Source organism: Eumetopias jubatus, unplaced genomic scaffold (assembly GCF_037043125.1).
Source record: "Eumetopias jubatus isolate StellerSeaLion01/CBP00866 unplaced genomic scaffold, mEumJub1_p1.0 scaffold_1, whole genome shotgun sequence".
Taxonomy (NCBI): domain Eukaryota; kingdom Metazoa; phylum Chordata; class Mammalia; order Carnivora; family Otariidae; genus Eumetopias; species Eumetopias jubatus.
The window spans coordinates 127,080,141-127,314,242 of record NW_028274807.1 but is presented as its reverse complement, the minus strand read 5'-3'; the positions used below and the strand labels follow the sequence as shown (position 1 = coordinate 127,314,242).

The 234,102-nt window shown below is 38.3% G+C and overlaps 4 protein-coding genes and 1 long non-coding RNA gene across 5 annotated transcripts; 3 read left to right on the top strand and 2 right to left on the bottom strand.

Annotated features, from left to right (window-relative positions):
• The first annotated feature begins 26,643 nt into the window (after positions 1 to 26,643).
• LOC114205627 (uncharacterized) lies at positions 26,644 to 33,028 on the top strand. Its single transcript, XR_003608431.2, has 3 exons — positions 26,644 to 26,716; positions 32,684 to 32,727; positions 32,853 to 33,028. It is a non-coding gene; the product is annotated as an uncharacterized LOC114205627 (long non-coding RNA).
• Positions 33,029 to 34,433: 1,405 nt separating this feature from the next.
• Positions 34,434 to 132,342, bottom strand: ACAD11 (acyl-CoA dehydrogenase family member 11). Its single transcript, XM_028099148.2, is given in 21 exon segments — positions 34,434 to 35,794; positions 36,688 to 36,797; positions 37,597 to 37,713; positions 52,211 to 52,365; positions 53,243 to 53,314; positions 55,348 to 55,433; positions 56,253 to 56,319; positions 81,763 to 81,861; positions 83,277 to 83,384; positions 88,702 to 88,840; positions 89,535 to 89,612; positions 96,768 to 96,894; positions 98,114 to 98,220; positions 100,294 to 100,415; positions 101,167 to 101,308; positions 120,142 to 120,306; positions 122,103 to 122,264; positions 122,878 to 122,977; positions 122,979 to 122,998; positions 125,766 to 125,865; positions 131,870 to 132,342. Coding segments are annotated over 21 exon segments (2,577 nt in total). The 5' UTR covers positions 132,256 to 132,342; the 3' UTR covers positions 34,434 to 35,679.
• On the top strand, positions 79,096 to 80,148 carry ACKR4 (atypical chemokine receptor 4). The gene has a single exon (XM_028099146.2). The coding sequence runs from the start codon at positions 79,096 to 79,098 to the stop codon at positions 80,146 to 80,148; it is 1,053 nt and encodes a 350-aa protein (XP_027954947.1).
• Positions 132,343 to 132,632: 290 nt separating the features above from the next.
• UBA5 (ubiquitin like modifier activating enzyme 5) lies at positions 132,633 to 148,287 on the top strand. The gene is made up of 12 exons (XM_028099144.2): positions 132,633 to 132,982; positions 134,299 to 134,344; positions 134,457 to 134,546; positions 138,224 to 138,333; positions 139,543 to 139,629; positions 140,270 to 140,354; positions 141,287 to 141,391; positions 141,570 to 141,697; positions 143,402 to 143,537; positions 143,828 to 143,903; positions 144,044 to 144,150; positions 144,695 to 148,287. Exons 1-12 carry the CDS (start codon positions 132,822 to 132,824, stop codon positions 144,776 to 144,778), a joined length of 1,215 nt encoding a protein of 404 aa, XP_027954945.1. The 5' UTR covers positions 132,633 to 132,821; the 3' UTR covers positions 144,779 to 148,287.
• Positions 148,288 to 148,412: 125 nt separating this feature from the next.
• Positions 148,413 to 210,116, bottom strand: NPHP3 (nephrocystin 3). Its single transcript, XM_028099147.1, has 27 exons — positions 209,718 to 210,116; positions 207,805 to 207,930; positions 207,005 to 207,155; positions 204,155 to 204,307; positions 202,788 to 202,921; positions 201,194 to 201,354; positions 197,664 to 197,820; positions 195,565 to 195,639; positions 192,072 to 192,245; positions 190,993 to 191,096; positions 189,884 to 189,998; positions 189,486 to 189,629; positions 188,909 to 189,006; positions 187,670 to 187,772; positions 187,180 to 187,262; positions 185,183 to 185,321; positions 183,313 to 183,477; positions 175,733 to 175,827; positions 175,065 to 175,187; positions 163,459 to 163,648; positions 163,051 to 163,292; positions 161,949 to 162,024; positions 153,585 to 153,712; positions 152,347 to 152,587; positions 150,906 to 151,031; positions 150,222 to 150,337; positions 148,413 to 149,398 (listed from the first exon to the last, which is right to left on the bottom strand). The coding sequence occupies exons 1-27, from the start codon at positions 210,111 to 210,113 to the stop codon at positions 149,221 to 149,223; spliced, it is 3,993 nt and encodes a 1,330-aa protein (XP_027954948.1). The 5' UTR covers positions 210,114 to 210,116; the 3' UTR covers positions 148,413 to 149,220.
• Positions 210,117 to 234,102: the final 23,986 nt, after the last annotated feature.

Genomic DNA, 234,102 nt, shown 5'->3' with positions numbered 1-234,102 from the left:
ATAACCCAAACCTTCACATTGCCTTTGAAAGCAAGAACCAAGTTTATTCCACAGCTGTGTAAACAGAGCCAGAATGGAATGGAATCACTAATTCAGAATTTTGCATCATCTCTCAAAGATTTTGGAATAATATGCCCGTGTAAGTATTTTAATATATAACTGCTTTTAGTTTCCAGATAATACTTGTCCTAAAAATATGTTCATTAAAAGAGATTTCAACAGCTAATTTAGGAGTTAGGTGTTTTAGGAGAGTACAAATCAATATATTTCCTTTAAATACTATGAGAACATAAATATTGCATTTATGATATTTAAAAGACTGTTTAATCTCCAACCATTGATATTTGAATAACAGTAATAGCTCATCTTTATTGAACATTGCCTGGATGCCAAACATCATATAAACTTATACATATATAGCCTCCTTTAATCCTCAGAGCAAGCCTGTGGGCTTGATACTGATAACATTTTCATCTTCTAGGTGAAGAACATTGGCTCAGAGAGGCAAAGCAACTTAGCAAAAGTCACACAGTAAGTAACAGGGTAAGAAATCCAAACTACTTAGACCTGACACCAAAGTCTGTGTTCTGAGCCATGATCACAGCAGCAGTCTCCAGCAGGTATATGTAACTAGGAAAACTTCAGGGGGTTTTTGTTTTGTTTTGTTTTTAAACATTTTATATTGTAAACCAAAACAGATACAGAAAATCTCACTGAACAAGTTAGTTTAATGAATCATTATGTAAGGCAAATCACCCTTGAAACTGGTCAAGAACTTTGTCAGTCTTTCCAGAAGCCCCTTCATGTGCACCCATCAAAATCACAGCCCCTCCTAACAAAAGTGACCACTTGTCCGACACTCCCTTGCGTTTCTTTGCAGTTTATCACCCATGTGTATATCCCTAAATGCTAGGGTTTGGTCTTGCACTTTTTCTTCTTTAAATATGTTTTGAGTCTTTTTTAATCTTGTGGCTCCCCTTCCATCCCCTTTTCCCCCATAACTTTGTTGAAGGCCCCAAGGCCATTTTTTGTTATTCCTGGAGTTTGGAAGTTATTGATCACACACTCCTGGTGCAATTCAACTTAATCCTCTGTCCTTTACATCCAGGAGCTTGATCAGATTCAGGTTCCATCCCTTTGGCAAGACTAGAGGGGTGCTGGGTTCTTTTGTTTAGAAGTACATTATGTCTGTAGGTCATGTGATATTGACAATAATGGAAGCTCAGTGTGACTAGATCCATCTGTACGTCAGGAGCTATACCAAATGCTGTTATTTTGAGGCCCTTTCTTAGTAACTGGAATATTTTTATAAGAAATGCTTCCTGCAAAAAAAGAAAAAATGTTAAACAAGCAGGGCTACATCAAACTAAAGTTTCCACACAACAAAGGAAATTATCAATAATATGAAAAGGCAACCTACTGAATGGTAGAAAATATTTGTAAATCATATCCAATAAGGGGTTAATATCCAAAATCTGTAAAGAACTCAATAGCAAAAAATCTGATTGAAAAATGGGCAGAGGATCTATATAAACATTTCCAAAGAAGACAGATAGATGGCCAAGTGGCACAGGAAAAAATGTTCGACATCATTAATTATCAGGGAAATGCAAGTCAAAACCACGAGGTACCACCTCACACCTGTTAAAATGGCTAGTATCAAAAAGGCACATAACGAATGTTGGAGAGGATGTGAAGAGAAGGGAACCCTCGTGCACTGTTGGGAATGCAAACTGGTGCAGTCACTGTGGAAAACGATATGGAGGTTCCTCAAAAAATTAAAAATAGAACTACCCTATGACCCAGCTACTCTACTTCTGGGTATCTATCTGAAGAAACAAAAACACTAATTGAAAAAGTTACATGCACCCCCTGTGTTCTTTGCAGTGTTATTTACAATAGCCAAGATAAGAAAACAACCTAAGTGTCCATCAGTGGATGAATTTGGATAAAGAAGATGTGAAATATATATATTCAGGGGAGAAGGCATTGGGGGTAGGCAAAATGGGTGAAGGGTGTCAGTTGTATAGTGATGGGTGGTCACTAGACTTTGGTGATCACTGTAGTTTCTACAAACACTGAACTATTATGTTGTATAACTGAAACTAATGTAATATACCAATTTTACCTCAATAAAAGAAAGAAAAAAAAGGAAATGCTTGCTTTTATCTGCTATTTGTTACCCAGTGGCACATTTTGTATGGGAAAGGCAGGAGGAAGGCTTAATTCATTTCCTTATCAACTTTCAAGATAATTTACTCCCTGTCCTCTTCTGAAGGTGACAAACTTGCTTTCTTACTAGTACCATTATTGTTGTATTTTTTAGTATCGTAGATTTAAACATTTGCTGTGTTTCACTCCTTTGCGCTTATAGGCGTAACTCGTTGCACTTGCTTTATTGTGCTTCACAGATACTGCATTTTTTTTTTTTTTTTTTTTTTTTTTACAAATTGAAGGTTTTGGCAACCCTGTGTCACCTAAGTCTTGGCACCATTTTTCCAACAGCATTTGCTCACTTCATGTCTCTGTGTCATATTATGGTAATTACTGCAATATTTTAAGCTTTTTTATTATTACTATTTCTTTGCCTCTGGGATCACTGATCTTTGATGTTGCTATTGGAATTATTTGGGGGAATCACAAACCATGCCTGTGTAAGACCGTGAACTTAATAAATGTATGTGTTCTGGCTGTTCCGCTGACTGGCTGTTCCCCAGTCTCTCCTCGGGCTTCCCTGTTCCCTGAGACACAACAATATTGAGATTAGGCCAATTAATAACCCACAATGACTACAAAGTGTTCAAGTGAAAGAAGAGTTGCACATCTCTGACTTTCAGTTAAAAGCTAGAAATGATTAAGCTAACTGAGGAAGGCATGACAAAATCTGTGCTAGGTGGAAAGTTAGGCCTCTTGTACCACACAGCCAAATTGTGAATGCAAAGGAGAATTCTTGAGGGAAATTAGAAGTGCTGCCCCAGTGAACACATGAATGCTAAGAGTGAAACAGCCTTATTGCTGATATGGAGAAAGTGTTAGTGATCTCAACAGAAGATCAAACCAGTCACAATATTCCCTTAAGCCAAAGCCTAATCCAGAACAACACCCTAACTCTTCAATTCTATGAGGACTGAGAGATGAGGAAGCTGCAGAAGGAAAAGTTTGAAGCCAGCAGAGGTGGGTTCATGAGGTTTAGGGGAAGAAGCCGTCTCCATAACATCAAAGTGCAAGGGGAAGCAGCAGGTGCTGATGGAGAAGCTGCAGCAAGTGATCCAGAAGATCGAGTTAAGATAACTAATGAAGGTGTCTACCCTAAACAAATACTCATTGTAGACGAGAAACAACCTTCTATTGGAAGAAGATGCCAACTAGGACTTCCACACCTAGAGAGAAGAAGTCAATGCCTGACTTCCAAGCTTCAAAAGACAGGGTGTTAGGAGTTAAGGCAGCTGGTGACTTTAAGTTGAAGCCAATGCTCATTTACCATTTGAAAAATCCTTAAGAATTATGTTAAATCTACTGTGTTTGTGCTGCATAAATGGAATAAGAAAGCCTGGATGTTTGTAAGAAAGCACATCTCTTTGTAACCTGGTTTACTGAATATTTTAAGCCCACTGTAGAGACCTCCTCAGAAAAAAAGATTTCTTTCAAAATATTACTGCAAACTGACAATGCACATGGTCATCTAAGAGCTCTGATAGAGATAGACAACAAGATTAACGTATTCATGCCTGCTAACACAACATCCATTTTGCAGCCATGGGTCATGAAGTAATTTTGACTTTCAAGCCTTATTTAGGAAATAGGTTTTGTTAGGCTTTAGCTGCCATAGCTAGTGGTTTCTCTGATGGATCTGGGCAGAGTAAACTGAAAACCTTCAGAAAAGGATTCACCATTCTAGATGCCATTAAGAGCATTTGGGATTCATGGGAAGAAGTCAAAATATCACCATTAACAGGAGTTTAAAAGAGGTTGATTCCAGCACTCACGGATGACTTGGAGGGGTTCAAGACTTCAGTGGGGGGAGGGGAGTAAGTGCTGATGTGGTGGAAATAGCAGGAGAACTAAAAGTGGAGCCTGAAGATGGGACTGACTTGCTGCGATCTCATGATAAAACAGATGAAGAGTTGCTTCTTCTGGGGGCGCCTGGGTGGCTCAGTTGTTGGGCGTCTGCCTTCAACCCGGGTCATAATCCCAGGGTCCTGGGATCGAGCCCCGCATCGGGCTCCCTGCTCCGCGGGAAGCCTGCTTCTCCCTCTCCCACTCCCCCTGCTTGTGTTCCCTCTCTCGCTGTGTCTCTCTCTGTCAAATAAATAAATAGAATCTTAAAAAAAAAAAGAGTTGCTGCTTCTGGATGAGCAAAGAAAGTGGTCTCTTGAGATGGAAACTACTCCTGGTGAAGATACGATGAACATTGTTCAAATGACAACAAAGGACTGATTAATATCACATAAACTTAGTTGATAAAGTAGGGTTAGGATTTGAGAGGACTGACTCCAATTTTGAAAGAAGTTCTACTCTAGGTAAAATGCTATCAAACAGCATCACATGCTACAGAGATATCATTTGTGGAAGTAAGAGTCAACCAGTGTGGTAAAGTTCATTGTCTTATTTTAAGAGCTACCACAGTCACCCTAGACTTGAGCGACACCACCCTGATCAAATCAGCAGCCATCAACATTGAAGCAGGGGACCCCCCCCACCAAAAAAATTGCATCTTGCTGAAAGCTCAAGTGATGGTTAGCACTTTTCAGCAATAAGGTGTTTTTTGTTTGTTTTTTAGAGCGAGCAGGAGCAGTGTGGGGTGAGGGGCAGAGGAAGAGGGAGAAAGAGAATCTTAAGCAGACGCCATGCCCAGCCTAGAGCCCAATGTGGGGCTCGATCTCACAACCCTGAGATCATGACCTGAGCTGAAATCAAGAGTTGGACTTGATTAACTCAAGTTAATTATGAGCCACCCAGACACCCTGCAATAAGGTTATTTCTTAATTAAGGTATGTACATTTTTTAGACATGTTACCGCAGCTAATAAACTACAGTATAATGTAAACATTTTTTATATGCACTGGGAAATGAAAAAATTCATTTGACTCACCTTATTGTGATATTCACTTTATTTCAGTGCTCTGGGACTCTACAATATCTCCAAGGTATGCCTGTATCTTTATTGAAGTTGAAAATGTCCTGTCTTTTCCAGTTTGGAAGCTTCTTCTGCCTGGTTCCTAAGTACCCCCCCTTTTTTTTCTTCTTTTTTTCCTTTAATGTGGTAAAGTACACCTAACATAAATTTATCATATTAACCATTTTAAGTGTACTGTTAGGTGTTAAGTACATTGATAATGTGCTATCATCAGCACCCTCCATCCCCAGAACTCTTTTCACCTTCTAAAACTGGAACTCGGTATTCATGAATTGATTGATAAAACTCCCCATTCTCCCTTTCCCCAGCCCCTGGCAACCACCATTCTACTTTCTGTCTCCGGTGAGTTTGACTATTTGAAGTATCTCATACAAGTGGCATCATACGTTGTTTATCTTTTTGTGAACGGCTTATTTCACTTAGCATAATACCTTTAAGATTCATTCATGTAGCATATGTCAGAATTTCCTTCCTTTTTAAGAAACTGAATAATAGTCCATTGTATGTATATGCCACATTTTCTTTATCCATCCCTCCATTAACGGACATTTAGGTTTCCATATTTTAGCTACTGTGAATAATGCCGCTACAAACAACTCAATTTAAAAATGTGCAAAGGACTTAAATAGACATTTCTCCAAATAAGGCATACAAATGGCCAATATGCACATGAAAAGGTGCTGAATCACTAATCACTAGGGAACTACAAATCAAACTACAATGAGATATCACCTCACACCCAACAGGCTGACTACTGTCAAGAAACAGAAAATGAACATCAATGAGGATGTGGAGAAATTGGAACCCTTGTGCACTGTTAGTGGGAAGACACAATGGTATAGCTATGGTGGAAAACTGTGGTGATTCCTCAAAAAAAGTAAAAATAACCACTCATCCTCAAGGAAATGCAAATCAAAACCACAATGAGATACCACCTCACACCTGTCAAAAGGGCTATAATCAAAAAGATAAGAAATAACAAGTGTTGGCAAGGATGTGGAGAAAAGAAAGGGAAGCCCTGTGCACTGTCGATGGGCATGCAAGTTGGTACAGTCACTGTGGAAAACAGTATGGAGATTTTTCAAAAAACTAAAAATAGAACTACCACATGATCCAACAATTCCACTACTGAGTACCCCAAGGAAACTAAAACACTTAATTTGAAAAGATATTTGCGCCTCAAGGTTGATTGCAGCATTATTTGCAATATCCACGATATGGAAGCAACCTAAGTGACCACTGATAGATGAATGGATAAAAAAGATGTGGTTTATGTAGACTATATGGAATACTACTCAGCCATGATAGAGAATGAGAATTTGCCTTTTGTGGCAATGTGGATGGATCTAGAGGTATTATGCTAAGTGAAATAAGTCAGATAAAGACATACCATATAATTTTGCTTATATGTGGAATCTTAAGTGAATAAAAAAGCAGAAACAGACTCATAAATACAGAGTGATTGCCAGAGGGGAGAGGCATGGAGGATGTGCAAAATAGGTAAAAGGAGTGTGGGAGATACAGACTTCTGGTTACGGGATGAATATGTCCTGGGGTTGAGAGGTACAGCCTGGGGACTACAGTCAATGGTATGGTAGTGTTGTACCTTTGTGAGCATGGTATAAAGTATAGACTGGAATCACTGTGTTGTACACCTGAAACTAATGTAACACTGTGTGTCAGTTATACCTCAATTTAAGAAAATGAAAAATGTAATTACCATATGATCCAGCAATTCCACTTTTGGGTAAATACCCAAAACAACTGTTGAAAAAGCAGGGTCTCAGATATTTGAAAACTGCGCTTTACCCTTTCGGAGGAGAGGTTTACCTAAAACTTCTACATGGGGCATTTTGCCTCAGTTCTTAGGTATGAAAGCAAGACAGCACAAGCAGGGGACAATAAAGTACATCGAGGACATTTAGAGGCGGAGTTGTCTGGTATGGTTGGTGTATAGGGGTCAAGAGAGAGGACCCAGCCTAAGACCCAGGGAGTGGCCAGTGGGCAGCATCCTCAGTGCCAGACGGAGGTGTGGGCATCCCGGCCTGTGATTTAGGAGTGAGATCCGTGTTTAAAAATCGACAGCAGTGGTTACAGTGTTTGACCAGTGGTGCTGTGAGTTCCGGAAGATCTTTGCTGAAGAGTCTTTTTCCCTTTTGTTTATCCATTGTCAGTATTTTCTCTTGACTGTGCGGAGGACATGAAAGTCCTAAAACATCTAAACCTTTGTCAATAAATTTCTTTACCTGCTAAAAAAAAAAAAGACCGCAGTGGGGTGTGATCAGTTTGTTATGTTTGTCTCAGGGAAGGTGGTCCCAGGTGGTGAAACTCAAGACACAGGTAATGCACAGCCCATGTGGAGGAGCAGAGCAGGGGCCGAACACAGGGAACAAGCCCTCGCCAGTAAATGTGAGGAATATCACCAGGTAGCTGGAGAATCCCTTTCAGTCCAGAAATTCTGTGATCCCTTTCCTGATTTTAAATTCCATTATAGGATGGAATGTCTCTAATTACCTAAGCTTTACTAGGCTTTTGGAAAGAGCAGTTTGAAAAAAAATGTTACAGGTAAACTTAGTCTATTTCTGGCAACCTATTGACTAGAAATTTAATGGCCTGCTTGAATTTTCAGGACCACATGGTGTGCTATGTGGTGTAAGCACTTCCTTTGGGGCACCTGGCTCGCTCAGTCAGTAGAGCATGTGACTCTTGATCTCCACATCATGAGTTCAAGCCCCATGTTGGGTGCCAAAACTCCTTAAAAGAAGCAACTACTTCCCTTTGAGTGACCAGAGGAAGTGTGAGCAAAGAATGCAAAGACTCCTTTGAGCTCATTCCCTTATCTGCTCGGTAAGGTTGATAAGCACGCAGTGCTGCCGTAAGGACTAAATGCTGCAGAAGGACTCTGGGGACTGTGGGGCATGACAATGGCGGTAATAATCCTGAGCCTTGAAGTCAGCAACAGTCAACAGCAATTTTTCTCATTATGTTTAGGATCAGGAATAGGGTAAAACAAATTTCAAGGACTTTTAGGTCTACGTAAAATGATTTGTAACGTTTTAGTCTTTTTAGAAGTTGTCGTGTTGGTATGTAATCCCTAACTAAGAAGTAACCATCTTGGCTCCAACATCAGAGATGCTATGATCTTTAGTCAGCAAGACTACCTGTTTCCTGCAATGAAAACATCTTCTTCCCTGAGCTGCTGCTTGTTCACCAGCAGGTGAGGTCCAAGAGGCAAGTCCTAGAAAGTGACTTAAATTGAGAAGAATGCCCGACAACAGAGTTCAGTGAACAGTTCTATCCGCAGACTGAAGCGCAGACCATTTATACAGTCAAGCCAGTCTCATTGTCTTCCTATGAAATGTAGAATTCAGAGTTTGAAGGGGCACCTGGCTGGCTCAGTTGGTAGAGTGTGCAACTCTTGATCTTGGGGTTGTAAATTTGAGCCCCACTTTGGGTGTAGAGATTACTTAAAAATAAAATATTTAAAAAAAAAAAGAATTCCTTGGGAAGTTGATTTCTTTTTTCTTAGATTTTATTTATTTGACAGAGAGACAGCGAGAGAGGAAACACAAGCAGGGGGAGTGGGAGAGGGAGAATGTGGCTCCCCGCTGAGCAGGGAGCGTGATGTGGGGCTCGATCCCATCCTGGGATCATGACCTGAGCCGAAGGCAGACACTTAACGGCTGAGTGCCCCCAGGCGGCCGGGAAGTTGATTTCTAGCAGGGCTGAGGGATAGCAGCAACCAGCCTCCAGCTTCCATTCCAAGAGAAGAGCCCAGGGCTAAAACCTTGGCCTGCAAAAGTCCAGATGGCGGGGCATGGAGTGACGGCTCTGCTGGTCGACAGCACACACCAAAACTTGGAACGGACACTGGGTTAGAGCTGAGAAACTGGCTGGCTCCTGGGACCAAGTGTGCGTTTCTGGGTTTGTCGGGGTTTTTTAAAAGTATGTGTTAAGGGGCAGCTGGGTGGCTCAGTCAGTTAAGCATCTGCCTTCACCTCAGGTCATGATCCCAAGGTCCTGGGATCGAGCCCCACATCGGGCTACCAGCTCAGTAGGGAGTTTGCTTCTCCCTCTCCCTCTGCCTCTCCCACTGCTTGGACTCTCTCTGTCTCTCTCTCTCTCTCTCAAATGAATAAATAAAATCTTAAAAAAAAAAAAAAAGTATGTGTTACGTTTTGAGTTATCCAGGTTATCTCAGAATCACTGCTGATGCCAAAGGATCTAGATGTTGATTCTAAATAGTCCATGCTCGTTCACTTCGACCCCAAGAGGCTGTGTGGACTTGGCGTTGAATTCTCTGTGTCTCGGTCTCGTGGCACCCAGTCTGTTCAAGTGAGAGCAAGAGAGAGGCTGCCCAATTGTCCTGGAGCGAGTTGGGTCCATCCAGGCAGCAGTCCTGGCCCTCACCGTGTGACCTCTTATCTTTAAATGCAGTCATTAACGCCTCCCTTACTCTGCTGTTTTGTCGCTAAGAGGTAATGGATATAAACACCTGATATGGTGCCAGCCTCCTGGATGGTGTGGTGGCATCCGGGGCGGGGAGGGAACCCTGGTGCGGCAGGCAGAACCTACCCTGCTCAAGTCTCTGACCTTGGGCATCGGTTTCTTCTATAAAATGCCCGGGTTGGTCAGTCAGGAAATATTTCACTCCCAGGAATGTTATGAAAGATAATATAAGCCCTCCATGCAAAAATGTACAAAAGCACATATTTTTTAAATATTAGAGAACTCAGTCCCACTCTAATCCCAGTTAAAAAGCCCAGAGCTAGATAGTTTCTAAGAATTATGTACGATACGATATTGTTTCCCACAAATAACTGGGCTTATCATGAAACAGACCTTCTCTGTCCTCCACTGTGGAATCTGTCCTGGTCATCAACACTTTCCTGTTGCCTTTTTTTTTTTTTCACTACATATGTTTAATATGTTACTTAGCATTTAGAGCAAAAAACTTCACATTTGGATTATTGACCATCCACTGACTTCCAGATTGAAGGAGTAAAAGGCAAGGCCAGTTTACTGTGGGTTCCAGGGCCCCATGAATTCAGGAACTAGGGGAGCCAGGTTAAAAAGTTTGTTTTTCCACCAAGCTTACCAAAGATGCGTACATGTTCATCATTTTTACAAAGCCCCCAGTTTAGGAAAATAACTGTAAGAGGAAAGAAAGGCTCCAGAACTTTCCTCTCACGGAAAGTCTCAGTTACATGTATAAATAAGATTCAGTGTTTATGCTTACATCTTTTAACATTGAAAGGGTATATGGTTTATCTAACAAGGTTGTGTGGTTACTGTGTATAGAGAGTTTTCAGTTATACGCCAGTGGCAATATATGTGAAATCGAATGTCTGCGAGGAACATTCACCTCACTCCCTGGCCCTTGCCAAATGGCAGTATCTGTGGGCGGGAAAAGAGGAATCCCGTGCCCTCAATTTCTTTATTTCATGGAAAAGTTTATGAAAATGTGACTTGAGTCAGTGAAGGAATGAGTCATTTGTCTTCAAAAAGGTCACATGGAAGTAATTCTGCAAATATTTAGTTGTGTGCAAATTCACTAAAGTTACTTCAACCAGAACTTAAGCTCAAACCCCACTCTCACCCTTGAATATTTTACAGGACTCAGAACAGCCCTCTGTGTAATCTATCCAGTTTCCCAGCATTCCAAGACAGGAAATAGAGCATATTTCCTGGCTTTAAATGTGAGAGTTGGCCAGACACTGTCTTGTCATCCCTGAGCGATCAAGTCGAGTTCAGAATATTTATGTGCGTCCTGAGTTTAGAGCAGGAAATGTTATCAATTGCTACAGGGTTGAACGATACCCCACCCTTCATATGACCAGGACATTCCTAAAGCAGTTTAGCATGATGGAAAACCTTTGAAGTCGAAACTTAGATTGAATACCAACAAGTGTATACCTCCAGTCAGGATTTTAAGCATGAACGAGGCCAAAACAGGAAGAAGAAGGTAATTTGTAGAAAACAATAAAGGAAGAGGAGAACATTGGAAAAGAAAGCTATCATATTTAATACCTTTAGAGATAAACATTGCATGCACAAAACAACAGGATGCCACTTTAAAAAAAATGTATTTTTTTTCCAGAGAATTAAAATCAGATCTTACAAAAAAACACCAAATAGCAGAAATGAGAAATAATGGAAGACACTGAGAGATAACATTGAAGAAATTCCCTTAAGAAGCAGAATAAACAGGGTGCCTGGGTGGCTCAGTTGGTTAAGCGACTGCCTTTGGCTCAGGTCATGATCCTGGAGTCCCGGGATCGAGTCCTGCATTGGGCTCCCTGCTCAGCGGGGAGTCTGCTTCTCCCTCTGACCCTCTTCCCTCTTGTACTATCTCTCATTCGCTCTCTCTCAAATAAATAAATAAAATCTTAAAAAAAAAAAAAGCAGAATAAACAGAAAGAGATGGAAAAACAGGAGACAGAGTAAAAGTCGGGGAGGCCCAGTCTAGGAGGCCCATTATCCAACAAAGGTCCAGAAAGAGATAGTTTTGAAAGGGAGATGTTATGGATTTGTGCCCCTGCCTTCCCCAAATTCCTATGAAATCCTAACCCCCAAGGAAAAGGTAACCAGAGGTTGTGCCTTGGGAGGTGATAAGGTCATGAGGGTGGTGCCTTTATAAAGGGACCCCAGAGAGCTCTCTTGAGGTCTTTCTGTCATGTGAGAACACAGTGAAACACCAGAAACAGGGCCCTCCCTAGATGCTGAAGCTGCTGGTGCCTTGATCTTGGACTTACAGCTTCCCAAACTCTGAAAATTAAGCCAACCAGTTTATGGTATTTTTTTATAGCAGCTTGAGCTGACTAAGACGGGTGGAGAACAAAATAAAAAATTCAAAAGCATTCCCAGAAAGAAAGAGTATGCCACTGAGTACCCAGCCCAACAGATCAACAGATGAAAATAAACCCTTACAAATGCACGTCATTGTGAAATTTTACAATATGGAAACAAGAAGTTCCTATAAATTTCCAGGGTTTGGCAGGAGAAGGAGAGAACATTTCTTAGAAAGGAGCAAGAATCAGAATAGCACTGGATTTCTCAGCACTGAATGTTAGAAGACAAAGGGGTGATGCCTTCAAAAGTCTAAGGGAAAAATAATTTCCCAGCCTAGGATTCTAGAGTCCGCCAAACTCCCAATTAAGTGAGGGGACAACATTTAGACATTTTCAAACCTACCAGGTCTCAACTTTACTTCCCACGAATGTGTTGTAAGAAGCTCCTGAAAGATGTTCTCCGCCTGAGTGCAGTAACCAATAAAGGAAGGAGGGGTTCTCCAGAACCCTCTAAGACAAGAACTGGCAGCTGACTTAGAGCGCGACCAGCTCAGAGCAGAGCAGTTCAGAGACTTGGAACAAACTCGTCAAGAAGATGAAACTGATAGACAGTCTCTGGGCTCAGTATACTGAGAGGAAGGAGACTGACATACCTGAGGAAAGAGTTTGGAAGAGTCAAAGGGCAGAATAATCGCTGTGGTGATGTGGAGAGGTAAGGTTCTGAATGGTACTTCCATCATGACAATGCCAATATGATTACATAGGGAGAATAAAGGAACAGGATGTGTGTGAGAGAACGTATGTATGTTTGGTGGGAAGAGAAGTTGAAAGACAATTGAATCTTCTAATTGCAGAAATCAAAAGATGATGGCAAAAGCTAAAAACAAAAAACCAAGGAGTAGCAATATAACAGACTATGGATGAAGAGTAGTGTTTTGTCAAGGTCACATTTCCCAAATGTAATCATTGGGTTATGGATAAGTGCCATGACATCTGCCACTAACTCAAATAGCAGAGAGAGAGAGAAAGCAAATGCAAATCTAGGTGAGGGTATACGGGTGTTCATTATACTCGTCATAGAACTTTTCTGAAGGTGTGTAATTTTTTTTCAAAAAAACCTGGGAGATAATTCGTAGTATAATTGCATTATTTGGAGGAAGATAGCCATGCTTATCAATTAAAAGGTTTTAAGTGGTTGCCCATGGGAATGGGAGACGAGCGTATTTGAGGGTGGGGAGGGGAAAGCACTGTGCTTCATAGCTAGCTTTGAATGATGCTTTCACTCTTGAACTCTTGACATATGCACCTTTTATTAAAAGCTGAATTTAATAAATCAGTACATATTAGGGGAAATGTGAAATCAGCAACACCAAAGCTTTAAAAAAAAACAGCTTTTGTACATACAATGTCTGGGAAATATAATAGAAAAAAATATTATCTGCCACAACAAAAAGAAACACAAAATAGGAACAACCTTAATATGAAATGTGCTAGATTTATACGAAGTCTGGCCCTCTACTGAGGGACATAAAGAAATTCTTGAATAGAAAGATGCATCTTATTCCTGGTGGGATGATTCAAAATTGTAGAGGTGTCCATTTGTCCCTAAAGTAAACTCAATGCAATCTCTAAGTCCCAATAAAATAATTCTATGGCTTATTTGGGAGAATACTATAAAAATATGTGAAAGAAATGGATAAGGAATAACTCCAACCAGAACTTAAAGCTACAGAAACTAACAACTGGAGTAGGCACTATGAACAAAAGGTCAACAGAACCAGTCTTAAAAATCAGTCCAAGTATATGACAACTAGCACGTGATAAAGATGGCCCTTCGGCTAAGCACGTGTGTATATTTGGGTGAGAGGAGAAATGGATCCATCAAGCAAACTGGCTAGCTGTTATGTATAGACCCCACCCTAGGTAGAAAAGGATCTATATAATGAGCCCCTACCTCATCTTCTTACATGCACATATACCCCAGCTGCACCAAAGGTTTAAAAGTGAAAAATAAAACTATAAAATCTATTAAGTAACATTAAGTGAACCTTTAATCTAGCCAGTTGCCTTGCCAGAGCCACGAGCATCATCCTTGACCTTTAGCATGTCCTGCACCACACCACTTTTTTTAAAAAAATTTTTTTATTGTTATGTTAATCACCATACATTACATCATTAGTTTTGGATGTAGTGTTCCATGATTCATTGTGCATAACACCCAGTGCTCCACGCAGAACGTGCCCTCTTTAATACCCATCACCAGGCTAACCCATCCCCCCACCCTCCTCCCCTCTAGAACCCTCAGTTTGTTTTTCAGAGTCCATCGTCTCTCATGGTTCGTCTCCCCGTCCGACTTACTCCCCTTCATTCTTCCCCTCCTGCTATCATCTTCTTTTTCTTTTTTCTTAACATATGTTGCATTATTTGTTTCAGAAGTACAGATCTGTGATTCAACAGTCTTGCACACTTCACAGCACTCACCATAGCACATACCCTCCCCAATGTCTATCACCCAGCCACCCATCCCTCCCACCCCCCACCACTCCAGCAACCCTCAGTTTGTTTCCTGAGATTAAGAATTCCTCATATCAGTGAGGTCATATGATACATGTCTTTCTCTGATTGACTTATTTCACTCAGCATAACAGCCTCCAGTTCCAACCACGTCATTGCAAATGGCAAGATCTCATTCCTTTTGATGGCTGCATAATATTCCATTTTATATATACACCACATCATCTTTATCCATTCATCTGTCGATGGACATCTTGGCTCTTTCCACAGTTTGGCTATTACACCACACCACTTTTAATGGTATTTTGTTGCTTCTATATATTGAGTATCTGTACGATGTATGGCCAGTCTGTCTCTACCGCTGTGTTGGCCTCTCACGTCTTCCCTGCATCAGTGCAACAGGATCCCAACTGGTGTCCCTCTGACATAGTCTGAATGCAATCCATTCTTCATGGAGTAATATTCTAAAACTCAGATACAATCTTTTCAATCCCATGTTTAATGCCCTCCCATGGCCCCTCACTATTCTTAGGACCAAGTCCAGTGCCTCCTCTTGGATTGAGGCCTTCTGTGATCACCTGTGCTGCTATCTCTGTATCCTTTTGAAAATAGTGAAATTCTGTTTCTAGAATTTGCCGGCCTATTCCTCAGACCTTCACACACATGGGTCTGCACAGAACATTTTTCTCTCCTCCTCCCACCTCCTGTTCTTCCTGTCTACCAGAGGTTGTGGACTCCTCAAATTAAAGCATTTTGTTTAATTGACCATCTCTCCACAGGAAGTAAGTTTTGTGAGTGCAGGGATCGTGTCCGTCTTGTTCATCTTTAGATCCCCCAGAATGTAGCAGTGTATGTAGAATGTAACAGGCACTCACTGAGTGGTATTCGGTGCATGAATTAAACTGTGCTTGTATAAATCAGTTCTTTATGATTAAAAAAAATAATAGCCCAAATCCGCATGGTACAAAGTGAATGTTAATGGCCAACAGCAACCTTTACCAAGTAACATTAGTAAAGCCATGGACTGTGCCTGAATCAGTGCTGTGTGGGCTAGTTTCCAAAGTTACAAAATCCTGCTCCAGGCCGGTCTCCGCTGACTTCTAGGTGTTTTCAACGATGCCAGTTTTTCAGAGTCTGACCCAGTGAGGCTCGGGGCTAGACCTAGAGTTTCCCAATGAGCAGAGATCCCACTTGCTTCACTTCTAGATTCTTCATTTGAACTTGCTTCAAACTCATCTTGCATAGTGTCGTCGGCTTTCTATAGAGGAGATAGAATCCAAAAAGAGAAATTTTGAAAATAATTTGTTTTCTATATACCAGTTAATTTTCTCAAGATTGTGTGGTAGACAAAAATCTGGCCCTAACTAGGACAAGTGGGTGGGGGTTTCGGGTTGAGTGACCCGTCAGCGGGATGAACACCTCCCGGGATCAAGGACCTTCAGGCTGTCCACAAATGCATCCTCCATGGGTGCTCAGGAAGGACCAGTAGAGCTGCCCATGATTGCAGGTGCCTTCCATCTCACCTCTACAACTAATCAAGTGTTCTTTCAATTCCAGATGGTCTGGTGTTGTGTTGCTTCAACTAGATATAAATAAGAAATCCTTTTGATTTCATATGCTTTAAAGAATCATGGGGCAGCAAAGCTAACGATAAATAGGAAGGAAATATCTTAATTTCCTCAACATTCATGCTCCACTTCTGGCAAAATGTTAAAACTTCCATGAATAGCTATTTCTGCTTCTCTTCTTTTCTTCTGGGTGGTTTTTGTCTCAAATTCTGTCAGCAAAAGAAAGGTTAAAAAGAGAGGGGTGCCTGGGTGGCACACTCAGTTAAGTGTCCAACTCTTGGTTTTGGCTCAGGTCATGATTTCAGGGTTGTGATATCGAGCCCCGAATTGGGTTCTGTGCTCAGTGCAGAGTCTGCTTGAGGCTCTCTCCCTCTCCCTCTACCCCTCCTCTCTCTCTCAAATAAATAAATCTTTTTATTTTTTTAAAAGATTTTATTTATTTATTTGAGAAAAGGGCACGAGTAGCGGGGAGAGGCAGAAGGAGAGGGAGAAGCAGACTCCCATCTGAGCAGGGAGCCCAATGCGGGACTCGATCCCAGGACCCCGGGATCATGACCTGAGCCGAAGGCAGTCGCTTAACCGACTGAGCCACCCAGGCGCCCCTAGTCCAGTGAAGGGTTGGAAGGAGATTTCTTGCAGAAAGGTTTCAACTGGATTTAGAATTTAAATCTAACTTCAACCAAAGGAGGAGGGTAGACTGCCCAGGTCAACAGGTCCACATTGATCTGGCCTGAGAAGCGGCAGCCACGATCACCTGTGAAAGAAAGCTCATTTGCTCCTCAGCCGTCTGGAGAAGGGGAGCTTGCTCCTTCCGGGACAGGACATCTGTATCTGGGGAGAGCGCCCTCCCTCCAGCCTTATTCATGGCTTGGTCCTTTAATAGTAGAAAGTTCATTTGGCATCTTGGAGACAGAGATAGGAGTTATTATGGACTAAACTAAATAAAATGCAATAAGTAAGACATTTGGAAACCATTTTCCATGATGTCAAAAACCTCATCATAAAAAATATTGCAGAGGATAAATTGGGAGAGAAAAACTGATGATCACAGTTTTGTATTTTGTAAAAATATTGTCTCCTATTTCCCACAACAAGATAGTTATTAATTCCCACCAACCTGGGGGGGGCCTCTGACTCATAGTTTACACTTTTCTCTTCCGAAATATTAGAGCCAGCCTTTTATTTCCATTGAGAAACTTTAACCACCCTGCACAAATACTGATTTTCCCTGAAATGATCTTTTTTTAAAATTTTTTTAAGATTTTATTTATTTGAGAGAGGGAGAATGAGAGATAGAGAGCATGAGAGGAAAGGGGGTCAGAGGGAGAAGCGTACTCCCCGCTGAGCAGGGAGCCTGATGTGGGACTCGATCCTGGGACTCCAGGATTATGACCTGAGCCGAAGGTCGTCGCTTAACCAGCTGAGCCACCCAGGTGCCCTCCCTGAAATGATCTTTAAGAGTGGTTCTACTGTAGGTCCTTGGTAAACTAGAAATGCTTAGCAATTCCTTGGCATGCTGAGTTGTTGTTGTTGTTGTTTTTCCTCTCTTAAATACAGGAAATCCACTGGACTTAACTTTTCCCCTTCACCAGCTAACATAAAAGATATAAAATCACTATCTTCCCTTAGTTGCCATAGTGCACGGTTGTTTTTGGCTGTTTGTCATCTGGTCTCCATTTCTAATAATGCCCAAGTCCTTTTCCCCACTGAGTGTGATTTGACTGGGAAGGGGGCCTCTCACACTGTGGGCTAAAGAGGAAAAGTAGCCACCGGCCCCATGTGACTATTGAACATTTGAAATGTAGCTGAAGAACTGAATTATTTACTTCATTTTAATTAATTTATTTATTTTTTCATTGAGGTATAATTGTCATATAATATTTAAGGTGTACAACATAGTGATTTGACATTTGTATACATTGTGAAATGGTCAGCATAGTACATCTAGTTACCGTCTGTCACCATAGGAAGTTAATACAATACTATTGACTATATTCCCCAGACTGTATATTAGATCCCCATGACTTATTTATCACTGGAAGTTTGTACTTCTTATTCCACTCCCCTCTGGCAACCACCAGTCCACCCCCTGTATCTATGAGTCTGAGATTTGTTTCTTTTGTTTTTTAGGTTCCACATATAAGTGAAATCATACACTATTTATCTCTCTCTGACTTATTTCACTTAGCACAATGCCCCCTAGGTCCATGTTGTCACAAATGGCAAGATTTCCTTCTTTCTTATGGCTGAGTACTATTCCACTGTGTATCTATACCACACCTTTATCCATTTATCCATCAGTGGGCACTTAGGTTGCTTCCATATCTTGGCTCTTGTAAATAATGCTGCAATGAACATAGGGGTGCATGTATCTTTTCCAATTAGTGTTTTTGTTTTCTTTGGGTAAATACTCAGTAGTGAAATTACTGGATCTTATGGTATGTCTACTTTTAATTTTTTGAGGAACCTCCATACTGTTTTCCACAGTGGCTGCACCAATTTACATTCCCGCCAGCAGTGCACAATGATTTCCTTTTCTCCACATCCTCGCCAACACTTGTTGTTTCTTGTCTTTTTCATTTTAGCCATTCTGACAGGTGTAAGGTTATATCTCACTATGGTTTTGATTTTGCATTTTCCTGATGATGAGTGATATTGAGCATCTTTTCATGTGCCTATTGGCTATCTGTGTCTTTTTTGGAAAAATGCTCACGTCCAATGCCCATTTGTAAAGTGATTGTTTTTTTGTTATTGAGTTGTGTGTGTTCTTATATATTTCGGATATTAACACCTTATTGGATATATGATTTGCAAATATCTTCTCCCATTCAGTAGGTTGCCTTTTTGTGTTGTTGATTGTTTCCTTTGTTATGCAGAAGCTTTTTAGTTTGATATAGTCCTAGTAGGTTATTTTTGCTTTTATTTCCCTGGCCTTTGGAGTTAGATCCAAAAAAATATCGCTCAGACCAATGTCAAGGAGCTTACTGCCTATGTTTTCATGTAGGTTTCAGGTCTTACGTTCAAATTTTTAATCCATTTTGAGTTAATTTTTGTGTATGGTATAGGACAGTAGTCTAGTTTCATTCTTTTGATATGGCTGTCCAGTTTTCCCAGCACCATTGATTGAAGAGAGTGTTTTATCCCCATTGTATATTCTTGCCTCCTTTGTTGTAAACTAATTGACCATATATACAGGGATTATTTCTGGGCTCTCTATTTTGTTCCATTGATCTATGTTGCTGGTTTTTTATGCCATACTGTTTTGATTACTATAGCTTTGTAGTAGAGTTTGGAATCAGGAAGCACGATACCTTCAGTTTTATTCTTCTTTGTTTTGGCCATTTGGGATCTTTTGTGGTTCCATAAAAATGGCAGAATTATTCACTCTAGGTCTGTGAAAATGCCACTGGAATTTTGATAGGGATTGCATTGAATCTGTAGATTGCTTTGAGTAGTATAGATATTTTAACAATTTTAATTCTGCCAATCCACAAGCTTGGAATATCTTTCCATTTGTTTGTGTCGACTTCAATTTCTTTCATCAGTATTTTATAGTTTTCAGAGTACAGGTCTTTCACCTCCTTGGTTATGTTTATTCCTAAGCAATTATTTTTGGTGCAGTTGTAAGTGGGATTGTTTTCTTAATTTCTTTTTCTTCTACTTCATTATTAGTGTATACAAATGCAATGGATTTCTGTATATTGATTTTTGTATCCTGCGACCTTACTGAATTCATTTACCATTTCTACTAGTTTTTTGGTGGAGGCTTTTAGGGTTTTCTATAAATAATGTCATCTGCAAATAGTGAAAGTTCTACTTCTTCCTTACCAATTTGGATGCCTTTTATTTCTTTTTATTGTCTGAAGCTAGGACTTCTAGTACTAAGTTGAATAAAAGTTATGAGAGTGGACATCCTTGTCTTGTTCCTGATCTTAGGAGAAAAGCTCTCAAGTTCTTCACCATTGAGTATGTTTGCTGTGGGTTTTTCATATATGGCCTTTATTATGTTGACATATATTCCCTCTAAACCTATTTTGTTGAGAGCTTTTATCATGAATGGATGTTGTACTTTGTCAAATGCTTTTTTTACACTTGAAATGATCATATGGTTTTTATCCTTTTTCTTGTTGATATGATGTATCACACTGATTTGCGAATATTGAGCCGTGCTTGCATCCCAGGAATAAAGCCGACTTGATTGTGGTGAATGCTTTTTTTAATGTATTGTTGGATTCTGTTAGCTAATATTTTGTTGAGGATTTTTGCATGTGTTCATCAGAGATATTGGCCTGTATTTCACCTTTTGTGGGTGTCTTTATCTGGTTTTGGTGTCAGGGTAATGCTGGCCTCATAGAATGCATTTGGAAAGGTTCCTTCCTCTTCTATTTTTTGGAATAATTTGAGAAGAAAAGGTATTAACTCTTCTTTAAATGTTTGGTAGAATTCCCCTGTGAAGCCATCTGATTCTGGACTTGGATTTGTTAGGAGTTTTTTGATGACTGATTCAATTTCATAGCTAGTAATCTGTCCAAATTTTCTATGTCTTCCTGATTCAGGTTTGGAAAGTGATATATTTCTAGGAATCTACCCATTTCTTCTAGGTTGTCCAGTCTGTTGGTGTACAGTATTTCATATTGTCCTAGAATCCTTTGTAATTCTGTGGTGCTGGTTGTTATTTCTCCTCCTTCATTTCTCATTTTATTTATTTGAGTCCTCTCATTTTTTTGGTGAGCCTGGCTAAAGGTTTATGAATTCATTGATCTTTTCAAAGAACTAGTTCCTGGTTTCATTGTTCTGTTCTTTTTTTAATCTCTAGTTCACCTACTTCTGTTTTAATCTTTATTATTTCCTTCCTTCTACTGGGTTTTGCGCATTGTTCTTTTTCTAGCTCCTTTAGGTGTAGGTTAGGTTGTTTATTTGAGATTTTTCTTGCTTTTTGAGTTAGGCCTGTATTGCTATAACCTTGGACTGTTGTGTTTTCATTTTCATTTGTCTCCTTGTATTTTTTTATTTCCTCTTTGATTTCTTGGTTGACCCATTCCTTGTTTCATAGCATGTTTTCACCTCCACTTACTTGTGTTCTTCCCGATTTTTTCTTGTGATTGATTTCCAGTTTCATACTATCGTGGTCAGAAAAGATTCATGAGGGGCACCTGGGTGGCTCAGTCCTTATGCGTCTGCCTTCGGCTCGGGTCATGATCCCAGGGTCCCGGGATCAAGCCCCGCATTGGCTCTCTGCTCAGCAGGAAGCCTGCTTCTCCCTCTCCCACTCCCCCTGCTTGTGTTCCCTCTCTCGCTGTCTCTCTTTCTGTCAAATAAAAAAATAAAATCTTAAAAAAAAAGATGCATGATGTGATTTCAGTCTTTTTGAATTTATTGAGACTTATTTTTGTGGCAGAAGGTTCAGCTGTTGTGAATACAGTCAAACTGGAATATGTGGCTATCTTCCCCTCTCTCCAAGGCAGGGGTCACTTTGGAATGTTGCTGGTCTCTTCCAGAGCTGCTTGAAGGATGAGACACAACAGACACAACTTTGGAGGGACTCCTGCCTAGTTGGGGGGAAGATTGGATGGGGCCGATCTGCAGGGGCAGGTTGCACGGTGTTAGTAAGGCAGGTAGGGAGTGTTCGTGCTGGTTCTTACAGATGTCCAGCTATCTAGGCTTGGGGAGGAGGTAGGGCAGAGAAATGTCACCAGCTCTTTTGTTTATAGAGAAGTCTCCTAAAGATCCCTGCCCCTCCAGCACCAGTTCTGAGATAAGTAAATAAATCTCTTTTGTGAATACCCCAGGTGTTTTTCAAACTACTGCTTCTATGCTGTATCTTGGTAGGTTGTTTGTTATGCAGTTTCTTTAAGGTGGGGGGGTCAGTTTCCTATTGCCCACTGGCTCTGCCAGAGGCAAGTTCACTGATTTTTAAAGTACCTGGAGTTAAGCCCTGCTGGTTGTAAAACAAAACAAAAACAAAAACAAAACCCTTAAGTCTCACTGGTTTTCAAAGCCAAATACTATGGGGACTTACCTTCTCAATGCAGGTCCTCTTGGCCTGTGGTGCCTGAGGTGGGGTCTGCTTCTCTCCCTGCTCTGTGCTTGTGGTGTCTATTCCTCCTGTTTGGGGCTATTCTTGCTGGGAGTTTGGTTTCTGACCACATCCACACCCCTCCTTTTCGATATGGCCTCCTTTCTATGATTAGCTATGGAAAGTCTGTTCTGGCAGTCTTTTGGTCATTTTCTAGGCTGAGTGTACTGATGTGGCTGTTATCTAGACGTGTCTGTGGGAAGAGGGGAGCTTAGCATCCTCCTACTCTGCCATCTTCTCAGCAACGGTTTAAGTAATTATCGTTCGGTATGTACTACTGTCATTTTATTAATTGTTTTCTGGCTATTTTTGTAGTTTTCCCCTCATTCCTTTCTTTTCCTTTTTCTCTTTCCTCTTGTGGTTTGATGACTTTCTTTAGTGTTCTGTTTAGATTCCTTTCTCATTTTCTTTTGTGTATCTGTGATAGGTTTTTGCTTTGTGATTACCATGAGGTTCACGTATATCATCCTATGTACATAATGGTCTGTTTTAAGGTATGGTAACATATTTGAACACACCCAAAAAACTCTACATTTTTACTCCCCTCCCCCAAATTTTATGTTTCGATATCACTTTTTTTTTTAAAGATTTTATTTATTTATTTGACAGAGAGAGACACAGCGAGAGCAGGAACACAAGCATGGGGAGTGGGAGAGGGAGAAGCAGGTTTCCTGCCAAGCAGAGAGCCCAATGCGAGGCTCCATCCCAGGACCCTGGGATCATGACCTGAGCCGAAAGCAGACACTTAACGACTGAGCCACCCAGGCGCCCATTTTGATATACTTTTTACATCCTTTTAAATGTATCCCTTAAGTAATTACTGTAATTTTAGTTGATTTAATTATTTTTGTCTTTTAACATATTTGTAGCTTTATAAGTGATTAACCCACTATCTTTACTATTTACCTTTGCCAGTGAGATTTTTATCTTAATGTTTTCTTGTTATTAAATAGTGCCATTTCTTTTCAGCTTAAAGAAATCCCTTTAATATTTCTTGTAAGGTTGGTTTAGTAGTGATGAATCTTTTATTTTTTTTAAAGATTTTATTTATTTATTTATTTTAGAAGTGGGGAGCAGGAGAGGGAGAATCTCGAGCAGACTTGGCACTGAGCACGGAGCCTGACGCAGGACTCACTCAATCTCATGACCCTGAGATTATGACCTGAGCCTAAATCAAGAGTCTGACACTTAACCGACTGAGCCACCTAGGTGCCCCATATTTTTTGTTTTTCTGGAAAACTCTTGATTTCTCCTTGAAGTCTAAATGATAACCTTGCTGGGTAGAGTATTCTGGATTGTACAGTTTTTCCTTTAGTACTTTGACTGTCATGCCACTTTCTTCTCGCTTGCAAAGTTTCTGCTGAGAAATCTGCTCATACCTTATAGGGTTTTCTTTGTATGTAAAAAAAAGTTTTGCTGCTTTAATTTTTGACATTTTAATTATACCTTTTTAAAAAATTTTTTATTTGAGAGAAAACAAGCAGTGGGGAGGGGCAGAGGGAGGGAAAGAGAGAGAGAGAGAGAGGGAAGCAGACTCCCTGCTGAGCAGGAAGCCCAGTGCGGGGCTTGATCCCAGGACCCAGAGATCATGACTGGAGCCGAAGGCAGACCCTTAACCAACTGAGCCACCCAGGCACCCCGAATGTGTCTTATTTTTAATTATAATGTGGCTCTCTTTGGGTTCATCTTATTTGGAATTCTCTGGGCTTCCTAGACCTGGTTGTCTGTTTCCTTCCCTAAGTTAGGGAAGTTTTCATACATTATTTCTTTAAATAGTTTTCTGCCCCTTTTTCTCTCTCCTCCTTCTGGAACGCCTGTAATGTGCATGTTATTTTCCTTAATGTTTTTCCACAGATCCCTTAAATTATCTTCACTTTTTAAAAAATTCTTTTTTCACAGGGCACCTGGGTGGCACAGTGGGTTAAGCATCCAACTCTTGGTTTTAGCTCAGGTTGTAACCTCAGGGTCATGAGATTGAGCCCTGCTCTGTGCTCAGTGAGGAATCTGCTGGGGATGTTCTCTCCCTCCACCCTTCCCCACTGTACTCATGCATTCTCTTTCTCTCTAAAATAAATAATCCTTTAAAAAATTTGAAAATTCTTTTTTTCTTTTTGCTGCTGTTTAGTGTGAGTTACACTGCTTTCTTTTCCCTTTTGCTGATCCATTCTTCTACTTCATCTAGTCTGCTGTTCAACCCCTCCAGTGTAAATACACTGTTCAATTATTGTACTTTTCAGCTCTGTGACTTCTGTTTAGTACTTATATTTTCTATCTTTTTGTTGAAGTTCTCATTTGTGTTCATCCATTATTCTCCTGAGTTGGGTGAGCATCTTTATGACCTTTACTTTGAATTCTTTTTAGGTAGATTACTTATCTCCATATCATTAAGGTCTTTTTCTGAGATTTTTGTCTTTCTCTTTTCTCTGAAACATATCTGTTTCCTCATTTTGTTTGACTCTCCGTGTTTGTTTCTATGTATTAGTCAAAACAGCTACTTCTCTCAGTCTTGATGGAGGGCCCTTGTGTGATGATTATCCTTCTTGTTCAACCTTGTTCAAGCTCCTGGTTGTCTCTTGAACCTATGTAATTGTCTAAACCACCTATTTATTCTTGATATGTGCGTATTATTGAGAGTATGCCAAGACCTGTCAGTGATCCAAGAAAAGGAATCTTAGCACCCAGTTTTAGGCTGATCAGAAGCCAGACCTCAGACAGCAGCTTTTAAAATATACAAATATGTAGAGTCTTCTGGGGCAATTGTAATTCCTGTTCGCCTCCAGACTAAGATCCAAAAGTGTCTCTAGGGCAACAGTTGCAAAAAACTGGGGCTTCAGACAAGTGTATAATCTCCTTTCTGAGAACTCTCACCTGCTGTAGCAAGGCCGAGGGCTGTGCAAGGATGGTATCTCCCTGATAGTGCCTTCTTACCCTCCAGATGTATGGGAATCCTTCAGCCTGTGCCTGAGGCTGAAGCTCTAGACTAAGTAAATAGACCTTTTTTTTTTCTAAAGATTTTATTTATTTTTTGATAGAGAGAGAGACACAGTGAGAGAGGGAACACAAGCAGGGGGAGTGGGAGAGGGAGAAGCAGGCTTCCTGCTGAGCAGGGAGCCCAATGCGGGGCTCGATCCCAGGACCCTGGGACCATGACATGAACCAACGGCAGATGCTTAATGACTGAGCCACCCAGGCGCCCTGTAAATAGGCCTTTTTTATAGGAAGACTGGAGTTGTGTTTCAGTTTGCTGTCTGTGCAGTGCCCGGGGTTGGTGGACTGCCAACAACTGTCTTTCTAATAGTCCTGTGGAGCTCCAGGATACCAGCCATCTCGGCCACCAGGGTCACGCAATCAAGGGGCATCCCCTTATGTGGTTTTCATAAGCCTGCAGGCTTTAGTGAGGCAGCTGGAGAATGTAGGGGATGGGCCATACTTGCTGGCTTCAGAAATGCAGAGGGAAAATACCTTTACTGTGTGTCACCCTGGGTTTCAGCAGTGTAGCAGGAGAGTGCCTTGTCTGTACATTTGTGCCAACTTTAGGCTGGGAGTGGGAGACCATTGCAACTGCTGGCACTCTCTGGCATCAGCAGTGCCAGGACCCTCCAGGCATCCTCCAGCCAATGCCTCCACACTAGCATGCGAATCTCCTCACACATTTGTCTAGGTGCTTTTCAGCTGCTGGTTTTTTTCACTGGGTCTAGAGTGAGTGAAGCTGCCTATCAGCCCTCTAAAAGGGGAATCTCAATTTCCTCTAGCACTTTGGGACCCCAAGAAATCAGTCCCATTGGCTTTCCAAGCCAGATGTTCTGGGGTCTCAACTTTCTGGGGTGCCCAATGTGGGGCACCAACCCCTCACTCCTCCAGATCCCACCCTTTTGTGGGTCACCACACTGGGGGGCGGTTTTTTGTTTTTGTTTTGTTTTCCAACCATGCCTCTGCTTCTCTTACTCATCTTGATGTGGTCCTTCTATTCTTTGTTGTAGACAGCAGTTCATCTATTTTTTCAGATCTTTCTCAGAAGGAAATGATTCATATGTAGCTGTGGATTTGGTGTGTCCATGTGAGGAGGTGAGTTCAGGATCTTCCTATGCTGCCATCTTGGACCTCCCTCTAACTTATTTAAAAACTGATGCTCAATTCAGTTTTTGAAAAATTTTAAATATGTTTGGTACAATTTAAATATGTGAAAATACTTTTTTAACTGTAAAACTATAAACTTTTGGAAATTTACATACAATTAACTTTTCATGTACTTCCACTGAAAATTTAGCCTCCAAATTGAGATGTGTTGTAAATTTAAAATATACTCTAGAGATTTCGGGGGGAAAAGCATAAAATATCTTGATAATTTTTTTATGTTGATTATATGTTGAAATGGTAATATGTGGATATATTAGGGTAAACAAAGTATATTGTTAAAATTAACTTCACATGTTGCTTTTTACTTTTTTTAATGTGGCATCAGAAAATTTAAAATTAATTACACATGGGGCTTGAATTATGTTTCCCTTCTCTCTTCCTTTTCGAGGACAGGCTGGGGTGGAAGTATAACCTGAGTTTGGCCAACCAAATGCTCCTCGGAGCCCAAGCACGCATGGCAAGGACAGAGAAACGGTGGGCAGGCTGGAGGAAGGTAAAGCCATGGCAGGGGTTGCTTCTCCTACCTGTGTCTTGGCGAGATCCTCAGACTTCTTAGTCTTCCATGCCCACACCCACCTAACAAATTCCCTTTTGCTCGCGTTAGCCAGTTTCTTTCTGGTGTTTACAGCCAAACACCCTAACAGACCTGATCAGGAAGTGAGTCTCTACCCTCAACCCCTTGTCTCACAAAAATCCCTGGTATACCTTGTTACCACTGAAGTCACACAGTCGCTGGGGTGGCTGAGTTTCTCTCAAGCTCCTCAGGGGATTCTGATGCTCAGCTAGGGTTGAGAAGCTTAGCTTTAGATCTTTTAAGCATCCGTATGGCCGGTGAGCAAACATGAGCCTATGCTATCACACTTCTGATATAGAGGTTAAACAAACTTCCTGGGATCCCTGCTCTCCTGCAGCTGGAAGAATTCCATGCATTCAACAAATATTTATTGAGGCTCTATTATGTATGCTTCAAGCACTGTCCTATATACCAAGGGTAGAACAGTGAGCAAAACAAAAATCTCTCTCAGCTAAAGCATAATTTTTAGTGGGGGAAAAGGCGCAATAAGCCAAATAAAAAAAAAAAAAAGATATATAGTATGTTACATGGTGACAGTTCTAAGAACAAAACCAAACCGAGGATGGGGGTAAGCTGAGAGAGAGAGAGAGAGTTGGAAGGGCATAGAAATTTTCATGGGATGATCACAGAAGGAAAACCTAGAATGTCACATTTTCAGGAAGGGAGGAAGCCTTGAGAATATGGGGTGGGGAAAGAGTTTTCTAGGCAAACAGAAAAGCAAGTGCAGAGAGCTTGAGGTAGGACCTTGGACTTGAAGTTGGCATAAAGTTCCTTGATTAGTCCACTCCTAACTTGTGAGGGTGAAGGCTGCTCAGGGCTTCTGCATGCTGGAAGCTGCCACTGAGGAGAAGTGTTGGGCAGGACTAGATGGTCCTGAAGGGTGAAAGGAGGGGGATGGTGGGGTCAGAGTTCTGTGCTTGGAGCTGGGGAGACTGTTGCCTTAATGACTTCTTCAGCCTTGTATAGCTTGGTGTGTCATTTTGGAATTTGTGTTCACTCCTTGTCAACTTAAAGAATCTCAAGAGGATTAGGAAATGGAGTCAGTAGCTTCTAGACCAGATACCACCTGTGGCCAGAGCCCTGCCCTACTATACCCAGAGTACTCCTTGCTAAAGAGGGAATCTCAGACTCTCATTGAAGGTGCTATGCATGTTTTCAACCAGGTGACTGGGAGCTAGGGTCTTCTTTGATCCCTAGCCAGGAACACCTTATTTCTAGGGTACCATCTAATCCTGGCCAGCACACGGAGATGGGGACTTGAGGCCCACCCCTGGACTGAGCATATGTGCTTAGGGACAGATAGCCTGTTAATAGTTTTGTTTTGATTTCTTTTTTCCCTTAATGCATACAAAGAATCAAAAGTAAAATTAGAGTAGCCTAATTTCCCAGGAGTAGGTAGGGAACTTTCCTTCCTACACAGGGAGAAAAGTTTTGAATGGAGAGTCTCAGCCTGCTGGGATGAGGAAACCCAGGAAGCCTCTCTTGCACATTCCATCCTCATGAGAAGACCCTATTTTTTTTTTAATTTTTTTATTGTTATGTTAATCACCATATATTACATAATTTGTTTTGGTGTACTGTTCCATGATTCATTGTTTGTTCATAACACCCAGTGCTCCATGCAGAATGTGCCCTCCTCAATACCCATCACCAGGCTAACCCATCCCCCCACTCTCCTCCCCTCCAGAAACCTCAGTTTGTTTTTCAGAGTCCATCATCTCTCCTGGTTCGTCTCCCCCTCTGACTTACTCCCCTTCATTCTTCCTCTCCTGCTATCTTCTTCTTTTTCCTTTTTCTTAAAATATGTTGCGTTATTTGTTTCAGAAGTACAGATCTGTGATTCAACAGTCTTACACAATTCACAGCGCTCACCGTAGCACATATCTTCCCCAATGTCCATCACCCAGCCACCCCATCCCTCCCACCCCCGACCACTCCAGCAACCCTCAGTTTGTTCCTGAGATTAAGAATTCCTCATATCAGTGAGGTCATATAATACATGTCTTTCTCTGATTGACTTATTTCACTCAGCATAACAGCCTCCAGTTCCATCCACGTCGTTGCAAATGGCAAGATCTCATTCCTTTTGATGGCTGCATAATATGCCATTGTGTATATATACCACATCTTCTTTATCCATTCATCCGTCGATGGACATGAGAAGACCCTATTTTAATAAGAAACAAATACTTCTAATTTAAGAAAAAAAAGTCTGGGATACTGGAGAAACAGCAGAAGACCAATGTGGTTGACTGGGGTAAGGAAAAAGAATGGTAGAAACTGAAGTCAGAGGTAAGGCGTTGGGTGAAAGAGGCATCTGCAATCTCCACCTTCACCCATTTTGAAAAAGTGAAACAGTTTTCCCTGGGGTCGTGGCAGCCATCAGCCCAGCAGGGAAGGAGTGCTGCTGAAGTGCTATCCTGAGGGAGAGGCAGCACTCCAGGATAATCACTCTTTGTTCACACGTTTTCGGTGAAGATAAGGCAGAGACAAGCCCTTGTTTCGCAGAGCTTATCACACCACACACTTACACTAGAATGTGTGTGGATTTTCTTCATGATAAACACATAATGAGAGATACTTAAAAAAAGAGAAAGAAAAATATTGAGGTGGGGTCACAAACCCTAAATGCTCTTTGTCCTGAATTAAGTGAGGACATTTCCCAGAATCCTGTTTATTTGGAAACTTGGAAATTCTAGCAATCACCAACAGTGGTTTTATTTTTCTTAGGAGTCCTGACCTCCCTTTGTATGGAGAGCTGGTCACAGCACTCTGGCTGATTAGATTGGATTGGAAAGCAGGAAAATTTCAAAAGTGTGTGCATTCCCCTGGATTGTTAAATACTCATCAAACATTTCATCACCTGGTTTGCTCAAACTGCTGTGCACCTATCCAAGTCCTCTCCGGCTACGTGTAACCCATTCTAGGTCTGTGTTCATGCGCCAGAGCTTAAGCTTCTGCTCTGATCCATCTGAGGGCCTATATGTAAATCCTTTGCCCCCTCACCAATTGCATATCAGGGGTCATCCATGCCCATCCATCCCATCCATCCCATCCATCCATCCTTTTTTTGAGTGCTTACTAGAGGCCAGGCATGGTTCCAAGCACTGAGGAGAACCCCAGTACACAAAATAGGTGAAATAAGTGACTACAGGAAGGGAAAAGTGGTGTTTACATGATATTGAGCAGACCATAAATACGTAGATATGAAATATGCCAGGTGTTAAGTACTGTGAGAAGAGAATGGCAGATACAGAGGTGGAGAATGACAGAGCATGTGGTGCTAATTTAGAGCAAGTAGTCAAGAAAGGAGTCTTTGCTAAGGTGACTTGTGAGCAGGCATCTGGAAATCTCAGGTTAGATCTTTTCAAGCAGAGAAAACAGTATATAGAAGCAAGCCTCAGAGGCCTGGCTGGGGTTGCATGTTGGAACAGCGGACAGGAAGCCATAATGAAGGGAGGGAGCCAGGGGATGAGCTCAGACAGTGTCAGGGGACAAGCTCAGATGGAACCTTGTTGGCCATGACAAGGACTCTGGATTTTATTCTAAATGAGATGCAAAGCCACTGGGACATTTTGAGAGGGTCACGCTGACTGCTGTGAGAACAATCTAGAAGCCCATTTGGACTACCATGGTAATTCAGGCAAAAGAAATGGTGGAAAAGACTTGCAGCAGACAAACACTGGCCCAAAGTGCTAACAGGAGGGCCCACTGATTGGTGTACCCCCTGTAGTCTGCTCCTTGGGGAGGGATCATCAAATGCCCATGAAAGAAGCCTGGCCAAGGCTACCTGGCTTGATTGAAAGAAGGCATTTGTCCATAGCAGACATTTTCTTAAATACATTTCACCTTATAATATCATTTACTTAAGACCTTTACTAATTTAAATCCCTTCAGAAGCCTGGGTAAAAAGTGCCTTCCTTCTGAACTTCCCAGAATCTGTTGTATCTTAATTCACGAAACGCTGAGAAAAGTTTTTTTTTTCTTTTTGCAAGCCTTATGCAACTTTTCTATTAAAATACTTAAATGCTGGGGTGCCTGGGTGGCTCAGTCGGTTAAGTGTCTGCCTTAGGCTCAGGTCATGATCTTAGAGTCCTGGGATCGGGCTCCCTGCTCAGTGGGGAGCCTGCTTCTCCCTCACCCTCTGCCCCTCCACACTGCTTGTGCTCTCTTTCTCTCAAATAAATCTTAAAAAAAAAAAACTTAAATGCTTACCCAAGGCAATCTAGACATTTAATACAATCCATATCAAAGTACCACCAGCATATTTTACAGAGCTAGAACAATCCTAAAATTTGTATGGAACCACAAAAGACCCCAAATAGCCAAAGCAATCTTGAAAAAGAAACATAAAGCTGGCGGCATCACAATCCTGGACTTCAAGCTCTATTACAAAGCTATAATCATCAAGACAGTATGGTACTGGCATAAAAACAGAAACATAGATCAGTGGAACAGAATAGAAAACCCAGAAATGAACCCACAACTCTATGGTCAATTAATCTTCAACAAAGCAGCAAGGAATATCCAATGGAAAAGACAGTCTCAGATGGTGTTGGGAAAACTGGACAGCAACATGCAGAAGAATGAAACTGGACCACTTGCTTATACCATACACAAAAATAAATTCAAAATGGATGAAAGACCTAAACGTGAGACAGGAAACCTTCTAAATCCTAGAGGAGAACACAGGCAGCAATCTCTTCGTCCTCGGCCATAACAACTTCTTACTAGACACGACTCCAGAGGCAAGGGAAACGAAAGCAAAAATCAGCTACTGGGACTTCATCAAGATAAAAAGCTTCTGCACAGCAAAGGAAACAACAAAACTAAAAGACAATCTATGGAATGGGAGAAGATATTTGCAAATGATATATTGGATAAATGGATAGCATCCAAAACCTATAAAGACTTATCAAACTCAACACCCAAAAAATAATCTAGTTAAGAAACAGGCAGAAGACATGAACAGACATTTTTCCAAAGAAGACACATGGCCAAGAGACACATGAAAAGTGTTCAACATCACTCGGCATCAGGGAAATCCAAATCAAAACCTCAATGAGACACCACCCCACACCAGTCAGAATGGCTAAAATCAACAACACAGTAAACAACAGATGTTGGCGGGGATGTGGAGAAAGGAGAACCCTCCTACACTGTTGGTGGGAATGCAAGCTGGTGCGGCCACTCTGGAAGACAGTATGGAGGTTCCTCAAAAAGTTAAAAATAGAGCTACCCTATGACCCAGCAACTGCACTACTAGGTATTTATCCAAAGGATACCAGATTCAAAGGGGCACACAAACCCTGATGTTTATAGTAGCATTATCAACATCAATCCAAATTATGGAAAGAGCCCAAATGTCTACCAACTGATGAATGGATAAAGAAGAAGTGGTATATGTATATAATGGAATACTACTCAGCCATCAAAAAGAATGAAATCTTGCCATTTGCAACGACACAGATGGATCTAGAGAGTGTTATGCTAAGCAAAACAAGTCAGAGAAAGATAAATACCATATGATTTCACTCATGTAGAATTTAAGAAACAACACAGATGAACATAGGGGAAGGGGGGAAAAAAAGAGGGCCGCAAACCATGAGACTCTTTAGGATAGAGAACAAACTGAGGATGATGGAGGGAGGTGGGTGGGGGATGGGATAACTGGGTGATGGGCATTAAGGAGGGCAGTTGTTGTGATGAGCACTGGGTGTTATATATAAATGATGAATCACTACATTCTACTCCTGAAACCAGTATTACACCATATGTTAACTAGATTTTTTTACTAACTAGAATTTATATGAAAACTTGAAATAAAAATAATAGAAAAAAATAATAAAATACTTAAATGCTGCCATGGACTTTGCTGCTTTTCAGGTACTCTGGTTCTCCTGGACAAAAAACGGGCATGCCTAGGACATGTAAGTAGACCACAGTTCGGGAAGAGCTAGGGTGATGCGGACCTGGGGAAGCCTCTGTAAATAATCACAGGTTGATGAGAAAATCTGCTCCTTCATGATTATACTTTCTGCTGTATGTTGCTAAGGTTAAAATATCAACTATCAAAGAGATCCTTAACTGGCTACACCGCGGGACAAGCACTGCCACAACTTCCATGACCGCTTTTGTCGGGAGCCTCCTGGGAACTTCCCTGCCAGGCTGTCACGGGGCCCGTCCTCCCTGCTGCTGACCAAATGCAAATCTTGGCGAGGTCTTGCTGGGTAAAGCAGTGCCTGGTGAGCTCTCCTTCTTCCTGCCCTCCTGCCGGGTGGTTATTATAGAGGGCAACTTGTCCTTTCGGAACCAGGGAGCATGGCAAACCTGGCTGACCGTTCCGGGTGTACTGCTGCACAGTGACTCCCAGAGACAGCCTGATGACATCCTAGAAATGGCTCTGAGCTCCCACACTTAGAGTCAGTCCATCTGTTCACCGTGGCTGAGGCAAAGCGTCCCTTGATCTTTTCATTCTTTGGAGGCTGGAATTTTCTTTTCAAAACAACCCATATTATTCTTTATAATGTCGTATCTAAATAAATGAAAGTTAGGGAAGAGAAGTGAATATCGGCCACATGGAATGACTTGCCTTAGGGATGGCTGTGTTTATGGCAGACATAAATAAAAATAGATGAAATAAGTCAGCCAGCAATTTAGCCAGTTTTCCTCAAAGGCACAGGAAAAAATTATCACAAAATTTTAAGTACAACACATAACCTTTAATTTTAATTGTTCAGAAAAAATCCTGATTTCTTCTAAGTCACAACTTTTAAAACTAGAAATAAGGTTCTATAGCTTGGGTTATAAGATTTTATCTGCTTCAAATGAGGATACCTTATAAAAATACTGTGGTTCAGAAATAGCTGAGTGCTTCTACATGGCTTCAGTGATTGTCACAATAAACCCTCAGTAGGTTAAGGGTCCTCTGGATTTAATAGTTAATCCCAGGGTACAGAAAGAAAAATGAGATGCAGAGAGGTTAAGGATCAAAGGCAAATTTAGGAGTTTAGGAGGCCCATGTGACACACAGGAATCAGAACCCAGTTTCTGTGCCAGGATGCTGAGATCATGTCCCGAGCTGAAGGCAGACACTTAACCAACAGAGCCGCCCAGGCGCCCCTAAAAATAAAATCTTAAAAAAAATACTTTTTTTGCTAAAAAAAATATGCTAACCATCACGTGAACTTTCAGTGAGTCACAATCTTTTTCCTGGTAGAGGGTCTTGCCTCCATGTTGATGCCTGCTCACTGACCAAGGTGGTGGTTGCTGACGGTTGGCCTGGCTGGGGCAATTTTTAAAAATATGACAATGAAGTTTGCTGCACAAATTGACTCTTTTCCTCATGAACGATTTCTCTGTAGCGTGTGATGCTATTTGATAGCATTTTACCCACAGCAGAACTTTCAAAATCGGAGTCAAACCTCTGAAATCCTGCCACTGCTTTATCAACTAAGTTTATATCATATTCTAAATCTTTGTCATTTCAACAGTCCTTATAGCATCTTCCCCAGGAGTTGATTCTACCTCAAGAAACGACTTTCTGTGCTCATCCATAAGAAGCAACTCCTCATCTGTTCAAGTTTTATCATGAGATTGCAGCAATTCAAATATAATAATAATGAACAAGTTTGAAATAGTGCAAGGATTACCAAAATGTGACACAGAGACATGAAGTGAGCAAATGCTGTTGGAAAAATGGTGCTGAGTTGCTTGATGCAGAGTTGCCATAAACCTTTGATTTGTAAGAAGTGCAAAAAGTGAAGCACAATAAAACAAGGTATGCCTTACATCCACATTTTATCATTTCCATATATAATCACTACTTAAAAAGTATTGATGAGATATTTTACTTTTTTCTCACACTAAGTCTTCAAAATTTGGTATGTATTTCACATTTACTTTGTTTCTTAATTTGGATGCTAAATTTCCAGGCAAAATACTTGCTCCATATTTAGATTTCATAAAATTTACATTTGAAAAAGTCAATTCACATACCCAAGTTATTGCGAGCATACTTAAAAGTTTTCTAGTTAACTTAGTTAAGAATCGATATTTAATTAAAATTTTACACAATCAAAAGTTCCTCAGTTGCACTAGGTACAAATAAAGTGCTCAAGAGTCACTTGTGGCCAGTGGCCACTGTATTGGGCAGCACTGATTTAAAGAGCCGCAGGATGTTTGCTTAGGGTGTTGATATTAACGGGATGGCATTCAGAACAGATGGTTTGTAATCTCTTCTCAAAACTAAATAACTTTCTTGTAGCTTAAACTATCCACTGTGCTCATCAATATATTATACATAATTAAAAACCTTCTTAATTATGTTTTCTCATAATGGGCCATGTTTTCTAGTAAACTTTAAAATGCATTCAGATTTTATGTATAAATGCTTTCTGTTGAATTATGAAGAGGCTTATACGAATTCTAAAATGATTCAGTCATGCATCTTTCTCCAGTGCAAACACTGTGGTCCTACAAAGTGTTAAGCCACCCCCTACAACCAGCGTTAGAAAGGACATCCCACCATATTTTTTACAGAGCAATGACTCCTTGAATATTTATTTAAATGGAACAGATCCTGGGAATCAAAAAGTGAAAATATTTTTAGGCCTATGCTTTAGCGCTCCAGTTTACTTCGTTATTTCTTTACAAGTTGCGTGTTTTAAAAATAAAGGCTCAACACATAGGTAATAGACTGAACGATGGCAGCTATAGAATTTCATATTTAACTTAAACCTTTGTGACCCTTGAATGATAAAACCTAGTGATCAAAACAGATGCTCAAATGTTTACTGAAAATGAGTAATTAATCCTGCGCTCAAACCGGTGCAAATGCTAGCGGCAGTGATGTCTGTGTAAAGGTGAGACACTGCCGCCTCCTACACCTTGGACCTCACGCCTCCAGCTTGGTCCCACAGCTCCATCGCTGCGATTGCCGAGAGGTGCACTTCATCGGGCCCATCCGCTAAGCGCAGAGCCCGTGTTAGGGCATACCTAAAAGGAGCAGGAATGGCAGGAGTTATCAATGAGGAACATGGTACTTTAACATCAGTCACTGTGACTCTAAGCCAAGACTATTCATTTTTGAAATCTTGCCAAGGCAGTGATAAGAAAAAGAGCACAGAGAGAATCAAGGAGAATTAAGTCCAAGGGCATGTGAAATGCCACCGAAAGTTCTCACTTTGGGGAGAGGAATCTTAAATGGCTCAGTGCAATGGGCTTAATCTCAGTCTTGGTTTGCTTTAGGGTTCTAGAAGTTGCTAGAACTAAGAGATATCTTAGGTAAGCCACAGGGAGTGAAGTATAAATATGTAATACTTATATACTAGACATATGTAGTACTAGATATTTAGTTCTTATGGTTAAAAATTGATGGGAAAAACTGGTGTGGCACCAGACTTCTGTCTCCAGTGTGGGAGAGAAGGTGGCAGGGGCACTGTGCGGTGACGGGCACTGCAGAGTGTTCCTTGACTCCCAGCAACCAGAATCTGGACATGAGATGGTCACTGGCCTGAGGCATCCCTGTGGAGGTGGCACACAGTCCTAAGGACATACCCAAGCCTGGCTCTGGGTGCCCTCTGCCATGTGTGCTCCTGTATGATCATTCTGGTTTCAGGGTGAACCCCCAGTGCCATTTCCTCACTAGCTCATGAACCCCAATGGACCCCCTCGGTGTAAAAGTTAACATCATTGAGCGAAATGATAACTGTAATCATAAGAGCAACTATTTATTGGTGCTGGGTACCTATATTACCTCATTTAGCCTTGAATTATATTTTTAGTATCTTTCTTTTCTTATGAAACAATTAGGGTCAAGGCAGCTGTAGATTTTTAATTCCATTCCAAGCCTGTCAAATGTAGATGATTACTAAGTGACATCTACTTACATGTTAGCCAGAGGGTAATCCTGGGAAACACCTGCACCTCCACACACTTGGATCGCCCGGTCAATAATTTTGCAGACGGCCCGAGGGGTGGCCACTTTAATCATTGCAATCTACATAAGCAAGATATAAAAAGAATGTTCCTTTCTTAGACAATACACAATGTGGCAGAATTTGATATAATCTGTATTTTCTTTGTGAAATGAGACAAGGGAACTTTCCCACATGAATTCATCACTGAAACAGGATCTTTGATGGAAGCCAACAAAGAGACCCATTGTAATGAGGCTAATAATGGCCATATTTCAGTCAATATAGACATTCTGGAAAGAGATATCTCTTCCAAATCATATTTTATTATTTATGACCTGCCTTGTTTCCAAAAGGATTTAAGGCAGCTGATAAATCACATTCATCACCTTAGGGATCATAAAAAGAATTCAAGAGCCTTCATTAATCAGTTTTCTCTTAGCAATTTTTATTGGTTTTTAGAATTAAATGATTACAGTCTTACTCCATATAAGCCAGAAACATAAAAAGATAGGAGATGAGAGGCATCTTTTACGAAGCATTTATACTACACGGTAGCAAGGTCAGATACTTTGCCCAAGGCCACATGGCAGAAAGTGACATACTGGGTATAATTCCAAGTCTGTATAGTCTTGGATTTCCCTCCTCCCTGTTGCTGCATCTCGAGAATGCTGAAGATGTTCTATATCCTGAAAATCATTCCCTAAAACAGGCAAGTGAAAGGAAAACTAGCAAGTGACATATATTTATAATCTTGAAACCAAAATCACAGAAATTGTTTTCAATATTCTGAGTGCCATCAAGCCACCATGAAACCTGAAATGCCCAGTGGGTGAAAGAAACTGAAGAAGGCTTGGCAGACAGTGGTCCAAGGGGCCTCACCTCTTTCCTAGTGCCAGCCCAGCCCAGGGTGTCAATGCTGTCTGCGGCTTTCAGGATCAACAAACGTATCTTCTCAATGGCAATGCGGCTTTCAGCAATCCAGTGAGCCACAACCTCCTGCAGGGGAGCAAAGAGCAGCAAATAGGAGGAATGGCTAAGCTGGCATGAGTCCACATCTAACACGACCTTGTAGCTTGGTGAAACACTCTAGGCCAAGGACTGTTCCTAAGCCTTACTCTGTTTTTTAATGGAAGAGTTAATTCATTTGATATATACCAGCCAACCATGTACTTGTGCAATGCTAAAGTTAACACTGCCAGACTTTAGAAAGATATTTTATTTGCTCAGAAAAATAATTTATTTTGGATATCTTGATGTCTGAAGGTCAAGATGGCTGAACTGAGCAACCATCTTATTGCTCTAACATTCCTCACTGGCCCTCCTGAATGCTTATCTCATAGTCTCATTGAGACTTGGATAAATGTCTGATGGTGAACTTGCTTATAGACAATTGAGATGATCCCCGGGACAATGTCAGTGTGGGGAAGGTGCAGCAGTCCTTTGTTGTGTTATTATTTAGCAACAATGACCTTTACCTTTGGTGAACAGTTCTATGAATTGTACCACATGTATAGATTGCTGTAGCCACAATCAAGATACAGAACAGTTCCATCTCCCCTTAGAGCTGCTGCCCCTTTTTAGTCACACCCTCCCCAACCCCTAAACTCACAACCACGGATGGGTTATCAATTACTATAGTTTTTGCCTTTTTCAGAATGTCATATAAATGGACTGATGTAGTATGTATTTAGAGACTGGCTTCTTTCAGCATAATGCTTTTGAGTATCACTGACCAAGTTGTTATGTGTACCAACTGTCCATTCCTTTTTATCAATGAGTAATATTCCATTGTAAGGATGTACCAGTTTGTTTATCCATTCCCCTGCTGAAGGATATTTGGGTTGTTTCTAGTTTTTGGTGATTATTAACAGAGCTTCTGTAATCATGTGCATACAAGTTTTTGTATGACTATACTTTTCATTTTTTAAAGCAGCTGTGGGAAATGGAATTATTAGATCATCTGGTAAATGCTTATAAGAAACTGTCAGTTTTCCAGACCAACTGTACCATTTTGCATTCCCACCTGTAGTGTATAATAGTTTCAGCTGCTTTCCAAACCATTAGCACTTGGTAGTTTTTTTTTTTTTATGTATTAGTCATTTTAACAGTATGTAGAACTATTTCATGGTAGTTTAAATTTGCAAATAAACTACCATGAACTATTTCATGGTAGTTTATTTGCAAATAAACTCTTGATGAGTTTATTTGCCATCTATATATTCTCTTTGGTGACACGTCTGTTCATGTCATTTCCCCACTTTTTAAATTGGATTGTTTTCTTACTGCTGTTTAGAGAGCTCTTTATTAAGGATACAAGTCAATTGTCACGTGGGCAATTTGCAAATATCTTCTCCCAGTCTGTAACATTTTCATTCTCTTAATAGTGACTTTCAAAGAACAAATGTGATTAAATTTAATGATATCCAATTTGTCAACTTTTTCTCTTATGGGTTGTGCTTTTGGGGCATGTCTTAAGAACATTTTGCCTAATCTTGTCACAAACATTTATCCCTGTTTTTTTTCCCGAAAGTTTTATAGTTTTACCTTTTACATTTAGATCTATGATTTATTTGGAGTTAAATTTTGTGTGAGGTGTGAGGTTTAGGACAAGGTTCATTTTTTTTTTTTTTTTGCCTATGAATGTCCAACTATTCCAACACCATTTACTATAAAGATTAACCTTTCCCCATTGAACTGGCTTTGTACCTATATAAAAAATTGTTTGACTCATATTTTTATGAGTCTATTTCTGGACTCTGTTCTGTTCCAAAGACCTATGTGTCTCTCCTTTTGCTAATACCACACAGTCTTCAGATTAGGTAGTGATGTGCCTACAACTTTCTTCTTCAAATTGTTATTTTAGTTTCTTTGCATTTCACATAATTTTTAGGACAGGTTGCCATTATATCCACAAAAATGTCCTGCCAGGATTCAGACTGGTATTATGTTAAATCTGTAGAAGAATTTGAGGACAGCTGACATCTTTACTATTAGTCTAACAGTCCACGAACACAGTATTTCTCTATGTTTATTTAGGTTTCCTTTATCAATTCTATAATTTTTAGCATTTGGATACTACACATTTTGTTAGATTTGTGCTTTTTTAAAAGTGTATTATAAATAGCATTTTTAAATTTCAGTTTCCAATTGTTCACTGCTTGTATATAGACAAAAAATTGATTTTGTGTGTTGATCTTGTATCCCATGACTTTGCTTAAGTTCTATTCTAGGAAGGTTGTTTTGTTTGATAGATTCCTAAGGATTTTCTAACAATCATGTTGTCTGTGAATATGGACAGTTTTACCTATACCGCCCCCCCCAAATATATGTACTTTCTTTTTCTTGACTCACTGCATTGGCTAGGACTTCCCCTCTATGATGATAAATAGGAGTGGTTAGAGTAAACATCCTTGCTTTGTTCCTAATCTTGGGGGAAAAGCATTTAGTCTTGCACCATAAGCATGTTAGCTGTAGAATTTTTTAGATGCTCCGCATTGGGTTGAATAAATTCCTTTCTATTCCTAGTTTGCTGAGAGTTTTCATTATGAATACATACTGAATTTTGTCAAGTGCTTTTCTGGATCAACTGACATGATCATGTACTTTTTCAGGCTAATATGGCAGATTACAATAATTACTTTTCTTAGTAATTGATTTTTGAATATGAATGAGCCTTGCATTCCTGGGATAAATCTTACTTGGTTGTGGTATAATATTCTTTTATATATTGCTGGACTTTATTTCCTAATAGGTTTTTGCATCTATATTGGTCTAGTTTGTTCTTATCTGGTTTTGGATTAGGGCAATTCTAGCCTCATAAAATGAGTTGGCAAGTGTTTCCTCTATTTCTACTTTGTGGAAGAGATGATTACATAGAATTGGTGTTCTTTCTTCTTTAATTATTTAGTAACATTTACCAGTGATACCATCTGGGCCCAGTCATTTCTTATTTCAGGAGCTTTTAAACTATGAATTCAACTTCTTTAATAGTTGTAGAATACTCTATTTCACTTCAGTGAGTTTTGGTAGTTTATGAATCTTGACAAATTGGTCCATTTCATCTAAGTTGTTAAATTTATATGCTCTGCACACATGCCTGAATGTGTGGGTTCCAAGGCCCACATTTGGAGTCGGGGAGCCTCCACTTCAGTTCCAAGCCCCATCCCCCAATCCAGCTTTTCCCAGAGAGTTCTGCAGTGTAGCTTATAGGTATACATAGATTAATAATGTTGTTACTTCCAGTGACTTCTACTTCCAGAAAGATGAAATAGATGCACCTTTCCCTATTCCTTTTGCTGAATACAACTAAAAACCTGGGCATTATTTATAAAGCAAACATTGGAAGACTCTGATAGGTAAAGAGAAGGAAGCAGACTGGCTAAGCTAGAAGAACAACATGGTAGTGAGTTCCCTGGGTTTTCTTTTTCTGTAATACATCCCAGACTTGGAGCTGAAAAAGTTAACAAACTGAAAATGCCTGTGAGCACAGACATAAATTTTTGAAAAATACCCCCAACAAAAGTCTACTCTATTTAGCTGAGGTTAATTTGGTAGGGGCAGCCTAGCAAAATAGAAAACTTTTAAAAGTCACCAATCACAAGGAAAGAGACCAAGAGAGGAAGAAAGGAACAGACAAGAACTACAAAAACAACCAGAAAACAATTAGCAAAACGGCAATAAGAACATATCAGTAAATATTTTAAATGTAAATGATTAAATGCTCTAATCAATCACAGCATAGGGTGATGGAATGGATAAAAAAAACAAAACAACAAAACAAAAAAGAAGACTCATCTATATGCTGCCTACAAGAGACTCACTTCAGACCTAAAGACACATAAAGACTGAAAGTGAAATGATGGAAAAAGATATTCTCTGTGAATGGAAGTGAAAAAAAGCTGTGTAGCAATAATTAGACAAAATAGACTTTAAAGCAAAAACTGGGGGTGCCTGGGTGGCTCAGTTGGTTGGGTTACCTGCCTTCGGCTCAGGTCATGATCTCAGAGTCCTGAGATTGAGCCTGGGTCAGGCTTCCTGCTCAGTGGGGAGTGTGCTTCTCTCTCTCCCTCTGCCCCTCCCCTTTCTCATGCACTCTCTCTCTCTCTCAAATAAATACATAAAATCTTAAAAAAAATGGAAATTAAAAAAAATAAAAACTGTTGGGCCACCTGGCTGGCTCAGTCATTTGAGCATGTGACTCTCAGGGTTTTGAGTTCAAACCCTACACTGACCATGGAGCCTACTTAAAAACAACAAGAAACCATAACAAGATATAATGATATAATGATAAAGGGATCAACTGAACAAGAGGATAGAACAGATGTAAAAATCTATGCACCCAACATTGCAGCACCTAAATACGTAGGGCAAATATTAACAGACATAAAAAGAGAAACTGACAATAATACAATAATAGTAGAAGACTTTAGCACTCCACTTACATCAATGGATAGATCATTGAGGCAGAAAGTCAACAAAAAAACAGTGTCTTTGCATGACACATTAGACTAAATGGACCTAACAATACACAGGGAACATTCCATCCAAAAACTACAGAATATATATTCTTTTCAAGTGCACATGGAACATTCTCCAGGATAGATCACATTAGGCCACAAAATAAGTCCCAACAGATTTAGGAAAATTTAAATCGTATCAAGCATCTCTTCTAAGCACAATGGTATGAAACTAGAAATCAATTACAACAACAACAAAAAAGGAAAAAACACAAACATGTAGAGGCTAAACAACAAGCTACTAAACAACCGATGAATTAATAAAGGTATCAAAGAGGAATTAAAAAATACATGGAGACAAATGAAAATGAAAACACAATGATTCAAAGTGTATGGAGTGCAGTAAAAGCAGTTCTAAGAGGAAAATTTATAGTAATATAGATCTAGAAAGAAGAAAAATCTCAAACAATCTAATCTTACACCTAAAGTAACTAGGAAAAGAAGAAATAAAGCCCTAAGTTAGTGGATAAAATAGGAAATAAAGATCAGAGCAGAAATAAAATTGATAAACCATTGGCCAGACTCATCTGGAGAGTCAAGTCAAGAAAAAAACAGAGAAAACCCAAATAAAATAGGAAATGAAAGAGAAGGAACAGCTGACACCACAGAAATAAAAAGAATTAGAAGAGACTACTATGAACAATTATATGCCAACAAAATGGACATCCTATAAATGGATAAATTCCTAGAAACATAAATCTTCCAAAAATGAATCAGGAAGAATGATTACTGGTAATGAAATGATTCAATAATAAAAAAAATTCTCAGCAAACAAGAGTCCAGGACTAGATGGCTTCACAATTCTACCAAACATTTAAAGAAAAGTTAATACCTATTCTCAAACTATTCCAAAGAATGAAAGAGGAAGGAAAGCTTCCAAATTCTTCCTACAACACCAGCATTATGCTGAAACCAAAACCAGATAGACACTACAAAACAAGAAAACTACAGGCCAATATCCCTGATGAACATAGATGCAAAAATCCTCAACACATTCAACAATACAATAAAGGATCATCAACCACAATCAAGTGGGATTTATTTTGGGGATGCCAGTATGGTTCAATATCTGCAAATCAATCAATGAGTATACCACATTAACAAAATGAAGGATAAAAATCATATGATTATCTCAATAGATGCAGAAATAGCATTTGACACAATTCAACTTCAGTTCATGATAAAAACTCTCAACAATGTGGCTATCGTGGGAACACACCTCAATATAATAAAGGCCATATATGACAACTCCACAGCTATCATACTCAATGGTGAAAAACTGAGAGCTTTTCCCCTAAGATCAAGAATAAGACAAGGATGTTCACTCTCACCCACTTTATTGAATATAGTGAATTAATACCCATCCTTCTCAAACTAGTCCAAAAGATATAAGAGGAAGGAAAACTTACAAATTCATTCTATAGGGCAGTATCATCCTGATACCAAAACCAGATAAAGACACCACAAAAAAAAGAGAACTGCAGGCCAATATTTCCGATGGATATAGATGCAAAAATCCTCAACAAAATAGCAAACAGAGCCCAACAGTACATTTAAAAAATCATTCACCATAATCAAGTGGGATTTATTCCCAGGATGCAAGGGTGATTCAATATTTGCAAAACAATCAATGTGATACATCACATCAATGAGAAAAGATAAAAACCGTCTGATCATTTCCATAGATGCAGAAAAAACATTTGACAAAGCACACATCTGCTCATGATAAAAACCCTCTGCAAGGTAGCCTCATCAAAGAAACTGAAATCTCAGCAAAGAAGTAGAAGATATAAAGAAAAACCAATTAGATATTTTATAGCTGAAAAATGAATTTTTAAAAAATATTTTATTTATTTATTTGACAGAGACAGCGTGAGAGGGAACACAAGCAGGGGGAGTGGGAGAGGGAGAAGCAAGCTTCCCACCGAGCAGGGAGCCCGATGTGGGGCTCGATCCCAGGACCCTGGCATCATGACCTGGGCTGAAGGCAGACACCCAAAAACTGAGCCACCCAGGTACCCTGAAATAATTTTTTAAAAGATTTATTTTAGAGAGAGAGAGTGAGCGGGGGGGGAGGGGTAGAGGGAGAGGCAGACCCCCTACTGAGCAGGGAGCCAGACCTAGGGCTGGATCCCAGGACCCTGGGACCTGAGCTGAAGGCAGATGCTTAACAGACTGAGCCACCCAGGCACCCCTGAAAAATGTAATAATTTAAATAAAAAGCTCAGTGGATGGACTCAACAGCAGAATAGCAGGTACAGAGGAACAAATCAGTGAACTGAAAGGACAAGAGAAATTGTCAAATCTGAACCACAGAGAAAATATACTGAAAAATATTTTTGAAAGAATACCATCTTAGGGACCTGTGAACTAAAACAAAAAATCTAACTTTCATGTCATCAGAGTCCAAGAAGTAGAGAAAGAGGGAAAGACTGAAAAAATACTCAAAGAAATAATGGTGAAAACTTCCCAAATGTGGCAAGAGATAAAACCTACAGATTTAAGAGGCTGAGTGAATGCAGAGCAGGATAAACTGAAGAAATTCATGAAAAGACACATCACAATTAAACTTCAAAAAATGACACAACTGTAAATGCAGCCAGAAGAATGACATCTCACCTAGAGGGGAAATGTGTATATGCCAGAAGAGAGTGGTACGATATTTTTCAAGTACTAAAAGAAATGTCAACACAGAATCCTATACCCAATGAAGATATACATCAGGAATGAAGGAGAAATCAACATGTTCTCAAATAAAGAAAAACAAAAAATTTGTCCCCACTTGATTCTTAAAGAATGGCTAAAGGAATTTCCCTAAACAGAAAAGATAAAAGAGGAACCTTAGGAAATCAGGAAGAAAGAATGAACATAGTAAGAAAATATATAGCTAAATACAATTGGTTTTTCATTGCTTCTTGAAGCAAATTTAACTGTTTAACAGTTAAAGCAAAAATTGTAACACTGTGATGTCATTCTAAATTTATGTAGAAGAAATATTTAAGACAATTATAAATGAAGGAGGTTAAAGGGATTTAAATTAAGGGAGGTAAAGTTTCTATACTTCACTCAAACTGGTAAAATGAGGACACCAGTAGACTGATAAAATATGTGCACTTATACAAATATGTATTTATTTCTATAATGTAATACCTAGACCAACCACTAAAAGAGCTATACAAAAAGGTACACTCAGAAACACTATAGATGAATCAAAATGGAATTCTAATTAAATTAATCTAAAAGAATGCAGGAAAAAGAAAACAAATGAAAAACAGAGAACAAACACAAAACAAAAAATTAAATGCACACTTAAGCCATAACATGAATTATTACAAAGACAAAGACTGACAGAGTGGATTAAAAAACATGACACACCTAGGTGCCAACCAGAAGAAATTCACTTCAAATATAATGATATAAGCAAAATGAAAACAAAACAAAATAAATAAAAACTATGTAATATGCAAACATAATCAAATGAAAGCAGGACTAGCTATATTACTCTCAGATGAAGCAGACATCTGAACAAAGAAAATTACCAAAGACAAGAGGGTCATTATACAATGATAAAAGGGTAAATCCATCAAGAAGTGGCAATCCTAAATGTGTATGTATCAAACAATGGAGCTGCTGAATATGTAAAACAAGAACTGATAGAAATGAAAGGAGCACTAAACAAATTCACAATCCTAGCTGGAGACTTCAATATCCCTCTCCCAACTACTGATAGAACAACTAGACAGAAAATCAGCAAGAATATAGAGGAATTCAACATCATCATCAAGCAACAGGATCTAATAGACATTTATAGAACATTCCACCCAACAGAATGCACATTTTTTTCAAGTGTCCTCAAACATATAGTAGGATAAACCATATCCTGAGCCATAAAACAAATCTCAACAAATTTGTAAGAAATGAAATAATACAGTTTCTTCTGTAACCACAATGGGATCAAACTAAAATTAAGAACAGAGTAACAGGAAAATCTCCAAACACTTGGAAACTAAGTAACACACCTCTTAAATAATTCACGTGTCAAAGAAGAGTCTCAAAGGAAATTGAAAAATACGCTGAGCTGAATTAACATGAAAACACAATATATCACAATTTGTGGGATGCAGGTAAAGCAGTACTGAGAGGGAAATTTATAGCACTAAAAAACACACATTAGAAAAGAGGAAAAGTCTCAAATCAATAATCCACGCTACCATTTTAAGAAACAAAATAAATACAAAGAAAGCAAAAGGAAGTATATAACAAAGAGCAGAAATCAATAAAATCAAAAAAAGAGAAAAATCAATGAAACAAATATCTTGTTAATATTAAGCCCTAATATAACAATTATCATATTTTATAGTTTTGTAAATTAATAGTTAATACATTTTATATTCTTTGAAAAGATCAGTAAAAGCAACAGACCTCTAGCAAGACTAACAAAGGAAAAAGTAGGCACAAATTACTAATGTCAAGAATGAAACGGGATATATCACTAAAGACCCTGCAAACATCAATAGAGTAACAGAAGATTATTGTGAACATCTCTAAACAATAAATGTGACAGCTTAGATAAAATGGACCACTCCCTCAAAAAATACAAACAACCACAACTCATCCAATGTAAAATAGGTAAGTTAAATAGCCCTGTAACTATTAAGGAAATTAATCTTTAAAAAACTACCCCTCCAACCCCAAATCTCCAGGCCTAAATAGTTTCATTAGAGATTCTACCAAATGTTTAAAGAGTAATTAATACCAATCTAAACAATCTCTTTCAAAAAGTAAAAGAGATGGGAACACTTCCCACATCCTTTTGTAAAGACAATACTATCCTAATATCAAAAGCAGATAAAGACAGTACAAAAAACCAAACAAAAAAAAAAAACTACTGACCAACATCCTTCATGAATTCACATGCAAAAATCCTTAACAAAACATTAGCAAGTAGAACTCAGCAAAATATATAAAAGAATTACACACCATGACAAAGTAGGGTTTATTTCAAGGATGCAAAGCTGGTTCAGTACTTGAAAATCAATCAACGTACTCTACCATATTAACAAGGCTAGAGAAGAAAAATCCATGGTTGTATAAACCAATGCAGAAAAGTTATTTGACAAAATTCAATTCATTCACGATAAAAGATAAAAATTCTCAGAAAACTAATTATAGAGGGAAACTCGACAAAGAATATCTAAAAAACCTACAGCTAACATTATATTTAATGTTCCCCTAAGATTGAGAACAAGCAAGGATAATTCACTCTCCCCTTTCTTATTCAATATAGCGCTGGAGGTTCTAGCTAGTGCAATGAGGCAAGACAAGGAAACAAAATATATATGTATCTGAAAGGAAGAAATAAGACTTTCTCTTATTTACAGATAACATCATGGTCTACAAAAAAAACCTGATCTACAAAACTAATAAGTGAGTTCAGCAAGGTCGCTGAATACAAGATAAACATACAAAAATCAATTATATTTACATATAGTTATATATACATATATATATATTTATATATACTAGTAATGAACACCGAAATTAAATGCACAATATCATTTATAATCACAAAAAACTAAAATACTTAGATGTAAATATAACAAAACACACATAGGATTTGTATGCTGAAAGCTGCACAGAGACAATAACAGAAATCAAAGAAAAGCTAAATGAGTGGAGAGACATACTGTGTTCACGGATTAGATGACACAATGTAATAAAGATGTCAGTTCTTCCTAAACTGATATATAGGTTTAACACAATTCCTATCAAAATCCCAAGAGGATTTTTTTTTAAAGATATAGATAAGATTATCCTAAAATTTATATGGAAAGGCAAAGGAACTAGAATAGCTGAAATAATTTTGAAAGAGAATAAAGTGAGATGAATCAGTCATCCTGATTTCAAGACTGATATATAACTATAGTAATCAAGACTGTGTGGTATTGGCAGAGGGGAAGACATAGATAAAAGGACAGATCAGAGAACCTGGAAATAGACCCACACAAATATGCCTGACTGATTTTTGAGAAAGGTGTGAAAACAATTCAGTTAAGGAAGGATAGCCTTTTCAACAAATGGTGCTGGAGCATGTGAACATCCATAGGCAAAGAAATATACTTTGACCTAATTCTCATACCTTATACAAAAATTAACTCAAAATAGATTGCAGATTCAAATGTAAAACTTTTAGAGAAAAATTATAGGAGAAAATCTTCAGGCTCTAGGGCTAGGCAAAGTGTTCCCAGACTTGAGACTAAAAACACAATCCATAAAAGGAAAACTGACAAATTAGAGCTCCTCAGAATGAAACACTTTTGGTCTGTGAAAGACCCTGTTAAGGGGATAAAAAGATAAGCTACAGAGAGGGAGAAAATATTTGCAAGTCAATACTGGCAAAGGACATTATCTAGAATATATGAAGAACTCTCCAAACTCAACAGTTAAAAAATCACACACACACACAAAATTCGGGTAGAACATGGACATAAGATGTGAACCAAAGAGGATATAAGACGGCAAATAAGCACATGAAAAGATGTTCAACATGACTAGCCATTAGGAAAATATAAATTAAAACCACAATGAGATATCACTATAAATCTATCGGATGGCTTAAAAAACAAAAACAAAAACAAAAAAACCAAATAGTGACAACACCATATGCTGGTGGGGATGTGGAGAAAGTGGATCATTCATACACAGCTGGTGAAAATGAAAAACAGTTTAGCTACTCTGGAAAAGAGTTTGGTGATTTCTTTAAAAACTGAACAAGCTACTCCCCATATGACCCAGCATTTTTGGGCATTAATCCCAGAGAAATAAAGACATGTTCACACAAAAACCTGTATGTGAATGTTTATAGGATCTCTATTTGTAACATCCACAGACAGGAAACAACCCAGATATCCCTCATCAGGTAAACAGTTAAACTGTGATAATCCACACCAAGGAATACCACCCAGTAATAAAAAAGGAACCAACTATTGATACACATAACCTGGATGAATCTCCAAAGAATTACGCTGAGTGCAAAACACCAACCCCAAAAGTTTATATACTGTATGATTCCATTCTTGAGATGATAAAATTCAAAAATGAAGAACAGATTAAAGATTACCAGGGGTTAATGAGGAGGTGATGAGAATGAGGAAGTGGGTGTTGCCATTAAAGGACAAGATGAGGGATCCTTGTGGCAATGAAAATGTTCTATATCTTGAATATATCAGTGACAATAACCTGGTTCTGATGTTGTACTGTAGTTTGGCAAGATGTTACCATTGGGAGAAACTTAGGAAAGGGTATAAGGAATCTCTCTGTATTACTTTTTACATCTACATGTGAATCTACAATAATTTCAAAATAAAATTTTTATTTTAAAAAATTGGTACTTGCTTCTTAATTGTCTTAGTGAGTTTTCTCGATTGGTCAAGATTTGGAAGAGAAGTGGGGAGGTAAGTGGAGAATACAGAGACCAAACCTTATCATAAATCCCACAAGCAAGCAAACTTCAGGATTCAGCAGTGAAACTCAGGAGACAATGACAGATGCTTCTGGTTGGCCATAAAGGGTTTGTTGTTGTTGTTCCCATTCCTAGTCACAGAACTGTTGTTTACAGTGGAGAACAGTATCTGTTAAGTCTCACCAGCAGCCAATTACAGTGCTATTATTTGAGCCACATTAACCTTCCACAGTCATTTTTATGCTTGGTTTTATGTTTGCTCTAGTACCTTTCTTAAACAGTGGATATTTGATCAGTTTCCCTATAACAGTAACATTCAACATAATAGCTGCTAATAACCACATGTGGCTACTGAACATTTGAAATATGCCTCGTCTGAATTGAGATGTTTCATAAGTGTGAAATATACACCCAATTTAGAAAAATCAGTAGTTTTTAAAAAAGAATGAAGAATACCTTAATCTTTTTATATTGATTTCATGTTGAAATGATAACATTTTGGATATACTGGGTTAAATAAAATAGATTATAAAAATCGATTTCATCATTTCTTTTACTTTTAAAAAATGTAGCTACTAGAAATTTTTTTTTTATTTAAAGCCTTTTTTTTTAACGTTCAGTTACTAGAAAATTTTAAATTACATTTGTGGCTCAAACTACAGTTGAGTCTATTGGATGACTCTGGAGGTTGAAACAAGGTAACAACTCCAGACAAGCCCCGGCAGTAAATATCTTTTTGATGACTGTAAAGCTAGGTGATTATAACTTCATGAACAGATCACAAATACATTTATTTCTTAGCTTTTGAATAAGGGAAAGTGTTCTCCGTTGGGTCTCTACCAACCCTAGATTTGCTGAAAAGCATTCAGTGGGCAGAAAATGAGTGCTCTAAGGAGTTGCCGTATTTATTTACTAAGACATTATTTTGATATAGAACTTTTTGCTTTAGTGCCTGGAATAATTTAGAAGGCAGCTGGAAAGAGTCTCCAAATTCAGGGAAATGGAATGTTACTTACACAAACTGAAAAAAAAAATCTGGCTCAGATTTTTGTTTATGACATGCCTCCACATCTCTTTTGCTTCTGCCAGATCATTTTCTTTGTGCCAAATGCAAGAAGTTTCCAGTGAAGGGAGGCATATTTTTGAAAAGCTCAGGCTTGTTCTGCTTGATACATTAACTTACAAAAAGCAGGTGGGAAATTTCCCTCTAGTACAGTGTTAAAAGTATCTCTCATGAAACTTAAGGAGAGTACTTTTATGTGTTCAAGATGTCTGTGTATCAACCTCTCCGTGTCCTTGCTGCATCCTGCTCCAGGGTTTGGGCGGCAATCTTGAAAAGAGAAAAGTATAGGAAGGGAAACTAATGCCACGAGCAACTCTAGCTCCTACTCAGAGTAGCATGGAGTTGTATCCACGGTCCCAAAAGTTCACACCTTCTTACTTCCTCCCACAGTGTCCATCCACAGCTGAACTCCTTGCCCTCCCATATACCAAAGGGGTTCCCCACAAATTATTCCTAGGTGTGCGCCATAAAACAGGCCGTATTTTTCTGTAAGAACAGTGTTACAACTAAATCACAGATATGCTGAATAATATTTCACAAAAAGCAAACACAGCCTATAGGAATTTAAGGTAAAAAATATACTATGAAATTTTAAAAGATGCTCACAAAGGTACTTTACAAGGGGACCAATGTACTAAAATATCCATGTCCAGCAAACACAAATACAATTTTATCACCCCAAGTATGACCTAACACTAAAATGTTAGCAATCCTAAGTACTGAGTATTTAAAAACAGTTTTTCTTGCCTTCTTAAAAGTTAGAAGGGCTTTTGGGAGATGATTTGAATATCCCACTTATAAAGTTTTCCAAGGAAGTCAGAATTACAACTTCTTTTCCCTCTTGATAAATATTCTCTAATTTTGGTTATATCGCCCACATGTAACTATATTGTTTATTGTGCTTTGTAAACAACAGACTCTGTAGTACTTAATTTATAGATGGGAATTCAAAAAATCATGAACATCCCACCAAATACTGGTCTCATTTCTACTTGCATTTCTCCAGTAACAGGGAACTCACTTCCTACAGAAGCAGTCCATTCCATTTTTAGATCTCTCTCCTTTCACTGAGTTTTAGGTTATTTTCCTATTCCTCATGTATTACTAATTCCCTTCAGAAAACCAAAGAACAAGGCAAATCCCCCTTCCCTATGCCAGCTCTCTCATATCCACAGAGAGTGCTTATGTACTGGGTTCTCTAGAGAACATGAGTCTGAGAAAGTTGAAGGAATTGTCCATACTCTGTGCTGTGTTGAAGCACATGAGGAATTAACCTTACAAAGTTAAAGATCTCTCATCAAACTACATTTAAGTACAGACAAATATACTTTGTGGAAAAAAAGCATCTTATTTATGTAGAGGAGATCTCCCTATGATCAAATAATGCTGTTTTGTTTCAAGGTCAGTGAGTGCATCGGGCTACAATAAATTCAAATAAGTAATCATCCTTACATGTGAAAACAGTTTCTTCTTAAAGGCCACCCTTTGTGTTGCCCGTTCACACATAATCTGCAAAGCGCGTTCTGCCACTCCTACTGTTCTCATACAGTGATGGATTCTGCTGGGTCCAAGGCGGCCTTGGGCAATTTCAAATCCCCTACCTTCACCTGTAAGAAAGAAAGGAAACATGAAAGTGGCCATAGCCCACACTTCGTTATTTACACAAATTTTGAAATATGATGAGCTGCCCCCTCAATGAGAATGGCATTCCGGTAGGGAAAAAGCTCTATAATAACGTTTATTATTTATGGAACTTTGATTTCTATGTTTTTTAAACCACCACTGTTAAACATTTTAATCCAATTTAAGAACTGTCTCTAACTGTGCATGTATTTTATAAGTGCTGCAGTGGTTACAAAGGTAGGTAAGACATAGTCCCTCCACTAGGAATTCAGAATCCAGAAGTGGGGACAAGGATGCTAGGGATAAGGGATCGGAGGAGAACAAAGAAAGGCAAAGGGGAGACAGATTGTATCCTGAGGGCCTGGCAGGCAGCAGGGGCTTGTTGAGTGGATGGGGTGAAGAACACAAAACCTTTCCGAAAGAAGTGCCACCTGAGATGTTCTCTGAAGGTTGGGTAGGATTCCAATAAGCAAGAGGATGAAGTCATTCCAGGCATTCAGTATGCAAAGTTATTTAGGCTTCTAATGTGTTTATATATAAAACTTGAATTCAGAAAGTACACTGAGGCTTTCTTAAAACAAGTAGAGGCCTGAAAGTCACGTTTTAGGAAAAAGTATGTTGCTCTTGTACATTTTTTGTATTTAGCTATGTTTTCAATTGATGTGATATATAAAACCATATCAAACACTTAAATAAAATATTGTTCCATGCAAGAAACCCACCATGAAAAAATGTTCCCTTACAAATGGGGTAAGAGGGAAAAGTATCTAAATCAAGATTCATTTCCTATCTTTTCCAGATTTAGGCCTGAAAATATTTTAGTACACAGTACTGGAGAATCATTTTTCTAACTTATCTCACCTAGTATTAAATTGGTGACAGGAACTCGTACTTGATTAAAATGGATCTCAAAATGTCCTCCATGGAAATTATCTATAAAAAGAGAAAATATAATTTTAAAGATCAAAATGAATTGATCAAAAAATATTCATATATAATTAATAATTACTCAAAGAAATTACTCAGAAGTAGGACTTAAAAGCCTCATATATTCCTAGGCAGACCCTGAGTTCTGAACCCCTAGGATCCCATAGCCCAGAAAACTCTTCAACTGTTCCACTTAGAAGAGATTTTAGAAATCATTTGATCTAGAGTTTCAAATTCATTTTCTGAAGTTGTAGAGTTACTAAAATGGAAGGTGACTTCACAGATCCAATCAGATTATCTTATTATTTTATTATTGATTCTTCTTTGAGATTTTTAATATATGGGCTTCCATAGAAAATTTTGCTTGGGGAAAAAAAAAGCTTCCAACAGTTCAAAAATTGAAAGTGAGTAATGTAATTCAAGTTTCTTATTTTATCTTTGTGTAAATCAAAGCCTGAAGATGCAAAGACCCTCCTGGAAGGGACAGAGCAGGCTGAGCATTCAAGACAAAGCTGAGACTGGACCTTGAGGTATGTTTACTCCCAGTCCAGGCTTGTTCACTACGTGTTTGCCTCTTGGAAATGTTGGCATTTCATGGAGGCTGGGAACACTTTTGTCTTTATATCATACCGCCTACCCCTCCTCCTGCTCCCCACCCACCCACATCAAGTTCTGGAGATAATCTCATGCTAACTCCACACCCTTTTCCTGTCAGAATAGACATTAATAATCAACCTTCTCCCTGTTTCTTTTGGCCTTGGGCATGGGAGTTGGAGAGGGTGCTGGTGAATTTGTCTCACAGAAAATTCAAACACAGGTACTGCAATGGAGGTGATTTCCAGGCAACTTAAATTATAAATCCATTTTGGGGGTTTTCAGGCCATTGCTCTGCAACCTAACAAATCCCACTGCACAATTTGCTCTAGTGAGCTTGTTCCTCACCATCCTGCAAACTACACTTAATTTATGGGTGTATTCTACAGCTGCATCCTATGGAAGGTGATGTCAAATATTCTATAAAAACTCCAAGTCTTACATCTGCTACTTGAACATTTTTATTAGCCATATTCAACAATAAAGAGAAAGCCAGGGTCACCACAGAAGATCACGTGGATCAGGTTCAATAAACTTTTCCATAGCATTTACCTGCTGACTTGCTATAATATACTTATTTACGTGTTTGTAGTTATTGCTACTGTCTCCTTCCCCTAGCATGTAAGCTCGGTGAGGGCAGAGATCCTAGCTTATTGTGTTCACTAATGTATTCTAAGCACCTAGAACAGTGGTCAGCCCTCAATAAATACTGGTTGAGTCAATGACTTGAGCAGCAAGGGAACAATGAACATGAGCCTGAGGTGGGTGGCAGGAAACAAAAGTATTCTTGCTTTTTAGAAATTCCACCCAAAGGACAGAAGGAAGGAAAAGTTTTGCATTCAAATCAGTCAAAACTCATTGCTTAGTAATAGCTTTTGTAGTTTGATTGGTTAAGAAAGCTAAACTTGAAGACAAAAATGAATTTTATTGGGGTGCCTGGGTGGCTCAGTCAGTTAAGCGTCCATCTCTTGATTTTGGCTTGGGTCATGATCTTTGGGTCGTGAGATCAAGCCCCTCATTGGGCTACGCCCTGGGCGTGGAGCCTATTTAAGATTCTCTTTCTCCCCCTCTGTCCCCTACCCCCATTCTCTCTCTCTTACAAAAAAAAAAAAAAAGTGAATTTTATTGTGGATTACTTAGATTTAATTTTTCTAAGTCTATTTCATTAATCCATTCTCCTGGATAACAGACACAGCAGTCTTAGTTGCTGTTCCTTGAATACCATCTACCCTTTCCCAAAAGTAAACAAAATGAGGTCCAGTGCTACATCACTTCTCTTTATTTGCTCTGAGTTCCACTGGCATTTATACTAAGACAGTTGTCAGCACCAAAGGATTTCTAAGAACACATCTCCTACATTATAACGCTATCTGTTCACTTCAGTGTTACTGCATATTCCAGTCATCCTGCTTGCTAATGCACACTCATGTTGGTTGAGTACTTACCCATGTAGCCAAAAACTGACAAAGGTCTTATTATTTCTACTCCAGGTGTGTTGATAGGAACAAGAACCATGCTGTGTTGTTTGTATCTGGTTAAAGAAAAACAGATGTTAGGAAAAGTGTGCTAAGTGGAAAAATAAAACAGATGCTAGGTGGAGTTGCAATTGTCATTTTTTTGTTGTTATGTAATCATGTAAGCAATGATGTCTGGAATGGGAATTGTGTAAAAGATATACATCAAGCAGAGTTGGATGCAGGCTGTGATCTGGAACAGTAACAATGATTTGAAAATAAGTTATTTGAGGCTTCTCATTGCTCAGCAATGGAAACTGGGAACTGATACACAATATCAAATGTTGCAAGACTGTATGGCCTTTGATCTATATATCTAATCACTTAATTACTTATAGACAGTCCTGAAAATTTTTATATGTTTTATAATCTGATCCAAACAGCTTTCAGGATTCAGCAACACTTTTTAATACAGGAAATTCCACAGTGAAGAACATAGAGCAACACTCCCTAAAATGTTTCTTAAATATAATCTTATAGTGAAATCACTGTGAAATACAAATATTTAATCTAATATTTTATATTATTATGACTTGTAAGTCCAAATGGTGCATTAAAAAAAAATCTTTTTAGAGAGGGAAGAAGAGACAGAGGGGTGGGAGAGGCAGAGGGAGAGAGAGAATCTTAAGCAGGCTCCATGCCCAGTGCAGAGCCCTACACAGGACTCAGTCTCACAACCCTGAGGTCATGACCTGAGTGGAAATCAATAGTTGGACACTTAATTGACTGAGCCACCCAGGCACCCCAACCAAATGGTGCATTGTAAGTAAATTACGTGGGTAGAAAGAGCAATTCTTATTCCCAAATAGATTTCTCAATCACAATTATTTTATTACCTGGTTGCAGAGGCATTTTTGGTTCTTCCCAAAACAATTGCAATTGTGCACTTTGGATTTCCAGCTCCTAAAACCAGGGGGAAAATGAGCAGAATACATCATAAAAAGAAATTTTTAGTCTGACATTTCACCCTAAAAGTTATAATCCTTCCAAGTTTATCTGGCAAAAAAATAGGAAGAAAACCCTTGATTCATTAAAAAATGCTTATGTGCAAAACTGTACATCATCGAAGAAAAATGACCAGGCAAAGCCAAGAGTAGACTCCATCAATGAGAGCTGCTGCACAAATATAACCAGAAGTCGAATCTACAAACAGCTGCAACCCTTAGATAAAGTGACGGGTCTCCCATTCATACTCATTTCAGCATGTCAGAAAGGCTGTGAAATTCTTCTAGCATATTTCCTCCTGTTTAGATCTCCTGTTTTCTGACATATGAGCAATAAAGTACTACAACTCATATGGTATTAACTACCCAGCCAGTGGCTGAGAAAGACCTCATTTCCCCCACCATGGAGTTGGGTGAAGGTGAGTTGGTCTGAGGATCTCAGTACATATCCTGACTATACCATTTGGTCAAGACATACTAAGGAGCAGCTGAGGATTATTTGCTTGGAGTTGTCCACATATATAAGGCTCTGATTCCACCGTCAGTAAGCCTAGGTTCTCATTTTTTTATTAAAGGTTGGGAATTTGAAATATAAAGTTCTTTCCATTTTAATGCAAACTTTTATTTTATTACAGTTCAGAGCTCTATGGCAATTCCCCAAAGGGGCCTTCTTACAAAAACTATATTTCTTTTTCACCTGTTAAGCATCTGGTCCCTCAGGGAAACTACCATTTAACTGGCTTTCTAATTACAAGGCCACACACCACAGGGCCAGACTAAGTTAAACACATCCGTACAAAGCCTTTAAACAAATTATCAGCTTCTTTTTTCTAACTTCTTATAAAAAAATGGTTTCAAGGATCTGAAATCATATGAACATTCAATGAGAACTATTGGGAATTATGTCAAATACAGCAGTGCCCCCTTATCCACAAGGGATATGTTCCAAGATCCCCAATAGATGCCTTAGACTGTGACTGGGCCAATCCCTATATATACTGCTTTTACCTATACAAACACAACTATGATAAAGTTTAATTTATAACTTAGACATAGTAAGAATTAACAACCAATAAAATAGAACAATTATAACAATATACTGTAATAAAAGGTTGTAAATGTTGATTAGGCAAGAAATAGAGACCAAGGCAAACAGAGATAAAGAAACACCAATCTAGAATTTGCTAGAGCTCAGAATGGAAACCAAATTGGTAGCTTGCTTATTTATTTAATCAATTTATTTATTTAGAGAGCATGCACATGAGCAGGGGCAGAGGCAGAGGAAGGGGGAGAGAAAAAGTCCTAAGCAGGCATTGCACTGAGCGAGGAGCCCGACTCAGGGCTCAATCCCACGACCCTGAGATCATGATCTGAGCTGAAATCAAGAGTCGGATGCTCAATCGACTGAACAACCCAGGCGCCTCTTGGTAGATATTCTAAAACCAACTTGGAGACATTCAAGAGTGCAGAAATTTGTTTGTCCTCCATTACTCCTGAGATTCCACTGAAATAAATATATAAAAGTATAATGAAGGCTCAGCCATAACAGAAAAGAAAGTAGAGAAGGTGAGGCATAGGATTGGGGATGTTGGTGGTCACCAACAGATGAAAGATTTTAATAAATAGCTAGGAAGCAGATGAGGCAAGCTGATCAGTGAAATGGGCAGAGAAGTCAGAGTCTTGAAAATGATGAAAAAACTGCAAAGGAAGAGGGTTCTGGTCTCAGAGTCAGAAGGTATGACTGAGAAGCAAGGCTACCAAAGGTGAATTAATTCAAGATTTATAGGTGGGCAGATGTACCAGGTGGCCCTCCCATAGGCAGGTATGTGACACATAGCCTGAAAAAGAGAAGTATGTAGCATGTTACAAAAAAACTGAATAAAATTATTCTGAGACTTGGAGCCGGTAGCTTGAAAACTAGCTTCCCATCAGTGACTCTAAACTGAGTCCCAGTCCTCCTCCACCAAAACTTTCTTTATATAATTCCCACCTAGGAGAGAAACATGGCTGGAAAAGAGCTCTGTGAAAAACTGCACCATCTACCCTCGCTTTTCTCTTAAGTATGCCCAGAAAACCACGGATCTGTTGTATGAGAAGAGAGTCTGCAGCATTAAAGAGAATGACTGACCAAAATAAATAAACTGTAAAACTGACCATAAAGGAATAAAATAAAACAAGAAACAGAGAGAACCTAAACAGAACAAAACGAGTTAAACCAAACAACAAAAACTCTAGTTGATGTAATTGGAGAGATTCAAATGTATTGCAGCCATAAAACCAGAAAAGGATGTTATGAAACAGGAACAAACAGAGAACAAGAAAATAAAAACTCTTAGAGATTAACATATGACTGCTAAGCATAAAGTTCAATAGAAGCACTAAAAATCAAATCAAGAAAATTTCCCATGAGCAGAGGAAAAAGTCAGAGGCTGAAAACAAGAGAGCAAAGATAAGAGACACTTAGAGCAAAAATATGAAGCCTAAGATCACAGTAAAAGAGGTCTAATAAAAAGAGAAAACAGTCCAAAAAAGGAGAGAAAAAGGGAAGAATTTATTAAAGAAACTTGAAAGTTCTCTAAAACTGAAAAAAAAAAAAGTCTTTAGATTAAAAGGGCCATTGACTGACAAGAAGAATCTATCTCTAGATACATGCTTGTGACATTTCAAAACTTCAACAATAAAGAGAAAATCTTAAAGGGTTTCAAAAAGAAAAAAAACAAGTCATCTCTAAAGAAACGAGGATTAATTAGACTTGCATCAGATTTCTCATCAGCAACAAGGGATGCTAGATGAAGAGTTCAATCTAGAATTCTATACCCATCCATAGTATCAATCTCTGTGATGGCAAAATAAATACCTACCTATTCAGACACACAAGATCTCAGATAATTTTATCTACTTATGCATTTCTTCTTAAAAAGTTAGGAATGTACTCAAGCAAAATAAGGAAATAAATTAAAAAAAAAAGGCATAGGGTCCAAAAGATGGTCGATCCTAGGAAAGAAAATATATGGAAATCCCAGGATAATTGTACTGAAGTATGCCTAAAAGATAATCAGTTCAGACTGGAATAGGAAGAATAAAGACTCTAAGAGAAAGGTTTCCAGAAAAGGGAAAATTCAGTATGATTACAGGTACAACTTAAAGGCACATGTGTATATATGTAAGGGGGAGCAGATATAATATGATATAAGTAAATCATGCAGTGAAAGAAAAATTGCAATTAGAAACTCCAGGAAACGAATTTTTAAATATACAAGTGAACCATGATTCAAATATAAAACCAACTAAAATATGGCATGAATTTAAGTAATACATACAGCATAAGAAAAGCTATTCTAATTGACTTTGATGCTAGAAACACTCTTCTTGGAATGGCCAAGGTGATATTATACTGCATTTGTTAGAGGACATGAAATCTAACATACTACTTAGACCACCACTGAACAATATTTACACAGTCCTATAAGGCAAGTGCTTTGTGTTGGTTTTCAATGTTTTGAGTCATCCTGTGGTCAATCATGATTTTGCAAAACAGAACATAAATGTTAGTAATCCTGACAATGTAAAAGTAGAAGCTGTTGCTGACATAAGGTATGATATGGAAGGGAGGATAAAAGGTAGAGAAAGGGGTAAGAGTACTCGTATTCTTATGTTATAAAATGGATCTTGAAGAGATCCTGTCAAATGAGGATGTAGAGGACAGATTTAGAGATCATTTCAAAGTCTAAGAAGTCATCAATCAAAAATTTAAAACAATATCTAATTAGGAAAGGGCAGAGAGTTATAGTACAAATGAGTGAAATCATCATTATTCAAATTGGGGGGTCAATGGATGAATAGATGAATAAATTGGGAGAGAGAAAAAAAGCATTTTGTCTAAAATTAGAGGAGAAACCAGAGAACTAAAAATAGAAAATGTTAAATGAGTTTTCTCTAGGGTATGACACTGGGGTGTGGAGGGATGGGAAATAGCATGCTCTTAGATATCCTCTAATTTGTTACCATTTCTAATTGAATAATTACTACTACTTTTTTTTAAAAGATTTTATTTATTTGATAAAGAGAGTGCATGCAAGTCGGGGAGGGGCAGAAGGGAAAGGAGAGGAAGAGAATCTCAAGCAATCTCCACGCTGAGTTTGGAGGCCAAATGTGGGGTTTGATCTCACAACCCCGAGACCATGACCTGAGCTGAAACCAAGAGTCAGACTCTTAACTGACTGAGCCACCATGTGCCCCACTACTGCTACTTTTAAAAACATTTTTAAGAACTACCCTACCATCCTGTAACAAATCTGTAGATCTCAGTTAGAAGGAGACTAAGAGACCTGCTGAGTAAACAACAGAACGTTTTTTTCCCTCTTTCCTTATCTCCTTTTAATCTGAATGTTATTAAATCAGCCAGCTGTGGAAAAGCCATTGCCAAGCATAAGGTGGGGCATTTCCCCACTTCCTCCTATGTGATAATACATAATTCCAGAAATCATATATACATGCTCTGCCTTACAAAGTACTCAAATTGATAAAAACACTAAAAATAGATTTCATCTGGGAAAGGGAGGGTAGGGGATGGAAGGCAGTGTGCCTAAAATGGGTGATTCTGTTCATCTCTAGGCTGGTAGTAGAATAAACATCTTAAACAGATTTAGAGCTTGACTCACAACACTGCTTTCTCCATGCCAAAGACAGATCAGAACATACAATCATACATACATACTCTGGCATTCACCCTTTGCTTCGCTTTATTGCACTTTGCAGATACACAGGGTTTTTTTATTTTGTTTTTTTTACAGATTGGCAACCCTGCATGAAGCAAGTCTATCAGCACCATTTTTTCCAACAGGATATGCTTACCTCATGTCTCTGTGTCACATTTTGGTAATTCTTGCAATATTTCAAACTTGTTCGTTATTATTATATTTGTTATGGTAGTCTGTGATCTTTGATGTTACTGCTGTAATTGTTTTCAGGCACCAAGAACTATGTCCATACCAAACTGCAAACTTAATTGATAAATGCTGTGTACCTTCTGACTGCTCCATCAATCAAATGTTCCCCCATCTCTCTCCCTCTCCCTCTCCTCAAGCCCTTCTATTCCCAGAGACACAACTAGAAATTAGGCCAATTTAATAACCCTACTAAGGCCTCTAAGTGTCCAAGTGAAAGAAGAGTGGCATGTCTATCACCTTATATCAAATGCTTTTAGAAATGATTAAGTTTAGTGAGGAAGGCATGTTGAAAGCTGAGATAGGCCAAATGCTAGGCTTCTTGCATCAGTTAGCCAAACTGTAAATGCAAAGGAGACATTCTTGAAGGAAATTAAAAGTGCTACTACAGTGAACACACAAATGCTAAGGAAGCAAAACAGCCTTATCACTGAAACAGAGAAGGTTTGAGTGGTCTGGATAGAAGATCAAACCAGCCACAACATTCCCTTAAGCCAAAGTAAAATACGGAGCTAAGCCCTAATTTTCTTCAGTTCTATGAAGGCTGAGAGAGATGAGGAAGCTGCAGAAGAAAAGTTTGAAGCCACCAGAGGTGAAAGGGAAGAAGCCATCTCCATAACATCAAAGTGCAAGGTGAAGCAGCAAGTGCTGATGTAGAAGCTGCAGCAAGTGATCCAGAAGATCGAGCTAAGATAACTAATGAAGGTGGCTGCGCTAAGTAAAAGATTTTCAATGCAGACAAAACAGCTTTATGCTAGAAGAAGATGCCATCTAGGACTTTCATAGCTGGAGAGAAATCAATGCTTGGCTTTCAAGCTTCAAGGACAGGGAGACTCTCTTGTTAGGAGCTAATGCAGCTAGTGACTATGAAGCCAATGATCATTTACCATTTGGAAAATCCTAAGGCCCTTAAGAATTATGCTAAAGCTAATGTGCCTGTGCTCTATAAATGGAACAATGATGCCTGGATGACAGCACATCTGTTTGCAACATGGTTTACTGAATATTTTAAGCCCACTGTTGAGACTTCCCGCTCAGAAAAAAGATTTCTTTCAAAATATTATTCCTTATTGACAATGCACCTGGTCATCCAAGAGCTGTGAAAAAGATGTACAATGACATTCAGGTTGTTTTCATGCCTGCTGACACAACGTCCATTCTACAGCCCATGGATCAAGGAATAATTTTAACTTTCCAGTTTTACTATTTAAGAAATACATTTTGTAAGGCTTTAGCTGCCATAGCTAGTGATTTCTCTGATGGATCTGGGCAAAGTAACTAAAAACCTTTAGGAAAGGATTCACCATTCTAGATGCCATTAAGAACATTTGGGATTCATGGGAAGAAGTCAAAATATCACCACTAACAGGAGTTTGGAAGAAGCTGATTCCAGCACTCATGGATGACTTACTCAGTGGGGGAAGTAAGTGCTGATGTGGTGGAAATAGCAGGAGAACTAGAAGTGGAGCCTGAAGATGGGACTGAACTGCTGCGATCTCATGATAAAACTAACGGATGAGGAGTTGCTTCTTATGGATGAGCAAAGAAAGTGGTCTCTTGAGATGGAATCTTCTGGTGCAGATGCTGTGAACATTGTTCAAATGACAATAAAGGATTGAGAGTATTACATAAACTTAGATGATAAAGCAGTGGCAGGTTTGGGAGCACTGACTCCAATTTTGAAAGAAGTTCTACTATCATGCTACAGAGAAATCATTCATGAAAGGATACTGAGACAGCAAACTTCACTGTTGTCTCATTATAAGAAATTGCTCTAGTCACCCCAACCTTGAGCAACCACTACCCTGATCAGTCAGCAGCCATCAACATCGAGGCAAGACCCTCCCAGCAAAAAGACTGCCACTTGCTGAAAGCTCAGATAATGGCTAGCCCTTTTTTTGCAATAAAGTATTTTTTTAAGCATGTACTTTTAAAAATTATTTATTTATTTAAAGATTTTATTTATTTGACAGACAGAGATAGGGAAAGAGGGAACACAAGCAGGGGGAGTGGGAGAGGGAGAAGCAGGCTTCCCGCCGAGCAGGTAGCCCAATGTGGGGCTCGATCCCAGGACCCTGGGATCATGACCTGAGCCGAAGGCAGATGTTTAATGGGAGCATGTACTTTTTTTTTTAAAGATTTTATTTATTTATTTGACAGAGAGACACAGCGAGAGAGGGAACACAAGCAGGGGGAGTGGGAGAGGGAGAAGCAGGCCTTCCACTGACCAGGAAGCCCGATGTGGGGCTTGATCCCAGGACCCTGGGATCAGGACCTGAGCCGAAGGCAGATGCTTAATGACTGAGCCACCCAGGCGCCCCTAAGCAAGTACTTTTTTTTAAAACATAATGCTATTACACACTTAGTAGACTGCTATATAGTGTAAACATATATGAACTGGGAAACCAAAAGATTCATTTGACTTGCATTACTGCAGTATTTGTTTTAATGCAGTAATCTGAACTGAACCCACAACGTTTCCAAAGCTATGTCTGTAGATGATTTCATCTATGGCTAGAAAGGAAGGGAGAAGCCTTTTAACTAACTGGAACAGGTAAAATTTATTTATTTATTTGAGAGAGAGAGAGAGCACGAGCAGAGGGAAGAGGCAGAGGGAGAAGCAGGCTCCCCGCTGAGCTGAGCTGAGCTGAGACCAACTTGGGACTAGATCCCAGGACCCTGGGATCATGACCTGAGCTGAAGGCAGACACTTAACCAACTAAGCCACCCAAGTGCCACTGGAACAGGAAAAATTTTAAAAAACAACCTTAAATTGGCCATTAGATGCCACACTAATCAGATAACAAATATGTTAGGCAAAACTATCTCTTATTTTTTTCCCCAAATATATGATTTATTGTCTGTATTTTGTATGAAATAAAGAGCAAAACTACTTTCTTTACCCACTGGGCTTTTGAAACACAATCATATTACTAAATGCAATTATTTCAAATAAAATATAAAGTTGTGATATTAAAAAGGAATGAATCTGTTTTTAACGAGAGGAAAAATACAAGCATTTTCAGAAATACAAGAGAAATGTAATGTTCAAACAGAACACTTTACAAAACTTTGAAAAGTCTCCAGTGTTGGGGCACCTGGGTGGCTCAGGCATTAAGCGTCTGCCTTCGGCTCAGGTCATGATCCCAGGGTCCTGGGATCGAGCCCTGCATCGGGCTCCCTGCTCTGCAGGAAGCCTGATCCTCCCTCTCCCGCTCCCCCTGCTTGTGTTCCTGTTCTTGCTGTCTCTCTCTCTGTCGAATAAATAAATAAAATCTTAAAAAAAAAAAAAAAGTCTCCGGTGTGCATTGACATTAGACAACAAAGGCTGTGAATTCAGGTTAAACATACTTATTTTATATCAACCAATAATAAATGGCATTTTGGAGTTTCTGGAATTTATACATACACACACACACACAAATGGACACAAAGAGAGAAAAAGAGAGACTTTTAGAACTGCTTTAGGTTCACAGAAAATTGAAGGGAAGGTACAGAGATTTTCCATATATGGCCCCCATGTGCGACCTCTGTACCAACCTCCCCCATGAGGATGCTACATTTATTATAATTGACAAACCTATTTTGACACATCATTATCACACCAAGTTCATGGTGTATATTACAGTTCACTCCTAATGTATATTCTATGGGTTTGGACAAATGTATAATGACATGTAGCCATTGTTATGATATCATAGAGTATTTTCCTTCCACCCAAATCCTCTATGCTCCACCTATTCATCCCTCCTCACTCCTAACCCCTGGCAACCACTGATCTTCTGTCTCCATAGTTTTGCCTTTTCAAGAATGTGATATAATTGAAACCATAGCCTTTTCACTTAATATGCATTTAAGGTTACTCCGTGTCTTTTTATGGCTTGGTAGCTCATTTGTTTTTAGCACTGAATGATATTCTATTATCTGTATGTTCTTCTCTCTCCTTCTCTCTTCTTCTGGAAATCCAACTATACATATTTTATACCTTTTGATATTGTCCCACAGCTTCCTAAGACTCTGTTAATTTTTTTCCATATATTCTTCAAACTGATTAATTTCTACTGGTCTATCTTCAAGTTCATTAAATTTTTCCTCTGTCATCTCCATTATATTATTAACCCCATTCAGTGATTTTTTTTTTTCTAGATATTTTACTTTTCAATTCTGATGTTTCCAATTGGTTCCTCATTATATTTCTCTTCTGGTATTTTCTTTTTATTTTTTCTTAACCTCATTGAGCAAATTTATAATGGCTGCCTTAAGTCTTTGTCTGACAATTTCAACATCTGAATCATTTGGGAGTGGGCTTTCCCCTAGAAATGGGTCATGTTTTCCTGGCTCTTCATTTGGTGAGTAATTTTAAATTGTATTCTGGACACTGTGATTCTTTGTTTTGAAGACTCCGGATTCTGTTACATCCCTTCAAAGCATGTTGATGTTTTTGTCTTATTAGGCTCTTAACTTAGGTAGAGTCAAACTGCAGAGTCTGTCTCAGTTTAGGTGGGGTGAGAGATCAAATTTTAGTTTAGTTCTTTTTATTTAGCTGCAGGTGCTTTCAGTTGACTGCATGATTTTGATTCAGGAGTCAGCAGAGACTTGGGCAAAGTTTACAGGTGAAGCCTGGAGCTCTCCTTTTCTGGCTCTCTGCTTTTCTGGAATACCCACCCTACAACCTCATTTTTCAGCAGTGATGGCTGTTTCAGGCACTGTCTTCTAGTTCCTCAGAACACAAAGACCCGAGTTTTCTAGAGAAACTTCAGCTTTCTCAAACCACACTGTGTCCCCAAGCCAAAGCCTAAAACTGAAAAACTGCCCTTCTGCCTGTCTCATCTTCCAAATTTTGACCCTGCTACAAAATCAACCTGCTTTGGGTCACTCCCCAGCATCTTCAGGTAGTTGTTTTTTTTGTAGCTGTTTAATTGTTATCTATGAGGTCGATCTTAGGTGCTAACTCCACCGCACAAGAAATGGAACTCCCTTAGAGTTCTGGCCTTTAAACTTTGCCAAAACCAGGTTTTTGCACATCCAGTATGACAGTTTCTTATATATTCACATACCTATCATTAGTGTTGGCTAATGTTTTAGAAATGCAATAATCACCTCAAAACATGATCATATAAGAAGCAGAATTAGAAATCTTAGCTCTAAAACTTTAAAACCAATAAAACTAAGAGTTTAAAATTCTAATCCCCTCTATCCTATATTGTGAATTATACATGTAAAGTAAAAATGTATTTAAGATTAAAATATAATTGTTTTAAAACAATTTGGGTTCTTTCAAATTTAATGGAATCTACTTTTCAATCAGTTCTGACAGGACTCTCTAGAAGAAGGATGTTTCAGCTGCCACACTTGCCAAATTTTAATGAGAAAAGATCCCACCATTCACATATTTCAAAATTAAGTTTAAAAAAGTCTCAGATTAGGGACGCCTGGGTGGCTCAGTCACTGAGCGTCTGCCTTCGGCTCAGGTCATGATCCCAGATCCTGGGATTGAGTCCTGCATCGGACTCCCTGCTCCGCGGGAGGCCTGCTTCTCCCTCTCCCACTACCCCCTGCTTGTGTTCCTTCTCTTGCTGTGTCTCTCTCTGTCAATAAAAATCTTTAAAAAAAAAAAAAGTCTCAGATTATATCATCAAGGTGAATTCACTTGACTATCCTTGCTTATTTAATCATATTTGAATTTCCAAATTGCGTATCACTGTCTTGTAAGAGTATGTCCTGACTTTTATAGGTGCTAATAGGTAAAAAAAAATGAATTCCACTAATCTGAGGATCAACCTGAAGAACATTAGGATAATTCAGACAACAGATTATCTACATTGAATTATGGATCTTAACTGAAATTTCTTATCTGGAAAATGCTGGGCTGGGGAATTTTTTTTTTTTTTACCCTTGATTGGTCCTGGCGGTGTAATAATATGCAATTGTGCTTTGATTCTTAGAAATCAGAGAAAAAATTTTTTTCCAGAGAGGCTCCCTTTTAAATTTTCAAGTGAGTATTTTTCTAGTTAGAGTTTTTGAAGTTTTAGTTGTAGGAAACCTTGAGGCCCACAGGGTGAAAGGGTCAGGTCACTTGCTTTACATAATCCACATTGTTTCCATGGTGGGAGTACTTCAGAAATCAGATTAGGACACAATGGCACAATTTGGAGTTCATTTTTGCTAGAGATCTTTTCTTTCTCTATTTTCTATCAGTAATCAAGGACATTTTTGATAAATCTTTTAAGGTTTTGTGGATTTTAAACTTAGATGACCAGAAGCTAAATCCTTCAAAAGCAAAATCTTTTCTAAATAATTTCCTAAACCTAGCTGAAAGCCCTCTTTTTCCAATACCCAGAATATATTTTTCTCTAGTATTTCCCAATAGCATTTCTTGTCTTGCTCTATCATGAAAAATTGTTGCCATGGCTTTAAAGTAAGTGCTTAACAGATTTCAGATATCAGGTAAATTTTGAAGAAACTCAGGAAACAAGGCAAATAATTCTTTGATTCTGCCTCATTCAATCTAATATGGAGAATAATTCAGATTCTAAGAAATAAAACCTCTAAACTGGCTCTCCTTTTGTGGTCATTAAGTAGAGGAAATAAGGGTGAGTGCATAGGTTGTAAATTTTAAGATACTTTGATTTAACCTTGATGTTTCAGAAAATGGGAAAAAACCCTCACAAATATATCATCTCAACTTAGCTACAAGCTGAACTTGGAAGGTGCAGCAGCTGAAACACATCCTTCTTCTAAATAGAGCTTTTGCTCTTTTATATTATTGGGTTTTTTTTTTTTAAGTAGGCTCTATGCCCAGCATGGAGCCCAATGTGGACTTGAACTCAGGACCCTGAGATCAAGACCTGAGCTGAGATCAAGAGTTGGACACTTAACCGACTGAGCCACCCAGGTGACCCTCTTTTTTTTATTATTTTAGTTAATGAACAGGATAACAAATGTTGTAAATGAAATATATTAGAGGAAATCTGAATAGGCCAGGAAACATTTAAATGTATCTGTGGTGTCACAGCCTCCATGAATGAAAACAGATGGCACTATAAAATAATTTTGTTTTTAATTCAGACTCTGGTATTTCAAGGCTGTTCAAGTGACAGGATTAAGTCAGGCTGAAAATATCCTCTGATATTTGCTGGGGAGTTTTAATTTTTTAGGCTCTTACAAATCGTATGGTTATCAAACAAAATCATTCTCTAACACAAGGAAAAACGGCAGGTGGAAAAAAACATGACCATTGGGTATGGATGTGGTAACAGTAAAATGATGTAAACAGCATATAACATGAAGCACAGTTAGCCATCCACAAAGTCTCAAGGCTATTTCTTCTACATTGAATTTGAGGTGAAATACTTAAACTTCACTTGGTCTTAGTTTTAATACTAACACTTAGCTTCAATTCAAATTGGAATAAAAAAACCATTATGAGTTAAGTGCCATTTTACAATGAAATTTCCATCTGTTAAAAAAAATGTATATCAGGGACGCCTGGATGGCTCAGTTAAGTGTCTGCCTTCGGTTCAGGTCATGATCCCAGGGTCCTGGGATCGAGTCCTGCATCGGGCTCCTTGCTCAGAAGGGAGCCTGCTTCTCCCTCTGCCTGTAGTTCTCCCTGCTTGTGCTTTCATTCTCTCTCCCTAATAAATAAATAAATAAAATCTAAATAAATATCTGTTAAAAAAATATTTATCATACAATCCTACACTTAAGAAAAAACCCCAATTGGGGAGCCTGGGTGGTTCAGTTGGTTAAGCATCTGCCTTTGGCTCAGGTCATGGCCCCAGGGTCCTGGGATCGAGCTCCACATCGGGCTCCTGGGAAGCCTGCTTCTCCCTCTCCCTCTGCCTCTTGTTCCCCTTGCTTGTGCTCTCTCTGTCAAAGGAATAAATAAAATCTTTAAAAAAAAAGAAGAAAGAAAGAAAAAGCCACAATCTAATGTTTACTCTTGGAATATGTGTTATTTTTAATGGGGGGAAACACCCTTTGAAATTCACTTGCTCTCCCTCTAGAAAGGCTATACATAGTAATTACACAATAAATGTTAAATGCTGGACTATTGCTGTCATTGTTACAGAATATGGTTGGATCAAAATCAATTCCAAATATCAGAGTTGAAAATTATTAAAAATTTAAACAATCAAGCCATAAAAAAGTAGAAAAAATAATTATGAAATTTGTCTGGATGGGAACAAATTTTTAAACCTTAAAAATGATAAATGAAATCAATAGAACAAGATCAATTGAGTTGTCTATATAAAACTACTGTACATGAAAAACAAAGTTAAAAAGCAAAAAAAAAAAAACCAACTGGGGGAAAGTATTTCATACATGACCAGCAAGAAGATGCAAAGAGTACTGAATCTGTTACAAGTCATTTAGAAAGCAAAGTGGTAGTCAAATAACACATTCTATTGGCAAGGTTCCATGGAAATAGACACTTCTATTATTGATAGACACTACTATTATACAAAGTAATATCCCTAGGTAGTACAACTTGGCCATATCCATCAAAATTACAGATTCAATTACTCTTTGATCCATCAATCTAACTTCTGTGACTTATCCTATAGATATAGCTGTTCCCGAATGAAAAGATAGATGGCATAATATTATCCACTGCAGTAGTATTGTTTGTATTTGCAAAGAAATGGACATAAACCAATATCCATCAATAAGAGACTATTTAAATAGACTGGGCTGTGTCCATACAATGGAATCCTTCCAAAAAGAATAAGGAATCTTTCCATGCACTTTTCTTGAAGAACTCTATAATTAGTCTATACTGTGAATGGTAAGAACGCTATCTTTTGTGTAAGAAAGAGACAATTACACATGATTAATCACATTCTTCAACACTTCTCAAATTAAGTTCAGTTTCCCACATCATCTACAAAGATGCTTTCTATAGCATCACTTGTAATAGCAAAACACTAGAAACACTCTGCAAGTCCTATAACAGCTGAGTGGGAAGGCAAATTATGATCTACACAACAAAATATTATTTAGCTATAAAAATGACATTTATAGGTGGGCCTGGGTGGCTCAGTTCGTTAAGTGGCTGCCTTTGGCTCAGGACGTGATCCCAGGGTCCTGGGATCGAGCCCCACATCAGGCTCCTTGCTCAGCGGATAGTCTGCTTCTCCCTCTCCTTCTGCCCCTCTCCCCGCTCATGCTCTCTCTTGAACAAATAAATAAAATCTTTTAACAAGTTACATTTATAGTGAATTTTGAGTAACAGAAAATGCTAAGTAAAAAACTCACATACAATATGAATATGTAATATGGACACTAATGAGAAATCATGGTATTATCTAAATGTTCAATACATATCTCAATATCAATGATATTTTCAATGATAATACAGTATATAGTTTAGTCAGATTGCTTTCCCAAACATCTATCACTGAGCAAAATGGCACTACAAGAGGAAGGCTGAGAAATGGATGTGGAGAGAGAGATTCTTCAGGAATGAGGGACATTGGTATGTTAAGGCAGGTAAGGGTGAGAGACAATTTATGGTGAGCAGCTAGTTGGAATCATAAAGACTCCATTCTTAGGGATATGAGAAGTAGGAGACAAGTATCAAAAGTGGGGGGGCACTAAAGGAATAAGTTAGCACCTTCTTAAGTTGCTTAAGGTAAATGATGCTTTTCCCTAATCTCCAAGCTATATGATTGCCTTTCATATCTTGTCAAGACTCCCCTGTCAACACCATCTCTTTTAGTTCTTTCTGGGGAGGAGGAAAATACAGGAAAAGGCCAGGCAATATACTAGTTTCACCTTATTTCATATGATATATAACACCAAAAGAGGCTTGATCCTGAGATCCTTTATGCCCCAAGGGCTGGGTATGTGTGTGAATTAGCAAAAAATGTGTGATTTTGAAAGATATAAAGATTATAGCATTATAACTGATTTACAAGAAGGGAATCCTATTTACAAGAAAGCATGTGATTGTTGGGGGGTATAAAACAAAGGAAAAGGATACTTTTAAATACCCTTTAAAATTACCAAGATTCTATAATAGATGATATCATGGAATAACAAAGATATATAAGAGATCGTATGATAAAGTGGAAATAGCCTAGGACTGAAGATCTGGATTTAAAATTCCAGCTCCAGGGGTGCCTGGGTGGCTCAGTTGGTTAAGTGTCTGCCTTTGGCTCAGGTCATGATCCCAGGGTCCTGGGATTGAGCCCTGCATCAGGCTCCTTGCTCAGTGGGGAGCCTGTTTCTCCCTCTCCCTCTGCCTGCTGCTCTGCCTGCTTGTGCCCTCTCTCTGTCAAATAAATAAAATCTTAAAAAAAAAAATTCCAGCTCCATTGCTAAACTTGTCTGTGGAGGATAAGTTAAACTCTGATTGACTTATTGAATCATTCATTCATTCATTCATTCATGTATTGAATTATTATTCAATAAACTGGTACCATAAGTAAGGCATACAGCTAAATGTTGAGGATATAGCAGGATACATGATTGCTATGGAAGACAGAAAATTTTACTGATAGAAAATTTTACTAAGTACTAATAACAGAGTGAGATTGTACTATAGGAGTAAAGAGTACATACATCTGATCTAATCTAAAAGGTTAAAGAAGGCTTCCTGAATTAAGTAATGTTAAGGTCAGATCTGAATCTGAATCCTAAATAGGAGTTAGGGAGCTAAAGTGGAGGGGGAGGAGTATTCTAGATAGGAGTAATAGCACTGAACAAGGGCTCACAAGTCAGTATTGTTTCTACATAGAATATAGATGGATTGAAGAGATTACATAATTGTTAATTATGGAGGCTGCAGTTATAAATGAATCATTAAAGAAGTACAGCATCAAGGGAAAGTGCAATAGATTGATAATCAGAAGGGAAAGTAGGATTATTTGTTAATTCAAAATATTGACTATGTGCCAGGCACTATTCTAGGCACTTGGTATGTATCACTGAAGAAAGCAAATAAAAGTCCCTGCTCTGATGAAACTTATATTCTAATATAGGGCGAGAGATAACAGCAAACATAATACAGATTATATAGTAAATTAACAGAGGATAAGTACTATGGGTAAGCTAGATTGGGATATAGGCAGGTGAGGGGTATTTTAAATAGAGTAATCAGGGATTGCCTCAGTGAGGAGGTGGTGGTGACTGCACAAAGCCTTGAGAGATGAGGGAGTAAGACCTGCAAATATTAAGAGGAAGCACATTCCAGACAGACAGAAGAGCCAGTACAAAAGTCCTAAGAAAGAATGTGACTGGTACATTCCAAAACAGCAAGAAAGTTGGTGTGGCAGACCAAACAAGCAAAGCATAGGAAATAAGCTCAGAGAGGCAATGAGGGATGGAGGCAGACCTTGCAGGATTTTGTAGGCCTGTCTGAGAATTTAGGGGAGGTTTACTTGTTCACTTCACACTGCTCCAGTGTATATAAGATCAAGAACAGGAGGTAAGAGAGGAGGCTTTGCAAAGATGGCCGAGTAGGCGGACCACTGTCCCATGTTTACAACTAGATTTCAATCACCTCTGAGTAAATAAACCAGAAAGCTATCTGAGGATTGGCAAAACAAACTCCACAACTAATGTAGAAAAGAAGCCACACTGAAGAGGTTAGGAAGAATAGAAAAGGTGGTTGGGAGCTGCCTGCAGGAAAGAGGGAACTGTGGGTGCAGAGAGGGGAAAGTAACATGGAACCCACATAGGGAAAACGAATCCCCATAACATCTGGCTTTGAAAACTGGAGGGGCTGAATTCCATGAGTTTGTATAACCAGTAAGACTTGGAGCCTGGAACTTTAAAAGTCGATTGACTCAGCATTGGGCAAATTGGGAGGGGAGTGATAGCTGACAGCCTGCAGAGAGGCAACATAGAAGCAACAGTTTGCACAATGGGAAGGAAATCTGTTTATACTGACTTTGTAGTGTGTTGGGGAACTTCTCTGGGAACAAAGGAGTTGGTGGGCACCAGCTTCCCCCCTCCCCCCCAAAACACAGAGCCACATGTGGGAGATGGTGCTGCGCAGACACTTGCTGCCTAACCTGCTAGCAATGCACCCCACCCATAAGTTCTCCTGGAACACTTGCCCACTCCAAGACTGCTGGCTTCAGCACAAATTTTGTTAATGCCTCCGCACTTCAGGGGATCCAGCCTAGGACTAGAAGCTCAGAATAAATATTGCTAACTCCGCCGTCCTGCCCGCAAGCCCTTCTGCAGTCATGCCCCCTCAGAAACAGCCTTCGTGGGTCTCACTAACATCACAGAGAGCAAGCACAACCCACAACAGGCAGAGATTCAGTGTAGATGTCTGGACTGAAAGGAAAAGCAACTCGGACACAAGAGCAGGATGCAAGCAACACACACAGGTTAAGTGCCAGGTTCTGGTGAACAGCAGACACTGCACTGCAGGGCACTACAGGTCCTCTTCTTCATAAAGCCACTACTTTCAAGAGCGGATGATGTATTTAACTTTCCTAACACCAAAACAGACACAGAGAGGTAGAAGAATGAGGAGACAGAAAAATATGTCCCAAATGTAAGAATAAGAAAAAAATCACAGCAGGAGATCGAAGTGAAACAGAAATAAGTAATGGGCCTGATAGATAATTTAAAGTAATAATCGTAAAGATACTCTGGACTTCAGAAGTAGGTGGAGGACATTAGTGAGACCCTTGACAAAGAGATAAAAACTAACATATCAGAGATGAAAAACTCAATAAATGAAATTAAAAATAAAATAGATGAAATAAATAGTAGGCTATAGGAAGCAGAGGAACAAATCAGTGACCTGGAGGACAGAGTAATGGAAAGCAATCAAGCGGAGATGAGAGACAAATACTGCATAATGAAAATAGACTTAGAGAACTCAGTGACTCCATCAAGCATAATATTCACATTATAGGGATCCCAGAAGAGAGAGAAAGGGAGGCAGAAAATGTATTTGAAGAAATAAGAGCTGAAAACTTCCTGAATCTGGAAAGGGAAACACAGATCCAGATTCAGGAGGCACAGAGATTCCCCCCAACAAATTCAACCCAAGGAGGTCCACACCAAGACACACAGCAATTAAAATGGCAAAACAAAACAAAACAAAACAAAAAACAGTGATAAAGAAAGAATGTTACAGGTTGCAAAAGAAAAGAAGACCATTAAATACAAAGGAAACCCTGTAAGTCTATCAGCTCATTCTTCATCAGAAACTTTCCAGTCCAGAGGAGAGTGGCATGATATATTCAAAGTGCTAAAAGGGAAAAATCTGCAGTCAAGAACACTCTATCCAGCAAGGTTATCATTCAGAATAGAAGGAGAGAGAAAGAATTTCCCAGACAAACAAAAGTTAAAAGAATTCACGACCACTAAACCATGCCTACAAGAAGTGTTAAGGGGGGCTCTGTGAATGGAAAACAAAAACCATAAGTAAGAGTAAAAAAAAAATACAAGCACAAAAGAAAAAAAATTAAGTATATCTGTAAAAATCAGTCAAGAGAAGTACAAAATAAAAGGATGTAAAATATGATACCAAATATCTGAAATGTGGAGGGCAGAGGAGTAAAGAATGAGTTCAAAATTAAGCAACCATCAGCTCAATATAGACTACTATAAGCAAAAGATGTTATATATAAACCTAATGGTAACACAAATCAAAAAACAGTAATAGATATGCAAAAAATGAAGAGTAAGGAATCCAAGTATATCACTAAAGAAAACCAGCAAACCATGAAAGACAGCAAGAAAGGATCAGAGAAAAACTGCAAAAACAACCACAAAACAAGTAACAAAATAGCAATAAATACATATATATCAATAATTACTTTGAACATCAATGGACTAAATGTTCCAATCAAAAGACATGGCGTCAGAAAGGATAAAAAAACAAGACCCATCTATATGCTGCCTATAATTTCTGCAACTGGAGACTGAGCCTAGCTTTGCATGAGAAAAGAAATAAAGGGTATTGTTATACAAATGTATGGAGAGTCCAGTTCAAATAGAAGGGCTGAATCTGCCCGCACTTCTTCTCTAATTTTCATTTGTTTGGAAGTGTGGGAAGAACAACGTCCCCAGACAGAAGGATTTTGAAGGTTTGTATGCTGGTCTTTGAAAAAAAAAGTTTAAAGAGGGCAAGAGTGTTTAAAGTCATGGGGAAAGGCATACTCTGGGGTCAAGGATAGGGAAGAAATATAGCAAAGTCAAGAGTACTTTAATAGTTTAAGTAAAATATTAAATGATGTGACACAAAAAATATTAAGTTCTATAAATGCCTAATTATTACTCAGAATTTAGTCTGTGATAATTTGGTCTTTAAAAAGAACCTTCTGAGTTAAAGTCATTTTTCTTTTCTTTCCTAAACAAAATAACTTTTGAGACTATTTCTCTAGATCCTATCTACAAAGTGCTCATTAGCTGCCTTGATGCTCTCTGGGGTGAATTTTTTTGGTTTGGTCATTGGTTCCTCAGCAGCAGGCACTTTCTTGTTCCTTTCATCTAAGTGGAAACTTTGAAAGGTATGTAGCTTTTGAAACAAGATGGAATTCTTTCCCAAATTTGTACCCTAAGACACTTTAGAACTTGGATTTGACTTCACAGCATGGTTATACAAAAAATAAAAGATCAAGTGCTCACAAGGTTAAATTTCAGGAAAGCCCTCTTGCATGCAAGACAAAGGCGGGGTGTAAAACGAAAACAAAAGTAGCCTGAGTTAAAGAGGTCATTTGATTTTACTCTACACTCAAGACTGCTCCTCTCTGCATGCTGAAACAGGTTGGTTTTTTTCATTTTCTCATTCTAACTTGGATAAGATTGTTTTTTAAAGCCCAAAGACTGTATATTTACCTATGTAAAGGGAGTCTTGATGCACAAAAATCTAAATGTTAACATGTGCAAAAAAGAGCTATTTGAAAACAGCTATACACTTTAATCTTAAAACAAAAATCTGAATATAGCAAGAAGAAAATATTTTATTATTTCTGGTATTATGTTAATATCATTACTTGCCTACAAAACTTTGTTAATGAGAAAATAGGTTTTGCTATGACATTTTTTTCTGCTTTATTTTACAAATGCTATTTTTTTGTTCTTGTAATAAAGACATCTAAAATGTGTTCCTTATATATCTGCCAGAAGGATCAATTCCTGCAAATAATTTCCATTCCTGTCCTATTTACTCACATTTTTTAGTAAGATTCTTATTTAAAAATATACTTCCTTAGTGTCTTATATTATTTGGGCTTTTTATTCCTTATCATCAGGTTCAAGATTTGTGATGAATGAGGAAGAAAGAACAAAGTTCATACTGTGTTAATAATTAACACATAAGAAAATGATGATCAGAATAGAATGGTCTTCTAGATTGGAACTTTTCAAATAAACTTACGGGTAAAAATAGTCATTTTAAATTGTTGGCACCTGGTTTGTACATAATGAAAGCAGTTCTTCTACGTGGTATATTTCCTTGAGGAGCCTTCTCTGCTTTACTCATCCAAAAAGAGTTAGTAAGAATAAGAATATTCTTTTGGAAATGTACCATAAATTGGCACACTGTTTTGAATGATTCTATAAGAATGTTAGAGCTTCTTCCAAGGACAAAAATAACCAAAGGGAGACAGAAAGGCTAAGGAAAAAGCAAAATAAAACTCAGCAGTAAAATAAAAACACTAAAAGTCAATTTTTTTAATTTTTTAATTTTTTTTAAGATTTTTAAAATTTTATTATTTGACAGAGAGAGAGACAGTGAGAGAGGGAACACAAGCCGGGGGAGTGGGAGAGGGAGAAGCAGGCTTCCCGAGGAGCAGGGAGCCCAATGTGGGGCTCGATCCCAGGACCTTGGGACCATGGCTTGAGCCGAAGGCAGAAGCTTAACGACTGAGCCACCCAGGCGCCCCTGAAAGTCAATTTTATATACATTTTAAAACTTGTGAATTCTGGGGCCGCCTGGGTGGCTTGGTTAAGCATCTGCCTTTGGCTCAGGTCCTGAGATCCAGTGCCACATCAGACTTCCTACTCAGCCAGGAGCCTGCTTCTTCCTCTTCCTCTGCCTGCTGCTCCCCCTGCCTGTGCTCTCTCTCTCTCTCTGGCAAATAAATAAAATCTTAAAAAAAAAAACAAAAAACCCCTAAACTTGTGAATTCTGTGCAAGCTTATCTTACTTCTATAAGGTGTTAATAACCAATACAGTAAAATAACTAATGATGAGACAAGAAGATTCCTGCCATATCATCTATCTATTCTAGACTAATAGCTTTATATCTGCTTGTAAAACCTTTAGTTTGACAAATATTTACTAAGCACCTAGTGTATAGCAGCCACTCCATAAGGTATTCATTACAAACATAAATCCAACAGGTCATACTCTTAGGGAACTAAGAAACCCATCTTTTCCACAGGATGGGGTCAGTTCTCTGAGAATGAATGTAGGTATGTACGTAGATATAGCTATTGGATCACGAAAGTCTTCTGGGGAGGTGATGTCCAAGTTAACTGAGGAGGAATTGGCCCTTTAAGAGAAGGGCAGGAAACAGTCTATCAGATGAAGGAACAGAATGAGTTATGATGTAGACATGTGCTACAGCATGGTGTGTGCCAGCAAACTGCTTGCAGATGAGTACTATAACTGGGGCGTAGACATGTGCTACAGCATGGTGTGTGCCAGCAAACTGCTTGCAGATGAGTACTATAACTGGGGCGTATAGTAGAGAGATGTAGCACAGCATGGGGTGCATAGTAGAGAGATGTAGCAGGAACCATGGGTAGGACCACATTATGGAGGGAGCCTTGGGCATCACGCTAAGGAGCTTGGATTATATCTTTCAGGTGGAGTAATGTGTCTTTCAGGTGAGGAGCTAAGCAGAAGAGTGACAGATTTACATTTCAGAGATATAGAACTCTGGTGGCAGTAAGAAAAATGATTTTGACAAAGAAGTGGTAAGGAGGATTAAGAATAGCAGATACCAGTTGGGAAGATATTGTAATAGGCCAGGTAAGAAACAATGGTGGTCGAATGGTGCAGATGTGTCAAAGAGGGCAAATTAAAAAAAAGAGACAGATTCACAATCTATTGGGAAGGTAAAATCAGAATTTAGGGTCTGACTGGAAATTAGGGATGAAGGTGAGAGAGGTCAAGGACAGTGTAGGCTTATAACTTCGGTAACTGGTGGAATGATGCTACTGAATGGTAACATTCAGCATGTGTGACAGGTTTTGAAGGGAAGCTAAGTAGAGGAAACTTTGTTTTATAAAGGCCAACTAGTGAAATTAAGTATAAACACTGAGGTAATTTATTTAACTTATTTTAAAATAAATTTATTTTTAAAAATAAGTTTATAAATAAGAAAAATAAATTTATTTTAGATGAATAAAATAATTTATTTAATTTACTGTCAATATCCTGCATAAGAATCACAAAGTTGTATATGTAAAAAATATAAGACTTTTTATTCCTTTTGTTGAAATGACTAAATTTTCATATTTTAAAAACTATTTTTACATAAAAGTCATTACTTTGATTTAGGGTTTAATGATTAAGAAAGCTCCTCAGGGTATTATTTTTATTGTTCTTGTGTAAATTCCAGCTCCTGCACAGAGACTTGTAAAAACAGGTGATGAAGAACTAATCTTGGGCATATACTCCAGTGTGGCTTCCATTGAAGAGTTTCAAATTTCAAAGAGCAGCAGATTCAGCCTCACCTATGTTATAGCAACAATCTACTCTCTAGTAAAAGAACAAAACATATGCTAGATTAAAAAGTGTTTCCTTTTAAACAATATTAAAATTAATATTCTATGTTCTTTTTGACATTTAGATTGGAGCCATGGCTTTGGAACACAACCAGTCAACAGATTACTATTATGAGGAAAATGAAGTGAATGGCACTCATGACTATAGTCAGTATGAAGTGATCTGTATAAAAGAGGAAGTCAGAAAATTTGCAAAAGTTTTCTTGCCTGCCTTCTTCACAATAGCTTTCGTCATTGGAATTGCAGGCAATTCCATAGTAGTGGCAATTTATGCCTATTACAAGAAGCAGAGAACCAAAACGGATGTGTACATCCTGAACTTGGCAGTGGCAGATTTACTCCTTCTATTCACTCTGCCTTTTTGGGCAGTTAATGCAGTTCATGGATGGGTTTTAGGGAGAATCATGTGCAAAGTCACTTCAGCCTTGTACACAGTCAACTTTGTCTCTGGAATGCAGTTTCTGGCTTGTATCAGCATAGACAGATACTGGGCAGTAACTAAAGCCCCAGGTCAAACAGGAGTGGGGAAACCATGCTGGCTTATGTGTTTCTGTGTCTGGACGGCTGCCATCTTGCTGAGTATACCTCAGCTGGTTTTTTATACAGTAAATCACAAGGCTAGGTGCATTCCCATCTTTCCATATCACCTAGGAACCTCAGTGAAAGCATCAATTCAAATGCTGGAAATCTGCATCGGATTTGTAATACCCTTTCTTATTATGGGAGTGTGCTACTTTGTCACAGCAAGGACACTCATCAGGATGCCCAACATTAAAAAATCTCGACCCCTCAAAGTTCTGCTCACAGTGGTTATAGTTTTCATTGTCACTCAGCTGCCTTATAACATTGTCAGGTTCTGCCAAGTCATAGACATCATCTACTCCCTGATCACCGACTGTGACATGAGCAAACGCATGGATGTTGCCGTCCAAATCACGGAGAGCATTGCACTCTTTCACAGCTGCCTCAACCCAATCCTGTATGTTTTCATGGGAGCCTCTTTTAAAAACTACATTATGAAAGTTGCTAAGAAATACGGGTCCTGGAGAAGACAAAGACAAAACGTGGAGGAGATTCCTTTTGATTCAGAAGATCCTACAGAGCCAACCAGTACTTTTAGCATTTAAATGCAACACTGCTGTCTCTTGCTTCGATACACATGAATGCTGCTTCTTCCTCAGATAAAACATCTGCTTTATTCTGAAACTTAAATCTCAAACACCGTGGTGCCAACTTACAGCAATCAAGAGGTGGGGGGAGGATGGGAAGAATATAGCAACGGAGGAGGAAACGAAATAATAAATGCACAAAACATGAACTTAAAATTAACAATATTGGAAAATAGTATTAACAGACATAAATAATAAAAACAGTATGCTATGAATTAGGCCATCTGAAACAGATTAATAAAAAGGCTTATATTAAGGGGCATTTTTAATTATTTTAAATGATCTAAAGTCTAATGTAAGAATGATTTCACTGCATAATTTCAGTACTTGAATAACTATACAGCAAAATTTAATCCTTTTTTCCTATTTCTTAGTTTGTGATTTCCTAAGACCCCAAAGAATAACAATTTAACAATTAAAAAATTACATAAAAAGCTTTACTGGCCCTTTTAATACATCCCTGGTAAATTTTTTTTTTTCTTTTTATCCCTGGTAAATTTCTGAACATGTAATTTGCTTCCATGATGTCAATTTTCTTTAGTAATAAGCTGGTTATCCTGTTAGATTTACACGTATACTCTAGAAGCAATCTTTAGATAATCATATTTACCTAGATGCCAATTCTGTGACTTCCTAAAGGGCTCATCCATTTATGTGAATCTATTACCGAGGGCTGACTAACCAATACATTTTCTTATATATAGATTCTTATTATTTTGCTTAAGCCCTTGCATTTTTAAGCAATAAAAGTATGTGACACAATTTTTAATAACATGTATATCTTATCTCTTTAACTACATTTATAAATTATTACAGTTCATTTAATATGTCCCTACTGAAATTTAATTTTGATAGAAATTACATTGATCAATAGTGTGCACTAATATGAATTTTCTCTCTCGCAAACTATAAAAAACTGTGAACTGTAAAATTGTAGGAAAAAAAAGACATGTTTTCTGCTCTTAAAAATAAGTATCACCTAACCAAGATATGTTATTTTAAAATTACTTTTCTTTGGGGAGGCTTTGTGGCACTGTCGGTTGAGCCTCTGGCTCTTGATTTTGGCTCAGGTGGTGAGATCAATTCCCAGGTCGGGCTCCGCACTCAGCATGGGGTCTGCTTGGAGTTTCTCTCTCCCTCTCCCTCTGCCTCTGCCCTAACCCCCACCCCTGCACTCTCTCCCTCTCTCCAAAATAAATAAATATATATATATTTAAGATTTTACTTATTTATTTGACAGAGAGAGACACAGCGAGAGATGGAACACAAGCAGGGGGAGTGGGAGAGGGAGAAGCAGGCTTCCCGCCAAGCAGGGAGCCCGATGCAGGGCTTGATCCCAGGCCCCTGGGATCATGACCTGAGCCAAAGGCAGATGCCCAACGACTGAGCCACCCAGGTGCCCCCAAAACAAATAAATATTTTTAAAAAATTACTTTTGTTTAATCAAATATTTCTAAATTTGAATATGCTTTCAAAGGCAGAATTTAAAGAATGGTGATCATGAAACTAATAATTATGTATCATATTATTCTAGCACAGCACCTGGGACAAAGGATGGATTTGAATACTCACCACTGCTCCACCATTTCTTGCCATTAATTACATAGCTATCTCCATCTCATTGGATGCTACATTCAATATTTGTGGCATCACTCGACGCTACATTGGGCTCTATAAATAAGCAAAGGTTGAATTTACAGGCAGGCAGACATCATCAGTTTACAAAGAGACTTTAGATAAGGAAATGTGAACTCTTTGAGGATAGAGGCATGTTCCTATCCTTCCCCCACTTCCACCCTGGTTCTCCTATAACCTACACATAGTAGGTATTCAGTAAATGTGCACTGGAAGAATGAATGAATGAATTTCAAACACTGGGATCAGCAATCTGAATTGTGTTCTTGGCTTCCTCACTGATACATGATTTGAGATAACGCACTCAATCCTTTCTCTAATCATCAAAAGTAGACTAGGAATATTGTTGTTTATTGTCCACAATGGAAATCTACTAAATACTAAATATTGCAAGCCAGATTTCCCTACCATCTAGTTTACTATCTTAGACAATTTCCAACTGTACCTTGCAAATTCCATCAGGAATGTGGTCCCTGACTTATTTTGCATTCTGTAAAGCCTGCTCAGCACAATGTCTTCAGAAAGTTTTCCATGGGACACCCTCACACAACTGCTTTACTATATGGCATATCAAAATGTACACGCTAGCCCTCAATCACAGTAATCTGCACTTGTTAATATGCTGCTCTTTTAAATGGGTCCTTCAGATATTTTGTGTGTTCTATTTCTAAAACTAGAGACCCATGGGGTTCCTTTAGAAAGGGATCTGTGTACTTATTTTGTAACCTCCAATTAGTGCTTTGTGGACAACATGTCACTGCAGATGTTCAATAAATGCCTCTCACTGATTTTAAATGGAGATCAGTTTTGCTATTATAAATACATACAGTGTTATAGAAGACTTTTAAATCTGGCTAAAATTATGGCCAGATGACATTTAGTTTAATTCTAAACTCAACTATAAAATGATGACTTTTTCCTTTGAAGAATTCTCAATTGCTGTTTCCTATTTACAAATGGTACCAAACCCATTTTTAACAGGCTCCGAATTTTACTTTCCCATATGATCATAATTTGAACTATGTGACCAGCATTGCTGAATGATCTATTTTTCTAGGTTTATGGCAGAGTTAAGTATTTTGTAACTATCAATAAAAATTATTACAAAGATGACTATTTCACACACAAGGGCAAAAAAGATATTAAATATACATACATGGCAATTTTAGAAATGCAAGTCAAAAGATTCTGAGGTTAGGTTTACTCTGCTGCTAAATGCCTAAAGTAGACTGCCAGAAAACATCACCTGGTATCCTCCCAAAGGGGAGGACAATTTTATTCTGCACAGTTAAAAATGCCAAAATTTGAAATTGGGCTCAAAATAAACATATGCCCATCTCTGTCCATGGGCAAATTTGCCTGAAATACAAAGCCATTCTTTCATTTTAGCTCATCTATAATAACTCCAGGATGACTGACTGCACAAGGGGAGAACCATGATTTGCTTTTACCTGTCATACAGAAACAGGAGGCAATGTTCCCTTGAAGAAGAGGCTCAAGCCACTGCTGCTTCTGCTTTTCACTTCCATATAGGTAGAGCAACTCCATGTTCCCTGTATCTGTACGTAATAAGAAAAAACATTTCTTTTGCATTTTAAAAATTTACCAATATGAAATCCAAATTTTATGTTGATAATATACACATGTATCTTTTTAAGGCAAACATCTGTTTACAAAAATATTTTGAAACATAATAGTAAATATAATTTATAATGAAGGTATGCCATAAATAGTTATTATAAGTATATGGCATTTGGTGCATATTTATTCAATTGTGTTGAATTACACACTTGTCTGCTTCGTCCCTAATTCACTCCTAATTAAGGTCTGAGGAAAACAATTTACTGCCTTAATCCTTCCCTGCTTTCTTGCAAATATGCTTTGCTAGGAGTGACTGCAATGCTCCTGGAGAACAATTATCATTACATGCTCTACTAAGACTCCATCGCTGAGACTCCTGTTCCTCAAACATACACTGTGCTAACTTTCACATATTGGCCTGTGCCAAGCCTTCTCTCAAGTCCAATTCTACCCATCATTCCTAAGTAAATTCCTGCTTCTGAGCCACTTCCATTGTGAAGAATCTCTGATTACCCAGTCAGAAATATCTCCTTCTTCTGAACTCAGAGTAATATTGTCTCTTTAACTCTACCATTGCTCTTACTTTTGTGCACCCCCACCATCTAGAAAAGTACTAGGTAGTATCTCAAGAATGCTAAACACAGAATCCCTGATAGAAAATGACAGCAGATAACTTAAGACCCTTTCCAAACCTCAGAGGGCATTGTTCAGTAACTGATATACTACTATCACTCTCATATAAGAAAGAATGCTTCATATCTGCCATGGAGCAAAACCCCCTACGGGCTTTTCTCTGATATTTGTTCCTATAAAACTTCTAAAAAAAACAAAAACAAAAACAAAAACAAAACCTTTCCTTGGGATGCCTGGGTGGCTCAGTAGGTTAAGCATCTACCTTTGGCTCAGGTTATGATCCCAGAGTCCTGGGATTGAGTCCCGCATCAGGCTCCTTGCTCAGTGGGGAGCCTGCTTCTTCCTCTGCCTGCCACTCCCCCTGCTTGTATGCTCTCTCTCTCTCTCTCTCTGACAAATGTGTAAATAAAAATCTTAAAAAAAAAAACCCTTTCCCTTGAAAACTGATTACTCATAAGATTTTTTAAAAAAGATTATTTTATTTTAGAGAGAAAGAGAATGAGAGATCGTGCGGTGGGGGTGGGTGGGAAGAGGGAGAGGGAGAGAGAGAATCTCAAGCAGACTCCTCGCTGAGTGGGGAGCCCGACACAGGGCTCAATCCCACAACCCTGAGATCGTGACCTGAGCTGAAATCAAGAGTTGGACGCTTAACCGACTGAGCCACCTAGGTGCCCTGATTATTCATAAGATTTTCAGGAAGAATTTTTCAGTATCACCTCTAAACATGACTTGAAGGACAGTCACTGAAATGCCTATGAAAATGGAGTTAAATCCAAGTTAAGTCTCTCAAAATGTGGTTGCACTCTGTTCAGACACTATTAACAGAGCCAAAGTTATATTAAAATGCACAAAATTCCTAGTAGATTAACATTAGCTTAAAATTCTTTTTGACTGAGGGAGAAAATGAATCTTGAGTTATAATTAATGAAGCTGTTTTCTTTGCTTAATTTTTTTTTTAAGATTTTATTTATTTGACAGAGAGAGAGAGACAGCAAGAGAGGGAACACAAGCAGGGGGAGTGGGAGAGGGAGATGCAAGCTTCCCGCTGAGCAGGGAGCCCGATGTGGGACTCGATCCCAGGACCCTGGGATCATGACCTGAGCTGAAGGCAGACGCTTAACGGCTGAGCCACCCAGGCGCCCCTTCTTTGCTTATTTTAAATTCACAGTTTCTCGTTATAGTTCAAATGAGGTAAATATTGACTAAGATCTTCCCCAAAATTGTCAGTTTATTCTGAGAAGCTGGCAAAACAAAGCTATCATTTATGGGTTGGGAAAACGCCTAGATAAGTCACTTCTACAAAAAAATTACTCTAGCCCAAATCAGCCCATAGGCCCCCCAAATTTTCTAGTAATAGCTATAGAATTAAAATTGCTATATTCAACATTCTAATATACAATATTGTATGATTTCATGAAGGGCAAAAAAACAAAACAAAAGACAAATTGGAAGACTACATATGTTTCCCATAAGCTTTTCAACTATTTGGAAAGCTTGAGTAGAAATTCATCTTTTATACTTAAGAAACCTCCCAAAGTATTTAATTGGCATCAATCACATTCCCTTCTTTATCTGCTTTGGAAATGCTCCGAAACACAATGCCCCAAGGCCTTCATGAAGATATCTCTACTACAAAGAGAAAACGCCTAGTTTTCTACTTACGGTTTTATACATCCTTGTTTGCTAAGGAGAGTTGCTAATCATACTTTAGCCAAAGAAAATGTATTTTCCTGGCCAATTTTAAAATTTCAGCAGTTTGGTGATATCATTTAGACAGTACAATTGATAGACTCATGAAATTTTAATACTAGAAGATCTTCTAGTGAAAAGTGAGTTCACGGGTCAAATGGAGAAATAGTGGCAGGGCTGCGTCTGCAAAGGAAGTCTTCTATAGCATTATTTTTTCATATTATGACCCATAAGTATGTCACGAAATCAATTTAATAGACTATGGCTAGCATTAGCTAAAAAAATAAAATAGATCAAAATAGAACACATTAGATTAGACTCACTGGAAAATATCTGAATATATTATATGTAATAAAGGAAACTATTATTTCATGAAACCCTTTTTCAGTAATATATATGCCTTTCATTTCTTGTTCCCCAATCCATCCGTCCATCCATGAACATACACATACAACTACATATGCTACATATTGGGTCACAATATAAATTATATTTCTCACTATGAGTAGCAATAAAAATTTTTTTAAAAGACTACCAGTTCTCCTTCCACTAAATTATGCCATCTATACAGTATAATGTAATAGCTTCACATAAATGAGATGAAGTCTTTAGAAATTCTGTGATAGATTTGACTTTTACAATAGCCTCATTATTGGATTAAAATGTAGTACAGCAGTAATTTGATAAATTGGTAATTTGAGGAGGGAAAACCACCAAGGATAAGTTCCACCATGCATCAGAAGTCTATAACTTCATTCATAGTTCCAAATGAGAGTCAAAGTCCACTGTGCAAACACTTTGCTATGCAACCAGATGGTGTTTTCTCTTACATATCCAATATACTTCTTTTTGGTAGTTCCATCCTTGATTAACTCTTTTTGGGAAAGCTTTAGCAGCAGGGCCATACAATAAGCACAAAAGGCAATACTGAGGTCTAACTTATTCAGTGACAATATAGGAATATCATACCATCATCCTTCTACAACAAATCAAATGTTGGTCCTTTACTGGGAACAACAGAATAACTAGAGTAACCTGGGGGAAAAAAGACAAAAGACATTCCCAGGGTCTACCCTAGACCTACGGAATCAAAACTATAGGGATGGAGCCTGTGAATCTGTTTGTTTTGGTTTTAAGTTCCTTAGCCAGTTCTTTGACAAATCCAGGTTTGAAAACACCTTCTACAGACTACATTCCAGGTTTATCTCTTCCATATTACCTTTTTTTTTAAAAAGATTTTATTTATTTATTTGAGAGAGAGAGAATGAGAGCTAGAGAGCATGAGAGGGAAGAGGGTCAGAGGGAGAAGCGGACTCCCTGCTGAGCAGGGAGCCCGATGCGGGACTCGATCCCAGGACTCCAGGATCATGACCTGAGCTGAAGGCAGTCGCTTAACCAACTGAGCCACCCAGGAGCCCCCATATTACCTTTTTAAGAAAGATTTTTATTTATGTATTGAGAGAGAGGGAGAGCACAGGGGGAGAGTGAGAGGGAGAAGCAGACTCCCTGCTGAGCAGAGAGCCCAACATGGGACTCGATCCCAGGACACTGAGATCATGACCTGAGCCGAAAGCAGACACTTAAATGACTGAGCCATCCACGCATCCCTCTTCCATATTACCTTTTTAAAGAAAAGTTGGCCTCCTTCCCTTATCCTTCCAATTTTTCATGCCAAAATCTTTGGAGGCATCTTTGACTTCCCCATATCCAATCAGGAAATCCTCTTTGCTCTTCCTTCAAAATATATTTAGAATCTTTCTACTTCTCACCTTTTCCGCTGCTACCACCCTAGAACAAATCCCCATCATCTCTAACTGTGATTATTACAAAAGACTCCCTGCTTCCTTCCTTCCCTCCCTTTGTTAATTCCCAACATAGTAGTCAAAGTGATTCTTTTAAAACTGACATAACATCTTGTCACTCCTCTGGTCAAATCTCCCGTGGCTTCCCATTTCAAAGGAGGTATAAGCCCTTACCTGCCCTATAAGTCCCTTTCCTCCCTGATTATCTTCTCTTACTATTCTACCAACTATGCCAGCCTCCTTGACTCTTCTTGGAATACACCCATCATACTCTTGCCTTAGGGTCTATGCATTTTTTGTGCTATGGAAATTCCTTCCCCAGATATCAGCATAGCTAACTCTCTTACCTTTTTTAAGTCTGTATCCAATGTCATTTTCTCAGTAAGGGTTTTTAAATCACTAAAGGTTTTTTCCTGGCCATTCCGTGTTAAACTGTAATTTGCATTTCTTGTTCCCCAGCATTCCAGTGTGGCCCTACCCTGCTGGGTTTTTTAAATTTTTTTTCCCAAAGCACTTTTCATCTTCAAACTTAACTACATAATTTACTTACTTACAATATTTATTATTTATTTTTGTCTCCCTCCATTAGAACATCAGCTCCATGAGGGCAGGAATCTTTGTGTATTATATTCTTTGATACATCTCAAGGATCTAGAACAGTGCTTGGCACGTTGTAAGTAATCAATAAATAACTGGTGAATAGGGGCACCTGGCTGACTCAGTTGCAAGAGTGTGTGACTCTTGATCTTGGGGTCATGAGTTCGAGCCCAAGTTGAATGCAGAGATTACTTAAATAAATTTTTAAAAACTTAAAAAAAAAACTGATAAAGAAATGGAGAGATAGGCTAATTTGGAACTCTCTATCCATTCCAACTAGCCATATAAATATCTAATACCCAATCATGAAACTGTAATCTTTATATCGCCAGTCCCTTTGGAGGTAGCCTCTACTCACTAATACTCTTAATGCAATGATGTTTAACAAAAGAATAATCCAATGAGAATATGAGATCCATTTTTAAAAATATTTAAAACAAAGTAACTAAGAGGTAAAATTATAGACAAGTTTATAAACCAATGACTGTAGAAAAACTTCCTGTCATAAAATAGAGGAATTTCAAACACTGCTCAAAATATCTGAGAAAGTTCTGTTGTTAAATAATATAGTAACCTGGTGCTTGGCAGTTAAAGACATCTGGAGCAAAAAAGCATTTTCCTGTTTCTTCAGCAATCAAGGCATAGTCCACCTGGCTGAGACCGCTTACAGCTGGCAAAAACAAGTTCCAGAGGCCTTCTGCTTTGGCCATTTCCTGTCAAGGTGATAAATATGCCAGAGTGATCATAATTTACCATGAACTAAAATAGTTTATTTTTAAAAGATATTGCTATTTATGCTTTTTGAAATTTAAAAACACTTATGAAGTTATTTGTTTTATTTACCCTACAGTGTGCAAAACCAAATAGTTACTAACTCATTACAAATCAACAGTTTCCTAACTGTTAAAGAAATGCCTTTTCCTCCAAGTTTCCTTAGATTTGGCTGAAAAACTAAATTTGCTTTCCTGAGTACTTCTTATTGAATCATAGTTATTACAGAATCTCCCACATTTGAGTATAATTATGCTAAACATACTATTTTGTACATTTTAATATCATACATGTGTTGGGGTTAGGATTTAAAAACATGAAATTTAGACTGAGCCCATGTGAGACAAATGTCCTGCTTGACTTCTATTGCAATTTTGCAACAGATGGTAGTGAGTGGTGTTGATTATATTTTTTCTTTCAAAGCTGTAAGAGGCTATCTTCATCACATACCATATACAAAACACTATGTAACCTAATTTGTATACTATAGATTCTGTTTTTAACTTTCTTTTTAAAAAGTTATTATTGATATATTTATTATCTACTATATAACAACAACAGCAATAATAAACCAAGGTTTCAAAAAACACCTGCATATACATTTTCCAACATTAAAGGTTTTCTTGTTTTTCTTACCTTAAGTTTATCAATCACTAAAGGTTTTTTCCATCTGTCCACTGAATTTTCATTTTGAACATAGAACTCAGTTACCTCCTTAAAGTAATAACAAGAAAAAAGTTCATTAGCTAAAGTTAATACAAAGTAAATAATGCCATAAGCTGCTAATACCCAAAGTCAACATATTTAGGTGAAGAAGCTTTTCAAGCTGCTATTAAATCAGTAATACTTCTTTGAAAAACCAGATACACGAGTATAAACAATTCTAGAGGTTTGCTGCTCACAAAATTATGCTGTCTTGTTATTAGACAACAGACTTCCAAAATCTTGTACCAAGATTTGAATGTTCCATTTTTAGCAATATAGCTCAATGGGTGGTCATAGGAACCCCCCTCAAAGTAGCACAACTAAAAATGCCAGAGAAAATATTTAAAACAATGAAAAAAAATACATGTAGTAATGAATAGCTGTGCTGGAAGAACAATAAGGAAATTCCTCAGTGGTCAGAAACAAAATAGCCCAATTCTTCAGGTGTTACTGAACTACTTGTTTCAAGCCACCATTAGCAAAAATTAACAAAACCAATAGTGTAACAACAGAATCACACTCCCCAAAGACTACAGATAAAATAATGATCAGATACAGAATAAAGTATTTGTGTCCAATAGATTTCAAGAATAAAGGAAGGAATTAAAAGTATGACAAGGGTTAACAAAATTGGCCAAATTTGTAAAAGAACAACAACAACCAAAAAAGTAAAAGAATCAAATGCAACTTGAGGAAAAGAAAAACCACATTAAGTTTAAAAATCCAAGCAGTGGTTCTTAAACTTTAGTGGTACTGTAATTACTTGGGGCACCTGATGAGAACACAAGTATCCACGAGCTATCCTACTTCAATGAGCCTGCAGTTTCTGTATTCTTTACTAGCCCTGGCAATTCTGACACTCCAGATTTTGAGAATCAATGCCCTAGGGATGGTTGAAAAGTAGATTAGATATGGCTGAAAAAAAAATTGGAAGAAAAATATGAAAAAATTACTCCTTTCTTGAATGAAGCCCAAAAATTCAAGAGAAGGAAAATATGAAAGGTTAAGGGATATGGTGGATATAGAGAAAAGTTCTCACATCAGTTTAATTGGGGACCCTGGATAAAGAGTATGAGAAGAGGGAATACTGGAAAAAATTACAGCTGCGTTTTTAGAACTGATGAAAAACACCAATCCTCAAGTTCAGAAAACGTAATAAAGCCAAAGCTCAAACTGCTGAATATCAAAGAGAAACAAAAGCTCTTAAAAGGAGGGGAGGGTGGGGGCGCCTGGGTGGCTCAGTCATTAGGCGTCTGCCTTCAGCTCAGGTCATGATTCCAGAGTCCTGGGATTGAGTCCCACATCGGGCTCCCTGCTCAGTGGGAGGCCTGCTTCTCCCTCTCCCATTCCCCCTGCTTGTGTTCCCTCTCTCGCTCTCTCTGTTGAAAAATAAATAAAATCTTAAAAAAAAAAAAAAAGGAGGGGAGGGTGGAAGGACAGATCAATGATAATTTTTTAAAAAGATTTATCTGTTTATTTGAGAGAGAGCAAGTGAGGGGTAGGGGGAGAGGGAGAGGGAGAGAGAGATCTCCAGCAGACTTCCTGCTGAGCACAGATTCTGACGTGGGGCTTGATCTCATGACTCCCAGATCATGACCTGAGCCAAAATCAAGAGTTGGACTCTTAACTGACTGAAACACCCAAGTGCCCCCAGATCACTGATAATTAAAGAATTAAGAACTGACTCCCCAGAGCAACCAATGAAGCCAGAAATCAGTGCGATAATGTCTTCACTTGCTGAGAGAAAATAACTGTCAACCTAGAATTCTATATCCAATAAAACAATCTTTCAAGAATTAGGGCAAAATAGATGGACTCTGAGAAACAAACTGAGGGTTCTAGAGGGGAGGGGGGTGGGGGGATGGGTTAGCCTGGTGATGGGTATTAAAGAGGGCACGTTCTGCGTGGAGCACTGGGTGTTATGCACAAACAATGAATCATGGAACACTACATCCAAAACTAATGATGTAATGTATGGGGATTAACATAACAATAAAAATTTAAAGAAAAAAAAAGAATTAGGGCAAAATAAAGCCATTAGAAAAAAAGAAACAGAGAGAATCTGAATCTGAATCATTACTTACCTCTCCTGAGCAAAAAAAAGGAAAAAAGGAAAAAAGAAAGATCAAAGAAAAGGTTACCACTAGATTCTCATTAAAGGAACTTGATCCTAAAAGAAACATCTGAGCTGCAAGAAGAACCAGTAAATAAAGTGATAAATACATGAGTAAATCTAAATTTAAAACTAGCCACATAAAACAGTAATAATAATTTCTAATTTGTGCAAATAAAAGAATCAAGATGAACTAAAACATGGACTATGATGGCATTTTCTAATATTTTGCTATTATAGCATCTCTGTATCTATTTTTTTTTTTACACTTACGCTGGTAGAATTACTAAAATAAAAGCTGTGACTATTGTCACAAGGCCACATTACAAAATTATTTTCTAAAATTGTTCCACTTCTTTACAATCATATAATACACAAATATGCTCTTTTTATTAAGCATGGCTGGTCTAGGGAACTGATGTATTTAGTGAAAACTGTAAGAAGACAAAGGACTTTCTAACCAGGATGAACAGCATTCATCATTTCTGTCAGGAAGTCAGCTGAATTGGAGATTTCCTGTTTAGGGTTATTATTTTCATCCCTTGTACGGCCGTGGAAATAGTCAATGCTACTGTGTTTGATAAGAAATATATTATGCAATACATTTACAAACTCCTCATCTCTTACTACCTCTTTATGATACTACAGTTCTGAGAAATTAAATTATCCAATGTTTACATAATTATTTAAAAACTTGTGTGATTTAATACTTCCTGTTCTAAAGTCTATCCATTTAGAGATCTGCAAAATCCGTTTGTAGTATGGCAGGAGTCAGAATTAATATAAAATATCTCATTACAAAGAAGCTTTCCTTAGTTCTTAGAATATGAAAAACAGTACATTGGTGAAAGAAGAAAGCAGAAAATACGCTTGATGCCTGATCAATTCTCCCCAAATAGTACCTTTAACATCTAACTTCCTCATTCACTGATTGAGATATTGCTTTGCAGTATGTTAGTTCAGAATCTTAAATCTGAGCCTACAAATAATTTTGCAATATGTTTTTCACTTTAAACTTAAGTCTATTAGAAAAAAGCAACAGTTCTTTACTAGTACATTATTATACTGAATAGGAAAATACGACTAATGTTCTCATTACATTGTAAGTGTATTCTCAACACTATGTTGCTAGTTCTTGTTTTACATGCTATTTTTTAAGGCTCCTTATCCATTTTACTTTTATTTTTTTAAGAGAGAAATCATGCACACGTGGAAGGGGGAGGCAGAGGGAGAGAGAGAATCTAAAGCAGGCTCCTCACCCAGTGTGAGCCCAATGTGGGTCTCGAGCTCATACCCTGATTTCATGACCTGAGCTGAAATCAAGAGCCAGATGCTTAAGTGATTGAGCCACTCAAGCCCCCTCCTATCCATTTTAAATAGGAAAAATTACCTTTTAACATTCTTATAGAAAATGGGTTCTTATGTTCTCACTTAATGAATTCTAAGGAATTTCAAAGGTCATTTGAGTAGTTTAAATGAAGCTTACTTTTTCCCATTATGAAAATTTGGAAAAATATGTAAAAGTATTAAAAGTCAAAAGAGTCTGACTAAAGATGTATACACTGTTAAAATATTGGTGTATTATATGACAATCTTGTTTTCTAGACACGACTTTTAATTTTTATAAACTTAGTTATAATAATATTGGATAGAATTTTATAGGCTTTCCCCCTCTGATTTTAAAAAAGCTAATTACTTTTCTCCAGTTATCATTTCAAATGTATATGTTCATGGACAGGGATTAGTACTGTTCAGAATCATTCTACAGGATAAAACATTTTTACAGATGTTGGTTTAAGATTTTTTTTTAAGTAATCTCTATACCCAACATGGGACTCAAACCCACAATCCCAAGATCAAGAGTTGCATGCTCCACTGGCTGTGCCAGCTGGGTCCCCCAGTTTAAGGTTTTTAATGGAAGAAAAAGCTCATGTTACTAGGCATGGATATATTCTAGATTTGAATGATCTGCAAAGACAAAATGACTGTGGCTTTCCTTGCCACACAAGATATTGACAATCTTCTTTTTTTTTTTTTAAGATTTTATTTATTCATGAGAGACAGAGAGAGAGAGAGAGAGAGGCAGAAGGAGAAGCAGGCTCCCAAGCAGCAGGGAGCCCAATGCGGGACTCGATCCCAGGACTCTGGGATCATGACCTGAGCCAAAGGCAGACGCTTAACCATCTGAGCCACCCAGGCACCTGACAATCTTCTGTTAAAGCTATAGATTGCTTTTTTTTTTTTTTTACTTATAATAAAGCATTTTCTTTTACATTGAATTGTTTTTTTTTTAAATTCATTTGAGACAGAGAGATACAGAGGGAGAGCATGAGCAGGGGGAGAGGCAGAAGACCTGAGCCGAGGGCAGACACTCAACCATCTGAGCCACCCAGGCATCCCGACATTGAAAATTCTTTGTAAATATTTTAATAGCTGCATAATATTAAGTTCAGCAGATGTATCAAAACCCAACTTGTGATACTTCTTTTTTGTGCTTCATGTTTCCCTTGATTTCCCATTCACATTTATAAATGAAAGAGCAAGACTATCTTATTAATTCTTTCAAAGAACCAGTTCCTAGTTTTGTTGATCTGTCCTACGGTTTTTTCTGGTTTCTATTTCATTGATTTCTGCTCTAATCTTTATTAATTCTCTTCTCCTGCTTGGATTAGGCTTTATTTGCTGTTCTTTCTCCAGTTCCATTACATGTAAGGTTAGGTTGTGAATTTGAGACCTTTCTTGTTTCTTGAGAAAGGCCTGTATTGCTATGTACGTCCCTATTAGGACTGCCTTTGCTGCATCACAAAGGTTTTGAACAGTTGTGTTTTCATTTTCATTTGTTTCCATGAATTTTTAAAAATTCTTCTGTAATTTCCTGGTCGACCCATTTATTCCTTAGTAGGATGCTCTTTAACTCCAAGTGTTTGAGTTCCTTCCAGATTTCCTTTTGTGATTGAGTTCGAGTTTCAAAGCATTGTAGTCTGAAAATATGCAGGGAATGATCCCAACCTTTGGGTATCGGTTGAGACCTGATTTGTGACTAAGTATGTGATCTATTCTGGAGAATGTTCCATGTGCACATGAGAAGAATGTGTGTTCTGTTGCTTTAGCATGGAATGCTCTGTATATATCTGTGAAGTCCATCTGGTCCAGTGTGTCATACAAAGCCCTTGTTTCCTTGTTGATCTTTTGCTTAGATCTGTCCATTGTTGTGACTGGGGTGTTGAAGTCCCCTACTATGAATGTATTATTATCAATGCGTTTCTTTAATTTTGTTATTAATTGGCTTATGTATTTGGCTGTTCCCATTTTAGGGGCATAAATATTTACAATTGTTAGATCTTCTTGCTGGCTAGACCCTTTAAGTATGATATAGTGTCCTTCCTCATCTATTACATTCTTTGGTTTAAATCTAATTTGTCTGATATGATTGCTACCCCAGCTTTCTTTTGATGTCCATTAGCATGATAAATGGTTTTCTACTCCCCCCCCACTTTCAATCTGGAGGTGTCTTTGGGTCTAAACTGAGTCTGTTGTAGAGAGCATATGGATGGGTCTTGCTTTTTTATCCAATCTGATATCCTGTGTCTTTTGATTGGGGCATTTAGCCCATTTAGATTCAGAGGAACTATTAAAAGATATGAATTTAGTGCCATTGTATTACTTGTAAAGTCCCTGTTTCTGTATATTTTCTCTGTTAAGCGGAGACTATTTAAGTAGTATTTTCTTAAAAAAAAAAACTATATGCCACTGTCAGCAAAATTCATCTCATGCCAGTTCTTTATTAAAAATATAATTATTTATGTAGTTCAAGCAACAACAGTAACTGCCCTATAAACACATATCAACTCTGAACACTTTTGTTTAAAGAATTTTGGTCTTTTTCAGTTTCCTATTTGATTTTGTCAGTCTAGCTCTAGAGCTCTCAGAATCTTAGAAAATTAAAATGAGAATTTATTGTATATCTACTCTACTTATGCACATCACAAATGAACAATTGAGGCACTGAGAGTTAGAGTTATTTGTTCATGACCACCTACCTTGTGCCAGGAATGGACTAAAATTAAACTCTTACGATTTTTACACCAGTGTGCAAATCACACATATGCCTGGCCCCACCTGCCTTATGTATTTTCATAATAGCTTTTACCTTTTCTTCACAGCATTATCATCTCTTACTGAATGTCTTTCTTTTGTGAAGTGTAGGCTCTGTGGAATCATTAGCTCTGTCTTGTTCTTTCTTTTACTTTTGATGGCTCTCCAGATGCCTAGCCCATTATTAGGTACCTAATAATTACATGTTAACTGAATGAATGAATGTACCATGTTACTTCTCTACCCTCAGTGAACTTACTGAAACTTAACACCTTAAAGTAGTAGCCTGTGGGGAGAGAGGTAGTAGTATCTGTGAATAGATTGAAATGATATGCAACATTTTCTGGTTATGTCCATTTTGTTTAGTCTACAGTTTTCTCAATTCTCAAAAGGGGCCATAAAAAAAAAAGAAAGCTGAAAGTCACTGCCTTATGAAAAGGCCCTGGGGTGCTTGGGTGGCTCAGTCAATTGGGCATCTTACTCTTGATTCTGGCTCAGGTCATGATCTCAGGGCTGTGGTGCTGGGCCCCGAGTGGAGCTCCCCACCTGGTGCAGTCTGCTTATTCCTCCCCCTTTGCTCCTCCCCCCAGTAGAGTGTGCTCTCTCTCTCTAATAAATAAATAAAAATTTTTTTAAAAGGCCCTAAAGTAATATATTTAGGATCTCAATATATTTAGGATATATATACTCTAATATATTTAGGATCTCAACTTTACAACAGTTAATCCACTTTGACTGTATTTTAATTCCAAAGATTCATCTGTGGCACTCCCTTGGCATATTTTAGAAGCTTATCAACTTCTGCAGCAGCTCAGTGCTAAGGTGAGGAGGGGAATGAGGTAAGGACTGACTACAAAGACAGGATACCATGATATGCCTAGAAGCAGAGATAACAGACATAATCCATCTACAGTCTTTGAGCACAAATACATTCTGTTCCTTTATACAGTACTTACCTTTTCAGCTGGAAGGATGTGTTGTTTCATGAAACGCTTCACCCTAGCAAGAACTTCCTGGCCGGTCTTACTCAGTACAAACAACTGTTGGGAAATATCAATCTGTGATGTTGTAGTACTGAAAGTTCTTTATAAAAAAAGAAAAAAAAAAGAAGTTACAAAGGTGTCCCAAATCATTATTATATATTTCTGAATATAATGTGAAGTCTTCTCCAACTCCTTCAAAATATCCCTCAGGAGTTACCATATTTTGGAATTTCTTAAGTTTTTCATATTATGGGGTGAATGTAGAATCACTTTAGTTTGAACATGAAACTTTAATGCTGAAAGCACTATGTGGGTAAAACATAAGCCTGGCATGATCTCAATCAGTGGTAGTTTTGAATTTTTATTATAAAGTCACTTATCACAATCTCTCAAAAAGAAAGTGAAGAAATCGAACAGAAATGTAGTAATTATTCTTAGGATGTTCCTCACAAATACAACTACTGGACATCATTATAAAGATCTTTATGAAGAGCAACACTATCAGTTGTTATGTTGAGAGAACACAAACATCCATCTATAAGATGAATTGTAAAACATAACTGTCCTAATATTATGTCTTGGGTACTTGTGGCCTGGACAGAATTTCCAGGGACAGCATCATCTATGCATTCAGTAAGTGCTATTTATCACATCTCTTAGATGTGGTCGGCAAGTGAACTAGATGCCTCAAAAAGTGCTCCACTGATGAGACATGTATTTCAAAGACACTTATGAAATGATTGAGTAAAATTTCATGAAATATGATGGAAGAGAGCAATACTTCTAAAGTTAATAAATCATCTTTTATAAGATGTAATTTTGAATAGGTATATGTAAGGAATTTAAATATTAGAAAGAAACTGGGGCACCTGGGTGGCTCAGTCATTAAACGTCTGCCTTCGGCTCAGGTTATGATCCCAGGGTCTTGGGATCAAGCCCCGCATTGGACTCCCTGCTCAGCGGGAAGCCTGCTTCTCCCTCTCCCACTCCCCCTGCTTGTGTTCCCTCTCTGTCAAATAAATAAATAAAATTTTAAAAAAATATTAGAAACAAACAAAAAGAAACATTTGAGAGTTTTATCTATATCTGTAAAAGTTTATATGCTCAAGTTGGCAAAAAAAAAACACCTTTTAATCATGAATCTGGGTTATTTTCTTTATTTTCAGGCATATAAGATATTTACCAAAAAACTGCTGTTATTGGCAGCAGTAACCCTGGTGTAAGCAATAAAAACAGTCCCTATCCCCCTGAAGTTTACAACCTTCATATATCTAATAAAGGCTCTAATTTGACTTAGCCAAGGAATTGATTTTGCTTACCTTTTTGAAAGCTGTAATCCAGTTTCTGCCAGAGGTTGCACAACCTTGGCAAACAGAAAGCTATTCTCAGATGCATTATTTCCCAGAAGATATCTACTATATATTCCCTATAAGTAAATTAATATAGAGCAATTAAGATTCATTGAAAACTGTTCTTCAGCTATCCAGTATCTCCAGTTTCCCAGTTATGTGAGTCACTAAACTCACAAGGTATCAAGATGTAAATCAGACCATCAATTCTATTTATTTACACATAGAGATAATTATACCCCCCTAAATTAAAGAGGTATACATGCATCATTTGCTTAACACACTCTCATCCTAACCGAATTGTAACTGGAAATCAAATCAAATCAAACTTGATAATGAACTTGGCATCAAGTTGGCATCACCTTATATCATCTTTAAAGATCACTGTTCTTGGGGCGCCTGGGTGGCGCAGTCAGTTAAGCATCTGCCTTCGGCTCAGGTCATGATCCCAGGGTCCTGAGATTGAGCCCTGCTTCGGGCTCCCTGTTCAGTGGGGGGCCTGCTTCTCCCCCTCCCTCTGCCGCTCCCCTTGCTTATGCTCTCTTGCTCTCTCTCTCAAATAAATAAATAAATAAAATCTTAAAAAAAATCACTATTCTCCTGTTATAGTGGGGGAAAATCTAAATAAACCAAGATAAAATTAAAAACTATAAAACTAAAGAGAAGGCAATGACATGATCTCTAAGAATATTTTCTCTCATTTTTTTGGAGTCCTAGTTTAATTAACTGTCTCCTTGAACAGGGTTAGTTGAATGCTAACTAGTTTTTCTTCTCCGTGTTCTGTGCTTTCAACCTAACACACTCTCCTCTCCCCTGCTCGTCCCACCCTAAGACAAGCAACTGAATTTCATTAGTTTTATTCCTTCATGTAATTCTTTATGCAATAAAACTCTCTTAACAGTCCTTCCATCATTTCCAATTTCATATTTGTAGTTAGAATGCAATGTTTATGATCATCCCTGTTACCAATATAGCCTAAGACATACATATTAATTACAACATAACCCAAGTCAAACTTTTGTTTGAAATGAAAATCCATTTTAAGTTCAAAGCCCATTTGGTATCTGATTTGTGGAAACTGACAAATATAAAAAACATACCATAAATCCTCTTTTGAGAAACCCATCCAACCCACATGATTAACATGATTCTAAAATACAGGATGCGATGTAATACAACTATATCCTAGAAGACATTTTAATTGGTCATGGATAGCATGGACTCTGAAGACAAGGGAAAAAAAATCTTAATCCTTTTCCCATTTTTTGTTGTTTCTAAAATCTCTTATGTACTTATTCCTCCAAGCCCTAGTACTTTGTCACTGATGAAGCATCTCAATTTCTTAAACTCTTGAGGTTCAAAGCACATGGAAACGAAATCAGTATAAAGAAGAATACATCTTAGGGGTACCTGGGTGGCTCAGTCAGTTAAGCATCGGAGTCTTGATTTCGTCTCAGGTCATGATCTTAGAGTTGTGAGATCCAGCCCTATGTCAGGCTCTGTGCTGGGCATGGAGCCTGCTTAAGTTCTTTCTCTCCCTCTCCCTTTGCCCCTCCCTCCTAAAAAAATACATTTTAGATTAAGCTGTAATTTAAAAAAACTGAATTTATGCTCAATTTCCTCTTAAAATTAATTACATAAATATGACATTGTTAGAAAATGGAAAATCTTACTCATCTATTCTCTCAAAAATATATATTAAGAGGCTACTATAGTCTAGGTACTGTGCTAGGCTTTGGGACATGCAAAAGTATTTCTTTCCTCATCACCAGCCCTGGTTAATAAATGGTTTTATAGTTTGAAATAGACATCATTAAAAGATTTTATCTCTTTCTTAAATTGGATATTCAGGAAATAACCAATCTTCACATGCTTTGCTCTTTTTATCATTATTTCTTTCTCTCTTCCCTCCCCATCTCTTAAGTTTATCATATCAAAAAATGATTACACATTTTGCTACTCAATTTTCTCCTTTGCCAAATTCCTATTCTGTAAATTCTGGATTCATATTCACCCATGCCTGGTATTTGTCATTATCAAAAGCAAAATGATCTAAGGACAAAGAACATAAAACTCCTGAAGACCAGAAAATATCATGAACAGTACACTAATAAATAATGGTAAAAAATAGGTTAAGAAAAATCAATTACCTGTGATATTCCAGCCATTTCAAAATATGCAAGGGCAAGAAAGAAATTCCAGTTAGGGAGAATAGAATTAATTCCCCTGCAGCGGCAATATATTGAAATCAGTTCTTCTATTGATGGTATCCCTATAAAAACAGCACACACTATAAAATTTAATAAAGATATCATGGTGAATATTTCAAATGTAATAATATCACGTATTTTTTTTTAAAGATTTTATTTATTTATCTGAGAGAGAAAGAATGAGACAGAGAGAGCATGAGACGGGGGAGGGTCAGAGGGAGAAGCAAACTCCCCACCGAGCGGGGAGTCCGATATGGGACTCCATCCCAGGACTCCAGGATCATGACCTGAGCCGAAGGCAGTTGCTTAACCAACTGAGCCACCCAGGCGCCCTCACATATTTATATAATACTGAATAACCATTAATCCACATAACAAACATGTTCTGAATGTTGATTTCCAAAAGAATGATGTATATAAAGGGCTACATTTTATCATAAATTACTAAAAGTGAAATGCTATTGTTCAGAAAAATCAAGAATAAAATCATGTAGAAAGATTTCAAAAGGGGTGCCTGGGTGGCTCAGTCAGTTAAACATCTGCCTTCAGCTCAGGTCATGATCCCAGGGTCCCGAGTCGGGCTCCCTGCTCAGCGGGGAGCCTGCTTCTCCCACTCCCTCTGCCTCTCCCCCCTGCTCGTGCATGCTCTCTCTCTCTCAGATAAATAAGTAAAACCGTTAAAAAGAAAGAAACATTTCAAGAAACAAATAAAAGCTACTTATCTAAAATTGCAATATAATCTTACCTTTTAATTATGAAGAATAAATATAATTTGATATTAATAGCAATTTAGGCAACATTATGGTTTCATACCTATGTTTTCTTGACAGTAAACATTTTGAAATATCCCTGGGACTGTCCGTGGCCAAAAGTAGAATATGGAGAGATGAGCTAAGTCTGACAAAGGATGACCAATGGTTGAAAGCTCCCAATCCAGTATAGCTATAACTCGAGACTGCAATTAAAAATAAAAAGGTTTTAATATATTTAATACAAAACTAAAACAGGGAAATAAATGAAATCCTATTTTCTATCAAAAGTAAATCTTAGTTTACATCGTTTGTAGTCTTTACCTACAATGGCACATCTCATTTACCAAATAACTAATTAGCCTTGAATATGTAAAGCCAAGTCCGCTGGCTCCATTATTGGCCATCAGTTCTCTTGCAATTTAGTTTACATACCCTTAATATCTCTACTAATGAGGGGAAACAAAAGCAGTTGAAATTGTTCAACTGATGGTTAACTATGGTAAAGAAGAAATTCTCATAATTACTTATAATTTAAGCATCTATGTCATGTCATGTCATATACAGTTAAAGAGTTTGCTCTCAAGACGCCTGGGTGGCTCCCTCTGTTGTCCTCTCCCTCTGTCTGCTGCTCCCCCTGCTTGTGCTCTCTCTCTCTGACAGATAAAAAAATAAAATCTTTAAGAAAAAAAAAGTTTGTTCTGGTGATAAATCTTACTGCATAACAAATATTACACTGTTCTGGCAACTAATTTTTTTTGGCATTTTTTCTTTTTTTTTAAAGATTTTATTTTTATTTATTTGACAGAGAGAGAGAGAGAGAGAGTGCACAAGTGAGCAGTAGAAGGAGAGGGAGGAGCAGGTTCCCTGCCAAGCAGGGAGCCCAATGCAGGGCTCGATCTCAGGACCCTGGGATGCATCATGACCTGAGCTGAAGGCAGACTCTTAACCGTCTGAGCCACCCAGGTGCCCTTTCTTTTCTTTTTTTTTTAAAGATTTCTAAGTAATCTCTACACCCAACATGGGGCTTGAACTCATGACCCCAAGATCAAGAGTTGCGTGCTCCATCGACTGAACCACCCAGGTGCCCAGAGGCAATGGTAATTTTTAAAATGAGTTATTTCATGCTGTAGCTACAAAAATATAATTGTTATAAAACATGCTATTTGTTTTATGACTATAAAATTCACAATTCTATAGCAGCATAGAACAGTCATGTAATTTGGATCTCATAAAAACAGAAAACTTCCCTCACTCTACTTTATCACAATACATATCAAGGGAATCTATAGCTCATGTTAAGAACACAGGATACGATATTCAACTGTAAATACAAGGGGAAAAGCAATTTGCCAGAATACATATAGTTGAAACCATTTTTGTTTAAATAAAAAAGGTCGTAAGCCAATACTCAAAGTTGAAAGGATATACAACAAACTAATAGCAATAGCTGTGGTTATTTCAAGGTATGGAGGAAGGAGGAATCAGGTATAGGGAGGGGAACCTCCACTGGAGGTTTCTGTACAGAGGAGTGACCTGATAAGAGTCTGTATTTTAGGAGGGTCACTCTTGCTGCTATGTTTTGAATAGACTGTAGGGGGGTCAGTGAGGAGGCTGCAGCAATCATCTACACAAGATTAGCCAAGCCAGATAAAACAGCAGGCTCATCTAGGCAATGCAAGTTACTGGGTTCCATGCCTTTATGTAACTTGTACTCCCTCACCCCTCTGGCGCACTTGTACATAGTATTGTAACTTTGTGGAAGAACAGACTTTGGAATAAGACAGACCTATATTCAAACCCTAGCTCCACCATTTATTGGCTGTGCAACTCTGGACAAATCTAGTTAACCTCTCTGAGCTGCAAATTTTCTCAGCCATAAAATCTTATATAGAGTTAGTGTGAAAATTAAATGAGGGCAGGTAGTGTTATCTGTTTTGTTTACCAGTTCCTAGCAAAGTCCCTGGCACACAATAGATGGCCAATATTCCATGAATAAATACAGAGCCTGGCATATAGTGGGCATTCAAAAATTTGCTATTATATCACTAAACTCTCTACCTCTGAAACTAAAAAAAAAAATTGCTATTATAACTAAGGGAAAAACTGATTACCCCCTCTTCAATGATTTGACTTAAGACCTTTAATTGTTGTGGTTATATTGTACTATAAATTACTATATGAACTAGAGTTGTTAAGAAAACAACAAAAAAGGATTGGACATATTTTTCTCTATATTACTCTATTTGTTTCTATGTTCTTAACATCCAAAGAAAAGATGAGACACTTGCTTAAGCTATAAACGTTTACCTTTTTTTCAATGAAAACTGGGAATCTTCTCTGGAGTTAAGTTTCAAGATAGGTAGTTAGGTAGTTGCACAAAGCTATAAAACAATGGCCAGTGAGAAAAGCTGATGGTTCATCAATTAGTGTAAATTAAGTAGCAATAGTTTATCAGAATACCATCCATGCTTGTTTGTGTACAGAGCTATAACATGCTCAGCCTAACTCCTAGTAGTTAAAATGAACCTTTACTAGTTCTTCTTCCTGGTAAAGAACTTATTACTAAAATGACTTCTGACAGTTTTTCTGAAACCTCAGCACAACAAACAGCTTTTCATTTTGCTGATTATCTTTTACATTGAATTTTATTTTTCCATGTGTGCTTTCTGTACTACTGAATGTTATTAAAATGCATGTATATTACCTTTTCAAAACAAAAGAAACACATGCAATCCAACATGACAAAAAGTAGATGAAGAAGGCAGGGAAGAAGATATTAATAGAATTTTATATAAAAAGATGAAACTAGGGGTAAGATTATTACATGAAATTAAATGTCATAGGTCATATATAGTTGTTAGTGTGGACAGCAAAAACTGCTCTGAGTTTTCAAGAGACAAAATGAGAATCATGATTAGTCAAAAATATTTATAGTGTATATGACTCAAAACAAATCAGCTGCTTAAGAGTGACAACTTTTCGTGGCAATGAAGCTTAAGAAAAATCTTACCCATCAAGCTGCATGACAGAGATATTGCTGAAATGTCTTCAACAACATCAAGAGGATTTCAAGGGGCCTCTGATCCCCAGAAAGCAGCTTAGGCCAGAAAGCAACTAAGGACAAAAGTGAGTCAAGTAGAAGGCAAGACCATACGCTGAGAGTGGGAATCTAAATGAGAAAAGCAACTTGGTAGTTTGAGAGGAATGGAAAAGATTTGAAAAAAAAAAAATTAAATAATAGATTTTACAAAAAGATGTGGTTACAGCCTACATGAAATTATGCAACATACATGTGTCCCACACCCCTTTAACCTGATTCATGACTTTATTCTGAAGCAAAAATATAATGACCCAAGATTAGGGTTAGAGACTCTATAAAGTCAAGAGATGAGAAGATTCTGGAATAATAAGTAATGTTAAGGTCAGGAAACTTTATAACTCTTATATTACTGGTATATATCGACAGTCAAATAATTATTAATTCAATTGACAAGAAAGAAAGTAGTTTTTGAAATAATTGATCATGCCCCCATGGGCCAGGCAGGATAAGAAGTCAAATGAAGTCATTAGGGTCCATGGATTCTAAAGTAAGAGCAATCAAATTTGTAGCACCTCAGGGGAGGTATAAGAAATAAGAGAAACAGAAGGTAAAGCGGGTATGGTCAAGGACAAAGACACCCCTGAGGCTGACCAGTCCAGTAGAGAGGAAAAGCAGTACAATGCAGAAAAAATTATATAACATTGCAAGTCTATAGGCTGGAGTTCAAATCTGGTTTTATTACCAACAAGAATTTACTAAAGAATATTTTATCTTATTTTATTTACTTTATATTATTTAAATTCAATTAGCAACATATAGTAATCATTAGTTTCAGATGTAGTGTTCAATAACTTCTCAGTTGTATATAACAACCAGTGCTCATGACATCCCGTGCCCTCCTTAATGCCTATTACCCAATTGCCCCATGCCCCCACCCACCTCCACTCCAGAAACCCTCAATTTGTTTCCTATAGTTAAGAATCTCTCATGGCTTTTCTCTCTCTCTGATGACTTCCCATTTAGTTTTCCCTCCCTTCCCCTATGATCCTCTGTGCTGTTTCCTATATTCCACATATGAGTGAAACCATGGTAACTATCTTTCTCTGACTGACTCACTTCGCTCAGCATAATGGCCTCCAGTTCCCACCACATCGATGTAAATGGTAAGTATTCATCCTTCCTGATGGCTAATATTCCATTGTGTACACACACACACACACACACACACACACACACACACACACACACCACATCTTCTTTATCCACTCATCTGTCGATGGACATCTTGGCTCTTTCCACAGTTTGGCTATTGTAGACATTGCTATGAACATTGGGGTGCAGGTGCCTCTTTGGATCACTGCATTTTTATTTTTGGGGTAAATACCTAGTAGTGCAATTGCTGGGTCCTAGGGTAGCTCTATTTTCAACTTTTTGAGGAACCTCCATACTGTTTTCCAGAGTGGATGCACCAGCTTGCATTCCCGCCAACAGTGTAAGAGGTTTCCCCTTTCTCCACATCCTCACCAACATTTATTGTTTCCTGACTTGTTAATTTTAGCCATTCTGACAGTTCTGAGATGGTATCTCATTGTGGTTTGGAATGTACAGCACTTTTCATGTGTCTGTTGGCCATTTGTATATCTTCTTTGGAGAAATGTCTATTCATCTCTTTAGCCCAATTCATGACTGGATTATTTGTTTTTTGCGTACTGAGTTTGCTAAGTTCCTTATAGATCTTGGATACTAGCCCCTTATCTGAGATGTCATTTCTAAATATCTTCTCCCATTCTGTCAGTTGCCTTTTAGTTTCATTGACAGTCTCCTTTGCTGTGCAGAAGCTTTTTATCTTAATGAAGTCTTAATAGTTCATTTTTGCTTTTGTTTCCCTTGCCTTAGGAGATGTGTCTAGCAAAAAGTTGCTGTGGCCGAGGTCACAGAGGTTGCTGCCTGTGTTCTCCTCTAGGATTTTAATGGATTCCTGTCTCACATTTACGTGCTTCATCCATTTTGAGTCTATTTTTGTATATGGTGTAAGAAAATGGTCCAGTTTCATTCTTCTGCACATGGCTGTCAATTTTCCCAGCACCATTTGTTGAAGAGAATGTCTTTTTTCCATCGCATATTCTTTCCTGCCTTGCCGAAGATTAGTTGACCACAGACTTGAGGGTCCATTTCTGGGTTCTCTCTTCTATTCCATTGATTTATGTGTCTGATTTTGTGCCAGGACCACACCATCTTCATGATTACAGCTTTGTAGTTGAGTTTGAAGTCCAGGATTGTAATGCCACCAGCTTTGGTTTTCTTTTAAATATTCATTGGCTATTTGGGGTCTTTTCTGGTTCCATACAAATTTTAGGATTATTAGTTCCAGCTTTGTGAAAAAAGTGGATGGTGTTTTGATAGGGATTGCATTGAATGTGTAGATTGCTTTGGGTAGCATAGACATTTCAACAATTTTTGTCCTTCCAATCCATGAGCATGGAATGTTTTCCCATTTCTTTGTCTTCCTCAATTTCTTTCATGAGTATTCTATAGTTTTCTGAGTACAGATCCTTTCCCTCTTTGGTTAGGTTTATTCCTAGGCATCTTATGGTTTTTGGTGCAATTGTAAATGGAATTGATTCCCTTATTTCTCTTTCTCCTGTCTCATTGTTAGTGTACAGAAATGCAACTGATTTCTGTGCGCTGATTTTATATCCTGCCACTTTACTGAATTCCTGTATGAGTTCTAGTAATTTTGGGGTGGAGTCTTTTGGGTTTTCCATATACAGTATCATGTCATCTGTGAAGAGTGAGAGTTTTGACTTTTTCTTTTCTGATTTGGATGCCATTTATTTCTTTTTGTTGTCTGATTGCTGAGGCTAGGACTTCTAGTACTATGTTGAAAAACAGTAGTGACAGTGGACATCCCTGTCATGTTCCTGACCTTAGGGGAAAAGCTGTTTTTCTCCATTGAGAATGATTTTTGCTGTGGGCTTTTCATAGATGGCTTTTATGATATTGCGGTATGTTCCTTTAATCCCTGCACTGTGAAGAATTTTAATCAAGAAAAGATGCTGTACTGTGTCAAATGCTTTCTCTGCATTTAGTGAGAGGATCATATGGTTCTTGTCCTTTCTTTTATTAATGTAGTGTATCACATTGATTGATTTGTGGATATTAAACCACCCTTGCAGCCCAGGACTAAATCCCACTTGGTCATGGTGAATAATCCTTTTAATGTACTGTTGGATCCTATTGGCTAGTATCTTGGTGAGAATTTTGGCATCTATGTTCATTAGGCATAGTGGTTTATAATTCTCCTTTTTGAGGGGGTCTTTGTCTGGTTTGGGGATCAAGGTAATTCTAGCCTCAAAGAAAGAGTTTGGAAGTTTTCCTTCCATTTCTATGTTTTGAAACAGCTTCAGAAGAATAGGTATTATTTCTTTTTTAACTGTTTGGTAGAATTCCCCTGGGAAGCCATCTGGCCCCGGGGTCTTGTTTGTTGGGAGATTTTTGATTACTGCTTCAATTTCCTTACTGGTTATGGGTATGTTCAGGTTTTCTATTTCTTCCTGTTTCAGTTTTGGTAGTGTATGAATTTCCAGGAATGCATCCATTTCTTTCAGATTGCCTAATTTGTTAGCAAATAGTTGTTCATAATATGTTCTTAAAATTGTATTTCCTTGGTGATGACTGTGATCTTTCCTCTTTCATTCATGATTTTATTTATTTGGGTCGTTTCTCTTTTCTTTTTGAGAAGTATGGCCAGGGGTTTATCAATCTTATTCTTTCAAAGAACCAGCTCCTAGTTTCGTTGATCTGTCCTTTTTCTTCTGGTTTCTATTTTATTGATTTCTGCTCTAATCTTTATCAATTCTCTTCTCCTGCTTGGTTTAGGCTTTATTTGCTGTTCTTTCTCCAGCTCCTTAGGGTGTAAGTTTAGCTTGTGTATTGGAGACTTTTCTAAGTTTTTGAGAAAGGCTTGTATTGCTATGTACTTCCCTCTTAGGACTGCCTTTGCTGCATCACAAACGTTTTGAACATTTTTTTTTTAACGATTTTACTTATTTGAGAAAGTGAGAGACAGAGAGAGGGGGAGAGGAAGAGGGAGAGAGAGAAGCAGACTCCTGGCTGAGCAGGGAGCCCAACTTGGGACTTGATTCCAGGACCTTGGGATCATGACCTGAGCAGAAGGCAGATGCTTAACCAATTGAGCCATTCAGAACAGTTGTGTTTTCATTTTCATTTGTTTCCATGAAGTTTTAAAAATTCTTCTGTAATTTCCTGGTTGACCCATTCATTCTTTAGTAGGATGCTCTTTAACTCCAAGTGTTTTTTTCTGTTCCTTCCAGATTTCCAGATTGAGTTCGAGTTTCAAAGCATTGTGATCTGAAAATATGCAGGGAATGATCTCAATCTCTGGGTATCAATTGAGACCTGATTTGTGACCAAGTATGCGATCTATTCTGGAGAATGTTCCATGTGCACATGAGAAGAATGTGTGTTCTGTTGCTTTAGCATGGAATGCTCTGTATATATCTGTGAAGTCCATCTGGTCCAGTGTGTCATTCAAAGCCCTTGTTTCCTTGTTGATCTTTTGCTTAGAAGATCTGTCCATTGTTGTGACTGGGGTGTTGAAGTTCCCTGCTATTAATGTATTATTATCAATGTGTTTTTATTAATTGGCTCCTCCCATTTTAGGGTCATAAATATTTACAATTGTTAGATCTTCTTGCTGGATAGACCCTTTATATAGTGTCCTTCCTCATCTCTTATTACATTCTTTGGTTTAAATCTAGTTTGTCTGATATGATTGCAACCCCAGCTTTCTTTTGATGTCCATTAGCATGATAAATGCTTTTCCACCCCCCCCCCCACTTTCAATCTGGAGGTATCTTTGGGTCTAAACTGAGTCTGTTTTAGAGAGCATATGGATGGGTCTTGCTTTTTTATCCAATCTGATACCCTGTGTCTTTTGATTGGGGCATTTAGCCCATTTAGATTCAGAGGAACTACTGAAAGATGAATTTAGTGCCATTGTATTACTTGCAAAGTCCCTGTTTCTGTAGGTTGTTTCTGTTTCTTTCTGGTCTATGTTACTTCTGGGTTCTCTCTTTGCTTACAAGGTCCCCTTCAGTACTTTTTTGCAGGGCTGGTTTAGTGGTCACAAATTCTTTTAGTTTCTGTTTGTCCTGGAAGCTCTTTATCTCCTTTCATTATGAATGACAGCCTTTTTGGAAAGTATTCTTGGCTGCAGGTTTTTCTCATTTACTACCCTGAATATATCATGCCAGCACTTCCTGGCCTGCCAGGTCTTTGTGGATTGGTCTGCTGCCAGCCTAATGTTTCTACCCCTGTAGGTTAAGAACATCTTGTCTCAATCTGTTTTCAGGATTCTCTCTTTATCTCTGCAATTTGCAAGCTTTGCTATTATATGTTGGGTGTTGATCTATTTTTATTGATTTTGAGAGGGGTTCTCTGTACGTCTTGGACTTGAATGCCTGTTTCCTTCCCCAGATTAGGAAAGTACCCAATAATGATTTGCTCAAATATACCTTATGTCCCTCTCTTTCTCCTTCATCAGGGACTCCAATAATTCTAATATTGTTTCGCTTTACAGTATCACTGATTTCTTGAGGCCTCCCTCATGGTCCATTAGTTGTTCTTCCTCTTTTCCTCAGCTTCCTTCCTTTCCATCAACTTGTCTTCTATGTCACTTACTTCCTGTTCTGCCTCATTTACCCTAGGTGTTACAGCATCCAATTTAGACAGCAGCTCAGTTAAAGCATTTTTAATTTTGGCCTGATTAAATTTTATTTCTGCACTAAGAGATTCTCTAATGTCTTTTATGCTTTTTTCAAGCCCATTTAGTAACTTTATGATCATTATCCTGAATTCCAACTGTGACATTTTACTTATATCTGTATGGATTAGATCTGTAGCAGATACTATTACCTCTGGTTCTTTCTTTTGTTGTGAATTTCTCCTTCTAGTCATTTTGCCAAGAGAAGAATGGATGAACTAGAGAAAATAAAAAATATCAACCATGACCCAAGTGAAATACACACTAAACAAATCTGAAGCGGTCAGAAACCCGAAAAAGAAAAGAAAAAGAAAAAAGGGGGGGTCGGAGAGAGACTATAATCTCCCAGGTGGAAAAAACAGGGTGATCCACTTGGTCCTGGGTGTATTTTGGTCTGTAAGTTAGAAGACACTAAATCCCAATACTGTAAAGAAAGCAAAACTTAAATATATATACAGAAATAAAATCTCATAGTGAAAGGAAGCCAAAAATGAAGAATATATCTATAAAATGTAAATGTAAAAAATGAAAGTTAAAAAAGACTTAAAAACAAAGAATTGATAAAATAAGAAACTTGTTGAAAAGGAAAGAAAGAAAAGGAAAATTTTAAACTGAAAGATAAAGAAATCATGAGAAAAAAAGCTCAAATTCTATATTCCATTTTCCCCTAGTGCTAGAGTTTTGCAGTCCTGTGTGCTCCATAAACTTGGTGTTTGCCTGTTTTTCCAGCTGGTCTTCTGGGGGAAGGGCCTGCTGCACTGATTCTCAGGTGTTTTTGCCTGGGTGGAGTTGCACCACCCCTTGCCAGGGGGGCCAGCCACCAAGTAAGCCGCTTCTGGTTGCTCTATGTGGGTTTTATTCCCTGAAGGCTTTCCCTGCCTCTTTGGAGGATGAAAAAAATGGCCACTCCTGGATCGCCAGCCCCGGAGCTGAAAGATCACAGTCTCCCCTCTTCAGTAAACCTTCAGGGATAGGTGGTCTTCACTTTTGTGTGTGCCAAACTCTGCAGACTGCTGTGGTGCACGCCCGCACTGATCTTCCCAGGGAAAGGTGGAGGGTCACAGTCTTTCTGCCTTTTTCAAGGCCCACGCATGGAGAGCTGTCGCCTAAGCATGCCATGATTTGAGGTTTATGATGAACCGAGCTGAAAGCCCCCTCCCAGGCTCACTGACCATAACCAGTTTCCCCTGCTCCAGTGCTTGGGAACACTGCCAGTTCAGGCACCCCCCATTCTTTCTGTGATTCCAGGGATCTCCTGAGGCCACATTGTCCCACCTAGGATTCTGCCCTTCTTCACTACCTGAACAGCTTTCAGGCAGGGATGTCTCTCACTGGAGCAGATTTCTAAAGGTTCTGATTTTGTGCTCAGGGGCTATACCACTTTCTGGTAACTAGCTTGTGGAGGCTCCTTCCCCCTGACATTTATCTTCCAATAGATCCTCTCGGATTCACTTCTCCACACCTCCTACCTTGCAAAAAGTGGTCACTTTTCTATTTGTAGAATTCGTCACTTTTCTATTTGTAGAATTCCAGAAATTCTTTTCTTACATCTCAGGTTGAATTCATAGGTATTCAGAATGATTAGATAGTTATCTAGCTAAATTCAAGGGACCAGATGAAACGAGGTCCCCTACTCTTCCACCATCTTGCCTCCCCTCCTATTTTATTTTTATTTATTTATTTGAGAGAGAGAGAGAGTGAGAGAGAGCGTGAGCGAGAGGCACAGGAGAGGGACAAGCAGGCTCCCTGCTAGGTAGGGAGCCCAATTCAGAGCTCGATCCCAGCATCCTGGGATCATGACCTGAGCTGAAGGCAGACACTTAAGTGACTGAGCCATCCAGGTGTCCCTACTAAAGAGTATTTTAAAATTATCTGTAATGTAGGGGTGCCTGGATGGCTCAGTTGGTCTAGTGTCCGACTCTTGATTTCAGCTCAGGTCATGATCTCAGGGTCATGAGTTCGAGCCCCATGTCAGGCTCCCTGTGGGATGTGGAGCCTGCTTAAGATTTTATCTCAACCTCTCCCTCTCTGAAAAAAAAAAAATCTGTTATGTAAAGGTGTTGAAAAAAACCCAACTGCCACATTTTTTATAGCAATAAAATTAAATTTTGTAACTATGCTTCTGCCCAACCACACTAACATTTAAGAGATAATGAAGGAAATTAAAAAGAAAAAGTCATTAAAAATACAAGTTTTGTTTGCATATCAAATCTTTTTTCTTCATAATATATAAAAGACTGCAAGATAGAGAACTTCAGAAGAACCAGATTACATATATTTGTTATCTTAAATACATCTGACTACTAATTAATGAATGCAGATGAATTATCTCTAAGTTTATCTGTTTCTAATTAAATATATTTGTTTTTCAAGTTGAAATGCACATTAAACTCCTTAAACATTTCTCTGCCAGATGGGTAAGATTTATATTTAGAAAATTAACAATATTTTTCAGGAAGGCTGGATTTCTTTAAACATTGCGGTAAGCATGCTGTATACTATGTAAATACTCGCTCAAACATGCTTCAAATACTTTATGTACAAGTAACTGGAAAATATGGATTACAAAACTGAGTAATGTGCTCTGGTTTTGCCATACCCTTTCGTAATCCTTTACTGGCTTACCACACACATTCCTGGAAGGTTTAGCATTTAAGTTTGTTTTTGTCTTCTTTCTTGTGTTTTCTGATGAAAAAATAAAACACGCTATTCTTTGAAAAAAACCACAAAATGATAAAACCTCAAACCTTAATCATTACAGAAATGTACAACTTAAAAGTCTCCTATAATTTGATCCCTTACAACCACTGTTTAAGTCTTAGTACGTATTATGAGATATTTACTTCTACCTTAATAGTTTTATAAAGGACAGAGCTTGATAGGCAATCTTAGAAAAAAGCAAAATAGAGAAACAGAGGGGGAAAAGAAGGGAAAAGAAGAAGAGATTTGAAATAAGTTGAGCACAGCTATGCCAGGTACCAGCTACTCGCTCCATATTGATTACTTCATTTTAGCTTCCCAACAACCCTGAAATTTTGTTATTTCTTTATCCAATTTAAAAGGCACACAATGTTCAGTTTCCTGGCTTTGATAATATACTATAGTTGTGTGAGATCCATTTGGGGAATTAGGATGATAGGCATATAAGACCCCTCTGTACTTTTTTTTTTACAGCTTCTTATGAGTCTATAATTATTTTATTTTATTTAATTAATTTATTTTTTTTTAAAGATTTTTTATTTATTTGACAGAGAGAGACACAGCAAGAGAGGGAACACAAGCTGGGGGGAATGGGAGAGGGAGAAGCAGGCTTCCCACTGAGCAGGGAGCCCGATGCGGGGCTTGATCCCAGGACCCTGGGATCATGACCTGAGCCGAAGGCAGACACTTAACGACTGAGCCACCCAGGTGCCCCGAGTCTGTAATTATTTTAAAATAAAAAGTTAAAATGAGTGGTTCAAATGGTAGCATAGGAAGACCCTGAACTCAGCTCCTTCCACAGACACACCAAATCTTCAGCTCCATATAGAACAACTTTCTCTGAAAAATACCTGAAAACTACCTGAACAGCTCCTCCACAATAAAAGATAGAAAGGCTATATCAAGGGCACCTGGCTGGCTCAGTCAGTAGAGAATGCAACTCTTGATCTTGGGGTTGTGAGTTCAAGCCCCATGTTGGGTGTGGAGATTATTTAAAAATAAACTCTTAAAAAAAAAAAAAAGGCTACATCAAATTGGTAGGAGAGGTAGAGATGTAGTCTCACCAAAAGTCCTACCCTCCAGTGTGGCAACTCATAAGCAGGAGGGAGCTCATAAATATGGACTATATCCCTGAGGAGCAAGGGGTTTAAGCCCCACTTCAGGTACTGCCATCCTTGGGATCTGCACCAGAGAGATGAGACCCCAAAATGTTTGCCTTTGAAAACCAACAGGATTCACATCCAGGAGAACCAAAAGGCTCCAAAAAACTGAGACTTCACTCTTAAAGGGATCATGTATAGATTTAACCCATCTTGGGACCCATCAAAAGTAGCAAGTTGAAAAGAACTTAGACCTTATATGAAGGAGATTCACTGGCCAATCTTAAAGCATCTGCTGGAGTGGCCAGGATCTATCTGAACTCTCTCTGGGGATGCAGATGCTGGCAGGTGCCATTTTTGCACTCTCCCTGTATCTTGCTAGTCCTGCTTGCCCTGTGGCACCACACTACTAAACCCAGCAGACAACTATGGTCTGACCCTGTGCTACCACATGGCCCTGCCTCACTGAACTCAGCAAGTGGGCTACCCAGCTGGGTGATCCCTCGAGGCCTCATCCCAGTAAATCCAGGGGATGGTATCATCCTGGCCCATCCCTCCTTTATGGTCCCGCCAAAGCTGTTCATACAAGGGACACCCCTTGACTGCTGGCTCTGGTGGCCAGGGGGATTGCATTTCTGGGCTCCATGGGGCTGAAACAATCAGAGATGCAGTCCTTGGCAAGCTATCACCCCCAGGATACTGCACAGAGAGCAGAGTGAAACACATTTCATGTTCCTGTGACCATTCCTTTAAGACTGGGAGAGATAGCAGTTGTGCTTAATACATAGAAACAAAGACAGTGGCACCTGGGTGGCTCAGTCGGTTAAGCATCCAACTCTTGATTTTGGCTCAGGTCATGATCTCTGGGTTGTGAGATCGAGCCCTGTGTCAGGCTCCATGCTCAGTTGGGAGTCTGCTTGAGATTCTCTCTCTCCCTCTGCCCCTCCCCTCCTCAAATAAATAAATCTTTAAAAGAAGAAACAAAGAGAATCAAGCAAAATGAGGAAAAAGGAATATGTTCCAAACAAGAAAACAAGATAAAACCCCAGAAAAAAAACATAATGAAATGCAGATAAGTAATTTACCTGATAGAGTTCAAAGTAATGGTCATAAAGATGCTCAATGATCTAAGAAGAATGGATGAACACAGCAAGTACTTCAACAAAGATAGAAATATAAGGAAGTACTGAACAGAAGTCACAAAGCTGAAAAATGCAACAAATAAACTGAAAAAATGCACAAGAGGGGTTCAACAACAAACTAGATGAAGCAGAAGAACAGAGCAGTGACCTAGAAGATGGGAGAGTGAAACTCACCCAAACAAAACAGAAAAAAAATTTTTAAAGTGACAATAGCTTAAGGGACCTATGAAACAACATCAAGTAAAATGACATTTGTATTATAGGGGTCCCACAAGGAGAAAAGAGAAAAAAAGAAACAGAAAACTTATTTGAAGAAATAATGAATGAAAATTAGGGAAGGAAACAGAGTTGCAGATGCAGGAGTCCAGGATCAGACAGCTTCACTGGTGAATTCTATCAAATATTCAAATAAGATTTAATATCTATCCTTCTCAAACTCTTCCAAAAAACTGAAGAGGAGGGAATACTTCCAAACCATATTTATTATTATTTTTTAAAAATTTAAGTTATCTGTATACCCAGTGTGGGGCTCAAACTCACGATCCTGAGATCAAGAGTCTTATACTCCTCCAACTAAGCCAGTCAGGTGGTCCCCAAACTCATTTTATAAAGCCAGCATTACCTTGGTACCAAGAACAGAAAAGACACCACACACACAAAAAGGAAAATTACAGGCCAATATCCCTGATGAACACAGATGCAAAAATCCTCAATAAAATATGAGTAAACTATATTCAACAATACATTAAAAAGGTCATACACTATGATCAAGTGGGATTTATTCCAGGGATGCAAGGATGGTTTGACATCTGTAAATAAATCAATGTTATAGACCACATTGAGAAAATGATCATTTGATCATCTAAGTAGATGCAGAAAAAATATTTGACAAAATTAAGCATCCATTTATAATAAAACTCTCAACAAAGTTGTTATAGTGAATGCACCTCAACATAATAAAGGCCCATATATAACAAGGCCACAGCAAACATACTCAATGGTAAAAAGCTGAAAACTTTCCCTTTAACAATTAGGAACAAGATAAGGATGCCCACTCTTGCCACTTTTATTCAACACAGTACTGGAAGTCCAGAGCAATTAGGCAAGAAAAAGAAATTAAAAAGCATCTAAATTAGAAAGGAAGAAGTGAAACTGTTATTATTTGTGGATAACATGATTTTTATATAGAAAATGCTATAAGACTTCACCAAAAAGCTATTAGAATAAACAAATTCAGCAAAGTTGCAGGATACAAAATCAACATACAACAATATTATGTTTTTATACTGTAACAATGAACTATCAGAAAGAGAAATTTAGAAAATTCCATTTACAATTGCACCAAAAAGAATAAAATACCTAGGAATAAATTTCACCAAGCAGGTAAAAGATCTGTACAATGAAAACTATAAGACACTGAGGAAATAAATTGAAGAACACACAAACAAATGGAAAGATATTCCATGCTCATGGATTTGAAGAATTAATATCGCTAAAATATCGATATTATCCAAAGCAATCTATAGATTCAATGCAATTCCTATCAAAATTCCAATGGCATTTTTCACAGAAATAGAGCAAAGAATCCTAAAATTTGTATGGAACCACATAAGATCCCAAAGAGACAAAGCAATCTTGAGAAAGAATAAGCTGGAAGCAACACACTTCCTGATTTCAAATTATATCATGCTATAATAATGAAAACAGTATTGGCACAAAAACGACATAAAGATAAATGGAACAGAATAAAGAGCCAAGGAAAAAAAACCCACATGTATATAGCCGATTAATTTATGACAAAGGAGGCAAAAATATACAATAGGGAAAAGACAGTCTCTTTAATAAATGGTATTGGAAAAACTGGACAGCCACATGCAAACGAATGAAAACATACCACTATCTTACACCATACATAAATTAACTCAAACTGGATTAAAGACTTGAATACAAGACCAGAAACCACAAAATTCCTAGAAGAAAACATAGGCAGTAGGCTCCTTGACACTGCTCTTGGCAGTATTTTTTTTTTTTTGTAACTGATTCCCAAGGCAATGGCAACAAAAGCAAATATAAACAAATGGAACTACATGAAACTTAAAACCTTCTGCACAGCAAAGGAAACCATCAATAAAATAAAAAGGCAACCTCCTGAATGGGACAAGGTATTGGCAAATTATATATCAAACAAGGGGTTAATAGCCAAAATAGATAAAGAACTTCTATAACTCAATAACAAAGTAACAATGCAATTAAAAAAATAGGTCGAAGTTCTAAACAGAAATTTTTCCAAAGAAGACATACAGATGGCCAACAGTCACATGAAAAAAATGCTCAATATCACTCATCATCAAGGAACTACAAATCAAAACCACAATGAGATATCATCTCACACCTGTCATAATGGCTATTTCCAAGAAGACAGAAAATAACAAAAAAGGAAACATTCTAATTTTCTCTCACAAAAAAAAGAAATGTACTCTAATTTTCCCATTTAGTTATGAAATCTAAAAAATTAGGTGGGCGGCGCCTGGCTGGTTCAGTTGGAAGAGCATGTGACTCTTGATCTTGGGGTTATGAGTTTGAGCCCCACATTGGGGTTGAGTTTACTTAAGAAACTAAATAAAGGGGGTATTTAAAAAATAAGTAAATAAAGATTAAAAATGAGGTGGAAAAGATAAATTATTAACAAAAATTAAATTTTAACATTTCACAGCTTTCGATGCCAGTGCATAGTGTATCTTTCCTTCTGACCATTCTTGTAGTTCACTTTGTATGACACACTTTAGCACTTGGGTATATATTGTTTTCTGCTCTTAGCTAATTATTTTTTTCTCTCCATTTGTATTTTGAGCTCATTAAGAGCTGTACTTCCTTTCCAACCCTATCTTTCAGAGCAAATGGTTGGTAATGAATAAATGCTAGTTGACTTGTACTCTGCCAATCATATGTTACTTCTATAAAAAATTAGTTACAATATTTATAGGACGCAGAAATTGATTAAATTTAACTATTAATTATGGGTTTATTGGGTAGAAAGTAGAAGACATTTTACTTGATACCATATAACCCTAATACATTAAAAGAAAATGCTGTATGTCACAAATCAGTACTGCAGCTAAACAGCTTCATGCTCTGCCTCTATCAGTTCTTTCTTTTTTAAAAAATGGCTCTTCCAACTATTGAATATTCTGTTTTTCTAAAGGAAGATGACACCTGTTTGACAACTTTATTCCTATAAGAAATGGTTTTCTAATATGAAATTAAAAAATTAAAAGGGAATAACTATATGGTACTTAGTGTTACACCATTACTTTCAGCATATTATGACTAATCCTAAATTTAAACATCTTGGTTGATGACACAAAATTCAAGAGATCTAGGTCTGAATTTTTCCTTTCTTGTTTAAGCAATGAGTGGAAAAGTACATAGAACAAATAGAAGACTCTGACTTACTCAAAGATAGGCTCCTAAAATATGAACGACTCAAATGATACAGATCAAATATAGGCCTGATTCTGCTAGGTTTTAAGGTATAAACTTTTAAAGTTTTTCCAGGTTATTAGTTAGCATTCTTTAATCTTCCTAATCCATATTTAACAAAGTTATTTCAGAATTCATCAGTGCCATTAACAAAAGTTTACCCATACACATATATAATTACATATACATATGTATATGTCAATCCAAATTGACTTTCCTATAAAAGTCAATCCAAATTGACTTTCCTATAAAAAGTTTTCTGTCTTGGGCACCTGGGTGGCTCAGATGGTTAAGCATCTGCCTTCAGCTCAGGTCATGATCCCAGGGTCCTGGGATTGAGTCCCGCATTGGGCTCCCTGCTCCTTGGGAGCCTGCTTCTCCCTCTGCCTCTCTCTCTCTGTCTGTCATGAATAAATAAATAAAATCTTTTAAAAAAAAAAAGTTTTCTGTCTTGCTGGTGAATGTGCTCATGTCTTTACGTTATATTTGAACTTTGATTTGATATAATACTACTTTAATTATGGGCACCTGGGTGGCTCAGTTGGTTAAGCGACTGCCTTCAGCTCAGGTCATGGTCCTGGAGTCCCTGGATGGAGTCCCACATCGGGCTCCCTGCTCGGCAGGAAGTCTGCTTCTCCCTCTGACCCTCTTCCTTCTTGTGCTCTCTCTCATTCTCTCTCTCTCAAATAAATAAAATCTTTAAAAAAAATACTACTTTAATTATGACAGTAATGTAATTTATAATGCTATTTTTCTCCTGTCCCCTTCCTATAGGGAAAGAACATGAAACCCAGAAGCTTGGCACATGAATTCAGAGCAGCTCTTCTTGCCCTAAAACATCTTAGCATTCTGAGAAAATGAACCCAGAAAAACCTCTTTTAAGAAGTAGGATTCAGGGAACTATAATCTTTCATGTTAATGTCAGAATACTAAGGGCCAAGTGTCTTGTCGAATGGCATACAGGTAATGAGGTGAACTGAAGTGGTTTCCTCATTCCCACCATACTCCTCCAATCCCAGGCCTCACTGTCTGTGTTCCATGGAGGAGGGTTATAGTTCTGAATTGTTTGTACCCTTTATAAAGATTACACTGTGTATATTTCCACAGAGCAAGGTCACATTAATCTCACATAATTCTTTCAAAACCTCAAAAGAGGTTTTTGGAATTCTGTCCTCTCTGAGCTTATACATATACATATATATTTAAAGATTTTATTTATTTATTTGACAGAGCACAAGCAGGGGGAGCGGCAGGCAGAGGGAGAGGGAGAAGCAGGCTCCCGGATGAGCAGGGAGCCTGACGCAGGGCTCCATCCCAGGACCCTGGGACCATGACCTGAACCGAAGGCAGACGTTTAACCGACTGAGCCACCCAGGTGCCCCTCTGAGCTTATAATTAATCAAATTAAAAATTCTTCATGAGATAAGAAAAGGAACTGGAAATGAACCAAAAGAGCAAGAACCTGGATAGGCTAAATATTTTTTGTAGATGAAAAACTTTTCTGAAGAAAACAGTGACATGCATATAAATTCCCAGATCCTGTTTAAGTAGTAAATCAGATATCCTGAGGGTTAGACTTGGCCTTAAAGGTAGGCAGTTACCTATGCCCCAAAATCTGCAGGACTCATTCCTAAATGTTTTGAGTGGTGAAGACAGTCCAAAGGTAGGGGAAGCGTGAGGTTGGGTTGGGCTCCTTCAGAGCCCTAAGGGGAACATCTACCTGGTACTTGGGTCCCAAATCAGAAGTGCTAAGACCTACTCAGTTTATTATAAATAGGGCTTACAGTACCTCTGTAGGGTGGAAAAGTATGTTATCTAGTTTGTAATCTCCATGAATCAAATTTTCTTCATTGTCATTATCTGGCAAGTTTTTCATTAGCCAGTCAGATAGCTGTTTCATGGCAGGGATGTCTTGATGAGCTACAGCTTGATATTTCTCTGTCCAGGTTGATACCTAAAGATATACAAATAAAAATTATAGAGCTGAAAGGAGAAGTAAGATCCAACAATTCTAAAATTAAAACAAAATTCGATTATATCAAATTTGGTCTCATTCCTAAATGCTCAAGACAAATGTCTATAAGTGACATTCACATGAGCCTAAAACATTTTTTTAAAAAGCCTTAAACATTTAAATCTCTCTTCCATCTAGTTCATTTTACTGACCTAGATTTTTATCAGGAAAAAAAAACACTGGCATGGGAATCAAGAAATGTGGGTTCTAGTCTTTATTCTGCAATTATTTTGTGGAAGAAAAAAAGAATGTACACAAACACACACACACAAATAAATAAGAATAAGAGATTTCTGGAAGGGTCACAAGAAACAAGTAATCACTGAAAAAGGAAATATGGGGGCTAGAAGAAGAGATATTTTTACTTTTCATTTTAATAACTTTTCTTATTACCCACAGAATCTTCTAAATACATTTCAGGTATAAGAAATGCAAAGACTTTTTATTATTCTTAGAATCAAATGCAAACAACTCAAACTCTTCTCAAAGTCTTCCATCAATTGAGACCATATTATTTTCAGCTTATCGTTCTCTCCACATTCCCCAAGGTATATCTGTTCAACTTAGTGCAATAAAGACCTTCATCTTTGGAACCATACAGACCTGGGTATAAATTATGTCTAAGCCACTTATTCATGTATTATTTGATATCCATTAGCCTTAGATTCCTCATCTACAAAATGGGGGTAATAATATTTATGTCTTAGGGTTGCTACAAAGATTTAAAAAGAGTAGGTCAGCAACTCACCTACCATGGGACCTGGCATATAGTAAATACTCTCTAAATCTTGGTTCCCTTCTCTCTTCAGTCAGCCCCCTCAAAAAGACATACAAACAAAAGGAAATAGTCCTGTACATATCTGGTCTAGCTGTCCCTTTGCTTTGAAATGTTCACCATCTCTTCCATATCACTCTAGATTTTCTCTTTCCTTATATATACAATGCAAGACATATCTCTCCCACAAAGCTTTCCCCACCTAAGCAAAAGCACACTGACATCCACCCTCTGAATGGAATAGCTCTCATCATAAGTACCAAACCATTTACTACTAGATTAAATACTCCTTTATTCTATTTTATTTATTCTATTTTCAAGTTTCGTGCAAATGAGATTCATGTACAGGTCTCTCAAAAAATGACCAACTTCTTTCCTCTAGGGAAAGAAGTTACTTTTATTTTCTTGACATTTAACACAGTACTCAGCAGGTATTAAGGACATAGTCGTGCTTAATAGATATGTTAACTTAGGGTGCCTGGGTGGCTCAGTTGGTTAGGCGACGGCCTTCGGCTCAGGTCATGATCCTGGAGTCCCAGGATCAAGTCCCGCATCGGGCTCCCTGCTCAGCAGGGAGTCTGCTTCTCCCTCTGACCCTTCCCCCTCTCATGTGCTCTCTCTGTCTCTCTCTCAAATAAATAAATAAAATCTTTAAAAAAAAAAAGATATGTTAACTTGAAAAGGGAAACTATATAGAAAATATATTGATAAATTAAGTGAAGAGGCTGAAAAGCTTTAAATTTGCATGCATGTACATGTTGTTAGTTACAGAAGCTTAGGCTAAAAAAAACTGATCTAAACATACAAAATTATTTTATGCTAACAACAAACCAATATAAAGGCTGATATTAAAAGTTATACCCAAATTTCAGGAAAGTATAAAATAGGTTTTTATTTTGACTAATAACATATATTATTTCCAAGAACTTGAGAAAAGGAGCTCTTTATGTGGCTGTATTACCTGTCTTTTGCAATAGCCAGCACCTCGACCATATCCTTCCAGCTGCAATGACTGCACATTCAAGGAATGTAAGTGAGCCAAGGTTTCTATCATGGCCACATACATGGCTGAGCGTTCTGCTGGGCTAACTCCAGGAATTGCAAAATCATGAAAGATTCGACCCTATGGGAACAATTACAACAAATAATTTAAAACAAAATAGATGTTTTCATACCATTTATTTGCTGTGTCATAATCCCCCATTGCCTACAAAAAAAAAATCAGGATAATAATTTACAACCAAAAACAATTCTTTGTAGAACATGCTAGAATAACATTCTTTTGAGAAACATGTTCAATAGAGTATATGTGCCAAAAGAAAAATACAAGGACATTCCAAGTTGAACATAAAGGACAAAAACTACTCTCAAGTTACATTTTGTATAAAAAAATTTTTTTAAAGACACTTTGAATTTATTGTTCTTAATGGATTGATTTTCTGTTTGGAGTCATTTTCTTCCCCCCTACCATCTGGAGTGTTTGGTTACTGCCATTACATATAGCTCTTTATTGCCACCTAGAGGAAAATTTAAGAATAAGTTAACGGGCCCTAGTTACTAAATTTGTTCCTAGTCTATTTCATCCCTCCCACATTGCCTGTGCTCAAATTAAAACAAAAGTTTAAGCCCTTGCAACTAATTACCTAAATGCTAATTAATAAACTATCATTTACTAACATCTAATTTCATAATTAAAAATAAAAGTAACAATAAAGTGAGATTAAGTGTTAATTTACCTGCACATGGTCCATCAAGTAAAATTCTGTTCCAATGACAGAAGGATCACTGCAGTACAATAAAGGCTTGGGAACGGGGAATCCAATTGAAAACAAAGTGGACTTTAAATTCTCTATCAATCTAAATAGGATGATGGATTATTAAAAGTCAGAAACAAATTTTTAAGTTTTTTTTAAAATTTAGTTATTTTGGGCGCCTGGGTGGCTCAGTCATTAAGCGTCTGCCTTCGGCTCAGGTCGTGATCCCAGGATCCTGGGATCGAGTCCCACATCGGGCTCCCTGCTCTGCAGGAAGCCTGCTTCTCCCGCTCCCACTCCCCCTGCTTGTGTTCCTGCTCTTGCTATGTCTCTCTCTGTCAAATAAATAAATAAAATTAAAAAAAAAAAATTTAGTTATTTTTTTTTAGTAATTTCTATACCCAATGTGGGGCTCAAACTCATGACCCCAAGATCAACAGTGTGTGCTCTTCAGACTGAGCCAGCCAGGTGCCCCAGAAACACAGACATACAATAACTATTTGTGAGCTTTCATTAAGGCTAGAAATCAATTTTGAAACAGTATCAACAAATGACCTAGAGGATAATAATTTCCTTAAAAGTAGTCTTAGCGCAATTATTACAATTATAAATTAGCCAGCACTAAAAAACCCCTGATAATTAGGCTAAAGGATAGGCACATGCATGGGACTTAATCTTGGCTCTGTTAATATGAAGGCAACAGTTCTTGACCACAATATTTCAGATTATTATAAAAACATCTTTGTTCTCAGCAGTTCCCTGCTTGCTCATTGGCTTACTCTTGCTCACTCTTTCTTTCTCATATCTCCCAAGGGGGCTCAGGCAAGTCTCTATTCTACTGCTCTGGGCACAGTCAGCTACAAGGTGCTGGGCGAGAGCAGTGAGTGCTTATAAAGGAAAAAACCACTATCTCCTGGAGATCAAAAGAGGTACTTGTTTCTAAAGCAGGGGTAGGGGAATCCTTCCTGGTACCCAAGGCTACCATGGAGCTCAGGATAACCATGGGGAAAGGAGGCAATGAGATGCAAGCTAGTACTGAAGCAGGAACCCAAATAAGATAAAAGGGCCTCCTCAACCAGGACAGATACATGGGCCTATCACTCAGGACCTGAGGACATACCTTATAGCAGAGCTGTGATGCTGACTCATCTGTTCCAGACTCAGTGGTGACTGATCACTTTCCCTTTTTTTTTTTTTTAAAGATTTATTTATTTATTTTAGATGGGGGTAAGGGAGAGGCAGAGGGAGAGGGAGATTCTTAAGCAGACTCCTTGCTGAGCTCAGAGCACAGAACCCAACACGGGACTTGTCTCTGGGCTTGATCTCATGACCTGAGCTGAAACCAAGAGTCTGATGCTTAACCAACTGTGCACCAGCCAGGAGCCCTGTGACTGATCACTTCTGAGGAGGAGAAACCATGCAGCTCACTTTGACAGCTGACAGCAGGGGTAAAGCAGCAGTTAATAAAGATTAACTAGAGCAGGGACATGACTAAACCCATGACCAAGGTGAGAGAAGCCAGTGGAACCAAAGGTTATGAAAGAAGTGTTTGTAATCACCCTGAGGCCGGGGTAGGGTGGTTGGGGTAAGCACAAAGGGGTTAGGGGGTCATAAAGCAGATGGCAGTGTGAGAACATTGCTTTTTTCAGAGCAGACTTAGAAGAAAATGACGGGAGTTGAAACCAACTAAGCCCGATGTTGGGCTGAGAGCATTACGTTATTTTCTGATGTCTTCTGGTAGAAAGTTATCAAGAAGAGAGACAAAGAGAGCTGTTTATTGGGGCACAAATTTCTGGGCATAAGTGGGTATTCTCCTTCAGGCTTACCATGTTGATACTTAATAAAAGTTACCCAACTTTTTTAATCTTGAGCATCCAAGTTACTTCATATTTCTTGGATATGGAACCAAGAAAGCCAGAATCTGCATTTTTCCATTACTGTAATCTTAAGCCTATCCTTCAATGGCCCTAACCCAGTCAGCTGGATCTGGGAAATACCTATTATACATGGTTACAATACCCTAAATATGCACAGTGCTTTTAACATTCTCTAGGACTTTGATTTCTGTTCTCTTCTGTTTTCATCTCTAAAATTCTACAGATAATAGCTATTTCCTGAAAACAGACTCAATTTTTAACAAATCTTTTTAAATTTTCACAAAGCCTAATATTTAGAGAATACTATAAAATGATTATTCAAATATTTCTTATTAGCAAAAGATCAGCGGGTTTGTCAGAGCAAATATATTAAGATACTTCAGTGAAAAATAAGATACTTCAGAGAGTAGATATTGTTATAAGATATACTTTTTAAAACACAATTAAAATATGTAACCAAAGTACAAACATCTATAAATGAGAAGCACTGAAAATATTCACTATATGACTGCATATCTAGCCAATTGTAAGGAAAGAATCAAATTCACAAGAAGACTGGTTATTGCTCAAGATTAATGACCTAGGGGCACCTGATAGCTCAGTTGTTAAACATCTGCCTTCGGCTCAGGTCATGATCCCAGGGTCCTGGAATCAAGCCCCGCATCAGGTTCCCTGCTCCACCGGAGGCCTCCTTCTCTCTCTCCCACTCCCCCTGCTTGTGTTCCCTCTCTCACTGTGTCTCTCTCTGTCAAATAAAAAAATAAAATCTTTAAAAAAAAAAAGATTAATGAACGAAAGACAGCCTCAGATTTTAACCTCAAGTCCTTTTTAAAAATAACAAGGGATACAATTCAAGTGAAATTTTTATCTAAGAAATAAAATACATTATCTATTATTTAATAATCATGAGATGACTTTTAAAAGCAATTTATTTTTCTGTATATAAAAAGCATTTATTTGTCAACAAAGAATTATTGCGTTTGTATACCATACCTGATGTGCTTTAGGAAGAAGTGAACCAGGTGGTTTTTTTCTGAGTACATATGCTTGAAAGCCCTTTCGAAGATAAAAGGTTGGATTGGACTGTCCTGATCTTGATAAGATTAGAGAAAAGGTCAATTACAAGGATATTTTCCTTCTTCCCCAAATCCTACTGAAATGTCAAAAGAAACACAAAGTAAAAATAAATCAATTTCAGTGCTGGGAAACCAAGAGGGGTGCTACCAGCAGCTCAAAACATTAGCTTTAGATAATATAAAGCAGATGATAACACAGTGGCAGGTGAACAATCTATAACCCACATAGGTAGAAGAGAGGACCTCACTCCCTGCCTGCAAATCATGAGTTTTATCAGAAGTATCCCTAGAACAATGTTTAGATCTAAGTAAAAAAAGGCTGGGAGAAGAGGTTGTATCAGTCAGAAAATTAATTAAAGGATGCTGGAATAACTGGGTTGGTGTCCCCTCATCTGCTGTTGGAGATATAACCCTCAAATGCTTCACCGAGGCTGGTACCCAAGTGCAGCTCTCCACAAGGGGAATTGTGGTAAGCAAGGTCCCAGGGTGGACACGTGGGCCAGGGAAGTACATTGCCCCAGGTAACGCACAGATACCAGGGCACTGGCTCTCCCTGCCAGGTGAGCAGAAATTCTCAGATGAACTGAAACTACACTCCAGATACCAAAACTACTCAGTTTACACCTTCATTTACAATATGGCCAGTTTAAGAATTACCCAGCTTTTGAAGACTCCAACAGCATGAAAGGAGGACTTAACTAGATAATGAAAAGAATCAATCCCTGATATGTGCTGCAACATGGACTTTGAAACCCTGATGTTGAGTGAAAAAGGCCAGTTACAAAAGGCCACATATTATATGATTCCACTTCTGTGAAATGTTCAGAGAATGTAAATCCATAGTGACAGAAAGTGGATTAGTGGCTGCTAAGGGATGGGAGGAGGGGACAATTGGGAGGTAAGGGTTTTTTTGGGGGAGTGATAGAAATGTTCTGGAATTAGATAGTGCTGCTGGTTGCACAACACTGTGAACATACTAAAACCCACTAAACTGTACACTTTTTTAAATTTTTATTTTTTTATTAAAGATTTTTATTTATTCATTTGAGAGAGGGAGAGAGACAGCACAAGCAGGTGGAGCTGCAGGCAGAGGGAGAGGGAGAAGCAGGCTCCCTGCTGAACAGAGTCCACTGTGGGGCTTGATCCCAGGACCGCCCCCCCCAGGATCATGACCCAAGACAAAGGCAGACGCTTAACCAACTGAGCTACCTGGGCCCCCCAAACTGTGCACTTTAAAATAATTCAAATTTCCAATTTTATGTAAGATAAATTTTATCTCAAAAAATCCCAGTGTCATTATACTTCAATAGAAAAATAAATTTAAAAAGTATGTATTTCTTCCAAATCAAAACCTCAATGAGATATCACCTCACACCAGTCAGAATGGCTAAAATTAATAAATTGGAAATGACAGATGTTGGTGGGGATGCAGAGAAAGGGGAACCCTCCTACACTGTTGGTGGGAATGCAGGCTGGTGCAGCCACTCTGGGAAACAGTATGGAGGTTCCTCAAAAAGTTGAAAATAGAGCTTCCATACAATCCAGCAATTGCACTACTGGGTATTTACCACAAAGATACAAATGTAGGGATCCAAAGGGGTACGTGCACCCCAATGTTTATAGCAGCAATGGCCACAATAGCCAAACTGTGGAAAGAGCCAAGATGTGCACCGACAGATAAATGGATAAAGAAGATGTGGTATATATACAATGGAATATTATGCAGCCATCAAAAGGAATGAGATCTTGCCATTTGCAATGACGTGGATGGAACTGGAGGGTGTTATGCTGAGCAAAATAAGTCAATCAGAGAAAGACATGTATCATATGACCTCACTGATATGAGGAATTCTTAATCTTCAGGAAACAAACTGAGGGTTGCTGGAGTGGTGGGGGGTGGGAGGGATGGGTGGCTGGGTGATAGACATTGGGGAGGGTATGTGCTATGGTGAGTGCTGTGAAGTGTGCAAGACTGTTGAATCACAGATCTGTACCTCTGAAACAAATAATACAATATATGTTAAAAAAAAAAAGATAGCAGGAAGGGAAGAATGAAGGGGGGAAAATTGGAGGGGGAGACGAACCATGAGAGACGATAGACTCTGAAAAACAAACTGAGGGTTCTAAAGGGGAGGGGGGTGGGGGGATGGGTTAGCCTGGTGATGGGTATTAAAGAGGGCACGTTCTCCATGGAGCACTGGGTGTTACACGCAAACAATGAATCATGGAACACTACATCAAAAACAAATGATGTAATGCATGGTGATTAACATAATGATAAAAAATTTTTTAAAAAAGTATGTATTTCTGTTTTAAAAAAAAAAATCTCACCAAACTAAAAGCTTCTCCCCTGTATACATATCTACCATGGTTCTAACAAAGACCCCCCCGCCCCGAAAATGCAGAAACCCAAGGGAAGATCATCACCAACACTGTGAACATAGTAATGGCTAAATTTAACCATTCTAAGCATCAGGCTACCATGTAGTCTAGAAACCACTGATGGTATCAATACCATAAGAATCATCAATAAGCCAATAGCCATAGTTATTGTTTAGGACGTAGGCAAGACACGTGCTGCTGAAAGAAATATGTTGATCTATAACCAAAGAGGTGGCACCTTTGATTTGTCAAACCTTAATTAACAAAGATGGAATCTTGGCATTTAAGTGTGCAGTTAGGGAAACTCACTTGGTTGGAGAAGACTTTGATTAGACAATCAATCTCACAAAACCCTAACAGGCTACCCTCTGCATTGGTTCACCTGGAAGCATATGAAGTCAGGAAATACAGTATTCCAGCAGGGCAGCATCAGATGAGCTTCTATAGTGGAAGCATCCCAGGAATCCATGCAGGATTCTGGCATCTACTCTGTGGCCCCTGTGGCCCCTTGTTGACAGCTCAGGTTCTAAGAAATGAGACCACATAGGTGAGGATGGGTGCCAACTGTGCTTAGAAGCCTCGCGTTCTATGTGCTTAAAAGCCTCCCGTTCTACAGGAGCCATTGCCTCTAGTAACAATCCTTTGGACACGGCTCCCAGCACCCCAACAAGGGACATGAGCAGTTGCAAGAACTTGCTACACTTAGGGAAGCCCAAAGTATCCCACCAGATACTTAGGGTTTATTTCCAGGCCTACCAGTTCAGATACAGTTTATCAATTAAGTATTATTTCCACCAGAAGCGATGTTGCCTAGACACAAGGCTGACATGCCACTTTTACTAAGTTACCACAGTAACTGAGCTAGAAAGTTAATTTGTCCATAGCGAAGAAAAGGTTTTTTAACCCTTTCTTCACATCTTGCTAGAGAAGTCTCAGGCCCATGAGGTTATCTCGGTGGGTGGTTTTAGCTGCATTTACAAGCTTCAGAAACTTAGAAATTCCTACAGGATTTTTTTTTTTCAACAGCAAAAAATTGGAAAAAAGCATCAATCCTGGTAAGGGTGTTACTTATGTTTGCAGCTACGTAGGCAGCCATCTTGTCCCCTGTCTGGAGATAAATCTGAAAATATTCAGGATTCACTGCTCTTTGATATCATCCCTTTTCCTAGTAATACTGAAATCACTACTTTGGTATTGAAACCCCACTGGTGAAGTCATGACTATTCTGGTTAAGTGCAATACACAGTTCATTCGAAGTGAACTTAGAACTTCACTATCTACTCTATAAAATTGAGTGAGCAATGACAAAAGATCACAACCAGTTTGACAAGTTTGAACTCACAGACATCCTTCCTGTATCCTTTAGATTTGTGCAAACTGAAGTAACATTTGATATTGATGATAACAGCATCTCAAATGTATTTGCTGTAGATAAGAGATCAAGAAAAGAGAAGATTAAAAGACCAACGTCATGGTGTTTAAGCATGGAAAACATTGAGTACATGGTCCAAGAGGTTTAAAAGTACTAAGCTGGAGATGAAAAGCAGAGAGGTGAAATATCCCCTACAAACATGCTCTGATCCTAAGTATTCAACAGTAGGGCCATGGTGGAAGATGAGACACATCAAAGCAGAAATAAAGATGATGCCAAACAGAAGATTCTTGGCAGGTACATTGGAATCATCAAATGGCTGGTGAAGAATCAGATTACTGAGAAGGAAGAATTTAACATTCGCAGAAAAAGCTGGAGATATCTTTCCTCTGTATCCCTGGAACTTTTTGTCTTTCAGCATAATCACATATAGCTTCACTCTCTTCTCTGAATGGACCCTTCATCTCCTTGCTCTAACTAAAACTTGAATGTTCCATGAGGACCCTGTTTCCCTTGTAGGCCTCTACAGTGGTAGATTTTTTTTTCCCCTCACATCACTCATCTAGTGGGCCTGGAGACTTGGAGTCTGTGTCCCTCCTGATACTCACTGCCACTTGCAAACTCTTTGCCTTCCCTCCTGCCTAAACCTGTTACCCAGCTTTGAATTCATGTTATGAGACTACCACACTCCACCCTTTCTTGTTGAAATCAACTACTCTCTCTGTTGCAAACACTCTCCCCATTGCCTGTTGACTTACTATTGCTTTTATTTATACTACTCCTATCTTCATTATTTCAAAATCCACTCAGATGTTCATTTTAACACTCAGGCCTGTCAGTCCCTTGAATTCTTCTACTCTAGTGATATTTTCTGTTACAGTACTTCAGTCACTCTAGGGGACACATCTTAAACGTTAACAACTCAAGCACTGCATAATCCTCCTTGTTAAGCATTTCTATCTCTGACCATAATCCAGCTTTCCACTCACTCCCACTGGTACATTGATTCCAACAATCCTTCAATCCTGGGATCTACCATCCATTGATCATTGTTTACTGTCCCTCAGCCTCCCCTTCCCCCACCACATCCTTTCTGAACTCACTTACTTTTGATGGCCAATTACATAACTACCCTCTTGAATGCATCTTTAATACACTTGCCCCCTCTCCATGTTCTCTGCTTGGCTTCCCCCATTCTGGTTTAAATCCAACTCTTTTCCTGCACTCACATAGCTGAATGTAGCTGGATAAAGAAACATCGTAACAGTACTATAGGCTGGTGGCATTTATCACTGGAATTTGTATGCCTTGACTACTGATTTATGTGAAAATAAAAATAGGGGTAAAGGAGATTGGATCAGAGTTTTGTAGTATAGAATTAAAAGGCACCATGTCCCAATAGATAGTGGAGGCTTAAGCAGGTGGAATTAAAAACAGCTTAGGTTTCTAGCCTAGAAGTCTTGTGTTGTAAACAATGTTTAAGATCTTTCACCTATTACTGCATCATTAATTATCAAAAGGATCAGGTTCTTATTACAGATTAGGAAACTAGTTCTCAGGGAGTTTATGCAACTTTTAAATTCCCAGTCATTAAGTGGCAGATGGAATTTCCTGAAAACCAAGATTGTTTCTATAGCTCTGTGTTTAGACCAAAGTACTATTTTTTGAATAAATTTTTAAAAATTTGTTTTCTATTATAAAATAGACCAGAGCCAGATTCGTGGTGGGCAATAATACTCTCAGGATCGTCATCCAGTTCCATTCCCTCACTTCAAAAAGAACTAAAGCCTAAAGTGGTGGTGTGATTTACTAAGTGGAAGATCTAATACTGGAATTCAGATTCCCCCAGCTAGTGCCATTAACTCAACCTCCGAGAATAGGGCCAATTAAACGGAATTACATCTGCTTCTCAGAAAAAAAGATCTAATGGTTACAGAAAAAAAGTTGAAAGAAGACCTCTTTATATTCCACAGAGCTTCCAACCTTAATTGCCTCAGTGAATCCTCCAGGTACGTAATTGCATCCTTTAACAAAGATTCCTTCTTATAGTTGGAATCGGGAATGTTGTGGTGCTTCCATTATTGTCCTCGAACCGGAAATACCCCGAATGAAATGCAGGGGACGGACCACTGACGGTAGCTCCCATCTGCAGAGCGCGTCATTGCAGGAAAAGAAGCCGGGACGAGGGAGATTGGGACCCCACGCAGGGCCAAATAAAGAAAAGCCCAATGCACACATTTGTTTCTGCTGAAGACCGGCGTCGATACCTGTACTGGGTAACGGTCAGCTTGGCCTCGGGCTCGGCCCCAAAGCCGGGCAAGTGCTGGTTTGGATAGGCCTCTAGGGACCCGCTGTCGAACTTGTGCTGGGGCAACACTTCGGCCGAGTCGGGCTCAGGGGAAGCACCGGGCTCCATGGCTGCGGCTGCGGCTTCCGCTGCCGGCTGGAGACGGAGATTCCACAGGTCTTCTGCACCGAGTCCTCTGGCTGCAGAGACCACTACTCCACAGCCAGGGGGGCGAGGCCCTGACGCGTCGGGGCGGACATGACCGAGCCGCTCCAGCCAATCACACTGCCCCTGAATCTGGTGACTAGGCTCTAATTGGGATGTGCCGGAGGACCTCCGCGTTCTCGCATTTAAAAAAATTTTCATTCAGTCTCACAGTCGGAGGCCGCAATCTTAAAGAAGGCAAAGCCGTGTTAGTCGCTGCGGGCAATTAACGAAAAGGCCCCTCGCACCCCAAATTTAATGCACCGGCAGCCGTAAGACCTATACAGAGTCCGGTTGAGAAAAGGGTCCGTCAGGACCTTGAGCCCACGAATGAAAGATCCTGGTGTTTCTAATAGCCGGCGGGCTGGAACGGCAATATCGCAGGCCGCGGGCTTTGGACGCTAAGGACTCGCGGCCCTGCTGCGTCCTGGTCTTTTAAGACCGGGGGAAGAAGGCAGCCAAGAGGGGCGTTTTGTTTTTGTTTTGCTTTTCCTGAGGGGGAGCGATGATTGCAACGTACCGGAAGCGGTACCGGGGGAGGCCCGCGGGAGCGGCAGCGACGTGTTGTCTGTGCGGCGCTAGGAGCATTTCCCCAGGGTTCTGGGCGAGGAAGGCGGCGGCTACGTGCCTCCTCACCTACCCCTGGCGGGGTCTGCAGGCCTAACAGCGTGGGGCGGCGGCGGCGGCGGCGGCGGGGGCTGGGAGCGTTGGCGGCCGGGGTCCCAGCCATGGCCGAGTCTGTGGAGCGGCTGCAGCAGCGGGTGAAGCAGCTGGAGCGGGAACTGGCACAGGAGAGAAGTCGGCGAGCTGTGGGGGGCGGCGACGGAGGAGGTGGCCGGGTCCGCATCGAGAAGATGAGCCCGGAGGTGGTGGACTCCAATCCCTACAGGTGACCTGCGTTGCGGGTCGGAGGCGGGCTAGGGGGTGAGGTCAAGGTTTGCGAGTGGTCAGGAGTGAGGCGCTCCCTTCCTTTCAAGCTCAACACGGCCTCCCCCCGCCTCCTCTTCTTGTGCTGGGGTCCTGCTCCCAAACGCGCAAGGCCAAGTCTTGGTAGTGGTGGAAAGGTAGCCTTCCTCTTAAAAAAATACACACCCACACCCCCCAAAACCCGAATGAATCAGCCGTATGGTGCGGCTCCCCGGCCTGCTGAGGATACGCGTCCGGTTTCCCTAATGCCCCCTTGCCTCTCCCTCGTTCCGCATGAAGCTGATAGTAATAACTTTCAGAAGATGACATTAAATGTAAAACCCACTAAGCATCAAACTTCGAGTTTCATAAAGGCTTCTCATTATTTCAAAATTGGGGACTTGGGGAGAGCAGGATTAGCTTTAGCTTTAGCTTTAAAGCTGTTCGACTTGACCAGTCCTGCCCGCTCCTGTCCTTTCAGCTGGCTGAATATAGTGCAGTGGTTCTAAGAGTAAGGTCTCTAGAGCCAGACCGATTGGATTCAAATCCTAGCTCTTAGTAGCTGAGCAACCATGGGAAATACTTGTGTATATCAGGGACCAATGGTACCGGTGAAATCTTCAGATAATACCTAAAACTGAAAATCCAGAGGTAACAATGTTGGCGAGCTATTTAGATATTTAGAGATTTGGAGGAAAAGGACGGTCGGGGCCAGAAGGCGGAAGAATTTCCTAGCAAGCCTGGGAGAACTATTTGACTCTTTAAAGTGTAAACGAATGGGAATTTTATGTATATGTGTATAGGTTTAAATGTATATATTAAAAACTTTACGTAACTAGGTAAAGTAGCTTTCTTAAGAGTCCTTGGCGTGCAGTAGGACCTTACTAAAAGTAGACACCATCCATTATGGGCAGAGACAACTATGTTAAACGTTAAATCTGGGTGTTAAATATGAAATATTTACATATGCTAAGAAAGCACAGAAATATGTTGAAATTTCACTTTGACCTATCTCATCTGTACACTTAACATTTAAGTCAATGGTTTTCAATTGTGGCTGTCCATTAGAATATCTGAGGAGCATTAAAAAAAAAAAACTTGTTGCACAGGCTACACCTGGAAGGGTATTCAGTGTTTTAAAGCTGCCCGGGTGACTTAATTTCATCTGGTAAAAGCCAACTGACAGATTTCTTTTAAAGCAGTAATAGTGATTGAGTTTGTGTTTTTCTGTGATGATGTGTTTACCTATATCATAATTAAAAGATTGTAAGCTTTAAAACATTTTTTCTTTGTTTTAAGCCGCCTGATGGCATTGAAACGAATGGGAATTGTAAGCGACTATGAGGTATGGTAAACCTTTCCAAGTTTTTGAAGATGGTTTCAGTAAATGAAAATAATTTCTGATGACATTTTTGATGAAAAGTTAACCAACAAATATATAATTTTGCGTTTCACAGAAAATTCGAACCTTTGCTGTAGCAATAGTAGGTGTTGGTGGAGTTGGTAGTGTGACTGCTGAAATGCTGACAAGATGTGGCATTGGTAAGGTAAAAACATTTCTCTTTGCCTGTCATATAGGGAAACTACTCACTTCTGGAGTAAATCAGGTATAAATTAGGAATTTTTCTCATTAATGGTTTATTGATTTGTGGTGTCTTTTTTCATATTGTTCTTTCTACCCACAGGAGTTAAGAAACAGCCCCACCCAAATGGAAGCTGATATTAATGCTAATAAAACAAGGAATATCTAAATTTTGTTCAGGAATTTTGTGTTTGGGATAATATATATTACAATTTGGGCTTAAATGTTTTAGATATAGAAGCTTAGGAGAGAAGGCTGTTAAATTGATAGTGTGTGAAACACAGGCATCTAACAAATATTTTTTAAACATGCTTTATACAGGATGGACTAGAAAGCATGTACTTTTTTTTTCCAAAAAATAGTTGGTTGCCCTTTATTAACTTATTTAGAAATATTTTAAAAAAATTATTGTAGTTGACATACAGTATTAGTTTTGGGTTTGCAACACAGTAAGTGATTCAACAGTTCTATACATTACTCAGTGCTCATAAGACAGTCACCACTTGTCACCATACAACATTATTGCAATATTGTTGACTATATTCCCTATGTTGTGCTCAGCCTTATAAAAAAATAAAATCTTGCCGTTTATGACAACATGGGTGGTCCAGAGGGTATTATGCTAAGTGAAATAAGAGAAAGACAAATACTACATGATTTCACTTAGATGTGGGATCTAAAAAAACAAAACAAATGAACAAATGAACAAATGAAAAACAGACTGTTAAGTACAGAAAACAAATTGGTGGTTGCCAGGGAGGTGGGTGGGAAAATGGGTGAGATAGGTGAAGAGGATTAAGAGATACAAACTTCTAGTTAGAAAATACCCTTCTTACTCTTAAAATTGAAATGGAGAATGCTCTAAGATTTTTTTTTTAATCTATACTTTTTTTTTTCCACTTTTTTTCTAAAATTGATTTAGGTTGTGGATAGGAAGGAGAGATAACCTTATACCAGTCTCAGATTTGTAAAGCTAAAGTCCGTGATGTTCGATTCCTTGTGCTTGAATACCAAAGCTTTCCACAATTGATTTCCCCCTTTTATTTGTCATTTTGACAAAGCAAGCATTTTTCCCACAAAGTTTATCAGCTTTTTTTTTTTTTAAAGATTTTATTTATTTTATTTGAGAGAGGGAATGAGAGAGAGAGAGCACATGAGAGGGGGGAGGGTCAGAGGGAGAAGCAGACTCCCTGCTTAGCAGGGAGCCCGATGCAGGACTCAATCCCAGGACTCCAGGATCATGACCTGAGCCGAAGGCAGTCGCTTAACCAACTGAGCCACCCAGGCGCCCTCAGCTCTTTTTAATATGTTGGTCTGTCCCATGCCCCAAATTCTTTTTTTTTTTTTTAAAGATTTTATTTATTTGAGAGAGAGTGCATGCCCGTGCACGAGCAAGCTGGGGGGTGGGGAGGCAGACAAGCAGACTCTGCACTGAACACGGAGCCCAGTGTGGGGCTTGATCTCAGTACCCTGAGATCATGACCTGAGCTGAAATCAAGAGTCGGACACTTAATCGACTGAGCCACCTAGGTGCCCCACCCCCCAAATTCTTAAAAGAAAGTGGTTTCAAAATTGGCACTCATTTATCAATATAGAAAAGGCAACACAAAAATACTAAAAATGTTTATTAACATTTTAAAGTCTTTCAAGAAGTTTACAAAAGCCAGCCAACAATTGCTTATAGTTGATGTAAGAACCATGGCTGATTGACCTAGGATGGTAGAGATCATGGAGATTATGGGTGTCAGGTTTGAGTGTGCTTCAGAATCACTTGGAAAGGCTTCTTAAAATATAGATTGCCAGACCCTACCCCGGTGGTTTTGATTCTTTAGGTTTTGAGTGGACCTAAGAATTTGAATTTGTATTAAAGCCCCAGGTGATTCTGATGTTCTGGGGGGATTTTTAAGAACTGCTGGATCCTTGCTACTCAGTCCAATGCCCAAAGTAGTAGCATCAGCATTACCTGGGAGCTTGTTAGAAATGAATACTCCCAGGCCCCCCCACCGCAGGCATGCTGAATTAAGAATCTGTTTAACAAAAGCCCAGATGAATCATACGCATATTAAAGTTGGGGCAGTGCCCCTATATTTCTGACAAGCTCCTGGTGATACTGATGCTGCTAGCCCCGGCCTCATTTTGAGTAGCAGGGCTCTAGAACGGTGGTTATCAAATATTGCTGTAATTAGAATCACCTGGGAAGTTAAAAAATATTTTGATACCCAGAATGGAATAGAATCAATCTTTGGGGATGGGACCCAGACATCAGTATTTTTTAAAACTCTCCTAGTGATTCCAGTGTGCATTCAAGTTTGTAAGTTAAGGATCTACATAGGTAAGTTTCAAAACTCTTTTCATTATGTAAAAACAGATAAAGAAGAAGCTAATTCATGGTTAAATAGGGAAGTGGAGGATTGGAGACTCAGCCTACCTTTTACCCTTTTGCGATGTCCTGGATCACCAGATCTAGATTAGGTGCATTATTTTACAGATGAACATACAGGCCTAAAAAGTGAGTGACTTATCCGTGATCAGAGCTAATTAGTGACAGAGCTACAACTCATACCTCCTATCCCCAAATTTGAGATTTCCTTAACTTATAAACCAGCTATGAGGCTGAAGACTCAAATTTAATACTTGGCCTGACCTAATAAATACTGTCTAATGAGCTGAAATAAGCTATATTTTGTTTTGACTCAGAAAGTTATCATAGAGGGCAGACAGGGGTGATGTATTTTCTAGCAAGATATTAAGGGTTACATAGGTGTTGTTCTGTAGTTTGGGTTAATTTTGTTGTTAATAATAAGATCCCCCCCTTTTTTTTTTATAATTTTAGCTGTGCACAGGATGGTGCACCACAAGCCATAGCCCCCTTCAACCACTGCTGTAGCCTTTGCCTCTGTGCTCACCCTGCCCTGGCCTTTCCCCGCATTTTTGTTTTTATTTTTAAACCTGGGATGCTGAGAATTGTGTTACAGAGTTACAGAATTTTAGATGAAGGAAGGGACCTTGGAAATATTTGAGTGCAATCTGATAATTTCTTACTGATAAGAAATGGGATCTTTAAAAAGGTGTATGTATGAGTGTGTGAGTGTGAGAAATGCTGTTATGCCTAAATATATAGAAGGAAACAACAATTAACTTACTGGTTAGTAATTCTGTTTGGGGTGATCACATTTTAGCCATGAGTTAAGAATGGTGTCATAGTCACAAAAGGAGTCATGTTATACTATAATTTTAATTTATGACATTTGTTATTTTAAAATTTCATCTATCTAATGTGTTATCGGCCTTTAGTAAAGAATTAGAATGAAATGGAATAAACATTATTTTCTCAGTGAATCATTTAGAGAGACAGTAAGTGTTATGGTTCAGGCGCAGATGCTGGGTTGAGAATGCCTGAATTTGAATCCCATTTTCATATATATTAGCTGAGTGACTTTGGGGTATGTGCCATAGTTGTCTCATTTATACCTATATGAGCATTAAATGAGTTAATATATGGTATCTAGTATTTTAGAGTTAGCTAATATTACTGTCAAACTGTTAAACCCATCAAATGTGAAGTCCACTGATTTATTCTTTGTTATTTTTAGCTTATATTTTAGTATGTTTTTCATTAAAATACCACTATTTTCATTTTAGTTGCTACTCTTTGACTATGACAAGGTGGAACTGGCCAATATGAATAGACTTTTCTTCCAGCCTCATCAAGCAGGATTAAGTAAAGTTCAAGCAGCAGAATATACTTTGAGGTAAATGGAATAACAATTAAAAACTATATTTAGTGAAACTTAGTTTGTGCATTTTGTATAAGTTAATGCATAAATTTGGGGCACCTGGGTGGGTCAGTTGATTAAGCAACTGCCTTTGGCTCAGGTCATGATCCTGGAGTTCCAGGATCGAGTCTCGCATGGGACTCCCTGCTCAACAGGGAGTCTGCTTCTCCTACTGACCCTCTCCCCTCTCATGCTCTCTCTCTCTCTCTCTCAAATAAATAAAATCTTAAAAAAAGTTAATGCATAAATTTTTCTCCATAAAAATGCAGGTTTTATACAAATTGTCTTACCTCTTGGAACAGGGTTGGCAACCTTTTTCTGCATAGGGCTGGATAGTAAATATTTTAGGCTTTGAGGGCCAACTATGAAACTGCCCAGCTATGTAGTGGTAGTGCGAGAACAGCTGTAGGCAATAGAAAAATGAATGAGCATGGCAGTGCTCCAGTAAAACTTCGTTTATAGACCCTGATGCTTAAATTCCATGTAATTTTAGCATGTTATGAAATACTGTTCTTTTCTTTTCTGCCACCATTTATCTTATTTATTTATTTATTTTTAAAGATTTTATTTATTTATTTGTGAGAGAGAGAATGAGAGATAGAGAGCATGAGAGGGAAGAGGGTCAGAGGGAGAAGCGGACTCCCTGCCGAGCAGAGAGCCCGATGTGGGACTCGATCCCGGGACTCCATGATCATGACCTGAGCCGAAGGCAGTCGCTTAACCAACTGAGCCACCCAGGCACCCTTCTGCCACCATTTAAAAAAGGAAAAACCATTCTTAGCTTGCAGACTTCATAAAAACAGGTGGTAGGTCAGATTTGGCCCAAGGGCCATACTTTGTTAACCCTTACTAAGAAGTTTCTTTGTGGCCTCAAACATACTTGCACTGAATTAAATAAGGAACAAAGAAGCTCTTTTGTCACGCTAGGCTGTAGCTCACAGAGGTGATAAAGGTTTAATTCCAAGAACATACATGGTAGGAACATTTGTGTAATCCTGCAGTCAACAGGTTTTGAATGTAGTCCTTGAAGTGGGTCAAAGGAATTAGAAGAGGGCTTCGGATTTTCTTTGAATAGCTTGAATTCCATTTTTCTAACCTCTGCTGAATGAACTTTTTCAGCTTTTTCCTGCTTTCACTTAGTATTCCTATCAGTAGTTTAATAATCATTCCCTTTTTCCCTCTTAGGAACATTAATCCTGATGTTCTTTTTGAAGTACACAACTACAATATAACCACAGTAGAAAACTTTCAACATTTCATGGGTAGAATAAGGTAAAATTTTATTTATGAATATTTTGCACGGTGTCCAGCTCAGTTAAACAAGTATTATTAATAATAAAATCTGATGTTTAACTCAGTGAGTTGGTAGATTCGATATGTTTTTAAAATGTTAATTTTTTTGTGATCTTTATGTGTTAGGAGCTCAGTAAAAAGTAAGTATTGTCCAAAAAACAATAGTAACAACAATAAAAAACCAAAAAACCAAAAACCCTGTGATTATAATGATAGAACGAGGGATCCTCAATTATAAGTTCTGTGTTCTAGATTATATTTCTATGTAAAAGTGGTTTTCTGCAGACTTTTGTAACACCACTGAGATATTGAATTATATTCAATTTTTATTACATTTACATTTGGAGTGAAACATGAAAAGAAGTCTGAAAGCTGATAGGGAAATGGTAACTTTTGTGAACAGACTTTATACTTCTTATGCCTTCTAGGCAAAGTAATATAGTATCATTGATGTTCATATTAGTTACTTAATACATACTGGATCTTTAGTATTAAATATTGTCATAATTGTACTCATTTACTGAAAGAATAAATGTGTGCCTGAACAACTACAGTCTAATTAGAGTGTATTTTGTGCCCTGATTTTTTTTTTCCAAATAAATTTATTTTCTTTACCTAGTAATGGTGGATTAGAAGAGGGAAAACCTGTTGACCTAGTTCTTAGCTGTGTGGACAATTTTGAAGCTCGGATGACAATAAATACAGTAAGTATTCCTATTGTATAAGATGTTACACTCATGGATTTATCTATTTTCTTGTATAGTTCTGCATTTAAGAATAGTTCTGCATTTAAAACCTCATGTTTTTTGTTAATTTTTAATTATTTCTTACCCTACCTTTGAAATTTATTCTAATAGCTGTGGGATCTGTCTAGCCTTGCTGGTATGGCTTATATTTCAGTATCCTATTCTCTCTTATGCCAAAAGAGGAAACTATAAAATAGTAGATACTTCTGTTGTACAATTTTTAAAATAAATGACTACCTTAAAATGTCTTAACTCTATGTCAGCATTGGTTTTAACTTATTAAGTAAAGATATAAATATGTATAAATTGCCTACAAACCTGGTTTCTCAGAAATAAAAATCTTTGAATTACTATGTTTTCAATTTTTCAAAAGATATTTTGCAGTTTTTTGTTGCTGAAATTATTTCAGAAAAATGAATTTTTACTTTAATAGGAAATCCAATAAGCCTCATGATTCAATTTAATTAAATAGATATTGACTGCTTACTTAAATGCTGTCAGTTTACTTTAAAAAAAAAAAGATTTTATTTATTTATTTGACAGAGACACAGCGAGAGAGGGTACACAAGCGGGGGGAGTGGAAGAGGGAGAAGCAGGCTTCCAACGGAGCAGGGAGCCTGATGTGGGGCTTGATCCCAGGACCCTGGGATCATGACCTGAGCCGAAGGCAGATGCTTAACAACTGAGCCACCCAGGTGCTCCTGTCAGTTTACTTTTTAAATAGAGTGGCATTTGCCAAGGAATTCCACTACTCATAACTTTCCTCTTTTGAAAAATTTAAAAAAACCCTTGGTGATCCATTTAGTTGAACTCCAATTTTTAATGAAAAGAACTTACAGTAAATTATTCTTTTTATGTTCTTTCTTATGTTTTCACCTGTTTCTACCAAGGCTTGTAATGAACTTGGGCAAACGTGGATGGAGTCTGGGGTCAGTGAAAATGCAGTTTCAGGGCATATACAGCTCATAATTCCTGGAGAATCTGCTTGTTTTGCGGTATGTGTGATTCATTTTGGCTTATTTTTTTCACTATTAAGTACTAGAGTTCCTAGAGGTATTGAAAATGTATTCAAAGAAAAAACAAACTTTGAATGAGATGGAATACTATTTTGAGCATGTTATACTCTTTTCCTTTTGTTTTGAAATATATTTTCTTTCATTCTTTTTCATATAGTGTGCTCCACCACTTGTAGTTGCTGCAAATATTGATGAAAAGACTCTGAAACGAGAAGGTGTTTGTGCAGCCAGTCTTCCTACCACTATGGGAGTGGTTGCTGGGATCTTAGTACAAAATGTGTTAAAGTGAGTGAAGGCAAATTTTTCTGAATAGTCTTGGTTGTTTTTGATAAAAATGTATTTCATAAAGCATTTCAAATACTGGAATTACCAGCTAAATATTTAGTTTTTTAAAAATCTAGTTTTAAATATAAATAAGTTTTTAAAATATGTATAATATATATGTACTTTTAATTTACATACATCTTAGTATATGTAATTTAAATATAAGCATACATATTTTAATACACATATGTTACTCTGTATTTGGAATAGTTCATGTTAAATGGTACAGTAGTACTGGTGTATTTATATATGAAATATTAACCAAATGATTTAAATCTCTGCAGTTTTGACCAAAGGGGATTAAATACACTTCTTTAATTCTTACAAAAAATAATATGAATGTGATTAAAGATTAATGAGGATAATTATCTAATTATCTCTGCTATCCAAAAACAGATATGCAGCAACCACACCATCTAAACTATAGCAACAAAGGAGGGCAAAGATTTCTTTGCAGCTAAAATTAATGTCAAAGGGTTTTTGAACCAACTCACACTTTATTAAAAGCAGAAACCCTTTAGGTGTTCTCTATCTCAGGCCATTTTTTTTTCTCATTTTACAACTTCAGTAAGCTTTGTTATGTTTCCTAACCCTCCAATGTCATAGGAACAAGTTGCAGTATGATATAGAAAGGCACCATGATATTAGAACCGTCAGCTACCAGCAAAAAAATTGTAAAAAGCATACATGAGAACTCTCAAGGCAACTGTCTAGGGCTAGTTCATATAAGAAACCTTCACAACCGTACAAACTGTACAAACTTCAGTAGGCCCTATCTGAACAAAACATTTTATAGTATGGTACAAAAAGGGTGAGGAGGGGAAATCATGGTTATAAACTGTTCTCTTAAGGATATGTCCTATTTAGCCAGCCCCTATTGATGGACATTAAAACTACTTACAGATTTTTTTTTGCTTCTTTTAACAATGCTGCAGATAACATCTTGCATGATCTTATAAATATGAATTTTTAGAAGTGGAATTTCTGAGTTTATGCAATATTTGACAGACAATACTAAATTTCTCCTCCAAAAATATACATTTCTATCACAGTGTAGGAATACCTAGTTCACCCACACTGGTTGATAACACTGGGTATCATCAGACTTTTTAATTTTTGTTAATATGATGGGTAAAAAAAATGGGTATCATTTTAATTTTCAGTTGTTTATGGAAAGGGGTGAGCACTTATATCTTTCTGTGAATTGTCTGCTTCATATCATTTGGTCAGTTTTTTGTCTTGTTATATATTAACATTCATTGCAAATATTTTTCCTTTTGTTTATATTTTGTATGTGATTTTTTTTCCTCTTAAAAGCTTCTAAAAGGAATTAGATGTGACTGGTAGGGAGCACAAGGGAGCTTTATGGCACATGGAAATGTTCTGTTTTTGATCTGGTAGTGATTACATGGGTGAAGACTTTTGGAAAATTTCACTGAGCTATGTATTTAAGATCGTAAACTTTAAAGTAAGTTGTGTATAAAAACTTTTAAAGTAGTTAGATTTAGTACCATATCTCAGGGATTCTTCACATTTTGACGTCAGTACTTAAAAGTACTGTTTTGTTACAAAAATCATTATGTACTTCCATACCATTTTTTAAAAATTCAATTATTTCTAATACTTTTATGGCTTATTTAAGTGTACTTTGATTTGTTTTTCTAGGTTTCTGTTAAATTTTGGTACTGTTAGTTTTTACCTTGGATATAATGCAATGCAGGATTTTTTTCCTACTATGTCCATGAAGCCAAATCCTCAGTGTGATGACAGAAATTGCAGGAAGCAGCAGGAAGAATATAAGGTATACATCAATCCATCAGAATGTATGAGAGGTCATATTATTTGGACAGTAATTTAAAACAGTTATTTAGATTTGGAATACAAGATAAATGGATTCTGAATTTTGCAAGTTTTTTTTATGGTATGTCTAATGTGGAAATGTTAGTAAAAAATTCACCATGCCTCAAAAGTAAAAAAATCTTTCTGAAGTCCTTTCTTGCTTTTGGTAAAATAAAAAGCCTATCTGAATTCTTGCTCAATGCTTCAGAGGCCCAAGAGTAAGAACACTTTGATACTGTTTGATTTCTACAGAAAAAGGTAGCAGCACTGCCCAAACAGGAGGCTACTCAAGAAGAGGAAGAGATAATACATGAAGACAATGAATGGGGTAGGAATTCTTTCATAAATTGAAATGGCAGTGTCAAATCTCTTATGGAAGGGAATATAATTATAATTATACAAATTTTGAGTAATTATTGTTTATTAAGTTCCTTGAAAACTGTTGTAAGATCATATTTAACTCTATAGGTATTGAGTTGGTATCCGAGGTTTCAGAAGAGGAACTGAAAAATTCTTCAGGTCCAATTCCTGACTTACCCGAAGGAATTACAGTGGCATACACAATTCCCAAAAAGGTACTTCCAAAATCTGATTTACCATAAGTAAATGTTATATAAGAGAAAGTTTATTTATCTTTTCATTTTCATCCTATTTTATAATGCCAATGCAGTATTTACTGTTTTAGATATTTTACGTTATAGGCATTAAGATGTGTAAGAGAAGGTGTTCAGTGTTAATGTGGAAATAGGCACAGTGCCTTTTAAAATCTTTGAAACACAGACCTAAAATAGTGTTATTGATTCATGAATGGATCAGATAAAGTAGATTTTGATTAAACGAAGATAACATTTTTGAATGTTGAGCATTTTAGCCCTTAATACCACTTAAAAATACCATTGCAGTAGAGATCTCAAGAATGTTGAAATTACTGTCTTATAAATCAAAAGATTGGTGGGGAAAGTAAAGGATTTTGTCTGTCCTAAAAATTAGAAGGCATATTTCTTAAAGTTTACTTTGTAAACTAGTTGAACATGGTTAAAACTTAGTGATTATATATTCCTAAGCATCACAAATTTTATATGGTTATTTTTTCACTATGTTTCCCTCATTTGTTGATAGCAAGAAGATTCTGTAGCTGAGGCAACTGTGGAAGATTCTGGTGAAAGCTTGGAAGACCTTATGGCCAAGATGAAGAATATGTAGATAATGGACTGACCTATATTTTATTTCCTGAGGTTAGACCTATTCCCTTGCAATTAAAAAAATCATTTAAAAATTCACAGAACTTAGGGCAACATTAATTGATACATAATCTTCACAAAATTGTTACACTTCTTGAAAAGTGTTGTTTGTAGCTTTTTTCCCTTCAACTAAATCAGTAATTCCTAAAACTCATGTTTCATTCTAGTTAAGAAAACTTGAAAATTTAGCCACTGAAATGCTTTTGCCTTTTGGGAGGGGTGGGAAGAAAGGACCAATATGATGCTATATTTGTTTTCCTTCCAGTAATCCTTTGTGGTCTGTTGCCCAAGGCCATGGATAATAAAGTAGTATGTGGTTCTCAAATATAGGGAAAGGACAGGAGGTACATCCAATTGATTAGAGCTAGCAGGTATCTACTCATTGTATTTAGAATCTTTCTCTACAAGAACACTATCCACTATTATTAACTTGGCCAACAGTGAATTTAAAATAGTTAATCTATAAAATAAAAAATATCCTCTCAAATGTTACCTGACTAAATACAAGCTAAAATGTAGTCATTGGAAAAGTTTGTAAACCTGTGAATTCAAAACAAGACAAATGCAAATAAAGTAAGCTTTTTTCATGGATAAACAAATAAAGGTACTTCCAGGAAGTACAAATTATTATATTTCTGCCCTGACCAAGGAAAGAAATCCTTGCATGTGTAGAACATATATCTGGAGTCACTACACTTTATTGAGGAGTAACGAATAAATTTAGTTTAAGATCATCTAGATTATACCCGTCATATGGGCTACCTTCTGAGTACTTCATTTAAATTTGATTTTCTAGATAATTAGATAGTTGTCCTGTGTTGGCATAAAAGAGACCTAAATTACGTCTGTAATGACTGACATGTATTTATTCACTAGAAGGGTATCATTTACCCTGATCATTGACCACTAAATTATAAACTGATAAACTGTTTTCTCTAAAGTTGCATACAAATAATGAAAGCTTAAGAGAGCCTTAGTTAAATTCCCAGTGGTTTGGAGACCAATAAAAAATATGCACGTGTAACCATTATCAGTAGGATGTTACTATGCTATGTTAATCTTCTGTTTTGATTTTTTTTACTTTGAAGATATGAATGAATAAATTGTATCTCTAGGGAAGAAATGTTAATACAAAATGAAAAATGCAATTTCCACTTGTAAAATAAAGTTCTAAAAACTGATTTCAGAAAGTCCCAAATATCAAATATGTTCAATATATTTGCTTTGAGATCCTAGAATCTATAATTATAGTGATTCTTCTGTTTAGAGTAAGGTCAGGAAAGAGGGGGATGGTAGCCTTGAAACTTATTTATGTTGCCTTGGTAGGTCATTTGCCATTAAAAAAGAAATAGTGAATTCATCTGTAAAGTAGTTTTTTCTAGTTACTCGAGATGTTTTGAACTTCAAAAAAGAAATGTAGTCTTTCTAAAAATAACCCCATTCTTTTGGAACATCTGGTATACTGATTTGGTAAGGCTTTGCTTATAATTTTTTTTTTTTTAAAGTAAGCTCCACCTCCAGCGTGGAACCCAGCACGGGGCTTGAACTCACGACTACACTTTGCTTATGATTTAAAAATTGTATAGTTTGATGAAGTATAATAGCCAGAACTCACCTTTGTTCTGCTCTTAACATGCCATTGCACACTGCTGGTGTCTTATACTGTATCAACTATTACCTAAGTTATCTAATTTGTCTAATCTCTTCCATTAAAAAATAGTTGGATGATTTTACCAGAAAAAAACCTGGTAACAGGTATCTTTTGCTACCTGGAGTGCTCTCTTAACAGTCTGTATGCCATGAAAACTTACATATAGTAGCCAATTATGAGAAATTAATCATCACCGAGTTTTATATTACTAAATAAATCTGTAGTGCTTGACCATATTTTTAAACACTGTTGTTTCTAATGTGAAAGAATGAAACACACTCCCCAAATTGCCATAGCACAAAGGCTCTAAATTACAGTAAAACAATATGTTCAGCTTTAACCCCTTCCCCATTGTGAATGGGAAGTTTTAATTTATGTACCACTTAAATGTTTTATGTAGTGAAAAAAATATGCATCCTAGGTTTTCTCACATAAAATACTTGTTGAATACCTACAAACACACAGATCAACACAAAAAAGTAATAACCATTTAAGAATATTAAGGAAGATTTAACCCTCCAATTGCAGTTTTTTTCCATATTTCTCTTTCTGCCAATCTTAATGAAAATTAACTATAACTACCATTATCTGGTTCCTACCAATTCAGATGTAACTGAGTTGTCTGAAAGCTACCTTTTTCATCATGAAGGTGTGTATCAATGTGAACATATTTCTATTAGAGAACCTCAAATACAAAGAGATGTCTGTCCCAGCTTTTTTTTTTTTTAAGATTTTATTTATTAGAGAACACGAGCGGGGGTGAGGGGAAGAGGGAGAAGCGGACTCCCTGCTGAGCAGGGAGCCCGATGCTGGGCTTGATCCCAGGACTCCAGGATCATGACCTGAGCTGAAGGCGGACACTTAACCGACTGAGCCACTCAGGCTCCCCTATTTTTAGCTTTTTAAGTAGACACTTTACATGAAAACATTTTAGTTGGTAGTACAATAAGGTCAAAATGCAGCTTCAAAAGTATATTTAAACTTAAATTTTATGAAATATATGGAGTCCTCAACCCCTAACTGTAATTACGAATTTTTACCATAAATCACTTTGAATGCTATTATATTTCCACTATGTTTTTCAAGTCCAAATTTTGTGGGGACAAAGAATAAATGCCTATTATTCTTTTGCTAGTTTTTCCTTTTTTCAGGGTTCTTCTAGAATATTAATCTCAGATTATTTCCTAAAGCAGTTTTTTTTAAGGGCATTAAACTTAATATACTACTTATAGTGTATTAAATTACTATATTACCAGATAATCAAATTTTAAACTTTAGTAGCTTAATTCTGAAATCAGTGTATGGTAATTTGTGAATTTAATTACTTTGTGCCTGTCATAGCTGGCAAACCCAGAAAGATGTACTATGGTCATATTTTATCTTCTTTCCTTTTGAACTTCTTTCAAAAGGGGAAGAAGGATGCTCATTTTATAAGATCCTGCCAAATTCTTGTACGTCACCACTATAGTGCCTTAAAATCAGACCATTGCTTCTCAAACTTAGGTGCATATGAACCACCTGGAGATCTAGCCAAATTGCAGATTCTGATTTAGTAGGTCTGAGGAGAGGCTCTAGAGTCTTAATTTTTCATAAGCTAGTTTTTCATACTGATGATCCCAGTTCATGGACCACCCTGTGTGTAGCCAAGCCTTACAGAACATTAACCAAAACCCAATAAAGTTGCCAAAACTTAATTTGAGCAAACTATTCAGTATGGATATTTTTCAAGTATTTTTTGTAATGTTCAAAGTATTAATTATGTAACTACAACTCTTGTATAAATTGAAGTGGGAAAAAATACCTTGAAATTGCACTTTTATTTTAAAACAGTGAAGTATGGTTATATCTTTCACCTTTATAATTAATATGTTGGAATCTTAAAGGTATTAAAATTGAAGGTTTTATTATGTTTCTATATTATGTATAAATACATAAATGGCACAAAACCAAAATGTGACAACTTTTATAAAACCTGTAAAACATATTTCATTTTCAATATAAAATAGACTAATCTGAGTTTGAGATAAATGAAGAGATAGATTTAGGCCATTTAAGAAAGAAGAGGAGACTGTCATGTCCCTATTTTGGGGAAGGTCAAAGAATGCTAAGAGCTTGACTTACTGCATTAAAAACTTCAGATTATGGAGATACACAGAACACAACAGAACAATGTAGAGAGAGCAGAAAGCAGAGGGCTTGGCCCAGTCTGCTCATGGAAAAGGTAGACTTTTTTAAAAAATGTAGCAGTCAGAGACAACTGTTACTAGTTCATTTTACAGAAAATAATTAAAACCTTCCATGAACATTATCCCTTTATTTCTTGAAACTTTTCTTTGAGGTAGAGATTTGGGCCAGGCTACTGCTGAAAAGCACAAGCAGGAATGGTGAGGCCAGTGTAGCTCTTGAGAGATTAAAGAATTATGGAATTGAACTCCTTGTCTTCACAGCTGTGCCAGCTCTTTTTGAACAGAGAACAGCCACTCTTCATGATCAATTCTTCATGTCATTTTAGGGTTCTAATGTGTCCGCATCCATGGATCCCACACATTAAGAAAGTTAATTCTTTTAAGCAGCTAACACTGACACAATCATGACTCAAACTTGAACGTAGTCCTATGCAATTTTAGGCACATGGCAGTTAAATCACACAAAATAAAAATAAACTCAACATTTTTTTGTTTTAAATTCTTAGGTTCCAAATATTTCTTAATTATTTTATCCTAAGGTGCATTTGCAATGAATTGTAATTGCTATTACCTCTGTCCTTGAAGGAAAACATTAGGAGAATGGGTTGTTTTTAAGCTAAACGTGTCTCCACTTGAGGAGTGTCGGGAAGGAGCTTTTCCACCCAAAAGTGACGTTTCTGCTTCTTTTATTTCCATCGCCCTTTTGTATAGTTCAGCAGCTTTTTCAAAATCCCCTTCTTCATAGCTTTGAGAGGAAAAATTGTTAAAATGAGAATATGCCCTCTTAACTTGAAATGACCTTATAGGATACAGAATAACAAGTTGTGAATAATTCCCCATTTTCTCCTTTCTGTTTCCAGCGTGTGCATTCACTCAGGCAGACCAGTAAAATAGAATACCCAGACTCTTCTTTCTATCTGAACTGCTAAAGTATATCTCAGTGCCTCATACAGACACCATTAAGACCATGTTGTAATGGACGCAGTGGAATTGCTAAGGCTCTGCATCCTGAGATACACAAACACAGACAGAGCAAAATCAACAGGCGCTTTCTTTTTTTAGAGAGAAAAAGTGTGCACACGGGATGGGGGGAGGGGCAGAGGGGAAGGGAGAGAGAATCTTGAACAGGCTCCAGGCCCAGCGCGGAGCCCAATGCAGGGCTTGACCAGGGCTCGGTCTCACAGCCCTGAGATCATGACCTGAGCCAAAACCAAGAGTCAGATGCTTAACTGACTGAGCTACCTAAGCACCCAAAATCAACATACACTTAATGGTAAATAGTTTTTGAGGGCAGCAAATTGCCCATATTACCCCCAGAACCAGTTAGCTGCAAATGTAAATCATCTTTCACTATTTACATGATACATTCCTTTAGAAAATAGATTATGCAACATTTATTTCACTTCTGAATACTACTTTAGTATCTTGAAGTAAAGCAACCCAAAACAACCCCTTCCCCTCTTCTAAGAAAAAAACAATTAGCACTAAATATTGTGTTATTCTATGATAAGTCAAATTAAGGATGGAGTTTGGCTGTTACCAGGAAACAGGAAACAAAAAATTCTTACCTAAGCACGGCTAAATTTTTTAATGTTTCTCCAACTCGAGGATGCATCCGACCCAGGCTGTCCTCATAAATCTTTAATGCTCTTTCATATAATGGCAAGGCTTCAATGTGTTTTTTCTTATTAAAAAAAGCAGTAATATTCACTTAAACACACTGAGTTGCTGAAATTACTATTAACATTCTAGACTAAGCTGATCTACTGGGGTAAACCCCTTTAAAAATGTTAATATCCTCCTACAGATTAAAAATCTATTACTAATCATCATGGTAGAAGCATATAATAGAAAGTCAGAAACCTAAGTTTTAGACCCAGCTTGGTGACCACTGAACTTAATCCAATAATATAAGAAAAACCTGTTTCCTTATTGCTCAGTGGGTAGGATACCTGCTTTTCACCTATCACAGGCAAATGCCACAGCTTAAAGATAGTATTAGACAAAGAGATGTACAGTCTCCAGAATTTAAAAACGAAACTCAGGCAATGAACTAAATAAATACTCAGTAGTGTTTTACACTAAGAGGAAAGGACCGTGTTACAAATGTAACTTCAATAATTTCTCAAGTACTAAAGGAAGCATTAATAATCTTAAATTTTCTTTAGTTACTTTTACTGTGCCACATCTATTTCATGTTTATGTTTCATAACTTAGAACTATTCATAAAGAGTTAATATGTGGGAACTTACCATTTGGCTATAGAGAACAGCTAAGTTCACCAGGGCAGTAGCTACACTGGGGTGCTTTGGGCCAAAGGATTTCTGCCGAATTTCAACAGCCAGCTCATACAAAGGTACAGCTTTGTCAAGTTTCCCCTAAAAAACAAAAGTGAAATCTAACAAAAATATTAAAATAATAAATACCATCTGATCAAAGCTTTTTCCATAAATAAAATTTTCTTTTAAAGAGTAATTTTGAGGAAAAAATTTCAGAAACCTCTTCTCCCACTTTAATGGTTCAGTTTATAGATAACCGAAATCTATATTCAGTTTTTAATCACCTACAAACTGAAATTTTATATTCAATGTAGCACTGAATGTAATTGAATATACACTGAATATAAAAACATTTTCTTTGATAATTCAGAAAGCCCTTTTATAAAGCTCACCCAGTATCACTCATTTCCCAGTGAAGGAAAAATATGCCAGTAAAATGTTTATTATCACTCAGTTCCCAGTGAAGTAAAAATATGCCAGTAAAATGTTTGCTACTGTATGTAATTTAGATATGGCATCAAAAATAAAATCTCATTTCCCACCAAATCCCTTCGAGATTCTTCTAATTTTTTTAAAAGATTTTATTTATTAGAGAGAGAGAGAGAAAGCACACAAGCAGGGGGAGCAGCAGAGGGAGAGGGAGAAGCAGACTCCCAGGCTCCTTGCTCAGCAGAGAGCCCAATGCAGGGCTTGATCTCAGGACTCTGGGATCATGACCTGAACCGAAGGCAGATGCTTAATCGACTGAGCCATGAAGGCGCCCCTCTAATTATTTCCTTTTCACCTGAAAGTTAGGCAGAAATAGCAACAGTGCATTGTTCTTACTAAAACATTAACTTCAGAGCCAGGTTGACCAGCAAGGGTCCCACAAAGTCTAAAGATAGTCTACGTAGCTCTGTAACTGCACTAAATGAAATGAAATCAGACTTTTTTTTTTTTTTTTTTTTAGAACAGCTACAAAAATTCCAAACATCACTTAGGCTAGAACCTTAGGGAAAAGAATGGTTACATTTCATTACAGGCGAAGAAAAGAAACTGAAATTGAAATGCTCATTTAATCACCTACAAAGATTCCTCTTTCACCTCTGACAACTAGGTGATTTGTTGTGATTATGGCTGCTTAACTCAGAAAACTTAATAGTGGCTTGATTTTAGAACTTCTGAAATATAAGTTCCACTTAGAATGTTGATGAATGCATTTGTATTTGGAATGTATTTTAATAAAACTAAACCAGTACTTTAATTAAATCTGATATACTCTTTTTTAATGTTCTACTCAGCTATTTGTTAAAAAATTTAATCATTATGATGAAAAAGTTCATAGAAAATAATAAGACAAATTATTTTACTGATGGTAGTTATGACTTAATTGGTATATTATAAAACACATGTAAGCATGTCAAGGATTACTTACCATTTTCTTATACAAGATTGCAAGATGTTTCACTGTATAGGCCAAAGAAGGGTGATCAGGAGCTAATGCTCGTCTCCGAATGTCTAAAGCTCTTTCATAAAGTTCTTCTGCTTTATCATACTGTTTCTTTTCATTGCATAGAGCCGCCAGATTATTTAAAGACTGGGCACAGTCGGGGTGATCTGGTCCTAGGACTCGCTCTCTCATTTCTAAGGACCGCTTCAGAAACTGGTCAGCTGTTCTATGAACAGAACCCCAAAATGGTTTAAATAATTTGTTCTCTAGAAGTAAGAATCCTTAGCCCTAGTTAGGTGGAGACCTGAAGCATTTTCATTCTTAAATCCAAGATAGTTAATATGAAGGATGTGGCTCAGAGTCCTCTCTCTCCCTCTTTCCTACCCCTCATCCCTTCCTGCCCTTTTCCAAAAACTAAAAATGCTTTCCTGATAGTGTGAGGGCCTAAAGTATCTAGATGATTGCCTCAGTTCTCCACTTGACTTTTTCTAAAAGACAAACCCATAAATATTTTCCACACAAACTTCTGATACCTTTAAAATTAGGAGACCTAATTCAAAAGATTTTGGTATTCATTGTTTTTCCCTCTGAAGTTACTACGACATAATTTTTAATTGAAACCCCTTCCGAAGCCGGTTAAGTACCCGGCTTAAATTTTCTTTAGTTACTTTTACTGTGCCTCATCTATTTCATGTTTATATTTCATACCTTAAAACCATTCATAAAGAGTTAATATGTGGGGACTTACCATTTGGCGCTAGAGAACAGCTAAGTTCACCAGGGCAGTAGCTGATATCCAAAGTATCTAATTTTTTTTGATATCCAAAGTATTAATGTCTTTTCGAATCTTTTCAGTCAAATAAACCAAAGACCAAAACCAGCAGTCATCTACATCCTATCCCTTACTCTCCCTTGGTGCCAAGTTCCTCTGTGAAGTCTCATGTACAGTATCTATACAAAACACTTTTTATAATCATATAAAACATACAAGGGATGCTACAGAATAACTTTTTGGCCAATAAAAGAAACAATGTGACAGGAAACAGTAAAACAATGCCATGGCCTTTGTTCAGCATGGTTGTATGTTCATAACCTACCATACCTGAAATCTGGCACGGTTTCTATCAACTTATTCTAGCTTGACTTGATAGAAACGGAAAGCAGCTTTGCATTTAAGAGATGAAACGGACACTTGTTTTCATTATTAGCATCATGGTACTCACTCCAGGTTATTCTGAAGATAGTAGAGAACACCCAGCTCATTGAGGGTCCGAGCATTGTCAGGTGTGTCCTTTCCTAGAGTGAGCTCTTCTAACTGCAGGGCTCGTCTACGTAAGAGGGCGAATCCATACTGAAGCAAACACAAATGGAGAATAAGTACTAAGTGCAGTCCTTGATTCTGAAATACTACACTTGAATTCTAAGACATCTTTCTCCTTTTGTTCCCTTTAAAGTAGATTACAGTTATTTTATTTATTTATTTAATTTTTATTGTTATGTTAATCACCATACATTACATCATTTGTTTTTGATGTAGTGTTCCATGATTCATTGTTTGTGCATAACACCCAGTGCTCCACGCAGAATGTGCCCTCTTTAATACCCATCACCAGGCTAACCCATCCCCCTACTCTCCTCCCCTCTAGAACCCTCAGTTTGTTTTGCAGAGTCCATCGTCTCTCATGGTTCGTCTCCCCCTCCGATTTACTCCCCTTCATTCTTCCCCTCCTGCTGTCTTCTTCTTTTTCTTTTTTCTTAACATATGTTGCATTATTTGTTTCAAAAGTACAGATCTGTGATTCAACAGTCTTGCACAATTCACAGAGCTCACCATAGCACATACCCTACCCAATGTCTATCACCCAGTCACCCCATCCCTCCCAGCCCCCACCACTCCAGCAACCCTGAGTTTGTTTCCTGAGAATAAGAATTCCTCATATTAGTGAGGTCATATGATACATGTCTTTCTCTGATTGACTTATTTCACTCAGCATAACACTCTCCAGTTCCATCCACGTGGTTGCAAATGGCAAGATCTCATTCCTTTTTATGGCTGCATAATATTCCATTGTGTATATATACCACTTCTTTATCCATTCATCTGTCGAGGGACATCTTGGCTCTTTCCACAGTTTGGCTATTGTGGCCATTGCTGCTACAAACATTGGGGTGCACGTACCCCTTCGGATCCCTACATTAGTATCTTTGTGGTAAATACCCAGTAGTGCAATTGCTGGATCGTATGGTAGCTCTATTTTCAACTGTTTCAGGAACCTCCATACTGTTTTCCAGAGTGGTTGCACCAGCCTGCATTCCCACCAACAGTGTAAGAGGGTTCCCCTTTCTCCGCATCCCCGCCAAATCTGTCGTTTCCTGACTTGTTAATTTTAGCCATTCTGACTGATGTGAGGTGGTATCTCATTGAGGTTTTGATTTGGATTTCCCTGATGCCGAGCGATGTTGAGCACTTTTTCACGTGTCTGTTGGACATTCGGATGTCTTCTTTGGAAAAATGTCTGTTCATGTCTTCTGCCCATTTCTTGATTGGATTGTTTGTTCTTTGGGTGTTGAGTTTGATAAGTTCTTTATAGATCTTGGATACTAGCCCTTTATCTAATACGTCATTTGCAAATATTTTCTCCCATTCTGTCGGTTGTCTTTTGGTTTTGTGGACTGTTTCTTTTGCTGTGCAAAAGCTTTTTATCTTGATGAAATCCCAATAGTTCATTTTTGCCCTAGCTTCCCTTGCCTTTGGTGATGTTTCTAGGAAGAAGTTGCTGTGGCTCAGGTCGAAGAGGTTGCTACCTGTGTTCTCCTTTAGGATGTTGACGGACTCCTGTCTCACGTTTAGGTCTTTCAACCATTTGGAGTCTATTTTTGTGTGTGGTGTAAGGAAATGGTCCAGTTTCATTCTTCTGCATGTGGTTGTCCAATTTTCCCAACCCCATTTGTTGAAGAGACTGTCTTTTTTCCATTGGAAGTTCTTTCCTGCTTTGTCAAAGATGAGTTGACCATAGAGTTGAGGGTCCATTTCTGGGCTCTCGATTCTGTTCCCTTGATCTATGTGTCTGTTTTTGTGCCAGTACCATACTGTCTTGAGGATGACAGCTTTGTAATAGAGCTGGAAGTCTGGAATTGTGATGCCGCTAGCCTTGCTTTTCTTTTTCAAGATTCCTCTGGCTATTCGGGGTCTCTTCTGGTTCCATACAAGTTTTAGGATTATTTGTTCCATTTCTTGGAAAAAAGTGGATGGTATTTTGATGGGGATTGCACTGAATGTGTAGTTTGCTCTAGGTAGCATTGACATCTTCACAATCTTTGTTCTTCCAATCCATGAGCATGGAACGTTTTTCCATTTCTTTGTGTCTTCTTCAATTTCTTTCATGAGTATTTTATAGTTTTCTGAGTACAGATCCTTTGCCTCTTTGGTTAAATTTATTCCTAGGTATCTTATGGTTTTGGATGCAATTGTAAATGGGATCGACTCCTTGATTTGTCTCTCTTCTGTCTTGTTGTTGGTGTATAAGAATGCCACTGATTTCTGTGCATTGATTTTATATCCTGCTACTTGACTGAATTCCTGTATGAGTTCTAGCAGTTTTGGGGAGGAGTCTTTTGGGTTTTCCACATACACTATCATATCATCTGCAAAGAGTGACAGTTTGACTTCCTCTTTGCCGATTTGGATGCCTTTGATTTCTTTTCATTGTCTGATTGCTGTGGCTAGGACTGCTAATACTACGTGGAATAGCAGTGGTGAGAGTGGACATCCCTGCCGCGTTACTGACCTTAGGGGAAAAGCTCTCAGCTTTTCCCCATTGAGAATGATATTCCCTGTAGGTTTTTCACAGATGGCTTTTATGATATTGAGGTATGTACCCTCTATCCCTATACTCTGAAGAGTTTTGATCAAGAAAGGATGCTGTACTTTGTCAAATGCTTTTTCTGCATCTATTGAGAGGATCATATGATTCTTGTTCTTTTGTTAATGTATTGTATCACGTTGATTGATTTGCCGATGTTGAGCCAACCTTGCAGCCCAGGGATAAACCCCACTTGGTCATGATGAATAATCCTTTTAATGTACTGTTGGATCCTATTGGCTAGTATTTTGGTGAGAATTTTTGCATCCATGTTCATCAAGGGTATTGGTCTGTAATTCTCCTTTTTGATGGGGTCTTTGTCTGGTTTTGGGATCAAGGTAATGGTGGCCTCATAAAATGACTTTGGAAGTTTTCCTTCCATTTCTATTTTTTGGAACAGTTGCAGGAGAATAGGTGTTAATTCTTCTTTAAATGCCTGATAGAATTCCCCTGGGAAGCCATTTGGCCCTGGGCTTTTGTTTGTTGGGAGATTTTTGATGACTGCTTCAATTTCCTTAGTGGTTATAGGTCTGTTCAGGTTTTCTATTTCTTCCTGGTTCAATTTTGGTAGTTGATACATCTCTAGGAATGCACCCATTTCTTCCAGGTTATCTAATTTGCTGGCATAGAGTTGCTCATAATATGTTCTTAGAATTGTTTGTATTTCTTTGGGGTTGGGTGTGATCTCTCCTCTTTCATTCATGATTTTGTTGATTTGGGTCATTTCTCTTTGCTTTTTGATAAGTCTGGCCAGGGGTTTATCAATCTTGTTAATTCTTTCAAAGAACCAGCTCCTAGTTTCGTTGATCTGTTCTACTATTCTTTTGGTTTCTAGTTCATTGATTTCTGCTCTGATCTTTATTATTTCTCTTCTCCTGCTGGGTTTAGGCTTGAGTTGCTGTTCTTTCTCCAGCTCCTTTAGGTGTAGGGTTAGGTTGTGTATTTGAGACCTTTCTTGTTTCTTGAGAAAGGCTTGTATCGCTATATACTTTCCTCTCAGGACTGCCTTTGCTGTATCCCAAAGATTTTGAACAGTTGTGTTTTCATTTTCATTGGTTTCCATGAATGTTTTTAATTCTTCTCTAATTTCCTGGTTGACCCATTCATTCTTTAGTAGGATGCTCTTTAGCCTCCATGTATTTGAGTTCTTTCCAACTTTCCTCTTGTGATTTGAGTTCTAGTTTCAAAGCATTGTGGTCTGAAAATATGCAGGGAATGATCCCAATCTTTTGGTACCGGTTGAGACTGATTTGTGACCTAGGATGTGATCAATTCTGGAGAATGTTCCATGGGCACTAGAGAAGAATGTGTATTCCGTTGCTTTGGGATGGAATGTTCTGAATATGTCTATGAAGTCCATTTGGTCCAGTGTGTCATTTAAAGTCTTTATTTCCTTGTTGATCTTTTGCTTAGGTGATCTGTCCATTTCAGTCAGGGGGCTGTTAAAGTCCCCCACTATTATTGTATTGTTGTCAATGTGTTCCTTTGCTTTTGTTATTAATTGCTTATATAATTGGCTGCTCCCATGTTAGGGGCATAGATATTTACAACTGTTAGATCTCCTTGTTGGATAGACCCTTTAAGTAGGATATAGTGTCCTTCTTCATCTCTTATTACAGTCTTTGTTTTAAAATCTAATTTGTCTGATATAAGGATTGCCACCCCAGCTTTCTTTTGGTGTCCATTAGCATGGTAAATGGTTTTCCACCCCCTCACTTTCAATGTGGGGGTGTCTTTCGGTCTAAATTGAGTCTCTTGCAGACAGCATATTGATGGGTCTTGTTTTTTAATCCAATCTGATAGCCTGTGTCTTTTGATTGGGGCATTTAGCCCATTTACATTCAGGGTAACTATTGAAAGGTATGAATTTAGTGCCACTGTATTGCCTGCAAGGTGACTGTCACTGTATATTGTCTGTGTTCCTTTCTGATCTATGCTGCTTGTAGGCTCTCTCTTTGCTTAGAGGACCCCTTTCAATATTTCTTGCAGGGCTGATTTCGTGTTTGGAAATTCCTTTAGTTTTTGTTTGTCCTGGAAGCTTTTTATCTCTCCTTCAACTTTCAATGAGAGCCTCGCTGGATATAGTATTCTTGGCTGCATATTTTTCTTGTTTAGTGCTCTGAAGATATCATGCCAGTCTTTTCTGGCCTGCCAGGTCTCTGTGGATAGGTCTGTTGCCAATCTAATGTTTCTACCATTGTAGGTTACATATCTCTTCTCCCGAGCTGCTTTCAGGATTTTCTCTTTGTCTCTGAGACTCGTAAGTTTTACTATTAGATGTCGGGGTGTTCACCTATTTTTATTGATTTTGAGAGGGGTTCTCTGTGCCTCCTGGATTTTGATGCCTGTTTCCTTCCCCACATTAGGGAAGTTCTCTGCTATAATTTGCTCCAGTGTACCTTCTGCCCCTCTCTCTCTTTCTTCTTCTTCTGGGATCCCAATTATTCTAATGTTGTTTCGTCTTTCGTATCGCTTATCTCTTGAATTCTGCCCTCGTGATCCTGTAGTTGTTTCTCTTTTTCTCAGCCTCTTTATTTTCCATCATTTGGTCTTCTATATCACTAATTCTCTCTTCTGCCTCATTTATCCTAGCAGTTAGTGCCCCCATTTTTTGATTGCACCTCATTAATAGCCTTTTTGATTTCGACTTGGTTAGATTTTAGTTCTTTTATTTCTCCAGAAAGTGTTTCTCTAATAACTTCCACGCTTTTTTGAAGCCCAGCTAGTATCTTTAAAGTCATGATTCTGAACTCTAGGTCCGACATCATACTATGTCCGTATTGAGGAGGTCCCTGGCAGTCGGTACTACCTCCTGTTCTTTTTGCTGAGGTGATTTTTTTCGTCTTGCTCATTTTGTCCAGAGAATAGATGAATGAGAGAACAAAATGCTCACAGGTTAACAACGTCCCCAGCAAATATACTCTATATAAATCAGAAGAGACCTGAAACCAGGGGAAAAGAAAGGGAAAGAAAAAAGAAAGAGAAAAAAAAAAAGAAAGAAAAAGATAAAAACAAAAACAGAACAATACAAAAAAAAAACCAGAATATGATCACATATGATCAGGCTAGTGCATACATCAGTGCCACACACTAGATTTTGGGCGTATTTTGGTCTGTTAGAAGAAAGTGCCTCCTAAAATTTTAAAGGAAGAAAGATTTATATATGTACAAAATAAGGGTTGATACAATGAAGGGATGGAAGATGAATGTAAAGATGAAAATTATAAAATATTTTATAAAAGGAATTGATAAGTTGTTTGAAAAAAGAAAGAAGATTTAAAAAAAAATAAGAAAAGGGAGAGAATGTGATCAGGCAGGAGACTAGAACAAAGCCATACACTAGTGATTTACGGTATATTTTGATCTGTTAGAAGAAACTGTATCTCAAAATTTTAAAGAGAGAACAATTTATATATATATGCCAAAAATAAGGGTAACTACTATGAAGGGATAAAATATGACTCTAAAAATGAAAAATAAAAAATGTTTTTTTTTTAAAAAGGGATTGATAAGATGTTGGTTGAAAAAGGGAAAAAGAAAAATTAAAAAAAAAGTAACTTTGAAAAACTAATGAATCATGGTAAAAAAAAGCCATGAATTCTATGTGCAGTATTCCCCTAGCGCTGGAGTTCTCCTGTTCTCCTTGATCGGTAAACTTGGTCTTGGCTTGCTGCCTGTTCGTGCTGATCTTCTGGGGGAGGAGCATGTTGCCATGGTTCCCAAATATCTTTGCTGGAGGCGGAATTGCCCTGCCCTTGTGGTCCGGGCTAAGTGAGCTGCTCGGGTTTGCTCTCAGGAGATTTTGTTCCCTGCAAGCTCTCAGTACAGCTTTGGAGGACCAGGGTGAAAATGGTGGCCTCCCAATCTCCACCCGGAGGAGCTGAGAACTCGGGGCCCCGTTCCTCAGTGCACCCCCAGAGAAAAGCAGTCAGTCACTCCCGTGTCCCCTGTCTCTGGCCGCACTCCGTGCTCACCCGGCCTGTGACCGAGCATTTCTATCTCTGGCACCGACCCCGTGTCGAGTCTCCAAACCCAGCAGATCCCTGCGGTGCGCTCCCGCGCCGCTCCTTCCCGGGAAGGAAGGGGAGTCTCCCCGGATCTGCCACTTGTTGGGTCCCTGCTGGAGGAGCAGTGGCCCAACCTGGCCGCGGATCACAGTTTATGGCGACCCCGAGCTGAGAGCCCGCACCTCTGCTCCTTCTCTGCAGCCAACTTCCCCGCTCCGATACCTGGGAGCTCTGCTGCACTCAGGCACCCCCGGTCTTTCTGTGACCCCGAGGGTCTGAGACCACACTGTCTCACGAGGGTTCCACCCTCCGCTTGGCCATTGGAGCGACGTCCCTCAGCGGAGCCGACTTCTAAAAGTTCCGATTTTGTGCTCTGCGGCTCTTATCAGTTGCCAGAAGCGGCCGACGGAGGCCCCCTCCCCTGCCGTCTATCTTCCCAAATATCGCCTCGGATTCACTTCTCCGCATGTCCTACCTTCCAGTAAGTGGTCGCTTTTCTGTTCAGAGAGTTGTTGCTACTCTCTTCTTCAATCTCCTGTTGAGTTCGTAGGTGTTCAGAATGGTTTGATCCCTATTCAGCTGAATTCCTGAGACCAGACGAGATCCAGGTCTCCTACTCCTCTGCCATCTTGCTCCACCCCCAGATTACAGTTATTTTAAGTATCATATTGAATTAATCCAGTGGTTATTGCAAATGCACATACTTCCACATGGCATCACATTCTAAAATCCATTAAAAGCTGTTTCGAGAAAGTGATGATAGCTATTTTAGCAAAGTGAACTAAGTCCCAAGTGCTTCAAAAAGATCAGGACACAGAATTAACCCGCAGATATTTACCAATCCCACGGTTTAAATACTGAAAAACATCAGGTACTTAAATTGCACCTAGCACTTGCAAGTAGTAGACAAATAAATCCTGGAGATCAAATGCACAGTACAGTGAATGTAGACAATAATACTGTATTAAAATCATTAAACTTGGTAAGAGATTAGATCTTAACTATTCCCACCATAAAAAGGAAACAATAATTATGTGATATGACAGAGGTGCCATCACTCCAATGGCAATTAGATTACAATATATAATGTATGAAATTAGCATGTTGTACACCTTAAATTTACAGAATGTTCTAGTCAAGTATATTTAATTTAAAAAATGTACATAGAATTTGAAGTTAAAACAGGCTATATTTAGATTTTATCAGCAGCTTAGAAAAATGAAAATAATTTTGTGTGTGCTCAAAGGTAAGAATTTCTTTGCATCTGAATTTAACATAATTAAATTTTTTATTTGCTTTTCCTTTAAAGAATTGATGCAGCTTTTAAGTCCATCTTCCAAAGTCTAACCTTCAAATGAACTTTATAGTTCCACTTTAAAAAAGTAAAAAAAAATTTTTTCCAAGTTCACTGAGACATAATTGCCATAAAACACTGTGTATTTTAAGGTGTACAACATAATGATTTCACATATGTATATATTGCAAAATAACCATAATATACAGTTCCACTTTTTAAAAGTCTGCTAAGTTTTACTTCTCAGTAATACTAATACTTAACATGTATTATGTGTAAATAAGAAAATGTTAGTACTTTTATAGAAATCACTTTAATATCTAAAGTTCTTAAACATATGAGGTGTATGCAGCTATATTATGATATTCAGAGATGCTCTTTTCCTCTGGTTCAAAACACAACACAAAAGAAATCTCTCATTACCGAGTTGCCTTTTCTCCTTGTAACCTTCTGACGAATTTTAAAGGATTTTTTCCTAAAATGTTCAGCTTGCTCATATCTTAAAAAAAAAATAACAATAAAGTCAAACAAAAGAAACATACGTCCAAAGTATCATACTTCAGTGAAATGAAGGCATTCCTTACCTAGTGCAAAAGCTTTTTTTGGCTCTTAAATATAGCATAATTCCTAAAAATGATAGTCACATGGAATTAAAAATCTTTAACAAAAACCTTCATAAAACAAAATCTAACAAAACAAACCTAATCCTCTAAGTAGCTGACATTTAACAGATTTTTAACTGATTTAACTCACTCTGAATCTCTAAAGGATGACCTAACTAAATGAAAATCTAAAATTTTAGTTTGCTCTACCACCTTCTCCTGTACATGCTTATTTCTGGTCAAATATAAACGTGAAATTCACACAAAATTTGTGTGAAACAACACCTCTAGAAATTAAAAGAAAAAATTCCAATATGTATCATTTACGATACATGATTTCTGATAGAGGAAACGATGCCATTCAGTGTGTGTCTAATAGATATGAGACTTTTTATTATGCCAGGGATTGGTAAACTTTTTCTGGAAAGGGCTACATAGTAAATATTTTAGGCTTTGTGGGCCACATAGTCTCTGTTACAACTATGGAACTCTGTTGAATCATGGAAGCAACCACAGATAATATGTACATGAAAAAATGTGACTATGTTCCAATACAATCTTATTTACAAAACAAGGGGCCTAGTGGACTTGGCCTGTGGACAATGGTTTGCTGCCCTGTATTAGCAGTGCACTTAATATTACAAAGCTAGTTGGTGAAGGAGCCCAGATTCAAACCCGACTATATGACTCCAAAGTCCATGTTCTATCCTTCACGCATCTTCAAATGGAGGTGAATCTTGTAGTTCTAATTTTCTGTTTACTCCACAAAGATCCAAGACAAAGAATAATCTTTGAACATGGTAGATTCAAAAGAATATTGGATAAGAAAAGTACACAGCCACAAAACAAAGCTTACCACATAAGTACATTAAGAACTGTGACTCCCCAACATAAAACCAGAGTATTACTGATCTAAGTCTTACTTATTTTGTTTCTGGTACAAAGTTGCCAGTGCCTCAAGTTCACGAGCAATATGGGGATGTTCTGCACCATAAGCATTTTCAGAGATTTCTAAGGCCTGTTTATACAGCTGTTCTGCATTGCCAAACTTCTTCCACTGCACGTACACACTTGCTAATTGGTGGAGGGACTGAGCCACTCTTGGGTGATCGGGATCTAAAGCTGTTTCTCGAATTTCTAGGGACCTCTGCAAAGGCACCACAGCCTAGAGAAAAAAAAAAAAAAGGTTAAAGACCAGTTCCAAGTGAGTGAAATGCTGTAAGATCTGCAATCTCATTAGCACAACAAATGAAAACTGCACTAAACTCCTAACAAGGAGAGAAGAGCAAAGAGGAAAAACCTACCTACATCTGACCCCCTGCTGAAGTTACCTGACTGAGGAGGCCTAGATCCTTGAGAAATCGCCCCAGGGTTTCATAAAGATCAGCCAAGCAAATCATGTTCTCCTCGCCTTCACAGGTTTTCTCATACTGCTTCAAGGAATCAAAGTATTCTGCTGCCATTGCGCTTTTGTCTTTGCCAACAAACTGCCAGTAACTCAGCAACTCGGCAAAGTGTCCTCTGTTTCAACAAAAAACCCAGTAATTTAATGAAAAACAAACTTTAAAACCCACTATAAATGCCAGAATTCGTATCAGGCTATTGACACTTTATTAGCAGGCAACTACAGTGTACAGAGAGGTAAGACTGCAGACTCTGACTCCCAGCCGAGGCCATCACTTCCTAGCTGTGTGATGGTGAGCAGGTGGTCTGACCGCCTCATCCTTATCTGCAGAAGGAGGGTCACCAACCCGCCCTGCCTCGGGTGCTCCTCTAAGCCGAGGATGGCACACAGCAAGTACTCCATAATGTGGGCTGCCGTCGTTAATGTACTTACTAAACATCACACTGTGAGTGGGAGACCTCGCTCTGCCTTCTTTCCCACTTACCTAATGCTAAATGCTACAGCTAAATCTAAGTCCATCCATCTTTCTGGGCCCACTCGATGTCCCTGTTTGCTAGCTGCTCTCTGCTCTAAATCTCATTTTTATCACAGCATTAGGGGGTTCTTTGGTAATTTATTTATTATGTAATACAACATTTATTAGTTTCGGGCGCACAACTCATGATTTGGTATTTGCATATATAGTAGTCCACCTTATCCCCGGTTTCATTTTCCCCAGTTTCAGTTATCGGTCATCAACTATGGTCCAGGAGCAGATGATCCTCCTCTGACATAAGGTCAGCAGGTCAACAGTAGCCCATGGCTCCATCACAGTGCCTACTCCATTCACCTCACTTCAGCTCATCACCGGGACATTTTATCATCTGACGTCATCACAAGAAGAAGGGTAAGTCAGTCCAGTAAGGTATTTTGAGAGAGAGACCACATTGACATAACTTTGATTATAGTATATTGTTATAATTATTCTATTTTATTATTCGTTATTGATATTAATGTCTTATTATGCCTAATTCATAAATTAAACTTTATCATAGGTATGTGTGTACAGGGAAAAATAATATATACAGGGCTCGGTATGATCTATGGTTTTAGGCATCCACTGGGGGTCTTGAAAGTATCCCCCCATGGGAAAGGGGGATCATTGCAAAATGATCACCAAAGTCTAATTAACATATGTCCCTATACATAGTTACAGAATTTTTTTCTTGTGATGATAACTTTTAAGATCTACTTTCTTAGCAGCTTTAAAATATACAAAGTATTATTAACTATAGTCACCATGCTGTACATTACATCCCCAGGACTTAGTTTAGTTTATAACTGGAAGTTTGTACCTTTCTACTCCTTTTACCAACTTTGCCCACTCCCTACCCTCTCCCTCTGGCAATCAACAATCTCTTCTCTGGATCAAGAACATGTTTGGCTTTTGTTTTTAGTTTTTTTTAGATTCCAGATATAAGTGAGATCATACAGTATTTGTCTTTCTGTGACTTATTTCACTTAACATAATGTCCTAAAGGTCCATCCATGCTCTTGCAAATGGCAAGGTTTCATTCTTTTTTACGGCTGAATAATAGTCCACTGTATGTATATAATGTGCACACACATATACACACCACTGTTCTTTATCCATTCATGTATGAGTGGACACTTAGGTTGTTTCCTATCTTGACTATTGTAAATAATGCTATAATGAACATGGGGGTGCATATATCTTTTCAAATTATTTTTTCTTCAGATAAACCCCCAGAAATGAAACTGCTGGGTCATATTGCAGTTCTAGTTTTAATTTTTTGAGGAACCTCATACTGTTTTCCACAGTGGCTGTCCCAAATTACATTCCTACCAACAGTACATGAGGGTTCCCTTTTCTCTACATCATTGCCGGCATTTGTTATCACTTGTCTTTTTTTTTTTTAAATTATGTTATGTTAGTCACCATATAATTCATCATTAGTTTTTTGATGTGGTGATCCACAATTCATTATTTTCATATAACACCCAGTGCTCCATGCAGTATGTGCCCTCCTTAATACCCATCACTGGGCTAACCCATTCCCCCACACCCTCCCCTCTAAAACCCTGTTTGTTTCTCAGAGTCCATAGTCTCTCATGGTTCATCTCTCCCTCCAATTCCCCCCCCATTTCTCCCTTCCTTCTCCTAATGTCCTCCATGCTATTCCTTATGTGCCACAAATAAGTGAAGCCATATGATAATTGACTTTCTCTGCTTGACTTATTTCACTTAGCATAATCTCCAGTCCCATCCATGTTGATGTAAAAGTTGGGTATTCATCCTTTCTGATGGCTGAGTAATATTCCATTGTATACACCGACCACATCTTTATCCATTTGTCTGTTGAAGGGCATCTCAGCTCCTTCCACAGTTTGGCTATTGCGGACATTGCTGCTATGAACATTGGGGTGCATATGGCCCTTCTTTTCACTACATCTGTGTCTTTGGGGTAAATACCCAGGAGTGCAATTGCTGGGTTGTAGGGTAGCTCTATTTTTAATTTTTTGAGGCACCTCCACACTGTTTTCCAAAGTGGCTGTACCAACTTGCATTCCTACCAACAGTGGAAGAGGGTTCCCCTTTCTCCACAACCTCTCCAACATTTTTTGTTTCTTGCCTTGTCAATTTTTGCCATTTTAACTAGTGTAAGGTGGTATCTCAATGAGGTTTTGGTTTGAATTTTCCTAATGGCTAATGGTGATGAACATTTTTCATGTGTCTGTTAGCCATTTGTATGTCTTCTTTGGAGAAGCGTCTTTTCATGTCTTCTGCCCATTTTTTGACTTGTTTTTTGGGTGCTGAATTTGAGAAGTTCTTTATCGTTCTTGGATACCAGCCCTTTATCTGTAGTGTCACTTGCAAATATCTTCTCCCATTCTGTGGGCTGCCTCTTTGTTTTGCTGACTGTTTCCTTTGCTGTGCAGAAGCTTTTTATCTTGATGAAGTCCCCAAAGTTCATTTTTGCTTTTGTTTCACTAGCCTTTGGAGATATAGCTTGAAAGAAGTTGCTGGGGGCAATGTCAAAGAGGTTACTGCCTATGTTCTCTAGCATTTTGATGGATTCCTCTCTCACACTGAGGTCTTTCATCCATTTTGAGTTTATGTTTGTGTACAGTGTTAGAGAATGGTCGAGTTGCATTCTTCTGCATGTGGCTGTCCAGTTTTCCCAGCACCATTTACTGAAGAGACTTTTTTCCATCGCATATTTTTTCTGGCTTTGTCGAAGATTACTTGACCATAGAGTTGAGGGTCCATATCTGGGCTCTCTATTCTGTTCCATTGGTCTATGTGTCTGTTTTGTGCCAGTACCATGCTGTCTTGGTGATCACAGCTTTGTAATATAGCTTGAAATTGGGCAATGTGATGTCCCAGCTTTTTCTTTTTCAATATTTCCTTGGCGATTCGGGGTCTCTTCTGAGTCCTTACAAATTTTAGGATTGTTTCTTCCAGCACTTTGAAAAATGTCATTGGAATTTTGATTGGGATGGCACTGAAGGTATAGATTGCTCTGGGTAGCCTAGACATTTTAACAATGTTTATTCTTCTGATCCATGAGCATGGAATGCTATTCCATCTTTTTGTGTCTTCTTCAATTTCTTTCATGAGTGTTCTGTAGTTCCTAAAGTATAGATCCTTTACCTCTTTGGTTAGGTTTATTCCAAGGTATCTTACGGTTTTTGGTGCTATTGTAAATGGAATCATTTCTCTAATTTCTCTTTCTACAGTTGCATTTTTAGTGTATAAGAAAGCAACTGATTTCTGTGCACTGATTTTGTATCCTGCCACATTACTTAATTGCTGTATGAGTTCTAGTAATTTGGGGGTGGAGTCTTTTGGGTTTTCCACATAAAGTATCATGTCATCTAATCGCTTGTCTTCCTGATGATAGTAATTCCAACAGGTGTGCGGTGATATCTAATTTTAATTTTTTTTCAATTTAACAACTCAAAATTTTTTTGTTTTGTTTTGACCAGGATGAAATGATTAACTTTTACTTGACACTTTTCCTCCTGAGTAACTTCTAGAAGATCACATATTTTTTTCGCTTTTTAAAAATTTTATTATGTTATGTTAATCACCATACATTACATCATTAGTTTTTGATGTACTGTTCCATGATCCATTATTTGCGTATAATACCCAGTGCTCCATTCAATATGTGCCCTCTTTAATACCCATCACCAGGCTAACCCATCTCTCCACTCTGCTCCACTCTAGAACCTTCAATTTGATTCTCAGAGTCAATAGTCTCTCAAGGTTCGATTCGCCCTCGATTCCCCCCCCTTCCATTTTCCCTTCCTACTATCTTCTTCTTTTTATTAATATATAATGTATTCTTTGTTTCAGAGGTACAGATCTGTGATTCAACAGTGTTGCACAATTGACAGTGCTCACCATAGCACATACCCTCCCCAATGTCTATCACCCAGTCACCCCATCCCTCCCACCCCGCACCACTCCAGCAACCCTCAGTTTGTTTCCTGAGACTAAGAATTCCTCATATCAGTGAGGTCGTATGATACATGTCTTTCTCTGATTGACTTATTTCGCTCAGCATAAAACCCTCCAGTTCTATCCATGTTGTTACAAATGGCAAGATCTCATTCCTTTTTATGGCTGCATAATATTCCATTGTGTATATATACCACTTCTTCTTTATCCATTCATCTGTCGATGGATATCTTGGCTCTTTCCACAGTTTGGCTATTGTGGACATAGCTGCTATAAACATCGGGGTGCACGTACCCCTTCGGATCCCTACATTTGCATCTTTGGGGTAAATATCCAGTAGTACAATTGCTGGGTCGTATGGTAGCTCTATTTTAAACTTTTTGAGGAACCCCAATACTGTTTTCCAGAGTGGCTGCACCAGCTTGCATTCCCACCAACAGTGTAGGAGGGTTCCCCTTTCTCCACATCCCTGCCAACATCTGTCGTTTCCGCCTTGTTAATTTTAGCCATTCTGTGTGAGGTGGTATCTCATTGAGGTTTTGATTTGGATTTCCCTGATGCCGAGCGATGTTGAGCACTTTTTCATGTGTCTGTTGGCCATCTGGATGTCTTCTCTGGAAAAATGTTTGTTCATGTCTTCTGCCATTTCTTGACTGGATTATTTGTTCTTTGGGTGTTGAGTTTCATAAGTTCTTTATAGATCTTGGATATTAGCCCTTTATCTAATATGTCATTTGCAAATATCTTCTCCCATTCTGTCAGTTATCTTTTGGTTTTGTTGACTGTTTCTTTTGCTGTGCGAAAGCTTTTTATCTTGATGAAATCCCAATAGTTCATTTTTGCGCTTGCTTCCCTTGCCTTTGGCGATGTTTCTAGGAAGAAGTTGCTGTGGCTGAGGTCGAAGAGGTTGCTGCCTGTGTTCTCCTTTAGGATTTTGATGGACTCCTGTCTCACATTGAGGTCTTTCAACCATTTGGAGTCTATTTTTGTGTGTGGTGTAAGGAAATGGTCCAGTTTCATTCTTCTGCATGTGGCTGTCCAATTTTCCCAACACCATTGTTGAAGAGACTGTCTTTTTTCCATGGGACATTCTTTCCTGCTTTGTCGAAGATTAGTTGACCATAGAGTTGAGGGCCCATTTCTGGGCTCTCGATTCTGTTCCATTGATCTATGTGTCTGTTTTTGTGCGAGCACCATACTGTCTTGATGATGACAGCTTTGTAATAGAGCTGGAAGTCCGGAATTGTGATGCCACCAGCTTTGCTTTTCTTTTTCAACATTCCTCTGGTTATTCAGGGTCTTTTCTGGTTCCTTGTGAATTTTAGGATTATTTGTTCCATTTCTTTGAAAAAAGTGGATGGTATTTTGATGGGGATTGCATAAAATGTGTAGATTGCTCTAGGTAGCATTGACATCTTCACAATATTTGTTCTGCCAATCCATGAGCATGGAACGTTTTTCCATTTCTTTGTGTCTTCCTCAATTTCTTTCATGAGTATTTTATAGTTTTCTGATTACAGATTCTTTGCCTCTTTGGTTAGGTTTATTCCTAGGTATCTTATGGTTTTGGGTGCAATTGTAAATGGGATCAACTCCTTAATTTCTCTTTCTTCTGTCTTATTGTTCGTGTATAGGAATGCCACTGATTTCTCTGCATTGATTTTATATCCTGCAACTTTACTGAATTCCTGTATGAGTTCTAGCAGTTTTGGGGTGGAGTCTTTTGGGTTTTCCACATACAGTATCATATCATCTGCAAAGAATGAGAGTTTGACTTCCTCTTTGCCGATTTGGATGCCTTTGATTTCTTTTGTTGTCTGATTGCTGTGGCTAGGACTTCTAATACTATGTTGAATAGCAGTGGTGATAGTGGACATCCCTGCTGTGTTCCTGAGCTTAGAGTTCTTCCCCATTGAGAATGATATTTGCTGTGGGTTTTTCATAGATGGATTTTATGTTATTGAGGTATGTACCATCTATCCCCATACTCTGAAGAGTTTTGATCAAGAAAGGATGCTGTACTTTGTCAAATGCTTTTTTCTGCATCTATTGAGAGGATCATATGATTCTTGTTCCTTCTTTTATTAGTGTATTGTATCACACTGATTTGCGGATGTTGAACCAACCTTGTAGCACAGGAATAAATCCCACTTGGTTGTGGCGAATAATCCTTATAATGTACTGTTGGATTCTATTGGCTAGTATTTTGGTGAGAATTTTTGCATCCATGTTCATCAGGGATATTGGTTTGTAATTCTTTTTGATGGGGTCTTTGTCTGGTTTTGGGATCAAGGTAATGTTGACCTCATAAAACGAGTTTGGAAGTTTTCCTTCCATTTCTATTTTTTGAAACAGTTTCAGAAGAATAGGTATTAATTCTTCTTTAAATGTTTGGTAGAATTCCCCGTGGGAAGCCATCTGGACCTTGGCTCTTGTTTGTTGGGAGATTTTGATGACTGCTTCAATTTCCTTAGTGGTTATAGGTCTGTTCAGGTTTTCTCTTTCTTCCTGGTTCAATTTTGGTAGTTGATACATCTCTAGGAATGCATCCATTTCTTCCAGGTTATCTAATTTGCTGGCCTACAGTTGCTCATAGTATGTTCTTATAATTGTATTTCTTTGGTGTTGGTTGTGATCTCTCCTCTTTCATTCATGATTTTACTTATTTGGGTCATTACCCTTTTCTTTTTGATAAGTCTGGCTAGGGGTTTATCAATTTTGTTATCTCTTTCAAAGAACCAGCTCCTAGTTTCGTTGATCTGTTCTACTGTTCTTTAGGTTTCTATTTCATTGACTTCTGCTCTGATCTTTATTATTTCTCTTCTCCTGCTGGGTTTAGGCTTTATTTGATGTTCTCTCTCCAGCTCCTTTAGGTGTAGGGTTAGGTTGGATATTTGAGACCTTTCTCATTTCTTGAGAAAGGCTTGTATTGCTATATACTTTCCTCTTAGGACTGCCTTTGCTGCTTCTATGTATTTGAGTTCTTTTTGACTTTTCTCTTGTGACTGAGTTCTAGTTTCAAAGCATTGTGGTCTGAAAATATGCAGGGAATGATCCCAATCTTTTGGTACTGGTTGAGACCTGATTTGTGACCTAGGATGTGATCTATTCTGGAGAATGTTCCATGGGCACTAGAGAAGAATGTGTATTCTCTTGCTTTGGGATGGAATGTTCTGAATATGTCTCTGAAGTCCATTTGGTCCAGTGTGTCATTTAAAGCCTTTATTTCCTAGTTGATCTTTTGCTTACATCATTTGTCCATTTCAGTGAGGGGGGTGTTAAAGTCCACCACTATTATTGTATTGTTGTCAATGTGTTTCTTTGCTTTTGTTTTTAATTGGCTTATATAATTGGCTGCTCCCATGTTAGGGGCATAGATATTTACAATTGTTAGATCTTCTTGTTGCATATACCCTTTAAATATGATATAGTGTCCTTCCTCATCTCTTATGATAGTCTTTGCTTTAAAATCTAATTTGTCTGATATAAGGATTGCCACCCCAGCTTTCTTTTGGTGTCCATTAGCATGGCTAATGGTTTTCCACTCCCTCACTTTCAATCTGGAGGTGTCTTTGCATCTAAAATGAGTCTCTTGTAGACGGCATATCGATGGGTCGTGGTTTTTTTTATCCAATCGGATACTCTGTGTCTTTTGATTGGGGCATTTAGCCCATTTACATTCAGGGTAACTATTGAAAGATAGGAATTCAGTGCCATTGTATTGCCTGTAAGGTGACTGTTACTGTACATTGTCTGTGTTCTTTCCTGGTTTATGTTACTTTTAGGCTCTCTCTGATTAGAGGACCCTTTTCAATATTTCTTGTAGGTCTGGTTTCATGTTTGCAAATTCCTTTAGTTTTTGTTTGTCCTGGAAGTTTTTATCTCTCCTTCTATTGTCAATGACACCCTAGCTGGATATAGTATTCTTGGTTGCATATTTTTCTCATTTAGTGCTCTAAATATATCATGCCAGTCCTTTCTGGCCTGCCAGATCTCTGTGGATAGGTCTGTTGCCAATCTAATGTTTCTACCATTGTAGGTTACAGATCTCTTGTCCCGAGCTGCTTTCAGGATTTCCTTTTTGTCTCTGAGACTTGTGAGTTTTACTATTAGATGTCGGGGTGTTGACCTATTTTTATTGATTTTGAGGGGGGTTCTCTGTGCCTCCCGAATTTTGATCCCTGTTTCCTTCTCCAAATTAGGGAAGTTCTCTGCTATAATTTGCTCCAATATACTTTCTGCCCCTCTCTCTCTTTCTTCTTCTTCTGAATCCCAATTATTCTAATATTGTTTCATCTTATGGTATCACTTATCTCGGATTCTGCCCTTGTAATCCAGTAGTTGTTTATCTCTGTTTTTCTCAGCTTCTTTATTCTCCATCATTTGGTCTTCTTTATCACTAATTCTCTCTTCTGCCTCATTTATCCTAGCAGTCAGAGCCTCCATTTTTTATTGCACCTCATTAATAGCCTTTTTGATTTTGACTTAGTTAGATTTTAGTTGTTTCATTTCTCCAAAAAGAGTTTCTCTAATATCTTCCATGCTTTTTTCAAGCCCAGGTGGTATTTTTATAATCGTCATTCCGAACTCTAGTCTGACATCTTACTAATGTCCGTATTGATTAGGTCCCTGGCAGTCAGTACTGCCTCCTGTTCTTTTTTTTTGAGGTGATTTTTTCCATCTTGTCATTTTGTCCAGAAGAGAATAGATGAATGAGAGAACAACGATCCCAGAAAAATATACACTAAACAAATCAGAAGAGACCTGAAACCGGGGGAAAAGAAAGGGAAAGAAAGAAAAAAAAAAGAGAAAAAGATTAAAAAAAATATGATCAAATATGATCAGGCTGGTGAATAGATCAGTGCCACACACTAGATTTTGGGTGCATTTTGGTCTTTTAGAAGAAACTGCCTCCCAAAATTTTAAAGAAAAAAAAGCTTATATATATACAAAAATAAGGGTAAATACAATGAAGGGATGGAATATGAGTGTAAAGATGAAAATTATAAAAGATTTTATAAAAGGAAATGATAAGAAGTTGGTTGAACAAAGAAAGAAGAGAAATTAAAAAAAAGGGGGGGAAGAGAATGTGATCAGGTGGGAGGCTAGAAGAAAGCCATACACTTGAGATTTGGGGTATATTTTGGTCTGTTAGAAGGAACTGTATCCCAAAATTTTAAAGAGAGAACAACTTATATATATATACCAAAAATAAGGTTAACTAATATGAAGGGATAGAATATGACTCTAAAAATGAAAACTAAAAAAGATTTTTAAAAAAGGGATTGATAGATGTTGGTTGAAAAAGGGAAAAAGAAAAATTAAAAAAAAAGAAAAAATTAAAGAAATTAACTTTGAAAGACTAAAGAATCATGGTAAAAAAGCCATGAATTCTATATGCAGTATTCCCCTAGTGCTGGAGTTCTGCCGTTCTCATTGATCGGTAAACTTGGTCTTGGCAGGCTGGTCTTGCTGATATTCTGGGGGAGGGGCCTGTTGCCATGGTTCCCAAATGTCTTTGCCGGAGGCGGAACTGCCCCGCCCTTGCTGGTCCGGGCTAAGTAATCTGCTCGGGTTTGCTCTCAGGAGCTTTTGTTCCCTGCAACTTTCTGTACAGATTTGGAGGACGAGTGTGAAAACAGCGGCCTCCCAATCTCTGCCCTGGAGGAGCCGAGAACTCGGGGCCTCACTCCTCAGTGCACCCCCAGAGAAAAGCAGTCAATCACTCCTGTCTCCCGGGTCTCCGGCCACACTCTGTGCTCACCCAGCCTGTGACCAAGCATTTCTATCTCCGGCACACCACTCTGTGTGTTCTCCAAACCCAGCAGGTCCCTGTAGTGTGCTCCCGTGCTGCTCCTCCCAGGGGAGGAAGGTGAATCTCCCCAGATCTGCCACTAGTTGGGTCCCTGCTGGAAGAGCGGTGGCTTGACTGTGCCGCGGATCATGGTTTATGGCAACCCCAAGCTGAGAGCGCACGCCTCGGCTCCGTCTCTGCAGCCTGCTTCCCCGCTCTGATACCTGGGAACTTTGCCGCACTCAGGCACCCCCAGTCTTTCTGTGACCCTGAGGGTCCTGAGACCACACTGTCCCACCGAGGGTTTCACCCCCCGCTTAGCCACTGGAGCGACATTCCTCAGCGGAGCCAACTTCTAAAAGTTCCGATTTTGTGCTGTGCTGCTCTATCACTTGCCGGTAGCGGCTGATGGAGGCCCCCTCCCCCGCCATCTATCCTCCCAAATATCGCCTCGGATTCACTTCTCCACACGTCCTACCTTCCAGAAAGTGGTCGGTTTTCTGTTCAGAGAGTTGCTGCTGTTCTTTTCTTCGATCTCCTGTTGAGTTTGTAGGTGTTCAGAATGGTTTGATCCCTATCCAGGTGAATTCCTGGGACCAGATGAAATCCAGGTCTCCTACTCTTCCCCCATTTTGCTCCACGCCCTCTCATTTTAATTTTTAATTTACATTTCCCTGATGACTAGTGATGTTGAGCATCTTTTCATGTGTCTGTTGGCCATCTGGATGTCCTTTTTGGAAAAATGTCTATTCAGATTCTCTGCCCATTTTTAAATTAGATTCTTGTTATTGATTTGTATGAGTTCTTTATATATTTTGGATGTTAACCCCTTTGCAGATGTATGATTTGCAAATATTTTCTCTCATTCAGTAGGTTGCTTTTTCATTTTGTTTATGGTTTCCTTTGCTGTGCAGAAGCTTTTTTAGTTTGATATAGTTCCACCTGTTTATTTGCTTTTGTTGTGTTTGCTTTTTGTGTTAGATCCAAGAAATCATCACCAAGACTGATGTCAAGCAGTTTACTGCCTATGCTTTCTGGGAGTTCTATGGCTTCAGGTCTTATATTAAAGCTAAATTAAAAATGTCATTTTTCTTTGTTCTACCAAACAACTGTTTAAATTTTTTTTTCTGGGGGAAGGTGTTCTACAAGTAAGTTTCTTACCTTTTATAAAGGTTCTGAGACAAAAAGAGATCGAGAAGGCAATCCTGCAACTTCTGTTTACTTCCCTGCTGCTGAAAAAGCCAAGGGAGCCTACAAGTAAGTTTCTTACCTTTTATAAAGGTTCTGAGACACAAAGAGATTGAGAAGGCAATCCTGCAACTTCTGTTTACTTCCCTGCTGCTGAAAAAGCCAAGGGAGCTCATCTGCACTTCTCCAAGTCACTCGGTCCTGACTGTCAGAAGGGAAAGGACAACATTCAATAATACCTTCCAACAAGGAGATTGCCTCAAAAGGCTTCAGACAAATGTTGAAGGGAGGAAAATGTATCTGACATCCATCTCTGACTCTTTAAATATAATCTAATGCTGAGAAAATTAGGTGAAAATCAGAAACTTGAAAAAATAATCTAAGAAAGTAAATACAGTGATATCAGGACCACTAACCAAACTCTCAAGGTATTTTCCTAAAATTGAGCTATTAAAAAAAAAAAAAAACTCAATCAATCCAAATATATACACATGGTATACAGACACACATATATTTTTAAACTATTAAACTGGAATAAAAAAATGATCCTGCACTGATTTCATGTAAGTTTAAATCTTTAGCATGACATTAAAAGACTTACTTACATAATAATCTCTTATTCTTTTGACATTAACAGGGGAGATGATTTAATCTTTTCCATAATAATTAAATTTTTATACATTAAGGAAGAGAAGTAAAGACACAGAGGTAAAATGTGTTGTAGAAGAACAATATAGACATTTATAATACCTTAGCTGCATGGTGAAATAGTTGATTAGCTTTTGCCTACATGAAGAAATAATGGTGGGACCTTCCATGTATTCCAGTCTTACTGTTTCCCAAGCCTGGGAAGAAAAAGAAAAAATATTTCAGTCTATTTTCTGTAAGTCACTGTATATCTAACAATTAATTTATAAACAAATTTATAATTATTTCAATTTTACAGGTGTATAATAGAGATGGCAAAAGAATATTTTAAAATTCGGGATATGTTTACGTGATAAATGATAGAGAATAAAAAAATCTCCTGGAAGCACTTAAAACATAATTTAATTCAAGCTTCTACTAAATTAATTCTACTAAGTTAATACAGTAAAAATATCAGAACTATGGATTGAAAAAGTACCAAAAAGAGTATATTTGAGCAATATATAATAATAAAGAGAAACCTGTGAAATTACAAACATTTTCCACCTGCAAATATAATGCAGCACAATCACACGAAAGACTTCATTTGCATTTGTATACACATAAGTCAGGCACGGCATTGCAGATACCAGTCAATATACCTAAACATTTACTACTATGTACTAGACATCATGCCTCACTAGGATCAAAGACCATCTCAACTGATTCACTTCACAACCTCTGTAGTAAGCTGGAAAAATCTGCCCAAGTCTTACAGAATTTACCCAACATTACAGAGGTGTTAGCTGTGAAGAGCTGAATTGTGAACTGAGGCATACTGCCTGAGTGAAGCTCTTAAAACATAAATAATGATACCAGCAATCAATAATACATACAATTGAAAAAAATATTTTTTTCTTTTTCAGAAAGGAACTACTTTTTAAAGTACTGTAAGTCCTCTTTTTTTTTTTTTTTAAAGATTTAATTTATTTATTTGACAGAGAGAGGCACAGCGAGAGCAGGAACACAAGCAGGGGGAGTGGGAGAGGGAGAAGCAGGCTTCCCGCGGAGCAGGGAGCCCGATGTGGGGCTCGATGCGGGGCTCGATGTGGGGCTCGATCCCAGGACCCTGGGATCACGACCTGAGCCGAAGGCAGACACTTAACGACTGAGCCACCCAGGCGCCCAAAGTACTGTAAGTCCTCTTTATCCCCAGTTTCACTTTCTGCAGTCTTAGCTACCCAGGGCAACTGGGATTTGAAAGCAGATGATCCTCCTGATATTATGATTTAATCTTTTCCGTAATAATTAAATTATTTTTATACATTAAGGAAGAGAAGTAAAGACACAGAGGTAAAATGTGTTGTAGAAGAATATAGACATTTATAATATCTTAGCTGCATGGTGAAATAGTTGATTAGCTTTTGCCTACATGAAGAAATAATGGTGGGACCTTCCATTACATTCCTAGTAATGTAATGCTAGGTCACAGTGCCTACATCATTCACATTACTTCATTTCATCAGGTGGGCATTTTACTGGTAATCTCACATCATCACAAGAAGGGTGAGTGCAGTAAAAGAGGCGCCTGGGTGGCTCAGTCATTAAGCGTCTGCCTTCGGCTCAGGTCATAATCCCAGGGTCCTAGGATCGAGTCCCGCATCGGGCTCCCTGCTCGGCGGGAAGCCTGCTTCTCCCTCTCCCTCTCCCTCTCCCCCTGCTTGTGTTCCTGCTCTCGCTCTCTCTCTCTGTCAAATAAATAAACCAAAAAAAAAAAAAAAAGGGTGAGTGCAGTAAAATAAGATATTTTGAGAGATACCACATTCACATACCTTTTAGTACAGTATATTTTTACAATTGTTCTGTTTTATTATTAGTTACTGTTCTTAATCCCTTACTATTCCTAAATTATAAATTTAACTTTATCACTGGTATGCATGTATAGAGAAAAACATAGTATATATGGGGTTTGGTACTATCCCAGTTTCAGGCATTAACTGGGGGTCTTCGAAGGTGTCCCCTGTGGATAAGAGGGGACTGCTGTAATAGTCATTTCATAAAGGTACTTCGTAAAAATAATATTAGCCAAATTTTACATTTAACCTAAAATTATTGCAAAAAAATTTTGTAATGTCAAATTTCAGATTTCAATTTTGTCTTGTAATTGAAACACTTAAAATAGAATGGTACATTGGTGTTTAAAAAATTTTTATTTTTTAATTTAAATTCAATTAATTAATATATAATGTATTATTAGATTCAGAGGTAGAGGTCAGTGTTACATCAGTCTTACATAACACCCAGTGCTCATTACATCCTGTGCCCTCCTTAATGTCCATCACCCAGGTATCCCATCCCTCCCACCCCCTCCTCTCTAGCAACCCTCAGTTTGTTTCTGATGATTAAAGAGTCTCTTATGGTTTGTCTCCCTCTGATTTTTGTCTTGCTTTATTTTTTACTCCCTTCCCCGATGATCCTGTTTTGTTTCTTAAATTCCACATAGGAGTGAGATCTTATGATACCTGTCTTTCTCTGATTGACCTATTTCACTCAGCATAATACCCTCTACCTCTAATAATACCACATCATTGTTAAGTGGCAACATTTCATTTTTGGATGGCTGAGTAGTATTCCATTGTGTGTGTGTGTGTGTGTGTGTGTGTGTGTGTGTGTGTGTGTGTGTGTGTGTGTGTGTATACCACATCATCTTCTTTATTCATTCATCTGTCAATGAACATTTGGGCTCTTTCCATAGTTGGGCTATTGTGAACATTGCTGTTATAAACACTGGGGTGCAGGAGCCCCTTCGGATCACTACAGTTGTATCTTTGGGGTAAATACCTAGTAGTGCAATTGCTGGCTCAAAGAGTAGTTCTATTTTCAACTTTTTGAGGAACCTCCATACTGTTTTCCAGAGTGGCTGCACCAGCTTGCATTCCCACCAACAGTGTAAGAGGGTTCCTCTTTCTCCACATCCTTGTCAACATCTGTCATTCCTTGACTTAATGTTAGCCATTCTGACCGGTTGAGGTGGTATCTTTATGTTGTTTTGATTTGTATTTCTCTGATGCTGAGTGATGTGGAGCATTTCTTCATGTGTCTGTTGGCCATTTGGATGTCTTCTTTGGAGAAATGTCTGTCTTTTGCCCATTTCTTGATTGGATTATTTGTTCTTTGGGTGTTGAGTTTGGTAAGTTCTTTATAGATTTTGGATACTAGCCCTTTATCTGATAAGACATTTGTAAATATCTTCTCCCATTTTGTCGGCTGTCTTTTGGTTTTGTCAACTGTTTCCTTTGCTGGGCAAAAGCTTTTTATCTTGATGAAGTCCCAACAGTTCATTTTTGTCTTTGTTTCCCTTGCCTTTAGAGATGTGTCTTGCAAGAAGCTGCTGTGGCCGAGGGTGAAGAGGTTACTCCCTGTGTTCTTCGCTAGGATTTTGATGGAATCCTATCTCAAATTTAGATCCTTCATCCATTTTGAGTCTATTTTTGTGTATGGTGTAAGAAAATGGTCCAGTTTCATTCTTCTGCATGTGGCTGTCCAATTTTCCCAACACCATTTGTTGAAGAGACTGTCTTTTTTCCATTGCATATTCTTTCCTGCTTTGTTGAAGATTAGTTGACCATAGAGTTGAGGGTCTATTTCTGGGTTTTGTATTCTGTTCCACTGATCTATATGTCTGTTTTTGTGCCAGTATCATACCATCTTCATGATAACAGCTTTGTAATAGAGCTTGAAGTCTGGGACTGTAATGCCCCCAGTTTGGTTTTCTTTTTCAAGATTCATCTGGCTATTCAGGGTCTTTTCAGGTCCCATACAAATTTTAGGATTATTTGTTCCAGCTCTATGAAAAAAGTGGATGGTATTTTGATAGGGATTGCACTGAATGTGTAGATTGCTTTGGGTAGCATAGACATTTTAACAATTTTTGTTCTTCCAATCCATGAGTGTGGAATGTATTCCCATTTCTCTGTGACTTCCTTAATTTCTTTCATGAGTATTCCATAGTTTTCTGAGTACAAATCTTTAACCTCTTTGGTTAGGTTTATTCCTAGGTATCTTATGGTTTTTGCTGCAATTTTAAATGGGATGGACTCCTTAATTTCTCTTTCTTCTGTCTCATTGTTAGTGTACAGAAATGCAACTGATTTCCATGCATTGATTTTATATCCTGCCACGTTACTGAATTCCTGTATGAGTTCTAACAATTTGGGGTGGAGTCTTTTGGGTTCTCCACATCGAGTATTATGGCATTTGTTTAGAGTGAGAATTTGACTACTTCTTTGCTGATTTGGATGCTTTTCATTTCTTTTTGTTGTCTAATTGCTAAAGCTAGGACTTCTAGTACTATATTGAACAACAGTGGTGAAAGTAGACATCTCTGTCATGTTCCTGACCTTAGGGGAAAAGCTCTCAGTTTTTCCCCATTGAGAATGATTTTGCTCTGGGCTCTTCCTATATGACTTTTATGATATTGAGGTATGTTCCCTCTATCTCTACACTGTGAAGAGTTTTAATCAAGAAGGGATGCTGTACTTTTTCATATGCTTTTTCTGCATCTATTGAAAGGATCATATGGTTCTTGTTCTTTCTTTTATTAATGTAGTGTATCATGTTGATTGATTTGCAGATGTTGAATAACCCTTGCAACCCAGGAAAAAATTCTGCTTGGTCGTGGTGAATAATCCTACTGTTGGATCCTATTGGCTAGTATCTTGGTGAGAATTTTGGCATCCATGTTCATCAGGGATAGTGGTAATTCTCCTTTTTGATGTGGTCTTTGTCTGGTTTTGGGATCAAGATAATGCTGGCCTCATAGAAAGAGTTTGGAAGTTTTTTCTTCCATTTCGATTTTTTGAAAAAGCTTCAGAAGAATAGGTGTAAGTTCTTCTTTAAATGTTTGGTAGAATTCCCCTGGGAAGCCATCTGGCCCTGGACTCTTGTTTGTTGGGATTTTTTTGATTACTGCTTCAATTTCCTTGCTGGTTATGGGTCTGTTCAGGTTTTCTATTTCTTCCTGTTTCAGTTCTGGTAACTGAAACATTTCTTCCAAATTGCCTAATTTGTTGGCATATAGTTGCTTATAATATGCTCTTAAAAACTGTTTGTATTTCTTTGGTTTTGGTTGTGATCCTTCCTCTTTCACTCATGATTTTACTTACTTGGGTCCTTTCTCTTTTCTTTTTGATAAGTCTGGCCAGGGGTTTATCAATCTAATCAATTCTTTCAAAGAACCAGGTCCTAGTTTCATTGATCTGTTCTACGGTTTTTTCTGGTTTCTATTTCATTGATTTCTGCTCTAATCTTTATTCTCTTCTCCTGCTGAGTTTAGGCTTTATTTGCTGTTCTTTCTCCAGCTCCTTATGGGGTAAGGTTAGGCTGTGAATTTGAGACCTTTTTTGTTTCTTGAGAAAGACTTGTGTTGCTATATACTTCCCTCTTAGGACCACCTTTGCTGCATCACAAAGGTTTTGAACAGTTCTGCTTTCATTTTGTTTCCATGAATTTTTTAAATTTGTCTTTAATTTCCTGGTTGACCCATTCATTATTTATTAGAATGCTCTTTAACTTCGAAGTGTTTGAGTTCCTTCCAGATTTCCTTTTGTGATTGAGTCCCAGTTTCAAAGCACTGTGATCTGAAAATATGCAGGGAATGATCCCAATCTTTTGGTATCAGTTGAGACCTGATTTGTGACCCAGTATGTGATCTATTCTGGTGAATGTTTCATGTGCACTCAAGAAGAATATGTATTTTGTTGCTTTAGGATGGAATGCTCTGTATATATCTTTGAAGTCCATCCAGTCCAGTGTGTCATTCAAAGGCCTTCTTTCCTTGTTGATCTTTTGCTTAGATGGTTTGTCCATTGCAATGAGTGGGGTGTTGAAGTCCCCTACTGTTATTGTATTATCAATGTGTTTCTTTAATTTGGCTATTAATTGGCTTATACAATTAGCTGCTCCCATTTTAGGGACATAAATATTTACAATTATTAGATCTTCTTGTTGGATAGACCCTTTAAGTATGATATAGTGTCCTTCCTCATCTCTTATTAGTCTTTGGTTTAAATCTAATTTGTTGGATATAAGGGTTGCTATCCCAGCTTTCTTTTGATGTCCATTAGCATGATAAATGGTTTTCCACCCCCTCACTTTCAATCTGGAGGTGTCTTTGGGTCTAAAATGAGTCTCTTGCAGTCAGCATATGGATAAGTCTTGCTTTTTTATCCAGTCTGATACCTTGTGTCTTTTGATTGGGGCATTTAGCCCATTTACATTCAGGGTAACTATTGAAAGATAGGAATTTAGTGCCATTGTATTACCTGTAAAATCCCTGTTTCTGTAGATTGTCTCTGTTCCTTTCTGATCTATGTTACTTTTGGGGGCTCTCTTCGCTTAAAGGATCCCCTTTAATATCTCTTTCAGGGCTGGTTTAGTGATCACAAATTCTTTTAGCTTCTGTTTGTCCTGGAAGATTTTTATCTCTCCTATTTTGAATGACATCCTTGCTAGATAAAGTATTCTTGGCTGCATATTTTTATCATTTAGCACCCTGAATACATCATGCCAGTCCTTTCTGGCCTGCCAGGTCTCTGCGGATACGTCTGCTCTACTTCCAGTCTAATGTTTCTATCCTTGTAGGTTACAGATTTCTTTCAGGATTTTCTTTGTCTCTAAGTTTGAAAGTTTCACTATTACACATCGAGGTGTTGACCTATTTTTATTGATTTTGAGGGGGGTTCTCTGTGCCTCCTGGACTTGAATGACTAATTCCTTCCCCAGATTAGGGAAGTTGTCTACTATAATTTGCTCCAATATACCTTCTGCCCCTCTCTTTGTCTCTTTCCTCTTCTTCTGGGATCCCAATTATTCTAATATTGTTTCACTTTATGGTATGACTTAATTCTCAAATTCTCCCCCTTGTGATCCAGTAGTTGTTTATCTCTCTTTTTCTTGGCTTTTGTTCTCCATCATTTTGTCTTCTATATCACTAATTCTTTCTTCTGCCACATTTCCCCTAGCAGTCAGAGCCTCCATTTTTGTGTCTCATTAATAGCTTTTTATTTCAATATGATTATATTTTAGTTCTTTTATTCCCCCTCTAAAGGGATTCTCTAGTGTCTTCTATGCTTTTTTTAAGCCCAGTTCAGAATTGTTATTCTGAACTCTAGTTCTGCCATCTTACTTATGTCTATACTGATTAGGTCCCTGGCAGTTTGTTCTCTTTTTTGAGGTGAGTTTTTCCATCTTGTCATTCTTGCAGAAAGTGGTCGCTTTTCTTATTTATTTATTTGACACAGAGAAAGAGACAGCTAGAGAGGGAACACAAGCAGGGGGAGCAGGAGAGGGAGAAGCAGGCTCCTGGCTGAGCAGGGAGCCCAATGCGGGGCTCGATCCCAGGACCCTGGGATCATGACCTGAGCCGAAGGCAGATGCTTAACAACTGAGCCACCCAGGCGGCCCTAGTGATCACTTTTCTATTTGTAGAGTTGCAGAAGTGGTCACTTTTCTATTTGTAGAGTTGCTGCTATTCTTTTCTTAGATCTCTGGTTGAGTTTGCAGGTGTTCAGAATGATTTAATAGTTATCTAGCTGAATTCCTGGGACCAGACGAAACTAAGGTCCCTACTTCTCCAGCATCTTGGACTATCTCCTGGTATGTTGACATTTATAAGTAAAAAACCTTATTAAAAAAGCATTTACCTGTAGATGTTGAAACTTGAGCAAGCCACAGCCATAAGTCAATAAGCACATTTTGTGTAAACTGTGAACAAGGGAGGTCAAGACAGCCCAGGACAGCTCAGGGTAGAGTTCCATCAGTTCTGATTCACTCACGCCATTGTGACTAACATTTATGAGGCAGAGAATCTAGGTAGAGAAATGAATTAAGAATGATCATAAGCCATCTCTACAAGTAACAAACAGCTATTAAAATTTCCATAACTCTTTTAAGGTGATTAACTTCTTATTCAAACTTATTGTTCAAATGATTTAGCAAGAAACCTATTTCTTAGAATAAAACACACTTTCTAAAACACATTAATCAGGAATAAGATAGTGTATATAGCAAATCTAGCATGCCAAAGACAGTAACAGAAAAAAGTTTGATGAAAATTAAAACCTCAGCGGGTGCCTCAGCGGCTCAGTTAGTTAAGCATCTGCCATCAGTTCAGGTTATGATCCTGGGGTCCTGGGATCAAGCCCCATGTTGGGCTCCCTGCTCAGTGGGGAGTCTGCCTCTCCCTCTGCCCTCTGCCCCTCCCTTCCCCTTCACTTGTGCTCTCTCTCAAATAAATAAATAAAATCTTTAAAAAAGAGAAAAAAATTAAAACCTCAGGAAATGGATTAAAACTAATGACAAAGTTCCAATTTTGGAAAGATGGTAGAAAAAAATGATTCTTCTACTGTAATTGCCCGTTAACATGAGACAACATGTAACAAAACACCTTTAAAAGCACAGGGAACCTGCAAAAAAGAAAGGGAAATCCCCCAGATGCCAAAAATGAACAGGAAAGTGAACATCAGAGGGCTAAGTGCTGGAGCTGCTGTTCCTGGGGGAAGTGAGGGTACTGGTTGGCAGCAGTCTCAGTAATTTAAGGGCTTGGGTTTTCACAGCCACAGCAGGGATGGAAGGTGAGCCCTTAAACCCAGTAAGGTGAGTAGCTGGAACTAGAAAGCTTGCCAACACCAGGAATCCCAAGAGCTGTACTTTCAGTGAAGGGGTGCAGGAGAAACCATTAGCCCACAGACCAACCACATATGAAAGTTTACTTTCAAGCTATAATAGTTGAGACACTGTGGTATTGGCAAGGAATAAGCAAAACGGGAAGAGAAGAACTCAGAAAACAAACTCATGTTAATTTGTGAGTGTGATATCCAAATTAGCAGAAAAGATGCACTATTTAGTAAAATGAACTGGCCACATGATTAAAGAGTAAAAAGTAGATTCCTTCCTCACATAATAAACAAAAATAAATCCATAAGGACTCACACAGGAAGAACAAAAGTGGAAAACATTTTAAAGGGAAAAATTTATATGAGAATATCTTTATAATAACAAAATATTTTTTGATAATAAAAGATTTTTAAAATGAGATATAACAGGCATAAACCATAAAAGAAACTGTTGATAAATCTGACTTCCTCAAAATAAAACACTGTATAATGAATGATACCAAAAAGTTAAGACAAGAAACAAATCGGAACAAGATATTTATTTGCAAACTCTGTAATAGAGGATTTGTATTCAGTAGGCACAAAGTTTAAGAGCTCCTGGAGATCATTAAGTAAAGACAACTCAATTAAAACTCACATAAAAAGGCCCGAATCAGCAAGTCACAGAAGAGAAAACAAGAATAGCCAATAAACATGAACAGATGAAAAATCTCAATGATAATCAGGAAAATGCAAATTTCTTGAGCTGTCACTTCTGGCCATTAGCACACTACGGCAGCTAGCCTTCCTGTATATGCCTGAAACATACTTGAGCACAAACTTAAAAATAATTACTGTTTTCTTCAATTCACAAACAGATGCAAAATTTTAGGAGTTTTATAAGTTTATCATCCTTTACCTGTTTCATTAGTTCTTTATCCATATCATTTGCCATGGACTCCTGGATAGATCGCAGAGCAAGTCTATATAACGAAATAGTATCTTGACACTGGAAACACTGATGAAGGATTTTATCTAAATTGCCTGCTCTCCCAGCACTGTTGGAATTGAGAATAGATTTAATTTCTTACAGACAGCCAACATCTGTGAAAAATTTGGGGTAGATAAAAACAATGTGGTCTCTATTTTTTATACTTTAAATGATAACAGAAATTCAACAAAACGTGATATAGGCAAATGACAGTTTCATGGGACTGCTAGAGTCATTAGTTTTATTTTAGTGTACCATTTAGTTCGACTCAGTAAACACATGCTGGGAACTTACTATGTGTCAAGCAATTACTGCACATTATGGGAACACAGAAAAGAGTAAGAAGTGGTTCTAATCATCCAGAAACATGCTACCTACATACAGGAAGCAGGAAAATAATTATAAATAGGTGTTATTAGTTAGCCATGCAAGTTAAATTTGTTTAGAGCCAGGATTTAGGAGACATCAGGCTAAAGAAAATCAGTAAATGGGGTGGTTTGTTTTAAAATATTACACAATATTTACCAATAGTTTCTTTTTTAAATATGAAGATATATAGAGAAGAAAAAACAAACAAAAGGTCTATAGTCCCTCTCTATAGGCCTAATAAACTTTCTAAAGGCCTAATATATATGGGAAGCCGTTTCAGATTTCTTTCTAAATCAGCATGACTATACATGAATTTTGTTTAAACCAAAAGCCTGATTTATGGCCCACCAAGCACACATTATACATCTGCCTTGTAAATAAGTAGCCTAAAGGGAAACCATCGTGTCCTTATGATATGGACCAATGCTCCTACCCCCTTCATTTTTTGATGTCAAAACACAGGATTCCTGCCTATATAATCTTTCAAGCTTTTAGAAAATGTAAAAAAGGGTATATAGCCCTGTAAGACCTGTTCATTCTCCAGAGCACCATCTTCCCCATGAAGATTGTGTTTCCCGGGCAGCTGTCCTAACTTGGGCTTGAAAAAAACTCTCTTTCTCACTTTTAGATATTCTAATAGGTTTGTTCATTTTGTTTCAACACTCTTAAAATAGCTAAATTCAATAAATACTATGGAATGTGTGGAAAGGGACTCCCGCTCTTGAACTGTACTCAGGCCAGCTTCCGATGCTCCCAGAGGCCAGACGCACTGCCCAAACTGGAGACAGTGGAGGAGGGCAGTGGGAATATCACGGGCAATTCAAAATTTTAGAAGATGGTTTTATTTCAAATCTGGTGCTCAGGATGAGAACGTAGAATTAAGAGCCAAGAGTACCAGATTCAGTGTCTAGAATATGGGTTGTAGTAGGATTAACTGTCCGTTGTGATGATTACCAAAACCATATTCATCTTTTTTGCCTCTGGTTGTGAAGAGACAAAGTAAGGTGAGGCTGTACTGAAGAAGAAACATAGTTACACTTTGTAGGGCTTATTTAAAGGCAAATGACTAAAGGGCATCCAGAACAGAAGAATCTATTTTAAGATGAAACGTTTATCAGGATTTGAGAACAGAGACAATTAAAAATTCCTACATACCTACCTACCAATATTCAAGGACACCCCAAAAGAGCATGGGTTTGCCTCAGTTGTCCCTCACTTTCTCAAAGCTAGGGGCCTCAAGCAGGTGACAAGAAGCATTCATGGGCCCCCAAGGAGGGCAAAGATGGCCTTCTTTGGCAACCCCCGACAGGGAAACAGTTAGTGTGATGAAAATGAGACAACTACAGCCAACACGTTCTTGTAGTGCACGGGCTATCACCAATCTGCAGTCATGAGTCACATTCCCACAAGGATGTTAGTATCACTGTTAGAATCAACAGAATCGGATGTGAGTGGCTCAGAGAGACTGCCGCAATGATCGTTCAGTTTCACAAGGTGAGGAAGCTGTCTGCAGCAAACAGAAAACATGCAGATCATGTAACATCGCCACCACTTACCATGAGATCATTTTGCCGAAAAGGGTGACATAAAGGGCATTGCAGGTCGTAGCAGAACGACAGTGTCGTTCTAGCTTCTTCTCCTGCACCAGTTTACCAAAACACAAAACAAACACAAAAACACAACACCACCCTGGAATGAAACGGTCTTCACTACAGAGCCATCAACAAAAATCCCTGGCAGAAATGACACGGTTCCCACCACCTCATCAGTAACAACACTGCCGCGCAGTGGTGGACTGCAGATGTTCTTTTGCTTTTAGCATTCCTGCTTAATATAATATAGCAAAGCAAAACTTAAGCCCCAAATGCTTTTTATTGCTTCTTCTATATTTGTTAGTAGTTTAAGAGCCAATGCATTTAACAATTAGGAAACTCCAATTTTCCTTAACACATTAGAGAGTTCCTATATTGAATTTTAAGTCTCATATAGGGTGTTTTATAGGAAAGCTATAGACAGTAAAAGGGCAACAAAGTTAAAAACACTTACCTGCTCTTTACTCAGCTTAATGCCCACAGAGTGGCACTCTGCAATTATAATAGATTTTGCATCTTTTGGATTTAAAGGATCAAGATGAAGTGTAGGCCACAACCTTTTATTTAAAGAAAAAAAATGAAATTCTCTTCTAATAAAACAATAAAAGCTGTAATCTATCCAATCACAAGTCAAAATCCATTACAAGAATTAATTTTTTATACTGCCTTTATAAAATCAACAAAACTAATCTCTGTGAATCTTACTAGGTATTATTGTTTGATTCATCCTAACGTGTATATCATTACTTTCAGCAATTAATCCCAACAAAGACTTTAAATAGCAATATACATTAGATAGTAAGGTGGTAAAACATTTTAAATTCTATGTTCTATACTAGGAATAAAACTAAACATATTAGTACCTATGAAGAATAGTACAAGGTAGTATTTGCCCACAAATTACTTGTAATCCAATTGGAATATAATCATCCTGCTATATCCATTCTCAACAGGGTATTGAAAATTGTTTCAGGGTGGGGAAAAAGAATCTTACTCTTTTTATGTATAAAGCACAAATATACAAATGTAAACATATCTGTTTCTATACATAAACTGATATATGGCATATGGATGGTATTAAAATTTCTAGGGGTGAGGGAGGTAATTAGGAAGAAAGTGTCTAAAAAGGTTCCTAAGGGGGACAAAAGGTTGAGAAACACTGCCCTACAGAATTCAACCACTGTATTCCTTTTTTGATGACTGCCAAAGTAAGCGCATCTTTCAAGATAACAGGTGTCTGGTCCATTACTCATAGCCCGGCCCTCTCCCTGTTTTTCTCACCTGTAAATGTCATTGCCTGCTAGCCATTGGTAGCTGGAGGTACAACTAGCAACTCAAGGTAACCATGTCCAAAACAAAACTTACAACCTTTCCTCCACAAACCTGCCCATCCTCTGTGTTCCCTATTTCAGTTCTATAAACCTTAGTCCCTAACCTGAAAAAGACCACAATCTATGTAATTTCTCAAGACAGAAACTTGGGGGCCATCTAGGCTTCCCCTCCTTGACACCCCAGGCCTAACCTCCCACCAAAGCCTGTAGATTATAACTTTCTCTTGAATCCATCCACTTCTCCCCCTCCTCCCTGCCACTTACATGAAAAATATGAAAACACAAACACATATCCAAAACCTTTCCTTGTTTGTACTTAACGCATTTCACGTAATCTGAAAGAACTAAAGTTAACATCATACCTCCACGCTGGAGGGCATGTTTCTACATTCACAGAAACAATTACTCTTACATTCACTGGCAGTGGATCTATCAGCCATTTCATGTGTTTTTCAACTTGCTTAAAAATATAAAAACAAAATTCATTCTATTAATTCAAAATATTTCAAAACAACCTGATAATAGCTCCCCAAGTAAAATGAAATTCTCATTAAGTTTCTCATTATTATTAAGGATACAATCTTGTTTTGGGATGATAAATTTATCTCAGGATATTAAAACAAGTGGCAAAATACTATGATAGCTGATATGAATTATGGACACTTAAGGAAATGTTAAGGCCCTAAAAATATGTCAAAATGAACAATTTTTGCTAACTGGTTCATTCAATTGGTGTTTCCCAATAAGATATTAATGTCTATACCAGGGCATACAGTACATTTTTTATCCACGTTCTTCCTCCCTAGAAATTAAGCAGAAATAGCAGGAACAACATCAACATTTTCTTCTCATCAACATATTTAAATGCCTGCTATAGCCATTACTGATAATTCTGTTTCTTTCTGAGAGTACCAATAGGTTACAAAGTGAAAACAGTACCTGAACTTGATCTATAGAATCAATAATGATGATGATGCTGCCTTGATGACGGGCAGAGAGTTTTTCTAGCCAGCGTGGAAATTCTTCCAGAAGCTTAGCTGGATCCAATGTCAGAGCACATACTGACCAAGAGTGCTGCATCAACTGCAAGATGAGAACACATATGAATGCAAGTAGTTACACTTTATCACAGCTGGTGGGAAATACTTCTATCCTGACTTTTAAAACCAAAACTGAGTGACCAAGAGGACCCAACTGCATCAAGTTTTATTTTTAATGTTATACAAATCTAAAACAAATGGGTAATATCGAAAATTGAAAATTATTGGGTACTCAGCCCCAACAATTTCTGATTCTAAATAAAAATTCTGATAATTCCAAAACATGGCATCTTATACCTTTAGAGTTAGTCGTTTAATAATCAAGGAGGACTCGGAGCTGGTTGACATGGGCCTTCCCACAAAATGAGAAAGAATTAGCGTGTTAGGGGAATTCTTCTGTTGTAACTGAATCCTGAAAGAAAAAGACCTTTTATAAGACTGATGAAGTTCATTTATTATCAGAAAAAAGGATTCACAATGCATTAAACATCAAATGCTATCCAACTGTCAGCAATCACATGGTCAATCATTTTTGAATAAACACGGGAAATTTCCATTTTTATTCCACTTCTAGATCCTTTTAAATAAACCTTTAAAAATTATAGATTCATTTTAATTACAAATTGAAATTAACTAATGGAAACCAATATAGTGTACATTTGAGGTTAAGGTATTAGTGAAGTGAGCATTACCCTTTAATTAAAAATATATTAGAGGAAAAAAAGTTTCTTTGCTAAGTACAAAAATATTATTTTCCAAAAAAATATTATTTCCCACTAAATAAAAGGGCAGTAAAAAGGAAACAACATATGCCAACTCTTCAATGTAAATCATAATTATGAAAGACAATATTCTTACTAATTGTTTTTAAATAATAGGAACTAAAATGAAAGCAAAAAAGAGTTTATCAACTTCTATAAACCTTCCCTAATCTGAAGAATGACTTTGCATTCATAATACAGGTCATCCTTTACTTTGATGTTCTTTATGACTTATCTCACTCTAAACTGTCTTTGCCTTCTTTTAAATATTTAAAATCTCAACAAAACTTTTAAGATGAAGCCGGTAATTGAAAACACAGGCACATCCCCTGTATATCTAGTTCACCTAATTCCATTCCATACTGACCACGCCCTTACATAGCACGTGCCTAGCTCTGACCTACGTAACTACTGTACACCATCAAAATGCTCCTATTTCCTATTCCTTTCTCATCCTAGATCCTCTCTAACATCCAAATTGTATACGCTTCAGGGCATGACTATTATTTTATACCTTTTTGCTTTTTCAGTGTTTAGTACAGGCCATGCAGGAAGGCAGACAGGCAATTAATACATTTTGTCGAATGAGGTCAGTAATTCAAATGATAACAATGGTAACAACAATTTAATTGCACTGCATCATACCACTTTGATAAGAGAAGGGACTTTCCAGAACCTGGTCCTCCAGATACAAGAAGAGGTGGAATTGGTGCTGGGGCCGCCACTAGATCGTTAAGGCGTTGGTAATACTAGAAACAAAAATGAATTTAAATTGTGAGGAAGCACACGCCTCAGAATTCTAGAGCCAACTTCTGACTACCCTCTGAAATCATTAGAGAAAACGAAATTTACTTTTAGTCACCCTCATGACTGCTTCTTTTTATGGCTGGTTAAACGTGCCCAAAGTAGTAACCTAAGAATGAGCCCCAATTTCTTCTACACATAGTATTGCTGTCAATTAATGGATGAGAGACAACACTTGAGATCCCCCTCGGGCTTTACAACATTCTCAGTCCAGGTTAATAAGTATATTAGTGTTTGTCCTCATGGTGTGATTATCCATGTTGAGACATGTGCTTAACTTTGTATCATATGAAAGGTTAAGTGAGATTCAACTATATTTAGGAACATCAAACATTTTTAGTTAAGATTAGGATTTATCAACCACATGTTCTTTACTATCTGCTGTTCACCAAACCAAGATTAGGATAGTTAGGAAACTTGATAAAAATCATAAGGCTATCTATTCTTCCAATGCTTGGAGGACTCAAAATGTCAAACATTCAGAAAATACCATAGTAGTTAATGCAATAGGCTGGTCAGTTCATCAGCATCCTTAAATATCTCATTTTAAAGACAAGGAAGTCAAAGTTCAGAGCTAAGTAATGATCAAAATCCAGAGTGAGCAAATGGGAGAACCAGGACATAAACATAGACAGCCTAAACTATAAAATTTCTATGGAAATACTGCTGTTACTGACAGCTATGATAATATTCCTTAAAACATTCGTTCTTGGAGCACTTGGGTGGCTCAGTTGGTTAAGTGTCTGCCTTCGGCTCAGGTCATGATCTTGGGGCCCTGGGATCAAGATAACTTTGCCAACTCCCTAATAATTACTGAGGTAATTTGATTTAACCTGGACTGTATTTAGGTAAAAACACAATCATGATAGAGCTTTAAGTGGTGACTGATGTTTGTTGGAACAATAACTCCAAATGCTTACCTTCTCAAATCCCAACTCATGGGCTGAATTTGTAGCCTGTTGAAAAGTTTCCATTTGCTCTTGTTCATCATGTATGTCCCACAAAACATCACCAAAATCATCATCTTCTGGAACAGAATCTTCACTGCTCAAATCCTTAGTCTCCAGGTCTGTGTTCTCAGAGCCCAGGATGTCCTGAACACCAAGAGCAAGCATACAACAATGAATAAAGAATGTAAACACTTGGAACAAGGTAAGCACACAGGTATACGGTGGGTTTCACCTACTGAGGAGGGCAAGTCCAAACCTATGGCCTTTGTATAGTACCTACAAGAATAAATTTATAACTATAAAAAAAACACTAGAAATAAAGAAATATTAAAATGACAAACACACACAAAAACCAAACTTTTTTAAAAATTTTTTATTGTTATGTTAATCACCATATATTACATCATTAGTTTTTGATGTAGTGTTCCATGATTCATTGTTTGTGCATAACACCCAGTGCTCCACGCAGAATGTGCCCTCTTTAATACCCATCACCAGGCTAACCCATCCCCCTACCCACCTCCCCTCTAGAACCCTGTTTGTTTTTCAGAGTCCATCATCTGTCATGGTTCGTCTCCCCCTCTGACTTACTCCCCTTCATTCTTCCCCTCCTGCTATCTTCTTCTTTTTTTTTTCTTAATATATGTTGAATTATTTGTTTCAGAAGTACAGATCTGTGATTCAACAGTCTTGCACAATTCACAACGCTCACAATAGCATATACCCTCCTCAATGTCTATCACCCAGCCACCCCATCCCTCCCACCCCCCACCACTCCAGCAACCCTCAGTTTGTTTCCTGAGATTAAGAATTCCTCATATCAGTGAGGTCATATGATACATGTCTTTCTCTGATTGACTTATTTCGCTCAGCATAACACCCTCCAGTTCCATCCATGTTGTTGCAAATGGCAAGATCTCATTCCTTTTGATGGCTGCATAATATTCCATTGTGTATATATACCACATCTTCTTTATCCATTCATCTGTCGATGAACATCTTGGCTCTTTCCACAGTTTTGCTATTGTGGACATTGCTGCTATAAACATTGGGGTGCACGTACCCCTTCGGGTCCCTACATTTGTATCTTTGAGGTAAATACCCAGTAGTGCAATTGCTGGATCATATGGTAGCTCTATTTTCAACTGCAAAAACCAAACTCTTAATAAAAAACAGCTTTTATTAAAATTAGAGGTGCAATTGGGAAAGCTGGCTAGCTTAGTCAGTAGAGCATGTGACCCTTGATCTTGGGGTCATGGTTTCAAGCCCTACACTGGGCAGTGCTTACATTTAAAACAAAACAAAACAACTGTCAGATAAAAATAGAGGGGCAGGGGCGCCTGGGTGGCTCAGTTGGTTAAGCGGCTGCCTTCGGCTCAGGTCATGATCCTGGAGTCCCTGGACCAAGTCCCGCGTCGGGCTCCCTGCTCAGCAGGGAGTCTGCTTCTCCCTCTGACCCTCCCCCCCCTCATGTTCTCATTTTCTCTCTCAAATAAATAAATAAAATCTTTAAAAAAAATAGAGGGGCATTTGACTCTTGGGGATGTGTTTTCTGAAAAATGTTACACAATATATTTGCTTACATCTGGGTGGTGAATCATTTTAAAGAATGTGCTAATGCCTAAGAAATATGCTGCTTTACATTTTTATAAGAATTTAATTACTAAGATGGGGTTTCTTGATATCAAATATCTGTGTCATGATATCTAGTCTTCATACCACTGAAAATATGTTGCTCTTCAAGCAGTAAAGATGGCAAATATGTCCACTTCCACTTGCTACCATTTATTCTGCTCAGTTAATTTTATTTACCTGGGTCCCCAAATTCACAAGATTATTGAGAAGATCAAAATTGATGTCAGTTTTCATATTAAAGAACACTATACAAAATGTGTTGCCAGAAGTCATATCATTATGTTTTGGGGCTCATTCTTTCTCTCTGATAACAAATCTCCATACTTGTAATACAAGTTAATTAGAAAAAGTAATCTAATCCCTAACTTCTCAAGTAGAATCTCTGGCACCACAGAGGATATATCAGCAGGTATAGGCAACCACAGGCTAAATGTGGTACATCTTTCTATTGTGCCCATTCTACTTTTAAGGTGGGGGGTTCTTTTTCTTATCATCATCAGCATTTTTGATAATCTATAATTTAAAATGATTTTTTATATTAAAAATAAACACATGTATAACATTAAGAAGAATATGTAACTCACATAAATTTACAAGCTAATACTTGAGATGTCATAGAAACTTTCAGCCTGAGATACTGTCTATGACCATGACCTCAGACCCTTAGAGGTAGGATTTTACCCCTCTCTGCTGCAAGGATGATGTAGTGGATAAATTTGAAAGGGATTTTTTTTTTTTTTTTTTTGAGAGAGAGAGAGCATGCACGTGTGCACATGTGAGCGGGGTTGGAGGGGTGGGTTGGGGAGGAGGGCAGAAGGAGAGGGAGAGAGAAAATCTTAAGCAGGCTCCATGCCCAGCACAGAGCCCCAGGTGGGGCTCAATCTCACGACCCTGAGATCATGACCTGAGCCGAAATGGATGCTTAACCAACTAAGCCACCCAGATGCCCCTGAAAAGCCTTTTTTTTTTTTTTAAGATTTTATTGATTTATTCGACAGAGAGAGAGAGTACAAGCAGGGGGAGCAGTAGAGGGAGAGGGAGAAGCAGACACCCAGCTGAACAAGGAGTCCAATGTGGGGCTCCATCTGAGGACCCCGGGATCATGACCTGAGTTGAAGGCAGACGCTTAACCGACTGAGCCACCCAGGTGTCCCTAGGATTTTTCTACTTTATAAAAATTCAAGGTGCACACAAAACCTGAGGAGACTCTATTGAATAAGATAAACATTTTCCTTCAAATATTTATACTTTTTTTTTTAAGATTTTATTTATTTATTTGACAGAGAGAGACATAGTGAGAGAGGAAACACAAGCAGGGGGAGTGGGAGAGGGAGAAGCAGGCTTCCTGCGGAGCAGGGAGCTGATGTGGGGCTCGATCCCAGGACCCTGGGATCATGACCTGAGCCGAAGGCAGATGCTTAACGACTGAGCCGCAAAGGCGCCCAAATACTTATTCTTTTTATCTAGCACTTTTGTAATCTATTTTACACTTAATCAGGTGTTGAGGCATCAAATAGCTTTGTGAGACAGATGACAGATAAAGAAACATGGTACTAGTAATACTATGATAATACCACAGGATAGACAATCACCAGAAACAATGGCACTCTTCCCAGGTATTGTTTTCAAAAAAACAAGGAAGTTGTTTTTACTGGAAAACCCACATTTATGGAAAACAGTCTTAGAATTTTTTTTTAAAGTAGGTTCTATGCCCAACATGGGGCTTGAACTCACGGCCAAGATTGAGGATTGCGTGCTCTACCGAATGAGCCAGCCAGGCGCCCCTTAGAGTATTTCAGATGAAATCTTATAAAGAATGCATATTTACCTGTTTAATAATCTTTTCCACATAAATATAAGTTTTATATACTCCTTCTGTAGGATCTCCAGAGTGATCAATGATCTGGGGAAAAAAAAGAAGTTCGACAACAACATGAAGAAAACAATAGTAACAAGAGGGGGTAAATACTTCTATAGAACTTATGTTGTCAGGGATCATTCTAAGTACTTCACACATATTAGCTCATCTGTCCTCACAACAAGCCCATGAGGGAGACACTATTATTATTACCTCCATTTCACAGAAGAGGAAACTGAAGCAAGTTATGTAACCTGTTCAAGGTAACAGGAGGGATTTATTGTGAACAATGGGAACAATGTCTCAATAAAACAAAAAGTATACTTTTTTTCTCTGTGTCCAAATTCTGTCTTATGTACTTCCATGCCATTCAATATATATATAACCTTCAAAATACATCAAAATCAATTTTTATGAGAGTAAAGCTATAATTCTACAAAACAAAAAGGCAAAATGGTACTTGGCTGTGTAAATCAGTAGTCTTCTGAGTTTGCTGAAAGAAGAATGCCCTACCTACAGAGAACATGCATGTTACTAATAAGAGATTAATACTTGATAAAGACAATGGTTTTACAAAGCACATCAAGTGAACTGGAATAGAAGTTTATCTTGCATTTACATCTATAATCATGGTTGATCTTATTTTACTCCTATTTTTATAAAATAAATTCATCCTCCTAGTATATTCATTTTTAAAAGGGATTTATAAATAGAATAAAGATCAGAAAGAAGAATCAGTGTTTTTCCTCTTGGGGCCTATGGACTAGGCTCATACTAAAACAAAGCAAAGAATGAAATGGTTCTGGAGATTATAAAAAAATGTGCACTTTTTTGTGTTAGGCTCTTTAGTTTATGCTGGTCTTAAGCTTTTCAACACTAAATGATATAAAAAAATGCTTGTGTTCACATTTGATCTTATTTCTTGCATGAGCACAGAGAAATAAAAACAATGTCAAAATCTGAGTTGTTTTCAACTGTATTCTCTTTTTTTAAGATTTTTTTTTAAAGATTTTGTTTATTTACTTGAGAGAGAGAGAGAGCAGGAGCCACGGGAGGGGCAGAGGGAGAGGGAGAAGCCAACTCCCACACCAGCAGGGACCCCGATCCCTGATGCGGGGCTCGATCCGGGATCTTGATCTGAGCTGAAGGCAGGGCCCAACCAACTGAGCCACCCAGGCACCCCTAAGATTTTATTTTTAAGTAATCCCTACACCCAACATGGGGCTTGAACTCACCCCGAGATCAAGAGTTGCGTGCTCTTCTGACTGAGCCAGCCAGGTGCCCCTCAACTGTATTCTTAACATCAACAGTAAACATTTTCAAGTTATCTCAGTGTGCAGTAAGGCAAAGCCTACAATCTGTTCTAAAAATTATTCCACCATGCACCCAGGACTGATCAAATCTCTCACATTCATCATTACTATTTTGCTTTTCCCAACGCTCTTAGAAAAGGTTACTATGAAAAGGCTCTTCCTTACACTGACCCTTGGTCAACAGTAGACAGAAGAACTCAGTACTTAGGAAAAAAGAAACAGAAAAGAATCTGATTTGTCCACTCACATCTTATCCTTTGTAGTTGTGTACTGCTATTTAGTCCTCTCTTGTTCTCATAGTCCACAACTAAGTCTATTGGCTCTGCTGTCAAAACTTATCCAGATTCCTGTTTCTCCTCATTTCCTCTATCACCACCCTGGTCCAAGCCACCAGCACCTCTCACCTGGTGACTGCAAGAGCTCTCCAACTCCACCCTTCTCCCCTACCTCCAAACCAATCAATTCTCAACACAGCAGCGTAACAACATTCTTGTCAGAATTGCATTTCTTCTGCTGTTGCTTAAAGTCTTCCAGTGACTCAAGTAAAAAAAACCCAAAAAACTACCAATAAAAAACCCATCTCACTCCAAATAAAAAAAACAAAGTTTCTAAAATGGTCTCCAAGGTTCTTTACCCTTGGCTCCCAGTTAACTGTCCTACTAATCTCCCCTCACTCACTCCCACCTCACGGCCTTTGTTCTAACACTTCCCTTGGCCAAGCAAGTTCTTAAAAAAAAATAACCTTATGAATTTTACCTTGGCTTTGTTGGTCTTGTTCAGGTTAGAAACTTGATCAATCAATTGCTGGACGGAGTTGGAACTGACTTTCCCATCCTCCAAGCGATGATAAATTAATCGTGGTTTGCCTTCAGGGTTTTTCAGAAAAGCTTCTTCACAGTCTTCCAATAACAGGCTAGATGGGAAATCAGTATTTCTTGTGTTACACTGCACTATGGCAGCAAACAGTCAGTCAACCTAAGTGTCAATAATGGGACTTTACAGCAATGACAAGGGGCCAGAAGCAGCCCAGGGACAGAATAAGTGCAGCTTTCCAAAACTGGATGTTTTTATAGCTCTGTTCCAGCTCAGTCATAAAAAATAATGCATTTATTGGCAGACAGAGAGAACAGGTACAATAAATTCTGCATTAAATTGAATTTTATTTTTTAAAGATTTTATTTATTTATTTGACAGAAAGAGAGATAGCAAGAGCAGGAACACAAGCAGGGGGAGTGGGAGAGGGAGAAGCAGACTCCCCACTGAGCAGAAAGCCCGATGTGGGGCTCGATCCCAGGATCCTGGGACCATGACCTGAGCCGAAGGCAGACGCTTAACTACCGAGCCACCCAGGCGCCCCTTAAGTTGAATTTTAAAGCATACAGAACTTTAATTTTTTAAATCTAGCAACAAGAAGAAAACTCTCAAAAATACTGTAAACATGGCTCAAAATAATGGACCAGTCTCATGAGACTACAAATAAATGGAAACCTAATTCTGCTTACAAATATATAATTTCCAAATTAAAATACAAATATTATTAACCCCAATGCTTCAAGATTTTTCTCTTCTCTAGTCTTTTAGCCTTTCTCATCCAACAAATGACCTAAATCACCTGAATCTTTATACCCAAGATACAGTATGAGAAAGACCCAGAGGCAGATGGGGAGGTCAGATAGCTAGTAAAATCTTAACTGGGGTACAGGGTGAAAAACAATTATAATTTTGGGGGCACCTGGGTGGCTCAGTTGGCTAAGCCTCTGCTTTCAGCTCAGGTCATGATCTCAGGGTCCTGGGATCAAGCCCCACATTGGATTCCCTGCTCAGCGGGAAGCCTGCTTCTCCCTCTCCCTCTGTCCCTCCCTCTTGCTTGTGTTCTCTCTCTCTCTCTCAAATAAATAAAAAATAAATAAAATCTTTAAAAAAATTCTAACTTTGCTATAGGGTACCATAATGACAGTTTTCAGTATAATTTAAATTCTAGAATAATCTCGGAAGTACCTACCAGTGTTTTCTACACTGCAAGGAAAATTGGAACCAATTCCCCTTTCTAAAAAGCATTAAGTGAATTTTGTCTAGAGAGGCACATTGGTGTGTGCATACAGAGGAGAGCTATGATATGACTCAGAGTCTACAGACCATGTTAGAGTACAGCCCCAGTACAAGACAGAGTAATATTCCATTACATAGCTCTGTGCCGATCCAATCAACCCAAACAGCAGATTTTCTTCCCTTGGTTAAGATCATTCTGACTATGTTCTATATAATTTTTGGATTTTAACGGTTCTTTTGTTATTGCTTTGGGAGAAAAGTTTGTGGCCATGTGAATACCAAAGAATGGGCATCTCTTTGGGCACATGTACCTATTTTAAAATCACTCCCTACAGAATTGACATGTGGAGCTCAGATGAAATCTGAGATTATCTGGGATTTTGTTCAAAGTCTTTGGTGGGAGAGAAGTAGATAGGGCTACTGGGTACTGCTCAGGGGACATGTTTCTAGATTCATCTTTGGAGAAGAATGGGGGAATCATCATGAGAGGTGAAGGAACAACCTGAGAGAAATAAAAGCTCTACCAGCCCGTTTACGGTATGAAGCCCACCATTACTGTGATGCTCCTAATAAACATTAAGGAAATAAAATAATCAGCAAATGGAATAAGAAAAATTAAAGCAAAATAAAGGCAAAGTAGAGGTGAAGAAATAATTAAATTTTAGAAATTAATTTTTTTAAATTATTTATTTTAGACAGAGAGAGAGAGAGAGAGAGAGAGAGAGGTAGGAGGGACAGAGGGAGAGGGAGAAAGAATCTTAAGCAGAGTCCATACTGAGTGTGCATACTGAGTGTGGACCCCTACGCGGGACCTGGAGATCCCAGGTCCCTGGATCATGACCTGAGCCAAAACCAAGAGTCAGATGCTTAAGTGACTGCATCACCAAGGCACCCCTAGAAATTAAAATTCTTACTCTTTAAGAAGAATAAAGTTTTTAAAATATAAAATAAATACAATTTTAGTTGAAGAAGATAAATTGAAATCTGCCCAGCAAAGTAATTAAATATGAAAGAAATGAAAGGTAAAAGATTAAGAGGAATTTAAGATGAGAAAAATAAAAATAAATGTTAAAAGTGTAAGAATAATGTACAATATTTTCTTAATTAAATATGGATAAAAGTTAAAAGAAAAAACAAGATGGTTTCAAGGATTAAATAATTAATGAGGAAAACAACAAATGACATATATTACCACCAGAGATAAAACACTACCCAGACATTAAAAAATAAAACAGAATATATCCTTAATAAATATAAAAGAAAAAACCAGGAAAAGGAAAGGGGTAAGGGAGGAAAAGAACCCCAACTAAAGGCAATCAAGTGGAAAGAATCCTTAAAGTTGTTTTGGGTTGAGGTTCACTGACCAGGTGGCTCCCTGGCCACTGGGCAGTCTTAAGGATGAATGATGGATTACACTGCAGGGTCTCTGATAAAGCCTAGGGCTCCACATACTTCTCTGTACACAGGTGAGGTCAGAGCTGGTCCTCAATAAAGACAAAAATGCTTTGGAAGGGTTAAAGCCAATCAGACAGCAAATGTAGAAAGAAAACCTCTTATTAAACGTATTTTGTCTTCTATCTATGTATCTAGTTGGTTAAAGAAAATCTTTATTTGCACACTAGATTCACTGGTATAATTATATTCACATTATAAGAAAATACCTCACTTTACTGGAATTAAGTAGTAAGCTCCTCAGAGAATTAAAAATTTGATTTAACATTGATAATAGTGTTCAAGTAGCTCTCAATTTGTATTCAAAGAAAGAAAATAATGAAGGTGAATGCTGATTATTGAAATCAGGAGTTGTCAACTTGTTCTATGAGGGCCAGTGAGCAAACATTTTAGGCTCTGTGGGCCACACAGTCTCTGTTGTACCTACAGTACTTAACTCTGCTGTTGTAGTGTGAAAGCAGCTGTAGAAATACATAAATAAATGAATATAGCTATATTCTAATAAAATTTTATTTATAAAAACAGCTGACTGGATTTGGCCTGAGGGCCATAGTTTGCTACCCCTGATTAAAATCATCTTTACTTTAATAATGTTAACCTTATGAAACCTATTAAACAACTCAGTGTAAAATTTTAATTCAAAGTATGAAAAGTAAAAAACTTTATTAAATTTTGTGGATTGTGTTTGATTATAAGAATGCAATTACGACTTATCTTTGAAGTTCATTTGGCAATCTCAGTTCTATTTACAACTCCCCTAATAAGTGACAGAATTTTCAGCTTACCTTGGTAAAGTTAAATGAATGAATAAAATAACTAATGAACTCTTCTCAATTTCCCATTTTCTTACAGCAAGGTACTGATTTTCAATATCTACTGGAAAATATATAGCATGGAAAAAATATCCCATTGTCTCACACATTCTTTTAAGTTTAGGTGAATAGTCCTGAAAAGAAATTAAAACAAAACAAATGAAACATAATAAAAAGCACAGCTTATTTAACTAAAGATCAAGTCAGCTTCATACTACTTAAAATAAAACATGTTTTAGAACAGGTTATGCTATATATTTTTTTATTTAAAACTTAAAAATATTTATAATCATATTTTAAAGAAAATCTTTAAAAGAAAAGGCAAGTTTCCTTTAAAACAAAAATAGTAAGAGCTTAGTAACTTGGCTGTTTCCTAGCTCTGAAATGATTTATTTCATAATAACACCTAAACCAGTAAAGAAAAATATTAGGCTATTTTCCTTTGGTATTTAATATTATTATTATAATAAATGATTTCTGCTTTATTGTTACAAAGAGTAGGAAACATAAATCCATGAATCTATATAGTAAAAACTGTCCATCATGATATATTAGAACATTAAAGCAAACAGGTATAAATGAAAACTATGTTGGTCTATAACAAATTAGGTTACTAAGTAATGATGACTTATTATTATGCAATAAATGAGGAATTCCCTTAACATCAGTTTGCAGTTTGGTAATAACCTATATTCAGTTAGTGAGTCGAAACTTTGGTTTTCAAAAGAGTTAATCTTTTTACCAAAATTGAATAATATCAAAAAGGAACGCTAAATAAGTTCCTTACTCAATACTCTGGAGAATGTTAATATAGTGGGTATCACACGTGACATGCAGATTTATTTCAAATGCAGTGAGAACAGTAGTTGGCAAACTTTTTCTGTAGAAGGCAAATATTCTTACAAATTAGTAACAGCTTAACAATTTGGATGTTTTGGCAGAGGTCTTTGGGGTCCATTTAGTCTCTGCTGCAATTTACTCTACCGTTGTAGTGTGAAGCAGCCATAGGATGTAAATGAATAAGCCTACTTGTGTTCCAATAAAACTTGATTTATAGACACTAAAACTTGAATTTAATATAATTTTCACATGTCACAAACATTCTTCTTCTTTGGATTTTTCTTCCAACCACTCAAAAAGGTAAAAAGTAATCTTAGCTCTGGCCCACAGGCTGTATGTAGTATGCCCACCTCTGCCTGAGGTTAACTCCAATGGCTACCTTGAAAAATTAAAAACCATGATAAGGGTTAAATTATGTTACAACCTGAAACAGATTCAACAATAGAGTGGGCAGATATTAACTAAAGCAGGCACTATCAACATGTGTCTTAAACACTGTGGAGAACATGTAATAAAGCATTCAAAAGCATAACATTCCAAGGACTTAATGTGAATGTACTGATAACAACTGAGCAAGATTTTCTCTAAAGAAAAGCTCTAAATTCTTCCTGCTCTTTAACATATATAATCTGGTAGGTGGTAAACTACTTGGTTTAGGTGTAGTAGTATCATAAATGGGACACAATATTGACTTGTATTTTAAATCAGAATTTATAAACATCCTCACCTTAAGGAAAAGATCCATTTCAGGCTGGGTTTCATCTGTATAAATGAGGTAACATCTGACAGTGTTACTCCACAGAGAGTGTGAAAACAAGGGAGTAACTTGTAATAAACTAGCTACAGCAATATCCCAGTCATCTGAAAGTAAAATTTACCACAAGTTCCATAAAAAAATCACCAGAAAAACATCTGACAAGATGATTTTTTTAAAAGTCTGAAAAAACACAACAGGCAAGGTAGAATGGAATCTGATCTCCACTTGCGAATACTGACACAGTTTCTGGAATAACATATTAGAAGGCGAACAGTTCTCTAACCTCAAATTCTACCCTTGGGAATAAAGCAATCAATGTTGCCAGTGGTCCTTGCTGAGGCACCGCTGGTTCCAGTCAGATATCTTGAACCTATGTTACATGAGCTGCTCAATGAGTTTGCAACCTCAGGAGAGCCTACATTCCCAGGCTGGCCTATAGTTTTATCCACTTATTATTCTTGAGATATATTAAGTCAAAAAGAAACCTTAAGAATAGCATAAAATGTAATGCTATTTAGTGAGAAAGAACATTTTAAGACATATTTGGCTAATTCAAAAGACATAATTAAAAAATTATTTTCATTTTGCTAATACACAATTTCGTAGTTTTAAGAAAAAAGAATGGGGCTACTTATAACACTCAGATCTGCACTGGTACTGAAATTCTTTTTTTTTTAAAGATTTTATTTATTAATTTGACAGAGAAAGAGAGCACAAATAGGCAGAGAGGCAGGCAGAGGGAGAAGCAGGCTCTCCACTGAGCAGGGAGCCCAACGTGGGGCTCGATCCCAGGACTCTGGGATCATGACCTGAGCCGAAGGCAGCCACTTAACCGACTGAGCCACCCAGGTGCCCCTGGTATTGAAATTCTGAGCAGACCTTAGAGCTGTTTTGGACACCAAATTATATAAAAATAATGAAAATATTCTTTTGACTAAGGATACTACATTGCATAAGTGAGGTCTTATATTCCATTCTGCAACCTTGTCCAACCTTTAACAGCATCAAAGACATGGAGGAAAAGACCAAAACCTGCTTTTCAGTTAATCTACATTAGATTCTCACTGATCAACGGCAACACCTAGAATTCAGGCCAGAAACTAAGTTTTTAGAACCTGACTGGCCAGTCTGGTTGTGGAGCATCATCTGGATCCTGATGTGAAGCATGTAAGTTAATGAGCCCTGGTCAGTGACAGCACCAGTACATGCTGGTTTGGCAGTGGAAGTCACCTAGAATAAAAATCTCCTGCCCTGCTGGTGGTCTTTCTTCCAGTACACACAAGATTATAGTACCTGAACAGTCACTACCAAGGTAATTAGCAAATGGCATGTGTTACCTCTGTTGACATTTGCAAAGGGTCCTTCCACATCTATAGAACTATGGGCAAACTCAGGGCCCCTGAAGGACTGCTGAAGCTGGATCATACTCCCTATGGAAGGTTCACTTCCCAAGGCTCCTCCAGTCCAATATTCACACTGGGTTCCAGCAGCTGTAAATACAAGAGATTTCATCTTATGAAAACCAAATTACTGAATGTTCAAAAAGTTACCACATATACTAAACAGGATTCTTTTTAATACATCCACCTTCCCTTATTTTTTTTTAATTTTTTTATTAACCTATAATGTATTATTTGTTTCAGAGGTACAGGTCTGTGATTCATCAGTCTTACACAATTTACAGCTCTCACCATAGTACGTACCTTCCCCAATGTCCATCACCCAGCCACCCCATCCCTTCCATCCCCCTCTACTCAAGCATAAACAGGATTTCTAATTTTAAAAAATGCTCCAATATTATAAATACAGAAAATATTCAATCTTTAATGATTTTGAAAGTACCCTGTCACCAACTTCTGGCAAGTTCTAAGGTGCTGGTTAACATAATTCTGGTTATCATCTCAAATTCAAAGAGGGGATTAAAAAGAGAAAGATGAAAAGAAATAAAGTATATAATAATCAAAGGAACTGTAACAACAGAGGCAGTTAAAAATATCCCCATACAAAAATTTTAAACATTTCTAACATTATGGTTTAGGTGTCAGTGTAAAATTGGAAGGAGAGAATTTCAAAGGAAGACCATTACCAACACACCTATAATTAAGATTGGTAATTCATTAGGATGTAAGCTAAGGATGTAAAAAGTACATCTTCTTTAACCTCCCAGAGTAACAAAATTAATGTCTGAATCAACAGGTACTTATGCACATCTTGATTTTTTTTAAAGATTTATTATTTATTTATTTGAGAGAGAGAACTTACAAGTGGGGGGAGGGGCGGGGGAGAGAGAAGCAAACTCCCTGCTGAGCATGGAACCTTAGGTGGAGCTTGATCCCAGGACACTGAGATCATGACCTGAGCTGAAATCAATAGTGAGATGCTTAACCGACTGAGCCACCCAGGTGATCTTTGATTTTTTTTTTTAAATAAATTACATTTGCCAGAATATCTACTTGGCATCCTTGACTAAATAAGAGTACACTAGTAATGGGCTCAATCTCTGGCAAAAATAAGATTATTATTTGTAGGTCTTTGAATGTGAAATGAGCGATGTTCCCTCAAGCATTCTCTCTTCAGGTTTAAATCAAAATATGAAGAAAGACCTAGGAGGAAATATTAATTTGTTCTTATTAACTTGCCAAGGCAATTACTATATAATACTTTGGAAACACTGTACATTTTAACATATGTCAACACTGAAATAACCACTAAGATGAATGTGGGGGCAGAAGAGCATCCTCTTAGCCACTCAAATCCAGTAAGAATCACTTCATTTTTTTTCCCCTCAAAAGTTAGTAATAAAAATCCTTGGATGCTGGTCAGACTCCAGTGGTTCTAAAATGCAAATTAAGAGGCAATTATCAGGGCGCCTGGGTGGCTCAGTTGGTTAAGCGACTGCCTTCGGCTCAGGTCATGATCCTGGAGTCCCTGGATCGAGTCCCGCATCGGGCTCCCCGCTCAGCGGGGAGTCTGCTTCTCCCTCTGACCCTCTTCCTTCTCGTGCTCTGTATCTCTCATTCCCTCTCTCTCTCTCAAATAAATAAATAAAATCTTTAAAAAAATAAATAAAAAAAATAAAAAAAATAAATAAAAAACAAAACCTTTTAAAAGAGGCAATTATCAGTTGCCATATTGTACTTCAAAATCAGTTTGTAAGATAAAATGCATGTGGCACCTGGGTGGCTCAGTCTGTTAAGCACTGGACTCTTGATTTCAGCTCAGATCAAGATCTCAGGGTCATGAGATTGAGCCCTGAGTTGGGCTCCATGCTAAGCATGGAGTCTGCTTAAGATTCTCTCTCTCCTCTGCCCATAGCTCCCCCTAACCCCTGCTAGCATGCTCTCTCTCTCAAAAAAAAAAAGAATAAAATGCAGATTCCTCTAAATGAGAGAGTGACTGCATTTTTACACTGCATTTACAATAGAATCTTTTTCACTTTTCAGTATCAATCACAGTTTATTAATATTTTCTTGGAACACGGTAGACCCTTTCATTCTAGGACTCCAGGCTTTTCTTTATTTGTAGAAAAAAACGTATTTTATAAGTTTAATTATAAAATAAAAACTTTCCGAGTAGCTTACAAAACTGCAATGGAAGCCACTCAGCAGAATATCAGGCAGATATCCTAATGGACAGTTGCAAAGAATATATCATTATGGGGAAAAATAAGGTGACAGAGACTATGAACTGTCCTCCAAAACCCATCCTCCCCTTCTTCCTTTAGTAACAGAATTTCAAACTTTAGGTGGATACATGACTCTCCTACTAATGTTTACACTTTCCAATCTTCCTGCTTATAGTTCTGGCCAATGGGGTTTGAGGAGTAATCTGTATACCTTTCAGAGTATGCTTTCCAGGAGAGGAACGAGGAATGGATTCCCTTTCCTCTTCCCTTGGCTAAAGTGTAGATGTCATGGCGAGACCTGGAGGAGCTGTCTTACACCAGAAAGAGAAAAGCTATGGGGTGAGTTTGGCAGAGCAATTAAGACAGAAGGAAACCTGGCACCTAACAATGTCATGGACTTTATGGAAAACTGCTGTTGTAACAGCTGAGAAAGAGGGAGAAAGTGCAACTCTATTTGTAAGAGCAACCACTTGTAACTTAGAAAAGGATTCAAAGTTGGCTCTATGATATCATTACACCTATACTAAAGGCTCAAAATATTATACATAGGAAGTAAATTTACCAGTAACATCTGTACAGTTGTCATCTGAATCAGACTCTCCAGGATCAAATACTTGAATCCCCTGAGCCTGGAGCCTCTGAAGTTTGCTCTCCAACTCTCGCTTAGCCCTCAGTAAGTCCTGAATTTCATTTTCCTTGGTCTCCCTAAAAATCTTTAAAAGACAAATATCAATTTTGAAACGTTTTCCACAATCAAAAGGTTGTGTCATCAACTCCTAAAAGAAAAATCTTTCATTCATAAAACCAATATTCATTTGGTTCTTTTTTGTAACTGGAACCCACTGGAATTCCGGCAAGAGCCCTGTCTGTGGCATCGGGCTGTCTTGTGCACTGCTGATATTTAGCAAATTTGTCCCCCTCCCACTAGATGCCAGTAATGCCTTCCCATACAAAATATCCCCAAATATTTCCAAATGCCTTTCCCCCCATATGGAAATAATTTCCTATTGCAATGTTCACTTTTTAAAACTTTTTCCTTGAAGCAATCTCAAATTTACCAGGTCCAACTCAAAAATGTAAGAAGTGCTCTACTCTGGTTCTTAGAACCTTCAGGACTCCTACATCATTCACTTCTATGGAAATAATTTCCTATTGCAATGTTCACTTTTTAAAACTTTTTCCTTGAAGCAATCTCAAATTTACTAGGTCCAACTCAAAAATGTAAGAAGTGCTCTACTCTGGTTCTTAGAACCTTCAGGACTCCTACATCATTCACTTCTATTTACGCAGCATTATATAAACTTTTAAAATATGCTGTTTTTATTCTATGTCACTTTGGGGGTAAAAATATAAGGAATTTACCTTGAATTGCCTTTTCACTTTATCTCTGTCATGTTCAAATGTCGCTGCCCTCTCCATTGCTTGGTATTTTGCTTCTAAAGCACTTTCCTTTTCCCGAAGTATTTTCTGATAAGTTTTTTGAAGGGCCTGAAATAATGGACCTTGTTATTTCTAACAAAAATAGTATTCCTCCCAAATTTCACATTATCCTACCTACATATTATATACATATCTCAGAATTGTAACAATCTACTATTTTACATTATCAAGAACTACATATTGCCATTTTATTCAAACATGGAATGAAAAAAATGCAAATATGCTTGAACTGTAGTAAATGAAGACACTTCACACTGAACTTTTAATGGAAATTCTTTTTCTTTGAAATACTGTGCCAAATTCTTAATCTTCCTATGCCTCAGTTTTCCCATCTGTAACAGAACAGAAAGTGTAATTTATAAGGCTTAACTTGAAAGATAATTAATTCTGCATGACCATGCACTCCTTGGCTCCATGTCTTCTTCATTTTGCTATCCCCAGAGCCCTCTTGGTGCCAGATACATTGAAGGCCTCCAGTAAATGCTTGACTGAATGGGTTAAATAAATACAGAAGAGTTTTTTAATGCCTAGATATGTGAGAAAGGAATCAAAAGGGCTACATAAGAAAAGGGGCAGGTTAGTTAATCAATCAGTTTAGGCCCCAAGAGAGTATGTCCCCTCAAATTAAAATGCAGAGTGTTTTCTATTTAACTTTCAAAACTACTACATAAGGTAACAGGAGGAACCTGAGACTGTGACATTTGTCAGCCCTTACTGCACTCTGCCCTGGTTGATCCAGCTTTCTTTCCTATCCCCATAATATGCAGTGTCCACTGGACAATGGCTTGGGAGCATGAAATCAGGTATCTGAAATGCATCAGGTCCATTTTTCACATGCAAGTGCATCAAGACGAAAACTGGTAAGACAACAGGTAGACTGCTGATAAGCAGTTCTTCCCAGATTAACAGTGCTAATAATAATACAACAGCTAGTGGGGAAGGGGGTGACTAGAATGCCTAGTCTAGAAGGACGAAGGCTCTTCCTATCAGAAAAATCAGTCTGAGGTATTTAATCATTTCAATTGTGATGAGCCCAGGAACACCTGGGGTGTCTCTTGCACAGTTTAAAAAAACAAAACAGTAAAATCACAACCCTCAGAGAGGCCCCAAACTGATGGCACAGAGTCTTACAACTGTGGTCATAGAAAAGCAACCTTTTGCTTTATATACTATTTTGATAGTCAAAATACATCTACTATAGGGAGCCCACGCAATAATTATTTTTTGAGTAAATTAATCAAATGGATTAAGGGATTTGACTACACCTAGGGAACGTTTTCAATCACAGCAGTTAAAATGGTGAAAATCATTTCATAAAAATTCACTTCAAGATCATTAAAACTCAAAAGCTTCACGCAAAGAAACTGAGAGGTATGTAAAATTTAAGGGGGGAGGCGAGGAGTGGAGTTAAAAACTCCTAGGGAAAGTTTGATGAGTTGCTTCGACAGATGTCACCATAGTCTTTTGTGTGTCCGTGTGCTCTGGGCGGACCTACTTCCCTGGAGTCCCCTGCAGACTGGCATTTGCTGCTTCAGGACACTTTCTGGCCAGGTGCATCGAGGTGTGTGAATGAATGAACCAGAAATAGAAGAGGGGCGGGATTAGTTAAGGAATCAGTTTAGACCCCAAGAAACATGTCCCCTCAAATTAAAATGCAGAGCGGTTTCTACCCAACTTTCAAAACTACTTGGTTTGGAGAGGGAACAGGATGGACGAAGGACAGAGTCAGGCGTCCAGAGTCCAGCCTGGCAGTGCGCGGACGTGCACCCGCCTTCCCGACTCTCAGCTTCTCCACGTCCCGGCTGCCCCAGCAGCGCACCCGGGCCCGGCGTTACCTGCAGCTCGGCCCGCAGGCGCTTGTTCTCCGTGTCCAGCTTGGCCTCGCGGCGGCCCATGGACAACAACTCCTGGTTCTTGCTGACCCGGAAGATCTCGTATTCCTTCTTCAGCCGCTCGTACTCAGCCACTGCGTACTCCAGCTCCGGCACGGACGAGCCGGTAGACTTAAAGCTAGCCCCCAGCAGCCCGCCGCCAGTGGCCCCGCGGGGCAGCGACCCGGGCCCTGCCCCCGCCGCCGCTGCTGCCGCGCCACGGCGGAACGAGCTGCGCAGCAGGCGGGCCTTGGGCTTCACCTCTACCGGGATCTCGCAGGCCTCGCCGCCGCCCGCCCCGTAAGTGTCCTCGATCACCTCCCCGCCCGCAGGGCTCACGAGCGACGAGGCGGTCCCCATTACGCCTGTGGCCGCCCCTACCAGCCAGCGGGGTACCAGGAGGGGGCGGAACGCGGCAAACGAGACGGGGCGGGGCAGCAAGAAGGGGCGGAGTGTGGCGGAAGGGCGGGGCGGGGCGCAGGGCGGGCACGACTGTGGGGCGGGGCAGCAGGAAGGGGCGGGACAGAGAGCAAGGAGGGCGAGGCGGGATGGATGAGGGGCCGCAGGACGGGGCGGGACAGAGAGCAAGGTAGGCGGGGCAGGATGGATGGGGCGGGGCAGCAGGGAGGGGCGGGACAGAGCGCAAGGAGGGCGGGGCGGGATGGACGGAGCGGGGCGGGACCGAGCAGTACTGTGGGTGCAGTACGACGGCGTGGTGGGGCGGAGCGCAGAGCGCGTGCGACGGTGGGGCGGGGCAGCAGGAAGGGGCGGGACAGAGAGCAAGGAGAGCGGGGCGGGATGGATGGGGAGCAGCAGGACAGGGCGGGACAGAGCGCAAGGTAGGCGGGGCAGGATGGATGGGGCGGGGCAGCAGGGAGGGGCGGGACAGAGCGCAAGGAGGGCGGGGCGGGATGGACGGAGCGGGGCGGGACAGAGCAGTACTGTGGGTGCGTACTACGGCGTGGTGGGGCGGAGCGCAGGGCGGGCGCGACGGATGGGGCGGGGCGGGGCAGAGCGAGCAGACGGGTGGCCGCACGTGCGAGACCACCACTGCGTTAAGTCCGGGGCTACGGGCGACAGTGCGCACGGCCTCTCTCAGCCGGTTCTCCCCAGCCCGAGGTCCTCTGACGGGCGCGTTCCTCACAGTGAGCGCTGGCCTGGGTCCCGGGTTGCTCCACCTTCGCGGTCGCTGTTTCTGTGCTTGCTGCCGCCCCTGACCCAGCGCTCTTCTCTGAGGGCAGTTGGGAAATCTGAGAAACGTGTTGAGCTCCTGCTGTGTGCCTCTCACTATGTATCTCTCAGTATGCAAGTAGTTGGAATGACCAGCAAGACATAGTACCAGATAAGAAAAAGCTTTTAGACTTTACAGCCTGAGACCACGAGGGACAAACTTTAGACAAGGTGAGATTTTTTTTTTTGACTTTTTGTAGCAGTGGACTCTGGAGGCCACACATCAGGGGAACTGTGGGACATCTCACCAAATAAAGGGAAAGAGTATTACAATTATTTGGGGCAACGGTGGGCTTTAGGTAATATGAAAACATTTAAAAGATGGGGAAACTCTTTTAGACTTTAAAGTCAGAGGAGTAGTATTGACATCTGTTCTCTTACCCTGTCTTGTGTACTTGGACCTGCACCTGACTTGGGCTTCTAGCCTCGCCAGGTTTGGAGGCCTGGGAGAGAGGACAGGAAAGGCTTTATTTGATTGACACTCCTGTGAACTGGATGTTGGTGCTCTTTGGACTTGGTAAACTGCTAAATTTGGCCTTTTCTCTCATAGGTACTTTTGTAAGTTCTTCAAAGACCCTTCTCCCCGTCATAATTGAAAACTTTCAATCTTCATTTCCCTTGACCCACACCGGTGTGGCTCTATTCAGGCTGTTGCTCCCTCCCTCACCAGCTGTAAGGAATCCAGCGATACATTAAGCCTACTCTCTGCTGATGTTTGTTCGGATTCAAGATGATCCACCAGTTCACTTGCCCGTGAGGCCCACATAAGATCCACAGGTGTTACAGGTCAGGTTTCCTGGGAAGCAGACTCTGAGATGGAGATAACCATGTAAGATGTTTATTAGGGAGTGCCCTTGGCATCAACACCTATGGAAAGGAAAAGAAGCACATTTGCATAGCAGCAGAAGTTGAGCTTTGCTACAGTCTCAATGGAGGCCTCAGCCAATCTTTAGAGAGTTCTGAAGCTGGGATGATGCTGCACAGTTGTCCTAAATTGGGGTGCAGGGCTGGGGCTTTATACCCTCTTACCAGCAAGACATCAACTAACTCTCTTCAGCCAAAACAATCCCCATGGGGGCTGATGGTTGAGGGCTGCTTTTTGGCATCACTTCCAGTGGCCGGAGGAACAAGTCTTTTGGTCATCACAACATCTACCATAGTAGGAAACACAACACAGTCTTTGCTCTGAAGAATTCTGGGAATGCAGGCCAGTTCTCCATCAAAGTAGCTAGTCATCCTTTCTCTTACCCTTTAGATTTTCATCAGGAGGGAATCAGACATCAGGCCATTACATTCTTCAAACTCCAGGAGATGTATATTAAGTCTTCAGGTTGTCTCCTGAGATTAAGGAAAACTTTCCCACTATCACAGTATCTCAGGAACTCTCTCCCTTTTAAAGTCCCTTCTGGGTGCACCTGGGTGGCTCAGTTGGTTAAATGTCCAACTCTTTGATTTTTGGCTCAGGTCGTGATCTCAGGCTTGTGGGAATGAGCCGCGCGTCATGCTTCTCACTCAGTGGGGAGTCTGCTTATCTCCCTCTCTGCTCCTCCCCCTGCTCACTTGCACGCAGGTATGCTCTCTCTCTCTAAAAATAAGTAAATAAATCTTTAAAAAAAATAAAGTCCACTGATCTCTTTCAATTCTTGTACCCTCAATGTGGATCAATGCTTTAAGGGTCATCTACCAGGTTTCTGACCACCTCCTTTGCAAAATTCTGCATCTTAATCTTGCACCTCCTTTAGAATGTACCTCAGTTGAAGACTTCCATTATTAGGCTTGCATAATAAAATAAAAGCCATCACCCATTACCTCTAAACCAGTAACACACTACACTAAACTTGCCACACTTTGTGGAGTAAATTCAGATACTGCAGCCTGGTATTCAGTGCCCCAACGCAATGAGTCTCTCCTTTCCCCACTTCTCATCTATCCAGTAACATCCCTCTACCCATGTTACTCCAGCCTAGACAAGCTGATTTTCTCCTCATACCAATATGGTTTCTATTTCCTTTCAGTACTGTCAACCCCCACCTCTTTCAACATCTACCTTCCTTCTCTAAGAAACTTTTCCTGGATAATTATACCTTCTGCGTTTATCACATCAATAATTTTAATTTGATAATCCTTGCCTACTATATGCAAAGTACCATACTTAACTGTTTTCCTGACCTTGTTCTCCATTATTGTGTCTATCAATCTTGTTTTTTTTGTAGTTTTTGTTATTGTTGTTATGCCATTTGTTGCTTAGATTCATCCCAGCAACCCTTATTGAACTCCTGCTGAAAACATGTTTCAGAAAACAAAATACTGATGACCCAAAGAGATGTTAAATACAGTCCTGTTCTCAAAAAGCATGCGAATCGTCACTGCCGCCTTTTTTTTTTTTTTTTAAGATTTTATTTATTTGACAGAGAGAGACAGCGAGAGAGGGAACACAAGCAGGGGGAGAGGGAGAAGCAGGCTTCCCACTGAGCAGGGAGCCCGACGCGGGGCTCGATCCCAGGACCCTGGGATCATGACCTGAGCCACCCAGGCGCCCTCGTCACTGCCTTCTTTAATAACCTTTATTTTTAAAACAAGATTTTATTTATTTGTGAAAGAGAGCACGTGCACACACACAGCAGACAGAGGGAGAAGCAGGCTCTCTGCTGAGTAAGGTGCCCAACGCAGGACGTGATCTCAGGACCCTGGGATCATGACCTGAGTCGAAGGCAGACACTTACTTGACTGAGCCACCCAGGCGTCCCCCTTAATAACCTTTAAATAGTTTTTCCAGTTGCCCTAAAACACAAATCCAGGTTTGCTGAGATCATGGAGAGTGTTCCCTGTATAGTGATTACTAGCTGCCTTTCTCATCGGGGACACTATGTATAAGTTCAGCTTGCATACTGACCTTGGATAACTGTTGGTTAATGCCTAAGTGACCTAATTGGGTGAGCCCAGAGGTGATCCAATCTAGATCTAGAGTGCTAGCTATTACTCAGGATGGTAGTGTGGTTGGTTTTCAATGAATTTCCTAATCCTAAAACATCACAGAATTTAGTCTAATGTTTAGTCTAATTTCCAACCTTGTAATTTGTTTCCCTTCTTCATGCTAAATTTAATGCACATACTGCAATCTGCATTTTGAAAGGATAGCTTTGAATATAGAAGTATGGTGAGGAATAAAGTCTCTGGTAGACAGCTTATGGCTAATTAAGAATGGCTACAATTTTTTTTTAAGATTTTATTTATTTATTTGTCAAAGAGAGAGCAAGCAAGCACAAGCAGGGGGAGCAGCAGGGAGAGGGAGAAACAGTCTTCCCGCTGAGCAGGGAGCCCAATGTGGGGCTCGATCCTAGGACCCTGAGATCATGACCTGAGCCGAAGGCAGATGCTTAACCGACTGAGCCACCCAGGTGTCCCTGGCTACAATTTTTTTTAACACTACTTTCATTGAAAGGTGGTTTATGATGAGCTGTATAATTTGTGGGATCCAGTGTAAAATGAAAATGTAGTGCCCTTTATTAAAAAATTAAAAGAATTTCAAGATGGCAACAGAGCATTAAACCAAGCACGGGGTCCTTTTTGTGTTGAGCACTTGGGGTTCTTTAAGAGTCGCACATCCATGACTCCAGCCTGTTTATGCCTCCTCCCCTTGAATCTGGTTGGGCTCAGTGACTGCTTTCACCAGTAGACTATGGCAAAAACGGCGCTATGTTTCTGAGCCCAGGACCTGAGAGAATGGCTGCATCCACTTCCTGTGTCTTGGAACACTCTCTCTTGGATCCTCGAGTTGCTATGTAAGGAGACCTACTACCTCACCTGAGATTGCCAGACTGGAGAGGTTATGTGTGGACATTATAGGCAACAGTCCCAGTAGGACTCAGCCTTCCAGCCAATGCACGTAAAGTGATGCCATTTTGGCCTCTCCAGACCAGCCTATTTGCTAGTTGGATACCACAAAGTGACTTCAGTCAGTGACAGGGAGAGCAGAAGAATCACTCAGATGATCTCTACCCCAATTCCTGATCCTGTTGTTAATTTAAGCCACTGAATTTGTGGGTAATTTCTCGCACTGAGAAGAAGAGAAAAAATTCCCCACATTTGGTTAGTTTGTGAAATTAATGCTGCCACCTTTTAAAAAAAATGTGATTTGTAAAATAGCATTTCTGGCAGTTAGCGTATACTTGGTTCTCAGACTATGAATCTCAGAATCACTTGGGACACTTGTTAAAAATTAAGATCCACTGAATTTTAATTTCTGAGACTGGAGCTTGCAGATTTGCTTGTTTCATTAGCTCCCAGGTGATACTTAGGTACTTTAAGATCTTAGAACCAGTGAAATTGCATAAAAATTGTGGCTAGTGATGACCTAATTCCTTGCTACTGAACGTGTGATCTATGGGCAGCAGCATCAGCATCACCTTAAAGCTTGTTAGGAATCAGATTCTCAGGTGCCATCCCAGATGGACTGAGTCACAACGTGCAGATTAAGAAGATTCCCCAGGTGCTTTGAATATACCTTAAAATATGAGAAACACTGCTATAGAACAATGATCCTTAACCTTGGCTGCACATTACAATCACTTGGAGAACTTTAAAAAAAAAAACAAAAAAACTGCTGCCTGGGCCTCTCTCCAGAACAATTAGATCAAAATCTCCAGCGGGTGAGGATCTGGCCATCATTATTTTTTAAAAGCTCCTCAGAGGATTTTAATCAGTAGTCAAGGGGGAAAACCAATTGTTTCATCCTCTGCTGTCTCATTATTGCCAACATGTGTGCAATTCCCCTTGGTAACCGTCTTGGCATATGTTTGCATACATCTGGAGTCCTATTAAAACTTTCTTCCCTTTCATCTCAGTTCATCATAGTGAATGCATATGTGATTTTGACCATATTGATAGTATTGTGCTTCACTTTTAGAGATAGACATGGCATCACAAATGGTCACTATGTCCCCGGAAAAAAATCCAATTAGAAATGCTACATGGAGTAATAGTGTTTGGAGAGAAAGCCAACTTTCTCCCAGGTCATTTAGCCCGGCTCTGTTCTACCAAGTGAATTCTGATTCCTGAAGTCCCTTGCTACAAAGTCTGTATGTATGACCCTGATTTCAGGAATTAATTAATGGGAGCGTCTAATCTGATTAAGCGTCTGTGATTTAACATTTCTACCATTAGGGGGCAGTATAACTCAGGAAAAATTAATTTGGTTGGTAATTTGTATATATAAAAAAGTCCTCTTTCTCATATGAAGATAAAAATTTTAAAGAATTCAGTTCAAGTGTGGTTGTTTTCAGTAGTGATCATCTACATTGCCTTACTTAGTTCCCGTCACAAGTAATAGCATGACTCTGGAAATTAGTCCTGAAACAGAACAAGAGCAGAGGTTGGCTAAGTTTTTCTATAAAGGACCAGACACTAAAGATTTGACTCTGTGGGCCATTCGATCCCTGTCTTAATTACTCAAGTCTGCCATTATAGCTCGAGAACAGCCATACATAGACATAAATGAGTGGGCATGTCGGCATTCCAATTAAACTTGATTTACAAAAACAGATGGCAGGGCAGATTTGGCTTGAGGGCTGTAGTTTGCTGACCTCTGAAATAGAGGGGTAATTTTCAAACCTGGATCATTTTCAGAAGTACCTGGTGAGCTTGTTAAAAAATGTAGAGTCCCGAACCCCACATCAAATCTACTGAATCAAATTATCTGTGGATGGGGCCCAGGCATCTAAAATTTTTAAGTCCCTCCATGGCTCTGAAGCAAATATTAATTTAGTAACCATTATGCCAAAATAAAGTTAACTGCTTTTTTGGGGGGAAATTTTAAGGTCTTCCATGGCATTTTTTCAGTATCTGAATAAATCTATGTTGTCGGGCACCTGGGTGGCTCAGTTGGTTAAGCGACTGCCTTCGGCTCAGGTCATGATCCTGGAGTCCCGGGATCGAGTCCCACATCGGGCTCCCTGCTCAGCAGGGAGTCTGCTTCTCCCTCTGACCCTCTTCCCTCTCGTGCTTTCTATCTCTCATTCTCTCTCTCTCTCTCAAATAAATAAATAAAATCTTTAAAAAAATCTATGTTGTCAAAGATATAAATGCAGAGTTTCGGCTTAGATTATCCTATAGGTACAATCAATGCATATCAGTGAAGTTCTCATTTCTGCGTTAATGTTTGTATTAAGCCACTGGTTTGGTGGTGGTTTTGTACCACAGCACATTTTAGCCCATCCTGATAGAGGGGCATACTGAATTAGTTTGAACAGGGAAGGGGGGTAGAGATTGAAGAAAATGGAAAAAAGGAGAAAGAAGAGTTTAGAGAAGTGATGAATGTTTTGCAGTATCTCCCCAAAATGTCTCAAATCTTTAAGAAATTTACAACCTCACAAAAAGTTTGCTGTGACTGAACTTTTGATTTTTTTTTTTTTTTAAAAATTGGTGAAGGGAAAGAGTTTAATGCCTAGAGGAGTACAAAGGTGAAACAACACACACAGATGCAGTGAGCAGGGAAGTTGGGTAAGAATATTTTAAATATGGAGTGTCCATTCTTCATGATGTATGTTGTCTGAAGATAGAGTTGCCCTGGGCTTTTTACCTTGGACTAAGTAACTATAAGGATATATAGAAAGACATGCTTTAAAAAGAGTTGCAGTGGGTTTTCTTAAGAATATAATAGCAAATATATTTACTAGTGGTCCTAAAGCAGACCACACACTTTGGACATTTATTTAACAAGTAAAACGGTTCTGTTTTTCTGGAGCAGAAGCAGCCTTGGCGGTGCAGGAAGCCATTTATTTCTTGCTTGCTGAAAAATGTCCCTTTGTTTCTCAAGTTCAGTATTGTTCTTTCCCCACCTTACCCCCTCACATTCAACTCTGAAGTTGAATATAACCTTAATTTTTTTTATGGAACAACCCATTTCAAATCTGGCAGCTAATGTCCACCTCAGACTGTCATTAGTGACTATCACTTCTTACCCACACTCATGACACACATGCCAGGAAGCAGGCAAGGAGCCAGATTTAATCAGCTCCCATGAAGGGAAATGCAGTCTTTTCTCTACCATGCAAATCTGAAAAGAATGTACCTTTTCTGACTTAAGTCAGACACTGAGGAAAGTCAGCTGAGATCCGGAGTTGTAAGAAAAAAAACTTTATTTCTTCACAAGTTATTATGGATAAAAATGGCAAGTTTTAACTTTCAGAGTTTAAAATGTAGGAGAGTTTATCTTTTAGTTAAGATTTATTCATGGTTATAAAATTTTACTCTTACAATACTAATGGGAGTTTTTATATTTGAATTATAGCCTCAATCTATAAGTGAGTTGTATTCCAACGATTAATAATCTGATATTTAGTATTTAAGCATATTTTCTCAAGAAACAATGTTAGGCAAGGTGGTTATTGTTTTAGCTCAGCACACAGAATATTATTATGCTAAATGCAGAATAAAAATAATTTAAATGTCATTGTAACATGTATTCTATGGAACCATGCCTTCAGCAGATTAACTCAGATTACCTAGGAACACATCCATCCTTGGGTTGTGAAATCTTAGATATCACCCCTACTCATATTTGTGGACTGTTAGATGCCAGGAAGAAGATAACTACAGAAGGAAATAATATTAGAGTAGAAATACATGAAATAGAGATTGGAGAAATAATACAAAAGATCAACAAAATGAATGGTTGGTTTTTGAAAATATAAACAGCAGAAAAGGAGAAAGAAGTAAAATGGACAAACTTTTAGCTAGACTGAGAAAAAAGGAGACTCAAAGAAAACCGAGAAAAAGCTCTTTGACGTTGGTCTTGGCAGTGATTTTTTTTTTTTTTTTTTTTGGATATGATGCCAAAATCACAAGCAACAAAAGCAAAAATAAACAAGTGGGATTACATCAAATTAAAAAATTTCTATACAGTGGCGCCTGGATGGCTCAGTCAGTTGAGCGACCGACTCTTGGTTTTAGCTCAGGTCATGATCTCAGGGTCATGAGATTGAGCCCCGTGTCAGGCTCCATGCTCAGCAAGGAGACTTCTTAAGATTCTCCTCCCTTTGCCCCTCCCCCTGCTCGCGTTTGCTCTCTCTCTCTCAAATAAGTAAATCTTAAAAAAAAAGAAGCTTCTGTACAGCAAAAACCAAACCAAACCAAAAAGAACCCAACAAAATGAAAAGGCAACCTAAGGAATGAGAGAAAATATTTACAAACCTTATATCTGATAAAGGGTTAGTATCCAAAATATATAAGGAACTAAAAATATAAAAATATGAAAATATATATATAACTTATATGACTCAGTAGCAAAAGCATCAAATAATCCAATTTTAAAATGGGCAAAGGACCTGAAAAGATGATTTTCCAAAGAAGACATAAAAAATGGTCAGCAGGTACATGAAAAGGTGTTCAATACCACTAATCATAGAGAAATGCCCATCAAAACCACAATGAGATATCACCTCGCACTTGTTAGAATGGCTGTTATGAAAAAGGCAAGAGGTAATAGGTGTTGGCAAGGGTATGGAGAAAAGGGAACTCTTTTGCCCCACTGTTGGTGGCATTATGGAAAACAGTATGGAGTTTCCTCAAAAAATTGGTAGAACTATCAGCAATCCAATTTCTGGGTATATATCTGAAGGAAATGAAATCTCAAGGAGAGAATCTGTACCTTGTGTTCATTGCAGTATTATTCATAATAGCCACCACATGGAAACAACCTAAATGGATGGATGCTGATGGATGAATGAATAAAGAAACCATGGTAAACATACACAGTGGAATAGTATTTAGCCTTAAAAAAGGAAGTCCTGTCACAGATGAACTCTGAGGGCATTATACTAAGTGAAAGAACCCAGATGCAGAAAGACAAATACTGTATGATCTCACTTATATGTGGAATCTAAAAAAGTTGAATTCATAGAGGCAGAGAGTAGAATGGTGGTTACCAGGAGTGGGGAGGTAAAGGAAATGGGGAGATGTTAGTCAAAGGCCATAAACTTTGCATTGTAAGATGAATAACTTTTGGGGATCTAATGTACAACATGGTGACTATGGTTATGAATATTGTATACTTGAAATTTGCTAAGAGAGTAGATTTTAAATGTTCTTAACACACACACAAAAATGGTAACTATATGAGGTGACGGGTGTGTTAACTAACCTTATTGTGGTAGTCATTTCACAATATATATGTATATCAAATCATCACACTGTATACCTTAAACTTACACAATGTTATTTGTCAGTTATATCTCAATAAAGCTGGAAGAAAACCAAGATTCTGCTATATATTCATCCAAATAGCTAAAAGAAAAAGAAAAAGACAGTGTTGCAAGGACAAGAGTTTGGAGTAACTGCAATTCTCCTGCACTGTCTGCGGGAGTATAAATTGACACAAGCACTTTGAAAAATTGTTGGGCAATATCTCTTAAAGCTGCATATCGTACCTACCCTAGTCATAGGCATGATCCTTATAGAAATGCCGAAAAAGACATGTACAAGAATGTGAAGAGTAGTATTACTCATAACTCCCCAAGTTCCCATCAACAGTAAAATGGACAAATATATAGTAGTATATGGTCACAAAGGAATACTACACAATAATGAAATGCATAAAATACGTCAACAGGCTAGTAACATGGTTACATTTCATAAATGTTGGACAAAAGACGCAGACACAAAAAAGTTCATGTTTCATGATGTCATTTATAGTATATTCCAAAGCAGGCAAATGTAATTTATGATGGCCAAGGTCAGAGTAGTAATTTCCTTTGGCAAGAGAGAGAGTCTGGGGGCTTCTAGAGTGCTGATAGTGTTCTATCTTTGATCGCTTCTTTGATCTGGAAGGTAGTAACATGAGTTGTTCACTTTATAAACATTAGCTGAGATTTACACTTAAGATTTGTGCACTTTTCTACATGTCTGCTGAAATTTTAATAAAGAAAACTCACTCTTAGATAAATGAGGACACATATAGCCACAGGTCGAAGTGGGCACATTCCATTGGTCTAACAGCAGAGGCTCCAGCAGGGAGGGGACCTGGAAGAGCGGAAAAGGAATAAATTGTTATATAGTTTCCATTGTTTAGGTTCTAGCAAGATCTTGTGCAAATTATTTGACTTCTTGCACTTTGGTTTCCTCATTTGAAAATGAAGACAATAGAGATTCACTTCATAGCAGCTGTAGACAGCCAAATGAGTGGTCTAAAAGTGTTAGAATTCATTATATCTTGTTCCTCAGGCATCTAGAAGCACACTACCTAATTGAGCTAAATTATCTAAGTAACTTAGTAGGGTGACCCTAAAGAAAATTTGACAAGCCTGACATATAGTTCATTCTCTGAAGCTATTTGGACTGACAGACCAAGACAGCCTTCCTGTGACAAAGAAAACACTGGCATATCTGCATCCTTAAGCACACATCACCACTGTCCTAAAATCAGTGTCTCTTGACTGCTTTTGTGGCTGCTCCATTTTGAACCAGTCAAAATCATTCCAAGAAGAGGGTCTGTTAGATTCTGAGGTCAAGAAGCAGAAAATATCAGACTTTTTTTTTAGCAGCATCTGAGTTGTCTTCCATACATCAGTTTTTCAGATGACAACAGATTCACCAATCAAATTGAACCAAACCAAACCAAAATCCACAAAAAACACTACCCTGAAAATGAAGGAAATGGTTATTTTTCATGGTGCAGAAAACATAACCATTTTAGTCTTGATAAGTCGTTACTTGGCAGCACAAAATTACAGAGTATAGCAAATAGGGAATAGTTTGCCTAATCACTTTTTATTACCTGTAATTAATGTTTTCTCCACTCCTGTTGGACTCAGGGAGTCTCCCCCAAATTGTGTCTTTGGCTTTTCTTCCAGTTTATTTGGGTTTTGTGTGGCTCCAACCTCAGCCACAAGGTCAGCAGCAATCTGTGTACAAGTGACATTTAAATCCACCCTTCCACCCTTGAACTTCTCCTGTTCATTTTTGTATTGCGTTTTGTCAAGTGTACTTCCACTGGATGCTCATTTGCAATTCAAATTATACCTGGGGAAAGCTCATCTTCTAATCTTTTCCAGAGAAGGATAAGCCACAGTCTTTTTTCTTACACCATTTAATCTTCAAATCAGGCAATTAAGTAACATTTATGACCTACCAATAGGGTCTCCCCACCTTCACAAAGCCAGTTATGCAAATTTTTGTGATTCTGTCACTAGGAAGTTTCCAGAGGTTCAGGTTCACTGCCCTTGCCTTACACTATGCCTCCTACAGGTTAATTTTGATCCTTGGGGGTTATCCATAACTTCCCTTTAGAATAGTTTAAAAACACCCCTAAGAAAAAACTTCAGATTCACTTAAAATCTATTCTTGTCTTTCTCCAGTATATACTATTTGTTACTTAGGATTATTAACTTTTTCACTAGAGGATTTTAGATTTTTATGTCATCTTTTTCATCTTTGTGGTTTTAGAGCCACAGTAATACTGCCCAGAATAATGGAGCTATATTTCCACCATAGCAGACTCTCCAGCACTGGTCCTTTCCAGTTAATCCCTGAGACTTTCCAAAGTTTTGGCATAGTAGAAGGAATAAAAGGCAGTGAGCTATACCAGGCTTTGAATCCCAGCTCTGCCATTTTCTAGCAGTGTGACTTTTGACAGGTTACTTTACCTCTCTGAACCTTTTTCTGTTAGTCTTTTCTGTTTTTTTTTCTTAATAGTAAAATGGAGTTACCTCATAGACTGAGCTTTATCTAGCATGATCCCTTGCTTAGTCAGTGATAGCTCCTTTCTCCCTCACCTCCCTACTCCCTTGCATCTGGGAACTAAATGAACCAATTTCCTGAAAGTTAAAGGGTTGAAGTTCAGACTGAAGTAGGTTCTGACATTATATGTATCACTGATAAAAACAAACATATAATTGTTACTTCTATGTAATTCATTTATCAGGAAACCTCAGCTATGTGAAATACCATCCAAACACCATAAATGCAAAAGGAGGAAAGTGGTGTTCCCCAAAATCCTTGCACTTTCCATGGCCAACATTCACCTGACTCAGAGAGCATCCAAGGTCTCTATGAAGATCGTATGTACTATTATGTTGGATATTGGCTTCCAATTTTACAAATTAGAAGAGACTAAACAAAAGCAGAAACATTGGCAGTAGTGAAAGCAAGAGTTGTGGCCTAAAGTTAATGGAGGAAGCAGGAGAACTAAAAAACATAGGAGAATTTTTTTAAAAGGAGTAGAATTTTTTTTTAAAGAGTTTTTTTGTCACTTCTTTTTTTTAATATTTTTTTAAAATTTATTTATTCATGAGAGTCAGAGAGAGAGAGGCAGAGGCAGAGAGAGAAGCAGGCTCCCTACCTAGCAGGGAGCCCGATGTGGGACTTGATCCCAGGACCCTGGGATCATGACCTGAGCCGAAGGTAGACGCTTAACCATCTGAGCCACCCAGGTGCCCCTAAAAGAGTTTATTTTAACACTCCTGTAGTCCCTGAGAGCATTGCAGGATAGTATAATAATCAATGTCCATAATGATTTCTTAATTATCAGTGAAAGCACATATTATGTTGCTGTTAGTTTAAATATATTGGAAAGTGTGTAATAGGTTTTTATTTTTGTTTTTTTAATTCAGTTAGCCAACATAGAGTACATCGTTAATTTTTGATGTAGTGTTCGATGATTCATTAGTTGCATGTAACACCCAGTGCTCATCACATCACGTGTCCTCCTTAATGCCCATCACCCAGTTACCCCAACCCCCCACCCACCTTCCTTTCCACAGTCCTCAGTTTGTTTCCTGGAGTCAAGAGTCTCTCATGGTTTGTCTCCCTCTCTGATTTCTTCCCATTCAGTTTTCCCTCCCTTCCCCTATGATCCTCCGTGCTATTCCTTATGTTCCACATATGGTTTCACCCTTTCTCTGCTTGACTTATTTCACTTAGCATAATCTCCTCCAGTTCCGTCCATGTCAATGTAAATGGTAGGTAGTCATCTTTTCTGATGGCTGAGTAATATTCCATTGTATATATGAACCATATCTTTATCCATTCATCTGTGGAAGGACATCTTGGCTCCTTTCACAGTTTGGCTATTTTGGACATTGCTGCTATGAACATTGGGGTTCATGTGCCCCTTCTTTTCACTACATCTGTATCTTAGGGGTAAATACCCAGTAGTGCAATTGCTGGGTTGTAGGGTAGTTCTATTTTTCACTTCTTGAGGAACCTCCATACTGTTTTCCAGAGTGGCTACACCAGCTTGGATTCTCACCAACAGTGTGAGAGGGTTCCCCTTTCTCCACAACCTTGCCAACATTTGTTGTTCCCTGTCTTGTTAATGTTTGCCATTCTAACTGGTGTAAGGTGGTATCTCATTGTGGTTCTGATTTGTATTTTCCTGATGTCAAGTGATGTGAAGCATTTTTTGATGTGTCTGTTGGCCATTTGTATGTCTTATTTGGAGAAGTGTCTGTTCATGTCTTCTTCCCATTTCTTGATTGGATTTTTTGGTTTTGGGGTATTAAGGTTGATAAGTTCTTTATAGATCTTGGATACCAGCCCTTTATCTGTTATGTCATTTGCAAATATCTTCTCCCATTCTTTAGGTTGTGTTTTAGTTTTGTTGACAGTTTCCTTTGCCGTGCAGAAGCTTTTTATCTTGATGAAGTCCAACAGTTCATTTTTGCTTTTGTTTCTCTTGCCTTTAGAGACATGTCTTGCAAGAAGTTGCTGTGGCCGAGGTTGAAGAGGTGCTGCCTGTGTTCTCCTCTAGGATTTTGATGGATCCCTGTCTCACATTTAGGTCTTTCATCCATTTTGAGTTTATCTTTGCATGTGGTGTAAGAGAATGGTCCAGTTTCATTCTTCTGCATGTGGCTGTCCAATTTTCCCAACACCATTTGTTGAAGAGACTATCTTTTTTCCACTGGATATTCTTTCCTACTTTGCCAAAGATTAGTTGATTGTAGAGTTGAGGGTCCATTTCTGGGCTCTCTATTCTGTTCCATTGATCTATGTGTCTGTTTTTGTGCCGGTACCATACTGTCTTGATAATCACAGCTTTGTAATATACCTTGAAGTCAGGCATTGTTGATGCTCCCAGTTTTGGTTTTCTTTTTCAACATTCCTTTGGCTATTTGGGGTCTTTTCTGGTTCTATACATGTTTTAGGATTGTTTGTTCCAGCTCTGGCAAAATGTCAATGGTATTTTGATAGGGATTGCATTGAATGGTAGATTGCTCTGGGTCTGTACTCTAGAATCTACAGAATACTTATGAAAGAAATTGAGGAAGGCACAAAGAGATGGAAAAACATCCAATGCTCATGGATTGGAAGAATAAACATTGATAAAATGTCTATATAATAGGTTTTTTTTTAAATTTCTATGCTAGGTAGTTAATATGTTTTCCTAAAAAAGATGTTGGTGGCCCTTCATCCAGAAATTTCAATTATCTTGAAATTTTTTTCATGTTATAATAATACCAACATTTTCTTTTCTTTTCTTTTTTTTACCAACATTTTATTATAAATAACTGTATTCATGTAATACAAGGAACATACAATTTTGAGAGTTCTACTGACATGTGTTTCCTGTTCCACTCTCTCTGAAACTATTTTTTGATGAGATTTTTATTCTTTGGTCAGTGGAAAGATTTAAACATTATTTGTTTGCACAGGCAAAATCATAGACCTTCATTTTAAGATTTCTTGGGGGGGTGTTTATGAAGACTTTCTTAAGACGCCTCCCTATTTAGATTGGTCTCATGTCTGGGTAGCTTGGAGAAATATTCAGGAGATCAGCATCTTACAAAAATGACAAATTTTCTGAGATTTTTTTCCCCCATCTCAAAGTATTCTCTTTGTGGTTGTAGATCAGTGGTTTATTATAAAAAGAATATAATTCAGGAATACCCAGATGGAAGAGATGCATAAGGCAAGGTATGTGGGAAGCGATGTAGAGTTTCCATGCCTTGGCCAGGCACCTCACTCTCCCCAAATCTCCACGTGTTCACCAACCCTGAAGCTCCCAATTATCTTGAAATTTTATATGTGGAACATCTGTGATGTCAATTACTTCCATTCATGCTTCTGTGTGTGTGTGTGTGTGTGTGTACATACAAACACATGATTCTCTTTAAAAGCTTTTGTTATAAGGTAATATATTCATGTAAAGACATCTCCTCTGAGCTACTTTGGGAGATGCAGTTACTAAGAGCATAAAAAAATTCTTAATTCTAGTGTGGTTTCACAGAACATTGCTGCAGTAAGTTTTCAGAGGACAAAATCACATCTATTAAATACTATTTTCTTGGATTATGAACAAACATCCTTTGAGTAAATTAGATCCTTCTTCAATAAAATTTCAGGTTTCCCATCATCTAAAAAGTGATTTTGCCTCTCTTCCCTCTGCATTAAATTATGCTGAATGTTTCAGCCTCTTAGAGTAAATTGGCTTCCCCAGAACTACCTGTGTCTTTGAAATTACTTTTCTTTCTGTAGAAGTAATTTCTATACATTATTGAACTCTATCACAAAGTTTCTATCCTGGGTAATTTTTCTTTATCCGGGGTAACTTCATAGATTTAAACATAGTAGTTTCAGAAACCACATATAAATTGACAATTTTTTTTGGTCAGTACTCATGACTTAGTTAAAAATGTTTTCCTCTTTTAATCAAAATAAACCAAAGACCTATATCCAGCAGATGCTGGAGTTCTATTTCTATTTAAAAGGAGAAATATATACCTATCTTAACCTTCATTTAGATTAATCAAGTATTTTAAACTTGTTCCATCTCTCCGTATGAACTTGTTAGGTATACATTTATATATTAATATTTTAGTGGTTGTTCTAAATATTTCAACATGTACCCTTGGTTTATTAGAGTTTATCATGAATTAGGACTTTTAGCACTTCTCAGATAATGCAAGTATTTAAAAACTTAAACTTCATTTACTCTCCTTCGACTTTTGTGTTTTTGTTATGCATTTTATCTTTATATATATTTAAAGTCCTTTGACATATTTATTTTTATGTAGTGGATATTTATTCATATTTATGCTACTTTTACCTCTTCTGTTGCACTTCATTCCTTGCTACATTCTCTGCTTCCATCTGGGGTCATTTTTATTCACTTGAAAAACTCCCTTTAGTATTTTCTTTTAGGGAAAATCTGGTGACAAATTTTCTCCATTTTTGTTTGTCTGAAAACATCTTTATTTCATTTTCTTTTTTGAAGAATATTTTTATTGAGTTTATATTTTATATAGTTTATTGAGTATATTTATAGGATTGTAGGCTGGCAGCTTCTTTAGTCAGCATCTTAAATGTGTTATTCCATTGATTTCTACTTTCACTGTGTATGTTTGATAATCAACTATAAGTCTCATTGCTGAGCCCTTGAAGATAATGTCTAACCTGTGTCTGCCCAACATGACTGATTTTTGATTTTCTCTTTATTTTTCATTTTCAGCAGTTTGGCTATGATTTTTTAGAAAGATTTATTTATCTATTTGAGAAAGGGAGAGAGAGCGAGCATGAGCAGGAGGGGTAGAGGGAGAGGGAGAGAGAATCTCAAGCCTGACACAGGGCTTGATCTCACAACCCTGAGATCACAACTTGAGCTGAAACCAAGAGTTGGATGTTTCACTGAGCCACCCAGATGCCCCTGGCTATGAGATTTTTTTTTTTTTGTACACTGTTGGGATTTTAGAGTTTCTTCAGCCTAAATCTTGATGTTGATCATTTTTATAAATTCTCAACCAATCATTCTTTGATTCAAATAGTGTTTAAAACACCAAACCAAACCAAAAAACCCACAAATATTGTTTGTTTGTGGGTTTTGTTTTTTTGTTTCTTTTTTACCAAATCTCTCTCTTGTTATTCTGGTTCTTTGATTAAATATATATTTGACCTTTTGACCTTATAAGTTTCTTCTTTTCTGCATTTTCCATTTTTTTAATTCTCCCTGTGCTTCAGTCTGGATATTTTATACTGAACTATCTTCACTTTCACTAATCTTCACATGTACTCAATTTAATCTGCCTTTAAAACATGCTTAATTCTCATAATTATTCATTTAGTTATTTCTGCTTATTTATACTAGAATTTTAATTTAATTCCTTCAAGTAGAGTCCAGTCCTTTCATAAAAGTCTCCATATTGTCATCTATTTTCTTGAACGTATTAGTCTCCTAGAAAACTCACTGGACCAAAAGGCTTTAGTAGAAAATAAATCTGCTGAAAGATGACTGCTGCCCTGGCCTATTGAATCTCATTTCTACAAGTGGGAACACTAAACGCAAGATATAAAGGTTAGAAGTAATGAGAATTATATATAGCAAAAGAGAGGATGACCTGCATTTATGACATAAAATGGTTATAGAATTTAAATGCTGAATAAAACTTTAGTGATAATGTCAGCTAAACCCACCCCAGTGCCAAATGTCTTGCACCTAATGAACGCTCAGTAAGTCTATATAATGAATGCATCCTCTGGATGAGTAAATCAAGCCTAGATGACCTGCCCAAGAAACATTATGCAAGCATAGCTAAAATGGAGCTCAATTCAGGAGAATGTCACAGAATTGTCATCTTTATAAAGTATCTTCCACTGACACATTTTCTTCCGTTTATTAGAGTTTTTATTATAAAAATTTAAAACATATACAAACTAAACAGTGATTTAGATAAGCAAAGTAATAAATCCCATGAACCTATCACCAAAGTTCAAAATTGTTCAACATTCTAATTATTATTTTTCTGGAATTGTTGCTTTATTGATTACCCACTCACCAACCCTCAGTTTATAATTTTTTTAACAAAATTTTTGAGGTAGAATTTACAAACATCGAAAAGAGAAATCTTTTAGTACAATGTTGGCAAGTAGATCTACTCATGGAACTGTGCTATTATGGACTGAATTGTGTCCCCTTAAAATTCGGTTTGAAGCCCTAAACCCCAATGTAACTATTTGGAGACAGGGCCTGTAAAGAGGTAATAAAGGTCAAGTGAGATCATCAGGCTGGGGCCTTGATCTGATAGGACAGTTGTCCTTGTAATAAGCGGAAGAGACACCAGAGATCTCTCTCTGCACACAGAAAGGAAGGGTCATATGAGCGCATAGCCAGAGATGGTGGCCACCGACAAGCCAGGAGAAGAGGCCTCAGAATGAAACCAAACTGGTCAGCACCTTGATCTTGGAGTGCCAGTCCCCAGAACTGTGAGAAATACACTTCTGTTGCTTAAGCCACCCCATCTATGGTATTTTTTCGTGGCAGCCCTAGCTGACCAACACATACTCTAGAATGATAGAGAACATTCTTATCTACCCAGAGAATTTCCTCACCTCTCTTTCCAGATTATCCCTAATACTCTTCTTACTCTTTTTTTTTTTAAGATTTTACTTATTTATTTATTTGACAGAGAAAGCAAGAGAGGGAACACAGCAGGGGGAGGGGGAGAGGAAGTAGGCTTCACGCAGAGCAGGGAGCGCAATACTGGGATCATGACCCGAGCCGAAGGCAGATGCTTAAGGACTGAGCCACCCAGGCGCCCCTTTTCTTCTTACTCTTGAGACAACCGCTGTTACGATTTTTTTAACCTTATATTTATTTTGCTTGTTTTAGAAATTCATATAAGTGAAATAGTTCAGCATGTTGTCTTTTGGGTTTCTTTTGCTTAATTTTATGTCTGTGAGACTCATCTATGTTGTGTGAATATGTAGTTCATTCTTTTTCATTGTTCAGTAGGATTTAATTGCATGAATGTATCACCGTTTCTCTGTTCTCATGACGTCAGACCTTTGAGTTGATCCCAGTTTTTGGCTGAACAGAGCTGCTGTGTATATTCTTGTACAAGCCTTTTTGTGGACATAAATTTTGATTTCTTTCAGATAAATGCCTAGGAGTAGAAATGCTGAGTCAAAGAGTATGTGTGTGTTTAACTTCATAAGAAACTGCCAAACCTTTTCCCAAAGTAGTTGTTATCATTTTACATTCCTACTAGGGATGTGTAAGATTCTGGTTATCCTCCATCTTTGTCAGCATTTGATATTTTCAGTCTTTTTAATTTTAGCCATTCTAGTGGATGTGTAGTGATATCTCGCTGGGATTTTAGTTTACATATGCCTGATGATTAATGATGTGGAACACTTTTTTTATGTGCTCATTGGCCATTTGTATATTTTCCTTTGTGAAGTATCTGCTATGTGCTTACCTATTTTAAATCATTTACTGTTATTATTATTATTTTGTTGTTGTAATTCATTATATGTTCCAAATATAAGTTCTTTGTCAACCATATGATATGTAGATATTTTCTATAAGTGTGGCTTTTTCTTAATATTGTCTTTTGATGAGCATAAATTTTAAATTTTGATGAAGTCTAATTTAACAAAATTTACTTCTGTGGGTATCACTTTCTGCATTCTGCCTAAGAAATCTTTGTCTACTCTCAGGTTATGAAAATATTCTCCTATGTTTCTTTGAAAGACTTTATGGTTTTATTTTTATGTTGTAGTCTATGATCTATCTTAAATATTAACATGCTTGAGGTCACACTATGTATAGACCCTTTCAAATTGCCCCAAGTATTTCATCAATCTTTTCTTTTTTTTTGTTATGTTAATCTCCATACATTACATCCTTAGTTTTTGATGTAGGGTTCCATGATTCATTGTTTGCATGTAACACCCAGTGCTCCATGCAGAGCATGCCCTCTTTAATACCCATCACCAGGCTAAGCCATTCTCCCACCCCCCTCCCCTCTAGAACCCTCAGTCTGTTTTTCAGAGTCCATGGTCTCTCATGGTTCGTCTCCCCCTCCAATTCCCCCTTCATTCTTCCCCTCTTGCTATCTTCTTCTTCTCTTTTTTTTTAACATATAATGTATTATTTGCTTCAGAGGTACAGATCTGTGACTCAACAGTCTTGTGCACTTGCACTTCACAGTGCTCACCATAGCACATACCCTCCCCAATGTCTATAACCAGCCGCCCCATCCCTGCCACCCACCACCACTCCAGCAACCCTCAGTTGTTTCCTGAGATTAAGAATTCCTCATATCAGTGAGGTCATATGATACATGTTTTTCTCTGATTGACTTATTTCACTCAGCATAATACCCTCCAGTTCCATCCAGTCGTTGCAAATGGCAAGATTTCATTCTTTTTGATGGCTGCATAATATTCCAGTGTGTGTGTGTGTGTGTGTGTGTGTGTGTGTGTGTGTGTGTGTGTGTGTGTGTATCACATCTTTATCCATTCATCTGTCAATGGACATCTTGGCTCTTTCCACAGTTTGGCTATTGTGGACATTGCTGCTATAAACATCAGGGTGCACATATCCCTTCGGATCCCTACATTTGTATCTTTGGGGTAAATACCCAGTAGTGCAATTGCTGGATCGTATGGTAGCTCTATTTTCAACTCTTTGAAGAACCTCCATACTGTTTTCCAGAGTGGTTGCACCAGCCTGCATTCCCACCAACAGTGTAGGAGGGTTCCCCTTTCTCCGCATCCCCGCCAACATCTGTCATATCCAGCCTTGTTAATTTTAGCCATTCTGACTGGTGTGAGGTGGTATCTCATTGAGGTTTTGATTTGGATTTCCCTGATGCCGAGCGATGTTCAGCACTTTTTCATGTGTCTGTTGGCTGTTTGGATGTCTTCTTTGGAAAAATGCCTGCTCATGTCTTCTGCCCATTTCTTGATTGGATCATTTGTTCTTTGGGTGTTGGTTTAAAAGGTTCTTTATAGATTTTGGATACTAGCCCTTTATCTATATGTCATTTGCAAATATCTTCTCCCATTCTGTCGGTTGTCTTTTGGTTTTGTGGACTGTTTCTTTTGCTGTGCAAAAGCTTTTTATCTTGATGAAATCCCAATAGTTCATTTTTGCTCTTGCTTCCCTTGCCTTTGGCGATGTTTCTAGGAAGAATTTGCTGTGGCTGAGGTCGAAGAGGTTGCTGCCTGTGTTCTCCTTTAGGATGTTGATGGACTCCTGTCTCACATTTAGGTCTTCCAACCATTTTGAGTCTATTTTTGTGTGTGGTGTAAGGAAATGGTCCAGTTTCATTCTTCTGCATGTGGCTGTCCAATTTTCCCAACACCATTTGTTGAAGAGACTGCCTTTTATCCATGGGACATTCTTTCCTGCTTTGTCAAAGATGAGTTGATTGTAGAGTTGAGGGTCCATTTCTGGGCTTTCTATTCTGTTCCATTGATCTATGTGTCTGTTTTTGTGCCAGTACCATACTGTCGTGATGATGACAGCTTTGTAATAGAGCTGGAAGTCCGGAATTGGGATGCCGCCAGCTTTGCTTTTCTTTTTCAACATTCCTCTGGCTATTTGGAGTCTTTTCTGGTTCCATACAAATTTTAGGTTTATTTGTTCCATTTCTTTGAAAAAAGTGGATGGTATTTTGATGGGGATTGCATTGAATGTGTAGATTGCTCTAGGTAGCATTGACACCTTCACAATGTTTGTTCTTCCAATCCATGAGCATGGAATGTTTTTCCATTTCTTTGTGTCTTCCTTGATTTCTTTCATGAGTATTTTATAGTTTTTTGAGTACAGATTCCTTGCCTCTTTGGTTAGATTTATTCCTAGGTATCTTATGGTTTTGGGTGCAATTGTAGATGGGATCGACTCCTTTATTTCTCTTTCTTATGTCTTGTTGTTGGTGTATAGGAATGCCACTGATCTCTATGCATTGATTTTATATCCTGCCACTTTACTGAATTCCTGTGTGAGTTCTAGCAGTTTTGGGGTGGAGTCTTTTGGGTTTTCCACATAAAGTTTCATATCTGCAAACAGTGAGAGTTTGACTTCTTCTTTGCCAATTTGGATGTCTTTTATTTCTTTTTGTTGTCTGAGTGCTGTGGCTAGGATTTCTAATACAATGTTGAATAGCAGTGGTGATAGTGGACATCCCTGCCATGTTCCTGACCCTGGAGGAAAGCTCTCAGTTTTTCCCCATTGAGAATGATGTTTGCTGTGGGTTTTTCATAGATGGCTTTTATGATTTTGAGGTATGTACCCTCTATCCCTATACTCTGAAGAGTTTTGATCAAGAAAGATGCTGTACTTTGTCAAATGCTTTTTCTGCATCTATTGAGAGGATCATATGGTTCTTGTTCTTTTATTAATGTATTGTATCACACTGATTTGCAGATGTTGAACCAACCTTACAGCCCCGGGATAAATCCCACTTGGTCGTGGTGAATAATCCTTTTAATGTACTGTTGGATCCTATTGGGTAGTATTTTGGTGAGAATTTTTGCATCCATGTTCATCAAGGATATTGGTCTGTAATTCTCCTTTTTGATGGTGTCTTTGTCTGGTTTGGGGATCAAGGTAATGGCGGCCTCATAAAACGAGTTTGGAAGTTTTCCTTCCATTTCTATTTTTTGAAACAGTTTCAGAAGAGTAGGTATTAATTCTTCTTTAAATGTTTGGTAGAATTTCCCTGGGAAGCCATCTGGCCCTGGGCTCTTGTTTGTTGGGAGATTTTTGATGACTGCTTCAATTTCCTTAGTGGTTACAGGTCTGTTCAGGTTTTCTATTTCTTCCTGGTTCAGTTTTGGTAGTTGATACATCTCTGGGAATGCACCCATTTCTTCCAGGTTATCTAATTTGCTGGCATAGAGTTGCTCATAATATGTTCTTAGAATTGTTTGTATTTCTTTGGTGTTGGTTGTGATCTCTCCTCTTTCATTCATGATTTTGTTGATTTGGGTCATTTTTCTTTTTGATAGGTCTGGCCAGGGGTTTATCAATCTTGTTAATTCTTTCAAAGAACCAGCTCCTAATTTCGTTGATCTGTTCTACTGTTCTTTTGGTTTCTATTCCATTGATTTCTGCTCTGATCTTTATTATTTCTCTTCTCCTGCTGGGTTTAGGCTTGATTTGCTGTTCTCTCTCCAGCTCCTTTAGGTGTAGGGTTAGGTTGTGTATTTGAGACCTCTCTTGTTTCTTGAGAAAGGCTTGTATTGCTATATACTTTCCTCTCAGGACTGCCTTTGCTGTATCCCAAAGATTTTGAACAGTTGTGTTTTCATTTTCATTGGTGTCTATGAATGTTTTTAATTCTTCTTTAATTTCCTGGTTGACCTATCCATTCTTTAGTAGCTCTTTACCCTCCATGTA

Excerpts from the sequence above, each read along its gene's own strand:
- UBA5 (XM_028099144.2), top strand. The coding sequence starts at position 132,822 with ATGGCCGAGTCTGTGGAGCGGCTGCAGCAGCGGGTGAAGCAGCTGGAG. Across the intron at positions 139,630-140,269 it reads CATTTCATGGGTAGAATAAG|TAATGGTGGATTAGAAGAGG; the intron begins GTAAAATTTTAT and ends TTCTTTACCTAG. Across the intron at positions 141,392-141,569 it reads GAGAATCTGCTTGTTTTGCG|TGTGCTCCACCACTTGTAGT; the intron begins GTATGTGTGATT and ends TTTTTCATATAG.
- NPHP3 (XM_028099147.1), bottom strand. The coding sequence starts at position 210,113 with ATGGGGACCGCCTCGTCGCTCGTGAGCCCTGCGGGCGGGGAGGTGATC. Across the intron at positions 187,773-188,908 it reads ACATGCCCTCCAGCGTGGAG|GTTGTGGCCTACACTTCATC; the intron begins GTATGATGTTAA and ends TTTAAATAAAAG. Across the intron at positions 187,263-187,669 it reads TTAAGCTGAGTAAAGAGCAG|GAGAAGAAGCTAGAACGACA; the intron begins GTAAGTGTTTTT and ends AAACTGGTGCAG.
- ACKR4 (XM_028099146.2), top strand. The coding sequence starts at position 79,096 with ATGGCTTTGGAACACAACCAGTCAACAGATTACTATTATGAGGAAAAT.